This window comes from Mobula birostris, chromosome 32, assembly GCF_030028105.1.
Source record: "Mobula birostris isolate sMobBir1 chromosome 32, sMobBir1.hap1, whole genome shotgun sequence".
In the NCBI taxonomy this organism is placed as follows: Eukaryota; Metazoa; Chordata; class Chondrichthyes; order Myliobatiformes; family Myliobatidae; genus Mobula; species Mobula birostris.
In genome coordinates, this window is record NC_092401.1 from 28,888,599 (window position 1) to 29,151,771 (window position 263,173).

The window sequence follows — 263,173 nt, forward strand, 5'->3', positions numbered from 1 at the left end:
AACTAACTGGGAATGCCGAGGTCTGTCTGGAGGAGACGTAACCCCATATAAAACTTTGTTCTTCAACTCCATTTTGTCCCATTCCCTCATCAGTAGGGGTATGCTAGGGTGTTTTGTCTTCTCAACTTGGACTATATCCCCTTTGACAGCAGTTAACAAAATAGCACCTATACAAGGGTCATCTCACTGGGCTGTTGCCAATTCCGCAGGACCCAAGGCAGGCAACTGCTTTGTATCCAGAGCGGTCAAGTTGTAATATACTTGGGGAATGGCATGACTAGAAGCTCCCAAATGATCCACAGCTCTATCAGGTCATAGCCTTGCCTCTGATTTCACCACTGTGGAAAACTGGCATATTGCTTTAACACCAGAGGCAGGGATGCCCTCCCACTCTCCGTCCATTTCCAACACCTCATGTGAACTTTGGGACAATGCATCTGCATCAATGTTCCGACTCCCCAAGCAATATTCCAAGCTGTGATGACCGGTGGCATCCAACTTCGCCAGAGTCAGAATAAAAGTCAGTGGATCATTGTCAGTCCTCACCTCAAACTTGGCACCATATTAACTTATCCACCACAGCCAATTTCAATGCCAGAAGCTCAAACTTGTGCATAGGGTAACTTTGTTCATAGGGTAACAGACTCCAGCTGATGAAAGCACAAGGTCTCAACACTTTACCTTGGTCCTGATATAGAACACAGCCCAAGTCCTCATGGCTAGCATTGTTATGCAGTACATATGGCAACAAGGGTTTGTAAAAGCCAGCAGTTGCTCTAGTCAGCAACTCCTTCAGCAGCTGAAAGTCCTCTTCACATTTTGCATCACATCTTTCCCCAGAAGACTCCAAAGGCCAAGATAAACTTTGCCTTCTCCTTTCGTTCTCCTCCCTTTCTTCCCCAAGTGGTGGTGCAGGCCGGGAGGGGGGGGGGGGCAGGGGGAAGCAGGGGTAACCACATAGAAGCTGATCCAAAGGGTGGCTTACTCAAGAGTAGTTTTCACAAATCTCTGCTGGTATCCACATAATCTAAGGATTGAAAGTAGGGCCCTCATATTCTTGTGCCTTTGCCATGTGATCACCACCTCCATCTTGGACAGATCCACAGCTATTCCATCCTGTGACACTATGTGTCCGACGTATTTGAATGACATCTTACAGAACTGGCACTTGTCCAGTGACAGTTTTAGCCCTTCAGATTTCAGGCAGTCTAGCACTTTCAGTACTCTCATATCATGCTCCTCCAGTGTAGACCGAAATACTAAGAGATCATCCAAGTACACCAGTACCTCACGTAAGTTCATGTCCCCAACAATCATCTCCATGACAAGTTGTAAAGTAACCATGGCTCCTGATCTGCCCTCGGGCATTCTTCCAAACTGAAAGAATCCAAGTAGACGTTTAAATGCTGTCTTCTCTTTATCATCTTCATACATGAGTACCTGATAATACCTGTCGTTCGATCCGACACACTGAACCACTTTGCTCCACTCAGGCAGGCCAGAGCATGCTCAATCCATGGAACTGTATATTGGTCAACGACCGTACATCAGTTCAGTGTCTGATAGTCACACATTCCCATACCTTCCTATTCTTCTTTCTCACCACCAGTATGGGTGACGCATATGGACTCCTTGACTCAGTGATAATTCCAGCTAACTTCAGTTTCAGTGGATGCTGCTAAACATCTTCCACCTCCACTGGTGCTAACCATCGAGACCGCTCTCTGAAAGTGGTGTCCTCCATCACTCGAATAGTGTGGCAAGCACTGTTGGAGAAACCCACATTGAACTCATTGGTAGGAAAGATATCTTTGAAGTTTAACATCTCCTTTTCCATTCCTCAGGCACCAGGGAGTCAGCAAAGTTGGATGACTGTGCTGATAACTTTCCCGATCCAAGAACCTGTCTCTCTTCTGGCTTTCTCACTGGAAAACTAGACATTACAGCCATCAGCATCCCACATCTGAAAGCGATCTCTCTCTCTCTCTCTCTCTCTCTCTCTCACTCTCTCTCTCTCTCACACTCTCTCTCTCACACTCTCTCTCTCACACTCTCTCTCTCACACTCTCTCTCTCACACACACACACACACACACAGAGGTGTTCCTGACAATCAGTGCCATCCTGTTTTTGTGTTCACCCAAAGGCTTCTGCAGCTCAGGTCTCAGAAGCACATTAGCAGGTGAGCATAACTCTTCTTAGTGACCCTCCGGAACACACACCAGGACAGCCTTGGTATTGGGATTCCAGGAAATTTGGGGTTTCCTGTCACTCTAGCTACTTCCCAGATTGTAACATGATAGTTTGGGCTGGGTGTACCACACAGTCCCTGGTTTATGTTCATCATCCTGCTTAGGAGGAACTTGTACCTTCTTAACAGCAGCTCTGAACATTGGGTGAATGGACAAGGTTTTCAAAAAATTCTCTCCATTTTTCTCCTTGCATTGCTTTCATGAGCCTTCTCACAATGGGAGCAGCTGTTCCCAATATAATGGAAGTTTCACCTTTTTCACCCAGATCCAAACAGACCAACAGTAATGTATCAAGGGTCTCAGCTACTCCAACATCTGCTTCTGAAAACTCCAGCTTCAATGACAAGTAACCATCATACGGGTAATCATCAGTACTAAAGCCCCAAAGTTCTAGGGCACTGAGTGGTATCAATGGCATATGCATCAAATACTGATTGTAAAAGGATTTGTAGAGTCAGGTAACCCGAGAACCTGTGTCAAGCATGGTTCTGGCATTATTGCCCTCAATCTGTATGGATACACCTGAGTTTGGTCCCACTAAGCCTTCAGGAATAGGGTTTTGCACCTTACTGTTTCCCTTGATACACTGATTGGAACATGGTCTCTCCAAGACACCAAGCCATTCTTTTACTGGGTCCCTCTGAAGTTTCCCCACTTTCTTTTCCTGTTTTCCTGTCTTTCACACTCACACTTGAAATGTCCACCCTTACCACAGTTTTAACAGACGATACTGGTTACTTCCCTCATCAAGAGATCCTGTCAGCTTCAGCCCTCTGTTTAGTACGTTCTACCGGTGGGTTCGGTTTCCTATCGGACTTGTCATGCTTGGTGGCAGCACTGGCCGACATCAACCGAGAAACTTGGTTTGCAGGTTTTTCACTGCACCCTGCAAAACCCCCACTTGTCTGGCATCAGGGTCGCTTCAGCAACAGAGACTACTAATGAGAACACTGCCCGACTGGTGGAGGCCTCCCACACCTCCATCATATTTCCACCCCTCTCTGACTTCTCTGATCACTTCAACAAACAAAGGAGGGAGGGTGTATCTTATGAGTCATTCAAATGATTAAAGCAATCACATCACGTGACAACATGCCCTTCACAACATGACCCATGCTGAATCCATTTACCTTAGCCAGCTGAATGGCCCCTTTACAGCACAAGTAATGCAGCTGTCTCTACAGCCTGAAAATGTAGGCAGAAAGTTTCTCCTCTTTCTCCTGGAATGTGTGCCTGAACCTCATCATAAGTTCTGGGCTATCCATCATGCTAAAAACATTTTCTAATACTTGCTTGTAGTCTACTGGCATAACCAATGGCTTTTCTGCCTTTGGGGTCCTCACCACCTTATCAGCCAGAGTCTCTTTTAGATACTCGACCAGTTGCTGTCTTTACATATTATCTGAGCACTGGCACTCATCCAGTAACTGAGGTGTCTGCTCTGCCCTTCTCATATTCTTCTTCCCCATCAAGGGTGGGCTTGACTCCAGAAAACATTATAACTTTGGCTCTCTGCCGGTACACTTTGGTGTTTATCGACTAGTGATAAAATTGCCAGCTCAGAATTACCATCAACCGCTGAACGACGCATTAGATCTTTCACAGCAGACAACTTCTTTCCCTCACTTCACAGAAATGACAGCAATTTGTCTTTAAAGTCTTCACCCTCAGCTACATTTCCTTGCTCCCCCCCCACATTCTCTAAAAATATGGACTGCCAATGGCCCCACCTCTCCAGGTTCTCCTAACGTATCAGGCAGCACTACTTCAGCTATGTCACTGCTAGTCTGGACTAACACGACATTGTGACCAGCCAATTGGTCAAAACTCCATTCAACCAGCATAGCAATCCCCAATACTTTTACAGAATTTGGCACTCTAAGTAGCAGTTTGCCAGGGCTTTAATTATCCACCTTGCTCAAAACTGAAGCATTACTTATGGGTAAGCACTTCAAATCTTAATCCCTGTGGCATCCATAATAAAATACTTTAATCACTTTCCACAACACTAGTTTAAACATTGACTTAAACACACAAACCACTTAATCAATCCTGAAACAGCATTCACACAGCATCTGAATCCCAGATAAGCCCCTACAAATGTAACCCACTCACCAGAGCTCATATGCCAACTTCGCTCGTTAGCTAACTCTGCTAACAGCCACATGACTCAGTGGTGAGCAGACAACCTTTCTAAACAATATATATCTAGGGTCAATATGATTTGGGGTTCAACCCAACAGGAACATTGCAAAATCTGATTAACAGAACCTTGATTTCAATGAATGCTGTGTAAATATTGCCCATACACAATTATCAGTCACCAAGAAATGACAGATCATACACTGCATAAAATTATAAAGGGAGTATATTTACCAGTTTCAGCGTTATCAAGCAGCTAATAGGAAAAAGAAAAGGGGGAAAACATAGAAACATAGAAACATAGAAAATAGGTGCAGGAGTAGGCCATTCGGCCCTTCGAGCCTGCACTGCCATTTATTATGATCATGGCTGATCATCCAACTCAGAACCCCGCCCCAGCCTTCCCTCCATACCCCCTGATCCCCGTAGCCACAAGGGCCATATCTAACTCCCTCTTAAATGTAGCCAATGAACTGGCCTCAACTGCTTCCTGTGGCAGAGAATTCCACAGATTCACCACTCTCTGTGTGAAGAAGTTTTTCCTAATCTCAGTCCTAAAAGGCTTTGCCTTTATCCTCAAACAGTGACCCCTCGTTCTGGACTTCCCCAACATCGGGAACAATCTTCCTGCATCTAGCCTGTCCAATCCCTTTAGGATTTTACACGTTTCAATCAGATCCCCCCTCAATCTTCTAAATTCCAACGAGTACAAGCCCAGTTCATCCAGTCTTTCTTCATATGAAAGTCCTGCCATCCCAGGAATCAATCTGGTGAACCTTCTTTGTACTCCCTCTATGGCAAGGATGTCTTTCCTCAGATTAGGGGACCAAAACTGCACACAATACTCCAGGTGTGGTCTCACCAAGGCCTTGTACAACTGCAGTAGTACCTCTCTGCTCCTGTACTCGAATCCTCTCGCTATAAATGCCAGCATACCATTCGCCTTTTTCACCGCCTGCTGTACCTGCATGCCCACTTGCAATGACTGGTGTATAATGACACCCAGGTCTCATTGCACCTCCCCTTTTCCTAATCGGCCACCATTCAGATAATAATCTGTTTTCCTATTTTTGCCACCAAAGTGGATAACTTCACATTTATCCACATTAAATTGCATCTGCCATGAATTTGCCCACTCACCCAACCTATCCAAGTCACTCTGCATCCTCTTAGCATCCTCCTCACAGCTAACACTGCCACCCAGCTTCGTGTCATCCGCAAACTTGGAGATGCTGCATTTAATTCCCTCATCCAAGTCATTAATATATATTGTAAGCAACTGGGGTCCCAGCACTGAGCCTTGCAGTACCCCACTAGTCACCGCCTGCCATTCTGAAAAGGTCCCGTTTATTCCCACTCTTTGCTTCCTGTCTGCTAACCAATTCTCCATCCACATCAATACCTTAACCCCAATACCGTGTGCTTTAAGTTTGCACACTAATCTCCTGTGTGGGACCTTGTCAAAAGCCTTTTGAAAATCCAAATATACCACATCCACTGGTTCTCCCCTATCCACTCTACTGGTTACAACCTCAAAAAATTCTATGAGATTCGTCAGACATGATTTTCCTTTCACAAATCCATGCTGACTTTGTCCGATGATTTCACCGCTTTCCAAATGTGCTGTTATCACATCTTTGATAACTGACTCCAGCAGTTTCCCCACCACCGACGTTAGGCTAACCGGTCTATAATTCCCCGGTTTCTCTCTCCCTCCTTTTTTAAAAAGTGGAGTTACATTAGCCACCCTCCAATCCTCAGGAACTAGTCCAGAATCTAACGGGTTTTGAAAAATTATCACTAATGCAGCCACTATTTCTTGGGCTACTTCCTTAAGCACTCTAGGATGCAGACCATCTGGCCCTGGGGATTTATCTGCCTTCAATCCCTTCAATTTACCTAACACCACTTCCCTACTAACAAGTATTTCACTCAGTTCCTCCATCTCACTGGACCCTCTGTCCCCTACTATTTCTGGAAGATTACTTATGTCCTCCTTAGTGAAGACAGAACCAAAGTAATTATTCAATTGGTCTGCCATGTCCTTGCTCCCCATAATCAATTCACCTGTTTCTGTCTGTAGGGGACCTACATTTGTCTTTACTGGTCTTTTCCTTTTTACATATCTATAAAAGCTAAAAAAGGACCCATTACATTTAAACCAGTCTAAATGTGCACATAAACGTTGGAGCTCATGTCTGAGAGGTTGGGTGCACCACTTTACTCATGGAGCTGAATTCTCATCACCAATCACAGGCAGAACTTCCCTTCTCAGAGTCCTTCATCTTGCAGAACACTCCTTGCATTAGGATCTCCCCTTCGGATTGGATCCTCCAGGCATCTTCCCTGATCCTCTCCTCTGCACATCTCCTGCCAAAAAACCACAAATCCGGCTACTGTCCATCAGAAATCTCTCTCCACCCTGCCCTCTCTAGAACCTTCTCTCCAAACTACCATACTGATTAGCTGACACACAAAATTCTGAAATTGGACAACATAGCTCCTTGTCTTTAGCCAAAGCCAAAACACTCTTAACAGCAGGACACACTGCTTTTATAGAAAACTATTAAAATAAAATATCTCACAGCATAGCAGTAGAACTCTTAACCAGGAATTACATCCATTTGCCAGGTTTTTGTTCAGTCACTCACTCAATCAATATCCCATTACAGAATCACACTACCCTCATCACAACATAAGCTCTTTCTGTGTCATCTGCAAACTTGTAAACATTACACGTCATTCCCTCCTCCAAATCACTAATGTAAATATGCAACAACCAAGGTCCAAGAACTGACGTCTGAGGTACTCCACCAAATACTTCCCTCAAATAAAAGGACCCATTTATTCTGGTTCAGTTTTCTACATAAATATCAATCTTCAATCCATCCAGTTCCATGAACTGTTAATGTGTGCACCAAGTTTTTATGTTGTACCTTGTGGAAAACCTTTTGGAATGCCAGCACACCTCATTTAAGGCTCTCCTCTGTACATCTTCAAAACATCAAAACATCCCCTCAGTACTCTCCATGTCACAACCTCAAAACAGCTCAACCAATCTCATCCATCATAATTTGCCTTCTATAAAGCTATGCTGAGATGTGCTGATTTTAATACCATAAGATACAGCAGCAGAATTAGGGCATTCAATCATGGCAGACTGATTTTTCCTCTCAACCCAATTCTCCTGTCATCTCCCAGTAACCATTTACACCTTTACTAATCAAGAGTCTATCAGAATCCACTTTAAATATAGCCAAGGACTTGACTTCCACAGCTGTCTGTGGCAATGAATTCCACAGATTCACCACCTTCTGGCTAAAGAAATTCCTCATCAACGCTGTTCTAAGGCTGTGCCTTCTGGTCCTAGACTCGCCCACTGTTGGAAAATACCCTCTCCGTGCCCACGCTATCCAGGCCTTTCAATATTTGGTCTATCACATAAGGCTGAGATGAGGAGAAATGGCCCTTCCTGAGGTTCATGGATCCAGCTTCTCTTCACTGGATTAAATTAGCTATTTCTTCTTCAACCATAAACTCTAGAAACTGCTAACAATAGATACACAGACATACAGCAGCTATACTTCATAAGGATTTTGAAGAGATTTGGTAGATCACCAAAGACGCTTGCAAATTTCTACAAACGTACTATGGAGAGCATTCTGACTGGTTGCATCACAGTCTGGTGAGGAGGTGCCAATGCACAGGATCGCAAGAGACTGCAAAGGGTTGTTGACTCAGCCAGCTCCATCACGGACATAACCTTCCATGCTGACAAGGTCATTTTCAAGAGGCGCTGCATCAAGAAGGTGCCATCCAACATTAATGCCTCTCACCATCCAAGACATGCCTTCTTCACACATTTCTCCCATTGGTGGTACAGGAGCCTAGAGATCCATACTCAATACATTAGGAACAGCTTCTTACCTCTGCCATCAGATTTCAGAATAGTCCATGAAGCCATGAACACTACCTTGTTATTAGTCTTTACAGTATTTATTTACACTGTAACTTCTGGTAATTCTTATGACTTACTGCACTGCTGCCACAAAACAACAAATGTCATGACATGGGTGTGGCCCATTCAGATAGTCACCCTCAGACTATATCTGAAACCTGACTATGGCAGGGCCACTAACATCTTGCTGCTCTGACTACATATTCTCATATGAAATCTTTCTTATCCCACATGACAAAACCTAAAAATGTCCATTTCCACATGAGTGCTCAGCTCAAAGAAGCAATACCTGGGGTAATCCACAAATCTTCTGCAATGACATATTTGCCCAATTGGTTTGTCCAATCAAGACACAAATTGAGCTCTTTTCATGCATTTGATGGTTGCTTATTTTTGATCTGGCCTATCACGAGGCAACAATTTCTGGACCCACTGGCTACTGACGCTCATGCCTTCTTTCCTCAGTCTTCAATATTTCCAACAGCACTATCCACTGCCTCTGGAAAACAAATCAACATGCCCCCTAATAACAGCATAACCCCACCTCCTTTCCCACAGGGCCTCTATGACTGGAACATTATAGAGCGTGGAATATCAAGTACCAAATTCTGGTAACCCTGCAATCACATGAACTCGGACACAGGCATGCACCTGCTGAACCCACCACACAACTACACAGACACCTGGTGACCCCACATTCACATCTACATAGTCACAGATATAGACCTGGTGACCTTACAATCATGTCTACAGTCATGGATAAACTTGGTGACCCTATAAAGAGCAGACATACCTCTATTGACCCCGCAATTATATGTACAGAGACCTCACCACCTCATCTACAGATTCGCCGACATACACCTGGGGTCCCACAATCATATCTACACAGTCAAGGACATACAACTGGTAACCCTGCTATCACATCTATACAGACATGGTCATACAGCTGGTGACCCCCCCCCCCCCCACCAACAGTCCTATCTACACAGTCATGGAAATACACCTAGATGCTATGTGATCACATTTACAAAGACACAGATGTCCCAAAAATCACATCTACACAGTCACGGACATATAGCTGGTGACACTGCAATCAAATGTGCCCCAACATAGACATACACCCGGTGACTCTGCAACCACTTCTACACAGACATGGATGTCCACGTAGTGACACGACAATCACATCTACACGGATACAGGTGGTGAACCTGTAATCACATCTACACATACAGAGTACACTTGATGACCTTGCAATCACATCTACACTGTCACAGACATACACCTGGTTTCCCTGTTATCACACCTACACAAACATGGATATACACCTGGTGACTCCTCTTAACAGTAGCCAGGATATGGGTTACAAATTATAATGTGAGATAGAAAAGGCTTATCAAAAGGCCAATGTTACGATAGTCAGAAGCCTGAAGGTGCACTCTCAGCAATTCAGGAACAGCTTCTTCCCCTCTGCCATCTGATTCCTAAATGGACTTTGAAGCTTTGGACACTACCTCACTTTTTTTTATAAATATACAGTATTTCTGTTTTTCCACATTTTTTAATAATCTATTCAATATATGTAAACAACAGGAATTCTGCAGATGCTGGAAATTCAAGCAACACACATCAAAGTTGCTGGTGAACGCAGCAGGCCAGGCAGCATCTCTAGGAAGAGGTACAGTCGACGTTTCAGGCCGAGACCCTTCGTCAGGACTAACTGAAGGAAAAGAAAAATCCCTTACTCACTCTTCCTTCAGTTAGTCCTGACAAAGAGTCTCGGCCTGAAACGTCGACTGCACCGCTTCCTAGAGATGCTGCCTGGCCTGCTGCGTTCACCAGCAACTTTTATGTGTGTTGCTTTTATTCAATATATGCAATTGATTTATTTGTATTTATTATTATGTTTTATTTATTATTTCTCTCTCTCTCTCTCTCTCTCTCTCTGCTAGATTATGTATTGCATTGAACTGCTGCTGCTAAGTTAACAAATTTCACGTCACATGCCGGTGATAATAAACCTGATTCTGATTGTAATTCTGATTTATGAGGGATATCAATATGCAGGTAGATTGGGAAAATCAGGTTGGTGCTAGATTCCAAGAGGGAGAATTTGTAGAATGCATATGAGATGGCTTTTCAGAGCAACTAGATTGGGTGTTGTGCAATGAGCCTGAATTAATTGGAGAGTTTAAGGTAAAGGAAGCCTTAGGGACCAGTGATCATAATATGAAAGAGTTCACCCTGCAGTTTCAGAGGAAGAAGCTAAAGTCAGATATATCAGTATAACAGTGAAGTAAAGGGAATAAGCCAAAATCAGCATGGTTTCCTCAAGGGAAAATCTTGCCTGACAGATCTGTTGGAGCTCTTTGAAGAGATAACAAGCAGAATAGGCAAAAGGGAATCGGGCTGCTATGTATTTGGATTTTCAGAAGGCCTTTGACAAGGTGCTGCACATGAGGCTGGTTAACAAGTTAAGAACCCATGTTTTTACAAGAAAAATACCAACATGAATAGAGCATTGGCTGATTGGCAGGAGGTAAAGAGTGGGAATAAAGGGAGCCTTTTCTGTTTGGCTGCTAGTGACTAGTGATATTCCACAGGGGTCAGTGTTAGCACCACTTCTTTATACATTATGTGTCAATGATTTGGATGATGGAATTGACGGCCTTGTAGAAAACTTTGCAGGGAATGCAAGAATAGGTGGAGGGGCAGGTAGTGTCGGGGAAGCAGGGAGGCAGCAGAAGGACTTAGATTAGGAGAATGAGCAAAAAAGCGGTCGATGGAATACAGTATCAGGACGTGTATTGTCATGTACTTTGGTAGAAGCGTAGACTATTTTCCAAAAGGAGAGAAAATTCAAAAATGCGAGGTAAAAAGGACTTGGGAGTCCTCATGCAGGATTCCCTAAAGGTTAATTTGCAGGTTGAGCTGGTGGCGAGGAAGGCAAATGCAATGTTAGTATTCATTTCAAGAGGATTAGAATATAAATGCAAGGTTGTAATGTTGTGGCTTTATAAGACACTAGTAAGACCTCACTAAGCAGTTTTGGGCCCCTTATCAAAGAAAGGACGTGCTGACATTGGAAAGGGTTCTGAGGAGGTTCACAGGAATGATTCCAGGAATGGGAGTGTCACCATCTGATGACCAGTTGGTGGCTCTGGCCCTGTACTCAGTGGAATGAGTGAAAATCTCATTGAAATCTATCAAGTGTTGATGCAGTAGATGTGAAGAGAATGTTTCCTACGTTGGGGGAAGTCTAGGACCAGAGCGCACAGCCTGAGAATAGAGGGACGTCCATTTAGAATGGAGGTGAAGAGGAATTTCTTTAGCCAGAGAGAGGTGAGTCTGGAATTTGTTTCCACAGTCTGCTGTGGAGGCCAGGTAATTTGTTATATTTAAGGCAGAGGTTGATAGATTCTCGATTAGTAAGGGCATGAAGGGTTACAGGGAGAATGCAGGAGTTTGGAGCTGAGAGGGAAGTGGATCAGCCATGATGAAATAGCGGAACAGGCTCGATGGATCAAATAGCTTAATTCTGTTCCTAGAGCTTATGGTCTTTTGCTATTACACTGGTAACTCCGCAATCATATGTATAGAGACACAAACATACACCTGGAGATCTCGTAACCACATTTACAGTCACTAACATACACCTGGTGACCCTGCAATTACATCTACACAGCCACTCACTCACACTTGGAGACTCTGCAATAACATCCACACAGTCACAGACATACACATGGTGACCCCACAATCACATCTCCATAGTCTCAGCCGTACACCTGGTGATACTACAATCAAATGGTAACCCAGCAATCACATCTATAGAGACACAGGTACCTGTTGTACCTGCAATCACATCTACACATTCCCGGACATACACAAATGGACCTGGCACTCATATCTACACAGTCATGGACATACACCTGGTGACACTGCACAGACACAGATAGACTGTACACATGATTACCCTGCAGTCACCTCTACACCATCATGAACATACACATTGTGATACCACAATCATACCTACACAGACACAAACATACACCCACTGACCCCACAATCACATCTGCACTGGCATGGACACATACTTGGTGTCCCTACGTTCACATCTACTCAGCCATGGAAATACACCTAGCAACTATGTAATCACATCTAGAAAGACACAGATATGCAGCTAGTGCCTTCTGAATCGCATCTGCACAGACACAGAACTACATGTGGTGACTCCACCAGCACATCTACACAAGTGCAGACATACACTTGGTGGCCTCAAATTCACATCAACACTGTCATAGACATACACCTGGTGAGCCAACAATAACAACTACACAGTCACAGAAATACACCTGGTGACACCGCAATCAAATGTTTCATTATGGTGGTATTTAACTTTCTTCTTTTCATTCTAGTCTTGTCCAAAAGCACAGCAATGTTAACACTCCCTGCTTACCCTCATCCCTGTCTGGGAAAGAGCACTACTGTGTCACAGATGCTGGGAAGGAGTGGTATTTATTTAGTATTTAGTTATTGCTTCCAGCTGCGGTGTTAGCATTTAACTTTCAGTTTAAGAGTTTTAGTTAGTGGCCCTGTTGACCTGGTGTTTATTGCTTTTCTTTTCCTTTAAATTCTACAACAGTTCTCATTAAAATGAGTGAACTATCAACTGTCTCTCTCTCTGCACTTGGGCCATATCCGAATGCTCTGATTGCAAGTCTCAATCTCAGAAATGGACTCAGCAGAGAGAGAACAGCTGACCTTGACGAGGTAGGGGAGAAATTACAGGCGATTGAATCTGCGTTGGGTGAAGTGACTGAAGCAATGCTACAGATAGTCTCAGTTGGACAAGCCCAGTCTCAGCTGTGTGTCATCCCTCATAACAACAATTGAAGGAAGGTGGCAGCAATTTCTGCTCTCACAGCTGCAGTCCATGAAATTACAGTGGACAACCAGTGTCAGCAGACAGCAATTAGCATATCAACTCAGCAGCCTTTGGTCATATCATGCTCAATCCCAGCATCTTTCAATTCCTCCTTTTTTATAACCGTATAACAATTACAGCACAGAAACAGGCCATCTCGGCCCTTCAAGTCCATGCTGAACTCTTACCCTATCCTAGTCCCACCAACCTGCACTCAGCCCATAACCCTCTATTCCTTTCCTGTCCATATATCTGTCCAATTTAACTTTAGACAACAACATAGAACCTGCCTCAACCACTTCTGCTAGAAGCTCATTCCACATAGCTACCACTCTCTGAGTAAAGAAGTTCCCCCTCATGTTACCCCTAAACTTTTGTCCTCTAACTCTCAACCCATGTCCTCTTGTTTGAATCTTCCCCACTCTCAATGGAAACAGTCTAACCACATCAACTCTATCAATCCCCCTCATAATTTTAAACACCTCTATCAAGTCCCCCCTCAACCTGCTACACTCCAAAGAATAAAGACCTAACTTGTTCAACCTTTCTCTGTAACTTAGGAGATGAAATCCAGGCAATATTTTAGTAAACCTCCTCTGTACTCTCTCAATTTTATTGACATCTTTCCTATAATTCGGTGACCAGAATTGTACACAATACTCCAGATTTGGCCTTACCAATGCCTTATAAAAATTCAACATTACATCCCAACTCCTATACTCAACGCTCTGATTAATAAAGGCCAGCAAACCAAAAGCTTTCTTCACCACCCTATCCACATGAGATTCCATCTTCAGGGAACTATGCACCATTATTCATAGATCCCTCTGTTCTACAGCATTCTTTAATGCCCTACCATTTACCACGTATGTCCTATTTTGATTAGTTCTACCAAAATGTAGCACCTCACATTTTTCAGCATTAAACTCCATCTGCCATCTTTCAGCCCACTCTTCTAACTGTCCTAAATCTCTCTGCAAGTTTTGAAAATCTACCTCATCATCCACAACGCCACCTACCTTAGTATCATCTGCATACTTACTAATCCAATTTACCACCCCATCAACCAGATCATTAATGTATATTATAAATAACATTGCACCCAGTACATATCCCTGAGACACACCGCTACGCACCGTCCTCCAATCTGACACACAGTTATCCACCACTATTCTCTGGCGTCTGCCATCCAGCCACTGCTGAATCCATTTTACTCCTTCTATATTAATACCTAACGATTGAACCTCCCTAACTAACCTTCCATGTGGAACCCTGTCAAAGGCCTCACTGAAGTCCATATAGATAATATCCACCATTTTACCCTCGTCAACTTTCTTAGTAACCTCATCAAAAAATTCAATAAGATTTGTCAAACGTGACCTTCCACGCACAAATCCATGTTGACTGTTCCTAGTCAGACCCTGTCTATCCAGATAATTATGTATACCATCTCTAAGAATACTTTCCATCAATTTACCCACCACTAACGTCAAACTCACAGGCCGATAATAGCCAGGTTTACTCTTAGAACCCTTTTTAAACAATGGAACCACATGAGCAATATGCAATCCTCCGGCACCATCTCCGTTTCTAATGACATTTGAAATATTTCTGTCAGAGCCCCTGCTATTTCTACACTAACTTCCCTCAACATCCTAGGGAATATCTTGTCCGGACCCGGAGACTTATCCACTTCTATATTCCTTAAAAGCACCAGTACTTTCTCTTCTTTAATCATCATAGTTTCCATAACTACCCTTCTTGTTTCCTTTACCTTACACAATTCAATATCCTTCTCCTTAGTGAATACTGAAGAAAAGAAATTGTCCAAAATCTCCCCCATCTCTTTTGGCTCCGCACATAGCCGTCCGCTCTGATTCTCCAAGGGACCAATTTTATCCCTCACTATCCTTTTGTCACTAACATAACCGTAGAAACCCTTTGGATTTATTCTCACCTTACTTGCCAAAGCAGCCTTGTATCTTCTTTTAGCTTTTCTAATTTCTTTCTTAAGATTCTTTTTACATTCTTTATATTCCTCGAGTACCTCATTAACTCCAAGCTGCCTATATTTATTGAAGATCCCTCTCTTTTTCTGAACCAAGTTTCTAATATCTCTTGAAAACCATTACTCTCTCAAACTTTTAACCTTTCCTTTCAACCTAACAGGAACATAAAGATTCTGAACCCTCAAAATTTCACCTTTAAATGACCTCCATTTCTCTGTTACATCCTTCCCATAAAACAAATTTTCCCAATCCACTCCTTTTAAATCTTTTCGCATCTCCTCAAAGTTAGCCTTTCTCCAATCAAAAATCTCAATCCAGGTCCAGTCCTATCCTTCTCCATAACTACACTGAAATGAATTGTATTGTGATCACTGGACCCGAAGTGCTCCCCAACAAATACCTCCGTCACCTGCCCTGTCTCATTCCCTAACAGGAGATCCAACACTGCCCCTTCTCTAGTTGGTACCTCTTATGTATTGCTGCAAAAAACTATCCTGTACACATTTTACAAGCTTCAAACCATCCAGCCCTTTTACAGAATGGGCTTCCCAGTCTATGTGTGGAAAATTATAATCTCCCACAATCACAACCTTGTGCTTACTACAAATATCTGCTATTTCCTTACAAATTTGCTCCTCCAGTTCTCGGTCCCTAGGTGGTCTATAATACACCCCTATAAGCGACACAACACCTTTCTTATTCCTCAATTCCACCCAAATAGCCTCCCTAGACAAGTCCACTAATCTATCCTGCCAGAGCACTGCTGTTATATAATCACTGACAAGCAATGCAACACCTCCCCCTCTTACCCCTCCTATTCTATCACATCTGAAGCAACGAAATCCTGGAATATTTAGTTGCCAATCACACACCTCCTGCAACCACGTTTCACTAATAGCTACAACATCATATTTTTGCTGCCTCACAAACTCAGCCACTAATGCCATGACTCCCACGTCCAGACCAGAACTGACCCCAAGCCCATACCAGAACAGAGTATCCCTTCACCAGGTGACCCCAACAGCTGAAGGAATTTCATGACCCTGGATGAGCTGAATTTCCAAACTCAACCTTGTCAGATTGGTAATAATGCAGGTAAACTGGTGTGCACAGTACATCTCCTGGACGCATCTCCAGTCAGCCTGTTCAACACTCTACAGGAGCAAGGCTGCCCTGCAGCCCAGTCACTTCCACATTTTGTTGCCGAGTTAAGTAGAGATTATAACCTTCCAGTATGGGGTCAAGGGGCTGCCCACCGACTCCTAGACCTTCACCAAGGCAAAGGAACGGTGAGGGACTATACGGTTAATTCCCACATGTTTGCGGTAGAGACAGGATGGAACAAGAGATCTCTCTTCACTGCCTTCCAGCGTGAGCTGACTGCAGGGGTCCAGCACGAGATTGCAGTTCGTGACGTGCAGGACAACCTGGACGGCCTGATCAATCTGACTATTCGAGTTGATCACCAGGTAACTGAGTGGCGCAGAGAAACAATGTCTTGAGCTTCCTACTTGTTGGATCACCATCGGTCTTCTCCCTTTCCCTCATCACCCAGCACCCTATTCACGGAGGAGCTTATGAAGTGGGGCGCGTGCTCCTATCTCAGAACGAACAAGAGAACAACTTCCTGCCTCTATTGTGGTGATCCAGGACATTTCAGGGCATCATGTCCCATGTGTCCAGTGAAAGAGGATACCCATCAGCAGGGAGGAGAATTCTGATGGGTCGGTTCTCCCTGCAATTGTCTTCCAACAATTGGGTGATGCTCCGGGCTTCCTTGCCCTGGGGGTCTCAGACCCATGAAAATTAGGTATTAATTGAATCCAGGGCAGTTGGGAATCTCATGGACAATCCTCTGGCTCAAAAATAGGGAGTTCCAACTCAGAAATTGAGGGAAAAGGCTTTGGATGGTCAACCTCTGAGCACTAACCATATCCACCTTTCCACTGAACCTGTCCAACTTATGCTGAAAGGGAATCATAGGGAAAAATTCTCCTATTTGGCAGATTCACCTGAACTGCCATCGGTGCTGGATCTCCCCTGGAGGTTGTCCTGACATAATCCATGGATTAATTAGTCCCATAAAGCACTCCAAGAGTGGTGACCACCATGCCTGTTTACCTGCCTGGGTCCAGCTCAAGCTGCAGTCCACAAATCCCCTCCTGTGCCAACTACTAATATAGACCTGTCTGGCATTCTGGCTGAATAGCTGATCTTCCTGAGACCTTCAGAAAAAAACAAAGCCATCTTCCTACCTCCAAACTGGCCATATGATGTGCCATTGATCTCTTACCCAGTATTAGTCCTAGTGCGAGCTCTTTTCCCTCTCTTATCTATAAACAATGGCCATGGAAGAGTACATCAGGGAGGCATTGGCCTTGGGGTTTATCCATCCAACAACCTTGCCAGCAGGGCGGGCTTCTTCTTTGTAAGCAAGAAGGACGGCAAGCTCTTCCCTTGCTTGCCACTGTGTTCAAGCATCTCCAGGAAGCAATAATATTTTCCAAGATAGATCTTCACAATGCTTGAGTAGAAGACAGCTTTCAACACCTCCACTGACCACTATGAGTATCTTGTGAAGCCCTTTGGTTTTTCAGGCCCTAGGCAATGATGCGCTCAGGGACACGTTGAATCAGTTCAATTTTGTGTACCTGGATGACATTCTGATCTATTCCTGCTCTCAGCAGGAGCACATCCAGTATGTCCGATTGTTCTCAGATGACTCCTCGAGAATAACCCGCATGCCAAGCCAGAGAAGTGTGAGATTTATAAAGACCAGCTATCAATTTTGGGCTATATCCTCAACCCTTCCCGTGTTCAAATGGACCTGAGTAAAGTTCAGGTGGTCACCAGAGTGGCCCAACTATCTGCAGTCAAACAAGTGCGGCACTTCATGGGGTTTGTGAACTTCTATTGCCACTTCATCCAAACCTTCCACTTTATCACAGCCCCATAAATGCGCTCACCAGGAAGATCTCCACAGGATTCCATGAGAGAAACAAAGCAGACCAAGCATTCTTGGAACTAAAGCGATGCTTCAGTTCTGCAACACTCTGACCCATTCTGGTCCTTCATTGTTGAGATGGATGCATCATGTTGGCATAGGAGCTGTACTCTCTCAGCACTCATCTATGGATAGCCAGCTACACCCTTGTGCCTTTCCTTCCGGTCGTTTGACTCCAACTACAATGTAGGAAGCCAAGAACTTCTGTCTATCAAGGGTGAACTAGAGGGGCCATATCCCTTTTTGATATGGACACATCACAAGAGCCTCTACTACATTTAAGATGCTAAGAGACTCAACTCTTATCAAGTTCATTAGGCTCTCTTCTTCACCTGGTTTAATTTCAACTTCACCTATCATCCCAGTAGCAAAAATACCAAGGCCAATGCTCTTTCTCAGCAGTTCAACGGGTGTGAGGACAATGCTAATCCAGAGCCCACCTTTCCTCGCTTGTGCACTATTGGTTCATTGATTTGGGGAATAGTGATGAGGGCAGCCCAACTATCAGATCCAGGCCCAGGTGGGGACCACCCAAATGGCTGTATGATCCTGGTACAGAGCACTCCGAAGTGTTGGAATGTTGTCACTCCTTCCATGCTGGTTGGCCATCCAGGAATTCAATGGACCCAGGAGCTTATCAAGAGATGATTTTGGTCACCATCTATGTTCCAAGGTGTCCACGACTTCACCTCTGCCTGTCCCACTTGTGATCAGAACAAGACATCTGTTATGTGGGGCTGCTATGTCTTCTGCCTGTGCACCATCACTGCCCAACCCCGCCCCTAGCCCCACCTCCTGGTGGATTTCACCTCTGATCTGCCCCTGCCTAATTGGAACACTACCATTCTGATCGTTGTGGACTGTTTCTCCAAGGCTGCCCACTTCATTGCTCTCCATAAGCTCCCATCAGTTCGTGAAACTGCCACACTCGCAGTTCAACATGAGCTCAGGCTAAACGGCTTCCCTCAGAACATAGTGTCTGATCAAGAATAATAATTCTCATCCCATTTTTGGAAAGCTTACTGTTCTCTTGTGCGAGCCATGACCAGCCTCTCATCTGGTTTCCACCCCCAATCTAACAGCCAGACTGAGAGACTGAATCAGGAGTTGGAGACAACCCTGCACTGACTTACCTCTTCAAACTCCACGTCCTGGAGATCCCAATGGGTTTGGGAAGAGATTGCCCACAATAACCTCCCATAGTCCTCCACTGGCATGTCCCCCTTTGAATACCAGAAGAGATTACTGATATTATAATTATATTATATTATATATTATATTACTAATACCACTGCTCCTCACTGACCAGGAGATTGATTTGGGAGTTTCCCCTGCTAAACAGTTGATCCAATGCTTCAAGCACACGTAGATCCAAGCCAGGGCTTCTCTGCTGCGCACTTAGAACCAACATGCCCAGCAGACCGATTGGAACCAACAGGTGAGGCCTTTCAAGCCAGAAGAGAAAGTCTGGCTGGCATTGAGGGAACTCCCCTGAAAGTCAAGAGCTGCAAGTTGGTCTCACACTATGTGGAACCATTTGTAGTGGAAAGGGCTATCAACAAGATTTCATATATGATTACGCCAACCAACACCTCCCTTCCGGTATGTCTATCCACGGCCTCCTCTACTGTGAAGATGAAGCAACATTCAGGTTGGAGGAACAACACCTTATTCCATATGAGTAGCCTCCAACCTGATGGCATGAACATTGACTTCTCAAACTTCCGCTAATGTCCCACCTCCCCCTCATACCCTATCCGTTATTTATTTGTATACACACATTCTTTTTCTCTCATTTATTTGTATACACACATTCTTTTTCTCTCTCTCCTTTTTCTCCCTCTGTCCCTCTCACTATACCCCTTGTCCATCCTCTGGGCTTCCCTCCTCCCCCCTTTCTTTCTCCCTAGGCCTCCTGTCCCATGATCCTCTCATATCCCTTTTTCCAAACAACTGTCCAGCTCTTGGCTCCATCCCTCTCCCTCCTGTCTTCTCTTAACATTTCAGATCTCCCCCTCCCCCTCCCACATTCAAATCTCTTACTAGCTCTTCTTTCAGTTAGTCCTGCCCGAAACATCGACGGTACCTCTTCCTAGAGATGCTGCCTGGCCTGCTGCGTTCACCAGCAACTTTTATGTGTGTTGCTTGAAATTCCAGCATCTGCAGATTTCCTCGTGTTTACCTTCCCTTCCTCCCTGCTTAGTTGATGGTTCCCTGGTCTATACAGTGTAATGCATCCTGGTATCTCACTGAGTGTGGGGCAAGGTCCAGCACCTCGTGGACTGGGAGGTGTATGATCCTGAGGAATGTTCTTGGATCCCAGCCAATGACATCCTATACAAAGCTCTCAACTAGGATTTCCAGGGAGCACAGGTTTGTGGTGCCTTGGGAGCTGTGACTAGGGAGGGGGGAGGGAGAAGCCTGTCACAACCACTGACTTTGCTGCAGTCTATGTAATCCCACGGGCAAGCTGCACAACAGCTTCAGCAATTGTACTTGTGAGAATGCACGTTCCAGCTAATCAGTGATTCATTGTGGCAGTATTTTACTCCCTTCTTTTTGTTCTAGTCTTGTTGAGACTTGACCAAAAGCACAGAAATTCTTACATTCTCTGCTGACCCTTGTCCTTGACCGGGAAAGAAGACTACCATTTCAACTGATGCTGTCCTGGAGTGTTATTCATTTTGTCTTGGTTATTGCTTCCAGCCGCAGTGTTGGCATTAACTTCCAGTTTGAGAGTTTTCATTAATGGCCCTGTTGGCCCAGCATTTATTACTTTCCTTTAAATTCTGCAACAGTTCTTATTAAATTCAGTGAATTGACAACCTGTTTCCGTGTGTGTCTCTCTCCGCATAGGCCATATCCGAATGTTGTGACATCGTCATGCAGCTGATGTCCCTGAAATCGCTTCCACGCAGTCATGGAAATACAACTAGTGACTCCGCCATCTCATCTACACAGACACAGAAATACTGCTAGTGACACCACAATCACAGCTACACAAAAAGAGACTTATACCTGGCGACCCCACCACAACATCTACATGGTCACAGATATACATCTGGTAACACCACAATTACATCTACTCTACATAATCACGGATACACCTGATCCCACAATCACATCTATACAGTCATGGACTTACCAGGTTACCGCAACCCACTACCATATCTATACAGGCACAGACATACTTCTAGTGACTGCAATGACAGCTACATAGCCACTGACATACACCAGGTGACCCCACAATCTTATGTATACAGTCACAGATATTCACCTGGTGACCACGCAGTCACAGACAAGAACTTACATCTGGTGACCCCACAGTCACTGACAGACATCTCGTGACACCACAATCAAATCAACACTGAAATAGACTTACAATTGGTGACACCAAATCTGTCCAGTCACAGATATTCTGTCATTATGTACACCTGCAATGACTGAACCCAACCGTGGAAGAAAGGCAGAATCCCATGTGGTGACGGCAAACAGGGTTATTCATAAGAGTTCCAACAATACATTGGTGGCACAGCAGAGTGACACCGTGAGATGTAACATCCTCAAAGCTAGAACACTGCAATTAGCGCTAATCAGGCGTTCTCTTAAATAATCACAGAACACCGAAATCCCATGCCAGTCAAAATGTCTCCTTTGGCTCCTCCCACTTCCTCCAAACTAAAGGTGTAGCTATGGGCACCCGCATGGGTCGCAGCTATGCCTGCCTTTTTGTTGGCTTTGTGGAACAATCCATGTTCCAAGCCTATACTGGTATCTGTCCCCCACTTTCCCTTCACTACATCGACGACTGCATTGGCACTGCTTCCTGCATGCATGCTGAGCTCGTTGACTTCATTAACTTTGCCTCCAACTTTCACCCTGCCCTCAAGTTTACCTGGTCCATTTCCGACACCTCCCTCCCCTTTCTTGATCTTTCTTTCTCTATCTCTGGAGACGGCTTATCTACTGATGTCTACTATAAGCCTACGGATTCTCACAGCTACCTGGACTATTCCTCTTCTCACCCTGTCTCTTGCAAAAATGCCATCCCCTTCTCGCAATTCCTCCGTCTCTGTCGCATCTGCTCTCAGGATGAGGCTTTTCATTCCAGGACAAAGGAGATGTCCTCCTTTCTTTTTATTAAAAGAAAGGGGCTTCCCTTCCTCCACCGTCAACTTTGCTTTCAAACGCATCTCTCCCGTTTCACACACATCTGCTCTCTTCCCATCCTCCCGCCACCCCACTAGGAATAGGATTCCCCTTATCCTCACCTACCACCCAGCCTCCAGGTCCAACATATAATTCTCCGTAACTTCCGCCACCTCCAACGGGATCCCACCACTAAGCACATTTTTCCCTCCTCCCCCTCTCTGCTTTCCACAGGGATCACCCCCTACGTGAATCCCTTGTCCATTCGTCCCCCCATCCCTTCCCACCGATTTCCCTCCCGGCACTTATCCTTGTAAGTGGAACAAGTGCTACACATGCCCTTACACTTCCTCTCTCACCACCATTCAGGGCCCCAGACAGTTCTTCCAGGCGACATTTTACCTGTGAGTCAGCTGGGGAGATATACTGCATCTGGTGCTCTCGATGTGGCCTTCTATGTATTGGCGAGACCCGACGCAGGCTGGGAGATCGTTTTGCTGAACACCTACACTCTGTCCGCCGGAGAAAGCAGGATCTCCCAGTGGCCACACACTTAATTCCGCATCCCATTCCCATTCTGATATGTCTATCCAAGGCCTCCTCTACTGTCAAGATGAAGCCACACTCAGGCTGGAGGAACAACACCTTATATTCCGTCTGGGTAGCCTCCAACCTGATGGCATGTACATTGACTTCTCTAACTTCCATTACTGCCCCACCTCCCCCTTGTATCCCATCCATTATTATTTATTTATTATCCTCTCTCTCTCTCTCTCTCTCTCTCTCTCTCTCTCTCTCTCTCTTCCCCCCCCCCCACACCCAGGCTTCCTGCCCCCTCCTCCTTTTCTTTCTTCCTGGGCCTCCTGTCCCATGATCCTCTCATATCCCTTTTGCCAATCACCTGTCCAGCTCTTGGCTCCATCCCTCCCCCTCCTGTCTTCTCCTTTCATTTTAGATCTCCCCCCCCCCCACTTTCAAGTCTCTTGCTAGCTCTTCTTTCAGTTAGTCCTGACGAAGGGTCTCAACCCGAAACGTCGACTGTACCTCTTCCTAGAGATGCTGCCTGGCCTGTTGCGTTCATCAGCAACTTTGATGTGTGTTGCTTGAAATTCCAGCATCAGAAATTCCAGGGGAACTTGCGACATAGAATAAACTATGGAAACCAAATTTCCCTCCGGATCAATAAAGTATGCCTATGACTATGACTATCTGCATATTTCCTCGTGTTTCCAGTCAAAGTAAATCTAACAGGATTAAACAACAATTAAGACTCTTGTTCAGACAACAATTAAGAAATTCAGGTGCTCTGGAAACCTGGCAGCCCAATGCTGTCCAGCTCACTGCACAGGCTGAAAGAGCTTATTACATTACCCCTCCCCCCATGGACGCACCTGATGGCCCAGGGAGACCTGGAGAACTTAAGACAGGCCTGGGGAACTTGTGACACAGAATAAACCATGGAAACATTGAATAGTCCTTGGAAACTTGGAGGGTCATAGAAGGCCAAGGAGACTGTGATAACCTTGAAAAAGGCCTTAAGTGTAGAATGGAGAAGCTTGGAACATGGATGTGGACGAGAAATATACAGAGCTGACCTATGTCAAGATGCCACTGTACAACCTCCGCTGTATCATTACATCATGGGGTCCTTCTGTCAGAATGTGCGCTGGCAGTGACTGAACCAAAGTGCAGAGGAAAGACAGAGTTCCATGTGGAAATGGAAAACAGCATTTATTCATAAGAGTTCCAACAACTGGGCGCCCGCTTAAATAATCACAGAATGTAGAAAACCCGTGCCAGTCAAAATAAATTTATCAAGATTAAACAGCAACCACCGGGGATTAACAACTCTCATTAAGACAATTAACAACTCAGGTACTTTGAAGCCCAACATTCTCCAGCTCCCTCCACAGGCCCAAAGAACTCATTACACATACAAGTATGGGTCCCACAATCACATCAATCCACTCACTGACATACCTTTGGTGACCACACACACACAGAGTCATGGAAATACACATGGTGATTCTACCACCACATCACTATAGACACAGACATATACTTGGTGAACCCAAGACTATGTCTACAATGTCATGGACTTACATCTCGAGATCCCACAATCACATCTACAAGCTCAGTGACATACATATGGTGACCTTGCAATCATATCTACACAGACACAGACTTAAACCTGGTGACCCCACAATCACATTGACAGTACTTAGTTTTGGATAAACCTGCTGAACCCAGATTCACATCTACAGAGTCATAGACATACACCTGGTCACCACAACCCACCACCATATCTATATTGGCATACATCTAGTGACTACACGATCACTTGTACAAATTCATGGATACACCTGGTGGCCTAACCCCACCACCACATCTGCTGTATACAGGCACAGCCATACATCTGGTGAGACCACAATCAACTCTACACAGTCACAGAGATACACCAGGTGAACTCGCAACCACATCTACACTGACACAGACATGTACTTGGTGACATGGCAATCAAATCTACACAGTCACAGACATAGACCTGGTGGCTCCACAATCACATCACGTAGATAGAGATATACAGTTGGTAACCCTTCAGTCACAAACACACCATCTTACACCTGCTGACTGCAATCACAAAATTACACAGACACTAACATATAGCTGATGACCCCACAATAACATCCTCACAGTCATTAAAAATACACTTGGTGACACTACAATCACATCTACACAGACATAGATAAATACCTGGAGACCCCACATTCACTTCTACAGTACAATTCCATGGATACTCCTGGTGATCCTACAATCACATGCTACACAGTCATGGACATACACCTGCTCACCCCACAATGACATCTACACAGTCATGGACACACATCTGATGTCTCCAAAATCACATCTACACAACGATATACACTGGTGAGCTCAATCTGTATCCACAGGGACAGACCTGGTGACCCAAAACCACATCTACACAGTCACGGGCACACATCTGCTGACCCCAAAACCATATCTACACAGACATACAACTAGTACTACCAGAAGCAGATTGACACAGTCACACAAATACACCTGGTTACTCCACAATCACATTTAAACAGATATATACATACATCTGGTGAATCTGTAAGCACATCTACACAGTCATGGAGATATACCTGGTTACCCTACCACCACATAGATACAGACAGAAACAATCACCAGCTGGTCCTGCAACCATATCCACACAGACACAGACATACACCTGGTGACGCTGGGAGCATATTTACACAGTCAAGGGCAGACACCTGGTTTCCCCAAAATCACATCAGCTCAATCACAAACGTACACCTTGTGAACTCACAATCACACTTACACACACAGACCTAAATCTACTGACTCTGCAATCACATTTACACAGACACAGACACATAACTAGTCACCCTGCAATTACATCTACAATAAATAGTCACAGGTACACCTGGTGACCCACATTAACATCTGCATAGCCACCTGGTGACCATGCAATAACAATGACACAGTCATAGATACACCTGGTGAACCTGTAATCACACCTACATAGCAAAGACATGCATCTGGTGACCCCAAAATCATACATACACAGACACGAATTTACACATGGTGTCTCCATAATCCCATCTACACAAAGTCTCGGACATACACCTGGTGAGCCAAGCCCCTCACCCTCTCTACCACATCGATACAGAAACAGACGAATATCTGGTGAGCTCACAATCACATTTCCAGAGTTACGGGTGTACACCTGTTGACACCGCAATCAAGTGTGTACAGACATAGGCATACGTCTAGTGTCTCACAACCACAGACAAAGCAAGGCACATGGTTACACTGCCATCACATCTCCACAGACACAAACTTACACCTGGTGGCACCACAATCACCTTTACACATTCACAGACATACGCCTAGTGACCCACCACCTCGCCACACCAGATCCATACAGACACGGACAAACATTTGGTGACTCTGCAATCACATCTACACAGACACACACTAGCACCCGATGACCCCGCAATCGCAACTGTGTACTCCCAGACACACTTGGTGTTCGTACCATCACAACTTCACAGTCATGGATACAGCTGGTAAACCTTCAATCACGTCTACACAGTCATTGATATACATAGTCATAGCTATACTTTATTGATCCCGGGGGAAATTGGTTTTCATTAGAGTTGCACTATAAATAATAAATAGTAATAAAACCATAAATAGTTAAATAGTAATATGTAAATTATGCCAGGAACTAAGTCCAGGACCAGCCTATTGGCTCAGGGTGTCTGACCCTCCAAGGGAGGAGTTGTAAAGTTTGATGGCCACAGGCAGGAATGACTTCCTATGACACTCTGTGTTGCATCTCGGTGGAATGATAACCCCACAATTACATCTGCACAGTCATTGACATACACCTGATAACCCCACGATCACATCTACACAGTCAGTGACATACACCTGGTAACCCCACAATCACATCTGCAAGTCACAGGCATACACCTAGTGTCCCCACATTCACATCTACACAGTCACAGACATATACACAGTCACAGACATAAAAGCTAGTGACCACAAATTAACATCTACACTGTCACAGACACCCACCTGGTGACCCACATCCACATCTAGATATATAACCTAATGATCCTACACTTACATCTACACAGTCACAGACATACACCTGGTGATTCCACATTCAAAACTACGGTCACAGACACAAAGCTGGTAACCACAAATTAACATCTACACTGTCACAGACATAAGAACATAAGAAATAGGAGCAGGAGTAGGCCATCCGGCCCATCGAGCCTGCCCCGCCATTCATTAAGATTATGGCTGATCTGTCCGTAAACTCAGCTCCATCTACCTGCCTTTTCCCCATAACCCTTAATTCCCTTAAAAACCTATCTAACTGCTTCTTAAATATATTTAGTGAAGAAGCCTCAACTGCTTCCCTGGGCAGAGAATTCCACAGATTCACCACTCTCTGGGAAAAACAGTTTCTCATCTCCATCTTAAATCTTCTCCCCTGAATTTTGAGGCAATGTCCCCTAGTTCTAGTCTCACCTACAAATGGAAACAACTTTCCTACTTCTATCTTATCCATCCCTTTCAAAACTTTGTATGTTTCTATAAGATCCCCTCTCATTCTTCTGAACTCCAGAGAGTATAGTCCCAGGCGACTCAATCTCGCCTCATAGGTTAACCCCTTCATCCCTGGAATCAACCTGGTGAACCTCCTCTGCACTGCCTCCAAAGCCAGTATATCCTTCCTCAAGTATTGAGACCAGAACTGCACACAGTACTCCAGGTGCGGCCTCACCAGTACCCTGTATAGTTACAGCATGACCTCTGTGCTCTTGAATTCAATCCCTCTTGCAATGAAGGCCAACATTCCATTTGCCTTCTTAATAACCTGTTGTACCCCTGCAAGCCAACTTTTTGCGATTCATGAACAAACACTCCCAAGTCCCTCTGCACAACAGCATGCTGCAATCTTTCACTATTTAAATAATAGTCTGCTCTTCTATTGTTCCTTCCAAGGTGGATAATCTCACATTTATCAATGTTGTATTCCATCTGCCAGTCCTTGGCCCACTCACTTAACCTATCTATATCCCTCTGCAGACTCTCCACATCCTCTGTACAATTTGCTTTTCCACTCAGTTTAGTGTCATCAGCAAATTTTGCTATGCTACCCTCAGTCCTCTCTACCAAATCATCAATGTAAATGGTAAACAGCTGCGGGCCCAGCACCGACCCCGCGGCAGCCCACTCACCACTGATTGCCAACTGGAAGAACACCATTTATACCAACTCTCTGCCTTCTGTCAGCTAACCAATCCAATATCCATACCAATGCACTTCCTCCGACTCCATGCATCCCTATTTTATTTATAAGTTTCTTGTGCGGCACCTTATCAAACATCTTCTAGAGATCCAAGTATGTGACATCCACCTGTTCCCCTCTATCCACTGCACTCATTATGTCCTCAAAGAACTCCAGTAAGTTTGTCAAACAGGACCTGCCCTTTCTGAATCCATGATGCATCTCTCTAATGGAACCACTCCTTTCCAAATGTTTCGTTATTTCTTCCATAATGACAGCTTCAAGCATTTTCCCGACTACAGACGTTAAGCTAACTGGCCTATAGTTGCCAGTCTTTTGCCTACATCCTTTTTTTAAAAAGTAGCGTGACGTTTGCTGTCTCCCAATCCACCAGGACCTGCCCAGAGTCTAGAAAGTTTTGATAAATGATTACCAACACGTCTACTATAACTTCCGCCAATTTCTTCAGCACCCTGGGATGCATCCCATCAGGACCAGGGGACTTATCTGCCTTCAGGTCCTCTAGTTTGCTCATCACTATCTCTTTAGTGACACTGATTTTATCGAGGTCCTCACCTCCCATTTCGTCCATAACATACACCAGACAACCCAATCTTCACATTAACGCAGTCACAGACGTAAACCTGCTAATGCCACATTCACATCTACACTGTCACAGACACCCACCTGGTGACCCACATTCACATTTACACAGCTACAGACATAGACCTGCTGACCCACGTTCACATCCAGATGTACACCTAGTGACTCCACATTCAACTAACACAGTCACAGATATAAACCTGCTAATGCCACATTGACATCTACCCAATCACAGATATACACCTAGAGGCCACACATTCACATATACACAGCTATGGACAGACACCTGATGACCCAACATTCAGCTCTATGCAGATATAGACGTACACATGGTGACACCACATTCACATCTACACAGTCACAGGCATATCCCTCCGACAGCACAATGATCTCTCTGGCTATCCATCCCATAGGATGTTGTTGGTTCCTTAGAAAGGAACAGCATGTGTGCGTGAATGGATTTTAGGTGAGTAGGGGGTCGCGCAGGTCCAGACCCACCCTCTCAACATCCCCTCCCAGATCCAGTGGCATGGTGGGGTCCAAGACGGCTGGGGGATGTTCTGTTGCAGTGAATGGCCACACCAAGCTTCGATGCAAGGGATGCCCTTTCCGCGCTTCACGGCACGTGTTTGCTAGATGGCTGTTGACCCTACGAGAGGGTTCATCCGCCCTTTGACAGGTCTTGTTTATCGTCCTGCAGGGTGTCTAGCTACCCTCCTCACCAGGCAAGCCTGGTGGGGGAGCAGGTTTAGTCGCCGACCACCCGACCATGCGACAGGTAGTACTGGGTTACATGGTACCAGTAGCACTCAGATGAGTGACCTGACACACTACATTCATATCTACCCACATACAGATGTACACCTCGTGATCTCACATTTACAGCTACCCAATCACAGACATAAACCTGGTGACGCCATATTCACATCTAGATATACAACCAGTGATCCCACATTTACATCTACACAGACATGGACATACACTACAAACTCCATAGTCACATCTACTCAACCCCAGACATACCCCTGCTGACCCTGTATTCACATCTACACGTACACCCAGTAACCTCACATTCACATCTATACAGTCACACTCATACACGTAGTAACCTCACATTCACATCTATACAGTCACACTCATACACGTAGTAACCTCACATTCACATCTATACAGTCACAGACATACACGTAGTAACCTCACATTCACATCTACACAGTCACAGACATACACGTAGTAACCTCACATTCACATCTACACAGTCACACTCATACACGTAGTAACCTCACATTCACATCTACACAGTCACAGACATACACCTGGTGAAACCACATTCACATCTATACAGTCACACTCATACACCTAGTTCCCCACATTCACATCTATATAGTCACAGACATAGACCAAGTGACACATTCACATCTACACAGTCATAGACATACGCCTGGTGAAACCACATTCATATCTACACCGTAACAGACATACACTTTGTGATCCATATTCACATCTAGACAGTCACAGGCATAGACTAGCTGACCCACATTCACATCTAAATAGATAAAGAGATACACTTGGTGATCCAAATTCACATCTAGACATACACCTGCAGAACCTACATTACATCTACACAGTCACAGACAAACATCTGGTGGCCCACATTCACATCTACAAAGTCACAGACTTGCACCTAGTGACCCGCGTTCCCATCTACACAGTCACAGACATACACCTAGTGACCCGCGTTCCCATCTACACAGTCACAGACATACACCTAGTGACCCGCGTTCCCATCTACACAGTCACAGACATACACCTGGTAACCTCACCTTCACATATGCACAGAGACAGGCATACACCTGGGAACCCCAAATTTTCATCTACTCAGTCACAGAAAAGCATCCTGTGACCCCACATTCATATCTACACCCTCAGGGACATACATCCAGTGACTCAACCTTCAGATCTACACAGTCACAGACATGCACCTGATGACCCCACAGACATTCACATCTAGACATACACCTAGTGACCCCACATTTACATCCACACAGACACCGACATACACCTGCTCATGCCACATCCACATCTACACAGTCACAGACATACCCCTCTGACACCACATTCATATCTAACCACTTACAGATATACACCTGGTGACCCCACATTCACATCCACACAAACACCGCAAACATGGACATACACTGCAAACTCCATAGTCACATTTACTCAATCCCAGACATACCTCTGCTGATCCCATATTCACATCTACACATACACCTAGTAACCCCACATTCACATCTATAGAGTCACACTCATATATGTAGTAACTTACATTCACATCAACACAGCCACAAAAAAATACTTAATGACCCCATGTTAACATCTACCCAGTCAAAGACATACACCTAGAGACCGCACATTCCAACCTGCACTGTCAAAGCCATGCACTGCTGAATCCACATTCACACAACCACAGACATGCACCTGGTGACAACCCATATTCACATCTACACAGTCACAGACATAGATCTCTCATCCCACATTCATATCTACCCAGATTTTGCAATACACCTGGTGACCCCACATTCCTATCTAGACATGTGCATACTGACCCAAAATTTACATCTACATAGTCACAGATAGACACCTAGTGACAACCACATTCACATCCACAGAGTCACACTCATGCACCTAGTTACCCCACATTGAGATCTACACAGAGAGATTTATCCACATTGTGATCTATGTTCACATCCGCACAGTCACACTCATACACCTAGTTACCCCACATTGAGATCTACACAGAGAGATTTATCCACATTGTGATCTATGTTCACATCCGCACAGTCACACTCATACACCTAGTTACCCCACATTGAGATCTACACAGAGAGATTTATCCACATTGTGATCCATATTCACATCCACACAGTCACAGACACAACTGCTGATCCACGTTCACATCTACACAAATATGGAGATAAAATTTGTGACCCCACATACATATCTCCAAAGTCACAGACATATACCTGGTAACCCCACATTCACGTCTACACAGATATGGAGATACACGGTGTATACAGGTATAGACATTCCCCTGGTGACCCCACATTTAGATCTATACAGATATGGACATAAAGCTGTTGAGCACACAGTCACACACATGCATCTGGTGACCCCACATTCACACCTACACAGTCACAGTCATATTCCTGGTGACCCCACATTCACACCTACACAGTCACAGTCATATTCCTGGTGATCCCACATTCACACCTACACAGTCACAGTCATATTCCTGGTGACCCCACATTCACACCTTCACAGTCATATTCTTGGTGAGCCCACATTCACACCTACACAGTCACAGTCATATTCCTGGTGACCGCACATTCATGCCTACACACTCACAGGCATACACCTAGAAGCACCACATTCGCATATGCACAGTCACAGACATACACCTGGTGGCTCCACGTTCAAGTCTACACAGTCAGTAGTATACCTGGTGATCCTACATAAAAATCTACACAGTGACAGACATATACCTGGTGACACCACATTCCTATATACACTGTCACAAACATACACCTGGTCACCCCACATTCACATCTACACCATAACAGACATGCACCTGGCGACCGCACATTCAAATCTGCAGTCACACAAATACACCTGCTGTACCCACATACACAGCTACACATTCACAGATATATACCTACTGTCCGCACATTCATATCCACACAGACGCAGTCATACATCTAGAAATCCCATATTGACATCTGCACAGGCATAGATATGTAACTCTTGCTTCGGCTAGTGGCTTAATATAGGGGGTGACAGCCCTGGCCCGGCCAAACTTAAGAAATCTCGTCTGGGTGGATGCTGCGCGATGTGTCCCCTGTTACAAATCAGTACCCCGAAATAACAAACAGTACACAATATGCGATTAAATGAGTAAGCTTTATAATTCTTACTTTGACTATATGGTTAGTAAAGAAACAAAAAAAAGAAAAAAAGGGCCCAATCTTACGAAACAGTCTGTTGCGCAATGTTGGAGCTCACAGGTAAGTCCATTGCTCACCATTGACCTCCTCCGATCATCGCTGCCATTCGGACCCCTGCTCCATCCACCCCGTCCTGAGGTCTACCAACCCTCACCATTTGCGTCTTCTCTCCTTATCTCTCCCCGGCCAAAAAAACAGCAAAAATCTCTCTTCCAGCTCACAAGAACAACAGCAATCCTAACCCCGTTATCTCTAGTCATAATCCAAACATTGCTGCTACATAGAAACCATTACAACATCAGTGAAACCCTACAGCATATTACAGATATATACTTAGTTATACCACATTCACATCTACCCAATCACAGGCATACACCTGATGTCCCCACATTCACATCTACAGTCACGGACATACACGTGCTGATCCCACATTCACATCTGCATAGATAGAGTCATATACCTAGAAAACCCTCATTCACATCTATGCAGTCACAGATATGCAGCTGGTGACAGCACATTCACAACTACAACGTCTGAGAGATCCACCTCCTGACACAACATTCACATCTATATGGTCACAGACATACACCTGGTGACCCTACAGTCACATCTACACAGTCACAGACATACACCTGGTGACCCCACAGTCACATCTACACGGTCACCGACATATATCTGGAGATCCCACAGTCACATCTACACAGTCACCGACATACACCTGGAGATCCCACAGTCACATCCACACAGTCACCGACATACACCTGGAGATCCCATATTCACATCTACACAGTCACAGACATACTCCTGGAGATCCCACATTCACATCTACACAGTCACAGACATAAACCTGGAGATCCCACATTCACATCTACACTGTAACTCACAAACACCTTATGACAGCAGATTCACATTTACAGTCACAGAAATACACCTGGTGAACTCACATTCACAATATCACAGTCGTAGACCTGGTAAGCTCATCTTCACATCTGCACAGATATGGACATACAACTTGTGACCCCACATTCACATCTACACAGTCACATTCAAATTCCTGGTGATCCTACAGTCACAGACATACACTTGGTGGCCCCACAGTCATGTCTACACAGTCACAAATATACACCTGGAGACTCCACATTCAGATCTACACAGTCACAGTCGTACTCCTGGTGACCTCACATTCACATATACAGTCACAGAAATACACTGGTGACACATTATTCACATCTAGAAATACACCTAGTGATCCCACATTCACATCTACACAGTCAGACAGTCATCTATACACAGTGATGTTGTGGCGATGGAACTGGACTCTCTGACGGTGGTGTCTGAAAAGAGGATGCTGTCTAAGTTGCATGCCATCTTGGACAATGTCTCCCATCCACTACATAATGTACTGGGTGGGAACAGGAGTACATTCAGCCAGAGACTCAGACACCCTGAGCCAATAGGCTAGTCCTGGACTTATTTCATAATTTACTGGCATAATTTACATATTACTATTTAACTATTTATGGTTTTATTACTACTTAATTAATTATGGTGCAACTGTAATGAAAACCAATTTCCCCCGGGATCAATAAAGTATGACTATGACTATGAGAGACATTCACCTGGTGACCCCCATCACACCTATACAGATATAGACATTCACGTGGTGACCCCACATTCATGTCTATATAGATATGGACATAAAGCTGTTGAGCTCCACACAGTCACACACATGCACCTAGTGACTCCACCTTCACATCTACACCATCACAGGGATACACCTGGTGACACCACGTTCACATCTGCACAGTCACAGTCATACAGCTGGCGACCGCACATTCACATCTACACAGATATTCTGACAGGCTGCATCACTGTCTAGTATGGGGGAGTGGGGGAGTGGGGGGCTACTGCACAGGACCGAAAGAAGCTGCAGAGGGGTTTAAATTCAGTCGGCTCCATCTTGGGTACTAGCCTACGAAGTCCCCAGGACACCTTCAAGGCGTGGTGTCTCAGAAAGGCAGCGTCTATTAATAAGGACCTCCAGCACCCAAGGCATGCCGTTGTCTCTCCGTAACTATCAGGTAGGAGGTACAGAAGCATGAAGGCACACACTCAGCGATTCAGGAATAGCTCTGCCATCTGATTCCTAAATGGACATTGAACTCTTGGACACGATCTCACTTTTTTAATAAATTATTTGTGTTTTTGCACGATTTTAATCTATTCAATTACAGTTATATGTATACTGTAATTCATTTACTTATTTATTACAGTATTACCATTTTATTTTGTTTTTTTCTTCTATATTATGTATTGCATTGAACTGCTGCTGCTAAGTTAACAAATCTCATGTCACATGCCGGTGATAATAAACCTGATTCTGATTCTGATATAGTCATACACCTAGAAATCCCAAATTCACATCTATGTCATCACAGATATATATCTATTGACCTACATTCACATCCTCACAGTCACAGACATACATCTGCTTAACCCAATATTAACAATTACCTTGTCACAGACATACACATGGTGTCTCCACATTCACATCTACACAATCAAAGGCATATACCTTCTGACCCCAGATTCACATCTACACGTTCACAGACATACACCTGGTGATCCCACATACACATCTACATAGTAACAGTCATACTCCTAGTCACCCCACATTCACGTTTACATAGTCACAGACATACACCAGCTGATCCCACATTCACATTCTCACAGAAATAGTCATACGCCTAGAAATCCCAAAATTACATGTCCGCCATCACAGATATACACCTGGTGACACCACGTTCACATCCACAGTCACAGACATACACCTACTTAATCTGACATTAACATCTACCACTTCACAGACATACACCTCGTGTCCCCACATTCACATCTCCACAGTCACAGACATACACCTGATGTCCCCACATTGATATCTACTCAGTCACAGACATACAATTGCTGACTCCACATTCACATCTAGAAAGTCACAGTGGTGATCGCACATTCACATCTACACAGTCTCTGACATACACCTGTTGAGCCTACAGTCGCCTATGCGCAGTCACAGACGCACACTTGGTGACCTCATTCACATCTACTCTGTAACAAACATACTCCGAGTGACCCTCCATTCATGTTTACAGTCACAGGCATACACCTGGTAACCCCGCACTCACATCTTGCCGGTCACATTTGCACCTGGTGACCCCACATTCACATCTACACAGTCACAGACAAATACCTGGTGACCACAGATTCACATCTACACAGATATAGGCATATACTTGGTGCCCCCACATTCAGATCTATACAGATTGGGACATAAACCTGCTGACCTCTACTCTGTCACAGACAGTGATCCCACATTCACATTTACACTCACAGACATGCACATTTACATAACAGACATATCTGGTGACTCCTCATGCATATCTACTCATTCAAGGACATATCCCTGCTGACCCCACGTTCATATCTACACAGATATAGACATACACCTGGTGATCCCACATTCACATCTACACTGTTATAAATACCTAGTGACCCTACATTCACATCTACTCAATCACAGACATACACCATGTGATACCAATTCACATTCACACCTGCACAGTCACAGACAAACACCTGCTGACTCCATATTCGCATCTGCAGTGTCACAGACGTACACCTAGTCACCACACATTCACAGCTACATGGTCACGGACATACACCTGCGGACACCATATTCACTTCTACACAGTCAAGCACATATACCTGCTTAGCCGCATTCATATCTGCACGGATATAGACATACACCAGGTGACCCTACATTGACATCAACTTGGTCACAGACATAGACCTAGTGATCCCACTTTCAGACTGAGTGATCTTCGCTCAGACATGTACATGCTGAATCCACATTTATCTTTCTCTCTCTCTCTCTCTCTCTCTCTATATATATATATATATATATATGACATACAGCTGGAGATCCCACATTCACATTCACATCTACAGTCATGGACACACACACGGTGACCCTACATTCACAGTCACAGTCACAGAAATACCCTTGCTGTCCTCACATTGACATAAACACATATATAGACATACGCCTGCAGTCCCCCTATCCATAAGACCTAATACATTAAGACCATAAGACATTGGAGCAGAATTAGGCTATTGGCCCTTTGAATCTGCTCCACCATTCAATCATGGCTGATCCTTTTTTTCTCTCCTCCTCAACCCCATTCCCCAGCCTTCTCCCCGTAACCTCCGATGTCATGTCCAATCAAGAACCTATCAATCTCTGCCTTAAACACACCCAATGACCTGGCCTCCACGGCTACATGTGGCAACAAATTCCACAAATTCACCACCCTCCGCTAAAGAAATTTCTCCACATCTCTGTTTTGAATGCGCCTCTATCCTGAGGCTATGCCCTCTTGTCCTAGACTCTCCCGCCATGGGAAACATCCTTACTACATCTACTCTGTCTAGTTCTTTTAACATTTAAAAGTTTTCAATGAGATTCCCCCTCATCCTTCTAAATTCCAGCAAGTACAGACACAGATCCATCAAATGTTCCTCATATGATGACCCTTTCATTCCTGGAATCATCCTTGTGTACTTCCTCTAGACTCATTCCAATTCTAAGATGAGGGGCCCAAAACTGTTCACAACACTCAAGGTGAGACCTCACCAGTGCCTTACAAAGCCTCAGCATCACATCCTTGCTCTTGTATTCTCTCGAAATGAATGCTAACATGGCATTTGCCTTCCTTACCACTGACTCAACCTGCAAGTTAACCTTTGGGGTGTTCTGCACAAGGAATCCCAAGTCCCTTTGCATCTCAGATTTTTGGATTTTCTCCTCATTTAAAAATAGTCCACACATTTACCTCTACTACCAAAGTGCATGACCATACATTTTCCAACACTATATTTCATTTGCCACTTCCTTGCCTGTTCTCCTAATCTCTTCTTCTGCATCCTACCTGTTTCCTCAACACTACCTGCCCCTCCACCAATCTTTGTATTATCTGCAAAATTGGCAACAAAACCATCTATTTCATCATACAAGTCATTTGTTTTCAGCATAAAAAGAAGAGATCCCAACACTAACTTCTGACGAACACCACTAGTCACTGGCAGCCAACCAGAAAAGGATCCTTTTATTCCCACTCTCTGCCTCCTACCAATCAGCCAATACTCTTACCATCTCAATAACTTTCCTGTAATTCCATGGTCTCTTAACTTGGTAAGCAACCTCATGTGTGGCACCTTGTCAAAGGCCTTCTGAAAGTCCAAATATACAACATCCACTGTGACCCCCTTATCTATTCTACTTGTAATCTCTTCAAAGAATTCCAACAGGTTCGTCAGGCGGGATTTTCCCTGAAGGAAACCATGCTGACTTTGTCCTACCTTGTCCTGTGACACTATGTACTCCGTCACCTCGTCCTTAACAATTGACTCTAACATCTTCCCAAACACTGAGGTCAGGCTAACTGGTCTATAATTTCCTTTCTGCTGCCTTCCTCCTTTCTTAAAGAGTAGAGTGACATCTGCAATTTTCCAGTCCTCTGGCGCCATGCCAGAGTCCAATGATTTTTGAAAGATTACTTCTAATGCCGCCACAATCTAACACTAACTCTTTCAGAACCCTAGGGTGCAGTTCATCTGGTCCGGGTGACTTATGTAAGTTTAGGACTTGCAGCTTTTTGAGCACCTTCTCTCTTGTAACAGTAACTGCACCCACTTCTCTTCCTTCACACACTACTAACATATTGCTGGTGTCTTCCACAGTGAAGACTGATGCAAACTATTCATCTAGTTCATCTGCCATCTCCTTGTCCCCCATTATTATTTCTCCTTCCTCATTTTCTGGTGATCCTATATCCACTCTCAGCTCTTTTATTTTTTACATATTTGAAAACGCTTTCACTATCTACTTTGATATTATTTGCTAGATTGCTTTTATATTTCATCTTTTCCCTTCTGATGATTCTTTTAGCTGATCTCTGTAGGTTTTTAAGAACTTCCCAATCCTCTATCTTCCCACCAATTTTTGCTTTGTTGTGTGCCCTCTCTTGTTTTTACATTAGCTTTGACTTCCCTTGTCAGCCATGGTTGTACTATTTTGCCATTTGAGTATTTCTTCACTTTTCGAATACATGTCCTGCACCTTCCTCATTTTTCACAGAAAAGCACACCATTGCTGCTCTGCTGACATCCCTGCCAGCAGCTCCTTCCAATTTACTTTGGCCAATTCCTCTCCCATACCACTGTAATTTCCCTTACTCCACTGAAATACTGCTACTTCAGACTTTACTTTCTCCCGATCAAATTTCAAGTTGAACTCAATCACATTGTGATCACTGGTTCCTAAGGGTTCTTTTACCTTAAGCTCCCTAATCACTTCTGGTTCATTACACAACACCCAATCCAGTATAGCTCATCCCCTGGTAGGCTCAATGACAAACTGCACTAAAAAGCTATCTCTTAGGCATTCAACAAACTCACTCTTGAGATCCATTACCAACCTCATTTTCACAATCAACCTGCACATTAAAATCCTCCATGACTATCATATCATTGCCATTTTGACACGCCTTTACTACTTCCTGTTGTAATCTGTGGTCCACCTCCCAGCCTCTGTTGGGAGGCCTGCAGTTAACTGCCATAAGGGTCCTCTTACCCTTGCAGTTCCTGAACTCAATCCACAAGGATTCATCATCTTCCGATCCTATGTCACATCTTTCTACTGGTTTGATGCCATTCTTTACCAGTAGAGCCACACCACCCCCTCTGCCTACCTTCCTATCCCTCCAATACAACGTGTAATCTTGGACATTCAGCTCCCAACTACAACCATCCTTAAGCCACGATTCAGTGATGGCCACAACATCATACCTGGCAACCTGTAATAGTGCAACAAAGTCATCCACCTTATCTCTTATACTATGCACATTGAGATACAACACCTTATTTGCTATCCTTTTTGATTTTGCATCCCTAATGTACTGATGCTCACCCTGTTGGCTCCGACTTTGTCCCATCACCTTCCTGCCCTTCCTGACAGTATGACTGCATGCCATCTTTACTTTTTTTTACCATCCGTCCTATCCTGAGTCCCATCACTCTGGTTCCCCTCCCCTGCCAAATTAATTTAAACCCTTCCCAACAGATCTAACAAACCTGCCCATGAGAATATTGGTCTCCCTTGGGTTCAGGTGCAACCTATCACTTCTGAACAGGTCATACCTCCCCCAGAAGAGATCCCAATGATCCAAGAACCTGAAGCCCTGCCCCCTGCACCAGTTTCCCAGCCACACATTTATCTGCCAAATCATCCTGTTTCTACTCTCACTGGCACATGGCTTAGTCAGCAACCCAGAAATTACTAACTTGGAGGTCCAGCTTCTCAGCTTTCTACCTAGCTCTCTAAAATCTCTGCACACATGTAGACCTACACCTAGTGACCCTACAATCACATCTACAGAGTCACAGACATACACCTCGTGATCCCACAGTCACAACCACACATTCACAAACATATGCCTCGTGACCCCATATTCCCATCTACTGTCACAGACAGACCTGGTGATCCCACATTCACATCCAGGCAGACACCTCGTGACCTCACAATCACAACAAATAGTCATAAACACCAGCAGAGTCCACATTCACATCTACACAGATAGAGACATTCATTTGGTGAGCTCACATTCATATCTACACTGACACAGTCTTACACCTGGTAACTCTGCAATCATATCTTATCAGACACACGTGTACACCTGGTGACCCCACCATCACATTTACACTGACATAGACTTACACCTGGTGATCCCACATTCCCATCTACACTGTCACGGACATACACCTGGTGATCCCACATTCCCATCTATAGAGTCATGAATTACACCTGGTGATCCCGCATTCCCATCTACACTGTCACGGACATACACCTGGTGACCTCACAATCATATCTATACAGTCACGAATTACACCTGGTGATCCCACGTTCCCGTCTACACAGTCATGGATATACACCTGGTGATCCCACATTCCCATCTATACTGTCATCAAATCACACCTGGTGATCCCACAATCACGTCTATGCGGTCATGAATTACACCAGGTGGCACTGCAATCAAATCTACTCAGACATAGATAGAGTCGAGGTGACCACAATCATATACAGACATGCACCATGTCACCACACACTCAAATCTGCCGAGGCATAGACATACACCTCTTGAGCCCGCCACCACATTTATAGAGACACAGACATACCTTTGCTCACTTTCACAGTCAAACCTGTTTACACATTTGTGGGCACATACCTGGTGACGCTGTAATCACATCAACAGAGGACAGACATACACATGGTATTCTTCCAATCACGATTGCCGATAAAGGCTAACCAACACATCTACTCAGTCACAAACGTACACCTGGTGACCCAAAAAGTTACAGATATTCACCTGCTGATCCCGCAAAGACATACACACAGACAGACTTTGCACGTGCACACGCTGCTGCCATATCTAAACCATCACAGGTAAATCAGTTAAGTCGTCTCCCCCACCACATCTATACAGGCACAGATGTACACCTGGTAACCCCATAATCACATCTATACAGTCACAAATTACACCTGGCGCTCCCATATTCCCATCTATACAGTCACGGACATATACCTGGTGACCCCACAATCACATCTATACAGTCACAAATTACACCTGGCGCTCCCATATTTCCATCTATACAGTCACGGACATATACCTGGTGACCCCACAATCACATCTATAGAGTCATACACCTGTAATCACATCTACATAGACAGTTTCATACACATGGTAACCCATAATCACAACTACACAGACAGAGTCATAAACCTGGTATCCCCATAATCACATCTACATAGACAGAGTCATACATGTGCTAACCCTGTAATCATACCTACACCTACAGAGTCGTACACCTTGTAACTCTATCATCACATTTGCATGGACAGAGTCATACACCTGGTAAGCCATAATCACATCTACATAGACAGAGTCATACACCTAGTAACCTATAATCACATCTACGTAGACAGAGTGATGTACCTGGTAACCCAAAATTACATCTACATAGACAGAGTCATACACCTGGTAACCCAAAATCACATCTACATAGACAGAGTCATACACCTGCTAACCCTGTAATCACGTCTACATAGACAGAGTCATACACCTGGTAACCCAAAATCACATCTACATAGACAGAGTCATACACCCAGTAACCTATAATCACATCTACGTAGACAGAGTGATGTACCTGGTAACCCAAAATTACATCTACCTAGACAGAGTCATACACCTGGTAACCCAAAATCACATCTACATAGACAGAGTCATACACCTGCTAACCCTGTAATCACATCTACATAGACAGAGTCATACACCTGGTAACCCAAAATCACATCTACGTAGACAGAGTCATACACCTGGAAACCCCGTGATCACATCTATACATATAGAGTCATATACCTCGTAAGTCTGTAATCACATCTACATAGGCAGATTCATTCACCTGGTAACCAATTATCAAATCTACATAGACAGCGTCATCCACCTGGTAACCCCATAATCACATCTACATTGACAGAGTCATACACCTTGTAACCATAATCACATCTACATAGACAGAGTCATACATGTGCTAACCCTGTAATCATATCTACACTTACAGAGTCGTATACCTTGTAACTCTGTAATCACGTCCACATTGACAGGGTCATACACCTGGTAACCCATAATCATATCTGCATAGGCAGAGTCATTCACCTGGTAACCTTGAAATCACATCTACTTAAACAGATTCATATACCTGATAACTCCATAATCACATCTACATAGCCACCGTCTTACACGTCAGAACCCATACTCACATCTAGACAGACAGAGTCTTAGACCTGGTAACCCTGTAATCAGATCTGCATAGACAGAGTCACGCAGCAGGTAACCCTGTAATCACATCTACATAGACAGTCATACACCTCGTAACTCTGTAATCACATCTACATAGGCAGATTCATTCACCTGGTAACCAATTATCAAATCTACATAGATAGCGTCATCCACCTGGTAACCCCGTAATCACATCAACATAGACAGAATCATACACCTGGTAAACATAATCACATCTACGTAGACAGAGTGATGTACCTGGTAACCCAAAATCACATCTACATAGACAGAGTCATACACCTGGAAACCCCGTGATCACATTTACACAGACAGAGTCATACATCTGGTAACCCATAAACACATCTACATAGACAGTCATACACCATGTAATCATAGACATACATGTACTGTCTACATAGACAGTCATATTCCTGGTAACCCATAATGACATCTGCATAGGCAGGGTCATTCACCTGGTATACAACATAATCACATCTTTATAGATAGAGTTATACACCTGGTAATCCATAATCACATCTACATAGCGAGAGTCGTACACATGGTAACCCATACTCACATCAACACAGACAGAGTCACACAGCAGGTAACCCTGTAATCACATCTACATAGACAGTCATACACCTGGTAACCCATAAACACATCTACATAGACAGTCATACACCTGCTAACCCTGTAATCACATCTACATAGACTAAACCATACACCTGGTAACCCCATAATCATATCTACATAGACAGAGTAATAACCTGGTAGTCCATAATCACGTTTAAACGGACAGAGTCATACACCTGGTAACCCCACAAGCACATCTACATAGACAGAGTCCTACACCTGATAATCCCATAATCTCATCTACAAAGACAGATCATACACCTGGTAATCCTATAATCTCATCTACATAGACAGATTGTATACCTGGTTACCCCATAATCTCATCTACATAGACAGATTGTACACCTCCTAACTCTGTAATCACATCTACATGGACAGAGTCATACACCTGGTAAACCATAATCCCATCTACATATACAGAGTCATACACCTGGTAACACATAATCACATCTACACAGACAGAATCATACACGTGGGAACCCATAATCACATCTGCTTAGACACAAACTTACAGCTGGTGATCGTGCAATCAAAACTACACAATCACTGACACACACCTGGTGACCTGACAATCCCACCTGCACAGTAATGTATTCACCTGGTGTCCCTGTAATCATATCTACACCGACACAGACTTCCACCTTGTACTGCAATTATATCTACACTGACACAGGCTTCCACCTTGTACTGCAATTATATCTACACTGACACAGGCCTGCACCAGGTGAGCTGCCACACATTTACACAGACACAGGCATACACTTGATGACATCACGATCACATCTACGCAGCTAGAGACTTCCAGCTGTGCCTCCGCATTCATACCTGCACAGACACAGGACTGCACCTGCTGACCCCACCTCCACGTTTACACAGACTCAGGACTGCAACTAGTGATCCCACAATTCCATCTACATAAACACGGACATACACCTGGTGACTCTACCACCACACCTATACAGACACTGATATACACCTGGTGACTCCACCACCACACCTATACAGACACTGACATACACCTGGTGACTACACCACCACACCTATACAGACACTGACATACCCCTGGAAACTCCACTACCACACCTATACAGACACTGACATACACCTGGTGACTCCACAACCACACCTATACAGACACTGACATACACCTGGTGACCCCACTATCACACCTATACAGACACTGACATACACCTGATGACTCCACAACCACACCTATACAGACACTGACATACACCTGGTGACCCCACTATCACACCTATACAGACACTGACATACACCTGGTGACCCCACCATCACACCTATACAGACACTGACATACACCTGGTGACCCACCATCACACCTATACAGACACTAACATACACCTGGTGACCCCACCACCACACCTATACAGTCACTGACATACACCTGGTGACCCACCATCACACCTATACAGACTTTGACATACACCTAGTGACTCTACAATCACACCTATACAGACACTGACATACACCTGGTAACTCCATGACCACACCTACACAGACACTGACATACATCTGGAAACTCCACCACCACACCTATACAGACACTGACATACACCTGGTGACTCCATGACCACGCCTATACAGACACTGACATACACATGGTGACCCCACCATCACACCTATACAGACACTGACATAAACCTAGTGACCCCACCATCACACATATACAGACACTGACATACACCTGGTGACCCCACCATCACACCTATACAGACACTGACATACACCTGGTGACTCCACAACCACATCTATACAGACACTGACATACACCTGCTGACTCCACGACCACACTTATACAGACACCGACATATATCTGGTGACCTCACTATCACACCTATACAGACACTGACATACACCTGGTGACCCTGACATACACCTGGTGACCCCACCATCACACATATACAGACACTGACCTACACCTGGTGACTCCACCACCACACCTATACAGACACTGACATACACCTGGTGACTACACCACCACACCTATACATTCACTGACATACACTTGGTGACCCACCATCACACCTATACAGACACTAACATACACCTGGTGACCCCACCACCACACCTATACAGTCACTGACATACACCTGGTGACCCACCATCACACCTATACAGACTTTGACATACACCTGGTGACTCTACAATCACACCTATACAGACACTGACATACACCTGGTGACTCCATGACCACACCTATACAGACACTGACCTACACCTGGTGACTCCACCATCTCACCTACACAGACACTGACATACACCTGGAAACTCCACCACCACACCTATACAGACACTGACATACACCTGGTGACTCCATGACCACGCCTATACAGACACTGACATACACCTGGTGACCCCACCATCACACCTATGCAGACACTGACATAAACCTAGTGACCCCACCATCACACCTATACAGACACTGACATACACCTGGTGACCCCACCATCACACCTATACAGACACTGACATACACCTGGTGACTCCACAACCACATCTATACAGGCACTGACATACACCTGGTGACTCCACGACCACACTTATACAGACACCGACATATACCTGGTGACCCCACTATCACACCTATACAGACACTGACATACACCTGGTGACCCCACCATCACACCTACACAGACACTGACATACACCTGGAAACTCCACCACCACACCTATACAGACACTGACATACACCTGGTGACTCCATGACCACGCCTATATAGACACTGACATACACCTGGTGACCCCACCATCACACCCATACAGACACTGACATACACCTAGTGACCCCACCAACACACCTATACAGACACTGACATACACCTAGTGACCCCACCATCACACCTATACAGACACTGACATACACCTGGTGACACCACATTCACACCTGTACAGACACTGACATACACCTGGTGACTCCAGCACCACCCCTAGACAGACACTGACATACACCTGGTGACACCACAATCATGGACCTACACATGGTGACCCTGCAATCAGATCTACACAAGGAAGGGCATATGCAGAAACTACTAGATTATACACAGGCACAGAGATCATGCACAGTCACAGGTGGAGACAAGAACACATAGAGATGTATACACCTGCACATAGTCTCTCTACCTCTCTTTGACATACACACAAATGCACACACAAGCATTCATAAACAGAGAAGTACATGAGTACACACACAGTCAAGCACACATTTACACACATACAGTAGTTACACTCACAGAGACGTATACACATTCACATTCATACCAGAAACAGGCGTAGATATATAGGTTACACGCAGAAACACACAGACGTACACACATACTACAGACACACACATGCACACACAAATACAATCACTAACACATCGATCACATATACCAAGTACACATACACATACAGTATACACACATAGACACACATGCTCGCACAGATACACACGCGCGCGCGGGCACACACACACACACACACACGTGCACACATTAAAGCACAATCAATCACAGATGGAAACACAAATACAGATACACACAATCACACACAAATACACAAATGCACAAGCAAATACAAGCACACAAAATATTCACGTAAGTACATGTGAGTGTGCATGCAACACACAACACACACACACACACACACACACATACACACACACGTGCACATATTAAAACACAATCAATCACACAAGGAAACACACACACACACACACACACGCATATACACACACACAGACACACATACTCACACATACACACACACATACACACACACGTACATACGCATATACACACACACGCACACACACACACACACACACACGTGCACACATTAAAGCACAATCAATCACACATGGAAACACACATACAGACACACAAATACAGATACACACAATCACACACAAATACACAAATGCACAAGCAAATACAAGCACACAAAATATTCACATAAGTACATGTGAGTGTGCATGCATACACACAACACACACACACACACATGCACATATTAAAACACAATCAATCACACAAGGAAACACACACACACACACACGCATATACACACACACAGACACACATACACATACACACACACGCACACACACATGTACATACGCATATACACACACACGCGCACACACACACACACACACGTGCACACATTAAAGCACAATCAATCACACATGGAAACACACATACAGACACACAAATACAGATACACACAATCACACACAAATACACAAATGCACAAGCAAATACAAGCACACAAAATATTCACATAAGTACATGTGAGTGTGCATGCATACACACAACACACACACACACATACACACACACGTGCACATATTAAAACACAATCAATCACACAAGGAAACACACACACACACGCATATACACACACACAGACACACATACTCACACATACACACACACATACACACACACGTACATACGCATATACACACACGCGCGCGCACACACACACACATACATACGCATATACGCGCACACACACACACACGTGCACATATTAAAACACAATTAATCACACATGGAAACACACACACACGCATATACACACACAAACATGCATACACACACATACACACACATACATACGCATATACACACACACACACACATACACATACACACACACACACACGCACACACACATACACATACACACACACACACACACACGCACACACACATACACACACACATACATACGCATATATATATACACACACACAGGAGACAGGTGCACCAGACCAGTGTCTACACGCGCACACAGATGCGCTGACACACATTACCCATGAAGCTCTGCTCTTGGAGCTGGTGGAAGGGAAAAAAACACAAAAAAAACTCAAGGGTTGCCATCTGTGTGGAATTCATCCAGAAACTTCTAAAAAAATCTGGAGCTGACTGCTGTAACAAGGCAGTCCCTGAAAGAACCTTTGGCAAATGTGAAGTAGTACATTATTGCGATTAAATTAGGCTCATTTATCACTTGCACAGCTGAGGCATTGTTCAGAACGTTCGGTGGCTGTTGCCTGATCACACTCCCCTCACCAGCAACCCCTTCCCTGTCGCAGAACAGAAACCCCCTCCCTCTCTGCACACACACATACACACACTCCCCTCACTCCACATTAGTCGGCACCCCTGATATAGATGCCAAACCCATAACTTTAACAAAGGGTGACAGGGTCACCTTCACAACAGATGTTCTGGCAGGGACAGATGGCACTGGCAAACCTGATTAGCTTCGGCAAACCAGCCTCCCTCCCACCTGCACCCACATCAGTTCAAATACATTAGTTACCCTACAGCATCTTCACAACCCCTGCCAGCCCGCTTGCTGAGACCTGTGTCTCAGGGAGACAAACAACAACAGCAGAAAAAAAATAAACAGGAACCTGAGCAGTGTGCCCCAGTCTGTAGACTCCTCAATGTGCCCCAGTCCGCAGACTCCTCAATGTGCCCCAGTCTACAGACTCCTCAATGTGCTCCAGTCTGGAAACTCCTCAATGTGGCCAGTCTGTAGACTCCTCAGTGTGTCCCAGCCTACAGACTCCTCAATGTGACCCAGTCTGGAAACTCCTCAATGTGGCCAGTCTGTAGACTCCTCAGTGTGCCCCAGTCTGTAGACTCCTCAATGTGCCCCAGTCCGCAGACTCCTCAATGTGCTCCAGTCTGTAGACTCCTCAGTGCGCCCCAGTCTGTAGACTCCTCAATGTGCCCCAGTCCGCAGACTCCTCAATGTGCCCCAGTCTACAGACTCCTTAATGTGACCCAGTCTGGAAACTCCTCAATGTGGCCCAGTCTGTAGACTCCTCAATGTGTCCCAGTCCGCAGACTCCTCAATGTGACCCAGTCTGTAGACTCCTCAATGTGCCCCAGTCTACAGACTCCTCAATGTGCTCCAGTCTACAGACTCCTCAATGTGCCCCGGTCTGTAGACTCCTCAATGTGTCCCAGCCTACAGACTCCTCAATGTGACCCAGTCTGGAAACTCCTCAATGTGGCCAGTCTGTAGACTCCTCAGTGTGTCCCAGCCTACAGACTCCTCAATGTGACCCAGTCTGGAAACTCCTCAATGTGGCCCAGTCTGTAGACTCCTCAATGTGCCCCAGTCTACAGACTCCTCAATGTGCTCCAGTCTACAGACTCCTCAATGTGCCCCGGTCTGTAGACTCCTCAATGTGCCCCAGTCCGCAGACTCCTCAATGTGCCCCAGTCTACAGACTCCTCAATGTGCTCCAGTCTGGAAACTCCTCAATGTGGCCAGTCTGTAGACTCCTCAGTGTGTCCCAGCCTACAGACTCCTCAATGTGACCGAGTCTGGAAACTCCTCAATGTGGCCCAGTCTGTAGACTCCTCAATGTGTCCCAGCCTACAGACTCCTCAATGTGACCCAGTCTGTAGACTCCTCAATGTGTCCCAGCCTACAGACTCCTTAATGTGACCCAGTCTGGAAACTCCTCAATGTGGCCCAGTCTACAGACTCCTCAGTGTGTCCCAGTCTGTAGACTCCTCAATGTGTCCCTGTCTACAGACTCCTCAATGTGCTCCAGTCTACAGACTCCTCAGTATGCTCCAGTCTACAGACTCCTAAATTTGCCCCAGTCTGCAGACTCCTCAGTGTGCCCCGGTCTGTAAACTCCTCAATGTGCCCTAGTCTACAGACTCCTCAATGTATCCCAGTCTGGAAACTCCTCAATGTGCTCCAGTCTGTAGACTCCTCAATGTCTCCCAGTCTACAGACTCCTCAATGTGCCCCAGTCTGGAAACTCCTCAATGTGGCCCAGTCTGTAGACTCCTCAATGTGCCCTAGTCTACAGACTCCTCAATGTGCCCCAGTCTGGAAACTCCTCAATGTGCCCCAGTCTGTAGACTCCTCAATGTGTCCCAGTCTACAGACTCCTCAATGTGACCCAGTCTGTAGACTCCTCAATGTGCCCCAGTCTACAGACTCCTCAGTGTGCCCCAGTCTGTAGACTCCTCAATGTGCTCCAGTCTGTAAACTCCTCAATGTGCCCCAGTCTGGAAACTCCTCAATATGCCCCAGTCTGTAGACTCCTCAATATGCCCCAGTCTGTAGACTCCTCAACGTGCTCCAGTCTGTAAACTCCTCAATGTCTCCCAGTCTACAGACTCCTCAATGTGCCCCAGTCTGGAAACTCCTCAATGTGCTCCAGTCTGTAGACTCCTCAATGTGCCCCAGTCCGCAGACTCCTCAATGTGCTCCAGTCTGTAGACTCCTCAGTGCGCCCCAGTCTGTAGACTCCTCAATGTGCCCCAGTCTGGAAACTTCTCAATGTGCTCCAGTCTGTAGTCTCCTCAGTGTGCCCCAGTCTACAGACTCCTCAATGTGCCCCAGTCTGTAGACTCCTCAATGTGCCCCAGTCTGGAAACTTCTCAATGTGCTCCAGTCTGTAGTCTCCTCAGTGTGCCCCAGTCTACAGACTCCTCAATGTGCCCCAGTCTACAGACTCCTCAATGTGTCCCAGTCTGTAGTCTCCTCAGTGTGCCCCAGTCTACAGACTCCTCAATGTGCCCCAGTCTGCCAACTCTTCAATGTGCCCCCGTCTGGAAACTCTTCAATGTTTCCTGCTGCCAGATAGGCAGGAGGTGTGGGTGACTCTGCTAGAGTAACTGTGACCAACAGCACCTTTTGTGATCTGTAGTGGCTTTTGTTCAGCAGACGCTACTGGGCAGTGATTTCAGGGCTGAACCCCAGCCTGTGGGCTCTGCAATAAAGTCTGGCACCCTACTGTGTGTACATGAGCACTGGTGTGTCCAGCCTAGTACATGTCTCTGCATGTGTGGGTGTCTGTAGACATTGGTGTGTCCAGGCTGGCATAGGGCTGTGTGTACTGTCTGCGGCATTTCTAGGGTTCTGAACCATCTACCCAAACAATATTCAAACAAAACCCAAGGCACGGTGTACAAGCTCTGCCCCTCCCCTCACCCACAGGAAATTACCATTAGACTATAAGTTACAGGAGTTGAATGGGGCCATTCAGCCCATCAAGCCTGGTTACAGATAGCATAGTAACGTAGTATTAGCATAATTCTTTACAGAACTAGGAAACCAGGTTCAATTCCTACTCCAATTCCTGTGTATAAAGTGTCTACACATTCTCCCGGTGACCACATGTGTTTCTCCTGGGCACTGCTTTTCTCCCACATTCCATGCCTCTCAACTCCATTCTCCTGCCTCCTCTCCGTAACTCTTGACACTCTTACTAATCAAGAACCTATCAAACTCCACTTTAAATATACACAACAACTTACCCTCCACAGTGGTCTGTGGTGAAAAATTCCACAGATTCACCACCCTCTGGCTAAATAAATTCTTTCTCATTCCTGCTCTAAAGGAGCATCCTTCTGTTCTGAGGCATAATAAATCAGCCATGATGAAATGGTAGAGCAGACTCAATGGGCAGAATGGCCTAATTCTGCTCCCATCTTATGGTCTAATGGCAATTTGGCCCTGTGAGCCTGTTCCATCACAGAGCACTGTCATCATTGATCAGTACCATGTTATCATAACACATTCCCATTCTCCTCCCATGTCTCTTGTTCCCCTTTGTATCCTGAAATTCATCTAACTCCTTGTTAAGTGTATTCTGCCTGGACTTCATATCCTTGTGGTGTAGAATTCCAGCCTCTGGGGGATAAATAACTCCCCACCTCAATCCTATGTCTCTTACCTCAAAGGGTTGGCCTTCCCTACGCCTAGCCTGTCAAGACATTTGTACATTTCAATGAGATTCACCCCGAATCTTCTAAACTCTGCTAAATATTGCCCTGCTTGGCTCATGTAAGCATCTCACCATCCTAGGAATTAGTTTGGGGAAACCTTTGTTCCCTCTGTGATCCTTTTGTCCTAATGAATGGTCTTAATCAAAAATATTGACTGCCCATTTCCCTCCTTTGATGTTTCCCAACCTGCTTAGTTCCTCCAGTACTTTACGTGCATTGCTCTATGGCAAGTATACCTTGTATCAGGTGAGGGAAGGAGAGAATTTTGGAGATAAGTGGCTAGTCAGAGATTTTTTTCCCAGGGCAGAAGTGGCTAATACCAGGGGACTTAATGTCAAAGGTAGGTTTTTACACTCAGAGTGGCTGGTGCGTGGAACACCATGCCAAGGGTGGTAGCAAAGGCAGATAAATTAGGGGACATTTAAGAAACTCTTAGATAGGCACATGGATGATAGGAAAATGGAGGTCTATGTGGAAGGGAAGGGTTAGATTGAGCTTGGAGTAGTTTGAAAGGTTAGCATAACATCATTGGCCAAAGGGCCTGTACTGTGTTGTAATGTTCTATGTTCTATTGTTTGATGTTCTATGAATATTTCTCCACCCTTTTTAGCAAATATGGCCAGGAATTCCCCAGAGCCTGTGGTGAACCCAAGGAAGCTTTGAACACAACAGTGGATATTTTCTTCTGTCCACCTCATATTCTTCCACCTTGACAGAGTTGGAAATAAGGTGGTTACTGTTGTGGGACTCTGGTGTCAGACATGTAATCAATGTGGAACTGGCTACAACTAGTTTCTCAGTGCTGGAGATATTTGTCTGGAGAGGACACTGGATTTGATTTAATTATTGCACAGATGAATATAGAGAAGGTTTAAAAATTATGAAGGACATAGAATGTGTAAGCAGCCGACATCGTTTTCCCAGAGTTGAAACACCTAATACTAGAAGGCATGCATTTAAAATGAGAAAGGATAAGTTTCTCACTTAGTCTCTCACTGAAAGAAAAATGGAGGACTATGTAGGAGGGAAAGGTTAGATTGATCTTAAAGAAGATTAAAAGGTCGGCACAACGTCATGGGCTGCAGGGTCTGTTCTCTATGTTCAATGTTCTAATGTCCTAAATTGATAAGATTCTGAGGAAACAAGGCGGTGAAGATACTGGAAGGAAGTTCTGCATCGTGGAGGCATCTAGAATCAGGGGTGGTATTTTCGGAATAAGGGATCGCCTGTGTAAGGCAGAATGAGGAGTTCTCATCTCTCAGGATTCTCTGTATCTGAGAGCTGTGGAGACATGGTAGGGGATTCTCAGACAACAGGGTACGACCTCAGAATTGAAGCACATCCTTTTAGAACGGAGATGCGGAGAAATTACTTTAGTCGAAGGGTGGTAAATCTGTGGAATTTGTTACCATGAGTGGCTGTGGAGGCCAAGTCACTGGGTGTATTTAAGGCAGAGATAGATAGATTCTTGATCATCCAGGACATCAAGGGGTATGGGATGAAAGCAGAGGAGTGTGGATGACTGGAAGAATTCGATCAGCCCATGATTGAATGGTGGAGCAGACTCAATGGGCTGAATGGCCTACTTCTACTCCTATACCTCATGGTCTTATGGACAGAATAGTTGGAGATGACCACAGCTGAGAGGCAGGTTCTTGGTATAGTGGGGAATCCTGTGTATGGGGAACACACAGAAAAGTGGAGCTGAGACCAAGCTCAGATCATCCCGGATCTTATAAAAGAAAGGAACAGGTTTGTGGGGCCAAATGGCCAACTCTACTCCAGTTATTACTGTTCCTAAATCAGACTGTCTGGCCCTTATTACATCATGGTGGATAATGGTTCATTGTCTCCTGTAGAGGAAGCCTGGTGTGTAGATGAGTTGAGACATCTGGGACAAGTTGAAGGGTTTGTGGGGAGCATAAATTACAATGGAAATCAGTGGGGAACATCATTGTTCTGTGAACTGACTTTGACTTGTGGAGCTGACACACTTCCTTCCAATGTGTGCTGCACGGAAAGGTACTACCAACAGTGTTTCACAAAATCCTACAATGTGGAACAGTACAGGAACAGGCCCTTTGGCCCACAATGTTGTGCTGAACTAATTAATCTAATGACCCCTATTTCCCTTTGGACTGCATATACTACTTATTCTCCACATATTCATGTCCCCAAGAGCTTCTTAATCACCTCTATCGTATCTGCATTCGCCACCACACCTAACAGCACACTCGATGCATCCAAAACCCTTTCGTGTAAAAAAAACTTGCTCCACAATGGGGTCAATAGAAAAGCTTGAAGCTCAAAGGTCAATAGGAAGGCCTGATGTCAAGGTCCAATGACCAGAGCCTTGAGTCCACTGTGAGTCCACGGGGGAAGTCAAAGTCCAATATCCATAAATCCACAAGGCCGCTGTAGGTTAGAGTCCAGAGGTGGCCTGTCCTGGTGTTGGAGGACTGTGTATGTGCATGAGTGGGTGTGAGGGAGGAATGAGGCTCGTTTTGCTGTTGTGTTTTGTTGCTTGCTGTTTTCTGTTTTGTTGTGTTCTCAGTTGCTCTGCTGAGCATTGTGGGTATGCTATGTTGGCGGCAGAACGCGTGGCGACACTTGCGGGCTGCCCCCAGCACATCCTTGAGTGTGGTGGTTGTTAATGGAAAAGATGCTTTTCACTGTGTTTCCATGTACAGGTGACAAATCAATCTGCATCTAAATCTGAATCACATCTCCTTTCAATTTAGCCCCTCACACTTTAAATACATGCCATGTGGCATTAGGCACTTCAACCCTGGGAAAAAGACATCAGCTCTTTCTATGCCCCTCATAATCTTATAGACTTCTTCCATATCCATCTGTGGGATAAGCAAATCAACTGCAGCATCCTCTGCAGACCAACATGTCCAGCACTGAGAGCCTGGTCTCAGCTGTTTCCACAGTGAGTACACGTCTGAAACCAGAGTCCTAAAACAGGCAGTCTATTTGCTCCCGGCTCTGTTGAGGTGAAGGAATATGAGCTGGACAGAGGAAAATATTCATGGGTGTGTTCAAAGCCTACTTGGATGAAGGGTAACCTCATCACCAACTCTGTGGAATTGCTGGCCATACCTGCTGAAAATGGTGACGAAGCATTCATAGAACGGAGAACATGGAACAGTACAGCACAGGCTCTTCAGCCCATGGTGTTGTGCCAATCTTTTAACCTGCTCTAAGATCAACCTCACCCTTTCCTCCTACATAGCTCTCCGGTTTTCCATCACACACGTGCCTGACGAAGAGTTTCTTAAATGCCCCTAATATATCCGATTCTACCGCTACCCCTGGCAGGGCATTCCATGTACCCACCACTCTCTCTGTTAAAAGCAAACTCTGATATCCCCCCTATAATCTCTTCTAATCACCTTAATATTATGCCCCCTGCTATTAGCAAACATTGACTGTTTATTCCCCTCAGTAGACACTGCCCGATCTGCTGAGGTCCCACAGCACCTAAAGCATGTTTCTCCAGACTTCCAGCATCTGCAGGATCCCTTGTGTTTGTGCCATCTTCTTTTCCCTAAGTACACAAATGTTTTCACAGATTATGCAGCATGGATTGCATTGTCCATGCCAACCAGGATGTCTATCCCAGCTCTTTTCCCTATGTTTGTTCCTTGTCTCTCTGAATTTTTTCTGTCTATGAGGATGTCCAGGTGTTTTTTTTTTTTTGCCTTCTAGAGGTCAATGTTTCTGTGAAATGCTGACCGATTCTGTCTCCACTACCCCTTGCCTTCACTAACACCATGTCTATAAAAACCATTTTCTCACATCAGCCTTGTGTTCTTTTCCTAATTATGTCACCTGTGCCTTGAATCAGCTGCTGATAGGAAGGACATCCCTTTAGAACAGAAATAAGGAGGAATTTATTTAGCCAGAGAGGGGAGTGAATCTGTGGAATTCATTGCCACAGATGGTTGTGGAAGGTATCGGGTGTATTTAAAGTGGCAGTTGATAGGGCATCAAAGGTTACGGGGAGAAGGCAAGAAAACAGGGTTGTGGAGGAAAATAAATCAGACATATTTAATTGGCAGAGCAGACATAATGAGCCGAATGGCCTAATTCCGCTCCTACCTCTGATGGTCATAGGTCTTATGGAGGGTGGATGGTTTTGGCCGAAAATCTACACAAAAGAGAAATTGTTGGCAGTGAGAAAGGCACAGTACCTTTTCTGAGTGTTAGTGCCTGACTTCACTGGCTGGTATTGAAAGCTTTTATTCCCTCTGTCTTCTTCCTATTGGTAACAAGGATGACATCTGTTATGTGAAGTGGAGATTCAAGTACGCTTCATTTAATGACACTCAGCAGATAATGAGAAAGCACTTCATATTTTTCAAATGTTTTGTCCTGTGATGTTTACTGGTACCTCCTGTTATAAGCAAGTGCCAAAACGTGCAACTACATTCTTTTCAACACCCCCCCCACCTCCTCCTGCCCCAAATGCTGCTTAGATCGTGCTCCAGATGATTCAATAAATGAGTTCCCTTGGCATTCATGCCGTATCCTCCAAATGACAACATGCGCACTGCAATCTGTCTGTTATTTTTATAGGCAAATAGACAATTCTGTTGATGTGCTCAACATATTAAATTCTGGCCCAGCTAAATTGCTTTCAGCTCTACCCAACAGACCTCATTTTTTTACAAATGGATCCACTGCATTGTCTTTAAGCCACCCTACACCCCTCCACTTTGCTGGCACTCTCCCTTAAACGGGCTGGAGTCAGGACACAGATGCTTTCCAAAGCGTAAAACAACAGCAAAAAAAGCTACTGCTCTTGTTAGAGCAACAAGCTCCATCAATCTTGTCTTGAGGGATCAGGCTGGTCCTTCTCTGCAGTAATGAGGGGAAGTCCACAGAACCCACAGTAACAAGGGCAGCCCCTCTGACCCAGAGTAAATAGGGCAATCCCTCCCAAGTATAAAACAGGGATGTCTCTCTGACCCAGAGTAATGAGGGAGGTGCATCCGACACAGATTAACAAAACAGGTCCCTTTGATTCAGAGCCATGAGGAAGGTCCCTCTAACCAGAGTAATGAGGAAGGTTGACCCAGAGGAACAAGGGAGATCCCTTGAACCCTAAGTAACTGGGGAAGTCCCTCATAGTAATGAATGACATTCCTCTTGATCGGATGACAATCCAATTTACTTTGCCCAAGACTCATGGATGACCCACCAGAATGGACCCTTAGGCAGCTAAGGACTTCAGCATCTGTGAAGATCATAACATGGACCACAGAATGGTGGTAGGTGAGCTGCCTTTACCTGCTGCTCAGGAGGTATGTACCAGACCAGATGGGAGATGGTCGTCACTTAATGTTAAAACATAAGAGATTCTGCAGATGCTGGAAATCCAGAGCAACACACAAAATGCTGAAGAAACCCAGCAAGTTGGTCAGCATCTATGGAGAGGAATAAACAGTCAACATTTCAGGACTGAGAAGTAAGTGGGGGGGGGGGGGCAGAAGCCAGAATAAGAAAGTGGGGGGAAGGGAAGAAGTACAAGCTGGCAGGTAATAGGTGAAAGGTGGAGAAAGGGGTGAATCCAGGAGGATAGGTGAAAAACGTGAAGGTCTGAAGAATAGAAGATAGTGAAAGATAAGAGAAAGGGAAGTTGCGGGGGTCTGACATTGGCTGTGTTCTTCTAAAGAAGGAGGGGAACTGTTAGCTACTTGTGCAGTTTAGGAAACTCTACATAAAAAAGCAGGATGCACTTCTAATCTGGCCCTTCATCTCTAAGCCAGTCACAACTAAGGCATGCACTGTAGTTTATTCATTCCAATGAGGCCATCAAACTCCCCTAAAGAAACTAAGTAAAGTTGGGAGGTTTTTCCAACTTTATTTTAATTAGGAAGTTCAAATTAATTTTATTATCCAAACTCATACAGTATATGTCACCATATGCTGCTCTGAGATTCATTTTCTTGCATGCATTCACAGTAAATACAGAGAAACGCTATAGAGTCAATGAGAAGACTGCACACAAGATGAACAAATAACCAATGTTCAAAGGACAGCAAAAAGAAACAAATTAATAAGAAGAAATAAATATCAAGAACATGAGATGAAGAATCCTTGAAAGTGAGTCAATGGGGTTATGGGAACAGTTCAGTGTTGGGGTGAGTGAAGTTGAGTGACATCATTCCCTCTTGTTCAAGATTCAGGGGTAATAACTGTTCCTGAACATGGTGGTGTGGGTCCTGAGGCTCCGTACCTCTATCCTGATGGCAGCAGTGAGAAGAGAGCATGGCAGATGGAGGGGGTCTTTGATGATGAATGCTAATTTACTGTGACACCACTCCTTATAGATTTGCTCAGTGCTGGGGAGGACTTCACCTATGATGGACTGAGTGGTATCCACTGCTTTTTGTAGGCTTTTCTTTCAAGGGTATTGGAGTCATATACCAGACCACAATGCAAGCAGTCAGTATACTCTCCACCGTGCATCTATAGAGGTACATGAAATTTTTATATGACATGCTGATATATGCAGATGATGCTTCGATAAGATAGGTGGAGTTGTGGATAATGAAGTAGGTTTTTAAAGCTTGCAGAGATATTTAGGCCAGTTAGAAGAGTGGGCTGAAAGATGATAGATGGAGTTTAATGCTGATAAATGTGAGGTGCTACACTTTGGTAGGACTAATCAAAATAGGACATACATGGTAAATTGTAGGGTATTGAAGAATACAGTAGGACAGAGGGATCTAGGGATAATGATGCATGGTTCCCTAAAGGTAGAATCTCATGTGGATAGGGTGGTGAAGAAAGCTTTTGGTGTGCTGGCCTTTATAAATCAGAGCATTGAGTATAGGAGTTGGGATGTAACGTTGAAATTGTACAAGGCATTGGTGAGGCCAAATTTGGAGTACATTTTTGGTCACCGAATTATAGGAAAGATGTCAACAAAATAGAGAGAGTACAGAGAAGGTTTACTAGAACGTTACCTGGGTTTCATCACCTAAGTTACAGAGAAAGGTTGAACAAGTTAGGTCTTTATTCTTTGGAACGTAGAAAGTTGAGGGGGGACTTGATAGAGGTACTTAAAATTATGAGAGGGATAGATAGAGTTGATGTGGATAGACTTTTTCCATTGAGAGTGGGGGAGATTCAAACAAGAGGACATGAGTTGAGAGTTAAAGGGCAAAAGTTTAGGGATAACATGAGGAGGAACTTCTTTACTCAGAGAGTGGTAGCTGTGTGGAACGAGCTTCCAGCAGAAGTGGTTGAGGCAGGTTTGATATTGTCGTTTAAAGTTAAATTGGACAGCTATATGGACAAGAAAGGAATGGAGGGTTATGGGCTGAGTGCAGGTCGGTGGGACTAGCTGAGAGTAAGAGTTCGGCAAGGACTAGAAGGGCCGAGATGGTCTGTTTCCGTGCTGTAATTTTTATATGGTTATATGGTTATATCCCAAATCTTCACGAAGTCTAAGAAATTAGAGGTGCTGCTATGTCTTCTTTGTAATGGTATTTACATGCCAGACCCAGGACATATCCTCTGAAATGACAGCATCGGGGAACTTAAAGTTGCTGACCCTGTCCACCTCTGTCTGATCTCCTGATGAGGATTGGCCAAGCAAGCATAAAAGGCACTGAGGCCATCTGGGAGTGAAACCTTTTTGTCATACAGTTAATGTTGCTTTGTAAGAGGCAAAGGAATTCAAACCCTGCCAGAGCTGTCAGGCATCCTTCTGTGATTCCAGTTTGGTCAGAATTACCATTTTGCATGTGGGATTTGTTTTTCTCCGAAGGTCGTACCTCTTGTATTTCATTTGATCGCCACTACCCTCAGCGGCTTATCAATTTCTTGATTCATGCAGGACTTCTGGTTGGGGAAGACTCTAAATGATTTTGTGGGGACATGCTCATCCATAACTAACTTTATAAAGTCCATAATATTCATTCAGCTCCTCTGATGAGTTCTTGAACATGGCCCAGTCTACTTGTGCAGGATTCCCTAAAGGTTAATTGCACATTAAGTCTGTGGTGAGGAATGCAAATGCATTGTTAGCATTTATTTCAAGAAGACTAGAATATAAAAGTGAAGATGCAACATTGAGACTTTTTAAAGCCCTGCTGAGGCCTCATTTGGAGCACTGTAAGCAGTTTTGGACCTCTTATCTCAGAAAGAATGTACTGAAACTAGAGAGGGTTCAAAGGTGGTTCACAAAAATTATACCAGGATTAAACAGCTTGTCATATGATGAACGTTTGATGGCTCTGAGCTTGTGTTCACTGGAACCAGAAGAATGAGGGGTGACTTCATTGAAATCTATCAAATGGTGAATGGCCTTGATAGAGTAGATGTGGTGAGGTTGTTTCCTTTCGTGGGATTCTCTAAGACCAGAGGACACAGCCTCAAAATAGAGGGGTATCTGTTTAGAATGGAGTTAAGAAGGAATTTCTTTAGCCCGAGAGTGGTGAATCTGTGGAATTCATTGCCACAGGCAGCTCTTTATGTATATTTAAGGCAGAGGTTGAAAGTTTCTTGACTGCTTAGGGCATGAAGGGATACAAGAGGAAGGCAGGAGATTGGGTCTGAGAGAAAAAATGGATCAGCCATGATGAAATGGTGGAGCAGACACAATGGGCCAAATGGCCTAATTCTGCTTCTATATCTTATGATCTTAAGGTCTTACTGGCTCGAAGTGGTCTTGTAGCCACTCCCCTGCCTCCTGCAGCAGCCTCTTCATGGACCTTACTTCTGGAGTCTTGCTTTTTTCCTCTTTGCTTGCATGCAGGCAGGAGATGGGCAGCCAGATAATCAGATTCCCCAAAATGCTGTCTAGGAATGGGACCATAGGCATTCCTCATAGTAGTGTCATAGTGGTTGAGTGCATTGGGTGCCCTAGTGCTGCAGGTCATATGTTAATGATAATTAGGCAGATTGATTGGAGTAACCAGCAATTATCTGAAAGGTGTTGGTGTAGGCTGTTACTTGTTTGCTAATTGTGGCACTCCAAACATCCAGTTGCTTGCTTAACGTCGACGTTTGGCAGTATGTTAACTGTGGACAGGATCATGGAGGAAAACTCTCTCGGTAAGTAGAACCGTTGTACTTAATCATTAGATGCTCCAGGTCTGGAGAGCAAGACTGCTACATCCAAGTAATTTTTGAGATGTTTTTATATTTATTCATTTATTTTTATTTATATACTTATTCAAGGGATGTTGGCTTCGCTGGCTGAGCCAGTATTTAATGGCCCGTCCTTACTTGCCCTTGAGAACGTGATGACAAGTTACCTACAGTACTGTTAGAGAGTTCCAGGGAAGGCTGTTATGAGCAGCATTCAGTGAGATTGTTAAACCATAAGACATAGAAGCAGAATTATGCCATTTAGCCCATTAAGTCTGCTCCACCAATCCATCACTGCTGATTTTCTTTCTCAACCCCATTCTCCCCACTTCTTCCTGTAATCCTTAATCCAATCTAGAAACCAATCTAGAAACTATCAACCTGTCATGTTAAACATACCCGATGACTTGGCATCCACAGCCATCTGTAGCAACGAATTCCACAGACTAACCACCCTCTGGTTAAAGAAACTCTTCCTCATCTCTGTTCGAAAGGGTTGTCATATTATTCTGAGGCAATGCCCTCAGGTTCTACTCTCTCCTATGAATGAAAACATCCAATCCACTCTATGCAGGCCTGTCAGTATCTGGCAGGTTTAAATGAGATCTCCCCTCCATGACAGGTGATGCTACAATTGTTTTCAAGACCTAATGATCTACCAGAGAAGGGCTGCCACTGCCTCTGGTAGTTGGAAGGTGTCTAAGCATTGGACAGTGTAAGGGTGGTGGTATCCTGGCAGCCGAATGCACAGTGGGAGTGAGTCCAGTCTGCTTCCAATTCCTAGCTTCCATGTCAACAACTTACTTCAAATAGGTCTTGGATGAGTGAACCAAAAATAACCAACAAAGCCAAAGAGAGGGGGAGAGAAACTGTTCTCCTTTTGTGAAGGGGTCGGTTCTGCCCCAGAGCAATCGCATAAGCAAGACTCATGCCGATGTCTTGCAGCGTCAAGTCTATTTTTACAATGACCGAGATACTGGTGGAAAATCACAGTGATTAGCACAGAGGGAGACCGGCAGAGTTCCTGACTATCTTCCATGACCTCCACGCGCCCTTGTGACAGAAGCAAGGGCTGGTAACCATGGTAATTGACCATCCCAACAAGATGAGCACTGAGGGATCTGTCAGCATTGCAGTCATATATAATTGTACTTTATTCACTTCCTTACGACGTAGGGTGAGGCCATTTGGACCATCAAGTCTCTGCTGGCTCTCCGGGCAAACTATCCATCCCACGCTGTAACAGCGTTCTCTTATTTTAAAATTTGTTTTATAAATTATGATCAAGAAACATCATGTGGAAATGTTATGAAACAGATTGCTTCCTTTGGCCAAGTTGGACTGGTTGCATAGGTCTGATGGGACCTCATCCCAGGAGCAGTAATCACGCCATATTTAGTTCCCTCATTACAGAAGCTCCAAGGTGATTGGCTCAAGTTCTGCATTGGAAATTTAAGAATAAAATCTAACCCTTGGCTATATTTAAGTTGCTCTGTACACCCCTACCTAACCTCAAAAATCAAACCTAAAGAGCAAACAGGCCCAACAAACGCAACACTTTTACATTGTTCCTGATCACAAGAAATGATCCTTGGTTGAAGTTCTGCTTCTTTCTACAGCTAAACCAGACACTGTAAGACTCCAGGTAACCAATCAGATCACCTCGACTGTTTTCTGATGCCATTGATCAATTCAATAAACTGCAAAACATTAACAACCGCTGAAGTTTAAACTTGTACTGCTATACCCTACAGCAAACACTATGCCCAGTTCACAAGTAGGACGGTGATTTTGGTATTAACAGAGCTACATCCGCTCACAACTCTTAAAAGTTCCTTAACTGTTGAAGCCACATTTACTGAATAAAGCCTACTGTATGTCTCCTATTCCAATGACAGAACTGCCACAGGTGAAACCAACACCTGTACTCGTGCAGTGCGATGCTGCGTAGCATTTTAAAGGTTTATTCCAGAATTGAGACTGGGACTTGTGATCAACAGACCTGTTTAGTGGGAAGACTTCATGAAGTTCAAAGTTCGAAGCAAATTTATTATCAAAGTATACTGTATGTGTCACCATTCATTTTCTTGCGCAATAGATCCAAAGAAACACAAAAGAATCAATGTGACATACACGTAAAGAAGGACAACCAATGTGCAGAAGATGACAAATTGCGCAAATTGAAAAAGTAAAACAAAATAACAAAAATAAACAAATAAATTGATTAATAGATAGTAAAATAAATAGAAACTAAATAGATAGATAGATAGATAAATAGATACTATTGAAAACATGAGTTGTGGAGTCCTTGAAAGTGAGTCCATAGGTTGTGGAATCAGTGTTGAGGTGAGTGAAGTTATCTATTTCAATAGCCATATATGGTGATGTGCCTTAAGGGACTTGAAACTGCACAGAAAAATTTACTAAAAGGGTGGTGAAAAGGAACAATATTGAAACGGGGATGAATACAGGACTGAAGACGTTATATTTGAACGCATGCAGTATATGGAATAAGCTAGATGAATTTGTAGCATGCTTACAGGTTGGCGTGATTGAAGTTGTGGGCTAAAAGAAGATTATAGCTGGGAGATTAACACCCAAGGATACACATTGTATCGAAAAGACAAGCAGGTAGGCAGAGGGGGGATATGGGAGCTCTGCTGGTAAAATATGAAATCAAATCATTAGAAATACATGACATAGCATCAGAAGGTACAGAGCCGTTGTAGGTACAGCTAAGAAACTGAAAAGGAAAAAAAGACTCTTATAGTAGTCATATACAAACATCCGAACAGTAGCAAAGATATGGCCTTCAAATTACAACGAGAAACAGAAAATGGATGTCAGAAGGGCAACGTTATGATAGTCATGGGGGATTTCAATATGCGGGTAGATTGGGAAAATTGAGTTGGTGCTAGATTCCAAGAGGGGGAATTTCTAGAATTCCTACAAGATAGCTTTTTAGAGCAGCACAAGGGTGAGCCAACTCGGGAACCAGCTACTTTAGGTTAGGTGTTGTGCAATGAACCAGAATAGATTAGAGTGATTAAAGTAAAGGATCCCTTAGGAACCAGTGATCATAACATAATAGGATTTTCCCTACAGTTTAAGAAGGAGAAGTTAAAGTCAGATGTATCAGTATTACAGTGGGGTAAGGGGAATTACAGAGACATGAGTTAGGAGCTGACCAGAATTGATTGGAAGGGAGCACTAGCAGGTATGATGGTAGAGCAGCAATGGCTGGAGTTTCTGGGAGCAACCCAGTAGGCGCAGGATAGATACGTCTCAAAGAAGAAGGATTCTAAAGAGAGAATGGCACAATCGTGGCTGAGAAGAGAAGTCAAGGCCAACATAAAGGCCAAAGAGAAGATATATAGGGAGCAAAAATAAGTGGGAATTTAGAGGATTAGGAAGCTTTTAAAAACCAATAGAAGTCAACTAAAAAAGTCATAAAGAAGGAAAAGATGAAATACAAAGGTAAGGTAGCCAATAATATTAAAGAGGATACCAAAAGTTTCTTCAGATATATGAAGTGTAAAAGAGAGGTGAGAGTAGATATCTGATCTCTTGAAAATTATACTGGAGAGATAGGAATGGGAGAACAAGGAAATGGTGGATGAACTGAATAAGTATTTTGCATCAGCCTTCACTCTGAAAGTCAATAGCAGTATGTCAGATGTTTGAGAGTGTCAGGGGGCAGAAGTGAGTGAAATTGCCATTACTAGGGAGAAGGTGCTAGGGAAATTGGAAGGTCTAAAGGTAAGTAAGTCACCTGGCACAGATGCCTTCACCCCAGTGTTCTGAAAAAGGTAGCTGAAGAGAAAATGGAGGTATTAATGATGATCTTTCAAGAATCAAAGAATTCTGATGTGGTTCCAGAAGATTGGAGAATTGGAAATGTCACTCCACTCTTCACAGAGGGAGAAAGGCAGCAAAGAAGAATCTATAGGCCAGTTAGTCTGACCTCAGTGGTTGGGAAAACGTTGAAGTCAATTGTTAAGGATGTGGTTTCGGGGTACTTGGAGGCACAGGATAAAATAAGCCAAAGTCAACATGGTTTCCTTGAGGGAAAATCTTGCCTTTCAAATCTGTAGGAATTCTTTATGGAAATAACAAGCAGGATAGACAAAGGAGAATTGGTGGATATTGTGTAATTGGATTTTCAGAAGGCTTTGACAAGTTGCCACACAGGAGGCTGCTTAACAAGTTAAGAGCCCATGGTATTATAGGAAAGATACTAGCATGGACAGAGCATTAGCTGATTGGCAGGAGACAAAGAGTGGGAATAAAGGGAGCTTCTTCTGGTTGGTTGTCAGTGACCAGTGATGTTTCACAGAGGACTGTGGAACATCTTCTTTTCATGTTATATATGAATAACCTGGATAACAGATTTGATGGCTTTGTGGCCAGGTTTACAGGCAATATGAAGATAGATGGAGCGGCAGGTAGTTTTGAGGAAACAGAGAGGCTACAGAAGGACTAAGACACATTAGCAGAATAGGCAAAGAAGGGGCAGATGGAACACAGTGTTGGGAAGTGTAAGGTCATGCACTTTGGTAAAAGAAATAAAAGTGTAGACTATTTTCTAAATGGAGAGAAAATTCAACAATTTAAGGTGCAAAGGGACTTGAGAGTCCTTGTGCAGGATTCCCTAAAGTTTAATTGCAGGTTGAGTCAGTGGTGAAGAAGCCAAATGAAAAGTTAGCTTTAATTTCACGGGGACTAGAATATAAAAGCGAGGATGTAATGTTTAGGCTTTATAAGGCACTGGTGAGGCCTCACTTGAAATATAGTGAGCGGTGTGGGTCCCTTAAAGTATGTGCTGACATTGGAAAGGGTTCAAAGCAGATTTACAAAAATCGTTCAGGGATTGAAAGGTTTATGATATGAAGAGTGTTTGATGGCCCTAGGCCTGTACTCACTGGAATTCAGAAGAATGAGGGGAGATCTCATTGAAACCTATTGAATGTTGAAAGGCCTTGATCGAGTGGATGTAGCGAGGATGTTTCCAGTGGTGGGGGGAGTCTAAGACCAGAGGACACAAACTCAGAATAGAGGGTCGCCTGTTTAGAATGGAGATGAGAAGGAATATCTTTATTCAGAGAGTGGTGAATCTGTGTAATTTGTTAACACAGGCAGCAGTGGAGGCCACGTCATTCAGTATATCTAAGGCAGAGTTTGATAGATTCTTGATTAGTCAGGGCATGAAGGGATACGGGAAGAAAGCAGGAGATCTGGGCTGAGAGGGAAATGCGATCCATAATAAAATGGCGGAGCAGACTCAATGGCCAAATGTACTAATTCTGCTCCTATAACTTATGGTCTAAAATGCAGAAAATAGACTCATGTACACATTTACACACAGGATTGCACACAGACACACAGACACACAACGAGACAAATACACACACATAAACGTACAGTCACCTACACACACACATATAAACATGTGCAAACACACCTCCACACACACACACACACATTCATGCACACAAAGAAACATCTGCACATAATCGCACACACATATAAACACAGAGACACTCCCCCCGACACACACACACACACACACACACACACACAAACACACATTAATATGCACAAAGAAACGCACACGCATAATCACATATATAAACATACAGACACCCATACAGATACACAAACACACACAAACATATGCTCACACATATACACTCACCCACTATTCCTTCTAAGCTGTGCAGGTACACAGACACACAATAACTGAAATGTTCCCACACACATAGACTTTGTAGCCGTGCTGCTGGAATTTTCTTTTACATAATGTTAATATAATTTTGGAATTGTGCTCATATAATTTTGATATCTATGTTAATATAATTGTTAAATATCTTGCAATTAATTATGTATTAATGAATATAATCCAAACATTTTCTAAATAATAAGCCTTTACAGTGCTTTGAAACATTTTAGAGATTCAATGTATTTACATTGTCAATATTTCAAGTTGCAACTCTGCTATAAATTGTAACAGTAAACGCAGAATGGTTGTTTATAAACCGCTAGCCCACTGAATGGGGACACATCTGTGTTGCAAAATTAATCTGGACAGTGTTTACAAACAATAGATTTGAAATAAAGACAGACAAGAAATTGGTTATGAAATGTGAAAATTTGTCTTTGTTGTACTGTATTTCATAATAGCTTTCAATTAATAAATAAAATCAAAAATTTGTGATTTTTCTATTTTCATTTTAAATATTCATAGAATCCACATTTTGAAAAACATTTAAAGTGCCGTGCAGTTTTCAGGGTGTGTAAAAATTTCTTAATCAGAGCAATAATTGGTCCACACTGCTGTAAAAAAAAAATTAGAGGAAAGGTTCACACACACACACACACACACACACACACACACACACACACACACACACGTGCACACATTCACACACATGCATTCTCACACACACTCAGTCAAAAATATGCACATATACACACACACACTCACAAATGCACACATTCTCACATGCACACACACATACATATGCATACATTCACACACACACACACACATACATACATTTTCTAAATAATAAGCCTTTGCTTTGAAACATTTTAGAGATTCAATGTATTTACATTGTCAGTATTTCAAGTTACAACTCTGTGATAAATTGTAACAGTAAACACAGAATGGTGGCTAATAAACCGCTGGCCCACTGAATGCCAGCACACATACACCATTTACCTCTTGCTTTCTTTTCTTCTCTTCCCACCATCCAAGGACCACAAACAGCCCTTCCAGTTGAAGTAACAGCCCCACACATTTTTTCCAATCTATTCTACTGCAGTCATTTCTCACAAAGGGGTCTGTACTTTTGTGAAACCAAGCACAAGCATGGATTGGGTGTGTTTGAGGAAGAAGTAGATGATTAGTAGATGAGATTCTTAGCAGTTGTGAATGAGGGAAAGTTTCTCCACCATATCAACCTCTAAACAGTAAGAAGGTTTCATCTATCCAAACGAATAGTAGTTCTGAATCTCTCCACACACTGTAGATGTGCTGTTAGCCCATTAAAGTTGGCACCACCCATCCTGCATTAAATTGAAGACAGAACACTCCTTCCCACTATTGAAGAAGAACATGCTGATTATTCTGCCTGGTGATTCACAACAGAGGGATGGGGTTTGTTGAGCTGTTGTTGCTTTGTTGCTTGGTATATTCTGTCTTGTTGTGTTTGATGCTATGGGCATGCTATGCTCAGGAAGTAATATGTAGTGACACTTGCGGTCTGCCCCCAGCACATCCTTGGAAGTGTTGGTTGTTAATGCAAATGACACATTTCACTGTATGTTTCCATGTACATATAATAAATAAATCTGAATTTAAAACTGAAATCTGAAATCTGGACACATTATAGACTAGTAACAGAGGGGTCATGATATAAATCAAAAGATCAATGCAGGACAATGAAAGTCAACTCTCCACAAGCGAAATGACTGGCCAACCATCCAATTACATTCCTAACATCCTTAAATGCTTCTTTTACAATAACTTAGAACAGTCCAAAATTATCCTAATTTTATAGAGTCCTAGAGCACTACAGAACAGACGCAAGTCCTTTGGTCCACCTAGTCCATGTCAAGCTGTTATTCTGCCTATTTCTATCGATCTGCATCTACACCAGAGCTCTCCATACCCCTGCGATCCATCTACATTCCTGTACTTATTCTGCATCTTGTACAAGGATCAACTATTAGGAATTTGCTGTGGTGTGTCGGCGCAGCATCAACAAAGCTTAATATTCAACAAAATATAAGAATAAAGAACTATATTTAAAAATTTAGATATTAAAGACCATGAGGCCATAAAATATAGAAGTAGAATTAGGTCAATCAGCCCATCGAGTCTGCTCCCCAATTCCATCATGGCTGATTTATTACCCCTGGCAACACCATTCTACTGCTTTCTCCCCTTAACCTTTGATGCCCTGACTCATCAAGAAACCTGCATTAAATCCACCCAATGACTTGGCATAAATAGTCTCTCATTGGATGATGTCATGAGAGGTCTGATACCCTCTCCTTGAGAGTCATCCATGATAAACGGGCTCTATGCTCTTTCCTTCTTCCCTCTAGGGTTTGTGAGGGTTAGAACTGAGCTGAGATTCAGGTTTATTTATCACATATAGATTGAAACATACAGTAAAATGTGTAATTTGCCTGAACCTGAGGATGTGGTGGGGCAACCCCCAAGTGTCTCCACATATTCCGGCTCTAACATAGCATGGCCATCATGTTCAGCACAGCAACAGCACAACACCACCCAGAATAATGCAAGCATCAACAACAAGTGCAAAACAGGCCCCTTTCTCACCTTCCCACACCCTTACCCACACAGGCCTCCAACTGCAGGTCAGGCTGCTTCCCCAGATTCTCAAACTCACAGACATCAGGAGTTCAACCTGGCCTGAACTTTCAGACTTGCAGTATTGGGGCCTTCAACCTCCAATCTCTGGCCTGGAATACCAGGCTTGCAGACATCGGACCTTCAACTTCCAATCTCCGACCTGAACTACCAGGCTTGCAGACATTGGACCTTCAATCTCTGGCCTGAACTACCAGGCTTGCAGACATTGAACCTTCAACCTCCAATCTCTGGCCTGGAATACCAGGCTTGCAGACATCAGACTTTCAACCTCCAATCTCTGGCCTGAACTACCAGACTTGCAGACGTTGAGCCTTCAACCTCCAGTCTCTGGCCGACTTCGATCTTCAACCTTACTGCATCCATAAGTAGTAGGTAGTCTACTACTTCCACGCCCACCTAGCTCTGGACTTTGACCTTCGGCTTTGCTTTCAAGACTTTGCCAATCTTTAGCTATTGATCCTAGCACTCACCAATTACAGGTTCAACATCCAGATCTCAACCCCAGGACTCCGTAATCATGGTTCGACCCTTGGGCTTCGACCCCAGGACATGACAATCACAGTTTTGACCTTCAGACCTCGACCAACCCGACCTCCAGGTTTGTTTGACTTTCGACCATGGTGTCACTAATTTATGAAGCTCGTTAATTTATGAATCCTCTCTGCATATTGAAAACACAGTGTTTGTCAACACCAAAACTACAAAGATCTGGAGTTCTCTCCCAGACCTCTCGCTCTCCTCCCTCAGAATGCATCTCAAAGTTTTCCGTTTGGTCAGTTGTACTAATGAGTGGTTTGTTTTCCAGGCCTCAATCTTCATCAGGTGAGCAAATATTACTAATCCTGTGATGTTAAGGCACAATAAAATTTAATGTTCAATGGTTTCTATGAATGTAGCATAACATAATTGATATGAAACAGGTGGTTTCATTCTAAAGGAATCAATTCCAAATCCTTACACTACATGCTTCCTGATGGATTGTCATCTCCAGTTACTTAGCTGAGGTATTAGCAGATCAAACCAGACATGCACTCAGTCCACTCTTTACTGGGCATGACCTTTACTGGGCATGGCCTTTTCTGGGCATGGGCTTATGAGACCTTGTTCTGAACGAGGAACATCAGGAAGACTAAGGAGATGGAGGTCCCACTAATACCGCCTCCAGTTGGCTATTGTTGGTGAGTGGGCCAAATAGGATAACTCCAAAGTGTCCTTCCCCAGCAACACCCCCCTCCAACCTGGGGAAAATAGACTGTTTCTCAAAATTCCTCATGGTACTTCTGTTCTCCCTAAATTTTCTCCACACTTGGAACTACCCCTGTTCATCCATGGATCTGCCCACTGCTAGATCCTGAATTGTCTGCTGTTGTTCCCTGGAGCTACCCCTTGTTACCTCTGGAACTGCCCCTGTTTGATCCTGAAACTGCCCTGTCCAAACTGCCCAATGTTGCTCCTCAGACTGGCAACTACTGTCCCTGAACACCATCATTTCTACACTCCTGATTGAAATGCTACAGATCTCAGACTTCTGTACCTCCTTCTGCAATTTGATCCTCGACTTCCTATCCAGAAGACCACAATTTGTACAGATTGGTAATAACATGTCCTCCTCACTGATGATCAATACTGCCGCTCCTCAGGGGTGTGTGCTTAGCCCACTGCTCTACTCTCTATATACACATGACTGTGTGACTAGGCATAGCTCAAATACCATCTACAAATTTGCTGACGATACAGTTATTGTTGGTAGAATCTCAGGTGGTGACGAGAGGGTGCACAGGAGTGAAATAAATCAACTAACGGAATGATGCCGTGGCAACAACCTGGTACTCAACATCAGTAAAATGAAAGAGCTGATTGTGCACTTCAGGAAGGGTGAGATGAAGGAACACATACCAATCCTCATAGAGGGATCAGAAGTGGAGAGAGTGAGCAGCTTCTAGTTCCTGGGTGTCAATACCTCTGGGGATCTAACCGCTCCCAACATATTGATGCAGCTATAAAGAAGCCAAGACAGTGGCTTTAGGAGTTTGAGATTTGGTTTGTCACCTAAAACACTCGAAAACCTCTACAGATATACTGGGAGAGCATTCTGAGGCTGCATCACCATCTGATACGGGGACTACTGCACAGGTACTAACCTCCGTAGTATCCAAAACATCTTCAAGGAGAGTTGCCTCAGAAAGGTGGCGGCCATTATTAAGGACCCCCATTACCCAGGACATGCCCTCTCCTCATTGCTACCATCAGGAAGGAGGTACAGAAGCCTGAAGGCACTCACTCAAAGATTCAGGAACAGCTTCTTCCCCTCTGCCATCTGATTTCCAAATGGACTTTTTTTAATTATTATTTCTGTTTGGCACTATTTTTAATTTAAATATTTAATATACATATTACTGTAATTCATTTATTTTTTTCTATAGTTAAGATGTATTGCATTGCACTGCTGCACTAAGTTAACAACTTTCACAACATTTGCCGGTGATATTAAACCTGATTCTGAACTGCCAGTTCCTGGCATTTGTCTGACTTTATGATGCCCTCCACCCAGCTTCATCAACAACCACCACTTTCCATCTCGATGTGCCTCCCGACAGTATCCAAATGTCTCAGTTTCTGCTACCCATGGGATGGAGTTCCACATGATCCCCTCCCTGTGGAATCTCCCCTTGGATGTACAGTGACCATCCTCAGATACAGTCCCATTGTTTTGCCTGCATCAACAAGCAAAAACCTACTCCACATTGAATCCTGCCTGAATCTCCAAGACATCTTCCAGATCATCTCGCATATTGGGGGAGGAGGCCCAGTCTGCCACCTATAGCTCTCACCATCAGCTGTTGAGAGGGCTCCTCCGGTGAGCTCATCCCTCAGGGTAGACTGAGCATCTTTGGAGAGGCCTTAACAGTGTCTGGGGTTGGGAAACAGTAACAGTAACAGAAACAGTTTCAGCTCGGGCCAGTGAGGCGAAAGCGAGCGCAAGACAGACTCCCATCTGAATAGTACCCAATAGTGGGGCAGTCTAGGACCAGAGAGCACAGCCTCAGAACAGAAGGACATCCCCCTAGAACAGAGGTGAGAAGGAATTTCTTCAGCCAAAGGGTGGTGAATCTATCGAATACATTGCCACAGACGTCCATGGAGGCCAAATCAATGGGTGTATTTAAAGCGGAGGTTGATAGGTTCTTAATTAGTAAAGACGTCAAAGGTTAATAGTTCAATAGTTTTATTTAATACCAGAGAAATGTATGCAATATACATCCTGAAATTCTTGTTCTTCGCAGACATCCACGAAAACAGAAGAGTACCCCAAAGAATGAATGACAGTTAAACGCTAGAACCGCAAAGCCTCCCGCTCCTCCCTCCCATACACAATCTGCAGCAATGACACTCCCCAACCCCCCACCCATTTCTGCATAAAAACATCAGCACCCTTCACCCAGCAAGTACCCCAATATAGACCATGATTTACAGTACAACAAAAACCAATTGATTGCCTGACAATTCGACATACCACAGGCTCTCTCTCTCTCCCTAAGGAAAAAGAGGTCTCCCCTTTCACGGCGAGAGGGGAGACAAATCAAAACAGCTCATTGATTTACACTGTTAAAAGTCTGTCATGCTGCTTTTTTTCTGGAATTTTCTGACCGGAGAATTGACAAACTCTCCCCCACCAATGAGAGAGAGAGCATGACTCGCCGAGTACAGAGATAATTGATCCACTGTTCCCAATGTTCCGTTCGCTCCCGCGACACTTCATTTGGCAGTTCCAGTGTAGAATCAGCCTATTCACAGGCCACAAAGCCTTGGAAGCCTGAAGACACACTAGTCTTCTAGGCCGAGTCCTTAGGATTCTGAAAAGCGGCCAGTTCTGTGACCTCAGGGGTGGGTCCCACCACCGCAAAAAACCAAAGTCAGAGTGTAACTCCAGGTCAGGGTCTTCACCATCCACCCTGAAAAGGAAAAGAAGAGACATCAACGCTAGAAAATAAGCTGTTTTTGTAGATGAGCTTGAAGGAGCGCCATCATAACTGCACCTTGCCTACAATGGGGAGCAGGCAGGAGAATGGGGAAGGAAGGAAAATAAATAAAACCATAAGGCCATACGGCGGAGGAGCAGAATTAGACCACTTGAGCTATCGAATCTGCTCCACCAGTCCATCATGGCCGTCTTACTATCGCTCTCAAACCTATTCTCCTGCCAACTCCCCGTAACCTTTGTCATCCTTACAAATCCAAAACCTATCTAACTCCTCTTTAAATATATGCAATAACTTGTCCTCCACAGCCATCTGTGGCATGAATTCCACAGATTCACCACCCTCTGTCCTCCTCATCTCTGTTCTAAAGGGACGTCCCTCTATTCTACAACTGTGCCTAGACTCCCATCCCCACTATTGAAAACATCCTCTTCACATTAATTCAATGTTTTATTGGTTTCTGGGATCCCCTCACAGAACTATCAAACATTCCTCATATGTTAACTCTTACATTCCAAGGATTATTCTTGTGAACCCCCTCTGGACCCCCTCCAATGCCAGCACATCCTTTCTTAGATAAGGGCTCCAAACTGCTCACAATACTCAATGTGTGGTTTGACCAATGCCTTCAGAAACCTCAACCATGATTGAATGGTGGAGCAGATTCAATGGGCCAAATGGCCTATTACTGCTCCTATAACTCATACTGTATATGTTCATCTATGTGTGTATTGGCCAATGTTTCATAGAGTATCCCTCTGCAGCCCAGGGTAATGTTGGTTTGCACGCACAGCTACGCTAGGACCTGATGGATGAGATTTTCACCTTAAATCTCCATCTGCTCCATTGCTTGGAAAAGTGGGATGGAAAGCAAAGACAGAGAATTTACAGGAAGACATCACATTTTCTTAGCATTCTGAGAAGCAAGTAATTTCACTTTCAGGTTTGGTGTGTTAACAAAGCACAACAGAGATTGCTGGTTGGGAGGAACTAGTGAGCTGGACTTCTGAAACAATTTGTTAGTAATTATGGAAACGAATGTGTCACAAACCCACTAATGAAAGGAAAAATTCAAAATTCTAGAGTCTTTAAATATTTTTAAGGTGGTGGTAGATAGATTTTTCATAAGTGAGGGGTGAAGAGTGAGGTGGGATTGCGGTCTTATCATCACACCATATTAACTGGTGGAGCAATTAGTAAGTGAGTAAGTTCTATTCCTGACTTGGTAAAATTCCATCTTTCCCAGAACATACTGGTTCAATTCTTCACTGCCATCATCGAGAGCCTCCTCATATCAGCCACTGCTACTTCATTTGGCACAGCATCCTCTCACAAGATAGAAAAACTGCAGTGAACTGTCAGGTCAGCAGAAAAGGTTATTGGCAGCAGTCTATCATCACTGCAGGACTTGTATGTGTCCAGGACAAAGAAGCAGGCAGAAAAAAAATCATTGTGGACTGTATCCATCCTGCAAACTGCCTTTTCCTAAAACTCTCTTCTGGAAAGCGCTATAGGACTACTTAAAAACTCCACATCATCTTAAAAGTTTTATCCCCCAGACAGTTAATCTGATCAACCATTCTAGCTATATCCCCCAACCCCTCCATCTATTACCTCAGTCTGCCAGGCCTGCACTCTCAGTTTACACACTGCTAAATGGATTCATCCACCACTTGTTTTCAACTCATCACCTGCAGCCTATTTAAACCCAGCTCTCATCCACAACCCTTATTCACCCATCAGACCAGCCAGCCTCATCCAGTTGGTCCCACCTTCGGTTACCTTGTCATGTTAAGTATCTGTTCTCACTTGTTTCATGGCCCCTTGTGGCTTGTTATTTTGAGTTTGTTATTAAAGTTATCACTCAACACTAAATCATCTCTACTGCTCTGCCTTTGGGTCAAGCCTCCACTGCATTTCCTGGTGGGATGGGTGAAACAGCGATTGACCTTGCAGAGTTTGCTTGCCCAAAGGAAATCTTTCACCAACATGACCCAGAGCAGCAGGAAAACATTAGCCATCTGCTCGCCTCTCTCAACCAACTCTCCATCTTGATATAGCAGCCCTGCTCCCTCAAAGCCCGGGATCCCAGTGCCTGAACACTTTGACAGATCCCCAACCCAATGCTGTAACTTTCTGTCCCAGTGTGTCTAACACTGAGTTCCAGCCATCTCTGTATGTTCTAGATGGAGCCAAAATTACCTTTATTATCTCTCTCTCTTTACTGGGCTCTGACTTGAACCACCCCTAACTGCAACAATAAAGCCATTATTTGCAATAAATATGAGGAATCACCGCTGAGATGCACTGGGTTTTCGGGAAGTAGAAGGAGGGCAGTGGTTCAGATACTTCGCCTGCGTCAAGGCTCACACTTGGTGCTGGCCAGTTATCCTCACAGCTTCTCAGAGAGCTTGAAAGACAATCTGTTTACCCAAGAGATGTCCACCAACCTCAAAGGCCTCATCACTCTGGCCCTCCAAATTAACAAGCATCTAACGGGATGACCCTCCAGATCTTCAGCCAGAACCCCATTTCCATTCCCTGAACTATTTCAGGCTGCCGGATCCTCATCATCAATGCTTCCAGAAACTATGCAGTTAGGGAGAGCTCCTTAACTCCAAGATCATGAGCATCAGTGGAGAAACAACTTGTCCACTTATTGTGGAGGCGCAGGTCACCCACATATCCAGGAAATCGGCACCACCAGGTAGAGAAGAGGGACCTTCTATCTGGTAATCTCCCCGCCCTGTCTCTCCATAGTAAATTACTATCAGCACCATGGTAGAACTCACTCTCTCTGTCCTCCTTCGCACCCCGATGGCTCTATGCACAGAGGAGGCTCTGGTACGGCAGACGATTTTCTGGACTGAACTCTGTGTGGGCAGCTTGGACTCCCTGCCAAGCCTACTGCTCATGCATTCTGCATCATAGCCATTAATGGACTTCCCTTGGGGTCTGGGATGGTCAGAGCTCAAACACGGCTTGTGCCTCGGAGAGCATCGTGAGTCCATCCAATTCTTTCTTAACTACTCACCGAACTCTCCTCCCATTTTGGATTACCCCTGCCTCTCCATTCACAACCCTCGCTTCACCTGGTCATCCAGTTGACTGCTGAGTTGGGGACCCATGTTCCAGACCATTTGCCTGAAACCTCAGCTGACCACATCCCATAAATCCATGAAGACAGAAGAAAATCTTGACCTCTCCAAACTCCCACAAGAATACCACAACTTATCCATCACCTTCAATTAAAGGAAGCCAGAACCCCACCACCTCACAAACCACGCAATTGTGTGATCAACCACCTCCTGAGCACCAACCCTCCCCAAGGTCATCTGTTCTCCCTCTCCCCTCCATAGACCTAAGCCATGAATAACTACATTGTCAAAGTGCTACAGAACAGCTTTATTCAACGATCCCAGTCCCCGCCTGGTGCAGGATTCTTCTTTGTCAAAAAGAAAGTTGGGGGGAGTTTTCTCCCTGCATTAACAAACGTAGACTCAACAAAATTAGGATTAGCAACTGCTACTCTCTCCCGTTAACAGATATGAACACTTCTGGGCCGAGATCTTCACCAAATGGATCTACGGAGTGTGATCTGTGTCCATCAGGGGATCAGTGGAAGACACTGTTCATAACGTCCACTGGCCACTACAAATGCTTGGTGATGCCTCTCGGACTTTCCAACCATCCAGCTGTTTATCAAGTTTTCATCAGTGATATCCTCTGAGACATGCTACACAGTGTTTGTCTAGCTCAATGACATCCTCATTTTTCTCTCACAACCCCAAAACCACCTCTATTGTATCTGTTCAGTTCTTCAGCTTCTCCTCGAAAATCAGCTGTACTGCAAGTTAGAAAAATGCCAATTCCCCGCCCCAGTCATTTCATTCCTGGATTATGTCCTTTCACCCCACAGCATAACCATGGGCTCATTGAAAATGTGTGCCATCATTGAATGGCCCTGACCTCACTCCCTTAAACAGCTACAGTGCCTCTCGGGCTTCTCCAACTTCTCCTATTGTTTCATCTGGAACCACAATCAAATCACCACTCCCCTCACCTCCCTCACCAGATCACCTACCTCACAGATAACCTGATCTGCTGCCACAAACCATGCTTTCAAGGAACTCAAGACTTGCTTCACCACTGCTCTCAATCTCCACCAGCCGAACCTCTCCAGACCTTTTGTGGTAGAGGTGTACACATCTGATGTGGACACTAGGACCATCCTCTCCCAGCGAGGGCCAGATAAGAAGATATACATTTGTACCTTCTTCAAATTCAACTCCACATAACACCATTATGGAGTAGGAGACAGGGAGTTAGTTGCTATTAAATGGGCCTTGGAGGAATAGAGACATTGGTTCATGGAAAACACAGAGATTTTCCTGATCTGAACTGACCACCATACAACAGACCCACCAACTCAACCCACGTCAGGCTCGTTGGCCCTCTTCTTTGAGCATTTCAACTTCAACATCTCATACCAACCAACTCCAAGAACACCAAGTGGATGCCCTGTCAAGGCAGTTCAACCCAGATGAAATTGTTATCGATTCTCAGCCCATCTTTCCATTCTCACAGATCCTTGTCCCAATCATCTGGAATCTTGAGAAGTAGATCTGCCAGGCCCTACAGCACGAGCCTGCTCCTACACACTTACAACTGCATACACATGCCAGCAGCATGCGTTCTGAGGTACTCCAGTGGGCCAACTTTTTGCCCCTCTCTGGCCAACCAGGTGCATGATGGACTCTGGATTTCCTTTGATGCCGATTCTAGTAGCACACCATGATTGCAGATATATGTCAGCTTGTTGCTTCTTGCCCTCAATGTGCCCAGTCCAGTTCCTCCAACCCACAACCCTCTGGGCTACTGAGGCCATTACTGGTCTCCTGACCCCTGTGGTCCCAAATCACCCTGGATTTCATTATTGGTTCGCCACTTTCTGATGGGGCCAAGGTGATCATGATGGTGGTGGACCAGTTCTCCAAGGTGGCCCACTTCAGTTCCCTCCCCAAACTCCCATCAGCCGCTGAGACAGCAGACCTGGTTCTCCAACATGCAGTTCACCTCCACGGTTTCCCTCAGGACATTGTGTCAGTCCAAAGCTCATAAGTTGTCTCCCACTTCTGGCAAGCCCTCTGCTCCCTCTTCTGCACCTCAGATCAATGGTCAGTCAGAAAGAGCCAATTGGCAAGTCGAGAAGTTCCTGTAATGTTTCGCTGTCTCTAAACTTCCCACATAGAAGCATCTGATCTCAGCCAAACTGTCCCACAGTCTACACACCTCTTCTGTCACATGTGTATCACCATTTGAAGTGCTTCATGGCTACCAATCCCCACTGTTCCCCACAGAGAAGCCAACGCTGTAAGTCCCATCTGCCAGGGCCCTGGTTCGCCAATGCTGAAATGCCCCCCTGCCAACCACACCTACTGCCACCAAGCTAATCACTGTCAACACCCAGCCAGACAACTCCAGCCTGGGGACCATGTCTGGCTGTCCACCCAAGATCTGTCGCTGCACGTTGACTCCATCAGGGTGTCATCCCAGTTTATTGGTTCCTTTAAGATTGGTCACATCAACCCAGTCACCTGCCATCTCCAGCTTTCACCGTCCTTCAGGATCACACTTAACTGGCACAGGTCCTTCCTCAAGCCTGGTTTCCATGGACCACTCAACTCAACTGAGCCTGAACCTCTGGAACCTAGGACTGTGAAAGGTTGTCCGGTGTACACAGTTTTCCAGTTGATGGATTCATATCACCGTGAATGGGTTGTGCAATAGCTGGTTGACAGGGAAGGACAGTTTGGATGAGTCCAGCTTCATTTTGGATCCATCGCTCATCGAGGAATTCTACCAGACCCATCTCGATCATTCTGGGCCATCGGATAATGATCCTAGGAGAGCAGGCGGTGGGGGGGGGGTCCTGCCAGGCCTGCACTGGTAGGCACCTCCCAATCTCCACCTAGCTAACAGGAATCACCTGCTACTTGTTCCCAACTCAACACCTGCAGCCTATTTAAACCCAGCTCTTGTCCACAGCCCGTGTTTACCCATCGAACCAGACAGCTTCAACTAAATGGTTCTAGCCTTCAGTTACCTTGTTCCCGTCATGTTAAGTATCTATTCTCTCTTGTTCCGTGGCCTCTCGTGGCTTGTTATTATGTAGTTGGTTATTAAAGTTATCACTCACTGCTAAATTATCTCTGCCGCTCTGTCAAGCATCCTCGATATTTCCTAAAACAGTCATTGCAAACATTTTAAACCTGTTTATAATGCTGTTTACATTGTAAATACATGCTGAAATTTATGCATATTTTATTTCATTTCCATACTTTAACCTCTAACTTTATATTTTATAATTCTTTATTCTTTATAATTGTAGAAAGTTGTTTTTTTTTGTTGCATGTCACATTGTCACCAACACACCGCAGCAAATTCCTAACACTGTACATGAACACGTATATGGCAATTGAAGTTGGTCCTTGACCCTTGTATTTGTACAAAAAGGAACGGGAGGAATCACTCAGAACTGAATCCTGGTGGGTGAGTACGTGGATTGAGGAAGTGACTGTACAGGGCATCATAGTGAGGTTGGCACAGTGTTTCCAGTGGTAATAGACATTGAGACGGAAAAGAATATTTAAGCTGTTGTTAAATTTATTAGACAACGTACAGGTGAAGAGACAATTCAGGCAGTCAGTGCCCTGTGTTTATCACGTAGCAATACCTTCTTGCTGCAAAGGTTTGCGCAGACAAAATGAGGAACTCATAAATAAAACCAATGCAAAACAAAAAGTTTGTTCTGGTCCAAAAAGCAGACAAAGAGACTCTCAGCTTGATTTAGAGAATTGTCAGGCATGGCGTCTCCTATTGAGAGATTAGTCAGGCTCATCTCTGTGCAGGTCATTAATATGTGCCCGCAAGTCATAGATTTTCTGGGCAAGATGCCCGCCATCACACACACACACACACACACACACACACACACATACACACACACAAACACATAAACATGCATGTATGCACATACCTTAGTGATCAACTATAACACAAATGCAACTAAGCCGTTCCCTTGAACCACCTAGAAACAAATCACCCCCTGTCCAAAAAAGACAGGGACAGACCTTGGACTACACAATGCCCTCAACCTCAGTTGTGATCCAGCACACCGGGGTCGTTCAGACTAAGTAGCTGCCTGTACTGGTGGAAACTAGAAATGTTTATTCTTACTCTTGTTGTCTCTCTAATGTGAACCAGTAACTCCAGTTTCAATCATTAAGTCGTAAACTAATCTATGTATATATTAGCCAGTGTTTCAGAAAGTGACCCAAAGGCCTGTTGGATGGGATTTTCAATAACCTACTGCAGAGTCAGGATGGGAAGCAAAGTCAGAGAATGTTGCTGATGGACAAAATTTACAAGGGAAATTTAAGGGAAGATTTCACAGCCCCACGTATCTACCTTACCTCTCATCTGGTCTCAAATATCACCTGGCAGTGTGTACACCTTCCCCTCCCTCCACCTTTTTATTGCCCTAGCTCCTGCCCCCTTCTTTTCCAGTCCTGATGGTCTCGTTCGGTAACATTGACTCTACTCCTCCCATAGATGCTGACTGACTTGCTGAGTTCCTCCTGTATCTTGTGTGTGTTTCTTTGAAGTCTGGTGTAATAACAAAGCATAACAGAGATTACTGGTTAGGAGGCATAGCAGTCCTGTGCCTCCCAATCAGTAATGGGACTGCTGGATTAGTAATTCTGGAAATCTGCAGATTATAAAACCTGTCAAAGAAAGGCAGAATTCAATGTTCTCTCCTAGAAGTCTGAGCTAGCAACACCTAAGGGTAGAAGTTTCCTTCAATGTGCTATCAGAATTTGAAGCAGCCTTCCAGATGCTGTGGTCAGAAACATCTGCGACGATGGGATCCAAGCCTTCCAGGGTCGAGTGCACAAACACCTATCATCTCTGGGAGGGAAGTCACATGCTTTTTCATAAGCTGTCATGAAGAGGCAATGCTTGGTTGTTGGTAGGTAGGGTTAATACCTGACTTTCAAGAGCACTTGTGAGTTATGTTCCTGCTGGATTTAGTCCTTAAACTGCTGGAGAACAGAGCGGAAAGAACAGGGGCTGTTTTCTCCCGGTAGGGATTAGTTTGTAGTTCCAAGTGCTCCTGCCACGTTTTGTCACCCTGCAAACTTATCCTTCAATCTCTTTGAATTATGGAGGACAGCATGTGTATAAATGTCTCTCTCCAGCAGACTTCATCGTGACTCCAGTATTTCTACTGTTTTTTAATGTTTCTTAATTGTACATTATGATATTTTTGTGTTCTATCGCTGAGCAGCAGTGAACCATCTGATTGGCCTATCAGAGTTCTCTTTGGGAACCAGTTGATTTCTGATCATTTCTGATCTGGCTATTGTTCACGATTGCACTTAATAAAAAAAAATAAACATGGTATAAGTTCATAACAACATCTAAAGGACATTTGGATGCAGGGGCGGAGGGTTCCATGGAAAGGAGAAGTGTCAAATACAGGCAAATGAGACTGGCTTAGCTGGGCATATTGGTGGGCATGAACAAGTTGGGTAGAAAGGCCTGCTTGTGTACTGAATGAAGCTACATAAGTGCTTTAATGTTCTCGGGCAGATGGCAACTCCACATGTTCCAGGAAATTCGCCATCCTGATTTGGAAACGTATCACCATTAATTCACCCTCCCTGGGTCTGAATTGTGGAACTGTCTCTCCAGTATCATAGCACTCCCCTTTTCAGCCATTCAAGAAAGCATCTCATTGATTCCTTTTCAAGAACAATCAAGTACATCTGCAGACTGTGGCCTGTGAGAGAATACAAGTCCCTGGATGGAGTAGACCCTGCTACACTCCCTGTCAGAGCTCAAGCTGTGATCTCCAAGACCTACACAGCTTTCTACAATACAGCAATCCCTCTCCTTTCTCCACTGTCCCATTGACTGAACAGACGAGGCCTTTCTCTAAATAACACTTGAGATGCTCTATTATTCAGGAGGCAGGAAACACAACTCTTCCCAAGGCTTGTACAGGTGAGATGAGATGCCAGGCTGGCAGAGGAACATTCGCAAGCAGGCCAATTGTCATCTCCACTGGGACGCCAATCTGCAAGCTCAGGATATGTGTAGCAATGCCTGCTCTCAGCTTGCCTCCGAGATAAATCTTTATTCACGGGAGCGTCTAAACGCTGCTGAAAGAGCTTAATCCACACAGCATTGGATTGAAGTCAAAAACAACTTTCCCTCATTAATTCCAACCTCGTCAGTGAAACAGTGGCTGAGTCACAAGGCGTGGATGTGGTAGCACGCCTAGATAGAGAGGACGTGGAGAGGATGTTTCCTATAGCGGGAGAGTCTAAGACTAGAGGGCACCGCCTCAAAATAGAGGCTGTCCTTTAGAACAGGGAAGAAAAGGAATTTCTTAAGCCAGGTCATGGTGAATCTGTGGAATACAGATGGTTGTGGAGGCCAAATCAATAGGTATATTTAAAGCAGACCTTGATAGGTTCTCAATTAGTAAGGGCATTAAAGGTTACAAAGAAAAGGCAGGAGAATGGGATTGAGAGGGATAATATATCAGTCTAGATCGAATGACAGAGCAGACGATAGGCCAAATGGCCTAATTCTTCTCAGATGTCTCATGGTTTTACTTAAGGTACTCTCAGTGGATGCAGAAGAGCAGCTGGATAAGCACTTGAAGAAACATAACCTGTGAGGTTATGGGTCAACATGGATGAGGCGGGAGTGGGTGGGGATGTTCAACACAGTATGATCAAGATTGGCCAAAGAGTTTGGTTTTGCACTGCAAGGTTTTGTTATTCACAAGGAGAGACTGCAGTTCTGATCTCAGCAGAGATGGTACAAGCAGACCAGCAGCAGAGGTACAACATTTCACGCTGATGTAAGAGCAACTTACATCGTCAGAGACTGGGCAAAAGGAGAAGCCCTTCTGCTGGAGGGAGGGGGAGGGGCAATGCCCTGCAATTTGCCTGTTTGACGTCCCCCAGAGCCCAGGTCAGCGCAGCCAATACGGCAGGGCAGCAAAGAGATGGAAGTGCAAAATTCCTCTGGGCTTAGACTGATTGTAGAGTAAATTAAAAGGTCGGCACAACACTGGGGGCCAAAGGGGCTGTACTGGGCTGTACTCCTCTATGTTCTATGCTTGCAACATAGACACGGATAGTATTTCCTGTTGTGTCACTGACTCAAAACAAAGCACCCGTCATCTACAATGGGACAAGAAGGAACCTCTGGTTAGGTTGGGTGATACTAGACCTAGAGATCATGGGTTAAGGGTGAAAAGTGAAATATTTAAGGGGAGCCTGAGGGGGGAGCTTCTCACTCAGAGGATGGTGCAAGTGTGGAACGAGCTGCCAAGAGAAGTGGCTGACGCGGGTTCAATTGCAACATTTAAGGGAAGTTTGGATAGATACATAGATGAGAAGGGTATGGAGAGCTACAATTAGGCAAGACTTGTTGGCATGGAATAGATGGGCCAAAGGACCGCTTTCCGTGATGTTGTGCTCAATGACTCTATAAACTCACCTGCACAGGAGGCTGCGGAGGCTTGGTCACTGTGTATGCAGGACAGAAATGGATAGAATTTTAAATAGAAAGTGAGTCATGGGATGTGGATCCAGTAAAAAGGATATGCACTGATGTAGGAAGCTCCTGTTCCTATTCCTTATGTGATTTTTATTCTTGGTGCCTCCCGAGGCAGGTCACTGCTCCACTTGCTGCTTCTCTCAGCAGAGAGAGGACGTGCTTACGAATTTGCCTCTAAGAAGGTACTATGATAGTGGGAAGATTAAAAAATATCAGAGTGACAGTTAGTCGTCAAAACTGTCGCAGAGAGGCAGGATATTCCAAATGGAGGCCAGCTTAAGTCTGCCCTTCCAGAACATTTCCCCATTGAGTGGAGTCTGGGAAAACACACACCTTATCGTTGCGCATTTTCACAAAGAGCTCAGCCCTCGCAATCATGGCATCAGATTCCTGGTGACAGAGGGCCTTTAAAAGGGCAACTCATCCCTCCAGGATAAACCAAACTCTCCTCACAATCTGCTCGTTGGCTGCGTACCACACTTGCTTGCTAACAATAAATCCCCAGGCCGACAATAAAATGCCACAGCCATAATTAAAATTCTCCACTTATCACAAAAATCAGAAAGCATATCTGGCTCTGTCATCTCCCTCCACCTCAGGTGGGAACAAGACCCGGCTACTCCCTCAGATCATGGTTTTCCCGCTCTCCCCTCTCTGTCAGACAGTTCTGTCACTTGCCTTCTTACCTCCGAGTCAGAGTTGTAGGTTCAAATCCCACTCCAGATCTTGTGTCAAAGCCCAGTCTGATTAGTCCCTACTCCCACCCATCTCCCCCGCCCCCCACACACACACACACACACACACACACACACACACATCCCGATAGACTCACAGGACGTAGAACACAGAACATGACAGATACAGACAAAGTTCTGCAGATTGCTGGCAATCCAAAGCAACATGCACAAAATGCTGGAAGAACTCAGCAGGTCAGGTAGCATCTATGGAGAGGAATAAAGATTATAGAGAATAAAGGTCCTGGTGCAGGATCTCGGCCTGAAACGTAACTCTTTATTCCTCTCCATAGATGCAGCCTACTCTGCTGAGTTGCTCCAGCATTTTGAGTGTGTTACTCTAGAACAGTACAGCACAGTACAGGCCCTTTGGCCCACAATGTTGCGCCAACCTTTTAACTTCCTGTAAGATCCCTCCCACATAGCCCTCCATTTTTCTTTCATTCATGTGCCTATTTCTTAAGTGTCCCTAACGTATCTGCCTTTATCACCACGACTGGCAGGGTGTTCCACGCACCCACCGCTCCCCCTGAGAAAAGTTTACCTCTGACATTCCCCCTACCCCCCTTACTTTCCTCCAGTTGCCTTAAAATGTTGCCTCCACATGTTCTATGCATTTGGCAGAGCTGCAGAAACTGCCTTTAAGCTGAGACATTAAATGAAGATCCCTCACTCTCTCGATTTCGGTGTTAACAGGATAGTGTCCTAACATGTTGTTCAAACAACATTGTTAATAATAAATTAATTAAATCTATTACTAAAGATCATCTGCTCATGAACCCAGTCTTTGGGATATCACTGTGTAGCTCTAAGTCCCATGTATTCTACATGACAGCACATGACAACATATGGCTCATTTGAGGGGGCAAATTTTTACGGTGACTGGAGGAAAGTATAGGAGGGATGTCAGAGGTAGGGCTTTTATGCAGAGAGAGGCAGGTGTGTGGAATGCACTGCCAGGGGTGCTGGCAGATGCAGATACATTAGGGACATTTAAAAGACAGGCACACAGATGATAGAAAAATGGAGAGTTATGTAGGAGAAAAGGATTAAATTGATCTTAAGAGTGTGTTAAAAGGTCAACACAACATCGTGGGCCAAAGGGCCCGGATTGTACTGTAGTGTTCTATGTTCTAAAACTTCCAACATACTTCATTGACTGTGAATGTACTGAGACCAATGAAGAGCCTTTTTCTCTGTATTCTTCCTTGCTCTCATCCAGTCCCAAAGCCATCCTCCCAAATGTTTTTTGGCTGAGTCTCGATTGCTCCCCCTCACTCCTCCAGGAACAACCTTGGGACCGCTCACTATTTTTGAAGGTCCTGGTGATGAGGCAGTTGCTGTAAGTACAGTGTCACACTGTCACAAACCACTGCCTGAACTCCCTCCCACCGTCAGAGCGGCCGTTGCCCAGAGAGGAATGCAGAGCACAGTACACTCCATTCCAGCCAGGGGTTGTACTGTTGACGCATTTCTCTCCCAGTTACTTGGAGGTTGGCCACTGAGGAGCTCATTCAGAGCTGAAGGTGACACAGCCATCGATGATGCGGTGAAGGAAATGGATGAAAAAGGGAGAGGCCAGGTCTTCAGTTCCTGTAGGAAAAAGAGAACTGGCAGAAGTTGTAGGAAGTAACCAAACTTCATGAGGATACGTGACCGATATGGAGGTGACCAATTTGTGGAAGAGGGTTAGTGATCCATTAGGTCCTTCTGAAGATCACACTGACATCCTTCCACCAGCACCACATCCTTGTTGACTGTCCGCCCACCCTCACACTCCAGCAGGACCACGGTCTTCCTTAGCTGGCTGGGAGAACAGCGGGAACAGGAGTGGTTTAACCTCGGCCCAGCCCCAGGGACGAAGAACGAGCGGCACTGCCCAAAGCATAGCTGGTTCTGCATGGTGAGGCTCTCACAGTCTGGGTGAGAAATCTTCTGCAGGGGCAGAAAGAAAACAATTATCAGTATCGTAGCATAACAGTTGGCACATCACTTTACAGTTGTAGCAACCCGGGTTCGATTCCCGCCACAGTCTGTAAGAAGTTTATACCACGGGACCACACAGGTTTCTTCTAGTTGCTCCAGTTTCCTCCTACATTCCAAAGACATATGGGTTAGTAGGTTAATTGGTCACATGAGGGTTATTGGGCATTAAGTGACTGTTACGAAGCTGTATCTCTAAATAAATTGAACTGGAGGTCTATTTATTTAGCAATACAGCTTGAACCAGGGGCTTCAAATAGACTCCGAATCCGCTGGTCAAAGTTACATTGCTGTTGGTGGGAGCTTGCTGGGCCAGATTGGCTGCAGAGTTCCCCTCCACTGAAATCACAATGTAGTGATGATGACTTTAGTTCCCTCCACTATGGAAGCAGGGTGCACCATCTACAAATCTGCTCGCAGTCACTTCTCCCAGGTCGCCCCCACAAACCAAGAAGCACAAAGGTAGCAAGTGCACAGGAACACCACCTCCTGCAGGCTCCCACACCATCCTGATTTGGAAATATTCCCACTGCCACTGGGTCTAAATATTAAAAAGGGAAGGAGAGGCACCAGAGGGAGGTGGTAGGCAGGTAAGAAGAAAAGGGGTGAGTGTGAACAGAATGGATAATAGAAAAGGGGAAGGAGGAAGGAGGAAGGAGGAATTGAGGTTTGTGCCATCAGGGCAGAGACAACACAGAATACGAGGTCTTCCTCCTCCAATCTGATAGAGCCCTTATTATGGCAATACAGGAGACAAGGGACCTGACATGAAACCATAGAAACCATAGAAACTACAGCACTTTTGGCCCTTCTTGGCTGTGCCGAACCATTTTCTGCCTAGTCCCACTGACCTGCACATGGACCATATCCCTCATACACCTCCCATCCATGTATCTGTCCAATTTATTCTTAAATGTTAAAAAAGAACCCGCATTTACCACCTCATCTGGCAGCTCATTCCATACTCCCACCACTCTCTGTGTGAAAAAGCCCCCACTAATGTTCCCTTTAAACTTTTCCCCCCTCACCCTTAACCCATGTCCTCTGGTTTTTTTCTCCCCTTGCCTCAGTGGAAAAAGCCTGCTTGCATTCACTCTATCTATACCCATCATAATTTTATATACCTCTATCATATCTCCCCTTATTCTTCTACGCTCCAGGGAATAAAGTCCTAACCTATTCAACCTTTCTCTGTAACTGAGTTTCTCAAGTCCCGGCAACATCCTTGTAAACCTTCTCTGCACTCTTTCAACCTTATTTATATCCTTCCTGTAATTTGATGACCAAAACTGAACACAATACTCCAGATTCGGCCTCACCAATGCCTTATACAACCTCATCATAACATTCCAGCTCTTATACTCAATACCTTGATTAATAAAGGCCAATGTACCAAAAGCTCTCTTTACGACCCTATCTACCTGTGACGCCACTTTTAGGGAATTTTTTATCTGTATTCCCAGATCCCTCTGTTCTACTGCACTCCTCAATGCCTTACCATTTACCTTGTATGTTCTACCTTGGTTTGTCCTCCCAACGTGCAATACCTCACACTTGTCTGTATTAAACTCCAACTGCCATTTTTCAGCCCATTTTTCCAGCTGGTCCAAGTCCCTCTGCAGGCTCTGAAAACCTTCCTCACTGTCCACTACACCTCCAATCTTTGTATCATCAGCAAACTTGCCGTTGGAATGGGAATGGGGAGTTAAATTAAAGCGGGTGGCCATCAGGAAAACTCGTCTTTTGTAGCATACAGACAACGTTCAGAATGTCTGAGGACACAAAAGGCACATAAGGGTTACAATCCTTCAACAATTCTACCACAGCAAACCATTTTTTATTAATTTATTCCTTTTTCAGGATACGAACTTCCCTGCAGTATTTATCATCTATCCCCCTTTCCCATGAACAAAGTGACTGGCTCAGCCTTTTAAAAGTTTGGAGTCACTTATGGGCCAACTAGACAAATCAAAGGATGTCTAGTCTCTCCTGAAGGACATTAATGAACCAAATGGGCTCTGACTACCATTGGGAGGAGGTTCAGGAGCCTGAACACCCACACTCCATGATCCAGAAAGAGCTTCTTTCCCTCTGTCTTCAGATTTGTGAACGATCCCTGAACACCACCTCACTAACCTATTTAAAGATCAGCTTTATATGTTACATATACATTGAAACATACAAAGAAATGTGTCATCTGCATCAAAATCAACACAGTCAGAGGATGTTGGCACCGTGATTCTGGTGCCCACCACTAACCCTAGCCCATTACTAAACCTAACCCATACATCTTTGGAACGTGGGCAGAAACCAGACCACCCAGAGAAGCCCAAGCAGTCATGGGAGACCGTACCAACTTCTTACAGCCAGCAGTGTGAACTGAACCCATAAATGTCGAGTGCTATGCTAACCTCTACACTGCCGTGACACCACTGTTACATATTTTGTATCTTAGAGTGCATCCTTTACACCTTTGCACTGTTACTTTTGTCGCAGTAAGCAAATTTCATGTCACATGAGATAGTGATAATAAACCTGATTCATTGCTAAGTTCCAAGCCATTAACCAAGTTGAAAGATCACTGTCGCTCAATAGGATCTACCTGTCTCTCGAGATTCAGTATCCACATCTCTGTGTTAAAGTCCAATAATTTTAATTTCTGTTTCACCAATACCATACTCGCATTGTAATCTGTGCCTTGCCCCCTCACCATAAGGGCAGAGGTCTTTAGACAATGTTAGGGAGGGGAGAGGTTTCTTTTAAAATCTTTAGTGAAGCCATTACTAGCATTACTTGGATAGTGGTTAATGTCTCAGGGCCTTTTGGAAGCAAATATCTGAGGTCCTATTGAAGATACTGAAGGTTCGGATAATACCAGACCCCATTTTAATAATTTTTGGAACTTCTGCAAGGCCAAATAAATTCCAGGCTACCCAGCAACAACTCCTGACCTATAGCATACTTAATGGAAAGAAAATTATACTGATGGTCTGGAAAAAGGAGGAAACTCCATCACCCACACAATGGCTGGCTGTATTAATGGATACTCTCCATCTAGAGAGGATAAGATACGTTATCAAGAACAGACTCAAGGAATTTGAAAAAAATCTGGCAACCATTACTGTTGTATTTAGAAGAGACGGACAGCTGAACTAAGTGTGGGGGGGGGGGGGTGGTATGACCTAACCAGCACATACGGGAGGGGTGAGGGGAGGGGAGGGCTGGGAAGGGGTAAGGAGATGGGGTGGTAGGGTTTCCTTTGCTTTTTGCTTGTTTACTATACATACATTCATTTGACTTTCATTATGTTGTTATAAGAAAGAAAAGAAAAAAGAAGCATTGTACTTTAGGACATTGTCTGTTGTGGTTAAGCTGATGTTGCTTCACAATAAAAACATTTGAAACACAGGAGATGCCTACACCTCCATTGCACTGGGTGGCATCATGCCATCCTCTGGATGATCACAGCCACCTCATGAAACTTGTGAGGAAGCACCATGCCCACATCGCCGTCTGCTTTCCCTGTCAACCAACTCTTGGGATCGGAACCTTTACACTTCTCTTTCTCCTTGTTAATTCGCTTGCCTACTTCTACATCAATCTCCCTCTGCTTCCTCACTCCTCTCTCCAGTCAGTTTCTTTCCTCTTCTCCCCAGGCTCTTTCTCCCTTCTTTCATTCTCTATTCCTTCCTTCTGTCTCTTACCTTCACTAACTCAGTCATTCTTTCTTCCTCGCTCTCATTCTTCCTTCCTCTTTCACTCATTCTTCCTTCTCTCTTGTTCTCTCTTCTCTTTTCCCTTTCCTCTCTCTTCCTTCCCCTTGCTCTCTGACTCTTTCTTTCTTCCTTCCGCTTCCTCTCATTCTTCCTTCTCTCTCTCATTCTTCCTCTCTTATTCTTCCTTTCTTCTCTCACATTCCCTCTTTGCTCCCTCGTTCTCTCTTCCCACTCTTCTGTTCTCCCTTCCCTCTCTCTCTTCCCTCCCCTTCCTCTCACTGCCCCCTCCACTTCATTTTTTGTCCCATGCCTACCCACTTGATCCTCCTCTGCATCCCTCCCATCCCCAGCAAACCCTGTTCCTTTCTTTCCTCATCTCTCTCTCGAAGTACCTCACTCTCTTGCTCCGTCACGGCCCTCACTGTCTGTTCTCTCCAGTTCTGCCGAAATCCTGATCTCCTGCTCGCTTCTTCTCAAGAGTTCCAGCCTCTTGTTCCTACAGGCATTCAGACCTCAGAGCAGAGTGCTCCCTGGTCGTTGCAGCTTGACTAGACCCATCTGCTCTGCAGCTTGTACAGGTTTGCACCTTTAGGCTTATTAATAGTTCTCGCATGCCAAAAGCTTTCTTATTGAGCATTCATTGGGATCAAATGCATCTGAACTATGGCCAGTTTGTGGCAGCAACACAAACTGCTTCTCATTTGTAGATTGGGTTTCTGCGGGCTTTTAAGTGGTGTCAACAAGTGCAGCAGGGAATCGAGATCACACTTCCCCAAATCTTCCAGCAGCCATACGGATGGTCTGGGCTAGGCAGCCAACAGGATGTAATCGCAGAGAGGTGAGGCAGCCAAAGTCTCACCCACTCACTCCCACCTCAGTGTTGGAGCACCATTACCCCAGCAGCTCCCTCTGGAGGCCTAGCCAAGAGCTCACCGACAGCGGCAGCTGGGATCAAGCAAAGAGGCAGCCAGCAGACACAAGCCATAACCATATGGAGCAGACAGACAACGCGGCTCCTTTGCTGCCAACCTTTCCCCTTCCTGCTGCTGTCCCACCAGCCCATGCCCACACTAGCCTGCCCCTAATTACCTACTCTATCTTCAGCTTCCCTCCACAGGCTGGTCCTGGTCTCTCCTTCTCAGCCATCTCAATCAGCCTATTTTAATTCCAGGTCCCGATAGTGCCCGCAACCATAGCTGGGTGTGGAGAAAGAAGGTTTCAGAAGTTTCTGGGATACAAAAAAATCACTCAGGTTTAGGATGCATTAATTCTCCTTCATTCTTACTCACCTTCCTTTTCCTTCTTTTTCTTTATTTCCTTTTTTGCTATCTTCCTCTCTCTCTCTCCTTATTTTCATGTCTCTAATCATTCCTTTTCTCCCTGTGTTGTTTCTTCCTTCTTGATTTCTCTTCCTCTACACATCCCACACTCCCAGTTCTTCCTTCTCTCTCTCAAAGTTCAAAGTAAATTCATTATCAAAATACGTATGCCACCGTATTCAACCTTGAGATTCATTTTCTTGCGGGCATACTCAATAAATCCAACAACTGCAATACAATCAATGAAAGACCACACCAACTGGGCAGACGCCTAGTGTGCAAATGACAACAAACTGTGGAAATACAAAAAGAGAGAAAAAACAGAGAAATATAATAGTAACAATAATAAAAAAATAAATAAATAAGCAATAAATATGGAGAACATGAGATAAAGAGCCCTTGAAAGTAAGTCCGTAGATAGTGTGAACAGTTCAATGACAGGACAAGTGAAGATGAGTGAAGTTCTCCTTTCTGGTTCAAGAAACTGATGGTTGAGATGTAATAACTGTTCCTGAACTTAGTAGTGTGAGTCCTGAAGCTCCTATAACTCCTTCCTCATGGCAGCGGCAAGAAGACAGCATGATCTGTGTGGTGGGGACCCCGATGATGAATCTCTCCCTCTCCCCCTCTCTTTCTGTCAACACACCCACATTCCCAATTAACTGAAGATTCATCACAAACAAATGGCACGTTAACATTACAGTTCGAGTAACACTATTACAATACCAGCAACCCAGGTTCAATTCCCCCCACTGTCTGCAAGGAGCTTGCACCTTCTCCCCGTGACCACGTGGATTTCCTCTGGGTGCTCTGGTCTCCTCCCAGCTGTATGGCTACGGTCAGTGAGTTGTGGGCATGCTACGTTGGCACTGGAAGCACGGAGACACCTGCCGGCTGCCCGCAGCATGTCCTCAGACAGCGTTGGCTGTTGACGCAAATGCGCAGTTCACTGCATGTTTCAATGTCCGTGTGACAAATAAAGCTAATCTTTACCTTTAAGTGGCGATACCGGCACTTATTATATTAAAAGATTCATTGCCACAGATGTTGCATTTCCCCTCACACTGGAGTAAAATCAGCGAGCAGTCAGAGACGGTGGGTCAAGGGGCAGGAGGGTAAGTCACTCAGCTGACACTGGAAGGAGACGAACGAGCACCTTCTGCATTCCTAACCGATTGCTGACGAACTTAGTTAAGGATTACAGATCTGACATCATGGAGAGCTGAGGATATTTATGTGCTTGATGTGCACACTGAATCAATCTTAGGACATCATCTCGGGGAAAAAAACACAATCGGGGTAAGGCAAAAGGAAGGAAGCTTAGAGAGCATCCGAGAAAGATCCTATCCACCCGGGGGTGTTTGGGATGCAGAACACACTGCCTGTGGTGATGGTGGACACAGAGACTATCAGCACTGAACCACAAGGCAGAGGAGACCATGGACCAAGTGGTAGCAAATGGGATCAGTATCAATGAGTACTCAATGGTCAGCATTAGTGTAGTGGGCCAAAGGGCCTGCTTCTGCACAGTGTAACAATATACTCCAACTTTCATTTTCAATAATCAGATGTTTGTGAAAAGAAATAAAATTTTCTAGCTGTAGCTCCCTCGCCTTCCAGCCCTGTGTCCTCCCCTGATCCCAGCGTCCCTCCAGTTCTGGCCCTGATCTTTGCTGTCAGCCGCCTCCTTCCACACTGCTACTCATGAGCCATTTCAGACACCTAACATGGCAGCAGAACGGTTAGTACAACACTATTACAGCTCAGTATGTCAAAGTTCAGAGCTCAATCCTCTCTAAGGAGTTTCTATGTCCTCCCTATGGAATGTGCAGGTTCCTTCCGGGTGCTCTGGTTTCCACCACAGTACCAGTTAGAAGGTTAACTGGCCATTGGATATTCTCCCATAACTGGGCTAGGGCTAAATTGGTGGGTTGCTGCTGCGTGGTTTAATTAGCCTGACGGAGCTGTTCAGTACCGTAAAACTAAATAAATAAATAATAGTCTCACAGCCTAATTTCATGCAACAATTTGGATTTTTCTCATCTAGTTCCTGGCCTACACAGAACACAGAACAGTACAGTACAGGGGCAGACCTTCAGCCCATCATGTCAGTGCTGACCACGATACCTAGTTAAACTAAACCATTTGCCTGCGCATGATCCATTCCCCTCCCTTTACTGAAAGATCATGTAATTCCCTGCACAGTCACAGAGGAACTGCCCCCACTCTCATCAGGTCAGGCTTTAGCCTGGTCTGATCCTGTGAATAAACTCCCTGTAATTCTAAACAAAATTAAAAAGGAAGCGGAGCTTTCAATGGCAAAAGCCACAGTCTGGTGAATCAAATCATTGATTTTAGAATGCTCAGTCTTTGAGAAGCAAGGTATAAACTTAAATCACTTTTACCTCCCAAGCATTGCCCCTTTGGTCAGGTGTGGCTTTATCGCCAGGCAGTCACCCACCTGTACAAATGGCAGACTCCGGCAACTGGACCTGGTGACTTCGTACTCGGTCAGAGGGAGGACGATCTCCTCGGCAGCCCCCCTCCCTTTCTCAATCACCCTTCTCCAAGCATCCTCAGCCATCTTCCGCCTTGCCTCTGGATCATGTTTGGCCGGAGATGGCACTAGATTGATGTTTGACCTTGGTGCTTGGTCTTCAGTGGGACTCGCTCCTGAGGCCCAAGCTTGGCCATCTGAACCCCACTGGCCTGGGTCATCCACGGGCTGGCTGGATGCTTCCCTCCTTCCTTGGGAAGTCTTCTCTTCTGCTTCCTTCTTGGTCTGAGAATGTTCCTTTGCAGCAGAATCAGGTGACAGGTCCAGAACTTGTCCAGGACGGGTCCAGGCTATCGCCTTCCAAATTCGGACTCCATCTCGGTTCCCCCGATTCACCATCAGGCGTGAGGTTCCGCTCTGAATCTGAACGTCACCAAGAGTAGCCGTGGATTGGAGCAAGCTGCCAAAGCCCAGGGTCCTAGAGGCAGAAGGTGCTGCCTTGGTCAGAGAAGCACGCATCCGCTGTAGATCCAGGAATCTGGACCACTGGTGGCTCGCAGTCAACCGCCGGGGTGATGGGCGGGAGCTGGTTCCAGGCCAAAACCCTGCCCCTAAAGGCTTTGGTAGCAGCTTGGCCAGGTTGGGGACACCTCCACGGTCCTGTTCATCGCCATCCAGGGGAAGATCAGCTGAAGAAACCATATCTTCATTGTCATCTAGGCTTTTCTCTGCTAGAGAAGGATCAAAGCTTGAAACAGTAAGAGACAGACCAAGTATCAGCCTGAAGTGAAAGGCAAACATCTTGTACACTTCCGTTTATCGCTGCCTGTTGCTGTCTACGTTTCAGTTCAAGGCTTTGAGAACAGAACCTTGCAGTCGAGTTTCAGTCAGCTCCCTTCCCTGCAGTCTTTATATTTCACTGGGTTCCCTCGTGAAGAGTTTACCACAGGAAGCCACCACCTCACACCCTCCATTACCTCCTCCGTTTTATTGAATCCATCAATCACCGGATGGAAGGAGGGGGCAGATAAACTCCGTCCTTTTAGGAATTCGGCGCTAACACCTGCTGTTTGGAGTCAAAGTGCTTTTATTGCTGCAGGCATTTGCATCTATAATGGTCAATGTAAACAAATTTGTGTATTAGCAACCACACGAACCAAAATCAGTTTGGCTACATAAAACTAAAAATCTAATCTTTGGTTCATGTTTCTACATGGATTCCTGTTCATGCGTCCAAAAATCACAAAGTTTCAGTATCTTCTTCTCCTCTGTCATCAGATTTCTGAATAGTCTACAAACCCATGAACACTACCTCACTAATTCTTTTTCTATTTATGTTTCTATTTATTGATTTATCTATTTATTTATCTATATCTATCTACCTTTCTATATCTGATTATTTGTTTGTTTATTTACTTATAAATTTTTATGTCTTACACTGTTGTAAGGAAAGAATTAAATTTGATTCCTCAGTACCTGCTAAAATACGCAATACAAATGTAAGTTTGTAAAACAAAATGGTGTTGGAATGTTTTGAGAAGGTACAAGGGAACCAGTCCACAGCAATGTTTTGAGTACCAGTCCAGTCTTGGATGTAAAAAATATGTTTCAAGATTCAAGATTGTTTTCTGTCACTCTTCAGTATACAAATGTAAAGGAGAACAAAATAATTGTTACTCTGAATCCAATGCAGCATAAAAAAACACAGTAAGCATAAAGAACACAATTAAAAAATCACAATAAATATAAATATGTAAGATTATGGTGGAGGGGTGGAGATACGTCACTACCAAAGGAGATGTAAGGCGCCCCTTCCCTCCACTAGCCAGCAGGTCACCCTTGCGTAAGGTGTAGCACCTGCAGGTCACCCTTGTGCAAGGTGTAACACCTGCTTAGCCCAACCCCACCCCCCGCCACCCCCCAATCAGGGTCACATGAAACCACGGGAGTAGGTGGTGCATGGCCCTATTAGCAGCTGGAGCATATCACAAGTCCTGATCACACGACCACAGGCGCCAGGCAGACAATCTCAGAAGAGTATCGATAATGGCTGGAGTCACCCATTTTGTAAAGACACCGCCCAGAAGGAGGTATTGACAAACGACTTCCGCAGAAAAATTTGCCAAGAACAGTCATGGGCTTGAAAAGACCATGATCACCTAAGTCATACAACTCAGCACATAGCAAATGAATGAACATGAGATTAGCTCATATACATAGATTGATTGTAAGTACATAAATTGACGCTAGGTGCAGGAGTATCTGTACATAAGATGACTCTGATAGGAAATGATTGGTGGAAGTAATTGTTTTGACTTGGATGAGGGAATTAAATGCAGCATCTCCAAGTTTGCGGATGACACGAAGCTGGGTGGCAGTGTTAGCTGTGAGGAGGATGCTAAGAGGATGCAGAGTGACTTGGATAGGTTGGGTGAATGGGCAAATTCATGGCAGATGCAATTTAATGTGGATAAATGTGAAGTTATCCACTTTGGTGGCAAAAATAGGAAAACAGATTATTATCTGAATGGTGGCCGATTAGGAAAAGGGAAGGTGCAACGAGACCTGGGTGTCATTATACACCAGTCATTGAAAGTGGGCATGCAAGTACAGCAGGCGGTGAAAAAGGCGAATGGTATGCTGGCATTTATAGTGAGAGGATTCGAGTACAGGAGCAGGGAGGTACTACTGCAGTTGTACAAGGCCTTGGTGAGACCACACCTGGAGTATTGTGTGCAGTTTTGGTCCCCTAATCTGAGGAATGACATCCTTGCCATAGAGGGAGTACAAAGAAGGTTCACCAGATTGATTCCTGGGATGGCAGGACTTTCATATGAAGAAAGACTGGATGAACTGGGCTTGTACTCGTTGGAATTTAGAAGATTGAGGGGGGATCTGATTGAAACGTATAAAATCCTAAAGGGATTGGACAGGCTAGATGCAGGAAGATTGTTTCCGATGTTGGGGAAGTCCAGAACGAGGGGTCACAGTTTGAGGATAAAGGGGAAGCCTTTTAGGACCGAGATTAGGAAAAACTTCTTCACACAGAGAGTGGTGAATCTGTGGAATTCTCTGCCACAGGAAACAGTTGAGGCCAGTTCATTGGCTATATTTAAGAGGGAGTTAGATATGGCCCTTGTGGCTACAGGGATCAGGGGGTATGGAGGGAAGGCTGGGGTGGGGTTCTGAGTTGGATGATCAGCCATGATCATAATAAATGGCGGTGCAGGCTCGAAGGGCTGAATGGCCTACTCCTGCACCTGTTTTCTATGTTTCTATGTTTTTGGGTTTGATGGTCCTGGCACGGATGCTACATAGCCTCTTCCCTGATGGGAGTGGGACAAGCAGTCCGAGTGCAGGGTGGGTGGGATCCTTCATGATGTCAGTGGCATTTTTCTGGCACCTTTCTGTATGCATGTCCTTGATGGTGAGTAGGTTGGTGCCAGTGATGCATTGGGCAGCTTTAACTACCTGTTGTGGAGACCTCCCATCCACTGCAGTGCAGCTTCCATACCACACAGTAACACTCTCAACTGTGCATCTGTAAAAGGTCGTATCGATGTGCATTGTCCAACTCTCTCAGCCTTCTCAGAAAGCAGAGGTGTTGGTGAGCTTTCTTTACAGTGTAGGATGTGTTCTGGGACGACGAGAGGTTGTGTGAGATGTGCATTCTCAGGAGTTTGAAACAGCTCGCAGTTTCCACTGCTGTGCTGCCGATGTACAGAGGGGTGTAGGTTTTCCTTAATTTAATAACCAGTTCCTTTGTCTTGTTGACGTATTTGCTTGCACCAGTCCTTCAGCTCTTTCACCTCCTCTCTGGAGGTGGTTTACCTGGAAAAGTATTAGAGTAAGGGGTCTGGAAGAGTATAAAATGGGACTTCCAGCATTTGCCCCATTCCTTTCCCATTCTAATGAAGGGCCTCAGCCCAAAGCATTGACTGTTCATCCCTCTCCATAGTTGTTGCATAACCTTCTAATTTCCTCCAGCATGTTGTGTGTGTTGTTATAAAAAAGAACAATTTCCTTGTGCAATTGGGAATTCTCTCTTAGGCTGGATCAAGGCTATGGCTAAGGGTAGAGGTAACAACAAGGACATTGTCATCACCTCGACAAACCTATCAAATGGCCTTGATAGAGTGGATGTGGAGAGGATGTCTCCCACGGTGGGGGAGTTTAAGACTAGAGGACACAACCTCAACATAGAAACGTGTCCTTTTAGACCAGGGATGAGGAGAAATTTCTTCAGCCAGAGAGTGGAGAACCTGTGGGATTCATCGCCACAGGCAGCTGTGGAGGCCAAGTCTTCATGTTTATTCAAGGCTGAGATTGATAGGTTCTTGATTAGTCAGGGCGTAAAGGAATACGGGGAGAAGGCAGGAGATTGGGGATCAGAGGAAAAATGGATCAGCCATGATGAGATGACAGAGCAGACTTGATGGGCTAATTGGCCTAATTCTGCTCCTATATCTCATGGTATGATGGAATTGAGAGACAGAGGGATTAGAAAAACTGTTGGACATTTGCAGTTCCCTCCATCGATATATTGTGTGGTGTGGCTTAGTGATTGGTTGGTAAGTATTATTTTGCCTCTTTTACTACTTTATTAACCATTTTTCTTCTTTCTGTATTTTATTATTTATATAATTCTAATAAGGTAATATCTTTATTCGAATTATATATCTATTCTGGCTGGCTGCCAGTTACCCGTGGAGTTCCACAGGGGTTAGTGTTGGGACCATTGCTTCTTATGATGTATGTCAATGATTTGGACCATGGGATTAATGGATTTGTGGCTAAATTTGCCGATGATACAAAGATAGGTGGAGGAGCGGGTAGTGTTGAGGAAACAGAGAGCCTGCAGAGAGACTTAGATAGTTTAGGTGAAAGGGCAAGGAAGTGGCAAATGAAATACAACGTTCGAAAGTGTATGGTCATGCACTTCGGTGGAAGAAATAAATGGGCAGACTATTATTTAGATGGGGAGAGAATTCAAAATGCAGAGGCAAAAGGACTTGGTGGTCCTTGTGCAGGATACCCAAAGGCTATCCTCCAGGTTGAGCCGGTGGTGAAGAAGGTAATTGCAACGTTCGTATACATTTCTAGAGGTATAGAATATAAGAGCAGAGATGTGATGTTGAGGCTCTATAAGGCACTCGTGAGACCACACTTCGTGTGCAGTGTTGGGCTCCTTATTTTAGAAAGGATATACTGACATTGGAGAGGGTTCAGAGAAGATGAACGTCTAGCAGCTCTTGAGCTGTTTTCCCCGGAGTTCAGGAGAATGAGGGGGAATGTCATAGAAACATTCCGAATGTTAAAAGGCCTGAGCAGATTAGATATGGCAAAGTTATTTCCCATGGTAGGGAGTCCAGAACACAACTTCAGGATTGAAGGACATCCATATAGAACAGAGATGCGGAGAAATTACTTTAATCAGAGGTGGTAAATCTGTGGAATTTGCTGCCACGAGCAGCTGTGGAGGCCAAGTCATTAGGTGCATTTAAGACAGAGATAGATAGGTTCTTGATTCGCCAGGGCATCAAAGGGTGAAGGCAGAGGTGTGTGGATGACCGGAAGAATTGGATCAGTCCATGATTGAATGGTAGAACTGACTTGATGGGCAAATGGCCTACTTCTGCTCCTATAACTTACAGTCTTATCTTATAAACTTTAATACATGTACATTGCCTCCTTTGTTTGTGGAAACCTCTTGCTGCGGAATCAGAATAAAACAAGGAACAAATTTTAAAATATTTTCATTGCAACAGTACTGCTGCTACAAAACAACTAATTTCATGATCTAAGTCATTGATTAGAAACCCAATTCTGATCCTGATTCTTCTCAGTTGTGACTGTCATCATAAGGTTAAGATCTTCCATACCTCTACTTTCCCATGTCAACCCACCCTGCCCAGCTCACCAGTCAGCCCTGTAGTCACTCTGTCCTGGCAAACTTCTCCCAGGTTTTAGGTTCCTTCCCTCTGTGACTACGTCTTAACACATTGAGAGATTCAATCACAAATCATTTTTATGTCAAAATTACAAATTGAAAAGCAATGTTTTTATCTGCAGTGTAAAAACAATGGCCTGTTTCATGTCACAATGACCTGGACACCAGTGTACGCACACTGAAGGTGTACAATGGGTGCCTGTGTCAGCTGTAGAACTGACTGTACTCGCTCTCTATCTATCCATCCATCTCTTTATCCATCTCTCCAACTATTTATCTCTCTATCACTATCTATTTTTCTATATATTTATAGTTGTGATTTACAGTATTTTTGATATCTTGCACTGTGCTGCTGTTACAAAACAACACATTTCATGTCAGTGACACTAATAGGATGGGGGGCTGTGCCCGTACACGACGGAGGCTGTGGACTCTGGGTGTTGTGGGATTGTTGCTGTTCACACTAGAGTCTGTAAACTGTACCTGTGTACGCCGAAAGAGGTGAGACTGTCAAAACTTGTGCGCAAGACAGACCATGGTTCTGTGCAGAAGTGGAATCACACTATGAGACATAAGAGCAGAATTATGCCATTCAGCCCATCAAATCTGCTCTATCATTCAATTATGCATGATTTATTTTCCCTTTCATCCCCATTCTCCTGCCTTTTCCCCATAACCTTTGATGCCCTAAGAAAACACCTATCAAGCACCATTCTAAATATACCAAATGACTTGGCTTCCACAGCTGTCTGTGGCAATGAATTCCACAGATTCATCATCTTCCGCTCTAAAGAAATCCCTCCTCATCTCTGTTCTAAAGGGACGGTGGAAGCAACCCCTTTGAGAAACACACAAAATTCTGGAGTTACTCAATAGGTCAGGCAGCTTCAACGAAGGGGGATAAAGTGTTGATGTTTTGGGTTGACATCCTTCATCAGGACTAGAAAGGAAGTGGGGAAGAAGCCAGATAAGAAGGCACGAGGAGGGGAGGAGTACAAGCTGGCAGATGATGAGGGGGAGGCTGGGTGGGTTAGTACATCGTGGGCATGCTATGTTGGTGCTGGAAGAATGACAGCACTTGTGGGCCGCCCCCAGCACATCCTCAGACTGTGTGGTCATTGGCCCAAGTGGCACATCTCACTGTATGTCTCGATGTAGATTTGACAAACAAAGCTAATCTTTATCTGATTTTTATCTGATCTTTTAGATGCTTCACATTGTATCATAGGTAGCATGATAGCGTACGGGTTAGCGTAATGCTATTAAAGCACCAGCTGTACGGGTTCATTACGGGACTCACACTGACACGGGATTACAGACACCATCTGTAACGATTCATTACAGGACTCACACTGACACAGGATTACAGACACTGTCTGTACGGGTTCATTACGGGACTCACACTGATACGGGATTACAGCCACCATCTGTAACGATTCATTATGGGACTCACACTGATACGGGATTATATACACCGTCTGTAACGATTCATTACGGGTACTCACACTGACTCGGGATTACAGACACCATCTGTAAGGTTTCATTACAGGTACTCACACTGATATGGGATTACAGCCACTGTCTGTAACGATTCATTGCGGGACTCACACTGATACGGGATTACGGACACCGTCTGTAACAATTCATTATGGGAACTCACACTGACACGGGATTACAGACACCGTCTGTAACGATTCATTGCGGGACTCACACTGATACGGGATTACAGCCACTGTCTGTAACGATTCATTGCGGGACTCACACTGATACGGGTTTACAGTCACTGTCTGTAAGGATTTTGTACATTGTACCTGTGACTGTGCGGTCTTCCTCCGGGTGCTCTGGTTTCTTTCTACGTGCCAGATGTACAGTTTAGGGTTATAATCTGTGGGCATGCAATGTTGGCACTGGAAGCATGGCGATATTTACAGGCTACTCCCAGCACATCGGAATGTGTTGGTTACTGACACAAATGATGCATTTCCCTGAATGTTAAATGTACATGAATCAAATAAATTTAATCGTTTCTTTAAAGATTTGCTAAAAGGAGAGGTGGAGGTGTTATGGAGGAAGTTCCAGGGTCCAGGCACGGGCAGACAGACCACCCACAATGGTCCAATGGATAATCTGTAATTGTTACAACTCCGAATGAAGGCAGTAACATATCCCAATTATATCTCTGTATATTTTATGAATAAAGTCTAGTTTAAATGGGGGGAAGAGAATATCACACAATGACTTATGACCAATTTCTGTTTCTATTCAATGTTTCGAATATGAGATTGACCTCCAGCCAGTGCCAGCAAAGGACAGTCTGATTACCTACCAAGGTGGTCCCTCACCAAGGCGTTCTGTTGATTTCAAACCACCTGTCACCCATCCACTGCTTTCTAATGTTAAATCTGAAAAGTTAAATAAAACTTCGAGCCTTGGTGTTAGCGAGGGGATTATTCACACTGAATGGATTTCTCACCAAGCGGAAAATAGGGTCATTGGGTCAATAATTCAACTCATTCAAAGTTACGCTTAAGAAAAGGTGAGGAGCCCTTGTAATGAGTTCACCAAAAAATGTTATTTCTTTTTGAGTTCAGAATCTAACCCATGAAACAGATGTCTTGCCAGTGCTTAAAAAACAATTTTATGACAAAGCTTCCTGTATTCCCTTTAAAAAAAACTTTAGGCTGAAAGCAAGGATGTTCTGCATATCAATGACCTTTTAAATCTGCATTTTAAAGATATCTGTGCTGGTGAGAACACCATTATCTCTCAGCGCAGTGATTGTAAGATCAGGTCAAGCACCAGATTTCGGCTCACACTGAGAGATGGTATCAGTTGATGCACACCATTTGCTCTCTCAGGTGGATGTAAAAGATCCAGTGAGTCCCAATGAAGGATTTCAACCTGAAATGTCAGCCAATCCACCCCCACACCTCACCCCACCCCAATAGATGCAGCTGAGTTCCTCAGCAGATTCAACACACGCAAAATGCTGCAGGGACTCAGTCAGTCACACAGCATCTATGGAGGTGAATAAACAGTTAATGCTGTGGGCCTGCTGAAGAGTCTCAGCTTTCAGCAGCGACTGTTTGTTCTTCTCCATAGATGCTGCATGACCTGCTGAGTTCCCCCAGAATTTGGTGTTACTCAAGACTTCCAGCATCTGCAGAAACTCTTGTGTTTACGTCCTCTATCAGCCTGTTGCTCTTTTCTTGCTCCAGTTTGCATTCCTTCTTGTATAATTTGCTTGTCTTGTGTTATGTTGTGTATCCGATGTTCTGTGTCTATGGTAATGCTGTAGGTTTCTCATTGTACTTGTACATTTAGTTGTGCAGGTGCAATAAACCTAACTCTCTAATACTTCTTAAAGAGAACCAGAGAGTTTTCCCCACAAACCCCCAATCAATATTTATGACAAAAACATCACACACTCAGATTACCTAGTTGTAATCATTAAAACAACTTTTTTAAATAATGCTTGCTTGTATTTCTATCTTGTGGAGATGATATAGGGCCTGGACCCGAATTGTCGACTCTCCATTTACCTCCACGGATGCTGTCTGATCTGTGGTGTTTGTGTGTTTCTCAAAATTTCCAGCAATGGCAGACTCTCCAGTGGCAAGGGCTTTGACGCACAGAAACTTTCCTACATTAATGATTACAATTTTGTAAATCTTCTAGCTCATTGTCACGGACATACACGCCCACGGTATAAATGCCATCAGCAGCATGGAACATTACAAACGTCTCAAATTAACATTAACCTCGAAAATGTATGAGTTGAATGGAGGTCCTGGAGTGTGCAGAATAAAGTCAAATCTTCATAATCTGGGAGCGTCTCTGTTCCCTTACCTTCATTTTCAGAAGTTTGTAAAAGTTTTATCGCTACGCCAGGCATATGTTGGTCACCCGCCCCGCCAGGACCCCATTCCAAAATGGCGGCGCCCGTAGGGTGGCAGTTGTGCGGCCTAATCAGCCGGTGGAGCCTGGGTGTCTCGTCAAGGTCGCGGCTGCTTCCCCCTACCCTCGGCACGGCGGTCGCCACCGCTTCCTACCACGCCAGGCCGCTGGGTTTGGACCTCAGCGGCCACTATGTGCCCGGGCCCGAGGCTCCGGAGTGGCAGCGCGGCCCCAGGGCGCAGCGCCGGAGATTCGCGGCCGTCGGCAAAGCCTCCGGGATCCCCGCCGCTTCCCTGTGGCCCCAGCCCGCCGAGCTAAGCCTCCTCCGAGAGCAGGAGCGCGCTGAGCCTACCCTGCAGCAGATGTGGAGCAACATCCGCGACCGAGAGGCCGAACGGCGGCAGAGAGAGCGCAGCAGGTGTGGGGAGGGAACAGGGCAGATGGAGGGAGAGCTACAGGTGGAGGGGGAGGCAGGGAAGGGGTGGAGGGAAGAGGGAGAGGGAAAGGGTGGAGGGGGAGCTACAGGTGGAGGGGAGAGGGAGAGGGAAAGGGTGGAGGGGTGAGGGAGAGGGAAAGGGTGGAGGGGTGAGGGAGAGGGAAAGGGTGGAGGGGGAGCTACAGGTGGAGGGGAGAGGGAAAGGGTGGAGGGGGAGCTGTAGGTGGGAGAGGGAAGGGTTGGAGGGAGAGTTATAGGAGGGGAGAGGGAGGGAAGAGGTGGAAGGAGCGGGACAGGGTAGAAGGAGGAGTGTGTAAAGGTAGGGGTAGAGGGGCAAGGAGAATATGGTGAGAGAGAGCAGTGTTAGGACAAGGGGTTGGGGTAAGGAGGAGGGGGTCGGGAAGATGTGAGAATTGTGAAGGGTGTGGGTATAGATTGGGGCAATAGTGAGTCTCTTTCCCAGGCTAGAAATGTCAAGCATTAGAGGAAATGGGTTTAAGCTGAGAGAGTAAAAGTTTAAGGGAGATCTGCAGAGTAGGTGTTTTTTTTAACAGAGGGATGGGTATCTGGAATGTGCTGTTAGGAATCATTTTGGAGGAGACACAATACTGCCATTTAATGTAAAATCAAGAGATGTTGCAAATGCTGGAAATCCAGAGCAGCACAAAGTGCTGGAGGACCTCAGGTCAGGCAGCTTTTGTGGAGGGGAACGAACTGTCGACATTTCGGCTGAGACCCTTCATTGTTTACTCCCCTCCATAGATGCTGACCGACTTGCTGAGTTCCTCCAGCATCTTGCGTTACTTGTCATTGGGGGGATTGTGTTGTCCTTTGGAGGTGAGGCGAGGCTAGTTTAATGAGACAGGTAATTGAACAGATAACCTGCATGTGTGTCACCAGGTGTGCTCCTTACACACTCCTTGATTGCACTGCATAATCTTGATTCTTTCTTGTCTTGTTCATCATCTCAGTTACTTTGAGATTGCAAGTTTCACGTGTCTGTGATCTCACTGTTAAAGATCTTTCTCCAGCGCATACCCTCACACCGTGCTGTTCTACATCAGTGTTAATCAGCCAGCACAGCTCCACTGACCTCAGTTCAGTCCCAACCTCCGGTATTGTCAGTGCACAACCACTTGAATGAACTGATCAGCAGGGGTAATATGCAGATAATCAGCTGTTAATGAAATCAAAGGCAAGGAAGTCTGTGTGGTTTATGGGCCAGTGATCCGTGTCTCCTTTAAGCATACTTGTTTACCTGCTGTAGACCATGTTTACTGTCTACTCTCTCCACATCCCCTTTATCCCTACCCCATCCCCACCATATTTCCCTGTGCCATCCCTGCAAGTTCTCCCTGTGACCACACATTTCCCTCAAGCATTCCAAACTCATGCAGGTTAGGATCAGTAAGTTGTGAGCGTGCTATGTTTGCGCCGGAAGCGTTATGACACTTGCGAGCTGCCCCCAGCACATTCCTTAGACAGTGTTGGTTGTTGATGCAAATAATGCATTTTACTGTATGTTCTGATGTTTCATAAAGCTAATCTTATCTCAGTAGATTTCTTCAACAGTGTTGTGATTAACATCTCTCCTTCCCTGGCAGGCAAAAGCTGATTGCAGCCAACATGGCCAAGATGCCCAAGATGGTTGAGGAATGGAGGAGGGAGAAACGGGAGGCAAAAGTGAAGCAGAGGGAAGAGAAGGCCAGGAGAGAACGGCTGCTGGCTGAAGCCAGAGAGCGATTTGGTTACAGCATCGACCCCCGCAACTCCAAGTTTCAGGAAATGGTGAAGGAACTGGAGAAAGAGGAGAAGAAGCAAAAGAAACTGATGAAGAGACGGCAAAAAGCAGAGGCTGACAGGAGTGAGGCATCGGCCACAGTTGCCGCGACATCTTAAAACCACGTGCGATTCCTGCCAGAGTCTGGACAAGCCTCAAACTATTTCCATTAATCTGCATCATCATCATCATAGCTTGTCACACCAGACAGCCAGTCGCTCTAGTCTTGTTTGGTTGATGTTGAGCAGGTCAGTGTCAGCTAAATCAGGTGAGAGTGGGCAGTTGCGCTGAACGTGTTCAATGTTCTGCACCCTTTCGCCACACTCTCAGGATTCGCTGGTCTTTAAACCCCACTTCACCATATTGTCTCCCGTCCTACAAACTCCCGCTCTCGCTCTGTTGAGAGTGCCCCACTTCCGTCTGTCAAGCAGTGCCCTGTCTGGTAACATTTCTGTGGGTTGTTGCACTGTATTGTTTGGTGGGGTTCTGGCTTCTGCTTGTTGCCAGAGGTCAATCCTGTATGTTTGGGGGGGATGTTCCGTGTGGTAGTTCCTCCACTTAATCTGCATGAACCAGCTACAGTAAATCTGAGGACTCAAAGTATCTCAGATGTTCCATTCTTGGTGACTCCAGGCATGTGTAATTTATTTGTCCTTGGGATTACAAGTTAACCTGGTTCTGATTCTGGGATCTGTCCCAGTTGGTGCAAGAGTAATGGTATCAGAACTTGCCTAATGAATCAAAGAGCTAATTACTGATATGGAGATGTCAGATTGGGTACGTTGCTTCTTGGTTAGTCATTTGGGGGAACCATGTAGATTTTTTTCAGGCAGTACTGTTCCAGGTCATTGATGAGCTGGCTTGAGAAACAATGTCAAGATCCACTCACAGAATTTAATTCTGCAGCTCATGTAATCAACCTTTGGACCTTGTATATAAATGCTAGAGACAGGAAAAATTTTTACCAAACTTCCACTGTATTGAGTCAATTTAACAAATTAAAATGATTAAGTAATTTAAATCAATTCTGTTTGTCTTGCTGTACTTGAGTAAATCACATGTACATGCAAACCATTACACCTCATCACACAAGATTAAGTGATGCATTTTAAGTCATCTGTGGACGCAGAGGCAAAACATCCCTACTTTATCCAACATGCCAGATAGTAACCTCAGCATATTATTATCACTGACATTAATGTCATTAACTCCACTATAATGAATTTCGAGTATAACCTTCTAATAACACTATAAAATACACTTAGTGGCCACTTTGAGGTACACTTGCTCATAAATGCAAATATCTAATCAGCCATTTATGTGACAGTATCACAATACCTACATAAAAGCATGCAGACAAGGTCAAGATGTTCAGACCAAACATCAGAACAGGGAAAAAATGTGATTTTGACTTGGAATGATTGTTGTTGTCAGACAAGGTGATTGGAGTATCTCAGGAACAGCTGGACTTCAGGGACTTGAGATGGGAAGAGGAAGAACTTGCTGGAACGTGAAAGGTGATGCCAGGTGGGAGGGGAAAGTAAAAGGCTGGAGAGGTAGGAATGTGATAGTAGGAGAGGAGAGTGGACCATGGGAGAAAGGGAAAGAGGGGCCCCAAGGGGAGGTGATAGTAAGGTCAAAAGAGGTAAGTGGGCAGAGTGGAGAAGGGAGCGGGAAAGAATTACCAGGAGAAACCTGTTTGGGTCTGTTGTATCCTCAACTCCTGATGAGGCCTCTCCTACATTGCTGAGACCCAACGTAAATTGAGGGACCCCTTTGTAGAGCACTACATCTGCCAAAAGCGGTATTTCTCAGTGGTTAACCATCTTAATTCCTATCCCTCTTCTCATTTCAGCATGTCGGTCCATGGCCTCCTCTTTGTTCACAATGAGGCCGCGCTCAAGGTGGAGGAGCAACATCTCATATTCTGTCCAACCTGATGGCATGTGCATTAATTTCTCCTTCCAATAATTTTTCTTTCCCTCTCTTTCTGTTCCCCACTCTGGCCTCTCACCTGCCTATCACTCCCTGGTTCCCCTTTTACTCCACAATCAATTCTCCTCTCCTATCTGATTCCTTCTACTTTTCCCACCCACCCACCTAGCTTCACCCATTACCTTCTAGCTTGTCGTTCCCCTTCCCACACCTGTTTATTCCAACATCTTCTCTCTCCCTTTCTGGTACTCATGAAGGGTCTCAGTCTGAAATGGTGAATGTTAATTAGATGCTGCCTGATCTGCTGAGTTCCTCCAGCATTTTCTGTGTGTTGCTCTAGCTCTCTAGCATCTGCAGACTCCCTTGTGTTCTTAATAAGAGAGGTTAGAGGGGAATAGCCAGACTGGTTCAAGCTGACAGGAAGGTGACAGTAACTCAAGTAAGTGTGCAAAAGTGCATCTCTGAACACACAACACGTTGAACCTCAAGGTGGGTAGGCTACAGCAGCAGAAGATCACTGCAGGTTGTACCTAATGAAGTCGACAATGTATGTTGAGTACTGTTTACAGAGCAAGAGTAACCCGTAATCACCTCATGCATGGGCAGGGTGTTGAGGTTCAGCCTTAATCCATTCCAGCTTGCTTTTTTTTTTAAAAGAAACTTTACTTGAAAGACAAATGTTTCCTCTTTCAAAGCAATACTGTGTGAAACTGCTGATCTACATATGGATGAAAGAAAAATGGAGGGCTATGTGGGAGGGAAACATTGGACTGATCTTAAAGTAGGTTAAAAGGTCGGCTGAACACTGTGGACTGAAGGGCTGTGCTGTTATATGTCCTAACACCCCCAAACTCTCACCTTTAGGGTAATTGTCCTTAATTACAAGATTCCCAGGACAGCAGGAACAGGGGTTGAATCAGTCTAACAGCTGGCTTTACTAAAGGTACACAACCCTCTGCACAACTAGTTAGGTTTGTTGTTGCTGGGAAATTCCGCATTCCTGCCTGCAGGATGCCCCATCAGCCAGGAAACTTTCTTTAAACGAGGGCTGCAGACTGGGGAAGGTTCAAGCAATATCTGCTCTATTTGAGATAAAATGAAGTAGAAATCTGCAGTAAAAAAAAAGCAGCTGGAGGAACTCAGGCAGCATCTGTGGAAGGAAGTGGGCAGTCAACGTTTCAGGTGAAGACCCTAAATCTCGCTTGGAGCTGGAAGAGTTTGGGTTACACGGCATAGGAGACTCTTCAGAAGTGGAGGGTCAAGTATTGAGACCAAATGCTGTAATAAGTGTGTTAAGTACTGACTGCATCATTTTAGGTCAGCAAAATCTGTCTGTTCTGGTCCAAGAAAAAAAAGATTATGGAGTGGGATTCCAAGGTGTCAAGTGGTGGTGGCTGGGATATGAATGGTATCACGGCAAAATCTAGAAGGGAAGGGGCAATTAAAAATACAGATAGTTTTGTGATGAGGTTCTAGGCAGATTTAATTACAACTACAACCCTTTGACTCCACACTCACTTGTACTGGACCCAACTACTCTCAAATTCCCTCATACAGCCCATCAGCCCATTGAGACTGTGTCAATCATCAAAGACCAACCCCATTTTGCTGAAGTCTTGGCTTGAAACCTGACTGATTGAGATCCTCCAGCATTTTGTGTGTTACGTATTTTTTTCCACAATTACCTTAAGCACCTCAATTAAATATCTGTATTCAGCATAAATATACAGTATGCAGCCTAGCTTCATAATGTAAACCTATTAACACTAGCATCATTTTGCACAGCCCCCCACTCAGAATTCAGAGTGTCTTTGCTGGAGTGTGATAACGTGACTGAACAGAATTCAGGGGGTTCAACCAGACTTATTTGCAACCTTGGTTAGAACAGAGGTAACGAACCACTGACATGATACTTGGGCAAGATGAGACGTTCATGGACAGACACCATGGGTAACCACATCTTTGTCCATCCTGGGGATTCAGATTGTTATATCACAACTTAACAAGTTCTCATAAATGGACAGAGGTAGATCACTGGAGTTTGACCTTAACATCCCTAGTCCAATTGTTGCCCTGTCAAAGTCTCAGTATGAGTTCAAAAGGAGGCTTTAACCAACGAGTGGGGGTGGGGGTGTCCTGAAGTGATTCTGTGCTGACTGAATGAGTTGTAGAGCCAGGGCAGGCTCAGTTGGTTGTCCTTACTTAATCTAGGGTGAGAGAGGGGAGAAGAATATGTGATGGGGAGGGTGAGGGGGATGCAGGACCATCACTGAGGTGATAGCAGCAAGTATTCCCAATATTGCTGTTTCACACACTAGAATCACACAGGGCAATCTCAGGCTGCACAGTGTGAAAACTTTTGTTCACCATCTGTGAGTCATGGCCAGGGTCGGGAGATTGGAGGCCATTGCCTACAAGTCTGAGTGTCTTCTGGGGCCCAAGACTGGAAGTCCGTATGTCTGTCTGTGTGAGTGAGTGGGGAAAGGAGCTCGTTTTGCCGTTGTTGTTGCTACTGCTTGTGTTGTTCTGGTGAAGACCGTGGACATGCTATGTTAGTGCCAAAATACTGGATGTAGCAACACTTGCAGGCTTCCCCCAAGCACGTCAAGAGTGTGTTGGTTCTTAACACAAAATGACATATTTCACTGTATGCTTTGTTGTACATGTGATTAATAAATCTGAATCTATTTACATTTCCTGAAGTACAAAATATCAAAGCCCCAAGCCAGTGGAACTGGTGTACCTGGCTTCAATTGAACACTGAACATTGAAAAATTCCAGTTTTCCAGGGTTGGACAGCAATTAAATCATTCACTGACCAAGCCCAACTGACAACTGCACCTACTTAAATAAACACAGCAGTGATGAAATGTAATACCCTATTTGAATGAGAATATAAAATCTCTAAGTGTTAGATATAAAATAATTTGAGTGCAATTAGCCATCAAAGTCTCCTGATAATTTCAGTCTATCTACAGAAACTAATTTAGAAACATTAGAATAATTAACTTGTACTAACACCTTCTAACCCTTGCAGCTCGCACTGAGAGGCCTCCAAGATTAGCAGGGAAGGCACAATTACCTGATATTACCAGCAAAGTGAACAAAGAACATTTATAAAGCTGATTTGTACCACGTTTCTTGGGCGATTTCACCACCCCCAACCCCTTTGATTTGATCACCTCCCAGTATTCTGCCAGGCTTCTTCCCCATCTGTATGACTCATTCCCTACAGGCCCAGCAGAAGACAAAATGGCAACCGATTAGTGTCCATGGCAATGCCTCCCATATCCTTTCCTCAAATCCAGAATGGCACAGGACAAGGTCTTCAAGTCAGAGATTCGTTAAGGGCAGACCGGCTCCCCAAACATTAACTTCTCAGCAGAAAGAGCTTCAACCCCAGGTGTTATTGGAAGTGAACATCCTCATTTAATTTTACACTCCAGCCCCTCCCCATTGCTAGACCATCCCTTTTAACACCGAGGCCTCCGCGTGGTTCATGTCTAGAGGGCAGTTCCCTCCAGCCCATTCTCATCCTTCTCCGCCTTCAGTTTAGAAAGAGCAGCGTGTATCCGGAAAAGTGTCCTAGATTCCATGGAATAGTCCTTGTAGTTTTGTCTAGGAGAGAACAAATTATTAGAATCACCAAATGGCAGTGTTTTTGTAAGCTTATAGAAACATAAAACATTCAACAGGAACAGGCCCTTGTGCTGAACTAATTAAACTAATGATTCCTAATTAATCTAATTCCTCTTCCTCACACACTGAACATACAGTAGCGTAGCAGCTAGCGCGAAGTCATTACAGCTCACGGCGGAGGTGTTCAGAGTTCGATTCCAATGCTGTCTGTAAGGACTTTGTATGTGCTCCCTGTGCCCACATGGGTTTCACCCGGGTGCTCCAGTTTCCTCTCACAGTCCAAAGATCAGTTAGTAGGTTAATTGGTTACTGTAGATTATCCTGTGATTAGCCTAGAGTTAAATAGGTGGGTTGCTGGGCAGTGCAGCTCGTTGGACCAGAAGGGCCTGTTTCGTGCTGTATCCCTCCCTTCTCTGCATACTCATGTTCCTATCTGAGAGTTTATCAAATGCTACAATACAACTTGCTCTACCATCACCATCAGAAGCACATTCTGGGCACCCACCTTTCTCTGTGTAAAAAACCTGTTCTTGCTCATCTCCTTTCTACTTCCTCCCTCTGACCTATAGTAGCAGACATTTCAGTTCTGGAAAAAAGATCCTAACTGTTTACTCTATCAAAGCCTCACATAATTTTACCAACTACTATCAGGTCTCCTCTCAGCCCCTGCCACTCTACAGAAAGCAACCCAACCTCCTCATAGCACATGTCCTCCAAACCAGGGAGCAGCACCCTCCCCCCCTCCACACCTCCAAAACCTCAGCAATAAGAACAAGGCAGAACTGAACACAATGGATCTTCTTTCTGTGATTTGGTGCTCTGGTTTCCGTTTCTTTCCTGCCAACCTTGTTCAAACCCTCCTGGGTTCAAACAATCGGGTAAAGTCTCCTTCCCGTTCTTCCCCTAGGACCCACACAACTTTCCCTTGTCCAATTCCCTCGGGAAAGCCTGTCGCAGTAAACAGTTACAAACTACATTCACACTGCCAAATCTCCCACAACCTGCATTCCCCTGGTCTACAATCAGAACAGTACCGCACAGGCCCGTCTCACCATGTTGTGCCAACCTTTAAACTACTCAAAGATCAATCTAACCTTTCACTCACACATAGCCATCATGGACCCATCTAAGAGTTTCTTAAATATCCCTACTGTAACTATCTTTACCACCATCCAGCAGCACATACCAAACACTCACCACCCAGTAAAAAAAACTTCCCTCTGACGTTCCATTTAAAAAGGTACTGTACAAATTCAAGCTTTTTTTAATGATCAGCTTACACCTATATCAGAGTATGAATTTTACACGAGTGTACATTAGCTGTTCACAGCAGCAGCACAGTACAAGATGAGGACTAACACAATTTAACACGAACACAAGTTATACAGAATTGACATGACAAAATAAACAAAATGACATTAGAGCAAGTTGAGAGAGAAAAAGGAAATATAGTCAGAGGTATATTCGGGATGATGGATTTGGTGGGAGAGGAGAGCAGGACTGAGAGATGGTGCTCTGTTTGAAATGAAACTCTGTGTGCTTGTATCTGCAAATGCCAACACCCAACAGCACAAAGCCCTGCCTGCACAAGAAATAACATTGTCCTTAGACAAAGGTGCTAATTATTATCATCTCAGTCGACAGGGCCTGAAGAGTGAAGACTGGTGTATTTTGCCAACTAGCTCATTGGACAACACCAGCAAAGGTACTTCCAGCAAAGTCTATTCACCGCGAGAAGCATATCAGGCACACAGATCAAGTCCTGCCAAGATCAACCACACAAACCAGGCCATGCTGTCTTCCCTCCTGAACTGGCATGGATAACTTTATTCACCTCAACTCTGAATTATTTCCGCAATCTACAGTCTCACTTTCAAGGACTCATGTCCTCAGTTTTATTTATCACACTGTTTTGTATTTGCAGTTTTACACGTTAGTCCGCCTTTTTTGTGTGTACAGTAGCTTTTCATTGATTCAATTGTATTTCCTTGTTCTACTACTAGAGAACGAATCTCAGGGCTGTAGATGGCGACAGGAAATGATCCGTATGACAGCATGCAAAACAAAGTTTTTCCTGAATCTTGGTATATGTCACGATAAGAAATCAATTTACCTATTTTGTTTATCAGAATGACAAAGATGTCACTGGGACAGGAAAATTGGAGCTTTCAGAAAATCTTGGATAAAAGAACTGAGCTGTTTTCTTTTGAAGTCTGCTGGATATAATATTGTTAGGGATTTGTGGAGTCCTACAAGAAGAAACTGAGCGGGCTCGGCTTGTCTTTAACTGGGGCCAACAAAATACTTGGGGGCGCTGACAGGGGAGATTCTGACAGGGCACTTCCTGTGGCCAAGTCTGAAACCAGGGCTTAAAAGATAGGTCATTTAGGGTTGAAATAAAGAGAAATTTCTTCACCCAGCCGATGATTAATACTTGGAATTCCCTGCCCAAGAGACTTTGAAGGTTCAGTGACTACACTTATTCAAGACAGATAGCTGTAGGATTCTAGATATCTCAGGAAGCAAAGGATGATGAAGGTATCTCCATATACAGTACATTGACGTGTATTAGTGATTTGCTGTGGTGTGATGGCCAGGGCACCACCAGCAACGATAAAACAACATCATTCAACAAATATAAAGAATAAATTACATAAAAAATAAAGTTAGAGGTTAAAGGATGGGTATGGAATACAATGTACATAAATACAAACACGTATTTACAATGTAAACAGCATTATAAAAAGTGGTTTGAAGTGTTTGACGGGGACAATAGTTAGAGGAGGTGGGGTAGGGGGAGATAGCTACAATGGTTGATCAGATTAACTGCCTGGGGGAGAAACTTTCAAGATGGCAAGAGCTGAATTGAATTGAATGGACTTTATTGCTTACATCCTTCACATACATGAGTAAAAATCTTTATGTTACATCTCAATCTAAATGTGTAAAGTGCAATCATAGTAATTTATAATAAATAGACCAGTCAATGTAACATAGAAATACGCAAGTTGATCAGTCCGTTGGCCTGGTGGAAGAAGCTGTCCTGGAGCCTGTTGGTCCCGGCTTTTATGCTGCAGAACCATTTCCCGGATGGTAGCAGCTGGAATAGATTGTGATTGGGGTCTGTGATAAACCACATATATATGTTGTAACACGCCCCTCTGCTGACTGCCCCTGTGGCTCCTCCCACAGACCCCTGAATAAAGGTGATTTCACTCTGCCCTTCCCTCAGTCCAGGGGCAGACACTCAGCATGCTGGAAGTCATATTTTACTGCAAATGAAAGCCTTTCAGTATTTACCCTACTTCAGTCTTTTGGAGTAATTGAAGGTGCATCAGGGTCCCCATTGATCCAAAGGACTTTTTCCCCCTACACACCTGTCTTTGTAAATATCCTGAATTAAGGGAAGTTCACAACTACAGCTGCACTGGGCTGTCTGTGTCACTCTCTGCAAAGTCCTGCGATTAAGGGAGATACAGTTCCCATACCAGGCAGTGATGCAGCCAGTCAGGATGCTCTCAATTGTGCCCCTGTAGAAAGTTCTTAGCGCTTGGGGGCCCATACCAAACTTCCTCAACCATCTGAGGTGAAAGAGGCGCTGTTGTGCCTTTTTCATCACACAACTGGTGCGTACAGACCACGAGGTCCTCGGTGATGTGGATGCCAAGGAATTTGAAGCTGGGTACCCTCTCAACCTCAGATCCATTGATGTCAATAGGGGTTAGCCCATCTCCATTCCTCCAGTAATCCACAACCAGCTCCTTTGTTTTTGCAACATTGAGGGAGAGATTGTTTTCTTGATACTACTGTGTCAGAGAGATGACATCTTCCCTGTAGGCCATCTCATTATTGTTTGAGACAAGGCCAATCAATGTAGCATTGTCAGCAAAATTAATTAGCAGATTAGAGCTGTGGGTGGCAACATAGTCACGGGTATACAGGGAGTAAAGAGGGGCCTTGGTACACCGCCCTGAAGGGCTCCTGTACTGAGAGTCAGAGGGATGGAGGTAAGGGAACTCACTCTTACTACCTGCCAGCGATCTGACATGAAGTCCAGGATCCAGCTGCACAGGTAGGGTCAAGACTGAGGTCTCTGAGCTTCCTGTTGGGCCTGGAGAGAATCACGGTGTTGAATGCTGAACTGTAGTCCAGGAACAGCATTCTCACATAAAAGCATCCTTCTTCTCCAGATGTGTAAGGACAGTATGTAGAATAGTGGCTATTCTGTCATCTGTCAATCAGTTGTGTCGGTGGGCGAATTGTAGGGGGTCCAGTTTGGGTGGTAGCAAGCTGCAGATGTAATCCTTGACCAGCGTCTCAAAGCATTTGCTTATTATTGAGGTGAGTGCGACAGGACGCCAGTCATTCAGGCATGTTTTGGTACAGGGACAATGGTGGATAATTTGAAGCAGGAGGGCACTCTACCCTGGGAGAGAGAGAGATTAAAAATGTCAGTAAACACACCTGCCAGTTGTGCTGCACACATCCCGAGCACTCGCCCTGGGATGCTGTCATCCCACAGCCACTGTCCACTCGTTGGAAACATCTGCGTACCTCAGCCCCAGAGATGACCAGGTTGCAGGTCGTAGCGGAGGCTTTCCTTGGCGGCTCGGAGTTAACAACATTGAACCGAGCGTAAAAGCAATTGGGATTATCTGGGAGGAAGGCCGCAATGTTGGCAGTACCACAATATTTGACTTTGAAATCTGCAGTGGTATGCAACCCTCGCCACAAGTCTCGTGTGCTATTCGTTGTGAATCTTGTCCCTGTATTGTTGTTTCGCAGCCTTGACAGCTTTGAGCAGATCGTAGCTGCTTTTCTTCATCTCCTACTGATTGCCGGCCATGTAAGCTCTATGTCGCCAGGGTTTCTGGTTCGGGAAGACCCTGACCGACTTCTGGGGGACAACATTGTCGATACACCTCTGGATGAAGCACGTGACTCCATCAGTGAACTCGGAGACATCCTCATCATGGAAGCTAATGTTTTAACAGCCCTTCAGATCTTTGCAGAAGGGAGCTTTTGGAAAAGGCAGTTTGTTGGGCGGAGAGTGTCTGCAATGATTTTTCCTGCCTGCTTCTCTGTCCAGGGAAGAAGGTAGATGGCAGCCAATGACCTTTTCTTCTGATCTGACAGTTCCTTTAGTTTTCATATATTGTGAGAGGGAACCGCACCAAACCAGACAGTAATGGCACTTGGTGTTTGAGGTTAAAACAGCCCTGGTCCTGCTGGTTAGTGCAGGCTTAATGGCTTCTGGCTTCTCATGTTCTTACAAGTTCCTGGCATAGCAAACAGTCACCTGACACACTGTCATTGGGCAAATCAAAGGCAGTGAATCAGCACATAGCAGGAAGATTGAGAATCTGGCTGAGCAGTGCCACGGCAGCAACCAGTCATTCAGTGTTGGTAAGACCAAGGAGATGGTTATTCACTTCAGGAGAAGGGAACTAGAGGGTCATAAGCCAGCCATCATCAGGAGACCAGAGGCGGAGAGGGTTGGCAACTTTAAATGCCTCAGTGTATTCATTTCAGAGGACCTGTCCTGGGTCCAGCACTTCAAGTGTCATTATGAAGAAAGCACTTTCTTAGAAGCTTACAACAATTTGGCATGTCTTCAAAAACTTTGACAGACTTCTATAGCTGTGTGTGACTGGTTGCACCATGGCCTGGTATGGAGACACCAATGCCCTTGAATGGAAAACCCTACAGAAAGAAGCATATATGGCCCAGTTCATCGTGGGCAAAGCCCCCCCACCACAGAGCACCGTCACAGGAAAGCAACGTCCGTCGTCAGGGACCCCCACCATACTCTCTTCTCATTGCTGCCATCAGAAAGGAGGCGCAGCAGCCTCGGCACCCACACCACCTGGTATTACCCCTCAACCATGAGGCGCTCGAACCAGGGGGGATAATTATTCTCATCTACTGGGACGGTCCCACAACCAATGATCTCACTTTCAGGACTCTTCATCTTACTATTTCATACTTTTCTCATTTATTTACATTTGCATTTCAAGTTTGTGATCTTCTATGTTCTTGCTCTTTGATCCAGTTTACAGTTACTATTCTACAGATTTGCCCTCAGAGAAAAAGAATCTCAAGTTTGTATGTCATGATATGTATGTACTCTGATAATAAATTTTACTCTGAACCCATCACTGCTCTGTTCCCACAGCCTATGGGCTGACTTTCAAGCACTCTTCATCTCATGTTCTCAATATTTATTACTTATTTATTATTATTATTATTTCCTTTATCCCCCCTTCCTTTCTGTATTTGCATAGTTAGTTTTTCTGTCACATTAGGCATTTGTCCATCCTGCCGGGTGTGGTCTTGCATTGATTAGATGTGTTTCTTGTATTTACTGTGAAAGCCCGCAAGAAAACGAATCTCAGGGTTGTATATGGTGACATAAATGTACTTCAATAATAAATTTACTTTGAAATTTGAACTGAAATGCAGCAACAGGACCGGGCATGCAAGGGTTACAAGAGCGTCAGGTTCTGAAACATGAGTGAACAGCGCCACCTTGTGCACTACTCACTATATTACTGCCATTGTCCCAGCTTCAGGCCTTCAGCAACCAAACCTCTTTCCAGCTTAATGGCATCTTCCCTGTACCTCGGTGCCCTAAAATGTGCTCAATATTCCAAGTGCAGCCTCGCCAGTGTCTTGTATAACTGAAACATAGCATCCTTACTTCTACACTCAGCCCCCTGACTGTTGAAGGCCAGCGTGCCAAGCATCTCCTTCACCATTTGAATATTTTAGCTTTGAATGTTTAGGTTTTGAATGTTATTTTTCCAAAGGGGTAGAGATTCTGGATAAGTAAGGGGTGGTGATGTGAGAGGTTAGATGAGAATATGAAGCTGGAGCCACAATCAGATCACCATGGCCTTACTAAACGACTAAGCAACTCAAGAGTCTCATTACTACCAACAGAGAGGAGGTACACAGTTAACTGAAGACACACACTCAACACTTCAGGAACAGCTTCTTCCCCTCCACTAACAGGTTTCTGAACGAACCATGAACTCTACCTTACTATTCCTCTTTCGCAATATGTATTTATTTTATTGTAATTTATAGCAATTATAGCACTGTACTGCTGCCACAAAACATCAAATTTCAGCACATATGTCAGAGATAATAAACCTGATACTAGTTCTCATTCTGACCTAGTCCTGCCCCAAAACCTCCTCGATCTTCCCCTTTTCAACTTGCACCACAGAGTCACGTGCATGTGCAGCTGAGTCCATGAATTTGAAGCCACCCACATGGTTGGTACAGTGGCAGAGCGATGGACTACCCACACTTTACTCCAAAGGCCAGGTTCTCAGGTTTAATATCACTGTCAGATGTCATGAAATTTGTGGCAGCAGTACAAAAAAAGTAACCTATATTACAGTAAGAAATATATATATATTTTATATATACTTTATAAAATTAAATAAGCAGTGTAAATAGAGAGCAGAAATAATGAGGTAGTGTTCAGAGGATAATTGTTGGTTCAAAAATCTGCTGGCAGACAGAAGAAGCGAAAGCATTGAGTGTGTATACTCAGGTTCCAGTACCTCCTCCCTGATGGTAGTGATGAGAAGACGGCATGACCTGGGTGAAGTGGGTCCTTAAAGACGGATGCTGCCTTTCTGAGGCGTCACCTTTCGAAGATGTCCCCGATGCTGGGGAAGGCAGTGGCTGAGTTTGCAACCTTCTGCAGTTTTTTCTGATCCCGACCATACCAGACAGTGATGCAGCCAGTTAGAATGCTCTCCGTGGTACATCTGTAGAAATTTGCTGGTCTTTGTGACATACCAAATCTCCTCAAACTCCTAATGAAAGGCTGCTGTCTTGCCTTCATTGTAATTGCATCAATATGCTGAGGCCAAGACAGATCCTCAGAGATGCTGGCATCCAGGAACTTGAAACTGCTCACCATTTCCACTGCTGATCCCTCAATGAGGACTGGTGTGCATCTATAAATCTCTTTATATAGATTTTTGGATGATAAGAAAAGGGTTCATTGAACAGGCAGAGAGGTGTAGTTGTGACCTAATCAATCCTGCCACAATCCTATCGATCATCGAGTAGATCTGGAGGAGATAGAAATCTCTCCTAACCTTTTTGTTGTTCCAGAGGAACTTGAAAGTCTATAATGTAACATCAGCAATGGTCACCATGAAACTAACTGGATGGCTATTGAGACCATCAGATTGACAGATACCCTATATTGGAGGAAGTCTGTCCTGTGCCTCCTGACCTACCAGTATGGCCCACCTTCAGGTGCCCAGCAACATTGGCCATTGTTCTAGGTTGAATCACACTTGGAATATTGTGTTCAGTCTGGTCATCTCATTATAGGAAAGACGTGGAAGCGTTAGAGAGGGTGCAGGGGATATTTACCAGGATGCTACCTGGATTAGAGAGCGTGTCTTATGAGGAAAGGTTGAGCGAGCTAGGGCTTTTCTCTTTGGAGCAAAGGAGAATAAGAGAAGACCTGATAGTGGTGTACAAGATGATAAGAGGCATGGACCCAGTGAACAACCAGTACTAAATTGGTGAATGCAAGTGGCATAACTTTAAGGTGATCGGAAGAAAGGTTGAGGAGATGTCAGACAAAACACTGGAGGAACTCAGCAGGCCAGGCAGCATCTATAGCCAAAAGAACAGTTGACATTTCGGGCCGAACCCTTCTGCTCTGCCAAAGGGTTTTAGCCCAAAACGTCGACTGTACTTTTTTTCATAGATGCTGCCTGGCCTGCTGAGTTCCTCCAGCACTTTGTGTGTGTTGCTTGGATTTCCAGCATCGGCAGATTTTCTCTTGTTTGAGAGGGCTGTCAGAGGTGGGTTTGTGTTTTTTTTTTACACACAGAAGATGGTCGATGACTGGACTGGGGGATGTAGAGGCAGATATGTTAGGAAACTCTTAGATGGCACATGGATGAAAGAAGAACAGAGAGCTGTGTTGGAGGGAAGAATCAGATGATCATGGAATAGTTTAAAAGGTCAGCAGAACATTCTGGGCCTGTACTGTTCTATAGTTTCAATTGATCTGACAAAGAAAGCGAAGTACTCACTTTGCTCGTCTCAACCATTTGATGGCCTCGTCTTTTCGATCCTGTTGAATGAAAAGCAGACTCAGCTCCAGGAGTGCGTTTGGACTCAAGTAGTGATCATATTTAATTTTCTTCGCACTGTGTACAGAGAGTGGGAGATGAGTTACACACAGACCTCTGCTGCCCCCCTCCCTCCCTCCCACCGCACCGGCTCATACTTACTGTTCATAGATATAGACAAAGCATTGCTCTGCCTCCAGGGTCCTGCCCAGGTGTCTCAAGCACAACCCTTTCAGCAGCTTCACCACACACTTGTCATCAGCCAGGTATTCATTAGCTGGGGAGAGAGAGGAGAGGGTCCATTCAAATAAAATTCAAATTCATTTTAATCTTGGGGGGAACTTCTTCACTCAGAGGGTGGTGAGAGTGTGGAATGAGCAGACCTGGTAGATGCGGGTTTGATTTAAATATTTAAGAGAAATTTGGATAAGTACATGGACGAGAGGGGTATGGAAGGTTAAGGTTAGGATGAAGGTCGATGGGGCTCATTTAGAATGGACTAGGTGGCTGTAAGAGCCCTATGACCACCAGGGGATCCCAACCTGGGATCCGTGGACCCCTTGCTTAATGGCATTGGTCCATGGCATGAGGTTGGGAACCCCTGCGCCTAGACGAATGAAACATTGATGCTTGGAAATATACAGTGAAAGCATTTTGAAATGAAAGTGCTGGAAACACTCAGGCTGCGTCTGCAGGAAGGAAAACGGATGAAGACAGGGAATGCCTGTTTAAGCATCAGAGCAAATGGGACACAACTCCAAAACAATTGGATGCCTTCAGTTGTTGTTCTGCACCAGCCCAGGGGAAGGGTGGCTCTCTCTGGGGCCCCCTGACCACACACACAGGTAAACAGACTGGTGTTCCAGGCTGGATATTGTCACTAGGGTGCAGATAGTAATCTCAGCCGAGAGAGCCTTGGATCCACTGGAGAGAGCACAAGCACTGGGACCGGCTCACCTTCTATGCTATAATTACTACAAAATACACCGAATTACATGTATATGGACGATTGCATATACTTTATAAGCATAGGAAAGTTAAGCTACAAGAAAAAAAGAGCAATTTTATACTCTAAAAGAGGAGTGGTTGGTGATGGAAGGGCAGACCAAGGGTTGCAAGGGGAACAGCCCCTTCGGAATGACGAAAGGAAAGGGATGACATGTTTGGTAGTGGTCTTGGTAAAGGCGATGGAAAGGGGTCTGTGGACTGTGGAGACCAGTGGGTGGGGAGTCAGGATGAGAAGAGTTGCACCCTGATTCTGGTCAGGGGGAGAGAGGGTGCATTGTAAAGGGCTCATCTTTGTACCTGCCGAATGTATTCACCACTGTATGCCTTTGACATACATGAACTGGCAGAAGAAGCTTTGATTAGGGCCATGGGGTACAAGACAACAATGACAATGCAAGACTATGGGAATACAACTGTGGGAACATGAAAGCTAGGTGTACTCAGGGCTGGGGCTCATGAAGAGTACTGACAAGTAAGGAATGGTTCTGGTTGGGTGTTTGGAGCAGGTGCTACTGTTTTGCTTCAATTTCTGCAGCATTTCATATTAAACCATAGAAACTACAGCACAGAAACAGGCCTTTTGGCCCTTCTTGGCTGTGCCGAACATATTAGTGGAAAGGGTCACAGTCATAGAGAGATACAGCACAGAAACAGGCCTTTTGGCCCATTTAAACTGCCTACTCCCATCAACCTGCACTGGGACCATAGCCCTCCATATCCCTAGCATGTAACATACCTATCCAAACTTCTCTTAAATGGTGAAATCGAGCTTGCAGCCACCACTTGTGCTGGCATCTCTTTCCATACTCTCATGACCCTCTGAGTGAAGAAGTTTCTCCTCATGTTCCCTATAAACTTCTCACCTTTTACACTTAAGCCAAGGCCTCTGGTTGTAGTTCCACCCAATCCCAGTGGAAAAACCCTGCTTGCATTTACCCATCTATACCCCTCAAAATTTTGTATCTCTCTATCAAATCTCCTCTCAGTCTTCTACGTTCTAAAGAATACAGTCCTAACCTATTCAATCTTTACTTATAACACAGGTCCTCCAGACCTGGCAACATCCTTGTAAATATTCTCTATACTCTTTCAACCTTGCTTTACGTCTTTCCTGTAGGTAGGTGACCAAAACTGCACACAATACTCCAAATTAGGCCTCACCAATGTCTTATACAACCTCAGCATAACATCCCATCTCCTGTACTCAACACATTGATTTATGAAGGACAATGTGCCAAAAGCTTTCTTTACAACCCTATTACCTGTGATGCCACTTTCAATGAATTACGGACCTGAATTCCCACACTCCTCAGTGCCCTACTGTTCACTGTGAAAGACCTACCCTGGTTGGTCCTACCAAAGTGCAAAACTTCACACGTGTCTGCATTAAATTCCATCTGCCATTTTTCACCCTATTCCTCCAACTTATGTAGATACCTCTGCAAGCCACGATACCCTTCCTCACTGTCCACTACACCCCCAATCTTGGTGTCATCCACAAATTGGCTGACCCAGTTAACCAAATTATCATCCAAATTATTGATACAGATGACAAACAAAGGACCAAGCACCAATCCCTGCGGCACTCCACGAATCACAGACCTCCAGTCGGAGAGACAATCCTCTACTACCACTCTCTGGCTTCTCCCACAAAGCCAATGTCTAATCCAATTTATTACCTCATCATGAATGTGGAGCGACTGAACCTTCTTGATCAGCCTCCCATGCGGGACCTTGTCAAAGGCCTTGCTAAAGTCCATGCAGACACATCCACTGCCTTGCCTTCATCCACTTTCCTGGTAACTTCCTCACAAAACTCTATAAGATTGGTCAGACACGACCTACCACACACAAAGCTATGCTGACTCTCCTTAATCAGTCCATGTCCATCCAAATACTTATATATCCAATCACTTAGAATACCTTCCAATAACTTTCCCACAACTGATGTCAGACTCAGCAGCCTATAATTTCCTGGTTTATGTTTAGAGCCTTTTTTTAAAACAGTAGAACACCTCCAGTCCTCTGGTACCTCCCCAGTTGGGTGGTATGGGGGGAGTTCTTCGAGGCCTCACCAACAGGTGGGTCATGAAAACCACTGTCAATGAAGTGGGAGGTGTACTGCAGTGAGAGGGGCTTGCGCGTATCTATATTGCTATTTTAATGCTTACTTTGTTCCGTCCTAATAAACAAAGTTTTGCAGTTCTAAGTAGATAATCAGTTTGTGCCTTTCAGCCTATCTGAGCTGATTCTGAGAACGTTTTTTGTGAAGAACAGAGATGGTGGAGACAAATGAAACATGATTACAGTTTCTGCCAACCACAGCGGATATTCCTCATACCCTTCTCCATCCCTCTGCACAACTTGTTTTCTCACTTTTCCAATTCTGGCAGAAGGTCTTCAATCTGAAACACTGACAAGAGATTCTGCAGATGCTGGAAATCCAGAGCAACACACTCAAAATGCTGGAGGAACTCAGCAGGTCAGGCAGCATCTATGGAGGAGAATAAACAGTCAGTGTTTCAGGCCGAGACCCTCCATCAGGACTCTGTTCAGCCTTCCAGCTGCCTGACCTCCCGAGTATTTACAGCATCTGCTGTTACTGTAGTTCCATGCTCCAGTCTGCCTCGAACTGCGACTCTCAGGTGAAAGATCAGAAGACCACAGCAGCACCTCATGAACACAGAATTCTGCTGGCATTTGGCCCACATCCCCACCAGCACCACAAACTAATCAGGCTTGTGTTATTGATGTATGTTGTTGAGGACAATGTTCTCCACTGATTGTCAACTGTGCGTGACATTCCCAAAGCATGGAGGCCTGCAAAATTAAGAGAGTTTAGAATCCAGTCCATACGTACATGCTGCCCGCTCCAGCTCCGCCTCCGCTTCACAGATCGTCTCCAACATCTCCTCTGTCAGCTTCCACTGTTTGCCGATCACTGTAAAACCATTCCACATGTACATCATCTCCTGAATCAGGGATGAGGAGGTGGAAAGGGGGAGGATGAGGGTAGGGAGTAAGGTGGAAACAGGAAGAGAGGGGAGAGATCCAAGGGATTCGATGAGTCCGTTTATCTGAGGATTATTGTCCACTTTCAGCTAGGCAAGGAATGAATACTTTGATGCAGTCATTAATTCAATGGCATGGAAGGAGTTAATTGTGTTAAACATATTATTATGCATCGGATAAACAGAAATCTGATCAGGTCAAGCAGCATCTATGGACAGAGAAATCTATTTTACATTTCACCCCTAAAACTTTGCATCTTCAATACAGAGCAAAGAGTCAATGGCAGAATCCTTAGCAGCATGGAGGGTATTGAGTCCACAGATCACTCAGAATTGAGCACAAGTTGATTATGAATGCATACGGTGTGTTGCCCCTCATCAGGGGTTTGAGTTTAAGAGCCGTGAGGTAACGTTGTAGCTCTATAAAACTCTGGTTAGCCCATACTCGGAAAACTGTGCTCAATTCTGGTCACCTCATTATAGGAAGGAAGTGGAGGCTTCAGAGAGAGTGCAGAGGAGATTCTGCCTGACAGAGAGCACGTTGAGGATAGAGAGCATGGATAGGTCGAGTGGGCTAGGGCTCTTCTCTATGGAGGGAAGGAGAACGAGAGGTGTACGAGATGATAAGCAGCATCAATCAAGTGGATAGCCAAAGACAAGGCAGCAGAAGCTAATACAGGGGGATGAGAGGGCGTAACTTTAAGGTGATTGGAGGAATACATCAGAGCCACGTGTTTTTTTTAAAACGCAGAGAGTGGTGGGAGCTGTACTGCAAAGCCTTTGGCATCTCATGTTGCACTCACCAGAGCCGGCACCGGCAACCTCACAGGATGGTTAGACTTGTATCTCCGAGCCTTTCTTATCGCAAACTTCTCAGTAGGGGGGGACTTTCCGGCGATCTTCTGCCTCAGAAGGGGAACCTGCCTGTGAGCGGGGGAGGAAAGAGGAGCAGGTTGTTGGGTTTCCAAGCAACATGAACTGTTAACTGAGCCCCGATTAACAACCAGCTCTGTGAACACAAAGCCCTCAACTGGGAAGTCCATCAACTATGTGAGGTTTGGCAGCACCAACCAGGGTAGGTCTTGTATGATAGGTCTTACAGCGTAGGGCATTGAGGAGTGCACTAGAACAGAGGGATCTGGGACTACAAGATCCATAATTCCTCAAAAGTGACGTCACAGGAACTAAGAGAGCTTTTGGCACATTAACCTTCATAAATCAGAGTACTGAGTACAGGAATTGGGATCTTATGTTGAAGTTGTATCAGATGTTTGTTAGGCCTGTTGGCCAGAAAGACCGACAGTCTACAAACCAGTGAATTCAAATGAATCAAGGACAGTGGAAGCAATAAGACTAATGGTCTTTGTTCGTGCCGTGTGCTTGGGGATGGAGGCTGCCATTTGGTGAAGACACTCTATTCTCCATTTTCTGAGCTTGACATGCTGGGCTTTGTCAATGTTTTAAAGAAGAAACAATGATACTTCAGGTGATCTGCTGGATGGAGATCATTTCCAAATAAGAAGCTATTTGTGAGATGTTCTTTGATTGGCTATAACATGCAGGTTTGCGAGTGTTGGGGCTGGTACCTGCCTGGAGAGATTCGAGCTTGTTGCTGATTGAGAACAAAAAGCCATAAGTTATCAACTGTCACTTGATGGGAAGAGGACAACAAATGGATTCTGGCTTGGAGCAGAGCCAATACCAAGGTGTTAAAAGACAGACACAAGAGCTGTGAAGAATGACACTGGAATGTGATTTTTGAATTGATAAGGAATAGATTTAAAAGTGGATGCTTCGTGTGTACTGGCAGCGGTGACTTCAAAGAATAACCAATGCAGATACAAGCGTGAGCAACCCTGAGAGAATCGGGACTAAGAGGAATACCTGGTCAGCGCAGATTCCTTTGCCCGGGTAATACCCTTGCTATTCTTTGACCAAGGTACTTAGTGTACAAATTCAGGTACTTGTTAGTTTAAACAACAAAGGTACTTGTCGGTAAATACAGATCTCTCTGTGCCTCACTAATCATTGTTATATGAGGTAATTCTTACAACAGGCCTAATTTGAAGTTTGTGTGAAGTTCCGATCACCTACCTGCAGGAAATTTTCAAAAAGATTGGCAGAGAACAGAGAAAATTTACAAGGATGTTGCCAGGACTTGAGGATATGGGGAAAGGTTGACTAGGTTAGGATGATTTCCTGGAGTGTAGGAGAATGAGGGGCGATTTGATTAGAGGTATACAAAATTATGATAAGTATGGATAGAGAAGATGCAAGCAGTTTTTTTTACTGAGATTGGGTGAGACTAGAACTAGAGATCATCAGTTGAGGGTGAAGTGTGAAATGTTGAAGGGAACTGGAGGGGGATCTTCTTCACTCAGAGGGTGGTGTCAGTGAAAGTGGCGGATATGGGTTTGATTGTAACATTTAAGAGAAGTACTTGAGTGGGAGGGATATGGAAGATTATGGTCAGGGTGCAAGTCGATGGGACAGTCTAGATGGGCTGAAGGGCATGTTTCTGTGCGTTGTAGTGTTTTATGACTCTAACTGCTTTTCTCGGGGTTCTATTAGCTTCTGGTGGCTGCTTGTTACAACACAACACAGAACTGCAGGCTCAGTTATGTTTTAGACTTCTCCCCTCAGCACGAGTCGGGGGGCAGGGTGGGGAGAGGGATGCAAAGCTGACCACGAACCCTGCCTGTCATTCCCACAGCCAGTCTCCGGCCTGGAGTTCAGCTGGCAGAACCTCTGCCTCACAGTTCCAGTGAGCTGGGCTTAATCCATTGCTGACTGTGGGCAACCCTGGGTGCCCTGGCCTCATCCCACATCCCAAATACATGCAGGCCAACAGGTTAATTTCCTGCTGTGAACTGCCCCTTGTGCGTAGGTGGAGGGGGGGTAGAATCTAGGGGGGAGTCGATGTGGATGAGGTACAGCAGGTAAACAGGCCTTTTTGCCCACCAAGTCCATGTTGACCTTCAACCATCCATTTGCACAAATCCCTTTTTCTCTTTCATCCCCCACACATTCTCCCCAACCACACACCAGAGGAAACTTTTGCAGCAACCAATGCATTGGAGGGGAAAACAAGATGAGTACCTACAGTGTAAGTGGGTGGTTGATGGTTAGCGTAGACTCAGTGGGCTGAAGGGCCTGAGGACTCTGACTCATTTCACCAGTGTTTCACTCCCACATTGATTCAGTGGATGACTGTACTCGACAGGCTGGCCCCCGGGCACAGCAAACAGAGTCTGCGCATCACCCTCTGAAGGAAATTACATTACCTTGTGCATTTAAGCCTTTGGAGAGGAGAGGCCACAAGTTCAAATGAATTTCATACAAACAGGAACCAAATGTCAATGATTTAGATAATGGAACTGATGGCTTTGTGGATGATACAAAGATAGGTGGTGGGCCAGCTGGACATTGAGGACACAGAGAGTCTGCAGAAGGACTTACGCAGATTAGAACGGGCAAAGAAGTGGCAGATGGAATACAGTGAAGGGAAGTGTACGGTCATGCACTTTGGTAGAAGGAGTAAAGGTGTAGACTATTTTCTAAGTGGGGAGAAAATTTAGAAATTAGCAGTATAAAGGGGCTTGGGCATCCTCGTACAGGTTGAATCAATGACAAGGAAGGCAAATGGAATGTTAGCATTCAGTTCAAGAAGACGAGAATATTAAAGCAAGGGTGTAATGTTAAGGCTAAATAAGGCATTGGTCAGACCAGGGGTTGAGATGGACAAAAATATCAGCCATGATGGAATGACAAGAGGCTGAATGACTTCTGATCTTATGGACTTATAGCCTAAATCCTGTCAATTTTAGCATCAGAACCCATTGCCATGAAGAAGAACTTCATCTTACAGCAACATTCAAAACTTACAAAGTTCACTCAGTGAGCTGCCATAGATATACAGTATGTATAGTTTTTCATAAATTCTATTGTATTTCTTTATTTTCCTGTAAATGCCTGCAAGGAAATGAAGCTCAATGTGACATTGAGAATAAGTTCTACTTTGACTTTGGAAGGATGGGTACGCAAGGAAATGACGAGGGGTCCGTGCACTCTGTGCATGTGTCAGGAGGAGGTGTTCTGATACAGAAAGCAACTTACCTGAACAACTCCACTTCGTCGTCTCCAAAGGGTTTTGCCTCGTGCTCGGGTAACATACTCAGATACGCCGCTTTCATGTAGACGTACATTGCCTGCAGGATAATAGGCCAAACCGGCTTAACAGGTTGACTGCCAACTAAAGTAGATGTTAAACACAAGAGATTCTGCAGATGCTGGAAATCTTGATCAGCACACATAGACACACAAAATGCTGGTGATGTTCAGCAGGTCAGGCAGCGTCTATGGAGGGAAATAAGCAGTCAACGTTTTGGGCCGAGACCCCTCAACAGGACGTTTTCTAAACGTTGCCTGTTTATTCCTTTCCATAGATGCTGCCTGACCAGCTGAGTTCCTCCTACGTTTTGTGTGTTACTCTGGATTTCCAGCATCAGGCAGCAGAGTAGCGTAGCGATTGGTGTCAACAGCACTGGTTCAGTTCCTGCCACTTGCTGTAAGGAGTTTGTACGTTCTCCCCATGACCACATGGGTTTCCTCCCACGTTCCAAAGATGTACCAGTTAGTAGCTTAATTGGTCACGTGGATGTAATTGGGCAGCACAATGGACTGGAAGTGCCTGTAACCATGCTGTATCTCTCATTCAATAAAAATAAAATTAATTCTGCAGAATCACTCGTGTTTATGACCTGTTCAACATGTGTTTATTTCTTCCCGTAATCGCATGGCCGTTATATATCACTCAGGCTCACCTGGTCCCTAAGCTGGGTCAGTTAGAAGTCAAGCTTGAAAAGGAAGGCTGCAGAATCCCTGGCAGATAAGAAAAAGACAACAGCTAGAAGATTCACTGAGTCAAGGGTAGGCATGAGTGACTGGTCCCTGTGTGGCGATGTGTGGGACTATAGGACAGAGCACTCCTAAATGAACCCATGTCTGTATTGACCATGGAGAGGACACATGAGCTGATGAGATCAGGGGAGGGAACAGGATTTCTTCATGGACAGTCCCACCATGGGCACCAGCCTCCCCATCATCCAGGGTATATTCAAGATACAATGCCTCAAGAAGTTGGCATCCATCTCCAGGACATGCCCTTTTCTCATTACCACCATCAGGGATGAGGTACAGGAGCCTGAAGACCAGCACTCAATGTTTTCGGAACAGCTTCTTCCCCTCCACCATCAGATTTCTGATCAGACAGTGAACCAACCCTTTCTCACGATTTTTGCTCTCGTTTTGCACTACTTATTTAATTTAATCAACATTTGCCCATGATATTGAACCTAATTTTGATTCACAGCCGATCTAGGCGTATGTTAGGGGAACAAAGAGGATCTCTCCCTTCCTTAGCCAGAGGCAAGGTGCACAAAACCGAGAGGATGGCTGATTTTGTGTCTTTATTTACGAAGGGCTGGAAGGACCAGTGAACAACTAAACAGTGAAACTAACGTCAGTGTTGAGAAAGTTGCTGGACAGGATTCTAAAGAACAGGATTTATTTGCATTTGAACAGGCGAAGGCCGGCCAGGGTGACACGGTAGCACCAGCAATCACCGATCTCCAACAAGAGAAAATCTGCAGACGCTGGAAATCCGAGCAACACACACAACATGCTGGAGGAACTCAGCAAACCAGGCAGCCTCTATGGAAAAGAGTAAAGTCGATGTTTCAGGCCGAAACCCTCCAGCAGGACTGGAGAAAAAATGCTGAGGAGTAGATGTAAAATATGGAGGGAGACAAGAGAGGACCACCGAGTGATGGGTCAGTAAGGAATTTGTACATTCACCCCATGACTGCGTGGGCTGCCTCCAGGTGTTCCTGTTTCCTAAAATGTGCAGATTAATGTTGTTAAGTTGTGTGCTATGTTGGAGCCAGTACATGGTGGAACTTGTGGGTTACCCACAGCATAATCTTCATTGATTTGATCTGACCCAAACAACGCATTTCACTGTATAAAACTAATCTTTAATCCTCAAGGGACAGTCAGCAAGAGTTTGTGTGCTGGAGAACACGTCTCACAAATCTGAAGTTTGTTTCAAAGAGGTCCCAGGAGGATTGACAAGAAGAGGGAAAGAAGGCTGCGAGTGAACGGCTGATTTCCGGAGCGACGGCAGTTTTTACCACTCGGGATAAAAGAGAGGCAAGACTGCGTAGGTGCATGACATCAGCCAGTAGTGTGCGAAAGGTTTAAAAAGAAGACCGCCATATCCACTGGGCAGCGGAGTGAGAGGCAGCAGAGTGATAGGGCTTTGGCTCAATGGGCTTAGGCAGTAACGGGACGAGGCAAGGTAGGTTTACCTGTGTTATTTGCAGAAAGGAGGAAGTATGTGTGTGAGGCCGGTGTTCTGTGTCAGATGTGGGAGGTCCTGGAGTTTCACAGCCTCCCAGACGGCCATATCTGCACTAGGTGTGTCGAGCTGCAGCTCCTAAGGGACCGAATTAGGGAACTGGAGATGCAGCTCGATGACCTGGTCAGGGAGAGCGAGGAGGTGATAGAAAGGAGTTATAGGCAGGTGGTCACACCGGGGCCATGGGAGACGGAAAAAGTTGGTCACAGTCAGGAGGGGGAAGGGGAAGAGTCAGGTACTAGAGAGTACCCCTGTGGCTGTACCCCTTGACAATAAGTACTCCTGTTTGAGTACTGTTGGGGGGACAGCCTACCTGGGGGAAGCAACAGTGGCCATGCCTCTGACACAGAGTCCAGCCCTGTGGCTCAGAATGTAGGGAAAGGAAGAGGAAGGCAGTAGTGATTGGGGACTCTATAGTTAGGAGGTCAGACAGGTGACTCTGTGGATGCAGGAAAGAAACTCGGATGGTAGTTTGACTCCCAGGTGCCAGGGTCCAGGATGTTTCAGATCGCGTCCAAGATAAACTGCAGTGGGAGGGAGAACAGCCAGAGGTCGTGGTACATATTGGTACCAATGACACAGGTAGGAAGAGGGAAGAGGACCTGAAAAGACTACAGGGAGTTAGGAAGGAAGTTGAGAAGCAGGACATCAAAGGTAGTAATCTCGGGATTACTGCCTGTGCCACACGACAGTGAGAATAGGAATAGAATGAGGTGGAGGATAAATGCGTGGCTGAGGAATTGGAGCAGGGGGCAGGAATTCAGATTTCTGGATCATTGTGACCGCTTTTGGGGCAGGTGTGAACTGTACAAAAAGAACAGGTTGCACTTGAATCCCAGCGGGACCAATATCCTAGCGGGGAGGTTTGCTAAGGCTACTGGGGAGAGTTTAAACTAGAATTGTTGGGGGGTGGGAACCGAACTGAAGAGACACAGGAAGAGGAGGTTGGCTCACAAATAGAGAAAGTTTGTAGACAGTGCGAGAGGGAGGATAGGCAGGTGATAGAGAAGGGAGGCACTCAGACCGAAGGTTTGAGATGTGTCTATTTTAACGCAAGGAGTGTTATGAACAAAGCGGATGAGCTTAGAGCGTGGATCAATACTTGGAGATATGATGCGGTGGCCATTGCAGAGACTTGGATGGCTCAGGGACAGGAATGGTTACTTCAAGTGCAGAGTTTTAGATGTTTCAGAAAGGACAGGAAGGGAGGCAAAAGAGGTGGGGGCGTGGCACTGTTGATCAGAGATAGTGTCATGGCTGCAGAAAAGGTGGACACCATGGAGGGATTGTTTACAGAGTCTCTGTGGGAGAAGGTTAGGAATAGGAAGGGGTCAATAACTTTACTGGGTGCATTTTATAGGCTGCCCAATATTAACAAGGATATTGAGAAGCAGGTAGGGAAACATCCTGGAAAGGTGTAATAATAACAGAGTTGTCGTGATGGGAGATTTCAATTTCCCAAATATTTATCGGCCTCTTCTTAGAGCAAGGGGTTTAGATGGGGTGGAGTTTGTTAAGGTGTGGTCAGGAAGGTTTCTTGACACAATATGTAGATAAGCCTACAAGAGGAGAGACTGTACTTGATTTGGTATTGGGAAATGAACCTGTTCAGGTGTCAGATCTCTCAGTAGGAGAGCATTTTGGAGATAGTGATCATAATTCTATCTCCTCTACAATAGCATTGGAGACAGATAGGAACAGACAAGTTAGGAAACTGTTTAATTGGGTAAGGGGAAATATGAGGTGATCAGGCAGGAAATTGGAAGCTTAAAGTGGAAACAGATGTTCTCAGGGAAAAATACAGAAAAAATGTGGCAAATGTTCAGGGGATATTTGTGTGGAGTTCTGCACAGGTATGTTCCAGTGAGACAGGTAGGGTACAGGTAGGGTCCAATGGTAGGGTGCAGGAACCATGGTGTACAAAGGCTATAATAAATCTAGTCAAGAAGAAAAGCTTACAAAAGTTTCAGAGAGCTTGGTAATGTTAGAGATCTAGAAGATTATAAAGCTAATAGGAAGGAGCTTAAGAAGGAAATTAGGAGAGCCAGAAGGAGCCATGAGAAGGCCTTGGCGGGCAGGATTAAGGAAACTCCAAGGCATTCTACAAGTATGTGAAAAGCAAGAGGATAAGACGTGAAAGAATAGGACCTATCAAGTGTGACAGTGGGAAAGTTAACTGGAGGAAATAGCAGAGGTACTTAAAGAATACTTTACTTCAGTATTCACTATGGATAAAGATCTTAATGATTGTAGTGATGACTTGCAGCAGACTGAAAAGCTTGAGCATGTAGATATTAAGAAAGAGGATGTGCTGGATCTTTTGGAAAGTCGCTGAGACCGGACGAGATGTACCCCAAGCTACTGTGGGAGGTGAGGAAGGAGATTGCTGAGCGTCTGGTGATGATTTTTGCATCATCAGTGAGGATGGGAGAGGTTCCGGAGGATTGGAGGGTTGCGGATGTTGTTCCTTTATTCAAGAAAGGGAGTAGGGATAGCCCAGGAAATGTTAGAACAGTGAGTCTTACCTCAGTGGTTGGTCGAGAGCCCTGTTGGTAGCTGATGGTGTAAAATCATTTTAGATTGCTCCTACCCTATTTACTTTATTGTCTCCTACCAGTTTTTTTTTGAAACCTTATTATAATACTTTAATACTGATCTACTATGGCTGGGGAAAAAACAAAAGCTTTTGCAAAAGAAAGGGAAACAGAAGATGAATCCCCAGTCACTTTGGATTCAATCAATGACTTCCTTAAACAGCAAAAATCAGAATTTTCTGAGGAGTTTCAACAACTTAATGGCAAATTGGATACAATCCAACACACTTTAATTGAGCATGAGAACCGAATTCAGGAAAATACTGCAAAGCTGTTGACACTTAAAGAGGATGTTGAAGATACAATTAAACTCTGCAAAGAGTTATCTTTATCCAATGAAAAATTGATGAAAAGGATTATCAATCTAGAAAATAGAAACAGGAGAAATAATTTGCGAATTCTGGGTCTTGAAGAATCAATTGAAGGTGCTGACCCTATGAAGTTCTTTGCAAACTTTCTGAAGCAGCTATTCCCTGTTTTATTCACTTCCTGAGCCTAAGCTTGATCGAGCATATCGCTCGACAACTTCAAAGCCGCTGTCGACGGCAGCAAGACCTAGGTGAGGCATTCTAAGTTTTCATGAATTTCGTATTAAGGACCTTTTAATTCGCCGTACCCGTCAACAAGGAATGATCGATTTCCATGGTTACAAGGTCAGATTGGTGGACTATTCGCCTGAAGTTATGGCTGATCGTATGAAATATAACAAAGTTATGTTGGAACTCTACAATAAAGGATTTAAACCATCTCTTCATTTTCCCGCCCGTCTGGGTATTGTTTTGAAGAACAGATTGCAAAAAAGAAGAAAGTCAGTTGAAAAAGCAAAAGAGTTTCTGAAGGCTGAAGTCTAAAACTGTTACATTTCTTATTTGGTCAATTTTTTCTTCTGTTAGTATGAATTTGAAATAAGGTTTCAATAAGCTTATGTTTTGGCTGTTCATATATTGTGTTTTTTATTGATACTTTTTATTACATCCTTTTTTGAGGCATTATTCTAATATATCTTTCTTTGAATTTGTTTAAATTGATCCTTTTATATTTTTGAATACTGAGTTATTTTTCTTTTTATGTTGTGTCTTGGTAGGGACATAATTGATCTTGAAGGACCAGAGTTCCTGTCAACAGGATTTTTTGGGGAGGGAACTTTTTAGTTGTTAGCTCACTGACTGTCTATTGGTCAGCCTTCTGGCTTTGGCTGGGGGAGGGACTAGGGCCTATTTCTCTCTGGGAACTGTGTTGGGTTATTATATGATTGTCTGCTTGACTACCTTACCCTACGCTTTGCTTTCTAGTTTTTATAACTTATGGCCAGATCTTTTAATTACATGATGATTGGTATTTAAAATGGTTCGAAATATTAACTTATTTAGTTTGTATGTGAAAGGGCTGAATCACCCCATTAAACAGAACAAAGTGCTTTTATTAAAAAATTAAAAGCACCCATTATTTTCTTACAAGAAACGCACATACGCAGCTGTGATAGCTTATGTTTTTTTCACTCAGTGGAAGGATATGCAATTCCATTCTTCATTTCATGCAAAATCACGTGGAGTTTCGATTTTTGTAGATAATACAGTTTCTTTTGTTCAGCATAAAGTTGCTTTGGATCCTAATGGTCGATTTGTTATTGTATCAGAGAGTTTAGACAGTAAATTGATCGTTTTTGCTAATGTATATGCCCCCAACGTAGATGATCCAGGATTTTTTGAAGGTCTATTTTTGTTTTTGCCAGATTTATGTACTTACTCTCTTGTGATGGGAGGAGATTTTAACTGCTGGTTAGAATCCAGTATTAAATCGCTCGTCTGCTATACTAGCCACACTCAATAAATCAGCTTTGTTTATCCAATCCTTTCTAACTAAATGTGGTATAGTTGATGTTTGGCATTTTCTTCATCTGACGGACAGGGAGTATTCTTTTTTCTCTCATGTCCATCATTCTTTTACCAGGATTGATTTTTTTTTTAATTGACAGTCAAATGATTCCATTGGTTCAATCGATCGAATATAAAGAGATTGCTATTTCTGACCACTCTCCTGTACTTTTATCTTTAAATCTTCCTGGTCCTATCCCTATGAGTAGATTTTGGCATTTAATTTAACCCTGTTATCTGATAAGGACTTTTTAAAATTTATGGAGAATCAAATTACTCTTTTTTTGAAGAAAATACGTTGCAAGAGATGTCCAGTCTTATTATATGGGATACTTTTAAAGCATATGTCCGGGATCAAATTATTTCTCATACTGCAAACATCATTAAAAAAGTTAACAAAGGGAGAAACAAACTAGCTAATCAGTTAAAACGACTGGACCATAAATATGCTTCGGTACTCGATCCTGAAATATGCAAGAGACGTATTGAAACCAAAACTAAATATGATCTTCTTTTAGTGTATCCAATTGAAAGCCAGCTTTTAAAAGATAGAAGTCAATTTTATATTCACGGAGATAAAACTGGTAAGTTACTGGCTAATCAATGGAAGCCATTTATAGTCAAGCAGCAAATTACAGAAATACATAAAATTAATGGGGACATGACAACTAACCACTTTGAAATTAATGACATTTTTAGGGAATTTTATTCCAACTTGTATAGTTCTGACTCTGTTAATGATAATATTGCAACGAATAATTTTTTAGATCAATTAGATATTCCTAATCTTTCGATAGATGATCATAGGCAATTGGATCAACCTATTTCCCAGGAGGAAATTACTCAGGCTATTTGAGAATTGCATTCTGGGAAATCCCCAGGATCTGGAGAGTTTTATTAGGCTTTTTCCTCCTTGCTTATACCACATTTATGTCCTACCCTGACAAATCCCTTTAAGATAGGAAGGTTACCGCAGTCTTTTTATGAAGCTTCCATTTTGCTAATTTTCAAAAAGAATAAGAATCCTACTGAATGTTCTTCGTATAGACCTATCTCTTTACTCAATTTTGATACTAAAATTTTATCTAAAGTATTGGCTCGCATACTTGAAAATATTATATCCTCTATAGATTCTGATGATCAGACAGGATTTATTAAAAATCGACATTCCCATTTTAATATACGACGTTTGTTAAATGTTATGCATTCTCCATCTAAGGAAATTCGGAATGCGTGATATCTTTGGATGCGGAGAAGGCCTTTGACAGAGTTGAATGGAATTATCTTTTTACATCCTTAGAAAAATTTAAATTTGGATCTAATTTTATTCATTGGATTAAATTACTTTATTTATTTCCCTCCACTCAGGTTTTAACTAATCTTCAGAATTCTAAACCCTTTATACTCCAACGTCGGACTAGACAAAGTTGCCCTTTGAGCCCTCTGCTTTTTGATTTGGTATTAGAACCCTTAGCGATTGCTTTTCAAGAGTCTAAAGAGATTACTGGTATTTTAAGGAGAGGAACTATTCATAAAGTGTCATTTTATGCTGATGACTTATTGCTTTTTATATCTAATGTTATAACTCTTTACCATCTGTGTTCCGTTTACTGACTAATTTTAGTCAGTTCTCAGGATATAAATTAAATTTACATAAGAGTGAACTGTTTCCTTTAAACAATTTAATACCAACTGATATTAACCTTCCTTTGAAAATTTTGAGAAAACAATTTACGTATTTAGGACTAACAATTACTAAGAATTATAGAGATCTATTTAAGGAATTTTTTTTAACTTTAATGAATTATATTTAAAAAAACACTTTCTAATTGGTCGCCTCTCTCTTTAGCACTGATTGGCCAAATTAATTCTATTAAAATGAATATCTTACCTAGATTTATATACCTTTTTCAAGCTGTGCCTGATTTTATTCCTAAATCTTTTTTGACTCTTTTGGATTCAATTCTTTCTTCCTATAAATGGAAAATAAAAAACCTTGAATAAATAGACCTCACCTTCAAAAAACCAAACAGAATGGAGGCTTTGCCTTACCCAATTTAGGTTATATTATTGGGCAGTTAACATACAAAATATTACGTTCTGGATATATTACATTGACCATGAGAATTGTCCTATATGGGTCTTTTTGGAAGTCAACTCTTATGAAATTTTCCATTATTTCTTTACTTGGATCCTCGCTTCCTTTATCTTTAAATAAATTAACTGACAATGTGGTGGTCAAACATACTTTGAGGATTTGGTTACAGTTTAGAAAACATTTCGGTTTATTGAGATTCTCCCTCTCGAGTCCCATCTTTTCCAATTGTTTTTTTAAACCATCTATAATTGACTTATCTTTCAAAGAATGGGATAGATTGGGTATTAAATGATTTCAGGATTTGTTTGATGGAGGGAATCTCTCTTCTATTGTGCAACTTTCAATGAAATTTAACCTTTCCAATACCCATTTTTTCCGTTACTTACAGATTAGAGATTTTTTAAGATCTCAATCACATACATTTCCTACAAGTCCAGATAAGAGTATAATAGATACAATTTTTAATCTGAAATCCTTTGACAACGGTTCAATACCTTACATTTACAGTCTGCTGTTGGGACTGAAAAAGGCTTCTTTAGATAAAATTAAAGGAGATTGGGAAAAGTATTTGCAGATTTTCATATCTGAAGAGAGCTGGAAGATTATTTTAAAATTGATTAATTCTTCCTCATTATGTGCTCGTCATTCTTTATTACAATTCAAAGTGGTACACAGAGTTCATATGTCTAAAGACAAGCTTTCCCATTTCTGCACAGATATCTCCTCTTACTATGATAGATGTACTAATAGAATGGCCACATTAATTCATATGTTTTGGACATGACTGAGCCTTGAAAAATTTTGGAAAGATTTATTTCAAACTTTTTCTGCACTTTTCAATGTCAGCTTTGAGCCCAACCCTTTGACTGCCTTGTTTGGTATTGTTGAGGATAGTGCTACAAAATTGAAGCCATCTAATTTGCAGGTATTGGACTTTATGTCTCTTCTGGCCAGGAGGGTGATCTTGCTCAAGTGGAAGGAGGCCACCCCACCCACTCATGTTCAATGGCTATCTGACATTATGTTGTGCCTTGATCTAGAGAAGATTCATTGTTCGACTTCTGATTCGAAACATGATTTTCTAATGTTATGGGGACCCTTTCTGAGTTATTTTCATAATCTTTGAACTGTTATTAAAGTATGGATCTGAGCCATTATTATAATAATATTATGTGCTAAGGTTTTTTTTTCTTCTCCTTTTTTTTCCACCAACCAGCTCATTTTGGTCGTGGGGGTAAATTTTTTTTTAAATAAAATAAAATTATTTTGTTTTATTCATTTCATAATTCAATTTTTTTTCCTACATGATTGATTTGGAATATGGGATACTGTGATCATATTACTGCGATTTAAATGAAATGTAATTCGTATTACTTACTTGTATCCTTATGAATTTTGTATTTGTATTCATGCAAATTATATAATATTAATAAAAATATTGAAAAAAAGTGGTTGGTAAATTAATGGAGAAGATCCTGAGAGGCAGGATTTATGAACATTTGGAGAGGTATAATATGATTAGGAATAGTCAGCATGGCTTTTTCAAGGGCTGGTCATGCCTTATGAGCCTGATTGAATTTTCTGAGGATGTGACTAAACACATTGATGAAAGAAGAGCAGTAGATGTAGTGTATATGGATTTCAGCAAGGCATTTGATAAGGTACCCCATGCAAGGCTTATTGAGAAAGTAAGGAGGCATGGGATCCAAGGGGACATTGCTTTGTGGATCCAGAACTGGCTTGCCCACAGAAGGCAAAGAGTGATTGTAGACGGGTCATATTCTGCATGGAGGTCGGTCACCAGTGGAGTGCCTCGAAGACCCTTACTCTTCGTGATTTTTATAAATGACCTGGATGAGGAAGTGGAGGAATGGGTTAGTAAGTTTGCTGTTGACACAAAGGTTGGAGGTTTTGTGGATAGTGTGGAGGGCTGTCAGAGGTTACAGCGGGACATTGATAGCATGCAAAACTGGGCTGAGAAGTGGCAGATGGAGTTCTACCCAGATAAGTGTGAAGTGGTTCATTTTGGTACGTCAAATATGATGGCAGAATATGATATTAGTGGTAAGACTCTTGGCGGTGTGGAGGATCATAGGGATCTTGGGATCCGAGTCCATAGGACGCTCAAAGCAGCTGCGCAGGTTGACTCTGTAGTTACGAAGGCGTATGGTGTATTGGCCTTCATCAATCATGGAATTGAATTTAGGAGCCAAGAGGTAATGTTGCAGTTATATAGGACCCTGGTCAGACCCCACTTGGAGTACTGTACTCAGTTCTGGTCACCACACTTTGTAGAAGCCATAGAAAGGGTGCAGAGGAGGCTTACAAGAATGTTGCCTGGATTGGGGAGCATGCCTCATGAGAATAGGTTGAGTGAACTCGGCATTTTCTCCTTGGAGCGATGGAGGATGAGAGGTTACCTGGTAGAGGTGTATAAGATGATGAGAGGCATTGATCGTGTGGATAGTCAGAGGCTTTTTCCCAGGACTGAAATGGTTGCCACAAGAGGACACAGGTTTAAGGTGCTGGGGAGTAGGTACAGAGAAGATGTCAGGGGTAAGTTTTTTACTCAGAGAGTGGTGAGTGCGTGGAATGGGCTGCCAGCAACGGTGGTGGAGGCGGATACGATAGGGTCTTTTAAGAGACTTTTGGACAGGTACATGGAGCTTAGGAAGATAGAGGGCTATAGGTAAGCCTAGTAATTTCTAAGGTAGGGACATGTTCAGCACAACTCTGTGGGCCGAAGGGCCTGTATTGTGCTGTAGGTTTTCCATGTTTCTATGTTTCGAGAGTGGTAGACGTTGACTTCTTGGATTTTAGTGAGGCCTTTGATAAGGTCAAGAAAGGCAGACTGGTCCAAAAGATTAGAAGATACAAGATCCAAGGGGAGCCAAGGAAATTCACCTGGTGGATGGATACAGAGAGTATAGTCGAGGTTTGTTTTTCAGATTGGAGCCCTGTCACCAGAGGTGTGCCACAGGGACTGGTGCTGGGTCCTGGGTTCTGTATTTGCTTATCCTTATTCATTCCCCTGATCTCACCAGCTCCCATGTCCTTCTCCATGATGAATACAGACAAGGATTTATTTAAGACTGCCCCCTATCCTGTAGTCCCACACACCACCACAAGGGAATCTACTCTCTCATACTGTACCTTTTACCTCAATATACTTACTGAATCTGCTTGCTGTCTCTCTTAATAGTTTAAATGAGAATGCAGTTGATATGATTAATATTCACACATGACACCAAATTCAGTAGTATCGTAGTGGATCATGATGAAAGATGCCTAAAGTTACAACTGGATATTGATCATCTGAGAAAGTGGGCAAATGAATGGCAGATAGAGTTTAACTCAGACAAATAATGCGTTCATACACGGTCAGGCCACATTTAGAGTATTGTGAGCCGTTTTGGCCCCATATCCAAGAAAGGATGTGCTGGCATTAGAGAGCGTCTAGACAAGGTTCATGAGAGTGATCCCTGGAACGAAAGGCCGAGGAGCACCCACTCGGTCTGGGCTGTACTCGTGGAGTTTCAAAGAGAGGTGGGATCTCATCGAAAACAATCACATTTTGAAAGGCATGGAGAGGATGTTTCCAATCGGGGGAGAGTCTAGGACCAGAGAGCGCAGCCTCAGAATACAATTCAGAGATGAGGAGGAACTTCGTTAGACAGAGGGTGATGAATCAGTGGAATTCATTGCCGCAGACAGCTGTGGAGGCCAGGTCATTGGGTATATTTAAAGCAGAGATCAATAGGTTCTTGATTAGTCAGGGTGTCAAAGGTTACAGGAAGTAGTCAGGATAGAATGTCCCACAGACTTGCTAGGCCAAACGCTGCTCCTACGTCTTATGGTCTTATCCTGGGGAACAAAACGAAGACAGGACTTAAGACACTGAATGGGAGGGAGCTAGAAACTGTTGTTGAGCAGAGAGAATTGGGCATGGTCACCTGAAAATGGGAATACAGGTAAGCAGAGTAGAGGAGAAAGTGTTTGGCACTGCGTTGTGTTGTCACCTTACAGATGTACAAAATGTTGATTGGGTCACATTTGGAATATTGTCTGCAGTTCTGATTGCCACATGACAGGAAGGAAGTAATTAAACTGGAGATGTGGAGAAAAGATTCACAAGGATGATGCCTGGATTGAGGGGCTTGATCTATCAGGAGAGATTGGATGGGTTGGGTCAGTTTTCACTGAAGTAGAGGATGAGAGGTGACATAAAATTAAAAGAGGCATAAGTACTGGAGGAGGTCAGAATCTTTCTCCCACAGTAAGGGTGTTGAAAAGCTGAGGGCATAGATTTACGGTGAAAGAAAATCAGGGGGGTACCTTAGTGTAGCAGTTGGTCAAGTTGTATTATGGTGCCAGCAATCACTGTTGGGGTTCAATTCTCAGTACCACAGTGTGGCCGTGCGGGTTCCCCCACATTTCAAACATATACAGGTTGGTTAGAAGTTGTTGGCATGCTACTGAAAGTGAGGTGACACTTGCAGACAGTCCCCAGCACAATCCTTGCTGATTTCATTTGATGCAAATGATGCATCTCACTGCATGTTTCGATGTTTCAAGGCACATGAGACAAATAAAGCTAATCTAATCTAATGTTTCACACAAAGAGTCGTTGATATCTGCAATGAGCTGCCAAGGGAGTTGGTGGAAGGAGGGACTGTAACAACACTCGGGAGGTGCCTGGATGGGCCCCTGAATGAACGGGGCATAGAGTGATGTGGAATTAATGCAGGCAAGTGGGTTTCATGTAGATAGGCATGATGGTCAGCACAGATGGTGGGCAGAAGGGCTTGTTTCTAGGCTGTGTGATTCTATACCTAGAAAATAGTTACTGGGGGCTGGAGTTGTTTCAGTGAGACAGAGGCTGAGGAGAGAATAAATGAGTAACATAAATCAATGAGGGGACCAGACAGAGAGAGCAGGAAGGATATAAATTCCTCGGCAAAGGGAACATAGAACGGCGTGGTAGTGTAATGGTTAGTGCAATCACTTTATAGCACCAGCTATCACCGATGAGGGTTCAATTCCCACTGCTGTCTGTAAGGAGTGTGTACGTTCTCCCCATGTCAGCGCGAGTTTCCTCCAGGTGCTCTGGTTTCCACCCACATTCCAAAGACGTACGAGTTAGGGTACTTGTGGGCAGCCTCCAGCACAATCCTTGCAGATATGATTTGCCACAAGCAGCACATTTCACTACAAAATAATCACAAGAGATTGTACCGATACTGGAAATCCAGAGTAAAAGATGCAAAATGCTTGAAGTCAGGAGGTCAGGCAGCATCTATGGAAAGGAATAAACAGTCGATGTTTCGGGCCAAGTTCTGATGAAGAAACTCAGCTCGAAGCATCAACTGTTTAATCTTCTCCATATATTTCACTGTATGTTTCATTAGATTTAAAGAATGAGGACAAGGATTAGAGGAAAGGTGAGAAAAGATGTTCTTCACCCAAAGGGTGCAAGAGGCAGAAACCATCTCCACAATTAACATGGCTGGATGTGCACTCCAACCACTGACCTCCAGCCTGAGCTGTCAGCCAAGATTGCACTTCACCTCTTTATCGATCAGCATGGATGCAGGCTGAATGGCCTCCCCCATAAGGTAAGTGCTGAGGACAGCGTTCTGCCGCACCCAAAGTCCCTCACCTTAGACCAGCGGCTCTCTTTGCTGAGGAGGTCTGCGTAGAAGTAAGCCACCTTCCACAGCCGCTTGTAAGTGAAGCACCACATCAGCTCCCAGTAACACATGTGGTGGAACTGCTTCCATTCCTGCTGCGCTGCACATCCCTCCTCGAACCTCTGGATTGCCTGTGTGGAACACCACAAAACTCACCTTACCACAGAGCTCCCTCCAATGGGACAAAACCACAAGCCCAACCACACTTGTGGTACCATGTACAACTGGGCAGCATGCTAGCACAACGCTATCACAGCACCTGCGACCCAGGTTCAATTTCCACTGCTCTCTGTAAGGAGTCTGCACATTCACCCAGCGGGTTTCCTCTGGGTGCTCCAGTTTCCTCCCACATTCCAAAGATGTATGGGTTAGTAGGTCAATTGGTCACAGGGATGTGACTGGGTGACAGGGGCTCGTTGGGCTGGAAGGGTCTGTTACCGTGCAGTAGCACTAAATAAAATAAATAAATAAATTCTGGCTGCCCCAATATCAGAAGGTGGAGGCTTTGGAGAGGATGCAGAGGAGGTTCACTAGGATGCTGCCTGGATGAGACGGTACGACCTACAAGGAAAGGTTGGTCAAACTGGAGGCTCAATGGAGACCTGATCAAACTATCTGAAATTACAAAAGGCAGGCAGAATTTTTCTCCCAGCATTGAGAATTAAATACTACACGACATGCATTTAACATGAAAGGGGGTAGGGTTAAAGAAGATTTGTGAGGCAAGTTATTTACAGAGAGTGGTGGGTGCCTAGAATGTGCTGCCAAGGCTGGTGAAGGAGGAAAATGTGACAGAGGTGTTGAAGAGTCTTTTAAACAGATACATGAATGAGCAGAGAATGGAGGAACATGATTCATCTGCAGGCAGAAGACATAGATAGGGGAAGACTGCCGTGATGCCTGCACTCTTCCGATCCAGGTCTGTCTTTGCTCTCCATGCCTTTAGTTGTCAAGGACATAACTTTTATTTTTGTAATCCTTCTCTGAAGCATCTTCTCCACAGAAGAGGCATTACATAAATCCATGTTGCTGCTAACTGGTCTATGGACATCATTCTTCTGCTATTGAGAGAAGTCAACGAGATAATTGGGCTGTTAATGCACAACGTGCACCCTTCACCTGCTGTTGAAACTATCCACTGGGGGTCCAGTAGTTCTCACTGGAATTTTGAAGAATGGGAGGGGATCTCAATTAAACCTATCAAATATTGAAAGACCTAGAAAGACTGGATGTGGCGAGGATGTTTGCAATAGTGAGCAAGTCTACGGCCAGAAGACACAACCTTAGAATACAAGGACACCTCTTTAGAAGAGAGACGAGGAGAAATTTCTTTAGCCGGAGGATGGTGAAACTGTGGAATTCGTTGCTACAGATGGCTGTGGAGGCCAAGGCATTGAGTACATTTAAAACAGAGATTGATAGGTTCCTGCTCAGTAAGGGTGTCAAAGGTTACGGGGAGAAGGTATGAGAATGGGATTGACAGGGATAATAAATTATCCATGATGGACTCATGATGGAGCAGACTCAGTGGACTGAATAGCCTAATTCAGCTCCTATGTCTGATAACGTTAGTGAATGATCCCACAATCAATGACTGGATAACTATACCAGTCAAAGACTGGGAGATTGCCCGATCCCCTCAACAACACAAACACACAGAAAAAGTTCTGACCTTATCGAGATTTCCCTGGATTTCTTCTATTCTTCCTGAAAAGAACAGGAATATTGCACTCTGCGGGAGAGAAAAACAGCACAACATGATCTCATTGTATCTGAGGTGGTGAGGTAGAGTGGTAGAGGAGCTGGGAAAGGGGAAAATGGGTGACGGGTGTAGAGGAAATGAGAGGAAGCAGGGAAAGGGGAACTGGGGTTCAAGTATACAGACTTTGACTCTGATGGTTATCTGTATAAAGTTTGCACATTCTCCCTGCCACTTCGAAGTCCAGCTTCTTCCCACATCCAAAAGCCCCTTTTTGTTCAGGCTTTTATCTTGAAATATAGCCTTGCCAACTTTAATTATGAAATTCAGTTGGACCACGTCAGGGGGGAAGCCAATTTGTTTTTCACTCAGACTGGACTACAAATACATAATCCTGTGTTGTCTTTGTTACATTTGTGCCACTGAAAATCATCTTTTTACTTACTCAATTGTATGTGTGATTGCTGCCTAAATGAAGCAGCCCAGGATACAGCTTGGACTCGCGTGTTCAGTCGAGCGAAGTCTGAATTGCATACTTTCTACTTCACATTCAAGGGGCATAGTATACTCTTAGTGTTTAAAGTTCAAAGTAAATTTATTATCAGTGTATGCAAACCTTATACAATGTTAAGATTAATTTGGAAGATGAAATGGCCACTGAGTAGATCACCCTGAGTGTACGTGATGTTCGAAGAAACAGGACAGTTGATGAGAGAGAATAGGTTAGAGAGAAATAAATGGGGTCCCATGAGCTGTCTGAGGCTGAAAGGCCTTTTTCTAGCTTCTGAAACAATGACAATCATCTTAAATCTGGCTCTGCAGCTCACCAGCACAGTTTCTCCCCATTTTTACCCTCTCGCTTGTCACATGACCCTGACCATCAATCCCTGAAATCACAGTCCTTCGTCGACAGACTGAGTGTGGACAAGATGTATCAGTGATTCCACTCACAGTTAACAAAGGCCCCCGTCACTTGCAGCTCAGAGGTGGAAGGGAGTTTTGTGCAAGGGAGCCGCACATTGCACACAGATCTGTGACCCTGAGTATTGCTGGTGGTTATGATGGGAAATGAGCTGTAACTACATTAGTCAGACTGCCCCTCAGCAGAATGTGGTTCATTCAACTCACAGGAGGTGAGAGAAGCAAACATCCCAAAATCACCTAAACAAAACTGAAAAAGCTGTAAGCACTCAGTAGGTCAGGCAGTGTCTGTAGAGAAAGAAACAGAGCTAACGTTTCCGTACAAAATCTCATTGTTGGGATCATTAGGTTCTTCATTCTGACAAAAGCTGAGAGTTGAAACATTGACCCTTTCTCTCTCCACAGACACTCGCTGAGTGTTTCCAACATTGTCGGCTTCTGATTTCCAACACCTGCAGTTTTGGTGATTTTGATTCTCAAATGTATTCATTAGTAATGTCCATTGTGGAGGCTTTGGAGGATGCAGAGGTTTACCAGGGCATCAGCCTCCCCACCATCAAGGACGCCTTCAAAAGGTGATGCCTCAGGAGGTGGCGTCTATCACTAAGGACCCTCATGCCCCTTTCTCAATACTACCATCAGGGAGAAGGTGCAGGAGCCTGAAGATGTACACTCAATATTTTAGGAACAGCTTCTTACCCTCCACTATCAGATTTCTAAACGGTCCATGAACTCATCAACACTAACTCACTGTTTTGTCCTCATCAGGGGATCAGAGGTGGAGAGGGTCAGCAACGTTGAATTCCTGAGTGTTAACATTTACAGGGATATGTCCACGGTCCAGCATTAACTGTCGTTATGAAGAAAGCACAGCAGCACCTCTACTTCCTTAGAAGCTTACAAAGATTTAGCATGTCATCTAAAACTTTGACTAACACCTATAGATGTGTCATGGAGAGTATATTGACTGGCTGCATCATAACCTGCTATGGAAACACTGATGCCCTTGGATGGAAAAACCCATAAAAAGTAGTCGATACAGCCCAGTCCATCATGGGTAAGGCTCTCCCCACCAAGAAGTATATTTGCATTAAGCACTACCACAAGAAAGCGGCATCCATCAGCAAAGACCTCCACCATCCAGGCCATGCTTCCTTCTCACTACTGCCGTCGAGGAGTTGGTACAGGAGCCACACCACCATGTTCAGGAACAGTTATTACTCCTCAGCCATCAGGGGATAACCACACTCAATTTCACTCACCCCATCACTGAACTGTTCCCACAACCTATAGACTCACCTTCAAGGACTCTTCATCTCTTATTCTCAATATTTATTGTCTATTTACTCACTATTTTTTTCTTTCTTTTTGTATTTGCCCTGTTTTTTGTCTTTTACAGATTGGTTGTCTGTCCATACCACTCGGTACGGTCTTTCATTGGTTCCAGTGTTTTCCTTGTATTTGCTATGAATGCCTGCAAGAAAATGAATCTCATGGTTGTATATGGTGACATATATGGACTGTGATAATAAATTTACTTTGAACTTTTTTGCACTATATATTTATATATTCTTTTTGTAATTTATAGTCATGTTTATTTACTGCATTGTGTTGCTGCCACAAATCAACAAATTTCACGACATTATGTTAGTGATAATAAACTGACTCTGATGCTGTCTGGATTAGAAGCCATTAGCTATCAGTTGAGGTTTGACAAACATGGGATATTTTCTCTGGAGTAGCCGAGGCTGAGGGGAGATCTGGTAGAGGTCTGTAAGATTGAGAGTCATAGATTAGACAGCCTGTATCTTTTTCCCCCAGGATCAAAATGTCTAAAACCAGACGGAATGCATTTAAGATGAGAGTGGGTAAATTCAAATGGAGATGTTTGAGCTAAGTTTTTTTTACAGAATGGTAGTGCCTGGAGTGTGCTGCCGGGGTGGTAGTTGAGGCAAATACAGTAGAGGTGTTCAAGAGGCTCTATGTAGATAGGATGTGCAGAGAATGAAGGAATATGGGTTTTGCAAAGGAAAAATGGTTTAATTTACTTGGGCATCTGATTATTAATTGAATTAGTTCAACACAACATTGTTGGCTGAAAAAATCTGTCCCTATACTATACAGTTCTCTTGTCTCTGGAGAAGAAAAACTGATCCCACACCACCAGTTATTACCCTATAACCATCAGGTTCTTGAACCAGTGTGGATAACTTCACTCATCTCAACTCTGAACAGACTACACAATCTACAGACTCACTTTCAAGGAGTCTACAACTGATATTCTCAGTATTATTTATTCATTCTTTTATTTGCATAATTTGTCTTCTCTTGCACATTGGTGGTTTATCAGTCTTTGTTTATGCAGTTTTTTTTCCCCCATAAATTCTATTCTATTTATTTCCCACTAAATACCTGCAAGAAAATGAATTTCACTGTAGTATACAGTAACATATACGTACTTTGATAATAAATTTACTTTGACTTTGGATAGTCCCTGAGAATGATTAAAAAGCACAAGGTGAGGCTCCCACCTTAGGGTATCGTGTGAGATAAGGCTGAAGTAGAACCACTGCATCCGTGACATCGTCCTCACCCGTTCCTGTACCAAGAAAAAACAAAAGGAGTTGGCACAGGATTTCAGACCCTGGCTGCTCGGTGGATCTGCTGATCCCAGAGAAAAGCTTCCGGGGAAGTTCCACGGGGAAAGTGCAGCCACGGAGAGATGGAGCAAACAAACAGGCCCTTCAGCCCACTGGGTCCACGCCTGCCACCAACCACCTATTATATTTTTACATTCTCATCAATTGCTTCTAAACCTTGCTACTGATGTTTACATGTGAAGTATATTTACATGCAAATTGCACTCCATGTAAATGCAGTCATATTTACATAAAGAGTATATCACTACTTTGCTCTATTTATGCACTATTTTATATATCTATCATAACTTAGGAGTACAACTGATGCACTATCATTACTCCAAAAGACTGGAAGTAGAGTAAATACTGAAAGGTTTTTATTAACAGTAAATGGACCAACGTCCATGCTGAGTATCTGTCCTGGACTGAGAGAGGAGCAGTGACACAATCGCCTTTATTCAGGGGTCTGTGGGAGGAGCCACAGGAGCAGTCAGCAGAGGGGAGTGTCCAGGCACGTCCAGACAGGTAACCCAGTTACAACCTATATACATGGTTTACCACAACAACAAAACTACACATTTGTCAGTGATAATAAACCTGGGTCTGATTTTGAATTGGTGGCAGCCAGCTACCTTACCAATCCACACAGCTCTGGGATGTGGGATGAAACTGCAGCACTCAAGAGAAACCCATAGGGTAACTGGGAGAACGTGTAGACTCCACACAGACAGCACCCGAAGTCAAGATCAAACCCAGGTCTCTGCTGCTGTGAGACAGTGGCTTTACTGCCCTTGCCTCTCCGTTGCCCTGCATCGGCCACTGAGTGGCTAAGGAAATTCCTCCTCATCTCTGTTCTAAGAGGACATCCTTCTTTTCAGAGATGGTGCCCTCTGGTCCCAGACTCTCCCACTACAGGAAACATCCTCTTCATGTCCACTCTTTCTAGGTCTTTCAATATTTGATAGGTTTCAATGAGATTCTCCCTCATTATTCTAAACTCCAGCGAGTACAAACCCAGGGCCATCAAACACTCCTCATACACTAACCTTTTTATTCCCAGGATCATTTTCATAAAACTTCTCTGGACCCTCCCCAATGCCAGCAGAGCCTTTCTTAGATATGGTGCCTAAATCTGCCCACAATACTTCAAATGAGGAATGCCTTATAAAAGCTCATCACTATGTCCTTTCGTTTATATTCTAGTCCTCACAAAATGAATGTTAACATTTCATTTGCCATCCTTGCTACCATCTCAACCTGCAACCTCTTGCAAAAACCTGGCTTCAGGAGAACATCCACCTACAGGCCATGGCACTCTGGGACATGGGCTGTTTTTTTTTTAATTTCTTTTGAAACTGTAATTTTTTCTGCTGTCATTATTATACATATGTGCTACATGTGCTGTGTATGACTGTTGTTTCTACGTTTTGTACCTTGGCCCCAGAGGAACACTGTTTTGCTCAGCTGTATTCATGTGTATGGTTGAATAACAACTAAACTTGAATTTGAACTTACCCTCAGAGAATCCTGCATGAGGCCTCCCAGGTCCCTCTGCACCTCTGATTTCTGAATTTGCTCCCTGTTTAGAAAATAGTCTATGCCTTTATTCCTTCTACTGAAGTCTATGACCATATACTGTATTCCATCTGCCACTTTTTTCTTGCCCATTCTCCTCATCTGTCCAAGTCCTTCTGCAGACTCCCTGCTCCCTCAAAACATCTGTCCCTCCACCTATTATTGTATCATTCACATCACTGGCAATGGAATTTTACTGTGCGCTAACCACCAACTACCCGCCCAATATTACTACCCTGACCAGTGAGAGGTGCCAAGATTGTAACCGAACATACCTTCTTCTCACTACTACCATCAGGAAGGAGGTACAGGACCCTGAAGGCACACTCAAAAGTTTTAGAAACAACTTCTTCCTGTCCGCCATCAGATTTCTGAACGGTCCACAAATCCATCGACACAACCTCTCTATTTTGCTCTATTTTCCACTACCAATCTATACGTATCTTATAATTTAGAGTGTATATTATGTATCATTTTATGTACTGCTGCTGAAAGAAACAACAAATTTCACACGCCAGTGATAATAAACCTGATTCTGCAGTTTTTGTACAGGCACAAGAGTTAGTTCCTTATAGTCTACACGGAGACAATTCTGATGACACAAGTGTTTCCCTTTACACTTACCAAGTATGAATGTCAGGAAGGTGTGATAACACAGCAGCAGCATAACGCATAAAATGGCTCGGATATTGGGAACCATCACTCCATCGTGTAACTGCGACAGACCATATTCCTGCGGGAAAACTAATCATTATCAGTGAAAATTAATCATGATCAAGCCGTCAGTTTAACCTCTCACTTCAGCAGTCTGAGGTGCCCACCTGCTTCAAAACAGGCTTCCATCATACTGGTGCCCAAGAAGAAAGTGGTAACCTGCCTCAGTGATTATCGTCCAGTAGCACTAAGAGCCACTGTGAAGTGCTTAGAGAGGTTGGTCATGAAGCACACCAACTCCTGTCTGAGGAGTGACTTTGATCCATTCCAACTAGCCTACCATCACAACAGGTCACCAGCAGATGCCATTTCATTGGCCCTTCACCTCTGGACAGCAAAGGTGCATACATCGGGACACTCTTCACTGACTACAGCTCAGCATTCAATAACTATCACCTCCTCAAAACTAATCACCAAGGCCTTGATACCTCCTTGTGCAACTGCCTCCTCGATTTCCTCTTTGCAGACCCCAATCAGTTTGGATTGGGAATAGCTTTCCCACATTCACCACCAGTATGGGTGCAACCCAAGGTGGTGTGCTTAGCCCCCTGCTCTTCTCTCTTTACACCTATGACTATGAGGCTGAGTACAGTTTCAATGCCATACTCAAGTTCAATGGTAACCACTGTTGTATGCTGAATCAGCATAGAGAACGGAGATTGAAAATCTGGTTGAATGGTGCCACAACAGCGAAACCAAAGAGCTGATTAATGACTACAGGAGGAAGAAGCTGGAGGTGCATGAGCCAGAGCTCATTAGGGGATTGTAGGTGGAGAGGGTCAGTAACTTTAAATTCCTTGCCGTCAGCGTATCAGAGGATCAGACACAGACCTCCCCACTACTGAGAACTGGAGCGCTGGCACAAGAAAAGAGCATCCAGCATCAAGGGCCCCCACCATCCAGGCCATGCTCTCTTCTCGCTACTGCCATCAAGAGAGAGATGCCGGACCCCTAGGTTCCACACCACCCAGTTCAGGAACAATTATTACTTTTCAATCATCAGGCTCCTGAACCGGAGTGGATAACTTCACTCTCCTCAGCACTGAACTGATTCCGCAAACTAGGGACTCACTTGCAAGGCCTCTACAAATCATGTTCTCAATATTATTCTTTTATTTGTACATTTTGTCTTCTTTTGCACATTGGTTGTTTGTCTGGACTTGGGGAGAGAGATCCTCGCCCTTCATAGTTCAGAGTAAGGCAAACCCCTGGTCACAGTTGGAGGCTCAGGAATAGGACGCTGGCCGAGTCCCATTAGGTCTCCACCTCTCACAACTTCTGTATTCAATCCAATATCTACCTGGTGATTCCCCGTTCAATCTGTTACTAAAGGTGTATGTGGCCTCTGAGTGAAAGCCACCAGCAGCATTCTTGTCCGTTTTCAAGGGTGGAGGGTATGATCAGGTGTAAAATAGAAACCCAACCCAAGGCCATAACATTTTCCACACACAACTCAATCATCCACATAAACACAATGCCCTCCCACAAACTGTAAACAACCAAGAACCAGAGAACACAGATACAGTCACCCGTCCTGAACCAGGTGAAGTATTGAAGGCTGGGTCAAACTGAATCTGATACATACATTCAGTGGCCACTTTATTATGTGCAGGAGGTATCTAATAAAGTGACCTCTGGGTTTTCCGTGATTTTCTGTTGCTGTAGCCCATCCATTTCAAGGTTCAACATGTTGTGCATTCAGAGATACTCTTCTGCACACTGCTGTTGTAACACATGATTATTTCAGTTACTGTCACCTTCTTGTCTGCTTAAACCAGTGTGGTCATTCTCTTCTGACTTGTTTCATTTACAAGGCATTTTCACCCACAGAGCTGTGGCTCAGTGGATTTTTTGTTTTGTTTTTTGTGCCATCTCTGTAAACTCTAGAGACTGTTGTGTATGACAATCCCAGGAGATCAGCAGTTTCTGAGATACTCAAACCACCCTGTCTGGCACCAACAATCATTCCACAGTCAAAGTCACTTAGATCATGTTTAGTCTGAACCACAACTGAACCTCTTGACCATGTCTGCATGCTTTTACCTATGTATTGAGCTATTGCCATGGAATTGGCTGATTAGATATTTTCATTACCGATCAGTTGTATTGGTGCACCTAATAAAGTTGGAACTGAGTGTAAAGCTGGGCCCTTTCACGTTGGACATCCTTGAAACCTTACAATATCCCTCAACTGTGAGTCCAAATACAAACTGGAACCTCAACACTCCTCTACCCTCTCCCTAACTGAAAGCTTTCTCTGATAATTTTTAATCCATTTTAAACTTGAGAGAGGTGTACAAGATGAAAAGAGGCATGGATTGAGTGGGCAAACAGAGATATCCGCCACCCTCACCCCAGGGTGGAAATGGATAATGCGAGGCAGCATCATTTTAAGGTGATTGGAGGAAAGTAGAGGCAGATGCTGGGGGGATAAAACACAGAGTATGGTGGGTGCACAGAATACAATGGGGATTGGCGGTAGAGGCAGAAATATTAGGGGCACTATTAAACTCTTAGATAGACTCATGAATAATGGAAAAATGGAGGGCTACGTAGGAGGGAACAGTTAGATAAAAGGTCAGCACAACATCAGGGCCTGTAGTGTTCTATTTTCTATATTCTTAATTTCCGCCAAAAAAACAATTCACCTTTCAATTAGTACAGCATCTGTCCTTAAAACTTTTTAAACCTGAAATGATTCATCAAAGCCATTTATGGCTTTGGTAAACATCCCAAGTTTCTGGCCAACCTTCGTTGTCACCAATTTACTGGACAAAGAATACTATCCTTTACTAATTAACCTCTCAAACCTTTTCATAATAGATCAAAGCACACATCAAGTACTCATTTTGTACAGAAAAGATGTGCTCAAGAGTGCCAGATGCATTTATCTTTGAATTATTTATTATACATTAATTAGGCAGGGAAATAATGATTCCGGCTAATTGACAGAGAAGGTGACATGACCAGTTTCACACTAGTAATTTGTCTAATTAAATCCAGACAGAGTACAGACCCATCGTAGGCTGAACTCACAGAATGATACAAAACAGAAAGCAGCCAAGTGACACATTGTGTTTCTTCTGTTCTGTCTTAAGTGTCACCTCATTAATCCTTCGCAGAACCTTTTCACAGTACCTTTTCACAGTAGCCTGACAAATCCTTCCTTTCCAACAGTTTAGCCTTTACCGAAGTCACCATTGAATCCGCTTCCACCACCTGGGCATTACAAATCTAACACTCTGTACTAACTCACTTCTCACCTTCTGGTCCTTCTGCTCGTGATCTTAAGAGAAATCCATTCCTGCCAACATGTCCTCTCACAGCCTACCAACTGGGGCGCATTGGCCGGTGGGATAAGTGGCCCAGTTTTGGAGGGTGACAGAGGAGCATCCCTCTGCATTGTGCAAAGATGTAAGAGGTTCCTCACAGCAGGAAGCAAGCTATTTCAGATCGAGTCCACACAACCTCTGAGGGCTACCCCACTGTCACAAGCATGTCCCAATAACCAATACTCTCCACTCTTCCATCAACTCCCCACAGTATTGTAGCAATTAGTACAACTCTTTACAGCACCTGCTGTAGATAGGAGTTCAATTCCCACTGCTGTCTGTAAGGAGTTTGTATGTCTCGCCATGACTGTGTGCATTTCCCCCAGATGCTCCAGTTTCCTCCCACATTTCAAAGGCATACGGTTAGGGTTAGTGAGTTCTGGGAATGCTATGTTGGCACTGGAATTGTGGTGACACTTGCAGGCTGCCAGCACAATCCTCACTGATTAGATTTGACGTAAACAACACATATTACTCTATGTTTTCCTGCTGGTGTTACTGAAGGTGAGTGACAGCTTACTGATAATTCGAAAGGCAAGAAATTCTACTGAAAACATTATAATAACATTTTTTCTGAAGTATATTGTGGTAAACTATCAGCACAAACAATGAAGAGGTGAGCGAAGGTGGAGTGAATTCGAGGGATGAGTGGAGCTGGTGTGTTGCTTAATCAACATAGATGGATTTGGAATGAGCAACTCAGAGATGAGGAGTCAAAGCCGAAGAGTGTCAATGCCTATCCAACTAAATCCAGGTGTGAGGCTGGATCGCTCCAAGTGCTGAGGTCAGGAATGGCTTTGGGCTAGGTGACCAGGTCTAGGCCCAGAGTGAATCGTTGGGCAGCGTGGTCTAGGCCCAGAGCCTTTCAGTGCAGCGGGGCCCGGGTCCTAACACGAGGCACGATCCGCTGTTTGACCAATTTAAATGCTGGCCGAGATAGACTGGAAAAGCAAGGAGTCGGAACCAGAGGAGAAAGTCAGGCCGATTTTGTTCACTATCCCCCAACGTTCACTTCTCTCTCCACAACGCTGAGGCTGTGAGACTGCCCCGGCTGCTGTGCTTCGTGTCTGCGAGCATCGCAGTGATTCACCCTGCTAATATGACAAACTGAGGCCTTTGGGCCTACTCCAGGCCACTCCGGGGGGGATTCGGATCTAAGGACTCAATTTGATTCAGAGTGCTGTGCTCACTTCCATTGTTGGCATGATTTGTGTTTTTTTCTCTTTCTCTGTGTATTGCAATTTTTTTTAAATTGGATTCTTTCAGGTTTCTTGTTTTGTGGCTGCCTGTAAGAAGACAGAACTCAAGTTTGCATAATTTATACATTTTTTGATAATAAATGTACTTTAATCTTGATCTTTGGCGTTTTGATATATATGTGACAAATAAAGCTAATTTTTTAATCTCAGATTCGACCACTCACTTACATTATAGGGGCAACTAACAGCAGCCAAGCTAACCTACATATCCACCTGCCTTTAGGATGCAGGAGAAAACGGGAGCAACTGAGGGAAGTACACGCAAGGACGTGCAAACTCCACAAAGGCAACACCCAAAGCCAGGGTCATTGGAGGTTAAAGGCAGCAGTTCTATCATCAGCACAAGAGATTGTGCAGATGCTGGAAAGCTTGAGCCACACACAAAAAGTGCTGAAGGAATTCAGCACATCAGGCAGCTTCTAGGGAGGAAGTTAAACAGTCAATGTTTCAGGACAAGTTCTGACGAGGGGTCTCAACCCGAAAACATCAACTGCTTATTCCCCTCCATAGATGCTGCCTGACTTGCCAGATTCCTCCAACATTTTGTGCATATCGCTCCATCATTTGCACCACAGGACCATCCTTAGAAATAATAATTGCCTGATCTTGACATTAGTTTTAAATAGTCCTTTCCTTCCATGGTAAAAAGCAGACGATCTCATCCCCACCTTGTCCCCAGAGAAGCCAGCAAACTCCAACAGTTTCAGGATCCGTGTTGGAAACATTGACAGAGCCTATGGATCAAACAAAGGGGAAGTCAAACAAGCTGCAAAGCCCAGTAAATTCCCAAACCCCAACAGAAAACACCGCATGGTATTCCAGACTTTGGGAACAGCTATCTCAAAAACAGATTGTTAAATAGCTTCGCTCCATCTGCCACAAAAGGTGGGCTTTGTTCTTCTCTCACTGTTAGTTCCTACAGCTTTTCAGATCAGTGACTATAGCTTCCCCCACATCCACCGGTGAAGCAGCTGGAGCCACTTCCCAACAAGACAGCATCTTGGAGAAAGCACCAGACATTCGGTACCTCACTGCATCTGCTCACATTCCACAGTATTGCCTCCAGCATCGACCTCGAACCGTCAGCCTCCCAGCCAAGAGCAAGAGCTCTTCCATCCTCCATCTCATCCCATCCAAGTCTGTGAACCCCAGGGTCTACTGGGCAAGTGGAAGCCCTATGTTTGTGAGTCCGAGTCCCCTAGAGGCTGGAGGTTCAAGATGTCCTCTCCTGGAGTTGGAGAATTGTGATGTGGTGGGTGGGTGGGAGAGAGGGAGGAACAGTCCTTGCTTTGTCGCTAGTTTTCTAGTTTGTTGTGTTCTGTGTTCCGCTGAGCATTGTGGGCATGCTATGTTGGCGGTGGAATGTGTGGCGACATTTGCGGGCTGCCCCCAGTGATGCATTTCACTATTCGTTTCGGTGTACGTGTAATAAATAAATCTGAATCTTGAATCTCTGTGAAGGTTTTACACTTACCAGGTTAAACGCCCCAATTCCCAAGGAAACACCTCCTTCCAAATGGGGGTGATTGGGACCTTTGCTGCATAGGTTTGACTGCAGGAAGTTATGGAGATCTCTGTCAAGAGCAAAGGAAAAACCGATATTGTTAGACAAAGGACACCAAGAGGGAACAGAATCTCAAACCACCAAAACCAAAGGCCGCATAGTCAGGCTTCCATGGAGAATAAGCCTAATCAGGCAATGTCTGGGAATGAAACGTGGGGTTAGGGTAGACAGAGTTAATGCTATGACACCGTATTCTTTCATCTTGCTGAACAGGCCAATATTTATCACCTACAGTAACTGCCCTTGGTTATGAGGACCGCTGAGAGAATCATCATGGTCTCTCTCCCTCCCTGCCCCCATCCAGGACATACACTGCGATTGCAGTGCCTTCAACATTGTCAGCCTGAACACCCTGTCACCCAGTACACATTATTTACGACAGCACCAGCAATAGTGTACGTTGGATATTTAACTATATGTAGTATATAGTTAGAGCCAAAGTAGTAACAAGTGTAGGCAGGATGGTAGTTAAGGCAGTGGAATGCCCCTTCTGTAGGATGTGGGATTGCAGGGTACCTAACAGTCTCCCTGAAGACTACATCAGCAGAAACTGCGCCAACTTTAGCTCTTGACTGACAAGGTCAAGGAACTGGAGCTGGGGCTGGATGTACTCAGTACCATCTGGGAGGATGAAACTTTTACTGAGGTGGTCACACCTACACTGCAGGTTTTAGATGGGTGACCACCGGGAGGAGTAAAGGGGATTAAGAAGTCAGCGCAGGGTTCCCCTGTGGCCATTCCCCACAGCAACAAGTACACTCCTTTGGACACTGCTGTGAGGGATGAACTGTCAGGGCACCGCAACAGCAGCCAGGCCAGTGACACTGCAGCCGCCTCTGAGGCTCAGTGGGGAAGGGTAAATTCAAGTAGTGCAGCAGTGATAGGAAACTAGGGTACGGACAGGAGATTCTGTGGCCATGAAGAAGATGCCAGGATGCCCCCAGGTGCAAAGGATGTCTCAGAGCAGTTGCAGAATATGCTCAAGAGGGAGTGCGTTTTCAGCCAGAGGTCGGGATGCACATTGGCACCAATAACATAGGAGGAAAGGGGGTACAGGGAGTTTAGGGAAGAGGCTGAAGAGCAGGATCTCCGACGTTGTCATATTGGGATTCCTCCCAGTGCCGCATGCTAGTCAGGGCAGGAATAAAACAATACTACAGATGAATGTGTGGCTGAAGACCTGGTGCAGGGAGCAGGGTTTCAGGTTTCTGGATCATTGGGATCTCTTCTGGGAAAGGTATAACCTATAAAAAAAATGATGGGTTACACCTGAACCTGAGGGGGACCAATACCCCCTAGTAAACAGCTCTGGACAGGTTTACTAGAACTGTTAATTTCTGGGCTGAAGATGGGGCTGTTGGTATACAAGTACGTATTGTGTAATGAGACTGCGAGGAAGAACGGGCAAATGACAGGACAAAATTACAGTCAGTGGGATGGTTTGAAGTATAACATGGGGTCAAAATTGAAAAAGGTAATGAATACAGGATCGAAGGTGTCATTTTGAATGCATGCAATGTACGGAATAAGATAATGACCTTGTGGTGCAGTTAGAGATTAGCAGGTATGATGTTGTGGACATCACAGAGACATGGCTGAGTGAAGATCATGGTAGGGAGCTTAACATCCCAAGGATGCACGTTGTATCGAGAGGACAGGCAAGTAGGCAAAGGGGGCGGGGCGGCTCTGTTAGTAAAAAATTAAATTAAATTCTTAGAAAGAGGTGACATAGGATCGAAAGATGTAGAGTCCTTGTGGATACAGGTAAGAAACTGCAAAGGTAAAAAGATCCCAATTGTAATTATGTATAGGCCTCTGAACAGTAGCCAGGATGTGGGATATAAATTACAACAGAGGATAGAAAAGCTATGTTAAAAGGGGTAATGTTACCACAGATTTGATTAGGGTCCTGAAGGTAAGAGAACTGTAAGGAGGCAATGATCATAATATGATCGAATTCACCCTGCAGTTTAAATAGGAGAAGATAAAGTCAATTGTATCAGTATTATAGTGGAGTAAATTACAGAGGCTTGAGAGAGGAGCTGACCGAAGTTGACTGGAAGAGGACACTAGCAGGAATGACAGCAGAACAGCAATGGCTGGAGGTTCCAGGGGCAATTCGGAAAGAGCAGGATAAATGCATCCCAAAGATGAAGAATATTCTAAAGGCAGGATGAAGCAACCGTATCTGACAAGGAAAGCCAAAGACAACATAAAAGGAAAATGGAGGCTAGATAACATTCAAAAATTAGTGGGAAGCTTTTATAAACCAACAGAAGGCAACTAAAAAAACCATAAGGAGAGCAAAGATTAAATATGAAGGTAGGCTAGCCAATATTATAAAAAAGTATACCAAATGTTTTCTCTGATATAAAAAGAGTGAAATAGAAGCAAGAGTGGATATTGAACTGCTGGAAAATGACGCAGGAGATTGATGATGTACAAAGAAGTAGAGGAGGAACTTAATAAGTGTTTTGTGTCCATCTTCACTGTAGAAGACACTAGCAGTATGCCAGAAGTCTGAGTGTGTCGGGGGGAGAAGTAGGTGTGGTTGCGATTATTCAGGAGAAGTTAAAAGGTCTGAAGGTAGATAAGTCACCTGGGCCAGGTGGACCAGAGTACTGAAAGAAGTAGCTGAAGAGATTGTGGAGGCATTAGCAATGATCGTTCAAGAATCACTAGATTCTGGACTGGATCCAGAGGACTGGAAAATTGCAAACACAACTCCACTCTTTAAGAAGGGAGGGAGGTAGAAGAAAGGAAATTATAGGCCAGTTAGGCTGATTTCAGTGGTTGGGAAGCTGTTGAAGTCCATTATTAAGGATGAGGTTTCAGGCTTCTTGGAGACACATGATAAAATAGGCCAAGGTCAGCATGGTTTCCTTAGAGGGAAATCTTACCTGACAAACCTGTTGAAAATAACAGGCAGAATAGACAAATAAGAGTCAGTGTATATTGTTTACTAGGATTATCAGGCGGCCTTTGACAAGGTGCTACACATGAGGCTGCTTAACAAGCTAAAGAGTCCATGGTATTCAGGTTCAAGTTTAATTAGCATTCAACCAAACGTGATTACAGCCAAACAAAATGGCATTCCTCTGGAGCCAAGGTGCAATACAAAGCACAAGGAACACACAGCACATTCAAGATAGCAAGCAAACACAGTCACACAAAAAAAAATACATCAGTAGCCCAAGTCCCTGAGTGACACGCCCCCGAAAATGATAGTGCAGTTCCCCTCAGTCCGCATGCCAATGCACATACGCACACAATCCAGCTTGTCATTCTACCAAGTGAACACTGGAGGGTAGCACCAATGGGAGGCCAGCCCACAACCGAGCATGGATACCACGCTACACTGCCCCTGGCGTCTCCTCTCCTGCACCGGAGCAGTAGGCAAGCCCATGGCTTGCGGCCTATTCCTCACTATAACTGAGGCAACACAACTCTTCTGCCATCAGTCACACCAACATTAAGGAAGCAGGCCCGCAGCATCTTACCTTATCAATGTCCAACAGAGAAACATCCAAGACAACCACATGCATTACAGGAAAGATACTAGCATGGATAGGAAATTGGCTGATTTGCAGGAAGCAAAGAGTGGTAATAAAGAGGGTTGTAGGTGACAAGTGGTGTAGTGTTAGGGGTCAGCATTGGGACCGCTTCCTTTCACGTTATACGTCAAGGATTTCAATGATGTAATGATGGCCTTGTGGCCAAGTTTACAAACAATACAAATATAGGAAGAGAGGCAAGTGGTTTTGAGGAAGCAGGGAGTCTTCAGAAGGACTTAGACAGATTGGGAGAATGGGCAAAGAAATGGCAGATGGAATATAATGTAGGAAAGTGTATGGTTATGCATTTTGGTAGAAGGAATAAAGGCAGACTATTTTCTAAACAAGGGGAAAATTCAAAAATCAGAGGTGCAGATGGAGTTGTGTAGGATTCCCTAAAGGTGAACTTGTAGGTTGAGTTGGTGGTAGGAAAAACAAATGCAATTTTAGCATGTATTTTGTGAGGACTAGAATATAAGAGCAAAGATGTAATGCTGAAGCTTTATAAAGCATTGGTCAAACCGCAGAGTACTGAGAGTAATTTTAGGCCCCTTATCTAAGAACAGATGAGCTAGTATTGGAGCGGGTCCAGAGGAGGTTCTCGAGACAGACTCCAAAAATGAAAGTTTCAACGTATGTGGAGAGTTTGATAGCTCTGGGCCTGTACCGCTGGAGTTCAGAAGAACAAGGTGGGATCTCATTGAAACCTATTGAATACTGAAAATCCTAGTTAGAGTGGATATGGAGAGGATGTTTCCTACAGTGGGTGAGTCTAGGACCAGAGGGCACAGCCTCAGGATAGGGGAATGTCCATTTAGAACATAAATAAGGAGAAATTTCTTTAGCCAGGGGGTGGTGAACCTGTGGAATTCATTGCCACAGTTAATGAGAGGAAGGGAGGCAAGACCTTTAGGAATGGGAAAAGCAGAGAGAATATTATGTAAAATAAAATTAATGAAGATCTTAACTCACTTGTAAATGATGAAGCTGTTCCTGACTTTAATCCCACCCTTGATAAAACTGACCATGTTCTCATCCTGAAAACAGAAAGAACATGTCAGACAAGTTGATATTTTATCTATATAATTTTGTTTTATTTTCAAGCACCTCCTGTTGAGGCAAGCATTTAAAGATAAAAGGTTATAAATATAAAGATGAGATTCACATGTACATCAAAACAGGGTGAAATGTGGGGTTTATGTCACCCAAATCACTGAGGATTCTAGTCCGTGCCGAACTCCTACTCTCACCTAGTCCCGCCGACCTGCACTCAGTCCATAACTCTCCATTCCCTTCCTGTCCATATAGCTATCCAACTTAACTTTAAATGACAACATTGAACCTGCCTCAACCACTTCTGCCGGAAGCTCGTTCCACACAGCTACCGCTCTCTGAGTAAAGAAGTTCCTCCTCAAGGTTTTAGACGTCATGCCGAACCTACACAACCTCCTGAGGAAGTAGAGACACTGCCGTGCTTTCTTTGTAATTGCACTTATGTGCAGGGCCTGGGACAGATCCTCCAAAATAAAAAGACCGAGGAATTTTAAGTTGCTGACCCTCTCCACCTCTGATGAGGACTGGCTCATGGGTCTCTGGTTTCCTGCTCCTTGACATTGAGTAAAAGGCTAATGTTATGGCACCACTCAGCTAGGTTTTTAATCTCCCTCCTATATGCTGATTCATCACCATCTTTGATTCGGTCTACGACAGTGGTGTCATCAGGAAACTTAGGTATGGCATTGGAGTTGTGCTTGGCCACACAGTCATAAGTGTAAGCTGTCATAAGTTTGCACCAGGGATCAGGGTTTAATCCCCACCCCTGCCTACGTTGACCTGTGACCACACGAGTTTCCTCTGGGTGTTCCAGTTTCCTCCCACATTCCAAAGATGCACAGGTTAGTAAGTTAATCGGTTACATGAGTGTAATGGGCTCATAGGGCTGGAAGGCCCTGTTACTGTGCAGTGTCGATAAATAAATTTAAAAATGAATAAATAAATCTCCAGCACTATCCCAGACAGGAGCATTGAAGGTCCCAGCAGAGCGAGTGGTCATACTGAGTATTACTACATATTCACTTGAGACAACTGTACAATCACCAAATATATTGCAAAACAAAACACTCTCATCAACCAACGTATTTGCATTTTGTTTCTGGTTGAATCTTTGACTCCTGGTAACAGGGCCAATATGCCATCAGAGGTACACGTAAGCCACGTGAATGAGTCGACAGCCACAGCTACGCACGGTCATTCAGTGAGACCTGCCACAGGTCAGGGGTTACAGCCATTGCAGGGAAATTGCAGCACAGTTCTTCAAACCCTTCCTTCTTGTCAAAAGCACCCAGCTCTGAGTGAGTAGTGATAATCTTGTATTTACAAACCTGCATTTTTAAAACCTCTTTCACCGTTTCAGCACATCCACAGTGAACATACAGCCCATTAAATACTCATGGAGTACGCTCATCGTTAAACTTTCTGATTCAGAATCAGGTTTATTATCACTGACATACTATAACCATATAGGTCGTGAAATGTCATATTTTTGGCAGTAGTATCGTACAAGACATTAAATAGTTACTAAGTTATGATAATTACCAATAACTACTAAATAATTAAATGACCTGTTCAGAAATCTGATGGCAGAGTGGAAGAAGCTGTTCCTAGAACATTGAGTATGTGTCTTCAGGCTCCTGTACCTTTTCTGTGATGGTAATAATGAGAAGTGGACATATCCCAGACGATGAGAGTCCTTAATGATGGATAACTTGTGTTCAACAAGGAGGATATGTTGCATGGGAAGACCTCATGAGAGCTACATGAAAACAACCTGAATCTGCATTTTTCTTGCATGGCATGGTTGGGGGGTGGGGGGGGCCATATTGATTTGCCCTCGTTTCCCACATATAGTGCTGAGGTATACTTTATGTCAAGCAAGAGGGCAGATAGTGCTCTTTAAGCAGATGACAGTTCAGTGCACAGACCACGCTACTGATCTAGTAACGACTACCCACACCTACCTGCAAGAACGTTAAGGCAGCTCTCTGTAGGAGACACTCAGCGTAACAGACCTCTGCATGGACCTCCTCTGAAAAAAACAAACCAGAACATCCAAACAAAAACTGACATCCGCATTTACATTGTAAGTACATAATTTGTTTACTCAGTAAAAGTCTTGTATCTATGTAGCACCATTCAGGATGCTCCCAAGAACATCTCAATCAATAAAGTGCTCCCAAGTTGTAGAGAAGGGAGAAAAAGTGGACGAGGCTGCAAATATCCCAAAGACAGCTCTCACAAGACACAGAATAATAGTGTTTCTGTAATGCTAAATGTGGGATAACTATGGGCCAGGAAACCAGGATATAGCCATAGAGTCTCATAGAATGCTCAACTCATCCGTTGTTACTCAGAGAGCTATAGCCACATCTAAACCTCTCCTAGCTACATATCTAGGATGTCACTGATGCGTCCACCTCATCCACCATTTCCGGCAGCTCACTCCACATATGCACCTTCCTTTACATGTAGAAGCTGCCCCTGAGGTGCCCTTTAACCTCTCATCTCTGATCCTTAACCCATACCTTCTTGTTCATAGCACACCCCTACATGGGAAAAAGACTCTTTTCTCTCTGTCTATGTATCTCATTATTGTCTATACCTCTAGATAATCATCCATCAATCTCCTACATGGGGCTGGGGGGGGCGGGGGAGGGGCAGGGGAGATAAATGCCTAATCTATGCAACCCCTTCTTGTAGGTTAGGATATAGGCCTACTTGAGGAAAAGATCGTACAAGCTGAGGAAACAGACAAAGCCTCGTATAAACCCCTCTGATACTTTCCGAGTCCTGCACGTACGTCAGCTTGGCTCAGTACTTCTCGAAGTGGGACCTGAACCCGTTTTCCAACACAGGGGGCTGTGTTAACAACATCAGCACAACAAGAAAATCAGGAGTTCCAAACTAATGGCAATTTCAGAGTTGCTATGCCCTGATCTAACACTTCAACAACAAAAAGCAAATCAAGCATAATACACTCAAAATGCTGGAGAAACTCAGCAGGTCAGGCAGCATCTATGGAGAGGAATAAAGAGTTGATGTTTCAAGGCAAAAGCCTACATCAGGACAAGCTTTAGTTAAAATATAAAAACATCACAGAAATTTGTTTCCATTTGGTCCATGCTGATTTTAATGAAGGAACTGTAATGAAGGCACGTGGCCAAGTGGTTAAGGCGTCCATCTAGCGATTTGAAGGTTGTTAGTTCGAGCCTTGGCTGAGGCAGCGCGTGTGTCCTTGAGCAAGGCACTTAACCACACATTGCTCTGCGACGACACCAGTGCCAAGCTGTATGGATCTTAATGCCCTTCCCTTGGACAACATCGGTGGCGTGGAGAGGGGAGACTTTCAGCATGGGCAACTGCTGGTCTTCCATACAACCTTGCCCATGCTTGTACCCTGGAAACCTTCCAAGGTGCAAATCCATGGTCTCATGAGACTAACGGATGCCTATATATGTGATTAACTTTAACACACCTCAGCTGGAGTGCTTGCTTGAGCATAAGCCACTGTCTGACTGCCTGCAAGAGGATGTGTAAGCATTTAATGATACACAACTAATTTTAAACTGCAGCTCAGAAAGGAGAGGGCATCAAAAATAATCAGCTCCGTTCCAGGTTTGAAAGAAGTTATACAGGGAGGAGAGGTTCTGAGAACAAAGCTCACATTCCACTAAGTACAAATGCTCAAGGAATCCTCTCGTCAGACGATTAAATAAATGAGATGGGGTGAGGAGAAACTCTCCTAAGGAGATCAGACACCTTCACAAGGGCCAGAGCAGATCTGGTACTGCCCCCAATGGCTGTTGTGTCTGGAGCAAGGAGCAAGTTAACATGGTGGGGGAGAGGAAGCAATTGGAAACATCTAATCTGAGGATTAATAATTCCTGTTAAAGTTTTCACTGCATACAAACTGGAGATTTTGCCCAAATCTTAAACTCAAGAGATTCTGTAGATGTTGGAAATCCAGAGCAACAGGGCACAAGATGCTGGAGGAATTCAGCAGGTTAGGCAGCATCTATAGAGAGGAACAAAAACTTGTTGTTTTGGGCTGAGACCCTTCCTCAGGACTGGATGGGAAGGGAGAAGAAGCCAGAATAAGAACCTGGGGAGGAGGGGAAGGAGTACAAGCTGGCAGGTGATAGGTGAGACCAGGTGAGGGGGAAGACAGATGAGTGTGGAAAGGAGGATGGGAGGGGATAGGTGAAAGTGGTAAGGATCTATCTCAACCTTTGTCCTCTCCCCTGAGTAATGTTTCCATGAGTTCTTTCTCCCTCAGTTTCTTCTACAAGTAGCTGAGCTTTCAGAGGGGTACAGTAACCCCCCCCCCCACCTTGTTCTTGTTATAATCTTCTCCGTGCATTTTTGGTTTCACTGGTCCAAAGCACATTTATCATGTGGAAACACACAGCAGGCATGAAGTGGGGAAGATGAGTAAAGGGTTGAATAACTCTTGCATATCTACCCGATCTCAGCTGGCCAGTCAAAGATAGATTGCCGATGGATCTGTAACCAAGAAGGAAGCTCCCGAGAGTACGAGGTGATGGACTATTTGGGTGAAGGTGTCGCTGTACGGACAAGGATCAAGTTCAGCCACAATGCTTCTCACAGCTTGGTGGAGTTGACTGTAGCTACACAAGAGACAAGCGATGCTGGAATCTGCAACAACAAACAATCTGCGAGAGAAACTCAGCAGATCAAGCAGCATCTGTTTGGGGGGGGGGGGGGATAGTTGTCGATGTCTTGGACCAAAACCTTGCATCAAGACTGCTGACCCCACAGACATGGCTTACTACCCCTAGCAATGAGTTAGCAACAGGAAAGGACAAACGTTTCAGAACCTAACCTTGGCCATATGAAGACAAATTTAAAAAAGCCAAAAGCTCAAAGGAGAGGGGTGCAGTTTGCTCAAGAAGTAGCACCGAGAAATACTTAGTGATTACAGGAAGACCTGCCAGATTGGCAACAGACATCGTTCTATGCTCCACCACTTCTGTCCCACACCATCTGGCAGCCTTGCCCTCCATTACCCAAGACTCAGGCTCTAAACTTACTTCAGCTGAACCCCTTCCCTCCTTCCAGGCCTGTCTTAATGTCAACTTCTTCGACCAAGGTTTTGTTCACTGGGTGAATGTCACCTTTGGTGACTTGGATGTCAGACTTTGCTCAACACTGTCCAGTGAAGGAGTTAGGTTGCTTCACTACACTGAAGGTACTAAATTTAACCAAATTTTTGCAAACTTCTATGAATGGCAGAATCATTAATCCACTGAAATTACACCTACATACACCCTGTGGCCACTTTATTGGATGCAGACTGGAACCTGGTCTGTTCTTCTGCTGTTGTAGCCCATCCATTTCAAGGTTCAACATATGTGTTCAGAGATTCTCTTCTACACACCACTGCTGTAATATTCATGGTTATTTGAGTTACTGTCGCATTCCTGTTAGATTGAAGCAGTCTGGCCATTCTCTTCTGACCTCTCTCATTAATTAGGCATTTTTACCCTCAAAACTGCTCCCACTAGATTTTTTTTTTTGGTTTTGCACCATTCTCTGTAAACTCTAGAGACTGTTGTAGGTTAAAATCCCAGGAGTAGTTTCTGAGATACTCAAACTGCCCCATCTGGCACAAATAATCATTCCACATTCAAAATCACTGATAGTACTGTACAAAAGTCTTAGACACGTATATACAGCTAAGGTGCCTAAGACTTTAGCGCAGTACTGTAGACCACTCTTCTTCCCCAATCTGATGTCTGGTCTGAACAACAAATGAACCTCTTGGCCACGTCTGCATGATTTTATGCATTGAGTTTCTGCAACATGATTGGCTGATTAGATATTTGCATAATGAGCAGGTGTACCAAATAAAGTGGCCACAGTGTATTCTTCGCACCTCGCGCCAACACAAACCTTCAGTGAAGTGGTCACCAGATGATTTGTTCACAAGACTCGAGAGGGAGCCAACAACAGTGGACTTCTTTCGAAACCTAGTGGAAACAAATGGTCCATTAGGGAGTGTGCAACTTGGGCGATTTTGGCCAGGAAGTGTTCCCACTACAAGCACATAACTGAGAGCTTCTGGGTGGGAAACTGACATTAGTGGGGCTGAAGACTAAAGCAGATGACAAGCAGACTGGCTGAAGATCTTCAGGTGAAGAAAAGAAAGAAGATTTGATGTAAGGTGTTCAAGGTCACATGGGATCCAGGCAGAGAGGAGAAGGAGGAATTGTTCTCCATGGCAAGAAACCAAGGGGACAGGGTTTAAGGTGAGCAGCAGAACTAGAGAATTGAGGAGGAATGATCTCTCTCCTAGCAAGCACTCCCTGTACAGGTGGTGGAAGGAGATTCAAAAACATGGATGGATGCTTAAAGGTTCAGCAAATTGTTGGGCTACAAGGTAAGAGCCCTTGAATGGAGCTAACCAGATTGTTCCCAGAGTTCAGTGAGCTGAATGCCCTCTTCTTATGCCGTAACAATCCATGGACTCTTTCCAAAGCAATGATACTCTCAACAGGGCTGAGTGACCTCTCTTGTGCTACAAGGTACATTCTCACTAACAAGGCAACTTAAATTCAGGGAATTAGATAAGGAACATAAAAGATCAGTAATGCCAACCGTGAAACTACTAGACTAAAGCAAACTGTACAAGACATTGGTAGAGCTACATTTGGAGTACTGTGTGCAGTTCATGTCACTCTGCTGAAGAAAGGATGTCATTAAACTGAAGAGAGTGCAAAAAAAAAGATAGGTTAAGGATAACAACACTACTGGAGAGCCTGAATTACAAAGGGAGGTTGCACAGGCTGTGAATTTTTCTTACCCCTGGAGCACAGGAGGCTGAGGGGTAACTTTATAAAATCATGAGAATAGATGAGGTGACTAGTGACAAGCTTTTCCCCAGGGTAGAGGAGTGCACAAGTGGAGGGGACAGATTAAAGTGAGAGGGGAAAGTTTTATAGAGGGCCCGAGGGGCAACCTTTCCCACACAGAGGGTGGTGGATACATGGAATGAGCTATCAGAATAAGTGGTAAAGTTGAGTACAATTACAACACTTAAAAACATTTCGATAGGAAGGGTTTAGAGATACGAGTTAAATGAAAGCAAATGTGTCTAGCTCAGTTTGACAACTTATTCAGCACGGACAAGTTTTATGTGCTGTATAACTCTATAACAGTGGAGTTGCTGTCCTGGTCCAACCACGCCGATGCTATGGCCAAGAAAGCTCACCAACAACTCTAATCCTGCTGTGTTTAGGAACATTTCCTTAGGCAATATGTAAAGTGAGTGCAATACTGGATCTCCTCTTAGGGAGCGAAACAGAGCAAGTGACAGAAATGTGTGTAGAGGAATATTTAGGATCTGGTTATATGGATCTAGTGATCCTAAGTTGGGATAATATGTTGCAGGGAGGCCAAATTTGAAATATTGTGTGCAGTTCCAGTCACCTACTATAGGAATGATATCAAAAAACTTGAAAAAGAGCAGAGGAAATCTGTAAGGATATTCCCAGGACTCAAGAAGCTGAGATATAGGGAAAGATTGAACAGGCTAGCACTTTATTTCCTAAAACATAGGAAAACTAGGGGAGATTTGATAGAATTATTAGGATTATAAAATAGCGTTAATGCTTGCAGGCTTCTCCCCTCAATTTGGGTGAGGCTAGAAGTAGCACTCATAGCGCAAGGCTGGCGAGAGTGCGCAGCAAGCCGCCGGGAAACGTGTTCAGCTGTAACGTTTAACAGGTTTGGATAGGTACATGGATGGGGAGGTTCTGGGGGCTATGGAAGTGAGTGTGTTATGTTCTCCCTATGAACCACGTGGGTTTCCAGTGGGTGCCCCACTTTCCTCCCAGTCCAAACATGTAATGGTTAGTTGGTTAACTGGCCATTGTAAATTGTCCTGAGATTAGGCTAGGGTTAAACAGGTTGTTTGCTGGGTAGCGAGATTCATTAGGTCAGAAAGGCCTGCCCCGCACTGTTGCTCTAAAATAAGTTTTAAAATATTTAAAAAGCTGCTATTACTAAGGAAAAGGTGCTTGGGAAGTTTAAAGATCTGAAGGTCGATAGGTTACCTGGACCAGATGGATTACACCCCAGGGATCTGAAAGAGAGAGCTGGAGATTTTTCGAGAATTACTAGATTCTGGAATGGCACTGGAGTACTGGAAAATTGCAAATGTCACTCCACTCTTTAAGAACGGAGGGAGACAGAAGAAAGGAAATTTAAGAAAGGAAAGGGAGATAGCCAGTTAGCCTGACTTCAGTGGTTGTGAAGATGTTGAAGTACATGATTAAGGTTTCCGGATACATGGAGGCTCATGATAAAATAGGCCAAAGTCAGCATGGTTTCTATAAGAGGAAATCTTGCCTGACAAATCGATTTTTCCAGAAGGCTTTTGACAAAGTACTGCACATGAGACTGCTAAACAGGATAAGAGCCCATGGTATTACAGGAAAGATACTAGCATAGAGAGAAGATTGGCTGAAGCAAAGTATAGGAATAAAAAGGGCCTCTTCTGGTTGGCTGCCGTTGATTTGAGGTGTCCCACAGTGGTTGGTCTTGACACCACTTCCGTTCATGTTATATAACTTGGATGACAGAATCGATGGCTTTGTGGTGAAGTTTGCAGATGACACAAAAATAGAAGGGGCTGGTAGTGTTGAGGAAGCAGAAAGTCTGCATAAGGTCTTAGACAGATTAGGAGAATGGGCAAAGAAGTGGCAGATGGAATATAGTGTAGGGAAGTGTATTGTCATGCACACTGGTAGAAGGAATAAAGATGCAGACTATATTTTTATTTGGGGAGAAAAATCAAAAATCAGAGGTGCAAAGGGACCTGGGAGTCCTTGTGCAGGATTCCCTACAGGTTAACTTGCAGGTTAAGTCAGTGATAAAGAAGGCAAATGCAATGTTAGCATTCATTTCAAGAGGACTTGAATATAAAAGCAAGGATGTAATGCTGAGGCTTTGTCAGGCATGGTTAGACTGCACTTGGGAGTATTGTGAGCAGTTTTGAGCCCATTACCTATGTGCTGACATTGGAGAAGATCCAGAGGAGGTTCACAAAAACTGATCCCAGGAATGAAAGAGCTAACATATGAGGAGAATTTGATGGCTCTAAGCCTGTACTTGCTGGAGTTTAATAGGGCAAAGGGGGAATCTCATTGAAACCTATCGAATATTGAAAGGCCTAGATAAAGTGGATTTGGAGGGGATGTTTATAATGGTAGACCAGAGGGCACAGCCTCATAACAAAGTGGCATCCATTTAGAACAGGGATGAGGAGGAATTTCTTTAGCCAGAGTGTGGTGAATCTGTGAAATTCATTGCCACAGTTGACTGTGGAGGCCAAGTGAATTTAAAGTGGAAGTGGATAGATTCTTGACTAGTCAGGGTGTCACAAGCTATGAGGAGAAGGGAGAAAAAAAAGGGGGTTGAGAAGGATAATAATTCAGCTTGATGGAATAGAAGGGCAGATTCAATGGCACAAATGGCCTAATTCTGCTCCTATGTCTTATGGTCTAACAGTATGTAAGACAAGCTTTTCAAAACATCTCGATACATATCAATAATAAACCATTTCTAATTCCTTGACTCTAAAAACCTACCTGGTTCAGTCTGAGGGAGAGACTTATCCTACATATGGCTTCAAACCAGTTGATGAATTTGACTCTTAATTGTCTTCTTGAATGGTAAGAGCAATTTGAGATGGAGAACAGGCACCAGCCTCACCAACATCTCACAATCCAACTGGACCATGGACTTTCAACCCTTCACATCTCACCTCGACTGGTCACAAGTTATACACAAGAGAAATTGAAAAGGTACCGGGAAGACAGAACTATATATCAGTAAAACCAGATTCCCACTTCAGAACATTGACCAGTACACCTTCGGCCGATGATGTTGTGCTGAAATAATTAAATTAGTAGTAAAATGCACAACTATAGTAATCCTTTTTACTAAACAATTGTTCATATTGTCCACACTCTGCACATCCAGAGGCCTAACTAAGAGCCTCCTGAAAGCCTCCATCTTATTTACTACCACCTATGGCTCTGTGTGTAAATAAACTTGCCCTGCGCATCTCCTTTGAACTTACTCCCTCTCACTTTAAATGCACGCACTCTGGTATTAGATACTTCAACCCTGGAAAAAAGGTATTGGCTATCTATTCTATCTATGCCTCTCATAATCTCATAAACCTCTATAAGGTCTCCTCTCAGCTTCCAAAGCTCCAAAGAAAACAACCCGTTTGCTCAATCTCTCTCTATATCACATGCCCGCTAATCCAGGCAGCATCCTGGTGAACATCATCTGCACTCTCTCCAGAGCCTCCACATTATTCCTGTAATTGAATTAAATGTGATACTTTCCCAGAGTCCCAAACATACCTGCATCATTCTAGAGGGGCTAAAGTCATAAATGGGTCACTGTGAGACAGAAGCTGTACCTGCTGGGCCAGTGCGGGAGAACAAACAGGAATCCCTCTGGAGTCAGCAGAATTGTGCACTCTCTGCAAAACTGACTCGCAATGTCCATGGTTTCTGTAACAGTTCCCAAGGTTGGGATTGAATCTGGCTCTCTGGTACTGGGATCATTTACTGTGATATGATAACATTAGCACAGAACCACTCCTACACTGTCCAGCTAAAGAGAGGTACAGTTTGCACATATATCCAACCCAGTCATTCAGAACCAGAATTATCCAACAGTCACATCAGATTTAAGGTTAAGATTAGCTTTATTTGTCACATGTACATCAAAGCATACATGAAATGTGTTGTTTGCATCAACATAGCATGTGTGTGCCAACATAGCATGTCCACAACTTAATAACTAACCCTAACCCATACTTCATTAGGAGTTTGAAGAGATTTGGTATGTCAACAAATACACTCAAAAACTTCTATAGATGTACCGTGGAGAGCATCCTGGCAGGCTGCATCACTGTCTGGTATGGAGGGGCTACTGCACAGGACCGAAAGAAGCTGCAGAAGGTTATAAATTTAGTCAACCCCATCGTGGGTACCAGCCTACAAAGTACCCAGGACATTTTCAAGGAGCGGTGTCTCAGAAAGGCAACGTCCATTATTAAGGACCTCCAGCACCCAGGGCATGCCCCTTTCTCACTGTTACCATCAGGTAGGAGGTACAGAAGGCTGAAGCCACACACTCAGCGATTCAAGAACAGCTTCTTCCCTCTGCCATCCGATTCCTAAATGGACATTGAACCCTTGGACGCTACCTCACTTTTTTAATATAGATTATTTCTGTTTTTTGCATGATTTTTAATCTATTCAATATACGTGTACTGTAATTGATTTACTTATTATTTATCATTATTTATTGTTTTTTTTCTTGTATATTATGTCCTACATTGAACTGCTGTTGCTAAATTAACAAATTTCACATCACATGCCGCTGATAATAAAACTGATTCTGATTCTTTGCAATGTGGGAGGAAAGCAGAGCATCCGGAGGAAACCCACACAGTCACACAGTGTCAATGAACTGTCCTTACAGACAGCGGTGGGAATTGAACCCCCATCACTGATCACTGACACTATAAACCACTCTGCTAACCACCATGTCACGATGCCAACTTTGGAGTTCACAGAGACCATTCTGCACATTACTTCTGTCAGTTCTCTGCCAGAGAGAGAGACCAGTTTCACCCATGGCAACTCTTCGTGAGGGCCCCACTGAAATTTGCTCCCATCCTGTCTCTGAGCAGTGTTATCCTAATTCCAGCCACACACTGTCAGTCACTTATATTTCTCTCCATCTAATTATGACCTGTGTCCTCCAGTTTTCAATCCCCCTACCGATGGGAAAAATGCTTCCAATTGCAGACCCATTAGCAGTTAGTGTAAGTCCATCAAATCACCCTTACCCTTCAAAAGGTGCCTCCCTCTCCAATGTGTCCTAATAACTGTAGCCCCCATCCCAGGAAGCACGCCACCAGTTTTTCAGGAACAGCCTCTTCCCCCGCCATCCAATTTCTAAATGAACATTTAACTCATGAACACTACCTCACTACTTTTTTTTTATTTCTATTATTTTGCACTACTTATCTTAACTATATCTCATGTACTGCTACCGTAAAGTTAATAAATATTATGATATATGCCAGTGATATTAAATCCGATTCTGATATTTTCTGGCCCTCTCTGACGAGTGCAGGTCAGGGTTGAATGGGCAGGAGGTTTTAGACTCTGATGTTAAAAGATCAGTGATGCAATTGATAAAATGAAGCACAATAAGTTATTCGAAATATTACAGGAAATTCTAGATCTAGATTCGAAGGACCGCCGTCTAATCAGAAATCTGTACTGGGAGCAAACTGCTGCTGTAAGAATAGACGGAGAAGTGAGTCAGTTTACGAAAATCAAGTGAGGCGGTAGACAAGGGTGTGTTTTCTCCCCTGATTTGTTTAATGTGTACAGTGAAACAATATTTCAAAAAATAAGTGACATCTTAGGAATCAAAGTTGAAAACATCAATAATTTTAGATATGTGGATGACACTGTGTTAATTGCAAGTACGGAGGAAGAACTACGAAACTTAATTGATATAGTTGTTGAAGAAAGTGCAAAAATGGGTCTATCTATCAATTGCAAAAAAGACAGAATGTATGGTGATATCCAAAAGGAAGGAGAATCCTATCTGCAGGCTAAGAATAAATGGGAAAGACATAAAACAAGTTAAGAACTTTTGCTACTTAGGAAGCTGGGTGACATCAGATGGCAGGTGCCAGAAACTGAAAATGAATACCAATGAATTGATCCACTTGACCCAAAACAGGAATGTGTGGACCATGGCAGTCAAAGCTCAAACTGGGCATAGCACCCGATGATACATTTCCAACACAGGGTGGTGTGCCAGTGAGCAGAGAGCCTACATCTGGGGCCGGTTTGTCTTACTTAGGGCAGTACGTTACAAGCTGTTGTCAGGAAAGCCTTGGCAAGTTGTTGCATTGCAAAGCGTAAATGGTTGAAGAACAATGCAGCTGAGGCTCAGAGGCGGAAGATATTTATAGAACATACATGGAGTATTGTTTTTTGTTCTGATTGTCTCATTAGAGGAAGGATGTGGAAGCTTTGGACAGAGTGCTGAGGTGATTGACCAGGATGCTGCCTGGATTAGAGAGCATGTCTTATGAGGACAGGTTGAGAGAGATAGGGATTTTCTCTTTGGAACAAAGGAGCATGATAAAGGTGTACAGAATGACAAGAGGCCTAGATCAAATGGACAGCAAGCACCTTTTCCCCAGGTCAGAAATGGCTAATGCAAGGGAGCATAACTTTGGTGGAAAGTATAATGGGGATGTCAGAGGTAGCTTTTGTTTTAAACAGAGTGGTGGGTACATGGAACGCCCTGCCAGGGTGGTGGTAGAGGCAGATACATTGGTGCTTGGAAAGGCATATGGATAAAAGAAAAATGGAGGGCAATTTGGGAGGGAAGGGTTAGATTGATCTTGGGGTAGGTTCAAAGGTCTGCACAATATTGTGGGCTGAAGGGCTGTACTGTGCAGTACTGTTCTACGTGAATGAATGCTCGAGATGTTTGATGGGTTGCCAAAGGAACAGGTTGCTTCTGGCCAAGGTGATGTCAAAGTTGGTGCTACACTGACTCAGGCAAAGTCTACAGGCACTGGATATGTTTTATGGTTCTGAGGTCTGTCCTTGACTGGACATCTGATCATGTAGTGCAGTGGTCCCCAAGCAAAGCATGTGCTACCGGGCCGCGAGGAAACGATATGATTTGGCAATATGAAACGATATGAGTCAACTGCACCTTTCCTCATTCCCTGTCAGGCACTGTTGAACTCGAACACCCCCACCCCCCCCCCCCGTTGGCTGGTCCGCAAGAATATGGTCAATATTAAACTGATTAAACTGGTCTGCGGTGCAAACGAGATTGGGGACCCCTGATGTAGTGTGTGTGTCTGAGAGTGTTTCTGTCTGTGTGAATTTACAGTCCAACTAAATCCTGTGCATGGACCATGAGGTGTCCACAACAGAAGAGCTGAAGGAAAGAAGATGATCGACAGCAATTTGAAGAAAAAGTTCTAAGTTAAAATACGTATCTCTCACCACATACTACCCTGAGATGCAATTTACAGGAAAATAAATAAATACAATAGAATTTATGAAAATCTATACATACACAAATTACTGACAAATGCAAAAGACGACAAGTAGTGCAAATAAGAAAAGTAACACTGAGAACATGAATTGTAAAGAGTTCTTGAAAGCAAGTCTGCAGGTTGTGTATTCAGTTCAGGGTTGAGGCAAGTTCAGGAGCCTGATGGTTGTTGGGTACTAACTGTTCCTGAACCTGGTGGTGTTGGACCCAGGGCTCCTATAACTCCTGCCTAATGGTTATAGGGAGAAGAGAGCACGCCTGGACAGTGACGGTCCTTGATGATGGATGCTGCTTTCTTGTGGCAGCACTCCATGTAAATGTGTTCAATAATGACGAGGGCTTTTCCTGTGATGGACTGGGCTGTGTCCACCGCTTTCTGCAGGTTTTTCCATTCCTGGCCATTGCTATTTCTTGCAAAAGTGTGTCCTGATGCAGCAATAATACCACACTTGCTGGTGTTCACAATTAAACATTGAAACAGACAGCTCCGGCCAAGTATTCACAAGAACACAAGACCGAACCTGTTATCAATTACCCAATGTGTCTTTGCCAGCTGCACTATTTATAGCCTTCTCCGCTGCAAACCAGCTGAAATTGTACAAGCTGACGTGGATTTGGACTTTTTAAAACAAACACTATAGTATCCTGGGAATTTTACACTTGGTCACAAGGTCCAAGTAATTTTTGTTTTAATAAGGCCCACGGAACTGCAATTACTGGTAGTGAACTAAATCTAATCTATGGGTGTGGACATTTCCTTATCAAGGGCACTTCACAGAGTTGCTACAAAAAAGCTTCTGGTTAGTTATGTGCATCTTCATTCACCACACCTTATAAACGTTTAAAAACATTTAATCATTCCCCACTACACTCCATGCCAGCCAATGTTCCCTGCCCGCCTGCGTTTGACTTGTTTCTCTCTCATCTCGCTTCTACCGTTGAGCAGGAGGTGCAGGAGTCTCGGGTCACACACCACCAGGTTCAGGAACACACATCTGGCCCCTGACTGGTGTGGATGGCTTCACTTGCCTCAGCCTGTCAACTCACTTTCAGACACTGCAGCTCATGTTCTCAATAATATGAGAAGGCCTTGGTGGGCAGGATTAAGGAAAACCCCAAGGCATTCTACAAGTATGTGAAGAGCAAGAGGATAAGACGTGAAAGAATAGGACATATCAAGGGTGACGGTGGGAAAGTATGCATGGAACCGGAGGAAATAGCAGAGGTACTTAATGAATACTTTAAACACAAAATACTCTGCAGATGCTGGGGTCAAAGCAACACTCACAACACGCTGGAGGAACTCAGCAGGTCGGGCAGCATCCGTGGAAATGATCAGTCAACGTTTCGGGCCGGAACCCTTCGTCAGGACTGTAGAGGGAAGGGGCAGAGGCCCTATAAAGAAGGTGGGGGGGAAGGTGGGAAGGAGAAGGCTGGTAGGTGCCAGGTGAAAAACCAGTAAGGAGAAAGATAAAGGGGTGGGGGAGGGGAACAGGGAGGTGATAGGCAGGAAAGGTGAAGAAGGAATAGAGGAAAACACAATGGGTAGTAGAAGGAGGCGGAACCATGAGGGAGGTGATAGGCAGCTGGGGGAAGGGGCAGAGTGAAATAGGGATGGGGAAGGGAGGGGGAGGGAATTACCAGAAACTGGAGAATTCTTTGTTCATACCAAGGGGCTGGAGACTACCTGGACGGTAGTCACTGTGAAAAAGAATCTTGGTGATTATAGCTTTGACTTGCAGCAGACTGAAAAGCTTGAGCATGTAGATGTTAAGAAACAGGATGTGCTGGAGCTTTTGGAAAGCATCAAGTTGGATAAGTCACCGAGACTGGATGAGATGTACCCCAGGCTACTGTGGGAGATGAGGGAGGAGATTGCTGAGCCTTTGGCAATGATCTTTGCATCATCAATGGGGACGAGAGAGGTTCTGGAGGATTAGAGAGTTGCGGATGTTGTTCCTTTATTCAAGAAAGGGAGTAGAGATAGCCCAGGAAATTATAGACCAGTGAGTCTTACCTCAGTGGTTGGTAAGTTGATAGAGGAGATCCTGAGACGCAGGATTTATGAACATTTGGAGAGGTATAATATGATTAGGAATAGTCAACATGGCTTTGTCATGGCCAGGTCGTGCCTTACGAGCCAGATTGAATTTTTTGAGGATGTGACTAAACACATTGATGAAGGAAGAGCAGCAGATGTAGTGTATATGGATTTCAGCAAGGCATTTGATAAGGTACCCCGTGCAAGGCTTATTGAGAAAGTAAGGAGGCATGGGATCCAAGGGGACTTTGCTTTGTGGATCCAGAACTGGCTTGCCCACAGAAGGCACAGAGTGGTTGTAGATGGGTCATATTCTGCATGGAGGTCAGTCACCAGTGGAGTACCTCAGGGATCTGTCTGGAACCCTTACTCTTCGTGATTTTTATAACTGACCTGGATGAGGAAGTGGAGGAATGGGTTAGTAAGTTTTCTGATGACACAAAGGTTAGGGGTGTTGTGGATAGTGTGGAGGGCTGTCAGAGGTTACAGTGGGACATTGATAGGATGCAAAACTGGGCTGAGAAGTGGCAGATGGAGTTCAACCCAGATAAGTGTGAAGTGGTTCATTTTGGTACGTCAAATATGATGACAGAATATGGTATTAATGGTAAGACTCTAGGCAGTGTGGAGGATCAGCGGGACCTTGGGGTCTGAGTCCATAGGATGCTCAAAGCAGCTGCGCAGGTTGACTCTGTGGTTAAGAAGGCATACGGTGTATTGGCCTTCATTAATCATGGAATTGAATTTAGGAGTCAAGAGGTAATGTTATAGTTATATAGGACCCTGGTCAGACGCCACTTGGAGTACTGTGCTCAGTTCTGGTCGCCTCACTACAGGAAGGATGTGGAAGCCATAGAAAGGGTGTAGAGGAGATTTACAAGGAAGTTGCCTGGATTGGGGAGCATGCCTTATGAGAATAGGTTGAGCGAACTCGGCTTTTTCTCCTTGGAGTGACGGAGGATGAGGGGTGACCTGACAGGGGTGTATAAGATGATTATAAGGCATTGATTGTGTGGATAGTCAGAGGCTTTTTCCCAGGGCTGAGATGGTTGCCACAAGAGGACACAGGTTCAAGGTGCTGGAGGGTAGGTACAGAGGAGATGTCAGGGGTAAGTTTTTTACTCAGAGAGTGGTAAGCGCGTGGAATGGGCTGCCACCAACAGTGGTGAAGGCGGATACGATAGAGTCTTTTAAGAGACTTTTGGATAGGTACATGGAGCTTAGAAGAATAGAGGGCTATAGGTAAGCCTAGTAATTTCTAATGTAGGGATATGTTCGGCACAACTTTGTGGGCCGGAGGGCCTGTATTTCGCTGTAGGTTTTCTATGTTAATATCTATTCCTTTTTTTATATTATTTGCATGATGTGTTCTCTTCTGCACATTGGATGTTTGTTGGTCTGTGTTTTTCATGGATTCTATTGGAGTTCTATATTTTCCTGTGACTACAAGAAAACGAATCTCAGGGTTGGATATGGTTTACTTTGATAATAAATCTACTTTGAAAAATGATCAATACTCAGTTCCGGTTTGCTATCCAATATGACTGGCTGTTCAGCAGACTAATGATATCAGAGCCACTGGACACTATAGAGACCCGTTTGAATGACATATAACAGCAGCCAGTCTCATGAGAGAGACCACTTGGTGCATATGGGTTGTTCTTCACTCCTCTGGAAGTAGCTTTGACACTGACCTCAAATTCTATTTTTTTGTGCCGTTTTGTGGGATGAGATAGCTTCCAGTATCATTTCAGAGGGCTGTTTAAGACCCACTTACATTGCTGTCCGACACCACATTTATGCCAAACACCCCAGAGCAGATCTCCTTCAGCAAAGGGATCATAAGACCATAAGACAAAGGAGCAGAAGTAGGCTATTCGGCCCATCGAGTCTGCTCCGCCATTTTATCATGAGCTGATCCATTTTATCCTATTTAGTCCCACTGCCCCGCCTTCTCACCATAACCTTTGATGCCCTGGCTACTCAGATACCTATCAATCTCTGCCTTAAATACACCCAATGACTTGGCCTCCACTGCTGCCCGTGGCAACAAATTCCATAGATTCACCACCCTCTGACTAAAAAAATTTCTTCGCATTTCTGTTCTGAATGGGCACCCTTCAATCCTGAAGTCATGTCCTCTCGTACTAGACTCCCCCACCATGGGAAACAACTTTGCCACATCCACTCTGTCCATGCCTTTTAACATTCGAAATGTTTCTATGAGGTATCCCCTCATTCTTCTAAACTCCAAGGAATACAGTCCAAGAGCGGACAAACGTTCCTTATATGTTAACCCTCTCATTCCCGGAATCATTCTAGTGAATCTTCTCTGTACCTTCTCCGAAGTCAGCACATTCTTTCTTAAATAAGGAGCCCAAAACTGCCCACAGTACTCCAAGTGAGGTCTCACCAGCGCCTTATAGAGCCTCAACATCACATCCCTGCTCCTATACTCTATTCCTCTAGAAATGAATGCCAACATTGCATTCGCCTTCTTCACTACCGACTCAACCTGGAGGTTAACTTTAAGGGAATCCTGTACGAGGACTCCCAAGTCCCGTTGCATCTCAGAACTTTGAATTCTTTCCCCATTTAAATAATAGTCTGCCCATTTCTTTTTCCTACCAAAGTGCATAACCATACACTTTCCAACATTGTACTTCATTTGCCACTTCTCTGCCCATTCTTCCAAGCTATCCAAGTCTCTCTGCAGACTCTCCGTTTCCTCAGCACTACCGGCCCCTCCACCTATCTTCGTATCATCAGCAAACTTAGCCACAAAGCCCTCTATTCCATAATCCAAATCGTTGATGTACAATGTAAAAAGAAGCGGCCCCAACACTGATCCCTGTGGAACACCACTGGTAACCGGCAGCCAACCAGAATAGGATCCCTCTATTCCCACTCTCTGTTTCCTGCCAATCAGCCAACGCTCTATCCACGTATGTAACTTTCTTGTAATTCCATGGGCTCTTATCTTGTTAAGTAGCCTCATGTGTGGCACCTTGTCAAAGGCCTTCTGAAAATCCAAATATACAACATCCACTGCATCTCCCTTGTCTAGCCTACTGGTAATTTCCTCAAAAAATTGTAATAGGTTTGTCAGGCAGAATTTTCCTTTAAGGAATCCATGCTGAGTTCTGCCTATCTTGTCATATGCCTCCAGGTACTCTGTAACCTCATCCTTGACAATCGACTCCAACAACTTCCCAACCACCGACGTCAAGCTAACAGGTCTATAATTTCCTTTTTGTTTCCTTGCCCCCCTTCTTAAATAGCGGAGTGACATTTGCAACCTTCCAGTCCTCCGGAACCATGCCAGAATCTATCGACTTTTGAAAGATTATCGCTAATGCCTCTGCAATCTCCACAGCTACTTCCTTCAGAACACGAGGGTGCATTCCATCTGGTCCAGGAGATTTATCGACCTTTAGCCTATTCAGCTTCCTGAGTACTTTCTCTGTCGTAATTGTGACTGCGCACACTTCTCTTCCCCGCCACCCTTGAGTGTCCGGTATCCTGCTGTCTTCCTCGGTGAAGACTGATGCAAAATACTTGTTCAGTTCCTCTGCCATCTCCTCATCTCCCATTACAATTTCTCCAGCATCATTTTCTATCGGTCCTATATCTACTCTCACCTGTCTTTTACTCTTTATATACTTGAAAAAGCTTTTAGTATCCTCTTCGATATTATTTGCTAGTTTCCTTTCATAGTTAATCTTTTCTCTCTTAATGACCTTCTTGGTTTCCTTTTGTAAGGTTTTAAAGACTTCCCAATCCTCTGTCTTCCCACTAATTTTTGCTTCCTTGTATGCCCTCTCCTTAGCTTTAACTGTGGCTTTGACTTCTCTTGTCAACCACGGTTGCATCCTTTTTCCACTCGAAAATTTCTTCTTTTTTGGAATATACCTGTCTTGCACATTCCTAATTTCTCGCATAAACTCCAGCTACTGCTGCTCTGCCGTCTTTCCCGCCAGTGTCTCTTTCCAGTCAACTTTAGCCAGTTCCTCTCTCATGCCACTGTAGTTTCCTTTACTCCACTGAAACACCGACACATCAGATTTCAGCTTCTCTTTTTCTAATTTCACAGTGAACTCAATCATGTTATGATCACTGCCTCCTAAGGGTTCCTTCACCTCAGTCTCTCCAATCACCTCCGGTTCATTACACAATACCCAATCCAGTACAGCCGATCCTCTAGTGGGCTCAACAACAAGCTGTTCTAAAAAGCCATCTCACAGACATTCTACAAATTCTCTCTCTTGAGATCCAGTGCCGACCTGATTTTTCCAATCTACTCGCATGTTAAAATCCCCCACAATTATCATAACACTGCCCTTCTGACAGGCCTTTTCTATTTCCAGTTGTAATTTGTAGTCCACATCCCTGCAGCTGTTTGGAAGCCTATAAATAACTGCCATCAGGGTCCTTTTACCCCTGCGATTCCTTAGCTCAACCCATAAAGATTCTGCACCTTCCGATCCTATATCACCTCTTTCTAATGATTTAATATAATTTCTTACCAATAAAGCCACGCCTTCCCCTCTGCCTCCCTTCCTATCCTTCCGATACACCGTGTATCCTTGGACATTCAGCTCCCAGAGACATGCATCCTTTAGCCAGGTCTCAGTGATGGCCACAATATCATACCTGCCAATCTGTAGCTGTACAACAAGATCATCCACCTTATTTCTTATGCTGCGTGCATTTAAGTACAACACCTTAAGACCAGTATTTGATACTTTTTGCTTTGATTTCACTGCAACTTTATTGCACTGCAACTCATCCCAATGGCTACAAATTTGCCCCATCACCTGCCTGTCTTTCCTGACATCTTTATTGCTCACTATCTTAGATTTATTTCTGTTTCCCCTTCCTCTGCTCTATCATTCCAGTTTCCATCCCCCTGCCAAATTAGCTTAAACCCTCCCTAACAGCTCTATTAGACTTTCCCGCCAGGATATTGGTCCCCTTCAGGTTCAGGTGTAACCTGTCCTTTTTGAACAGGTCATACTTCCCCCAGAAGAGATCCCAATGATCCAAGAATCTGAAGCCCTGCCCCCTACACCAGTCTCTCAGCCACACATTCATCTGCCTGATCCGACTACTCTTGCCCTCGCTAGCACGTGGCACAGGTAACAATCTCGAGATTACTACACTGGAGGTCCTGCTTCTCAGCTTCCTTCCTAACTCCTGGAAATCTCTCTTCAGGACCTCCTCCTTTGTCCTATCTATGTCATTGGTACCAACATGTACCAAGACAACTGGCTGCTCACCCTCCCCCTTTAGAATATTCAGGACCTGATCCAAGACATTCCGTACCCTGGCACCTGGGAGGCAACACACCATGCGGGTATCATAAGTGAACCAAACTGAGACCTTATCAACACTCCAGCAATCGAGTTTTCGTTTGTGATTTACTTCACAGAGTCAGAGTCATACAGCACGGGAAATGGCCCTTCTGCCCATCGAGTCAATACAAACCATCAAGCATACCCCATAAAACTATCCACAGGATCCGGATGCACAGGGACAGTGGTGATGGGCTTTAGATACAATACATACACTAAGTGGCGCCTCATGAGATCTGCTGCTGTCAAGTGTCATTCAAAGGGGCCTCTAGTAACCAGTGGCTCTGATGTCATCAGACTGCTGAACAGCCAATCACATGGAACAGAAAACCAAAGCAAGTGTTGATCATTTTTCTCGAAGTTCACTGTACAACATTCAAGTTAAACACAGTGATTATATACAGGACCATCAGCCAGAACTGTGGACCACTCATAAAGATACGTGAATCCAAAGCCCACTGTGGCAGCAGCAGAATTTAACTTTTGTTGAATTAATAGAACTTGAAAATATCATTGGAACACAGACAGACACAAACTGCTGAAGAAACCTTGCAGGTCAGGCAGCATCCATGGATGCAGGTTTGCAGAAGGGGGCAGAAACCAGAATAAGAATGTGTGGAGGAGAGGGGAAGGAATACAAACTGGCATGGGATAGGTGAGACCAGGTGAGGGAGGTGCTGGCTGGGTGCGAAGAGGGAGAGAGGAGGAGATTGACGATGTGTGAAACTGTGAGGTGATGGGTAGAAGAGATAGAGCTAAAGAATTAACCTGATAGGAGAAGGCAATGGACCGTGGAAGAAGGGGGGGGGGGAGAGGAGGAGGAAATCAGAGGCAGATGATGGGCGGGTGAGGAGGGCAGTGGAGGGAAGAAGAATAGTGAGAGGATGACCAGAATGAGAGAAAACAAAGGCGGTGGTGGTAAGTAAGGAGGATGCCTACCAGAAGTAAGAGAAATCGACATTCATGCCATCAGTTTGGAGTCTACTCAGAGGGACTATGAGATGTAGCTCCCCTGACCTGTGTCTGGCCTCATCATGGCCATGGCAAGACATGTCAGAATGGGGATGGGAAGTCAGATTGAATTGGGTGGCCACTGAGAGATCCTGCCTTCTGTGGCGGGCAAAGTGATGGAGCTCGAGAAGGTGGTATCCCAATCTATTTTGCGTCACACCACTGTAGAGAAGGCCAAACCAGGAGCTCCGGATACAGTAGATGACCTTGACAGACTCACAGGTGAAGTGTCACCTCCCTGGAAGGAGATTAAGGCCCTGAATGATGGTTAGGGAGGGGATGAATAGGTCAGTGGAGCACTTGTCCTGCATGCAGGGGTAAATGCCTGGAGGGAGGTCAATGGGGAGGGACAAGTGGACAAGGTTCTTGAACCCATCCTCATCCAAACCCATCTGAAACCACCCAACAGGATCAACCCACACTCCAAGTTCCCGCCCATTCTCTTTGATGGTGTCTCCTTCTCCCAGGATCATGTGTTTCCCCACTCCACCATTCCTCCCTTCAGTTCACAGTGACCATGGCACCACTGGCTATGGGAGTCCAGTAATGAAGGAGTGAGAGAGGGGCAAGTACAAACCTAGAAAGCAGTAGCTTTCATCTCAGAGACGTTAACCAGAACATGGAACAGTACAGCACAGGACTACCATGTTGTGCCGACCATTGCACTACTCCAAGATCAATCTAATCTTTCCATCATATGTCACCCTTCATTTTCCTTTCAAAACCAAGAGAGCACATCCTTCCCCTCCACCTTCACTCCTCACCTCTGACAGACCTCCTGTGCTTCCTTCATTGTGTGACCAGCACTGATGATGTCATCATGTTCAAAGGTCATCATGGCTTGCATTTCCAAAATGGTGGCATACACCAAAGCATGGTACATGCTCTCTTTCATCCTGTAAAAAGAATGAGAGACAAGTTACTGAACCCTGATAGTCCTGAGCACCTCAACCACAGAGTTAGCACATCGTCAGGGGGCGGTGGGGGGAATGGTTGTTCTCTTCCAGAGATGGCTGCCCGCTCCCATCTCATGTACTCAACATCCTCAAATATTTCTTCATTAATTCTAGACATGACTATTCAAATTCCCCTTGACAGCCACCACCCTTGCAAAATAAACTCATCTTAAAGCTCTGCTCAGTATCCTGACTCACTCCATGTCCTGCTTAACCTTCACCCCCTCATTTGTTGCTCCAAATTGAATCTTGGTTCATTATGACTTATTTAATTATTATTATTTGTTTTATTTTTCTATTGGCTTTTTGTAAAAGCTGGTCGGCTTTTGCACACTGTCTTTTCTGTGTGCAGTTTTCATTCATACTATATGCTTCTTAGTTTCTACTGTGAATGCCTACAAGAAAACAAATCTCAGGGTAGTATATAGTGACAAATACTATACGTAGTACTGTGCAAGCCTTAGGCAGCCTGGAATTTTTATATAAATTTTATTTTAGATGTTTATTTTTTTGTCTTCCACATTAGTTTGTCAGTGGAAAAGAGCAAATTTTAGATTTCCAAACATTCATTTTCCAAAAAATTGAATGTTACAGAGAAATGTTTGTATTTCATTAAAGAAAGTAAGATATTAAGTAACAGACCACTTTTCAATTAAAAGCAATTACTTTGCAGGTACATAGCCCAGTGCACGATTAAACAAAGATAACAAATAGGTTGCTAATGATCAACAATATAACAAGTTGAATGAACTAAATTGAATAACGAAACAGAAACGGGTGTAGAAGGAATCAAGCTGGGCGAAGGACAACCAAATTAAAAGGTGAGGGTGTGGCAGATGTGACAGTTTAACCTTCAAATCATCAATTCTTACACAATGGCAAGAGTGAGCATAACAACATGACACAAGGTAATCAGCATACATCAGCAAGGTCTCTCCCAGGCAGAAACTTCGCGGCATACAGAAGGTTTCAAGATGTGCTGTTCAAGCTCTTCTGAATAAGTACAAAGAAACAGGGAAGGTTGAGGACCAGACACAGAGTTGTCAGCCATGGAAACTGATTTCAGCAGATGAGAGATATATCTAACCGACATCCCTTCTAAACCGGAAGTCCATCCAGCACTGCTACCAGCTCTGAACTCACAGAAACCACTAGAACCCAAGTATACCCCTCTACAGTTCAGAGAAATTTTACAGAGTGGTCTTCATGGAAGAGTTGCTGGCAAAAAGCCATTTCTCCAAACTGGAAACAAAGCCAAGAGACCCACCCACGTACAAAAACACAAGGACTGGGCTGCTGAACAACAGCAGCAAGTGCTCCAGACTGACAAGTTAAAATTTGAGATTTTTGTTTCAAGCAGGAATCAGCTTGTCCATAGAACAGCTGGAGAGCACTACATGGGTGAGTGTCTGCAACCAACAGTGAAGGACGGCAGAGGTTCCCTACAGGTTTGAGGCTACGTTTCTGCGAATGGAATTGGTAATCTGGTCAGAATTAATGGAATTCTCAATACCGAGAAGTACAAGCAAATTTTCATCTATCACTCAATACCAACAGGGAGATGACTGATTGGTCCCAAATTCATTCTGCAGCAGGCCAATTGCCCCAAATACATGGCCATGGTCATAAAGAGCTATATTCAGCAAAAAGGAGTTTGGCAACAGATGGTATGTCCTCCACACCCTGATCTCAACATCATCCAGGCTATCTGGATCACCTGAAGAGACAGAAGCAGGTGAGACAGCCAAGGTCTGCAGATGAACTGTGGCAAATTCCCCAAGATGGTTAGAAGCTACCAGCCAATTTTCTTATAAAATTGCATGACAGAGAATTGATGGGGTTTTAAAGGCAAAGGGTAGTCACACCAAATATTGATTTGATATAGTTTATTTACTCTTTACTACTCTATATAATAATTTATATATTTAGAAACATTATTTTTGAAAGTATCTTTGCTTTACAGAATATTTACATGTGCACAGTACTGTAATTTGATAATAAATTTACTTTGAACTTTGAATCAGAATCAGGTTTATTTTCACTGTCATATGTTGTGAAATTTGTTGTTTTGTGGCAGTGTAGTTCAATATATGAAATATACTATAAATTACTGTAAGAAATACAAATCTGTGGAGTCAGTAGAACGTAAAACAGGGGCTTATATGGGAGGCAGGGTTTGAGGGTCGGCACAACATTGTGGGCTGAAGGGCCTGTACTGTGCTGTACTATTCTATGTTCTAAAACCAGGATCCATTGGCTCAGGGAGCACCAACATCCCAGTCATACAATAGTGAGGTGCACAGGGTCCAGCAACAGAATTACCCAAGGCAAACTAATGTCTCCATGAAAACAAAGACTTCACTTAGTGCCTGGAAGGAATACTCACTCTGAGCCCCAAAGGGACAAAGGGATATTAAAAACATTTCTTACTGCAGTTGTGGTGAGATTCATTTTTCATTCTTTTTTTTATTCTTCTCTCTGCACAATCCATCCCTCTCCAAATGACCCAACCTAAAGCTATCGTTTGACAGTACTTCCCTGGAAGAACTATTGCAGCAACACGGACTGATGGAGCCAGATTAAAAGTAAACCACAAGAAACCAGAGCAGCTCAATGGGTCAGACACCATCTATGGAGGGAAAGAAACAGATGGCGTTTCAGATTGAGACTACTCAAGGTACTTGGTAGAAGCAATAGAGGGTCACCAGCAAGCACATTTACAATGCAGTGTAACTATAGGAGGAAGGTGAAAATTAGCGTTAAAGGGTACTGGAGGGTACCTGACATCCTGTTAATCTGGGGTCCAAGAACATACAACATAGAACAGTACAGCACAGCAAAGGCCATGATGTTGTGCTGACCAGACAGTGGATTAAGTTCGATGGATCCTTGTCAGATGTCCCGTGTAAATTACCTACTCTGTGCCTACCTTTCTAACATTGCTATTCTTCATCTTTATCTCAGTTTCAGTCTGGATACTGAGAATCACCAACCAACAGGAAGGTATCAAATGGTTGGGGACACACTTCCACATTTCAGCAGATCAGTTTAAAGTCAGCCTCACTGAGGAGTGTGTCTTTATGTGGAGTGGATTCAACGGGCTGAGTAGCCTAATTCTGTTCCTAAGTCTTATATTCTTATCAGCTTCCAACAAATCACACCAACAGTTTCCCATTTCAGAATAGAAATTGGTTTATTATTGTCACACGCACCAAGATACAGTGAAAAGGTTGTCTTGCATACTGTTCATACAGATCAAATCATTACAGAGTGCACTGATGTAAAGATAATGATTAGCTTTATCACATGTACATCAAAACATACAGTGAAATGCATCATTTGCATCAAATCAAATCAGCAAGAATTGTGTTGGGCAGCCTACAAGTGTCATCATGTTTTTGGCATCAGCATAGCATATCCACAACTCACTAACCCTAACCCGTATGCTTTTGGAATGTGGGAGGGAATGGGAGCACCAGAGGAAACCCACACGGTCATGGGTAGAAAGTACAAACTCCTTCGGAGTTGAACCCGGCAGAAATTGAACGTGGGTCGCTAACGCTGTGATAACATTGTGCTAGCCACTTCTGTGCCACCACTAGAAAATAGAACATAACAGAATACAAAATGACATATAACAGCTACAGAGAAAGTCCAGTGCAGGTAGGCAGTAGGTGCAAGATCAGGAACAACCAATGAATTTGTCCTGGCTACAAGATTTCTTTACGGTGTTGGGGTCATGTACAAATATCATGGCAGCGCCAACCCTGACCTTTTCTTCTGTCTCACCAGCAAATCTGCTTTCAGTGCTAGTAATCAACCATGTCAGATTAATGGGTTCAAAACCAATCTCAACCCATGCCTCCCTACCATCAGTTGTACCTACAGGAAGGCAACATTCATCAAAGGTCAACACCATCTCGGCCATGGCATTTTTCACTGTTACCGTCGTGCAAGGAGATACAAGAAGCCTGAAGGCCCACATCACCAAGTTTAAGGAGAGCTACTTTAGATTCATTTTTAAAAATTTGACGCATGCATATTAAAACATACTATGAAATATGCAATTTGTGTTAACAACCAACACAACTCCCCACTATTAGACCTCTGAACACTCCATGAACCCTACCTCATTATCTGTCCTTCGTACTGTTTATTTCTGGTAACAATTCAGTGCTCTGACCAATATGCTTGTGGTAGCTGACCTCAGCAGCCAGGGTACTGAAGAAAGAAGACAACCTTGCCAAACTCACCGATCAGAACATTGAGTACAAGAGTTACTACCACCACTGGAGAGCTTGAGTAATAAAGACTGGGTAAGTTGAGCTTCATGTTTCCCCTGGAGTGTAGGAATCTGAAAGATGATCTTTTGGGGGTGGACACAGCCCAGCCCCACCCCCACCACAGAAAAAGCCCTCCCCACTACAGAACACATCTACAAGGAGCGCAATCACAAGCAAGCAACACTCATCATTAAGGGCCCACACCATCCAGGCCATGCTCTCTTCTTGCTGCTACCATCGGTTAGGAGGTACTGGACCCTTAGGTCCAACACCACCAGGCTCAGGAACACTTATTTCACTTCAAACATCAGAATTTTGACCCTTTTGTCACCTCACACTGAAACCATGGACTCACTTTCAAGGACTCTACAACTCATGCTCTCAGTATTACGTATTTAATTTTATTTGCACAGATTTTCTTATTTTGCACATTGATTGTTTGTCAGTCTTTGCAATGATTCTATTGTATTTCTTTGTTCATCTGAGAATGCTTGCAGGAAAATGAATCTCAGGGTGGTGTGTGGTGACAGATATGAACTTTGATAATAAACTTATTTCGAGATGCAGTGCAGAACAGGCTCTTGTGACCCACCAAGATGCGTTGCTCAGCAACCCACCACTTAAACACTACTTTGAACTTAAATCAGTGCGGTCTTTTTCCCAGGGTAAGGGAGCCTAAAACTGAAAGGCATAGGTTTAAGATGAGAGGGGAAGATTTGAAGAGGAGCTGAAGAGAATCCTGTTCACAAAAGCAGTAGCAGGTCATGGATCAAACTATCAGCAGGAATGGAAGAGGTGGGCACAACTGCATTTAAAAGACACTTGGACAAATCAGAACAAGAATCAAGTGCAACATCACTGACAAATCCTTAGAAATAGGTGACATAGAATCAAAAGACGTAGAATCCTTGTTAGTACAGTTAAGAAATTGCAAGCGTAAAAAGACCCTGATGGGAGTTGTATCCAGGCCTCTGGAAATAACCTGGAAAATATGTAGTTCAGGTGGCTGATGGTTGGTTTGTGTTGTTCTCCAATCTTGGCAATCCATTTGCAAACGTTTCAACACCATATGCAGAGACATCATCAATGCACTGTTCACTTGTGGTGTGTCCTCCAAATGCTTGGCCTTTATCTACCCATCAATCAGCTGATTGATCATCATTACAGAAGCTCAGTTGTGACGTAGGAAGGGGTAGGTAGCGTTGAGGTAGCCAGGGTCTTCAGAAGGACTTACACAGATTAGGAGAATGGGCAAAGCAATGGCAGATGGAATATAGTGTCAGGAAGTCTATGGTCATGCAATGTGGTGGAAGGAACAGAGGCGTAGACTATTTTCTAAACGAGCAGATAATTCAAAAATCAGAGGCGCAAAGGGACTTGGGAGTCCTTGTGCTGGATTCCCAAAAAATTAACTTGCAGGCTGAGTTGTTAGCTTTATAAGACATTGGTTAGGCCTCACTCTGGAGAAATGTGAGCAATTTTGGCCCCTTTATCTAATAAAGGATGAGCTGACAATAGTGAGAGTTCAGAGAAGGTTCACAAGAATGATTCTGGGAATGAAAGGGTTATATGCGTTTGATTGCTCTGGGCCTTTACTCGCTGGAATTTAGAAGAACAAGGGATCTTATTGAAATTTATCAAATATTGAAAGGTCTAGATAGAGTGGATGCGAAGATATTTCCTATAGTGGGGGAGTCTAGGACCAGATGGCACAGCCACAGAAACAGAGGGACATCCATTTAGAACAGAGATGAGAAGGAATTTCTTTAGCCAGAATGGTGAATGTGCAGAATTCATTCTCACATGCAACTGTGGAGGCCAGGTTACTGGGTGGAGGTTGATAAGTTCTTGATTAGTCAGAACATGAAAGGTTACCGGGATAAGGCATGAGAATGGGATTGAGAAAGAAAACAGATCAGCCATGATGAAATTTCAGAGCTGAATGGCCTAATTCTGTTCCTATGCCTTATGGTTTTAAGACATGGGTTGTGAAATTCATTGTTTTTCAGTAGTAGTACAGTGATACATGAATAAGAAATAGATATTAAAAACTAAATTAAGTAAATAGTGTAAAAAGAAACCAAAAATAGTGAGGTAGTGTTCACGGGTTGGTTCATTGTCCGCTCAGAAAATCTGATGTCAGAGGGGACGTATGCATAGGCAAGCTTTAGATGGAGATGGGACCAATATAGGGAAAATGGGCATAGCTGAGATAGGTGAAGTTGGGCCGAAGGCCCTGCTTCTGAGCTGTATGACTTATGACTCACTTCCACGAGAGCTAACTGCCAAGGATGTTGGACTCCACCCTGATATCTTCCCATGTGACCGAGAACCCAGCTCTGCCTCTGGGAATCACCTTGATCTTTTCTTCCCTCCAGCTACAAACAGGCATGAAAGTTACTGCAGGAAACTTCTACCCTGTCTGGGAGCAACAGTGAATATCTTTGACTAAAATAGCAAGTAAAATGTGATCAAGCTGCCAGGCCAAACAGGGAGACAGCAGATGGATATGATAACCCTGCCAATCTCAGGGACGATCTCCCCAGTGTCTTGCCCAATGCTGAACTATAAGACCACTTAGACATCGGAGCAAAGTTAGGACAATCGTCCCAGAGACTGCTCCACAAATCCATCAAGACTGATTTATTATCTCTCTCAACCCCATTCTCCTGCCTTCTCTCCACACATAACCTTTGACACCTCTACTAATCAAAAACCTATCAACCTCCACCTAATGACCTGGCCTCCACAGCTATGAGTTACACCGATTCACCACTTTCTGGCTAAAGAAATTCCTCCTGACCTCTGCTCTAAAGGGATGCCTCCTTCTATTCTGAGAATGTGCCCTCTGGTCCTAGAAAATATCCTCTTCACATTCACCCTATCTAGGTTTTCCAATATTCAATAGATTTCAATGAGAACGCACCCCCCACCCCATTCTTCCAAACTCCAGTGAGTACAGGCCCAGAACCATCAAACACTCCTCATACATTAATCCTTGGATTTATTCTCGTAATCTCTTCTGGACCCCACAATCAACCACCCCAAATCCAATGTTCCCATCATCACTGTGGAAGGCTGCTGTGCACAGGTTAGCAGTTTTTACAAAAGCAACCACTTTGCTAATTGCAAAGTTATTTGGGACACCTGGTGGGGGCTACAATGGGGAGGTTGAAAATATTTCAGTTCTGAAAAGAGTTTAAACTCTTTAGGACTGCCCCTGTTTTCTCACTCTCTCCCACTGGAAGGGGGCATTTTGTTTGTATTACCATTAAGTCAGTTTCACACTCTACACGGTCTTATTGCTGAAGATTTGACAACAACTTGTCATGGTCCGGATTGGGGTCCCTTTAAATTTACCTTGTTTATGTTACAATCCGGACCACTGATTCCCTGTTTTCCCGTGTCCCTCGGCTTTGGTGATTAGAGGCAATTAACACTTGGCTAAACCGGTAGTTTATAGTCCCCGGCTTTCAGCCGTTCGGCGCAGGAGCGTCTGCAAAGTCATCAAAGGTACGGTGTGCCGATGTCATCTGGCCGGAGCAAGCCTAGTCTCTGCCGAAGCGAGTGCCGGTAATTCGCCTTCCTCACCGGAGCAACCCTGTCCAGTTACCTCGCCGAAGCGAGCCTGCAAAGTTTCCTCATCAAGGTGGGTCCGTCAGTTAACCCGCCGGAGAGAATCAGGAGCCACTGTCTGCTGTTCCTGGGCCGAGTCTAGAGCTCGCCACTACCCGGAAGGTCCAAGTACCACATCCTGGCTCCGGCGGCATCCACGTACCACGTCCAAGTCCTGGCCCTGGCGGCATCCGGGTACCAAGTCGAGTCCTGGCCCTGGCGGTCTGTGATTCCTGTCCTACCCCGCTGTCTGAATCCCTTCTCTGTCCCTCTCGCCTCTGGACCTCGTCTGTAGCCCTCACCTGCACCTCGGTCTAGTTCTATCGTCGGAGCTAGATAGGAACTGTGTTGTTCTTTGGTGTTTGTCTTGTCCTCGCCTCCATGGGGTAAGTCAGGCCGTCTTGCCGTTGCTCCACGGGGGGTCATGTCTTGTCTTGTCTTGTCCTCGCCTCCGTGGGGTAGGTCAGGCCATCTTGCCATTGCTCCACGGGGGGTCTTGTCTTGTCTTGTCCTCGCCTCCGTGGGGTAAGTCAGGTCGTCTTGCTGTTGCCCCGCAGGGGCCATGAGTCCTGGCCCTATGTCCTGTACCCAAGGAGAGGTCCCGGCTTTGTGTTCTGTGTATGTGTCCATGGTTACATGTACCTGCTCTCCCGAGACCGAGGCTCTGTGTTTCCATGTTCCTCCTCTCCCTACCCCATGTCATGTCCTTGCCTGGTTCTGGGGTCCAAGCCAAAGGCAAGACCCAGGTACTGGGTCCTTGCCCAGTCTCTGGTTTGGAGTCCATACCCTAGCCACTTCATGTCTCCACTAGTTCTGGGATCCAATTCCGAGTCCTAGCCCAGACCCCTAGTCCCAGCCTAGTAGTAGTCCTGAGTCCTTGTCCAGTTCGCTATTTCCTGCTCCTGCCTAGCTCTCCTGGTATCGAACAATAAACTAAATCTAAGTAACCTCACAAGATGTGTCTTGCATTTGGGTCCACCCTTGCTCCCAAAGCCCCCGCCAGTGTGACACAACTTGGCTTTAGTGTTTAACACCCAGAGCCACATCATAAACTGCTGGTTTCGGATTCTGTTAATTTCTAACCCCAGGTGTATTGTACTAGAGAGGCACAGATAAGGATTAGAGAGGCACACATGCGGCAAGGATAATACACAGCCACTGTTGACATGCAAGGCATTAGTCAGCCAGGGCTCGTTTGCTGAAGGCAATGAAACCACCTTCTGAGCAAACACAAGAACACGTCAGCAGACTGTGACCCATAAGCCATGGCAGCTGCTGAGGACACCTGCAACTTTCTAGATGCTGGTGGGGAGGATTGGATGCCACCATTTCCACCTCATACCCCTGATGAAGGGTCTCAGCCTCAAACATCGACTGTTTATTCCCCTCCATAGATGCTGCCAAACCTGCTGAGTTCCTCCAGCATTTTGTGCATGAGGCTCCTGAAACAACGGGGATAGCTTCACTCATCTCAACACTGAACTCATCACTGAACACAACCTATGGACTCACTTTCAATCACTCTACAACTCATGTCCTCAGTCTTATTCATTTATTTATTTAATTATTTAATTATTTATTATTATTTGTGTAATGGCTTCTTTGTAATGTTCACTGTTGAGGTAACAGCTTCTCTGCAGCAGCCATGTTTGGGTTATTGCTGGAGATAACAGGACTAATAGCCAATTGGGGATTGTTGTTTTGTCTTGTGTATCTGGAAAGATGTTTTTGCAGTCTTTTAGTGAGGAGAGATGAAGAGAGAAGACGTGAGTGGGGAAAGCTGGTAGAACGCCATGGATCCAGTGGCCTGGGATCTGAGGGTCCGAAGGTCGGCGACATTCGGAGGAGACCGATGGTGGAAGAATGACTACTGAGTGAGCTCCAACTGGAACTTTGACTTGACTTGGGCCCTTTTTTTGATTTGTTTATTTTACTTTCATTACTATAAGATTCATAAAGTCTATCATTTAATTGCATATGGTGTACTGTCTGATATTTTGCGTTGTGGGTTTGTAACTGGGGGTATATTACACAGCATCCACACAAACGTGATGACCCACTTTGGTGGAACCGAAGGGTGTTTCCCCTCGACGAACACCAGCTGGGCAAGCCTGAGGGTTACATTTGTAAATGAGCAGTTTGCCTTTTGCACATTGATTGTCAGTCCAACAAAGTTGAGAAAATCTGTCAGTGCTTGTGTGGAGCTTTTCATTGATTCTATTGTATTTCTTTGTTCTACTGTGAATGGCTGCAAGAAAATCTCATGACATATATGTACCTTGATCATAAATTTATTTTGAGCGTTGCCTCATAGCCGGTGACTAAACTTGGTCAGCTCACTCTGTGGGGTGAGGAGGCAAGGATAACTTTCCTAGTCCACCCCAAAGGGAGTGACCTTTGTTTGTCTATCTCGACAGCCAGTTAGGTGTTGCCAAATCGGCAATTCTGGAATCACATGAAGTAGAACCTGATGAAACCAATGGTTTTAACAAGATCACAGTTGCCATGGTTACCATTGATAGGATCAGCCTTTTTCATTTCGCAGTCGCTCGATCAATAGTCCAGCATGAAATCCTACAGCCCATGCATCTCGTTACCTAACCCAGTCTGGACGAGGAGGAGTAAACCAATACTGAAAGAATGAAGGGGGCGATCTCATTGAAACCTACTGAATATTCAGAGGGCTTGATAGAGTGGACGTGGAGAGGATGTTTCCAACAGTGGGAGAATACAGGATCAGAGTGTACAACCTTAGAATACAAGGACTTCCCTTTAGAACAGAGATGAGAAGCAATTTCTTTAGCCAGAGGGTGGTGAATCCACGTATAGACATTTGTGGAAGCCAAGTCATTGTGCGTATTTAGAGTGGAGGTTGATAGGTTCTTGGTTAGAAGGGGTATCAAAGGTCTCAAGGAGAAGGTGGGAGAATGAGGTTGAAAAGGATAATATATCAGCCATGATGGAATGGCAAGCAGACTCGATGGGCTGATTGGCCTAACCCTGCTCCTACGTCTTACAGTCTTCTGGATAAATTCAGACTCATCTCAGTATTAGTTGGTGTCTTATGCTTCACATTCTCCTGGGGAAGCAACTGAATACGCAGAGGCATCAGTCTGAATCACTGGAATAATTGGTAGCAAAAAAGTCCCAAACATCCAACGGACAGGTACATGGATAGGAAACGTTTAGAGGGATATTGATCAAATGCCAGTAAATGGGGCCCTCTCAGGTAGGCAACTTGGTCAGCATGCATGAATTGAGCCAAAGGGCTTGTTTCTGTACCATATATGACATTATCATAGGCTTCTCATGACCATGTGGCACTCTTAACAAATTTCACAACATATACAAGTGATATTGAACCCGATTCTCAATAGGTCTCAATAGGTACATATAATGTATATGCAATATACATACTGAAATTCTTTTTCTTTGCAAGCGTCCACAAAAACAGAGGAGTGCCCAAAGAATGAATGACAGTTAAATGCTAGAACCCCAAAGCCCCCCAACTCTCCCGTCACACACATAAGCAACAGCAAAGCATCAATAAAGACATGATAGAGTTTAAGGGAATGGGGGATTCTCAGATCCCTGTAAACAATGGAATAAGTACTGACTATGTCTGTGACCGCAGTGTGTTTGAATAATGTCTCACAGCTGCTTTCTTTGGAGCAAGATAAGGGTTAAAGTTCACCCAGATCCATATTGATGTCTCTGGGCTTTTCACATCTTTTGATTTTGACAAAAAGCAGTACCTGATGGAAATTAGACAGAACATTCCTTTCTTAATTAAAGCACAAATTTGACGGATGTTCTTATCTTTGTAATCAAGTTGTGGTTCCAGCAAACCAGGTAGGACATTCTTTTCTTTAATTAAGGTGGCTGGAGTGTCTAACAAACTGATTGTTCTCTGTATCAATAGTCCATTGACTTGACCGGAATGGTTATCAAACTGATTGTTCTTTTGTATCGGTGGCCTTATAACTTCTGACAATTCTGACATCGGGCAGTGAACTTGTAGAACCGCCAGGGAGATGAGAAAGAGTCTCTCCCTGATGTCGGGTCCAAGTTCACTCGCTGGCTGAGCTCGAAGAAATAAACGGGTGAAAAGATAAGTAATGATCTTTTTGCGATGTCGTTATTTGATCCAGCAAAGTTACGTTTACAGACACAGATTTGCAGTACCCCAAAGACTACTTGTTCTCCCTGTAATTTGACATACCACAGACTCTCCCTCTCTCCTGAATATGGAAAAAAGAGGTGTCCCCGTTTCACAGCAAGAGAGGAGACATAACAAAACAACTCGCTGATTTATGGTGTTAAAAGTCTGTTGCATCGCTTTTTCTGAGCTCTGTGCCCAAAGAACTCTGGTCTCTGGGCGCACAGCCAGCTCGCTGCTTTCGATTTTCCCTGTACTCCCGCAACGCATCAGGTGGTGGCACTGGCCCTGAATCCGCCCACCTCCAGAGGCACGAAAATCCGGTACCCCGAAGGCACGCTGGTCTTCCAGGCCGCTAAGACTAGCACACCTCATGCTGCTGGATTTTCCTGGCTCTGAAGGTGGGCGATTCAGGGCCAGTGTTGACACCTGATTCTGATTTATATAGTCCCATTTCTGTTCTCCTGGAAAGTACTTAGACAACTATTTTTTCATAAAAGAATCTCGACAAAGAGACACAACAACCTCTCACTAAATATCAGCAAAACCAAAAAACTGATTATTGACTCCAGGAGGAAGGCGGCAGATGTCCATCAACCAATCCTCATTAAGGAAATGAACTTGGGAGAGGGTCAGTAACGTTAAACAACTTGATGTTAACATATCAGAAGATCTGTCCTGGACCAACACACAAGTGCCAACACAACAAAAAAAGGTTCGAGAGCGCCTCTACTTTCTTAGAAACTTGCACAGATTCATCATGTTGCCTAAAACTTTGACAAACTTGTAGACATGAACAATGGAGAGTATCCTAAGTGGCTGTGTCATGGCCGGCCCTGAGAGAGAAAAGTAATGGATACAGCCAGTCCACCACAGGCAAAGCCCTCCCCACCATAGATCACATTAAAAACCAAAACACCTAGCGATGTGCCAGTATCAAGCACCAAGTATTACCACAATATACCCACAATGAGTGGCAGAACAACACAGAACACAACAAAACAGAAGACAAAAAGCGACAAAACAACAACTGCAAAACAAGGTTCCTTTCCTACCCTCCAACCCATCCATATGGACAACCCTCCAACTCCAGGTGAGGTCTCCAGGCCTCCAGGTTTCAGCCATCAGGCTTCAACTTCTGATTGACCTACAGGCTTCAATTGTCAGTATCTACCCCTGGATAGCAGGTCCTCGAACTCTGGGCACGTGGACTTAAGATAACGTGTTACACTCACCTGCCCTTCATTCCACGTGCTATTTGGAACTAGCTGGATGAGAGAGATTAAAACCTGTCTCCTGATGATTAGATCAGACCTCTGGATCCTTAGTCCAGCAGACCAACCACAAGATCACCATTAAAGAGAATCAAGGTTCCCCAATACCATCTGAACATCCAAAAATCAGAACCCCTAACCATCAACCTCTGCTGCATTTTATTAAGTTACTGGCTTGGGAGTAAAGATTAGTTATAACTCTGGAAATTCCTACCTTGGTTTCAGACTCTCCAGGCTCTCACTGAATTGGTTGTTGAGGAACATGTCCATAGCAGACATACATTCATCCAGGCAGGTCTTCATGTCTACACCTGGGGAACTAAAGGAAAAACATTTTACTGATCTTTTTTTTTATTATTTAGAGATGCAGCACAGTTCTGGCCAAACAAGTCCACGGTGATCAATTACTGTATACCTATGTGACACCCTGCTTAACAGCATATACACATGAACAACCTCCAAGATAGATTTTACTCTACAGTAACATGTGGCAAGAGAAAATCAACATCAGTTATGGCTACCCCAACATTCATGGCTGCAGTGAAAGTCCTTTAAAACTACATGACCCACAGACTTTGTCAATATAGGGTGTGGAGGGGTGGGGAAAAGTCCATGACCAGAGGGCAGAGCCTCAGAATACAACAATGTCTCTCACTCAGCAAGACAAGGAGATGATTATTGACTTCCGGAGGAGGAAACCGAAGCTCCGTGAGCCAGTACTCATTGGGGGATCAGAGGTGTAGAGGGTCACAATCTTTAAATTCCTCAGTATTATTTCGGACCATCGGTCCTGGGCAAACGCCATTATGAAGAAAACATCGCAGCACCTCTCAAACAAAAGAAAATCGCTCCCTGTGCAACTCCCTTGTCCATTCATCCCTCCCCACTGATCACCCTTCTGGTATTTACCCTTGCACGCGGAACAAGTGACACACCTGCACCTGCACCTCCTCCGTCATTACCATTCAGGGCCCTAAACAGTCCACCAGAACAAGCAGGATCTCCCAGAGCCACCCACTTTAATTCCACTTCCCATTCCAAGATATTCATCCATGGCCTCCTCCACTGTCCTGATGAGGCCACACTTATGTTGGAGGAACAACACCTTATATTGTTTGGGTAGCCTCCAAACTGAAGGCACAAACATCAATTTCTCAAAACCAGTAATGCCGCCCACCCCTCCCTCACCATTTTCCATCCCCTTACCCCTCTCTCACTTTGTCTTCTTGCCCACCCACTGCCTCATTCTGGTGCTCCTCTCCCCTTTTCTTTCTTCCATGGCTTCTGTCTCTTTCACTAATCAACTTCCCAGCTCTTTACTTCATCCCTCCTCCTCCTCCTCCTCCAGGTTTCACCCATCACCTGGTGGTTCTCTCTTCCCTCCCCCCACCTTTTAAATCTACTCCTCAGTTGTTCTTCCTCCAGTCCTACCAAAGGGTTTCAGCCCAAAACGTCGACTGTACTCTTTTCTATAGATGCTACCCAGCCTGCTGAGTTGCTCCATCATTTTGTGTGTATAACGACACCTCTACTTTCTTAGGCAGTTGTGAAGATTCAGCATGTCATCTAAAACTTTGACAAATTTCTATAAATGTATATTGATTGCGTGTATCATGGTCTAGTATGGAAACAGTAATGCTCTTGAACAAAAAGGCATACAAAAAGTAGTGGATACGGTCCATTCCATCACAGGTAAAGTCCTTCCCATCACTGAGCACACCTACATGGAATGCTGCCCAGATAACTGATAATCAGGGACACACATCGTCCAGGTCATGTTCTCTCCTCCCTGCTGCCATTGGGAAGATGATACAGGAGCCTCAGGACCCACACCAGGTTCAGGAACATTCATTATCCTTCAACAGGTGCTTGAAACAGAGGGGATAACTTAAGTTGCCCCATCACTGAAATACTTCACCAACCTATGGACTCCCCTTCAAGGACTCTTCATCTCATGTTCCCGATACATATTGCATATTTTTTTTGTTTTATTTCTTTTCTTTCTTTTTGTATTTGCAGTTGGTTGGGGTTTTTTGTTGTTGATTTTATCGTGTTTCTTGTATTTACTGTGATTGCCTGCAAGAAAATGAATTTCAGAGTTGTAGGTGTATGGTGACAGACGTGGACTTCAATAATACATTTTCTTTGAACTTTAGAACAGAGATGAGGAGGAATTTCTTTCGCCAGAGGGTGGTGAATCTGTGGAATTCATTGCAATACGCGGCTGTGGAAGTCAAGTCATTGGGTATATTTAAAGCAGAGAATGATAGGTTCTTGATTAGTCAGGGCAAGAGAGGCTTACAGGGTGAAGGCAGGAGAACAGGGCTCAGAAAGAAAATAAATCACCCATGATGAAATACTTGATGGGCTAAAAGGTCCAATTTGCCCCAATGTCTCATGGCAGCCGGTTTATTGATTTATTTATTTTTATTTAGAGATGCAGCCTGGTAAAAGTCCCTTCCGGCCAGCACTGCCCTATTACATCTGGGTGGTCAATTAACTTACTAGCCTGTTTGACTTTGGGATGTGGAAAGAAACTAGAACGGTGGAGCAGACTCAATGGGCTAAATAGCCTAGTCCTCCTCTTATTTCTTAGGGTCTAATAAAGCCTGGGATTGCATTATCTCAGATCTGGAAAAGATAATACAGACAGTCCTTGGTTTACACAAGGGTTCTGTTCCTGAGAACTGCTCATAAGCTGATTTCTCCATAAGAAATGCCCATATTCTGTAGCTTACCCATACTGTATCACTCTCCATATACCTGCTATTTTTTTCAATTCATCGAACAATCAGAATCAGGTTTAATATCACTAATGTTATGAAATGCAGTATAGTGAATGACATAAAAATTACTGTAAATTACAATAGGAGACACATTTTTAAAAACGAATAGGGCCTAAATGCACTTTCCATTGGATTTATGTAATCCACGGGATCATTTCCACGAGCTTACCCTCATAACTGGACAGTCTGATCTCATATAAGTGAATCCTCAATCTGCAAGACCACAGTCATCTGCTAACCCTCTTGTCTCTCCCAATCTTCTCCCATCTGGAGCAAAATGAGCATTCTACCACCCCAGGAAGGTCTTCCCAAATTATCCCCTCTACCTACAAACCCATCCATACAAAGTCAGCAGGGAGATAAGATGGTTCAGGCAACGAGATATTTTATTAGTTGAGGTATAAACTCCAGAAGCAGGGTGGTCTTAGACAACAAATAACTTACTCAGGAGAAACTCTTAATGCTTCACTTGCATTTTGCAGCCTCCCAGTAAAGAACAGTTATTCCTTATTGGTTTCTTCTTTTCAAATCTCATGTTAAAGAGATCCACCATCACTTTAACAGCAACAATGGGGTTAGCAGGTGATTGTGGACTTGAAAATTGAAGGACTTATTCATCTGGGATCATGGGGCTGTCCGGCCTGGTTGTGACAGGATGCAGAGAATAAACTCAAGGATCTTCTGGACAACAAAACTCCAAATGGAAATGCCAAAAACCTACCACCATGAGTTGGAGACCCGTGGAGAATGAAGCACACAGCAGATGGATACTAAACATGGTAGCAGGCAGTAGTGACACACAACACCAAACCCAGATCAGACTTCACAAAGTTCAAAGTAAATTTATCAAAGTGCAAATATGTTATTACATCTACTTTGAGATTCAACTTCTTGCAGACACTTACAAGGGAAAATCCAATCGAATTTTATGAAACTATACAAAAGCATACAATAGAATTTACAAAAAAACTATAAACAAAGACTGACAAACAACCAATGTTCAAAAGAAAACAAACTGTAGAAATAAAAATAATACTGAGAACGAGTTGTAAAGAGTCTTTGAAAATGAGCTGTAGGTCGTAGAATCAGTTCAGAGTAATGGTCAGTGAAGATATTAACACCATGTCAGGAGTCGGATGGTTGTAGGATAATAACTGGTCCTGAACTTGGTGGTGTGGGACTCAAATCATCTTACCTCATGCCTAATGCCTCCTGTCCATTGGAGGGCATGGCCTGCATGGTGGTTAGTTCCCATTTAGAGTATTGTTTGCAGTTGTAGCAGAAGGTTCTGATTGTGTTGGAGACCATGCAGAGGACATTCACTGGGACTTTGCCTGGATTAAAGGACATTCATTACGGAGAGAGATTTTATATACAGTGCTTGTTTTCCCTGGAATGAAGGAGACTGACATAATCTGTATAATACCGAGGGATATTAGTAAGGCTAAGTAGAATCTTTTCCCAATGTAGAGGTTCCATCAACAAGAGGGCATGGGTTTAATGTGAGAGAAAGTATTTTAAAAGGGCACCTTTTTCCACCTTCTGTTATTGATATCTGGAGGAGATGGAGTCAAATATAATGACTTAGTTTCAAGGACATTCAGTGGGACACTTAAGTAGAAAAGGCATAAATGAATGTGGATCTAATGCAAGAAATGGAATTAGTGTAGATTGGCAAATAGGCCAGCATGGACATATGGGCTGAATGGCCTGTTTCTGTGCTTTACAACACTGAAGCAAAGTCAGGGTAGAGGCCAGATGTGGAAGAAGGTCCACCGACCCACACATCTGGAAGATTGTGTTCAAAGTAACTTTGTGTATTTGTCTCCTGCCATTAAATGTACCCTGAAAAGTTAATTGAATATTGGTGGGAAAACCTTTTTAATGAATTTAGTGTGTGAACTCCTCCATTGTTATGTTGGTGTTATCGAACTGGCTGAATGGAATTTCCCTGTCTGAGAGTTGGCTAAAAGAAAAAAACCTGCTGATGACTTCAAGTTCACTTGCTTTGTGAAGCTTTAACTAGTGAAGGACACACAGCTATGATGGGTCGTCAGCAACCTCTGCTTTCCCCAGTTGTTGCTTTTTAAGAGATTGAAAACAGAAGGAGGCCACTCTGCCCTCTGATGCACTCCATCATAGTATGCCATTCAGTAAGATCAGAGGCAATATTTTATCCCATGGAGTGGTAGTTAATAAGATCAGAGGCAATATTTTACCCCATGGAGTGGTAGTTAATGAGTTATTCCCATGTCACTCAGTTAGCTACTCCCACATGAGAGGAGTTCACATCCAGTACAAGCAGTTATCAATAAAGTTGCGTTAAATATCCTGGTGTGGTCTGCACTGTCCCTAATATCAAATGCAGCACTGGGTCAGACGTGATTGATCTTCAACGAATTGGTGCTACAAACCGAGTAAGACTCCCCAGCAAGAAGTAATTTACAGTAAGACTGTTCTTGTTCACACATATCTATGAAAAATATCCAGAAACTTATCAGCCTAAACTGTGTATATTAGTTAGCGAATTGTATGCATCATGTGACATGAGCTGAGAACTGGCCAGGCCTCTTCTCTTGCCCTAAGGGCAGTGTTCATGCAAAACAGCAGTGGTGTCTGGAAACCAGTGGCACATGCAGTGGGAGCACCGACTCCCACGGAACAGCCTTACACCCAAATTGAAAAGCAGATGCTGGCTCTTGTGTGGGCCTGTGAACACTTCACTGCTGCTTGATAGGCACTAAATTCCTACTTGAAACAGACCACAAGCCATCAGCTTGAAACACTTGGATAACTTACCTCCTCATCAGCATAGATTCAGAATTAGACTTGTGCAAAACTGTTATAACACGGAACATGTCCCCAGCAAATCTTTCACAACATCAGACACTCCATCAAGGATGCCATGCAAAAGTGAGTGGACAAAAGCTGACTCCATCCTCATGGAAGATACCATAAAACCACAAGACCAGAAAATATAGGAGCAAAATTAGGTCATTTGGCCCATCGAGTCTGCTCCACTATTTCATCATGGCTGATCCAATTTTCCTCTCAGCCACAATCTCCTGCCTTCTCCCCATATACCATCATGCCCTGACCAATCAAGAATCTATCAAACTCTGCCTTGGTCTGTCCTGTGTTTTGTAATATCACACCAGAGGAAATATTGTATCATTTCTTAATGCATGCATTACTAAGTGACAATAAAAGAGGACTGCGTGTCTTCATAATCTAAAAAAATATATACATGAAGACTTGGTATGTATATGTAGCAAAGAATTCCACAGATTCACCTCTCTCTGGCTAAAGAAATTCATCCTCATCAATGTTCTAAAAGGACACCCCTCTATTTGAGGTTGAGTCCTCTGGCCTTAGACACTCCCACCACAGGAAACATCCTCTATCAAGGCCTTTCACCATTCGATGGATTTCAATTAGGTCACCCCTCATTCTTCTGAATTCCAGTGAACACAGGCCCAGAGCCATCAAACGTTCTTCATATGACAAGCCATTCGATCCTGAAATCATGCCAACATCTATTTAGGTCAAGGAAAGTGGAAGCTTTCCTGCAAAGTAAACCAGAAGAAATTTGCGATGAGTTGTAAAAGGACCAAATCTTCAGGAACATAATGCAATACTGTGAGCACGGATGGCCAGCAGTTCCAAAAGGAGCTCACGAACTCAGACCCTACTGGCTTGAAGGAAACACACTCACTATTCTTGATGGTTTTCTGCTAAAGAACTCCAGACTCATTATTCCTGCTTCTATGCATGCCAAAATCATCAGAAAGTCATCATTCTACTTCTGAAATCCACCAAGGACATCAAGGCATTGAAAAATGTCGTCTATGAACAGACAATCTGTGTGGTGTCCTGGTCCGAGCACACAGCTGGGAGATTGTGTAAAGCAATGTGTGGTAGCATGCAGAAAACTACACAAAAAGACATGCTGAACTTCTTAGTCCCAGAGAATTCCTAGAGTTACAAAGGCAAATTTCAGTCACAGATAATTCTGAGCTGAAAATAGACAAATTTCTTCTCATTGTGGATTACTAATAGTATGTTGAGGTGTCCAAGCTGTTCTCTACATCATCAGCAGCAGTTTTACCGCACCTGAAAGCTGTATTCACTTGCCATGGAATACCAGAGATATTGGCAATGAATACCGGGCAATGCTCCACAATTCAGCTGCTTGTAATACAAAGCCTTTGCGAGGGACTAGGAGTTCAAACACCAGACAAGCAGTCCACAGTACCCACAGGCAAATACTTCTTCAGTCGTCTAGTTGAGTCCAACTCTTCATGACCATAGGGTCCATAGGGTTTTCATGGCGAGACACAGAAGTAGGTTGCCAGCCCTTTCTTCCACACAGATACTGCTGATGCCCAGGTTGGGACCTGGCTGGGTTTGAACTCAGAACCATCTGCCTTGAAGTCTAGTGCCGATGCCATGACACCACCTGCCAGCCCTTATAGGCAAATTGAGAACCGGAAAAAGCAGTGCAAACTGTTAAGAGTCTCCTACTGGAGGGAAAAGACCACTACAAACACTGTTAGCTCACACTCCATGCCTACTGCCGATGGCTACAGTCCATCAGAGCTGTCAATAGGCCAGAGAGTGAGAACAAGCCTGCCCATTCTTCCTTCCTTTCTCCAACCTAACTTACCAGACAAAGTGAGTAACTTTCAGACAACACAGCGTGAGAAATTGAAGTGTGTATGTGATCTCAGACACACAGAGCAAGATCTTTGTTTCTGCTCAGGAGTGGTGAAGCTGTCTGGGTTTCAGACCAATTCACCAAAGGAGCAATAGTCCGGCAGCCTGCACCACGACTGGAACATCACAAGGTGAAATCCAGTGAAGCAGGTGTGCATTTGTGTGCCTTCAAAGTCCATGAAAGCAAGAGAAAGAAATAGAATGTCTGATCCTTATGACGAGGATCACTTACTTGAGGTGGACATACCTGTTCAGGAATCTGCAACTCTTCCAGGAACCTATACCAGATCAGGTTGCTTATCTGTCCCAGCACAAAGATATACTCCTTAGTCTAATAGCTTGGGGCAAGGGACTAAAGTGGTGGAATAATCCTCTCACTTTGCCAAAGTGTTCAGGTCATCTATCCTGACCTCCATCAGGTTCAGTTTTTTCTTAATGAATTCTAATGTTGGAAACATTTCACAAAATGAGACTGTTGTTAAAAAAAAAAAGGGAATTGGTGAAATAAAGGAGAAAACAGAGTCCATTAAAATCAAAGACAAAAACAGCCGTAATGTTGGCAATTCTCTTTCATATTTATGTAGGAGCTCAGTTTACGTGATCTGGATAAAGTGAACTGAATTGCTCCATTTCAGTGACTATAGTTTCAAAGCAATTCTATGGACAAGTACATACAGTACCTAGTTTCTCTTTGTTTCCCCAAGAAGGGGAGATGTAGTGTGTCCTGCTGAAGGGTTTCAGCCCAAAACGTCAACTGTGCTTTTTTTCCCCATAGACGCTGCCAGGCCTGCTGAGCTTCTCCAGCATTTTGCATATGCTGCTTGGATTTCCAGCATCCGCAGAGTTTCTCTTGTTTATGTAGTGATGGTTAATCGGTCATTCCCATGCCACTCAGTTAGCTGCTCCCACGTGGGAGGAGTTCACATGTTGTACAAGCAGAGTTATCAATAAGTTCAGTTGAATAGCCTGCATGCTAGATTCCTGGTGTGCACTGCACCAACCCTCAGAGCACCCTAATCCCATTTTCTTGCAGTAAATACAAACCCTATAGTTCACCCACTACTTTGAAAGGGCCCCACACATGATGAATGGCAAAGACAGTCCATTAAATTTCAAAGTTTAACATAAATTTATTACCAAAGTATGTAAATGTCACCATATACTACCTTGAGGTTTATTTTATTGTGGGCATTCACAGTAGATTCAAAGAATCACAACAGAATAAATGAAAAACTACACATAAAGATGGACAAACAACAAATATGCAAAAGACCAACTGTGCAAATACCACAAGACAAATAATAATAACATTGAGAACGTGACTTGTGGAGTCCATGAAAGTGAGTCCATATGTTGTGGAATCAGTTCAGTATTAAACCGAGTGACTGTTTGAATGAAGGGTAACTAACTGTTACCCTTCATTCTTGCATACAAAACCAAATTCCTCTTCCCCCCCCCCCACACCTCAGATTTAACCATCCCCTCACTCCCCATTTCACACCATCAGTCAGTAAATTACATTTCATTTCCATAACAAAACATCAGGACTATGTTTGATAAAGTGGGAGAGATAAGCAGTTTTCACAGAAACAGCTGGAAACACTGCACCAGTGAAAATGAGGAAAAGTACAGGCAAGAACATAACACTATACTGAAGAAAAGCCACTTGAGCAGAACTCACACAGTATCTTAGAAAAGAGAAAATTTGTTTGGGGTAGATAACCTCTTTAGGAGGTACACCTGTTCATGGATGCAAATGTCTAATCAGCCAATCATGTGAAGCAATTCAATGCATAAAAGCATACAGACATGGTCAAGAGGTTCAGTTGTTGTTCAGACTAAACATCTGAACAGGGAAGAAATGTGATCCAAGTGACTCTGACCATGGAATAACTGATAGTGCCAGAGGGGGTGGTTTGAGTATCTCAGAAATGGGTCTCCTGGAACTGGGTCTCCATGTAGTTTCTAGAGTCTATAGACAACGGTGCAAAAACACAAAAACAAAACATCCAGTGAGCAGCAGTTCTGTGGGTGAAAACGTCTTGATAATGAGAGAGGTCAGTGGATAGACTACAGCAACAGAAGATCATGCTGGGTTCTACTCTGCTACCCAATAACGTGGCTACTGAGTGTATACGAAAATGGCTAATAAATAGTGTCCATATTTAAGGTAGTTTTGACAAGATTGTACTTCTGACACTCAGCTACTGTCTACTATGCTGCTGCCTTATTTTGATCATCTTTGTTGTGTTGTAATAAAAAGTATTTGGATGCACATTGTCCAAGCAATATGAATTGGAAAAGAAAGTGAAAACCAGTTGAGCCCTGTGGAGACTGCAGATCTGATACTTGGAAATTCAACTTCTGGAAAAGTTCAATGGGTCAGGCAGCATCTGTGGAGAAACACACAAACATTGACCTAATGGAGTATTGGCCTGCAATGTTAACATTGCATCTGTCTCCACAGATGCTCCTTGACCCATTGAGCATTCCCAAGCATTTCCCAGTAATGTGAATACAGCTAAAATGCTGCAAATGTAATGATGTTTAAGAAAGTTTTAGTTAGTCACATGAATGATGGAGAATGATGGAGGGCTACTTAGAAGGAGGGGTTAGATTGATCTTAGGGTAGAGTTAAAAGGTCAGTACAACATCGTGGGCCGAAGGGCCTGTACTGTGTTCTATGGCCTGGATGGTGAGATCTTGTGGCAGTGCTGCATGGTCAGCGTGGACTAGTTGGGCCAACAGACCTGATATTTTCACTATACACATTTTTATAAGAAAGGATTACTGTAAAGACATGAGCCAATAAACAAAGATGATTAAAAAGCATTAATTCCTACATTAAAAAAGCACCGAGATCAACAGAGGCCAAACGTAACAGACAAGTGACTGAATATATGTGCACAGCAAGATCCCAAAGTGGACACTCAATATTACTCACTTTGCAATCTACTCGGGAAATAAATCAACAAGTTACTCAATGCCAGCAATAACTTTGTTTTAAAGATTTAATCTGAGATCATTCAAATAACGAGCAATTAACATCACGTGATAGGGACAGCATGTACTAACAGGACAGCAACACAATTTCCGGGCAGTTATAACAGCACTTACGAGGCCTTGATCTAATCATTCTGCTGGAAACTAGCAGCCTCCTGAATATATATTCCAGTCTGCCCTACTTTAGGGAGTTTGAGGAGATTTGGTATGCAAGACTCTAGCAATTTTTTACAGATGAACTGCGGTGAGCATTCTAACTGGTATCGAGGTATCCAAAGCACAGGATGAGAAAAAGGTACAAAGGATTGTAAACTTGGGTAGTTCCACCACAGGCATTAGCCGCCCCGCCACTGAGGACATCTTCAAAAGGCAAAGCCTCAGAAATGTAGCATCCCTCATGCTGTCTGAACATTGCTACAGTCAGGGAGAAGGTACAGAAGCTTGAAGATACACACTCAATGCTTTAGGAACAGATTCTTCCCCTCTGCCAGCAGATTTCTGAATGGTCCATGAACACTACCTCATCTCTTATTTTATTTAAATTTCTTATTGTGATTTATAGTACATGTATTGAACTCTACTGCAGCCACAAGACAACAAATTTCTTGGCATACATAAGTGGTAATAAATCAGAATCAATTCCCTGCAAGACCTGCTGAGGTGCAACATACACAAAGGGACCCATAAGGAAACACCTTTTCCCAAACCACCCCACACAACTTTTATTTTTTGTTTGCAATGTATTATTTCAGAAAATTAAATTGAACTGCTTACAAGCCCTTAAAGTATTGGTTGTAACTATGTTCTTTGAAATTTTGCTTTTTGACAAATCCAAACACATAAGTACGAAATAAAGCATTTTATTTTGTACAGTTTATCGCCATGGTAACAGACAAAGAGACTACAAGAAAGACAGATGCGTTTCAATTTCAGTTCTTGTGCGTTCAGGAATGGCTCAATGAATTGTAGTGAATGAACTGTGGTTATTTGTTGTTATGGCAACATTTTATGAAGAAGCCACACAGGGAAGACAAGGAGTGAGGGCAACCGAACCCTTTGTGAGATGTGGGCAAAGATTCCATTGCGTACAGGGTCCTTGGTTTAACATCTCACTACAGCGTGATCAACAATCTACCAACAATTTTCCTGCAGTTGGGGGCAAGGCACAAAGCAATTTGAGTCATACGGTGCCACAGCACTGAAACTGGCCTTTCTGCCCATCTAGTCCATGCCAAGGTGACATTCTGCCTAGTCCCATCAGCCCACACCTGGAACATAGCCTTCCATACCTCTCCCATCCATGTACTTACACAAACTCTCTGAAATGTTGCAATCAAACCCACATCCCCCACTTCCAATGGCAGTTCTGTTTTTTGTCCAATCTTAGTGGAAAATCCCTGCTTGCATTTACCCCATCTACACTCAGTGGAAACTTTAATGGCCTGCTCAAAAAAGCAAATACCTAATCAGTCAATCATGTGGCAGCAACTTAATGTATAAAAGCATGCAGAAAAGCATGGTCAAAAGGTTCAGTTGTTGTTCAGACCAAACATCAGAAGGGGGGGAGAAATATGATCCAAGTGACTTTGACCGTGAAATGATTGTTAGTTACAGATGTATCCAGTATCTTAGAAACTGATCTCCTGGGATTTTCACACACAATAGTCTCCAGAGCAGGAGTTCCCAACTTGGGGTCCATGGTCCACGAACCCCTCAGTTCATGACATAAAATATGTTGGGAACCTCTGCTCTGGAGTTTGCAGAGAATGGTATGAGAAACAAAACAAAAAACATCCAGTGAGCAGCAGTTCTGTGGGCAAAAAAAATGACTTGTTAATGAGAAAGGTCAGAGGAGAATGGAGAGACTGGTGCAAGCTCACAGAAAGATAATAGTAACTGAAATAACCACACTTTACAACAGTGGTGTGCAGAACAGCATCTCTGACCACTCAGCATGTCAAACCTTGAAGTGGATGGGCTATATTCAGCATGACTCAGACCATGAGCATACACTCAGTGGCCACTTTATTTGGTACCTCATGGTGGCCACAGCATATATACCCAATCTCATTGCCCTCACTCCTGTCACAATTCAGAATGTCCCATCAAATCAGACCTTGAAGGAGCTTACAATTGTTCCTTCTGTATTTGTTGACTGCGTTTCAAAGTTCACAGGAGGGGACCTCTGAGGTGCAATGTACCATGCGGATACGTTTGGCACAGTACCAGTCCTGCGTGTAGAGTCATATTGGTTACTACATAATTGGAGGATGCCACTTGGTCCATCAAGTTTATGACAGTATTTAATTAATCACAAGACCACAAGACAAAGGAGCCATTCGGCCCATCAAGTCTGCTCCGCCATTTTATCATGAGCTGATCCATTCTCCCATTTAGTCCCACTCCCCCGCCTTCTCACCATAACCTTTGATGCCCTGGCTACTCAGATACCTATCAATCTCTGCCTTAAATACACCCAATGATTTGGCCTCCACTGCTGCCCGTGGCAACAAATTCCATAGATTCACCACCCTCTGACTAAAAAAATTTCTTCGCATTTCTGTTCTGAATGGGCACCCTTCAATCCTTAAGTCATGCCCTCTCGTACTAGACTCCCCCACCATGGGAAACAACTTTGCCACATCCACTCTGTCCATGCCTTTCAACATTCGAAATGTTTCTGTGAGGTCTTCCCTCATTAATCAGTCTCTTAGTTAATCAGTCTCATTTTCCACTGGTCTTTGTCTACACTTCTCACTGGCTCGATAAAGCAGCCACCACCATCAAAGACCACGCCCAGCCCAAACATTTCCTCAGGCAGAAGATAGAAAATCCTGAAAACACATGCCACCAGGCTCAAGGACCGCTGTTATCAGACTATTTCCCTGGTGTGATAAGTTTGACTTGACCGCACAGTCTACTTCAATATGATCTTATTGTTTACCTGCGCCACCATTTCTGTGTAACTGTGACACTTTATTCCACGTTCTGTTATTGCTTTACCTTGTTCCAGCTCAGTGCACTGTGTAATGATTTGATTTGTATAAACAGCATGCAAGCCAAGCTTTTGACTGTATCTCGGTACATGTGAATATTATCTTCTCCCTCACCTCCATTTAGGGCTCCAAACAGTCCTTCCAGGTGAGGCAACACTTTACCTGTGAATCTGTGGAGGGTCATCTATCGTGTCCAATGCTCCCAATGCGGCCTCCTCTGCACTGGTGAGGTCAGATGTAAATTGTGGGACTGCTTTGTCGAGCACCTCTGCTCCATTGGCTAAAAGTGGAATTTCCCCGTGGCTAACCATTTTAACTCCTACCCCATTGCTGTTCTGACTTGTTGGTCCATGGCCTCCTCTTCGGCCATGATGAGATCACTCTCAGGGTGGAGGAACAACACCTCATATTCCATCTAGGTAGTCTCCAACCTGATGACATGAACATCAATTTCTTCTTCCAGTAATTTTGTTTTCCTTTCCCCTCCCATTTCCTCCTCCTCCTACTCACCTCTCACCTCTGACCCCTTCTCCTCGCCTGCCTATCATCTCCCCTCCTCTCCTATCAGATTCCTTCTTCTCCAGCCCTTTATCTTTCCCACTAACTTGGCTTCACCGATATAGCTTGTCCTCCTCTTCCCCCACATCTTACCCCTTCCTTTCCTGCCTTGATGAAGGGTCTCGGCCCAAAATATTAACTGTTTATTCATGTTCATAGATGCTGCAGGATTTGCTGAATTCTTCCAGCATTGTACGTGCTGCTCTGCATTTCCGACATCTGCAGAATTTCTCGTGTTTATGACAATAAAAAGAACAATTCGAATCTGAACTGCCTCCGCACTTCCTTCCCAAGGGTAGAATCTGTCATCACTGGCAGCCAGCTCCAGATCAGTTATTCTCCCAGTGAAGAGGTATTCTGTAGTGTAAATGTACCCATCATAAATGCTGGAATTACAACTGGCACCAGTTGCCTGGTGCATGTTCTATGCCACTCTTAGGGCAGAGAAGCTGGAGTTCCAAGCAGCAGACCCAAGAGACAGAGCCACATTCGAATTCATTTATTGCATGTACATCAATACCTCCGGTGAAATCCGCTATCTGTGCGGACAACCAACACAACCCAAGGACGCGCTGGGAGCAGTCCGTAAGTGTCGCCACACATTCTGGTGCCAACATAACATGCCCACGATGTCCAGCAGAACAACATCAACAAAACAAACCAAAAAGCAGCGAAAAAAAAAGTCCTTTCCTTCCCACCCACAACACAGACAGATGTCCAACCACAAAACAAGCAGTCTCTGAGCCTTAAAACTCCAGTCTATGGGCCAGACTCAGACATCCAGCCATGACAACCCAGAGGCTTTGACCTTTGGGCCTCGACTTCCAGACTCGTCAACTCTGGTCTTTGGGCTTCAGGCTTTGACTTTCAGTATTGACTTCAGAACTCGCTGATCCACTTTGGTCTCAAACCTCAGATTCACGTGGGCTTCCAAACCCAGGACTTGCTGACCTGAGGGGGTTGTCCCTGGCTCAGAACTGATCAGGCCTCTGACTGCTGGACACACCAATAATCGGCCTCTACTTCCAGGCTCGCCAACTTCGGTCTTTGACCACACAGATCTCCGAACTCAGGATCCACCAACCAGTGGTGAGAGAGGTGGTCACCAGACCTCATCGACAGGGCTGACGATCGAACATCCATCCACAAGGATTACTGACCTTCCATTGCAGATCACTCCACCCTGGAATCTGGCTTCTCCCCATAACAGTTAACTTACTACCCTAAAACGCCAACTCTGCTCATCGCTCTCCCTAAGCCTAAGCTGTCCCCTAAGTAACCCCAGAACCATTCCAAAAAAAACGTAACAAAACAAGGCTGAATGACAGCCTTCAGATCCCTCCCGCACACACCAGAGGTGAACAGTCAAGAACAAACAAGAAAAAATCTGCAGACACGAGGAAATCTGCAGATGCTGGAATTTCAAGCAACATACATAAAAGTTGCTGGTGGACACAGCAGGCCAGGCAGCATCTCTAGGAAGAGGTACAGTCGACGTTTCGGGCCGAGACCCTTCATCAGGACTAACTGAAAGAAGAGCTAGTAAGAGATTTGAAAATGGGAGGGGGAGGAGGAGATCCAAATTTCAAATCTCTTACCAGCTCTTCTTTCAGTTAGTCCTGACGAAGGGTCTCGGCTCAAAATGTCGACTATACCTCTTTCTAGAGATGCTGCCTGGCCTGCTGCGTTCACCAGAAAATCTGCAGATGCTGGTAACCCAAGCAACACACATAAAATGCTGGAGGAACTCAGCAGGCCAGGCAGCATCTATGGAAAAGAGTGAAGAGTCGACATTTTGGGCCAAGACCCTTCATCAGGACTTTCTCCCAAATCAAGGCTCTGCCTCGAAATACACAGCCTTGCCTATAATATTATCCAGCACACACATTACAACATGCCATGGAGACAAATCGACACCCAGCCGCAACATCCCACAAGTTACATGTTTTGCACAATGTTGCTTAAGAGAAATCTGTTGGCCACCAATAGTGTCTACAGAAAATGGTGGCTACAGCCAGTCAATCGCAGGAAAAGCCCTCCCCACCATCCAGGCCATACACTCTTCTCGCTGCTGCCATCAGGGAGGAGGTACAGAAGCCTTTGGTCTCACACCACCCGGTTCAGGAACAGTTATTACCCTTCAACCATCAGGCTCCTGAACCAGCATGTGTAACTTCACTTTCAACACTAACCTGACTGCACAACCTATAGATCCACATTCAGGGACTCTGAAACTCAGGCTCTCTGTATTATTTATTTACTTTTTTTTGTATTTGCACAGCTTATCTTCATTTACACATTGGTTGTTTGTCAGTCTTTGTGTGCAGTTTTCATTGATCCCGTTATAGTTCTGTGAATGACTGCAAGAAAGTGTATCATAGGATTGTACATGGTCATATATACCATAAAATATAGGAATAGAATTAGACCATTTGGCCCACAGAGTCGGCTCTGCCATTTTATCATTGCTGATCCATTTTCCCTCTCAGCCCCAATTTCCTGCCATCTCCCTGCATCCCTTCATGCCCTGACCAATCAAGAATCTATCAACCTCTGCCTTAAAATATAAAGACACAGTTGCCTGTGGCAAAAAATTCCACAGATTCACTATTCTCTGGCTAAAGGAATTCCTCATCTAAATGGATGGCCCTCTATTCTGAGGTTGAGTCCTCTGATCTTAGCTTCTCCCACCACAGAAAACATCCTCTCCATATCCTCTCTATCAAGCCCCTTCACCATTCAAAAGGTTTCAATTAGGTCACCCCTTGCTCTTCTGAATTCTAGTGAATACAGGCCCAGAGCCATCATACACTCTTCATTGACAAGCCATTCAATCCTGGAATCGTTTTCATGAACTTCCTTTGAACCCTCTCCAGTTTCAGCACATCCTTTTTAAGATAAGGGGCCCAAACCTGCTCACAATACTCCAAGCATGGCATCACCAGTGTGTTATAAAGTCTCAACATTACATCCTTGCTCTCATATTTTGGTCCTCATGAAGTGAATGTTAACATCGCAATTGCCTTCCCAACCACAGACTCAACCTGCAAATCAATCTTTAGGGAATCCTGCATATGGGCTCCCAAGTCCCTTTGCACCTCAGATTTTTGAATTTTCTCTTCATTTAGAAAATAGTCAACCCTTTCATTTCTTCCAAAGTGTATGACCATACACTCCCCAACACTGTATTCCATCTGCCATTTCTTTGCCCATTCTCCTAATCTAAGTCCTTCTGTAGCCTCTCCACTTCCTCAGAACTACCTGCCCCCTCCCCTACCTTTGTATCATCTGCAAACTTTGCAACAAAGACACTAATTCCATCTTCAATATCATTGATATATAACATAAAAGAATCGGTCCCAACACAGACTGCTGTGGAATACTACTAGTCACTGCCATCCAGTCACAAAAGGCTCCCTTTATTCCCACTTTTTGCCTCCTGCCAGTCAGTCACTGCTTTATCCATGCTAGAATCTTTCCTGTAATACCATGGGCCTATAGCTTATTAAGCAGCCTCATGTGTGGCACCTTGCCAAAGGCCTTCTGAAAATCCAAATGCATCAACTGTTTCTCTTTTGTCTACCCTGCTTGTTATTTCTTCAAAGAATTCCAACAGATTTGTCAGGCAAGATTTTCCCTTGGGGAAACAATGCTGACTATGACCTATTTTATCGTGTGCCTCCAAGTACCCCGAGACCCCATCCTTAATAATTGACTCCAACATCTTCCCAACTACTGAGGAAAGACTAACTGGCCTATAGTTTCTTTTCTTCTGCCTCTCCCCCTTCTTGAAGAGTGGAGTAACATTTGCAATTTTCCAGTCTTTTGGAACCATTCTAAAATCTAGTGATTCTTTAAAGGTCATTACTAATGCCTCCACAATCTTTTCAGCCACCTCCTTCAGAACTCTGGGGTTACACCATCTGGTCCAGGTGACTTATCCACTTCAGACCTTTCAGTTTCCCAAGAACCTTCTCTCTAATAATGGTAACTTCACACACTTCATGCCTCCTGACACCTGGAACTTCCACAGCGAAGACATGCACTTTGATAATAAACTTACTTGAACTTTGAGAGATTTCCTCTGCTTTAAGAGGATGAGTACCCTGCTTTTAGCTTTCCGGAAAAGGAGGCTGCCAACTCTTGTTGAGTCTAAACGCCAGCCATTGCCTCCTCCTCACCTCATTCCCTTCTCTCCCTGCCTGGTGGCAGAAAACTCACAAAACACCCATAAAATGCAGACAAATTCACTCACAATCACTGGGGGAGATCACCAAAGTCATACTACTGACGTTTCTCCAATAAGTAGATTCAGATTTAGTTATCACATGCACATCAAAAGATCCAGTGAAAGGCATCATTTACAGTAACTGCTACATGCTTGATGGGGGGCGCCAATGCGTTTTCATTGGTGGTGTGGGGGGGGGGGGGGGTCAGTGCCTTACTGCTGGGAGGGGGAAGCTGGGGCAATGCTTTGGGGTTCTAACATTCTAACATTTGACTGTCATTCATTCTTTGGGGCACTCCTCTGTTTTCTTGGATGTTTGCGAAGAAAAGAATTTCAAGATGTATATTGTATACTTTTCTCTGACATTAAATGTACCTATTGAAACTATTTTCTGAATGAAGAGAAAATTCAAAAATCTGAGGTGCAAAAGGACTTAGGAGTCCTTGTGCAGGATTCCCTAAAGGTTAATTTGCAGGTTAAGTCTTTGGTGAGGCAGGCAAATGTGATGTGAGCATTCATTTCAAGAAGACAAGAATATATAAACAAGGACGTAATGTTGAAACTGGTGATGCCTCACTTGGTGTATTGTGCCGGGAGCAACCTGCAAGTGTCACCACACATTCCAGTGCTAACACAGCGCTTCCACAATACTCGACTGAACAACACAGAACACAACAAGCAATGAAACACCAACAGCATAACAAGCCCCTATCCACTTTCAGCCCCTTATACACACACACACACACACACAGTCCTTCAGTCTCCAAGCTCTGGCCATCCAGCTTCGACTTCTGATTAACCTTCGGACTCCGATCGTCACAATCAGCCCCCGGACTAGCCAGTGAGATGGGTTCTCGAACTCTGGCGCACCGACTGCTGGGCTCTTGTGCCACCCTGTGCCTTCTGCTTGCACAGACCCACCCAAACCTGCAACAACCCGGCATCCACGATTGTTCTTTATCACACACCCAATCGCTGGCCTTCAGGCACGGTGCAGAGGCGTAAACTCCAGATGTCCTTCACCTCTGAACCTAAAACACTCTGACACACTTGCCAGAGCGCTCAGGAATCACTGCATGAACCTAAAGGTTGAGGGTTCAAACCTTGCTCCAGAGGGTTGGGCTCATGAATCAGCCTGACTACCAGAGAAAGCACATTGCCAGGTGTGCTACCATTTAGGCACAACTCTGGACTCTCAAGTATTCAGGCATCTCATATGGGTGATGGGTTGTCCATCATATCTGACAAAGCAGAAAAGCTGTTGCACTGGGTCAGTTTCACTCCCTACCCATGGAAGCCCAGGTCTAGCTGTATGAGTAGTCATCAGAAACTGGGCCAGTAAGTGCATGACCATGACCCCTTCTGTGCCTTGTCATGTCCTTCACTCTCCATGAAGCATTAGAGAGCCACCTTCCTGGCCAGTGAATGTCGCTGCTGATCTCATCTGCCCGGTCTGCCAGGGCTAACTCTGCATGCACATCCCTGTCTCACCAAGGGTAGGAAGCCCACCATCTACCCTCTCCTGGTTTAGCCTACCTGTACTGGGGTGTGGCTGCTATCACACATGAACAGCTACTTAGAGCCACGCAGGTGAGAGCTGAGTGTCCGGTGGACCAGTTGCCCCTTCAGCAGAGGTGCTACCCACCCCCCCCCCCGCCCTGCACACTCCATGCACTTCACCGCACATGGACCAAAAGCAGGAGGTTGAAGCTGGTGCTGAGGTTCTGTGAACCCATACAGAAACAAAATTCATCTGCTTGATTACTTCACCCTTCGGAAGCTTGCCCTCTTTAGAACTAGTTCATTTATTCTTTTAGAACAGCACATGGGCACAACTTTCTACATTTGAAAAGGTACTACACAAATGCACAGGAGCAATGCCTCAAATACATGTGGCCTCGTAAGAGGTGAGTTAACAGTCACACTAGATCGCTTTGTAATACAGTAGAACTGTGTAACAATGCTGGTCACAGCTCCAGCCAGGCAGTGCTTGAGCAGTTACATCACTGAACAGAATGTACCTGGGCAAAGTCCCACAATGCCAGGCAGATGCCAACGGGCAGAGCAAACCCAATCTGGCTAATCTTTGCCCAATCTGCCAGGGGAGACGTGGCAGTGTTAGGATGCCAACAAGCACACTTACTCAGCAATGGAGACAACTACGTCAGACTATTGTTTTACTGACTACAGCTCCAGCTGTAATTCCAAGCAAGCTCCAAAGCCAGGCTGACAACACCTCCTCAGCTTCCTGACCAACAGCCTGCAATCAGTAAGGAGGGGCAGCAAGACCTCTGCCACCTCTCCCCAGCGGCTATCCCTCATCTCCCCGACCTTGTCCTGCAGTTTTCTTCTTCGGGCCCCTACTCTGCTCCCTGTGCACTCATGACTGCATGGCCAGATTCTGCTCCAGCTCCATCTACAAGTTTGCAGATAACGCCACTGTGGTGAGCCTCAAATAACGATGCACCGGAGTGCAGGAGGGATATAGAGAGCTTCATGACATGGTTTCAAGTGATTCTCCCAATGCTGGAAGTACCACACACAAAATGCTGGAGGAACTTAGCAGGTCAGGCAGCATCTATGGACAGGAATAAGCAATTGATGTTTGGGGCCAAAGCCCTTCATTAGGACTGGAGAATTCTCCCTCCATTTCCACCCTGGGATGCCTCTTACCATCTTGTACACCTCTATCAAGTCACCTGTCCTCCTCCTTTGCTCCAAAGAGAGAAGCCATAGCTCATTCAACCTATCCTCATAAAATGTGCTCCCTAATCCAGACGGCATCCTGGTAAATCCCCTCTGCATCTTCCCTAAAGCTTCCGCATCCTTCCTGTCCCTGGAAATTCCTCCCAAACAGACTGTAGGGGAACCACAGTGCTTCAAAGCACTGGGTCACCCTCACCCTAGAACATAGAACAGTTCAGCACTGTACATGCCACTCGGCCCACAATATTGTGCTGGCCCTTTAACCTACCCCAAGATAAATCTAACCTTTCCTTCCCACATAAATCTCATTTTTAAAACGTAGGTCGGTACAGCACAGGAACAGGCCACTTGGCCCACAATGTTGTGCCAAACCAGCTAAAAAGTAAATCAAAAACACCCAAACATTAATCCTTCCTACTTACACCTTGTCGATATCCCTCCATCTTCCTCACATTCTTGTGCCTATCTAGACATCTCTTAAAAGCCTCTAATATATTTACCTCTACCACCATAACAGGCAGAGCATTCCAGATATCCACCACTCTCTGAGTAAAAAACTTACTCCTCACATCTCCCTTGAACCCACACCCCCTTACCTTCAATACATGCCCTCTGGTATTAGACATTTTAATCCTGGGAAACAGAAACTCTCTGTCCACTCTATCAATGCCTTTTTGTAATCTTGTAAAGCTCTACTGGATCTTACCTCAGCCTCCGACACTCCAGAGAAAACAATCCTAGTTTATCCAGTCCCTCTTGATAGCACATGCCTACTAAACCAGGCATCCTGATAAACCACTTCTGCATCCTCTCCAAAGCCTCAACATCCTTCTTACAGTGGGGTGACCAGACTGTACACAATACTCCAGATGTAGCCAAACCAGGGTTTTATAAAGTTACAACATATGCTTCTGCCTTTTGAACTCAATGTCTTGACTAATAAAAGTAAACATTCCATAAGCCTTCTTAACCATCTTATCAACCTGTGTACTGTCTCCTTGCATTTGCCCTGTCAAGGTGCAACACCTCACCTTTATCTGTGTTAAACTCCATCTGCCATTTCTCAGCCCATATCTGCAACTCATCTATATCATTGAAAGTGGCTATGCAGGTACAGCAGATGGTGAAAAAGGCGAATGGTATGCTGGCATTCATAGCAAGAGGATTCGAGTACAGGAGCAGGGAGGTACTACTGCAGTTGTACAAGGCCTTAGTGAGACCACACCTGGAGTATTGTGTGCAGTTTTGGTCCCCTAATCTGAGGAAAGACATTCTTGCCATAGAGGGAGTACAAAGAAGGTTCACCAGACTGATTCCTGGGATGGCAGGACTTTCATATGATGAAAGACTGGATCGACTAGGCTTATACTCGTTGGAATTTAGATGATTGAGGGGGGATCTTACTGAAACGTATAAAATCCTAAAGGGATTGGACAGGCTAGATGTAGGAAGATTGTTCCCGATGTTGGGGAAATCCAGAACAAGGGGTCACAGTTTGAGGATAAAGGGGAAGCCTTTTAGGACCGAGATGAGGAAAAACTTCTTCACACCCGAGAGAGGTGAATCTGTGGAATTCTCTGCCACAGGAAACATTTGAGGCCAGTTCATTGGCTATATTTAAGAGGGAGTTAGATATGGCCCTTGTGGCTAAAGGGATCAGGGGGTATGGAGGGAAGGCTGGTACAGGGTTCTGAGTTGGATGATCAGCCATGATCATACTGAATGGCGATCATACTGAATGGCAGTGCAGGCTCGAAGGGCCGAATGGCCTACTCCTGCACTTATTTTCTACGTTTCTATGTCGCATTGATTGCCAGTCTTCTGCATTATCCACAACTCTACCATTCTTGGTATCATCTACAAATTTACTAACACACTCATCTACATTGTCATCCAGGTCATTTATATACATCACAAACAGCAGAGGTCCCAGCACAGATCCGTCTGGAACACTACTAATTACAGACCTCCAGCTCGACCACTACCCTGTCTCCTAGGTGCAAGTCAATTCTGAATCCAAACAGCCAATTCACCACAGACCCCTGGCTAATCTTCTCTCCCATGAGGGACTTTGTCAAACACATAACTAAAATCCACGTAGACAACATCCACAGCCCTACCCTCATCAATCTCTCTCGATACCTTGTCAAAAAAACTCTATCAAGTTGGGAAGGTCTGACCGGCCTGGCACAAATACTCATACCTTATCCCTAATAATTTCTCCAGCAATTTTCCTATAAGTGACATGAGACTCACCAGTCTATAGTTCCCAGGATTTTCCATTGTTCCCTTCTTAAATAGAGGTACAACATTCACTACAAGCCAGTCCTCTGGGACCTCACCTATGGTTCTATCAGGCCCTGGGATTTCACCTCCAATCCACCTTAATACTCATTAGGAGGCTCAATACATCCTCCTCGACCTCTAAATGCCCCAACATATTTATGGTCAGCACTGATCTCCTGAACCTCCATATCCCTTTTCCTGGTAAATACTGCTTTAGTACTCACTAAGGGTCTCTGCATCCAAGCAAATGTTTCCCCTTTATCCTTGAGTAGTCCCACTCCCTCCCTAGTTATCCTCTTGCTCTTGATGTATGTATAGAATGCTTTAGGATTCACCTTAATCCTATTACCAAGGACTTTTCATGGCCCCTCCTGGTTTTCCCAATTCCCTTCTTTAGTTCCTTTCTGACTTCTTTATACTCATGTGCTTCATTTGATCCTAACTTCTGAAGCTCTTCATACTTTCCCCTTTTCTTCTTGACTAAATTCATCACCTCTCTGGACATCCAAGATTCTCAACTTTCCATCTCCACCCTTCCATCTAACAGGAACCTACTTTTCCTGCCCTTTCATTTCATCCATGGGCTTATCTAAGAGTCCCTTAAATGTCCCTAATGTCCCTGCCTCTACCACCACCCCTGGTAGCACACTCTATGCACCGACCACACTCTAGAGTGGGCATGTGGGACATGCTGTTGGGGTGAGCAAAGGAATACTGGCCCTCCCAAGGATCGGCGGACTCCTCTAACTGTGATGGATATTCACCGTCCAGGGATGGGGAGGTTGCTGCCTCTTTCGTCAGGATCAGCTCTCTAACACAGCTGCCGACTCTTCTGGAACTCAAAGAGTTGTGTTTTTGAGCAAATTGAAATTCCAAACAATATTCTTCGTCAGCTCCTTGTCATAAATGAGAGCTAGCCTTCAGTCTTTAATATAAATTGCAAGCAATAATCAGTTTTCAGTTAAAAGGACAACTTTGCAAACGAACAGCAATGTTTATAGGCTGCTGGCCCACAGCACAGGGCTGACAGCTCAAGAGTTGCAGTGGAAAACAATGAAGTTCTGCTAATTGGGCCTACATCAACCCAGACAACACTGCTTGTTATTTAGTTCAAGGAAGCTTGCAGACCACACTGATACCATCATTTAACACATCGAATAATTGACCTATCAATTGTTGGAAGATCTGTGTACGCAGAGTCAACATTCACAGCATTAATTCTGAGTGTTTGAGATCTCTGTCACCAGAAGCTATTGGACCACCACATGAAAAGGTATCTGGAAAAATATCACAAGCACGTGAAGTCACCAAGTGGCAAAAAATCAGTATAAATGTAAGCGATCAGTCAGGCTTGTTAGGAATGGTCAATGGACAACAAGAATGATAGAAAGATGGAAGAACGAGAACCCTTTCCGACTGACTGATTTCTGTGACAGGCAACTTGTTCATCAGCAACTCACTGATATGTCTTTTTACCTTATAGGAATTGTATCTGGGTTTTGGCTCTCCTTTGAGTTTGAGAAATAGTTTGTAATTTGGAAATCCTTTATAAGATAGAAAACACGAAAGGTTCATTCATTATCAAAGTAACATCATTCTGAAATTCTTCAATTCTCCGGGTAGCCATGAAATCAAGAAAGAAAAGATAGGCAGCAAGATTATCAACCCCCAAATCCCACGTCTCCGCACAAAAAAAAACAAACAGAAACAAAACAGGGACATCGTCCCCAAATCCCCCCGCCCCCTACACAAAAACCAAGCAAGATGGATCTGTCATTTCGAAGAATTTTATCTAAATTTAAACATGCATTTCTAAAGCTAAATGAACTTTGTTTAAACTAGACGGAATTATCTCTTCCTTGGTAGGGTTAGGGGACCCTCCATTCAAATAGTGGGTATTGGTAGCGAAGCTCACCATAGACGATAAAACAGGGAGGTGATCTAGCCTTTGAAATGTAGGTGGCTACAGTATAACCTCCCTTTTGTGAGGGTACCCATAGCTATCTATATCAGAAAGGGTTTAAGATCTTTGTACCAGTTCTTAACTTCACAGACAGCAAACCTAAAACTATCGCACAACAGGAAAGTCAGGTTTAAATATATGTTAAAAAAAATGCCGCCTACATCCTAAAACAATTTATAGCCAGTACACTTCAAAGCAAATCATTGTCATAAAGAACGCCTAGTAACAAATTTGCCTACAATAAATAGTGTAAACAGCATAACCTGGGTGGTGGCCACGTAACTGTACTGGCCATGTCAAACTCCAGCACTAGTTATATACTGAGACTTGTCAAAGGAGTAACAGCTGTTTCACATGCAGTACAGACACCAACTCATCCACCCTCCTGAACACAAAACATCCATATTCCTCTAACAGCAATGACCCAGAGCACATCACCAAAGATACTCCCAGTGGATTAGCAGGTGATCAGACTGAGCTCGGGGACACTACAGAAGCTGGTTAAATTGCATCTAAAATGGTCAGGGAACTTTAAATGTCAGTGACATTCACAAAATGTCAGTACATTCCAAAAGCATCAAAATTTTAGTTTTATGATTGTAATTACTTATCATTAAATATTTAAAGCACTAGAAGTTAAAGTAAATTTATCAAGGTACATTTATGCTACCATACTACCTTTAGAATCATTTTCTTGTAGGCTTTCAAGGAAAATAAAGAAATAAAATAAAATTTATGAATAACAAAGGCTGACAAACAACCAAAAGACAAAGAAGACCAAGTATGCAAATTTTAAAAACATTGAGAACATGAGTTGTAGAGCCTTTGACAATGAGTCTGTACGTTCAGAGCTAAGGGGAGTGAAGTTATCTGAGGACATTCTGCGAGTCTGTGGTGGCCAGTGCGATCATGTTTGTTGTTGTGTGCTGGGGCAGCAGGCTGAGGGTAGCAGACACCAACAGAATCAACAAACTCATTCATAAGGCCAGTGGTGTTGTGGGGATGGAACTGGACTCTTTCACGGTGGTGTCTGAAGAGAGGATGCTGTCTAAGTTGCATGTCATCTTGGACAATGTCTCCCATCCACTACATAATGTACTGGTTGGGCACAGGAGTACATTCAGCCAGAGACTCATTCCACCAAGATACAACAGAGAGCGTCATAGGAAGTCATTCCTGCCTGTGGCCATCAAACTTTACAACTCCTCCCTTGGAGGGTCAGACACCCTGAGCCAATAGGCTGGTCCTGGACTTATTTTCTGGCATAATTTACATATTACTATTTAACTATTTATGTATTTATTACTATTTAATTATTTATGGTGCAACCATAACGAAAACCAATTTCCCCCGGGATCAATAAAGTATGACTATGGCTACACTGGTTCAGGAGCCAGACGTTTGTAAGGTAAAAACTATTCCTGAACCTGGTGGCACCTAAAACTCCTAATCTCTTGCCTGATGGTAGTAGCAAGATGACAGCATGGCCTGGATGGTGGGGTCCTAGATATATTTTAACCACTTAGTACATTCTTTTTTAAAAAATAGGGGCATAACAATACGGAGGAATTAAAGGAAGTCAGCATTAATTAAAACAAAACAGTGCCAATGAGTTGTAGAACAAACCCTTCAACCCAACTCATCCATGCTGACTAAGATATTTACTTATACTAATCCCGTTTACCTGCATTAAGCCCACAACCCTCGTTTTCTGTGCTTGCTTTAGGGAAATACCACTCAACCCTGCAGCCATTCCTCTCCATTACACTGAACAAACTCTGGCATGGCATAGTTTCAGCGCACTCTGACATCCTGGGGAGCTGTGCCCAGACCTCACGAGGAAACCTACCTGGAACAAAGTTGGAATGACAGTGACAAGGAACTGTGGATTCCCAAGGCCACTTGTGCGTGTACAGAAGTGATTTAAGTGCAAATGAACTCTTGATCTCCCAGCCCCTCACATGTTGTTTGTCTACCACCAATGCACAATCTGTAGTTGCATTGGGTTTTATTTGCACTACCTCAGTGTGATTATGCATTAAATGATCTGTCCAGATGGCATGGAAACAAATGCTTTTCAATGTAACAATAATAAACTAATTACCAAGTTAGGAAACTCTCCTCCACCCCCCACCCCACCACCTTCAGTTCATCTGAAAGTCACAACCTCCAAGTCATGAGAGCAGAATTAGGCCATTCAGTCCATCAAGCCTGCTCTGCCATTCCATCACGGCTGATTTACTATCCCTCTCAACCCCGTTCTCCTGCCTTCTCCCCACAACCATTGACACCCTTACTAATCAAGCACATATCTGCCTCTGCTTTAAAGATACCCAATGGCTAGACTGCCAAGCTTGACCACCGGCTGGCTGAAGAAATTCCTCCTCATCTCTGTTCTAAAAGGATTTCCTTCAATTCTGAGGTTGTGCCTTCTGGCCCGAGACTCTCCCACTATTGGGAACATCCTCGCCACATCCACTGTATCTAGGTCTTTCAATATTCGTTAGCTTTCAATTAAATTCTCCCCCTCCCCCATTCTTCTAAACTCCAGTGAGCACAGGCCGGGAGTAATCAAATATTCCTGATACATTAACCATTTCATCCCCAAGATCATTCTCACAATCCTCTTCTGGACCCTCCCCAATACCAGCACATCCCCATAAGTGTCCTCAATCTGCTTTCAGTTCTCCAACTACGGTCTGGCCACGGGTTTGTATGACTAATACCGTCCCCATAAGCAGAGAATTTTCTACCGTGAGCTCACTGCCTCCGACACACGGGTGGGCAGGTTTTTAAGGCATCTGTTAGTCTTGCGAGACCATGGATCTGCGCCTGAAAAGTCTTCACTCTCCAGGGCACAGGCCTGGGCAAGGTTGTATGGAAGACCAGCAGTTGCCCATGCTGCGAGTCTCCCCTCTCCACGATACCGATGTTGTCCAAGGGAAGGGCATTAGGACCCATACAGCTTGGGCAGGTCTACAGCTGACAATACTGCAGGACCACTGAACCGCCTCTCTGACAATCAGTGTCCCCATCCGCAACCAAACTTCAACATCAAAGCAGACCCAAGTCAGAAATAAATATGAGAACCATCTACCCTGTGTAAGCTCTCTGGTGCCAAACACTAGGAAACCTTCCGTGCCCCTGAGCAAAACTCTCAGGGACGCACGTATAACGAAGACAAACATTCCCACCCCTTAAAAACCATCAGGAAGTGGGGTTGGGGGAACAGCCCCACAACATCCAACAACCCAACATCTCCAGCCACAAAGATCCTGCCGTGATCCTTTGACTTACTTTTATATATGAAAAGTTGAAGTAAAAACAAAGAGCGCAGACATGGATGGGCGAAGGGTCTCTTCCCGCGCTGTCCCGCTCTACCCTCCTTGGAGGTGACACCCACCGCCAGTGAGTCCCTCGGAACTTTTGAGTGCGCCGGTCTGCGGGGTTTCAGTGAGACCAGCCCGAAGAAGCATTTCGGAGACCTGCCACCATAGTTCAAGCATCTAAACTATGCGCTCAAGGGCCTGAGATGGAATGATAGGGGATAATATGACTCGATATTCAAGAGTCAACTTCGCAGCCAGAGAACAGCCCCTCCACACCAATCAAACCTCCATTGTTTTCCACATCCAAACCCTTACATAAATACCGCACACACGACACTACCCCTCACCGAACGTGCCCCTGGCGCCTAATGATAGCAACACTACTCGCTCGCCCACTCCACTTACACAGGTGATTCTATTACAGAATAAAGTACATTTAGGAATAAAAGACACGTCTCCGCTACGTTTCCCTGCCTAATGTGAGGGTCCCGTGTCCCCCGCGGGGAACGTGGGCCAGAACCCGGAGCTGTGCCGTTTCCAACGCCTCCAACTCCATTACATGGCCGGGGCACGAATTCACTTCTGGAGGCGTTGCTTCACCTTCCAAAAGGTGGGTCCGTATCAGCCACCCCCTCCCCCCAACACACACACACCACCTCCCTGGCACGCTGAGGGAGAACTCGCCGGCCTGTTACCCACCCTACCCCCCAAGGTCTCATACCAGCTCTGGGTATCCTGGCGGGATCAAGGCAACTCCCCCCACAGCCCCGAAACAGTTCCGAGTGAAACAAAGTATCCGCGAACATTCCGAGCTGCGACAATGTAACCGGGCGCCGGCCAGTGAACGAACCCGCCGACAGCCCACACTCACCTGCCGGACGGGCTGTCCGCACTTTCTGCCATCTCCGGCCGTGGGGATGAGGGTGGATGGGAATTGGTGTGGGACCGACTCCCCGGGCGGGGTGGGGAGGGCTGTGTCCAGCCGAGCACTGCCGCTCCACGTCCGTCCAGTGGCACCGGCTCTCACCGCCCCAACTAACGCAGCGCACCAGAGCCCAGGCGAGCCAGCCAAGAGGGTTCCCGAGCACCGATCGTCGCTGCACCTCCCTCCCTTCCCCCTCTGTACCTGGCAATATCTCACCTCCACGTGTATCGCTGCAGCTTCCTGAGCCTCAGACCATCCTGCAAAATACTGAGATCCTACTCATTTTGCAATGGATGTTTTGAGCTTTCCAGATATGGTGTTGTATTTAAGTTCCGGTCGCTAAATGGTACATGGCAAGACGGGCTGTATAGAAAACGCATTCCTTCCCGGAAGAGGGATTTGTGTGTCTCACATCTGGCCGTGTTTGCTTTAAGTATTTTACTCTTATTTTAATCGCTCTGGTTTTGCATAGCCTGACCTGTTTGCAATACCCCACACTAATCTAACACTCTCTTCTGAGTGCTGCAACGTTGGTCTCAAAGTTCAAAGTAAATTTATAATCGAAGCACAGTAGGTATATGTCTCCATATTGTCATTGTCATTGTCATGGTCCGGTCCGTGAAGTCCGCGTTCCGGTTCACGATCCGGTCCGTGGGCTCTAGACTCCGGGTCTTCCGGCTGTCCCTTGTTTCAGTTGGGCTTAATCATAGGCACCTGATGCTCGTCTTGAGGCTGGGAATATAAGTGGGCCTGGGTTCAAGTCTGGGTGGTGGTTTGTCTTGTCAGTATCCTGGTTGTGCCTCTGTGGGGTAAGTTAGGCCATTACCCTGTGATTGGATCTGTCCCTTCCCATCCTTGCCTTCATTGGGTAAGCCAGGCTGTCTTTGCTGTTACCCCGAGGCTGGACTGTTCCCTTCCCTTCCCCTTCCTTCTGGAGCCTTTGCCCCGCAACCAGTGTCTGGAGCCTTTGGCCTGCAACCTTGTCAAGTTCTACCACTGGTGCAAGCCTGGAGTATTGCTGTGTTAAGATAGGGAACCGTCTGTCATTGAGTTGGAACTGTCTCTGTGTCCATGCCTGCACTAGGTAGGTCCGGCCGTTTGCCGCTACCTGGTGTTGGGAACCGTCTCTGTGTCCATGCCTTCACTAGGTACGTATGGCAGTTTGCTGCTACCTAGTGTTGGGAACCATCTCAACTGTCTTGTCTCCCTTTCTGTTCACCATTTACACCTCGGACTTCAACTACTGCACAGAGTCTTGTCATCTTCAGAAGTTTTCGGATGACTCTGCCATAGTTGGATGCATCAGCAAGGGAGATGAGGCTGAGTACAGCGCTACGGTAGGAAACTTTGTCACACGGTGTGAGTAGAATTATCTGCAGCTTAATGTGAAAAAGACTAAGGAGCTGGTGGTAGACCTGAGGAGAGCTAAGGTACCAGTGACCCCTGTTTCCATCCAGGGGGTCAGTGTGGACATGGTGGAGGATTACAAATACCTGGGGATACGAATTGACAATAAACTGGACTGGTCAAAGAACACTGAGGCTGTCTACAAGAAGGGTCAGAGCTGTCTCTATTTCCTGAGGAGACTGTGGTCCTTTAACATCTGCTGGACGATGCTGAGAATGTTCTATGAGTCTGTGGTGGCCAGTGCTATTATGTTTGCTGTTGTGTGCTGGGGCAGCAGGCTGAGGGTAGCAGACACCAACAGGATCAACAAACTCATTCGTAAGGCCAGTGATGTGGGGATGGAACTGGACTCTCTCACGGTGGTGTTTGAAAAGAGGATGCTGTCTAAGTTGCATGCCATCTTGGACAATGTCTCCCATCCACTACATAATGTACTGGTTGGGCACAGGAGTACATTTAGCCAGAGACTCGTTCCACTGAGATGCAACACTGAGCATCATAGGAAGTCATTCCTGCCTGTGGCCATCAAACTTTACAACTCCTCCCTTGGAAGGGTCAGACACCCTGAGCCAATAGGCTGGTCCTGGACTTATTTCCTGGCATAATGTACATATTACTATTTAACTATTTATGGTTTTATTACTATTTATTATTTATGGTGCAACTGTAACAAAAACCAATTTCCTGTGGGATCAATGAAGTATGACTATGACTATGTGTTCAGCATTCTGTGTAGAGCCCCAGCCCCAAGTCCTTTTCCCAAGGAGGGGTCCTGGCTCTGTATTCCGTGTATGAGTCCTGGCCCTAAGTCCTGTCCCAAGGAGGGGTCCTGGGTCTGTGATCCATGTCCCTGTGTTCCTGCCTCTCTAGTCCAAGGCTCTGCGTTCCCGTGCTCTAGATCAAGGCCCTGTGTTCTGCATTCCTATCGTCCCAAGTCCAAGGTTCCAAGGATCCTGTCATCCCAAGTCCAAAGTTCGGATGTTCCTGAGTACCAATTCAAGGCTTCGTGTTCTCATTCTGTCCATGTGCCTCGTCCTGTCCATGTGCTTTTTCTTGCCCTGGAGTTCCCTCGTCTTGCCCAGGAGTCTCTTGTTCAGTCCTGTAGCCTTGCCTAGTCCTGTCTCCCAAGACCACATCATGTTTTCACCTAGTTTCAGAGTCCAAGCCCGAGTCAAGACCCAGGTTCTGGGTCCTTGTCCAGTCTCTGGCTCAGAGTTCAAACCCAAGCCTCGTCATGTCCTCGTTTCGAAGAACCCAAGCCTCGTCATGTCCTCACCTCAAAGTATCCAAGCCTTGAAGAACCCAAGCCATGTCCAGTCCTGTAGCCATGTCATGTCCTCACCTTGTTCTGGGGTCCGAGCCTGAGTCAAGACCCGGGTTCTTCGTCCTTGTCCAGTCTCTGGCTCGGAGTCCAAGCCCAGACTCCTAGTTCCCAGTTCCTTGTCCTGGTCCTGCTTGCCTAGCCAATGTCCTAGCCCAAGTCTGTGTTCTTGTCCTAGCTCCTAGTCTGCATCCAGTCACATTCCTAACCCAGCTCTCTAGTCAAGTCCTGTTCCTAGTACTTCAGTGTTTGTGTCTCGCATTTGGGTCCGCTCCCAGCACCCCTCCTTATGACACATATACTAACCTGAGATTTGTTTTCTTACTGGTAGAACCAAGAAATAAAATAGAATCAAAGAAAAACTATACACAAAGACTGATAAACTGCCAAACTGTAAAAGAAGACAAAGAGTGCAAATATAAAAAAAGCAAGATATAAATACAAAGTAAATAAATAAGAACTTGAGTTGTAGAGTCCTTGAAAGTGTGTCAATAGGTTGCATTCAGTGATCAGTGTAGGACATGGGTGAAGTTATCCATGCTGGTTCAGGCAGGAGCTTGATGGTTGACGGGTAATAACTGTTCCTAATGCTGGTGGTGTGGGACCTAAGGCTCCTGTACCTCCTCCCCAATGGCTGCAGTGAGAAGAAAGTATAGCCTGGAAGGACAATTAAGTGAACAATCAAGGACTAGTCCTGGATTCTATCTGGATGCATAACGGTTTGGTTTGGGAACTATTCTGCATGTGACTATAAGAAATTGTAGAGAGTTGGGGGCACAGCTCAGCACATCACAAAAAACCAGCCTCATCTCCATGGACTCTGTCTATACTTTTCACTGCCTTAGTAAGGCAGCTGGCAAAATCAAAGGTTCCATCCACTCAGGAACTAAGAATAGTTGGTGTTAGGACTCAGCCACTCCTACATGGGAGTAATCCACATACTATCCTGCCTGCTGACATCCTGGTGTGCTCTGCACTGCCTATAATGTGTTTGATCTTCAATGAATTGGTGCTACAGACCAAGTGAAAAGAATTTACGGTAAGATTGTTCATGTTTGCATATACCTATGAAAATTATCAACCTAAACTGCCTATACTAGTTTGCTAATTAAGGCATGAGCTGTGAAAGGGACAGGGTTGCTAGGCAACATCTTCAAGTTACACCCAAAAGTAGATGCATTGAAATCTGTGGGCCACAAGCCTGGGGAAGTGCACAGAGACACAGCCACAGCAGAGAAGTCAGTCAAACTCTCAGGGAGAGAAAAGATCTATTTGTAGATCAGATAGATAAAATAATAAATAAACAAACAAACAGGAAAATGTAACAAATACCTATAGTACTTACATCTACTTACCTAATAAAGCCCCCCAAGACATTTGATTTCTCTAAACCAGGGGACTTTAAGAGATGGCTTAGATGTTTTGAGAGATTTAGGGTTGCAAGCCATCTTACTCAGGCTTCAGAAGAGCATCAAGTAGGCATGCTGATATACTGCATGGGTGACAAAGAAGATGACATCATGGGTGGATTATGACAAAAAAAGGATTGTACAACTGTTCCAGTCAAATTCAAGGAATATTTCATAGGAATGTGAAATGTGGAATATGAGAGAGCAAAGTTCAACTTCAGAAAACAGGAGCCAGATGAAAGGGTAAATGACTTCATCACTGTTAAACAACTGTGCATATGGAAATCTGAGAGATTAACTCATTAAAGACAGGATTATTGTCAGGCTGCTGTACTCCAAATTGTCAGAGAGACTTCAAATGCAGGCAAATCTCACACGAGAGAAAGCTGGTACTATAGTCAGGTGGAGTAAGAATGTTCATCAGAAATCAGGCACAAAAATTATACTGAGGTAAAACTGGAAGATATACAGAAAGAAGGGTACAACAAGGTGCAGTCAAAAAAAACTACAGAAGGAGATGACATTAGAGCTCACACTCAAAACAGGCAAGCAAAACAAAGAGCAGGTAAAATGTTCAACTGCAGGAGGTGCAACATACTACATCAAAGTGCTCTGTCTAGCAAAAGAAGTGAAATTCCACCAGTGCAATAGAGTTGGCCACTATAAAAACCAGTGCCATTCAAAAACGGTTCTTCAGGAGGTCAAAGAAGACTATGATTCAGAAAAGAGTAAACTTTCAGTTCAAATAGACAAGGTTGCTGTACTACGGTTCAGTTGCAAAATGAGGTAATGACGTTTAAAATGGACACTAGGGCAGATGTCACAGCCATCCCTGAATGTCTGTTCATAAAACTGGCAAAGAAGACGTGCATTACGCCAAACCGAAGAAAGGAAGTGCTCATGGGGCCAGGGAAGCTTAAGTTCAGTGTGAAAGGAATGTTTACTAATTCCATCCATGAAAATGAAAAGCAATTAAACGAGGATGTCTATGTTGTTCAGAATCTCTTCGCACCACTACTGGATCAACATACTATCGAGAAGCTGAACCTGATTGCAAGGTTGGATTCGGTAAACAATGTTCACAGGCCTGGGGACACAGAAAGAAGAGTACCTTATCTAACTGAGGCCAGCAGTGATGCCCTACTGTCTGACCACAGAGATGCATATGAACCTTGTTCCATTTATGAACCAAGTCAAAACCGATGTTGAGAGAATGGAGCCACTTGACATTATAACTAGAGTAAATGGACTGACTTACTGGCGTTCCCAAGCAAGATGGCACAGTGAGGGTCTGTGTTGATCGAACAAAATTGAATAATGCAGTGAGGCGGGAGAAATTTACTCTGCCCTCTGTTGAGCACACATTGGGTATGCTGGGTGAAGCAAAGTTCTTCACCAAACTAGATGCAAACTCAGAGTTCTGGCAGATCTGTTTAGTTCCCAAGTCACGGAACCTCATAACCTTTATTACACCATATGGATGCTATGCCTTCAAGAGAATCCCTTTTGGCATCTCATCAGCCCCTGAACTGTTGCAGATGAGGGTGAACCAAATTTTGGAGGGACTGGAGGAGTAGTCTGCCACATAAACAATATACTCATTTTTGGAGGCTCATGTGAGGAACATGACAAAAAGAGTAGAAGCTGCCTTGGAGAAACTGAAACAGGCTGGAATCACCCTGAACAAAAAGAAATGCAAGTCTACAAAGTTGGAGGTGAAGTTCTGAGGCCACAAACTGCACTCAGAGGGAGAGCAAACAGACTGAGACAGACTGGCGGGAGTTCAGAACATGAAAAAAACCTATAAATATATCCGAGATCCGTATTTTCCTTGGCATGGTAAACTAGCTGGGAAAGTTCATTTCAGATTTGGCAGGAAAAATAACGCCACTACGAGATCTCCTCTCCAGAGAAATGTTTTGACCTGGGATGTACCATATGAAAAGTTATTCTCATCAGTTAAAGTAGAACTCATCTTTCTGCCAACACTAACATTCTTTGATTCAAACAAAGCAACCAAGATTTCAGCAGACTCCTCTCCCTTTGGCTTAGGGGCAATGTTCATGCAAAAACTACAATGGTGAATGGAAATTGGTAGCATATGCAACAGGAGCACTGGCTCCGACCGAACAGCATTACACCCAAATCGAAAGGGAGATGCTGGCTCTTGTGTGGGCCTTGTGAACACTTCACTGCTACTTGATAGGCATTAAATCCTACTTGAGACAGACCACAAGCCACTTATCAACCTCTCTGCTCAAAACATTTGGATGACTTACCTCCACGTCTGCAAAGATTCAGAATGAGGCTTATGTGACACTGTCATGACATTGAACGTGTCCCCGGCAAATCCTTCACAACACCAGACACTCTGTCAAGGATGCCATGCAAAAGTGCTTGGACGGAAGCTTATTCCAGCCTCATAGAAGATATCAACATCTACTTAGCTCGGATACATGAAAGATTTCCTGCATCACAGAGTAAGCTGGACAAAATTCACGCTGAGTTGAAAAAGGACGAAATCTTCAGCAAGGTCATGCAATGTTGTGAGTTAGCTGTTCCAAAAGGAGCTCAAGAACTTAGACCTTCCTGACTTGAAAGAGATACACTCGACATTCTTGGTTGTTTGCCGTTAACGGGCTTCAGGTTGTCATTCCTGCTTTTACGCATGCCAAAATCATCAGTCAAATCCACCAAGGACATCAAGGCATTGAAAAAAGTTCCCAAACAGTAAGGCAGTCCGTGTCGTGGCCTGGTCTAAGCTTGCAGCTGGGAGATCATGTAAAGCAATGTGAACCATGCAAAAAGTTGCACAAAATTCATGTTGAACCTCTCTGTTCCACAGAATTCCCAGACTTTCCATGGCAAATTTTTGAGCTGAAAATAGACAAATACCTTCTGACTGTAGGTTACTACTCCTGGAATGTTGAGGTGTTCAAGCTGTCCTCCACACCCTCAGCAGCAGTTATACAGCCCCTGAGAGCTGTATCGGTCCTCCATGGAATACCAGAGACACTTGTGTCAGACAACAGTCCTCAATACAGTTGTTTAGAATGCAAAGCCCTTGCAAGGGACTATGAGTTCAAACACCAGACAAGCAGTCCATAGAACCCACAGGCAAATGGAGAAGCCGAAAGAGAAGTGCAAACTGTTAAGAGTCTCCTACTGAAGGCAAAAGACACCTACAATGCATTGCTAGCTTCTCACTTTTTGCGCCTTACCTTTTGCAAATGGCTACTCATTATTCCACAGCTCTTGTTCCCACTCAGGAGTGGTGAAGTTGTTTGGGTTTCAGACCAATCCACCAAAGAAGCAATAGTCCTGCAGTATGCACCACAATCGTTTGTGATCAGAACATCACAAGGTGAAATCAGGCAGACCAGACATGCACTCCTGCACCTTCAAAGTCCATGAAATGTAAGGGAAGAAACGGCATGTCCTGATCCTCATGACGAGAATCACTTACCTGAGGTGGACATAGCCGTTCAAGAATCTCCATCTGCTCCAACCTTCCAGGAATCTACACCAGATTGGGGTGTTTATCTGTCCCACCACAGAGATGTACATCTTAGAATAATAGCTTAGGGCAAGTGACTAAAGAGGCAGATATTGTAATGAGAGATGCAGAGATGGCAGAGGAACTGAATGCGTATTTGCATCAGTGGAACACGTCTGCAGTATATTGGGCATTCAAGAGTGCCAGGGAAGTGAAGTTTGTGCAGTGAAAATTACGACTGAGAAGGTGCTCAGGAAGCTTAATGGTCTGAGGGTGGATAAATCTCCTGGACCAAATGGAATGCCCCCTCGGGTTCTGAAGGAAGTAGCTGGGGAGATTGCGGAGGCATTAACGATGATCTTTCAAGAATCAATAGGTTCTGGCATTGTACCGGATGACTGGAAAATTGCAAATGTTACTATGCTATTTAAGAAGGGTGGGAGGCAGCAGAAAGGAAACTATAGACCTGTTAGCCTGACATCAGTGGTTGGGAAGCTATTGGAATCGATTGTTAGGGATGAGATTACGGAGTACCTGGCGGCACATGACAAGATAGGCCAAAGCCAGCATGGTTTCCTGAAAAGAAAATCCTGCCTGAGAAACCTACTGCAATTCTTTGAGGAAATTACAAGCAGAATGGACAAAGGGGATGCAGTAGGCATGGTGTACTTGGATTTTCAGAAGGTCTTTGACAAGGTGCCGCACATAAGGCTGCTCAGCAAGATAAGAGCTCATGGAATTAGAGGGAAGTTACTAGAGTGGGTGGACCATTGGCAGGTCGGCAGAAAACAGAGAGTGGGAATAAAGGGATCCTATTCTGGCTGGCTGCTGGTTACCAGTGGAGTTGGGACCTCTGAATTTTACGATGTATTTTAATGATTTGCATCTGTATTTACTCAAGAGATGGACACAGAGTCTATAGATGTGAGGCAATCCAGCAATGAGATCATGGACCTATACAGATTACAAAGGAGAAGGTGTTTACAGTCTTGAGGCAAGTTAGGATGGATAAATCCCCAGGCCTGACAATGTGTTCTCGTGGACCCTGTGGGAGGCTAGTGCAGAAATTGAAGGAGCCTTAGCAGAGATACTTAAAACGTCCTTAGCCAGGGGTGAGGTGCCAGAGGATTGGAGGATAGCTAATGCTCCGTTTGTTTAAGAAAGGCTCTAAGAATAAGTCAGGAAATTATAGGCCAGTGAGCCTTACATCAGTAGTGGGAAACTTGTGGTAAGGTTTTCTAAGGGACCAGATATATAAGAATTTCAATAGACTAGGACTGATTAGGGATAATCAATGTGGCTTTGAGCATGGTAAGTCATGTCTAACCAATCTTACAGAGTTTCTCAAGGAAGTTACCAGGAAAGTTGATGAAGGCAGAGAAGTGGATCTTGTCTACATGGACTTTAGCAAGTCTTTGAGAAGGTCCTGCAAAGGACGTTGGTCAAGAAGGTTCAGTTGCTTGCCATTCAAGATGAGGTACTAAATTGGATTAGACATTGGCTTCACGGAAGAGCAGGGAGTAGTAGTAGATAGTTGCCTCTTTTACTGGAGGCCTGTGACTAGTGGAGTACAGGGATCAGTGTTGGGTCTGTTGTTGTCTGCCATCTATATCAATGATCTGGATGACAATGTAGTTATCAGGTCTATAGTTTCCTTTCTGCTGCCTCCCACCCTTCTTAAAATTGCTAGGTCAGCAAATTTGCAGATGACACCAAGATTGGGGGTGTAGTTGACATCGAGGAAGACTATCAGAGCTTGCAGCTTGACCTGCACCATCTGGTGAAAAGGGCTGAAAACTGGCAGATGGAATTTAATGTAGACAAGTGTGAGGTGTGGAACTTTGAGAGGACCAACCAGGGTAGGTCTTACACGGTGAGCAATAGGGCACTCAGGAGTGCAGTAGAACAAAGAGATCTAGGAAAACAATCCATAATTCCTTGAAAATAGTGTCACAGGTAGATAGGGTTGTAAAGAAAACTTTTGGCACATCCACTTTCATAAATCAATGTATTGAGTACGGGAGTTGGGATGTTATATTGAAGTTGTATAAGACATTGGTGAGATCTAATTTGGAGTATTGTGTGCAGTTTTGGTCACCTGCCTACAGTAAAGATGTAAATAAGATGAAAGAGTACGAAGAAGATTTACAAGGTTGTTGCCAGGTCTGGAGGACCTGTGTTAGAAGGAAAGGTTGAATAGGCTAGGACCTTATTCCCTGGAATGTAGAAGATTGAGGGGAGAATTGATAGGGGTGTAGTATACAAAATTATGAGGGGTTTAGATAGTGTAAGTGCAAGCAGGTATGTTTCCACGGAGGTTGGGTGAGACTAGAACTAGAGGTCATGGGTTAAGGGTGAAAGGGGAACATGAGAGGGAACCTCTTCACTCAGAAGGTGGTGAGGGTGTGAAACAAGCTGCCAGTGCAAGTGATGGGTGCGTTTTCAATTTCAACATTAGAGAAATTTGGATAAGTACGTGGATGGGAAGGGTATGGAGGGCTATGGTCTAGGTGCAAGTCGATGGGACGAGGCAGATTAATGATTCAGCACAGACCTGGTGGGCTGAAAGACCTGTTTCTATTCTCTAGTGTTCCATGACTCTATGGCCCTGTGGTAAGTGTGCTTGTCATTTTCACAGGGTGCAGTGCAGGGCTCATTAATAAGATGGGTTAAAATGTCAGCACAACATTGCGGGCCAAAGACCCTGTTCTGTGCTCTAGTGTTCTGTGTTGTAAAGTAGATAGTGAGCTCAAGGGTCCGTCGTATTTTAGTGGGAGCTGATCAATAGTCTGATAACAGGGGCATAGAAGTTGTCCTTGAGCCTAGTGGTATGTTCTTTCAGGCTTTTGCATCTTTTGTGGGAGGGGAGAGAAGAAAGAATGTCTGGGATGGGTGGGGTCTGACTCTGCCGGCTGCTTCACCGAGGAAGTGAGAAACATAGACCATGAATGGGAGGGAGGCTGTATCTATAAAACCCAGCCCTACCTCCTGGGGCAGAATGACATCTTTTGGCAATACCCTTCACAGCTCAGGAGGCTCCAAGATTCAAGATTGCTTATTGTCCTTCTTAAGTACACAAGCATGAAGGAGAACAAAATGTGGGTCAAACAGTCCATGAGCAAGGTGGAATGTATCCTTATTGATATTGCTGGCCTTTCTCACCTTTTTGTGTATATGTCCTTGATGGCAGGCAGGTAGGCTGGTGCTGCTGATTGGCTGGACAGTTTTAACTGCCTGTTGTAATCACTCTGAAGTACAGTACTTTCTGTTTGATCCTCACTGCTGTACAGTGCAGAGGGTCACAGCCAGTCTGTGCATGGTTGCGATCAGTACTGGGTACCCTGTTCTCATGTCGTTGAATGAGGACCAAGCAGAGGCCCAGACATGTGGTTACAGGTTGTAAATTCACAGCTCCCTGAAAAACGCAACATGTGAGTGGAACTGGGTCTTGGTTACACTGGCTGCTGACCTTGAGGTGTCTAAAATGACTTCTTTGTATGTTATATAAAATGGCTTTTCTGTAATAATAGCAGCGATGTAAGGAATTCTCTTTCCCTGCTTGTTTGGGTTATATTATTGATAAGGGGAGGAACGAACCAATGAGTGTCCACGTTAATCTTTTTGTGGGTGATATTCTGTCTCATATGGCTGGGGGACAGTGTGGTTTGGCGGGCTTTTTGGGAGGAGAACCGAAGGGGAAGGGTGAGCTGGACGCGCTCTGGTCGACCACCGTGGTTGGTCCCAGCTGGCGGGTCGAGGAGATCGCATGGTGGAAAGAGGACCCCGTTAATTGAGCTCCAACTGTTGTGCAAGAAATGGTTGAACTCTGATAAGTTTGACACCTTTTACTTTTATATTATATCTCTATTAATTACATAGTTCCAGTAAGATCTATAAAGTGTAATCTGTAAATCATACATTGTGTGAGTTTGAACCAGGGTGCATTACACAGCAACTAAGCAAACGTGAGACACAGTTTGGCGGGCGGACGGGGTTTCCCCTAGACAAACATGTGCCGATAACCCTGAGTGTTACATTTGTGGGGGCCATTGTCCGGGGTTGAATTCTGTGGAAGCTGTGTAAATCACTACGTTTTTTTTAAATATAATTTTTATTGAACTTTCAAAATGAATACATGAAAAGATAGTGTCTACCCTCCCCCCTCCCCCCCCCATATATAGTCCTACTTAAAAAAAAGAAGAAAAAAGAAGAACCACCTGGGTGTTGGAAGGTTTCCACATGCTCCATGGAGTCAAAATAAATTTGGTATACTTATTCATTACTTTCCCCAAGGGACCAAGATCTTTATCGGAGCACTTAAATATGCCATCCTATCTTTTGTAAATAAGGGCGCCAAATATTCAGAAATGTTACATATTTATCTCTTAAATTATAAGTAATTTTTTCCTTTTGGATAAATTTAAGAGTCTTATTGGAACAAATTACTGGAACTCAACTTCCACATAACCCTGTATTATTTCTATTAGGTGATATTGAAGGGATAAAGCCGAAACTTAAATTGAGTAAATCACTACGTTAAGTTAGTGCGGAGATGGACCGGGATAAGATTGCAAGCTGGTGTGAGTCCAAGGACGTACCGGTTAATCATGCATGTGTGTTAAGTGGGGTGGATTTCCGCACTTTGGAAGAAGTGTTAGTGCGAGGGTTGAGTCTGATTAAGGCTATCGACAAGGTAGAACTGATAGCTAGAAGGTGCGGTAAAGCAGTGGAATCCAGCTGGGTGTTGGTTCGTACGAGTGCTGACGTCATGACGTTGGAACTGCCAGCGACGGTCAGCATCCAGGGGGAGGCAGGGCTGTGGGGCCTCCACACCCTCCCAGAGGACGAATCTGAAGAAACACTGGAGGAAGAGTTTGATGAGGCACCAGGGAAGGTGCCAGTAGCCAGTGGTGGAGGGTTGAAGGGATTTGCAAGGGAGTGAGTTCTCAGGGTAATGGGGGAGGACGGACAAGAGGGGTCAGAGTGGTCAGACGAACACGAGCCAATAGCCCTGACCATTACATGAGCAAGATGGTAGAGAAGGCATATGGCGTGCTTGCTTTCATCTGTGGTGAGTTGGAGTATTAAAGTCAGGAAATCATGATGCGACTGTATAAAGCTTTAGTTAAGCTGCACTTCGAGTACTGTGTGCAAATCTGGTCACTCTGTTACAAGAATGATCTAGACTAGAGGGTGCAATGGAGGTTTACCAGGATGCTGCCTGGATTACAGAGTGTGAGCTATAGGGAGAGGATGGACAAACATGGGCTGTTTTCTCTGGAACAACAGAGTCTGAGGGCAGATCTGACAGAAATTTATAAAATTATGACAGGCATAGATAGGGTAGACAGTCAGGGTATTTTTTCCTGGGTAGAAATGTCAAACCAAAATCAAAATTCAAAGTAAACTTATTACCAAAGCAAACACGAGAAAATCTGCAGATGCTGGAAATTCAAGCAACACACACAAAATGCTGGTAGAACACAGCAGGCCAGACAGCATCTACAGGAAGAAGTACAGTCGACGTTTCAGGCCGAGACCCTTCATCAGGACTAACGGAAAAAAGAGATAGTAAGACATTCGGGAGGGGGAGGGGGGGTGACCCAAAATGATAGGAGAAGACAGGAGGGGGAGGGATGAAGCTAAGAGCTGGGAAGTTGATTGGCGAAAGGGATACAAGGCTGGAGAAGGGGGAGTATCAGCGGACAGAAGGCCTTGGAAGAAAGAAAGGTGGAGGGGAGCACCAGAGGAAGATGGAGAACAAGCAAGGAGTTATTGTGATAGGGAAAGAGAGAGAAAATAAATAAATAAATAAATAAATTAGGGATGGGGTAAGAAGGAGAGGAGGGGCATTAACGAACAGGCATGTGTGTGGTGCAGGAGTGCTTAAGAATCTCTGCTGAGATCCCGTCAGGACCAGTAGCTTTGCTGCTTTTCTGGCTCCTGATAGCATCATGGGCTTTTTTCACACTGGGAGGTTCCCCCATATCTTCTTTTACAGATCTCTGGAGGATTTGCTTAGTACCCTCTGGTTCAGCAGTGCCATCTTTCTTAGAAGTTCTCCATCCCTCAATGATATGAGCATCTACGTTCTGTCCATCAGCACAAGTGGGATCTCCCAGTGGCCACCCGTTTTAATTCCACTTACCATTGCCATTCTGATATGTCCATCCATGGCCTCCTCCACTGTCGTAATGAGGCCACCTTATATTCAGTTTGGGTAGCTTCCAACCTCATGGCATGAACATCAATTTCTCAAACTTCCAGTAATGACTCCCGCGTTCCCCCCCGGCCCTTCACCATTTCCCATCCACTTTTCCCTCTCTCACCTCATCTCACCAATCAACTTCCCAGGTCTTTACTTCATCTCTCCCCCTTGAGGTTTCACCTTATCACCTGGTGTTCTCTCTCCCCTCCTCCCACCTTTTAAATCTACTCCTCAGCCTTTTTTTCTCCAATACTGCCGAGAGGTTTCAGCCCGAAACGTCAACTGTACTCTTTTCCATCGATGCTGCCTGGTCTGCTGAGTTCCTCCTGCATTTTGTGTGTGTTACTTTGATATCGTTCCAATTCCTTTACAAGTTTTTCCTGTCCTTTGAGTGCAGGAGGTTTAATTCAATGCCAGTTGGACCATGGACTGCTTTGGTGGCACTGAAGAAGTCTCTTGTGCCACCAGGTATCACCCTTAGAAATGTAGAACACTTTCACTACTTTAGCAAGAATCTCTCTACCAAAGCAGACATCATCTTAGAGATCAATCACTGCCTGAGTCGTGTGAATGGAACCTATGCAAGATTAAAGAAAAGAGTCTTTGAAGACTGAGACCTACAGGTCCAACAAAACTTTTGGTCTATAGAGAAGTCGTCCTTCCTATAGTACCATATGGAGCTGAATTAGTGACCACCCAGAGCAGACACCTGAAAGCCACCAAAGAACCTTACAAAAGATTTTGGGGATCTGCTGGAAGGATACACTAACACCAGCATACTGGAGGAGGCCAACATGAACAGCATTTCCACCATGATAGAGCAACGCCAACTTCAATGGATATTCAGATGTCTAATGCACGTATTCCCAACAGTTCCTTTATTCCTAGTTAACGTAAGGCCAGCAAGCCCCTGGTGGGCTATGGAAATGTGTCCAAATCAACCTGGAGAAATTCAACGTTACATCTAAAAACTGAGAAGACGTTGCACTCGATAGAAACACCTATAGAAAATCTGTTTGAGACGGAGCTGTGCCTCATGACAGCGACCTCTGCTGTGCTACAGAGAGCAAGAGGCAGCTGTGAAAGGAGAGACTGAACAACCAGAAGATCAACCACGAACCACAGCTGCCATCACTCTTGCCCACACTGCACTGGAACATGTGGATCCCAGATCAGCCTCTACAACCACCTGAAGACCCATGAGTAGTCAACCTCTGACTGAACTCAAGCGATCACTAAACACTAGAGAACATGCATTTAAAGTGAGAGGGGAAAAGCTTATTTACACAAAGAGTGCTGGGTCCCTGGAATGGGCTTCTGGGAGAGGTGGTGGAAGCAGATGCAATAAAGGTGTTTAGGCAGCCACATGAACAGACAGTGTGCATCATGTGCAAGAATGTGGGATTAGACTAAATTAGGTTGGCACAGATATTGTGGACAGAAGGGCTTATTTGCATGATTGTAAGATTAAAATTGGATATCAGTTTTGCCTCTCTCCCCCCATTTACAGGCAAGAGGAATAGTTGAGGCACTCCAATGTGGAAATGGCAAGTGGGGGCACTGCAGAGGTTTGCATCGATAACACTGATGGACAGCTTGGTGATCGAAGAAAAGGCTATTGGCATCACTTAACCCTGAACATAACGCAGAAATGGTGCTTTTTTAATCAAATTTCAAAAAAGGACTTTATTCATGATAAAAATACTATACCACAAAGGAAACAGCGTGAAAGCAAGACACTTACATTCATGGTCAGTATATTCGGTAAATTTCAAAGTTTATCTGGGGCAGTGCAGTAGTGTAGTGCCTAGTATGCTTTACAGCACCAGCAATAGGGGGCTGAATTCCTGCCCCAGTCTGTTTGGAGTTTGTACATTCTCGTGACCACAGAGTTTCTGCAACTATTCAAATCCAGTATGACGTTCTCCTAAGGGGTTATCTTTTAAGGGAGAATGCCTGTGCGTGACTTTGTTTAACGTGGGGAGGTTGATACACGGGCAGCCACCACATGGTCCTGGACAGATCGGGTCTAGGGTCCAGTGGCAAGATGACTGGAGGCCCTTCACTGCTGCAACCTTCCTCCACCTTCACTGCTGTTGTGTCATCATCTTCGGCCAGCTCCAGCGTTGAGGTCTCAGTTGGATCGATCTTTGTCTGGAACCTCCCCTTTGATCTTACCACCATGGGTGACCCTACCAGGCGCTGAGCACCAGGCTGCGTCGCTCTCAGGATCACAGGAACTCAAGCCTCTCCACCACAAAGAGATGACTATTCTCAGAGCAGTTCCTGCACCCGTCTGATGTCATTCAACAATTATAAATAATAAACAATTGTATCAAATAAAGTTAGAGGGTAAAGTTTAGATATTGATTAAAATGTGCGAGACTACATACACTCAGACGGGGTGGGAGGGTGGTTTGAGTATCTCAGGGCTGCTGATCTGGGATTTTCACACACAACAGTCTCTAGAATTTACAGAGAATGGAGCGTGAAACAAAAGGATATCCAGTAAGCAGCAGTTCTGTGGATGAAAATGCCTTGTTAATGAGAGAGGTCAAAGGAGAATGGCCAGGCTCGATCAAACCGACAGGAATGCGACAGTAACTCAAATAACCACACGTTACAACAGTGGTGTGCAGAAGGGCATCTCTGAACGCACACATCAAACCTTGTCATGGATGGGCTACAGAAACAAAAGACCTTGAACATACACTCTGTGGCCACTTTATTATGTACAGGAGGTGCTCAATAAAGTGTCCATTGAGTGTATTTACATGTAGTAGGAATTTGCTGTGCTGTGTTGGTCAGGGTGCAGCATGCAACAGAAAACAACATTCAATAATAATAAAATAATGCAGTATAAAAATAAAGCTATTATGGATATAGAATAAAGTGTACATAAATACACAAATACCAGTGTACAATTACAGTGTTTGCAGTGCAGTGCAGAGACAGGGTAATAGATAGAGGGGGTGGGGGTGGAGAGGGGGCTAACTAGAATGGTCGATCAGATTAACTGCCTGGGAGAAGAAACTTTTAAGATGACCTGAAGTTTAAGTTGTTTCAGTTCAGTTACCACAGTATGGATAGTTTGCCCAAGTATACTAACCAACCTGCAAAGGCTTCCTTCTGGAAACTCCTCATCGTGGCTATCCCTTGATGTCGAGGATGGTGGTCTTCATTCTGAAGAAGTGGCCCACAGAGTGAAGATGCCTGTGCGTGTATTTGTTTAACGTGTACTTGATGTTGCACTCCAAGAAGCACACGATACTTCACAAATCAACCAACTGATTCCAATGGCATGGAAACCACGATGACTGGAGCTGATGGATTTGTTGCAGCCTTCACCCGCCTTCACAGCCGTTGAGTTCGAAGTAACTTCATCCGCCTGTTCCACCGTTGAGGTCTTGGTTGGATTGTTCTTTGTCAGGGACCTCACCCTCGACCTTACTGCCATGGGTGACCCTACCAGGAGCATAGCTCCAGACAGCATCGCACTTGGGATCACAGGACCACACAAGCTTCTCCACCGCGACAAGGTGACAATCCACGGAGAGCCCAGAAAGTGCTACTGGGCCAATAAAACCTTTTAATAGCCCTACAGCACTGTCCAGAAGGGGGCTTTCAGAAAGGCAATTTGCAGGGTGGCTAGTGTCCACAATGACTTTTCCTGCCCACTTCTTTGTCCTGGACACATACAAGTTCTGCATGATGGTAAACTAGCCAATGACTTTTTTTTTTACTGATCTGACCACTCTCTGTAGTTTTCATATATTGTGAAAGGGTACTACTGTACACCAAACCAGGCAGCAAAGGCTAATGTGAAGATGCTCTCTATGATGGCAGTGTAAAATTGCAGCAGTGTCTTCTGAGGAAGAGAGGTTATCAGCTCCCTCTGGAAGGAGTGACAGGGGAGGGAGAGGGAATGAAATTAGGGAGCAGGTGGATAAGATCTGATGGGAAAATGACCAATCACATCAGCAGGAATCCAATCGACTGCAAAAGCAAACTGAGAGAAAAACCAGTCAGACAACTTTTATAGGATAAGGTCACACTGTGCATGCTCACTCAGCAGGGTTGCTTTCAATGGCTGCCAAATTCGAGCCAAACAAACAATGGATTTACTTGTGGTGGAGCCTGGATGGTGTAGACTGAATCCTGAGATGTCAGGGTTGTCCCGTACTAAGTGACTGAAGCGGAGTTTGTCCAAACTCCCTGGAGTCTGGAGGTGGGATGCTGGGAGAGATTGTCAGGGTGGACACAGACTGACTTTCCTCTGGCCACTGACCAGAATGGGGGGAAGGGTGTAAAACTTCTCTAGAACAGAGGCTGTAAATCTTTGGTGCTGTCTGGCCTGAGGGCTGTAGGTCATCAGATGTGGAATATGGTTGGTGTTAAGGGCAGGGGTTATTTCACACTGAAGGACCGGGAACAGGGGCAGGTTGTGGGTGAGATTGAGATGGGGGTCAGCCAAGAGCTTCGAAGGACATGAGGCGTGGAAGCAGAGGAGGCCATTTGGGTCATCACAGCCTTCCCCCCATTCAATAACTCCAAGGCTGAAGGAGGACTGGGGAGGCCTTCCTGCAACCCGGGGTCACTCTTCATCCATGCCTTCAACAGCTCTTGCCTCTGGTGTGGTCCGGACTGCACTGGAATGGCAGGGGTCCACCATCAGCACCAAAGTCAGTGCTAAAGATCTCACTGACACCAGAACCATGCGAACTGAGAGAAACCTCTCACCACCCATCCCTCAGCTATCAAACCTATGGCTAAAACGGACAATGTCAGAGGTACTCAGAGTGGTGGTGTGTGGAACAGCCTGCCGGGGTGGTGATAGAGGCAGAGACTCTTAGACAGGCACAGAAATGATAGAGAAATGGAGGTTACATAGAAGGGAAGGGATAGATTGATCTTAGAGTGGGTTAAAAGGTCGGCACAACATTGTGAGCCTAAGGGCCCACACTGGGCTGTAGTGTTCCATGTTTTCTGAACGTTTTGAATGTTCAGAGATGCTTACACATTGGAAATTGATGTGTGTGCCGTAAGAATCTGTGGTGTAGAGCAATTCCAATACAAATCACACCTTGGTGGCCGTCACCTTGACGGTCACATCTTACTCGACGGTCAGATCATAATTATCATTATCAGTGGGCAATCATGAAAGTTTATCCTCCAAATTTAGTTTTGTTTTTATATTCAGCAAAAATTTTACCCATACATTCTTTTTTGGATGTTGCATTTGTTCCTGGTTTGGCCCTTAAATGTTTGCAGTAACGGAGAGTCCGCCATCAATGAGAAGTTAAGAAGTGGTACATGAATGTATTTATTATACGTTTGGTAAGAAAAGTTTCTAATTATATCCAGAAATTTTATGGAGATTTGCCTCTCAATAGCTAATTGATGACAGTTGCACTGAGGAGTTTGCAACAACCCAACCTGTCACTTGCTGACAACTTCAGGGCAGCGTATCCTTAGATACACCGATAGTATCCTGTGTTCACCATCCAAGGCACTTGAAGCGAGATGTGAGCTTGATGCTACTTTGGTATTTAATGTGATGACCCTGTTATAACAAGCTGTTTAACTGAGAAGCAGTGAGCAGGCAGCCGTACATTTCCACCTGTATCATTGCCAGTTTGGTGACGTTTCTCTGGAAATCATCCAGAAGTCACCTTGGTGTCTAAGTCACTTCTTCCACATGGTACAATGTTGAACTCACAGAGGAGTCTTCCATTAGCCAGTGATTTTCATTAATAATTCATTGTTCTGATTTTCAGGCAATAAATCTGCCCAGCGAGTACGTATTTCTACAGACTCCACACCCATTGCCCCGGCCTAGTTCCACAGCACAGAAACAGGCATCTTGGCCATCAAATACTTGTGGAACTAGCTGCCTAGTCCTGTTGAGCTGCACCTGGACCACAGCCCTTCATCTTTCCCATCCACGTACTTAACTAAATTGCTCTTCAATGTTTAAATCAAACCCTCAGCCACCTCCTCCTCTAGTCCCACTTGCCCACGTTTGGCCCATATCACTCTAGACAAGGGGTTCCCATGGACTCCAGGTTAGGGACTCCTGCTGTAAATCTTTCCCGTCCATGTGCCTGTCCAAGTACCTTTTAAATGTTGCTAATATACCTGCCTCAGCTACTTCATCTGAGAGCTCATCCCATATGACCAACCTCTGGGTGAAAACGTCATCCTTCAGGCTCCTGATCATCTCTTTCCTCTCACCTTAAACCTCGGCCTCAAGTTCTTGATTCCCCAGCCCTATGAAAAAGACTGTGCATTCACCCTATCTATGTCCTCATGATTCTATACAGCTCTATAACATCACCTCTCAGTCTGCTGTGCTCCAGTGAAAAAAGTCCCAACCTACTCAGCCTCTCCCTAACTCAGTCCCTCAAGTTCCTGCAAGAGCCTTGTAAATGTCCTCTGCACTCTTTCCAACTTACTGGCATCTTCCCTGGGCATTTTGGTCAGCATGGGTCTTTTGGGCCGAAGGGACTATTTCTTTGTTGCACTACTCCGTAACTATAACAGAACTGAGAACTTTACTATTGTTCTCAGTAATCGCAGTGCTCCAGTGCATTTGAAACAGGCATTCAGGAAAGGTCAGCTTTTCTGAAAAACTATGTTTGTTACACAGTGCAGAAATAACAAAGAAAATCAAATCACAAATATAGGGTGGCACTGCAGCTACACGGTAGTGTAACACTTTACAGTACCAGAGATCAGGTTCTGTTCACATCACTGACAGCAAGGAATTTGTATGTTCTCCCTGTGACCATGTGGGTTTCCTCCGGGTGCTTGGGTTTCCTCCCAACTTCCAAAAACGTTACTGTACAGGTTACCTTGTGGGATGCTACATTGAAACGCAGCAATACTTGCAGGCTGCCCCCAGCACAGTCTCTGACTGTGTTTGCCATTGATTCAAATGACACATTTCACCGCATGTTTGGATGTACATGTGACAAATAAAGCTCATCTTATATTAGCCCATTTTAATTAAACCCTAATTAAAATGGCTCCTCTTGCCTGTAAAATATTATTTTGGTCAAAACAGAATCAAAACTTCAGGGGGAAACATTCCTGATAATTTAACTATTAAATCAGTGATAATTTGTGTCTTCCACACAGTAAAATGTTCTGTGAGAATTCACAGCAAAGCTGTTAGATAGAACTTGCCACAGCTACACAGTGAGAGAATCAGGCAGGTCAGGTAAGTTTTAAAGAATCTAAAGGAGACAACAAAGAGGAATTCCAGAAATTTCCAACATCTTTTTGTTTTCCTGGGATTAAGCCATTAGCAGCAGATGGAGCAATCCCAACAGGCACGGCTGTTAAATTTGGGGAAGGCTATTTGGGTGAAGCAGAGATCCCATTGGGTGATGGGGCTGGGACTGGTGACAGAACTAGGAAGCGTGTGTAATCTTTAATTAGAGATGAGAATTGTAAGCATTGCCGGTCTGGGTGTGGCGTGGGTGGTGAGAGTAACCAACAGAAAAAACTCGCTAATGAACAAATGGAATGACTCCAGTCTTGTAGGAGCAATGTTTGTCTTTCAGTGACTGTACCTCCAGAATGAGGTTACTGAAGTTCAACTGAAACCTGTTTGGCCAGTGCAGCTGCAGTTACTAGTAGAAACACGAGATCCAAAGCACACACAAAAAGTGCAGGAGGAACTCAGGCAACATCTCTGGAAGGGAATAAGCAGTCAATGTTTCAGACCAAGAACCTTCATCAGCATTGGGAAGGAAGGGAGCAGAAGACAGATTAAGAAGGTGGGGGGAGTAATAATTATTCATTATTATTTTCCTTTCTTTCAGTTTTTCTCATGATCTTACATACCTATATAAGATCACCCTTCACTTTCCTGCACTATGAATAAAGTGGCCAACATCTCTCTATAACTCAGTCCCTCAAATCCTGGCAACATCCTCAAAAATCTCCTTTACAGCTTAATGACATTTTTCCTATAGCCGAGCACAGTATTCCAAATGCAACCTCACCAACATCCCGTACATTTGCAATGTCGCATCCCAACGCCTGTACTCTGCATTGACTGAAGAAGTCCAGCATGGCAAACATCTTCTTCACCACCCTGTCTCCCTGTGACACCACTTTCAGAGAACGGTGTATTTATACTCCCAGGTCCCTCTGTCCTACAACATTCCCCAGGGCCCCACCATTCACTGTGAAAGTGCTACCCTTCATTAGTCAGGGATTGAGTTAGGACGTTATGTCAAAGACCCTACCCACACCAAACATTCATTTTTCTCCGCTCTTCCCATTGGGCAGAAGATACATTATCTTGAGAACATGCACCACCAGACTCAAGGACAGGTTCTATACAACTATTGAATAAATTTTCTATATGATAAAGGAGAAGTCTTCTGCACTTGCATTCTCTGTTACTGTATCACTATATTTTGTATTCCATTTTCTTTCTAAGTGTACTTATGCATGTCATGATCTGTCAAGATGGTATGCAAAGCAAGAGCTTGTCTCTGTATCTCAGTACCTATGACTATAATAAAAAAAATTCCCAATTAACCCCCCCCCTCCAAAAAATTGTGGACGACACTGTCACCTGATGTTCTGCTGCAGTAACAGGTGTGTGAAGCTGCAGCTGGTGGAGGTGGGGGAGTAAAGGGTGCAAAGAAAATAACGGGGATAAATTTGTTGAGAGAAGGTAAAGAAATGAATGGTTATTTGAAATTGGAAGGACGGGATGGTGGGAGGGGAAGATGAGGAAAGATGTGCTGTACCTCCTGAGAGGAGACGCAGAAAGGACTGGGCAGCTGTCAGTGAGCCTGTCATTGAGGTAAATGACCAGCCGGTGGGGCTGTTGTCCACAAGGACCGCCCGCTGTTCAATCCGCTGGGGGAACTCCGGGTAGCATTTGACATGAGGAATCCCATCCCTGGTAGGGTAGCAGGAGGATGGGATAATTTGACAAGAGGAACCCCACCACCCCACTACCCTCTGCATCCAGCACATTATTCTCCAAAACTTCTGCCACTTCTAATGGGATCCCACCACCAAGCACATCTTTACCTCCCCCCCTCACAACATTTTCTGCTTTCTGCAGGGATCGCTCCCTAAGGGACTCCCTTGTCCATTCGTCCCCACCCGCTGATCTCCCTCCTGGCACTTATCCTTGCAAGTGGACCAAGTGCTACATCTCCTCACTTACGACCATTCAGGGCCTGAAATAGTCCTTCTAGGTGAGGCGACACTTCACCTGTGAGTCTGTTGGGGTTATATACTGTGTTCAGTGCTCCCAATGTGGCCTTCTGTATATTGGTGAGACCTGATGTAGATTGGAAGACCGCTTCGCCAAACACCTACACTTTGTCCTCCAGAACAAGTGGGATCTCCCAGTGGCCACCCATTTTAATTCTACTTCCCATTCCCATTCCGATATGTCATTCCATGGTCTCCTCCACTGTCATAATGAGGCCATACTTAGGTTGGAGGAACAACACCTTATATTCTGTTTGGGTGGCCTCCAAACTGATGGCATGAACATCGATTTCTCAAACTTCCGGTAATGCCCCCCACCCCTCCTTCACCATTTTCCATCCCCCTTTCCCTCTCTCACTTTGTCTCCTTGCCTACCCATCGCCTCCACCTGGTGCTCCACTCCCCTTTTCTTTCTTCCATGGCCTTCTGTCTCTTTCACCAATCAACTTCCCAGCTCTTTACTTCATCCCTCCCCCTCCAGGTTTCACCCATCGCCTTGTGTTTCTTTGTTTCTTTCTCTCTCTCTGTCTCCCCCTCTCCCCCTACCCCCCTCCCCCCTCCTCCTCCTCTCTCCCCCCCACCACCTCCACCTTTTAAATCTACTCCTCAGCTTTCCTTCTCCAGTCCTGCCGAAAGGATTTCGACCCGAAACGTCGACTATACTCTATTCCATCGATGCTGAGTTCCTCCAGCATTTCTATGTTGGAGGGATTCGGGTCTGGATGAAACACCTGGGAAACAGCCTTCAGAGGTTAGTCTAAATTTACATTTCACCTTCCAGGCGATTCAGGAGTGCAGCCACTGGGCACGTTTTAGAGCAGTTTATCTGTCATCTGAGGTTTGAATAGGCTGGTAAGACAGCTTTGGTGAACAATCCACTTACCTTGAAGTGAGGCGTAGTTTCATCCCAAACCTCACTTCATTGGGAGTTGGGGCATCGTTTGTCATTGTAGAATGGAGTCAAGAGTAAAAGCAATAGGAAGTATAGTAGATCTGGGAATACAGATTCATAATTCCTTGAAAGTGGTATCACAGGTATGTAGAGTGGTAAAGAGAGCTTTTGGTACGTTGGCTTTCATAAATCAGAGCATTGAGTACTGCAGTTGGGATATGTTGAAGTTGTACAGGACGTTGGTGATAATATTGTATGCATTTCTGGTCATCTACCTGCAGGAAAGATATCAATAAGATTGAAAGAGTACAGAGAACACTTACACAGATGATGCTGGGTCTTGAGGACCTGAGTTACAGGGGAAGGTTGATTAGGTTAGGACTTTATTTCCTTGAGTGTACGAGAATCAAGGAGATTCTATGGAAGTACTTAAAAATATGAGGGTAAATGCAAGCTGACTTTTCCCAGTGATGTTGGGTTAAACTAGAACTAAAAGTCATGAGTTAAGGGTGAAAGGTGAAATATTTAGCCTGAGGAGAATTCATTCAGAGTAGTGAGACTGTGGAACAAGCTGCTGGAAGAAGTAGTCCAGGTGCAGGTCGATGGGACAAGACAGAATAACAGTTTGGCAGAAGTTTCCCAAGAACCTTATCTAGGGAGAAGATTCTTGGGAAACTGAAAAGTCCGAAGGTAGATAAGTCACCTGGACCAGATAGTGTACACCCCAGGGTTCTGAAAGAAGTGGTTGAAGAGATTGTGAGGCATTAGTAATAATCTATCAAGAATCAATGATTCCAGAGGAATGGAAAATTGCAAATGTCACTCCATTCTTCAAGAAGGGAGAGACGCAGAAGAAAGGAAATTATAGGCCAGTTAGTCTGACCTCAGTGTTAGGGAAGATGATGGAGTCAATTGTTAAGGATGTGGCTCCAAGGTACTTGGCGACACATGATAAAATAGACAGTGGTCAGCATAGATTCCTCAAGAGAAAACCTTGGCTGATAAACCTGTTTGAATTCTTTGAAGAAATAACGAGCAGGATAGACAAAGGAAAATCAGTGGATGTTGTGTACTTGAATTTCAGAAGACCTTTGACAAGGTGCCACACATGAGGCTGCTGAACAAGAGCCCATGGTATTACAGGAAAGATACTAGAATGTATATGGTATTGGCTGATTGGTAGGAGGCAATGAGTGGGAATGCCTTTTCTAGGTGGCAGCCAGTGACTAGTGGTATTACACAGGGATCTGTGTTGGAACTCCTTTTTACGTTATACATCAATGATTTGGATGACAGAATTAACGGTTTTGTGGCCAAGTTTGTATATGAAACAAAGACAAGTGGAGGAGCAGGTAGTTTTGAGGAAGTAGAGGCTAAAGTTTTTAAATTCACTACTGCTAAAGGACTTAGACAGATTAGGAGAACGAACAAGGAAATGGCAGATGAAATACAGTGTTGGGAAGTGTGGAAGGAATAAAAGCATAGACTATTTTCTAAATGGAGAGAATATTCAAAATTCTGAGGTGCAAAGGGACTTGGGAGTCCTCATGCAGGAATCCCTAAAGGCTAATTTGCCGGTTGAGTCGGTGGTGAGGAAGTGAGATGTTAGCATTCATTTCAAGAGGACTAGGATATAAAAGTAAGGATGCAATGTTAAGGCCTCACTTAAGAGTACTGTGAGCAGTTTTAGGCTCCTTATCTAAGAAAGGATGTGTTGACTTTAGAGCGGGTTCAAAGGAGGTTTAAAAAAATAATTCTGGAATTGAAGGGCTTGTCATATGGAGGCACTTGATGCCCTGGGCCTCAATTCACTGCAATTCAGAAGTATTAGGAGTGACCTCATTGAAACCTATGAAATGTTGAAAGGCCTCAACAGAGTGGATGTGGAGGAGTCAGAACAGAGAGGTGTCCTTTTAGAACAGAGGTGAGTGGTGAATCAGTGGAATTCATTCCAATAGGTGGCTGTGGAGGCCAAGTCATTGGGTATCTTTACAGCAGAGGTTAATGGATTCTTGATTAGTCAGAGCATGAAGGGATGAAGGGAGAAGGTAAGAGCTTGGGGCTGAAAAGGAAGTAGATCAGCCATGATGAAATGGAGCAGACCCGATGGACCAAATGGCCTAATTCTTCTCCTATAACTTATGGTCTTATTGCATGGGCCGAAGGACCGGTTTCTGGGTTGTGGTACTCTATGACTCAACCAGGATGGATATGCATTCACTTTTTGCAGGGGTCACCTGTGCTTAACCTTGGCTCCAGGAACAGCAAGGTTAATGATGGCTTCCTATCAAACACCAACCACCCTAGCTTCAAATCTTGGTGCCAGGAACCCACTTACCTTCCTGAAATAACTGTATTTTAATAGACTCTTTCTTCAGCATTTTCCTCCCTACGAGAGTTTACAAAATGAAAAGTAACCATTTCACTGAGCAAAATATGTGGTGTGTGTGTGTGTCCATGTCCATGTTCACTGACTATACATCTGTCCACAGTTTCTCCTCCATCCTGACAGCCTGTTGGTTTCACTAAGTTTACCTGTTGAGAGGAAGAAACACAAGCAAGCCCGAGCATAGACAGTGTCAGTCACTTCCACCATGCACAATCGTGCTGACTCTATGAGTTCTCCACATTTCTTGTTTGTTCTCCTTCACTGGGATCCTGGGCTCAGCAGGTCCTGCTTGCCTCACAGTGACTCAGCTATGACTTAAACCTCAGTCACTGTGCGGCATTTTCACATTCCCCCTGTGGCCACATTAGTTTCACTGAGCAATATATGCAAGCTCCAGTTTCCTCCCGTGTCCCAAAAGATGTGCCGGTTGGTGGCATACTTGGCCACTGTGAATCACTCCTGGTGTGTGGGTGAATCTGAGGGGGCTTGAAGGGAATGTGGGGAGAGTAAAATTGGACTTGGGTAAATGGGTGAGTTGATAGTCGACATGGACCTGATGGACTAATAGTCCTGTTCCTGTACTGTGTTTATCCGAAGGGAGTTTTCGGCTATTCAAATATCCACTCATCTGATTCTCCCCTCAGCATCCAACATTCCAGAGGAAATAATCCAAGTTTGTCTAACATCTCCAATCCAGCCACCGTGTGTATTGATCTGTTAATTATTTCTGCAGATACAGCACGGAACTGGGCCTTCTTGCCTTTTGATCCACGCCGCCCAGAAACCCCCCAATATTAATCCTAGCCTAATCACAGGACAATTTACAATGACCAATTAACCTATCAACTGATACGCCTTTAGACTGCTGGAGGAAACTGGAGCACCTGGAGGAAACCCACACGGTCATGAAGAGAACGCACAGACTCCTTTATAGGCAGCAGTGGGAATTGAACCCAGGTCACCTGTACTGTAAAGCGTTGTGTTAACCACTACACTACCATGCTGCCAAATTGGTTCATGGAGTAAATGCAATGGATTTGTGATAAAATATTAAGTCACTAAGTGGCCAAAATGTCTAATAAAAAATTAATACAAAATATGCTTTATTACTGTAAGTCCACGTAACATGTGATAACCTTAACTCCTTACATTCAGTTCTGAATGTGGACATCATTTATAGCCTATCCCTAATTGCACTTGAGAAGGTAATAATAAGCTCTTGTGTTGAAAAAGGCAGTCCTTCCCCTGAAGGTGTTCTTACATTGGTGAGGAGTTTCCAGGCTTTAGGCCCATTGAAAGACAGATGAAGAGCTATGTAGGAGGGAAGGATCTCACAGTGGGTTAAAATGTTGAGGCAACATCATGGGCTGAAAGGCCTATACTGTTCAATATTCTATGACAATGATGGAATGGCCACATTTTTGGCAAATAAGTCTTCATAAACCTAGGAGGTAGGATGTTATTTTGAAGTTGTATAAGGCACCTGTATAGCCAAATGTGGAGTATTGTGTGCAGTTCTGGTCACCTACCTACAGGAAAGGTATTAATAAGATTGAAAGAGTGCAGAGAAAATTTGAAAAGATATTGCCAGGACTGGAGGACCTGAGTTATAGGTTGGGATTTTATTTCCTGGAGCATAGGAGAATGAAGTGAGATTTGATAGAGGGGTATAAGATGGGTAGAATGCAAGCAAGCTTTTTCCCCTCAGGTTGAGTGACACTAGAATTAGAGGTCATAGGTTTAGGGTGACAAGTAAAATATTTAACGGGAATCCGAGAAGGAACTTCTTCACTGTGGTGGTGGGAGTGTGGAACGAGCTGCCAGTGGAAGTGGTGGACATGGGTTCAATTGCAACATTTAAGAGAAGTTTGGATAAGTACGTGGATGAGAGCGGATGGTCTGAGTGTAGGCCTATAGGACGAGGCAGAAAACCTAGTCCCACAAACCTGTGCACCATTGATAGGTGGAGGGGCAAGTAGTTTTGAAGAAGCAGAGAGGCTACAGAAGGACATACATATTAGGAGCATGAGCAAAGAAGTGACAGGTGGAATACAGTGTCAGGAAATGTATGGTAATGCAGTCTGGTAGAAGAAATATAAGCATAGACTATCTTCTAAATGGAGAGAAAAATTCAAAAATCTGAGGTACAAGGGCACTTGTGCAGGAATCTCTAAAGGTTAATTTACAAGTTGAGACAGTGGAGAGGAAGGCAAATGCAATGCTAGCATTCATTTCAAGACTACAATATAAAAACAAGAATGTAATATTGAGGCTTTATGAAGCACTGGTGAGGCCTCACTTGGAATGTTGTGAGCAGTTTGGGGCCCCTTATCTAAGAAAGGATGTGCTAACATTGGCGAGGGTTCAAAGGAGGTTCATGAAAATTATTCGGAGATTGAAAGGCTCATCATACGAAGAGCAGCTGATGGCTCTGGGCCAATACTCACTGGAATTCAGAAGAATCAGGAGGATATCTTATTGAAACCCAATGAATGTTAAAAAGGCCTCAGTAAAGCAGATGTGGAGAGAATCTTTTCCTTTGGTCGGAGAGTCTAAGACCAGAGAACACAGTCATAAAATAGAGAGGCGTACTTTTAAAATGGAGATGAGGAAAAAATTCTTTAGCCAGTGAGTGATCCAGGTGTGCATTGGGACACGTCATCAGTAATGCAGCCAACGGTCATTGAAGTTTTGAGTATTTAATCATTAGATGCACGAAGGGTAACGGAGAAGGCAGGAAACTGGAGCTGAGAGGGAAATGGATCAGCCATTATGCAGACCTGTGTGGCCAAATGGCGTAATTCTGCTCCTATATTTTGTGGTCTTATGGTCTAAAACGAGTTCAGCACAAAATAGATGGGCCAAAGGACCTGTTTCTCTGCTGTAGTGCTCTATGGCTCTGTATATTCCTAGAGGTAGGGTGTGACTAAGCAAGAACCTGCAGACAGTGGTGTACCCATGCGTCAACTCGTCCTGCCCTTCTAGGTGATGAAGGCTGTGAGAGTCTGGTGATGCAGCCTTGCCTAAAACATCATCGGCAATTACCCTCCCACCCACTTCTGAATGAAAAGGTTGGTTGTAACAAAGCTTCAGATACCAAGTCAATCAAAACTGAGAGTCCGTAATCAACCTTGAGGTTAAAAACTTTATTCACAATGTCAAGAATGCAGCAGGATCTGGACAATATCCAGGCTTGGGCTGACAAGTGGCAAGTAACAATCAAGCCGTGCAAGTGCCAAGCTTGACTATCTCCAACAAGAGAGGCATTAGCCATTGTCCCTCGTCATTCAGTGGCATCACCATCACCGAATCCCCTACTATCAACATCCTGGGGGTTACCATTGACAGGAAACTGAACTGGTCTAGCCATATGTAACACTCTGGTTCCGTCGGCTGCGTAAGTCTAGGGAAGACACCCTCCGGCCCCAATCCACGTCAACTCCTCCGACCTCTTCTCTCCAGTATCTTTTCTCTTCTCCCCTCTCAAAAAACCCAAGCCCAAACTTAGTGTCCTTCACCAGAGAAACCTCCCCTGAATCCATCCATCCCGATTGGATGGCACACATTTCTCCTATCTCTTATCTTCAACAGTAACCCAAACAAGCAGCTCACACAGAGAACAGAAAAGCATAACAGGGAAAAAATATGAACCACTTGAACCAGGGCATTACACATATAAACACCATGGCTACCAGAGCAGGTCAAAGGCTAGGAATCTTCGGCATGTAACTCACCTCCTGACTTCCCAAAGCCTGTCAACCATCTACAAGGCTCAGGGCAGGAGTATAATGGAATACTCACCACTCACCTGGATGAGTGCAGCTCCATCAATACTCAAAGCTTGACAGTACAAGGCAGCCCACTTAAATGGTACCCCTTACGATCCCTCCACCATCAACGAACAGTTACAGCAGTGTGTACTACCTACAAGATGCACTGCAACAACACACCAAAGTTCCTAAGGCATCACCTTTCAAACCCACAACCACTACCATCTAGAAGGACGAGAACAGCAGATACCTGGGAACATCACCACTTGGAAATCCCCCTCCAAGTCATTCGCCATCCTGACTTGGAGACATATCACCATTCCTTCATTGTCACTGGATCAAAATCATGGAATTTCCTCCCTAACAGCATTATACCTACACCTGAAGGACTGCAGCGGTTCAGGAAGGCAGCTCATCATCACCTTCTCACAGGCAGCTAGGGATGGCTTAGCTGGCGGCACCCACATCTCACAAATGAATTTTAGAAAGTACTTCGAAGACAGAGGGAAAGAGCAGAATGAGATGGTCTCAGTAACTGTAACAGCAGGGCAGAGCAAAGGGACACTATCATGCCCCAACTAGGTTTCATGGTGGGACTAACCACACTATTACAAGGTATTTAATTTAAGCAACACACACAAAACGCTGGAGGTAAAGAATAAACATTTAACATTTCGGACCAAGACTCTTCATCAGGTGTTTAATTTGCCTGTTTCTGCTTTATTGAATGTTTTAATCTGTGGGGCAGATCTCGCTGGCCCAGAATCATGATCTGCCTCACCCCTGCCTGGCCTTACCTGGTCTGGATATAAAACACTCCAGACTCTGGCTACACTGAGTATTTCCTCCTGAATCTCCCATGAAGCTCAACAGCTCCATTTTATGTCTCTGATCTTCTGTCTTCTAATCCGTGGCCTTATACTCTCCACTGAAATTAACTGGGGCCCAGATCCTGTGTCACATCTAACCTGAATTTGATGTAGACAACGTACAGGTCAGGCTTGGTCTGGATGTAAACCAACCTATTAGACCTTTGCTCCGTTTTTTATTTAAACATAGAACATTACAACACTGTACAGGCCCTTCTGCTCACAATGTTCTGCCGACCTTTTGTCCTTCTAAGATCTATCTAACCATTCCCTCCCACATGGCTCTTTATTTTTCTATCATTTGTTCCTTTGTTTTTTTCTCCCCTGCACCTTATCACACACCCTTTCCCTGTCTGCATCAATCGCTCCCGTCCCAGTCTACTGAAAAGTTATCCACTTGAAATTTTAATTTGATTTCTTGATCCACAGATGCCGTCTGATCTACTGACCAATTACAATAATTATGAATGATTTCATAATTCATCTGACTGATGATCCTTCTTTCTCAATCGGATTATAGGTTAATGGTCATAATAATGCACTTGGGTTTCAAGATCGCACAAGGTTGTTCAGACTTCCATCCTTCTGAAGTGGATCCAATGAAAGACCTGGATCTTTATGGCACTACTCATGAAAAACATCTCAAAGCCAATGAGTATTTTCAATCTGTAATTTGGAAAACTATTGTTTCTGGGATCTTGTGTACAAATTAGCTCCTATGTTTCATAGATGCTTAATTCAGTGACGTTCAGTGAAGGATAAACGTTGGTCACAACGTTATTCTCTGTGAAGAGAGGAATGGATATTTTGGAATTGGAGAGAGTTCAGAGGAGATTCACAAAAATGATCCGAAAATGAAAAGGAGCAGCATTTGATGGCTCTGGGCCTGTACTCACTAGAGTTTAGAAAAATGAGGAAGGGTTCTCATTTAAAGCTATTGAATATACTGGACACTTTTGCATCCTGAATACTTTTGGATGTTTCATATGGATTTTGGGTTGTTATTTATGAAAATCACCATGAAATTTCCCTATCAGCCACCATTTTGTTGGAATCACCTATTTTGTTATTTCAATTCATAATTCAAGTCAATTAAAATGTTGTCCATATTGTAAGCTGAAAAGTTTACTATCTTGGTCACACCTAGGCTGCCAGAAGCAGGTCGTTGGGTAACAGAAAGAGAAGGTGAATACATAGGTAGTGCAGAGCACCCCTATAGCCATTCCCCTGAATAATAAGTTTACCATCCTGGATACTGTTGGCGGGGACGACCGACCAGGTGTGAGCCACGGTGGCAGGGCCTCTGGCACTGGGTCTGACCCTGTGGTGCAGTAGTAGTGGACTAAGAGGCCAGCCCTGCCTAGTATCACGGAATAGATGAAGAAGAGATCTTTGATTGTTAGTAAATACCAAAGCCAAAGGAGTGAGATATATCAGTTTAATCCAAGATATAAATATCAAACTAAAATTAAATTTCTCAAGGGTGTTAAATAAATATGTCCATTCAACCCTGTCAAAAGCTTTCTCAGCGTCCAATGAAATAACACATTCTGGAATTCTGGGTGAAGGAGTATAAACATATAACACATTCTGGAATTCTGGGTGAAGGAGTATAAATATTCATTAATCTCCCAATATTAAAAGAAGAGTAACGATTTTTAATAAATCCAGTCTGATCAGCAGAAATAATTTGAGGTAATACATTCTCCAGTCTCATTGCCAATATTTTAGAAAAAATCTTAGAATCCACATTCAGCAAAGATATATGCCTGTAAGATGCACTTTCAGTAGGATTCTTATCTTTTTTTGAGAATTAGGGAAATAGAAGCTCCATAAAAATATTGTGGTAATTTACCTATAGATACTGCATCCCTAAAAACTCTACATAGCCAAGGAGTCAGTGTAGTAGAGAAAAAATTCTACTGTATATCTGTCTGGGCCAGGTGCTTTACCTGAGTTCATCAAAAGAATAGCATTTTTTATATCCTCTACTGTAATAGGTACATCTAGTTTTAAGCACTCATTAGATGATAATTTTGGAATATTCAATTTCTTTAAAAATTCATGCATTATAGTGGAGTCATCAGGGAATTCTGATTGATATAGGGAGGTATAAAATTCTTGTAAGGATTTATTTATCTCGTCATGGTCAACCATCAAATTGCCATCTTGTTTACAAATCTTAAGAATCTGTCGTTTAACCAAGGCCGATTTCAATTGATTAGCCAATAGTTTCCCAGTTTTATCATCATGTATATAGAATTGATTCTTAGTTTTGATTAATTGACTTTCAATCGAAGATGATAGTAAGAGATTATGTTCCATTTGAAGTCCAACTCTCTGTTTATAAAGCTCCTGATTAGGGGCTATAGAATATTTCTTGTCAATTTATTTAATCTTGTCAACCAGTTTAAGTATTTCATTATTAGTTCGCTTTTTTAATCCAGCAGTATGAAATAATTTGTCCACAAATATATGCCTTAAAAGTATCCCATAATGTCCCACTGGAAATATCCTCTGTAGAATTTGTTGTGAAGAAAAAAATAATCTGTTCCTCAATAAACCTGACAAAATCCGAGTCTTGAAGCAAAGTGGTATTAAATCGCCATCGTCTAGAATTAGTAGATGTATCCCTTGACTTAATAGATAATTTCAACAGCGCATGATCAGAAACAGCAATGGAATCATATTTGCAACCAGTGACAAGAGGAATTAATCAAGAATTAATTTAAAAATAGTTAATTCTTGAATAGTGATGATATAGATGTGAAAAAAATGAGAACTCTTTCTCATTTGGATGCAAGAATCTCCAAATTTCTGAGATTCCAGAGTCAGTCATAAAAGAGTTAATAAGGGTAGCCAATTTATTCGGAAGTACTTGATTGGACATGGATCTATCCATCAAAGGATTTAAACAACAATTGAAATCTCCACCCATAATCAGCATATTTAAATTAGGAAGAGATGTAAAGAGATTCTTAAAAAACTCGGGACAGTCAACATTTGGGGAATAGACATTAAGCATAACAAATTTTGTTAAATAACAAACCAATAATTAACAAAAATCTGCCATTCGGGTCTGAAATCGTCTCATGGTGCAGAAATGAAATTGACGGATCTATAAAAATAGAAAGGCCTTTTACTTTGGCCTGTGAATTTGAGTGGTACTCTTGGCCCCTCCAGAATCTACAAAAATGCTGATTATCCTCTTTCCGGACATGAGTTTCTTGTACAAAGATAATGTGAGCATTCATCCTATGGAATACTTTAAAAATTTTCTTCCAGTTCTATCATACTGGTTCCCACTCCCCTGCCGTATTAGTCTAAACCAGTAGACACAATAAAGATATTTTTATCTGTTCTTCATATAAAACTGGGGCTTATGAAACATTTTATGAAAACAATGAACAAGGAATGTGAA

At 44.3% G+C, this 263,173-nt stretch overlaps 3 protein-coding genes across 5 annotated transcripts; 1 reads left to right on the plus strand and 2 right to left on the minus strand.

The window, feature by feature from the left end:
* Positions 1-85,703: 85,703 nt before the first annotated feature.
* Positions 85,704-95,342, minus strand: LOC140191084 (uncharacterized). Its single transcript, XM_072248160.1, has 2 exons — positions 94,605-95,342; positions 85,704-87,060 (listed from the first exon to the last, which is right to left on the minus strand). Exons 1-2 carry the CDS (start codon positions 95,340-95,342, stop codon positions 86,815-86,817), a joined length of 984 nt encoding a protein of 327 aa, XP_072104261.1. The 3' UTR covers positions 85,704-86,814.
* Positions 95,343-104,504: 9,162 nt separating this feature from the next.
* gadd45gip1 (growth arrest and DNA-damage-inducible, gamma interacting protein 1) lies at positions 104,505-107,712 on the plus strand. Its single transcript, XM_072248440.1, has 2 exons — positions 104,505-104,905; positions 106,528-107,712. The coding sequence occupies exons 1-2, from the start codon at positions 104,523-104,525 to the stop codon at positions 106,820-106,822; spliced, it is 678 nt and encodes a 225-aa protein (XP_072104541.1). The 5' UTR covers positions 104,505-104,522; the 3' UTR covers positions 106,823-107,712.
* LOC140191235 (tetratricopeptide repeat protein 39A-like) lies at positions 107,702-229,065 on the minus strand. Of its 3 annotated transcripts, none has more exons than XM_072248438.1 (18): positions 228,959-229,065; positions 199,461-199,565; positions 185,724-185,855; positions 168,313-168,389; positions 164,361-164,428; positions 162,316-162,380; positions 157,700-157,799; positions 156,894-156,959; positions 151,545-151,653; positions 149,238-149,305; positions 145,759-145,818; positions 144,056-144,217; positions 129,529-129,620; positions 126,216-126,336; positions 125,262-125,373; positions 121,556-121,670; positions 121,355-121,471; positions 107,702-112,256 (listed from the first exon to the last, which is right to left on the minus strand). In XM_072248438.1, the coding sequence occupies exons 2-18, from the start codon at positions 199,547-199,549 to the stop codon at positions 112,142-112,144; spliced, it is 1,668 nt and encodes a 555-aa protein (XP_072104539.1). In that variant the 5' UTR covers positions 199,550-199,565; positions 228,959-229,065; the 3' UTR covers positions 107,702-112,141. The 3 variants fall into 3 exon arrangements, with proteins under 3 accessions (XP_072104539.1, XP_072104538.1, XP_072104540.1); XM_072248437.1 differs by lacking the exon at positions 228,959-229,065 and adding an exon at positions 228,689-228,842; XM_072248439.1 differs by lacking the exons at positions 164,361-164,428; positions 168,313-168,389; positions 199,461-199,565; positions 228,959-229,065 and having other exon boundaries at positions 185,724-185,764.
* Between the last annotated feature and the right edge of the window lie 34,108 nt (positions 229,066-263,173).

What these genes read in the sequence shown, in the direction of transcription:
- LOC140191084 (XM_072248160.1), bottom strand. Translation starts at nt 95,342, where the DNA reads ATGGTTTCTTCAGCTGATCTTCCCCTGGATGGCGATGAACAGGACCGT. An exon ending in GGAGTCTGCCATTTGTACAG is followed by an intron (nt 87,061 to 94,604) that starts GTGGGTGACTGC and finishes CTGCCCCTGCAG; the next exon opens with AAGATTTCTCACCCAGACTG.
- gadd45gip1 (XM_072248440.1), top strand. Translation starts at nt 104,523, where the DNA reads ATGGCGGCGCCCGTAGGGTGGCAGTTGTGCGGCCTAATCAGCCGGTGG. An exon ending in CGGCAGAGAGAGCGCAGCAG is followed by an intron (nt 104,906 to 106,527) that starts GTGTGGGGAGGG and finishes CTTCCCTGGCAG; the next exon opens with GCAAAAGCTGATTGCAGCCA.
- LOC140191235 (XM_072248437.1), bottom strand. Translation starts at nt 228,720, where the DNA reads ATGGCAGAAAGTGCGGACAGCCCGTCCGGCAG. An exon ending in AAGAGAGCCGCTGGTCTAAG is followed by an intron (nt 129,621 to 144,055) that starts GTGAGGGACTTT and finishes ATTATCCTGCAG; the next exon opens with GCAATGTACGTCTACATGAA. An exon ending in GGAGCTGGAGCGGGCAGCAT is followed by an intron (nt 121,671 to 125,261) that starts GTACGTATGGAC and finishes CTCTCTCCCCAG; the next exon opens with CTAATGAATACCTGGCTGAT.